General features: G+C 38.9%; 8 protein-coding genes and 2 long non-coding RNA genes across 24 annotated transcripts in view; 7 read left to right on the top strand and 3 right to left on the bottom strand.

Annotated features, from left to right (window-relative positions):
• Positions 1-3,882, top strand: part of hs3st3l (heparan sulfate (glucosamine) 3-O-sulfotransferase 3-like) — a 9,206-nt gene extending 5,324 nt beyond the window's left edge. The window contains exon 2 of the mRNA XM_023831196.2: positions 2,789-3,882. Within this exon, the coding sequence (XP_023686964.1) occupies positions 2,789-3,407 (619 nt within the window). The 3' untranslated portion in view covers positions 3,408-3,882. The remainder of the gene's footprint in view (positions 1-2,788) is intronic.
• Positions 3,883-10,677: 6,795 nt separating this feature from the next.
• Positions 10,678-21,906, bottom strand: gsg1l2b (gsg1-like 2b). Its single transcript, XM_023831213.2, has 5 exons — positions 21,457-21,906; positions 20,773-20,820; positions 16,256-16,408; positions 12,808-12,919; positions 10,678-11,664 (listed from the first exon to the last, which is right to left on the bottom strand). The coding sequence occupies exons 1-5, from the start codon at positions 21,755-21,757 to the stop codon at positions 11,364-11,366; spliced, it is 915 nt and encodes a 304-aa protein (XP_023686981.1). The 5' UTR covers positions 21,758-21,906; the 3' UTR covers positions 10,678-11,363.
• Positions 21,907-65,617: 43,711 nt separating this feature from the next.
• LOC140590876 (uncharacterized) lies at positions 65,618-66,934 on the top strand. Its single transcript, XR_011991758.1, has 3 exons — positions 65,618-66,347; positions 66,477-66,592; positions 66,700-66,934. It is a non-coding gene; the product is annotated as an uncharacterized lncRNA (long non-coding RNA).
• A 4,125-nt stretch (positions 66,935-71,059) lies between these two features.
• LOC140590875 (uncharacterized) lies at positions 71,060-72,582 on the top strand. Its single transcript, XR_011991757.1, has 3 exons — positions 71,060-72,010; positions 72,140-72,255; positions 72,363-72,582. It is a non-coding gene; the product is annotated as an uncharacterized lncRNA (long non-coding RNA).
• A 46,465-nt stretch (positions 72,583-119,047) lies between these two features.
• glp2r (glucagon-like peptide 2 receptor) lies at positions 119,048-130,047 on the top strand. 2 transcript variants are annotated; one of them, XM_023837237.2, is made up of 13 exons: positions 119,048-119,444; positions 123,295-123,391; positions 123,674-123,778; positions 125,237-125,358; positions 125,457-125,563; positions 125,790-125,946; positions 126,107-126,266; positions 126,555-126,615; positions 126,918-126,984; positions 127,157-127,245; positions 127,328-127,466; positions 127,674-127,715; positions 127,864-130,047. In XM_023837237.2, the coding sequence occupies exons 1-13, from the start codon at positions 119,358-119,360 to the stop codon at positions 128,185-128,187; spliced, it is 1,557 nt and encodes a 518-aa protein (XP_023693005.1). In that variant the 5' UTR covers positions 119,048-119,357; the 3' UTR covers positions 128,188-130,047. The 2 variants fall into 2 exon arrangements, with proteins under 2 accessions (XP_023693005.1, XP_023693004.1); XM_023837236.2 differs by having other exon boundaries at positions 127,828-130,047.
• Positions 130,025-131,709, bottom strand: rcvrnb (recoverin b). Its single transcript, XM_023837238.2, has 3 exons — positions 131,187-131,709; positions 130,871-130,982; positions 130,025-130,542 (listed from the first exon to the last, which is right to left on the bottom strand). Exons 1-3 carry the CDS (start codon positions 131,565-131,567, stop codon positions 130,424-130,426), a joined length of 612 nt encoding a protein of 203 aa, XP_023693006.2. The 5' UTR covers positions 131,568-131,709; the 3' UTR covers positions 130,025-130,423.
• A 12,389-nt stretch (positions 131,710-144,098) lies between these two features.
• pts (6-pyruvoyltetrahydropterin synthase) lies at positions 144,099-148,576 on the top strand. The gene is made up of 6 exons (XM_023837235.2): positions 144,099-144,293; positions 145,952-146,031; positions 146,223-146,245; positions 146,504-146,560; positions 147,119-147,189; positions 147,286-148,576. Exons 1-6 carry the CDS (start codon positions 144,202-144,204, stop codon positions 147,407-147,409), a joined length of 447 nt encoding a protein of 148 aa, XP_023693003.1. The 5' UTR covers positions 144,099-144,201; the 3' UTR covers positions 147,410-148,576.
• Positions 148,577-150,201: 1,625 nt separating this feature from the next.
• LOC111856915 (putative uncharacterized protein MYH16) lies at positions 150,202-208,794 on the top strand. 13 transcript variants are annotated; one of them, XM_072712294.1, is made up of 26 exons: positions 153,621-153,703; positions 155,193-155,296; positions 161,319-161,465; positions 165,683-165,734; positions 168,482-168,709; positions 170,208-170,312; positions 173,624-173,710; positions 174,866-175,011; positions 176,662-176,752; positions 183,467-183,523; positions 193,805-193,891; positions 194,594-194,839; positions 195,144-195,261; positions 196,168-196,295; positions 196,571-196,767; positions 197,154-197,286; positions 197,968-198,184; positions 198,421-198,557; positions 201,391-201,494; positions 202,277-202,469; positions 205,021-205,224; positions 205,772-205,897; positions 206,238-206,408; positions 207,141-207,341; positions 207,730-207,876; positions 208,559-208,794. In XM_072712294.1, exons 3-26 carry the CDS (start codon positions 161,416-161,418, stop codon positions 208,709-208,711), a joined length of 3,378 nt encoding a protein of 1,125 aa, XP_072568395.1. In that variant the 5' UTR covers positions 153,621-153,703; positions 155,193-155,296; positions 161,319-161,415; the 3' UTR covers positions 208,712-208,794. The 13 variants fall into 13 exon arrangements, with proteins under 13 accessions (XP_072568387.1, XP_072568395.1, XP_072568394.1 ...); XM_072712293.1 differs by having other exon boundaries at positions 155,193-155,368; positions 161,301-161,465; XM_072712286.1 differs by lacking the exons at positions 153,621-153,703; positions 165,683-165,734 and adding an exon at positions 150,202-150,332 and having other exon boundaries at positions 155,193-155,368; positions 161,301-161,465.
• On the top strand, positions 187,685-189,788 carry LOC140590986 (uncharacterized). The gene is made up of 2 exons (XM_072712822.1): positions 187,685-188,831; positions 188,931-189,788. The coding sequence occupies exons 1-2, from the start codon at positions 188,059-188,061 to the stop codon at positions 189,394-189,396; spliced, it is 1,239 nt and encodes a 412-aa protein (XP_072568923.1). The 5' UTR covers positions 187,685-188,058; the 3' UTR covers positions 189,397-189,788.
• A 4,276-nt stretch (positions 208,795-213,070) lies between the features above and the next one.
• On the bottom strand, positions 213,071-281,818 carry gas7b (growth arrest-specific 7b). 2 transcript variants are annotated; one of them, XM_072712281.1, is made up of 14 exons: positions 281,406-281,818; positions 260,571-260,679; positions 245,652-245,729; positions 243,491-243,576; positions 242,185-242,238; positions 230,701-230,790; positions 229,501-229,616; positions 226,860-226,934; positions 224,033-224,111; positions 221,372-221,500; positions 220,204-220,327; positions 217,594-217,673; positions 217,074-217,172; positions 213,071-216,788 (listed from the first exon to the last, which is right to left on the bottom strand). In XM_072712281.1, the coding sequence occupies exons 1-14, from the start codon at positions 281,604-281,606 to the stop codon at positions 216,675-216,677; spliced, it is 1,434 nt and encodes a 477-aa protein (XP_072568382.1). In that variant the 5' UTR covers positions 281,607-281,818; the 3' UTR covers positions 213,071-216,674. The 2 variants fall into 2 exon arrangements, with proteins under 2 accessions (XP_072568382.1, XP_072568383.1); XM_072712282.1 differs by lacking the exon at positions 281,406-281,818 and adding an exon at positions 273,857-273,984.
• Positions 281,819-288,358: the final 6,540 nt, after the last annotated feature.

The raw sequence follows: 288,358 nt of genomic DNA, 5'->3' as shown, positions 1-288,358 counted from the left end.
CAGCACTATTACCCATGATCCCCTCAAATCCGGATAGGCCGGGGTCACCACTTAATAAAACCATGTAGCACCTGATCACAGTGCCTCTCTGCATTGCTTAACACTTAGAGCTGCTTTATTGCCGGCAAGTTTTAATCAAGCGGCAGCGTAAATACGAGGGGGTGCTTCTAATGTGGTATTTGAAGACGCCTTTTTGAAAATATGAAGCCCTGGGGACATTTTCCAGATATTACTGGTAGGGGTCAGTAGCCTGCATGCCGGCTAACCCCTTGACCTGTTGATTAAAAACATTATTCTGTTTAACTGACTTCATTAATAAAAATGAACCTCAAAATAGAATGCGCCGTGGTTAAACTAGTACCTTCAGAAATGTAATCAAATGTTCCTAGACTAATACATCTTATATAACGTTGTTATAAGGTATAATGTCTAATTAAATAAAATAGCTGGCTAGTATCCATCAATATAATTACATCTAGATCAGCAGGTAAAGCTACATTATATTAGATATACATAAAAAATATGCATATACTGAAAGAGCGATAAGAGTGTGTGCATGTTAATGTGACTCATAGTCACTGAATGCTAGTAGGACTGCATTTGCCACTTCTTCAGAGATTCATGTAATTACAGACCTCTAAACGGTCTTGTGTTTTTACCTCTGCGGAAAGGCAGAGAATGATAAAATATAGCGTGGAGGAAAGGCTGAATAATAAAAAGTTCGCGTACAAGATATTTTTGCAGGTAAACCTGCCTGAAAGAGAAGAGGGACGTGGAAAGACAGAGTTGTCATAATGTGCTTTCAGTTTAGAAGCTCTGAAATTTGAAGTGTAAGAGTCAGTGGCTGAAATAGTAGCTTTGGCTTAAACACGGTAATATTCCTTCGTTGAAATGGATGGATGATTTACTGTTTACTTGAGTCTGATGTAAAATTACTTATGAGCAACACAGCATAGTGGGAAATGGGCATACTTGCTTTTGTCCTCTGAAGAACATGGTTCTTTATTAGACTTCTGCGGTGTTGCTTTTCTTCTTTCTTAATGGTTCGATAAGCACAAATGACACAAAAGCAGAAAATCTGCTGTGGGGACTTTCTTCAAGGTTGATTGAAGCAAGCCTACTAATGGACTCTTTTATTTTCTACCAGTGTGTTCATGTCTGTACCTTAGATGGCAAACGTGTGTGTGTGTGTGTGTATGTGCTTTACTCCTGGTCTTCTCTCCTGAGGTGCCATCAGAGCGTGAACCCAGAAATCCTCCATCAGCCAGTTGGTCCTGGACAGGGGCCACCTAGGGCTGAGGAAGTGACATTTCTATAGATTGGCCAGCAGAGTAGATATCTGTGAATTATTACCAGTCACCTCGGATACCCTTGTTAGGTTGTTAATGGGCATGGGCAGAGCAAGAAGCGTTTGGAGTGAGTGACTGTCTGCATGAGCAAGCCGATAAATGCCAGTGCCCAGGAACTGTCAGAGACCTCTGTGTGAGAGATCCTGAGGCGTTCATCTTGATTTGGGAGTCGTGTTGCAGGCGTTGGCCGTGCTGAAAGGCGATCTCCTCCTTTGCCAGATGACGTCATAAGCAATAGCTGCTGCACTTCTTCTCCCAGCCGGTTCATCAAATTGACAGTCGGCCTACTGTCTCCCCAGTACGACCAAGATCAAAATCTGTGCCTCTGTTTGTTTTTCATTTTTTTCAGCATCTGAACGCTCATCCCTCCCATCTCTTATTTATGTCTAAATAAATAAATTAGAATAATTTATAAATCATTTATAAATATTGCCCAAGCTTCTTGCTTGTTCTGGGGGTGTTTTGTCTTACCCCAAAGGAAATAAAATGTCTTCTCTAGTCACCCTTTTTGTTTTGGAAAGTAAGTATTTGAGAAACAATGTCCAGTATCTACTGGAAATAACACAAATGTTTATGTTAGGCATTGAAAAGGCAGTTGAATTCCCTGTGTTATAAGCATTTATGGCTTTTAAAAGTGATGCGAAATTTGTAGGAATTTACTGGTGTGATTCAATATGTTCCAATAATGAAATATCATGTGAACTGTAATGTGTTTTCAGCAGATAATGCTACGGTTGTTAGAGTTTTAGAATTTGTAGCTCAGATGATAGTAAAGGTTACTAAAAGTTACTGAGCTAGTCTGTAAAAAAACAAAGAAAATGTAACTTTGACACATTAGTGCTGAGAGGTCGGCTGTATTAGTCCTTGGGAGAGCAGGTGGACTAATTGAGCTGTGCATCTGAGTCAGGGTGTCCACAAGCCACTTAATGTAAATGAGTCCCATCTGCTAGCTGGGATAAATGTGGAGACGCGCAGGACATACTCTAGGTCCATTTGTTCTGCCTCACATGTGAGGACCTTCCAGTGATTGATGTAGCTCATGTCTTGAAGCAGCGATCTTTACAACTCATGTCTTTTCTGAGTGAGGAAAGGGCTTGTGGCTAATGTGACAGAGCACGTTGGGGTTCTCAGTATGCTGTTTAAAAACAAGGGCTCTCCCTAATGGCTGTTTCTCATTTTCTGCACCTGGATTCTAGATGGATACTAGACAGCATTTACCGTTTCTGTTGGACAAACACGCCATGCTGTATGCGAAGCATTTAATAATCACATGGTGTTTATAAATGCGGCCTTATTTGCCATAAATAAGGAAAAACATGAAATGTAAAATGAAATGTAAAATTGTATTATACTGTAGATTCGCTGCAAAGTGCTGCTCTTTATCGGTCTCCACTTAGCGTTTTCTTCGCCTGACAGAACTTCCCCCTGATTTTCCCTAGGAGCATGATGCCTAAAGCCTTGGATGGACAGATTGTGATGGAAAAGACACCAAGATACTTTGTGGCAGCCGAGACTCCGGCACGCATCCACGCCATGTCCAAGGAGATCAAGCTCATCGTGGTGGTGAGAGACCCCGTCACCAGGGCCATATCGGACTACACACAGATCATTTCGAAGACGCCCCACATCCCCAGCTTCGAGACGCTTACTTTCAAGAACAGGACTACGGGACAGATTAACGCTTTGTGGAGCCCCATCTGGATAGGCCTGTATGCCTTGCATCTCGAGCGGTGGATGTCCTACTTCCCCTTGTCTCAGATACACTTTGTCCATGGGGAGAAGCTGATCAGTGATCCTGCCGGAGAGCTCGGCCGCGTCCAGGACTTTCTGGGACTGCAGAGGATCGTAACAGACAAACATTTCTACTTCAACAAGACCAAGGGATTTCCATGCCTGAAGAAACCAGAGGGCAGCAGCAAGCCACACTGCCTAGGCAAGACCAAAGGCAGGGTGCACCCAAGAATCGAGCCTGAGGTTATTCAGAGATTGAGAGACTTTTACCAGCCCCACAACATGAAGTTTTACCAATTAGCAGGTCAGGATTTTGGCTGGCAGTGATCTCATTGAAAGGGTGGTAAGAAAAGATAATATCTCTCCCTGAATCACGCCTCTAAGAAGGTTCTTCTTGTCTTTGATCTTATTGCACTGGCTGTTTCCAGTTATCCTTTGGGGTAGAAAATGCTACAGAAGTAGCCAACAGAACCAACAGACACTTAAGTGACAGAATCTGAAAAAATGTATGCCCATATACCATGACGAAGTGCTGGAAACGAGAATTACATGTTCAAAATGTCTGTCTGGTGTGGAGCTTTTTTGGGGTAATTTATTGTGGGTAATTCATGGGGCATTTTATAACGTGTGTAGATAATTCATGTGACACCCCCTCTACTGTGTATGAAATCCATTAAGACTGTGTGAGGTGTCTGTCTTGATGACTTTGTGGTAATTCTACAAGTCATTTTCTCTGATATGCATTGTCAAGGTTACTAAAAAATTGATTAAAAGCTTTCAGAATGAAACCAGTCACTAAAAATCTTATCGTTTGCCTCCGAACGTGTGAGTTGTCATTTGCAGTCCAGGATATACACATCAGTAAAAGAAAAAAAGAAAAAAACAACAGAATAGCTGTAGAATAGAATAGCCGTGTAATACTTCTGTCGTGGAAAAGCAAAACACCGTAACTGCATATTTTATAGCGATTCAGTTATGACCAAAGTTGTATCTGTTTTATCTCCAGGCTCTGCTTTTTATCTAATGACTAAGTATCTTAGTTCAGCTATGCTCAATCTGGAACAAAACACTGTTGTTAACCTGCCTTCTGCACATACAGGTGGACAGTCAAAAATCATTGAAGACCTTTTTCTCAGTTTCAGTGTCAGAGTTTTGCCTTTGCAGATTAGTGCTTTTCTTTATAGCCTGTATCAATAAATGCGAAAGGTTTGTATGTATCCAAGTGCTCTACCATTGTAATTAAGGCTGTATAAAAATATTAAATGATTCCTGTAACCCAAAATACCAACAAGGGCAACAGATATGCAGCTACATGTATGGCAGTTTGCAGTAAGGTGCTGTATTTGTAAGCAGAAGACTGTAGGTTTAACACCAATAAAGTATTCTTCTGCATCCATAAACACCTAAGCAATTTCAGCAAAAAAAGTCCAGTTGCATAAACAGAGAAAGCTGCAAAATTATCTAGAACACGTGAGGCCGACAAGCCAGTGAAGAGTGAAGGCAGTTGCACAGCATGGATTCCTTGCCCTTACTTGACACTGTAGTCTGCGTATCTCAGTCCAGTACGTGCTGAGAGCAGCGCGATCCAGGACATTGTTGCACCTTCTCTTGTACTTTGATTTGTATCTGCTGATAGAAAACACTAATGCATTTAAAAAAAACTTTAAATGGTTGTCATGTACATATGTATCATTAATGTATTATGGGGGGGTGATGCACAATATTGTCTGTTCCAGTGTCTGGGATATTTTTTAAAAACTGTTGGAAGAAAACTTATGCTTCTGGGACTCATGATAAGGGTGATTCACATTACCACGTAATTCGCAGCCTCAAATGGCTTATTAGGTTTGAAGATTAGTTCCCAAAGAAATATGATGCTGCTCATTAGAGTGGCAAAGAAAAAAAATAAAGGGCTAAAAAAGAGTGGAAATTAAAATGTTTCTCTTTCTGTGTATGTGATTGTACACTAATACTAAAAATAAGCACTGACTAGAATTCTGAGTAACATCACAATCACAGCAGTGTTTCCAAACTGACACACACACACGCACACACACATACGAAAACACAGCTACAAAGATGCCTGAAGAAAATATAGGAAATAAAGGCTCGTAGATGGCAACACCTTTTGTGTATTAGCTGGGAGATTAGAGGGAAGTGGGGATTCAAGGTAAAGTGGTCATCAAGTCAAGGGTGCATAAACATTAATGGGTCCATTGTGCTAAATCAACTTCTGTTACAATGTAGCAGAGGGCCTTGGGGTAAGAATGAACAGTGCAGATGCAAGGTTTTCTTATTGGGCACTTTTCCCTTTGGGTCCACTTTCAAGTAGTCCCATTAACGACTGAACTTTAAGGGCATTCATAATTCAGGGCGCACACAGGTGTATACGCTTCTGTAATGGCATGGCTCTTTTCCCAGTTAGCTTGCTAGGAAAAGTGATGAGTGCAAAGAAATGAACAACTACAAAGAGATGCCATTAGTAGGAGGTTTGAATTCTGCCTCCGTGTGTGTGTGGAGTTTGCATGCTCTCACTGTACTGTCTGGGCTTTTTCTGTGCGCCTTGGTTTCTTCCAGCAATCCCAAAACATGCAGCTACAGAAACTGGCATCTCAAAGTTCTCCATTGCGCGTGTGTGTGTTACTTTGATCAACTGGATTCCCATCCAGGTTATGCCCCTGTGTTGTGCCCCATACTTTGTGCTGGATAAGTAACTGGAAGAAGGACAGGAGCTAATGATAAGTATGTGAAAACTCACTTCTATTATAAAATCTGTCCCAACAGCTGTCATTTTTAAGCCCGGTCTCCACACTACGCACCTAATACATGCTGAGGTTTTATTTAACTTTCTTGTAATCTGTCATAAATCCGTTGCAAGCATTTTTTCCTCAAGTGCTATATATCACCAGAAGTGGCTGGTATTCGATGCTATGGGACAATTAAATGCCTGATTTGCTTCAAAATCTGCCACATTTAATGGACCATTAACCAGCATATTCAGCACAGACGAGTCCTAGTCATTCGGCTGTTGTTGAGGAACCTGATTAAGATCTGGTCCAAAATTTAACATTAAGAAATAACCTTTGTAATATATCACCTGTTTAGAAGGAAAGCACATTTGGGTGCTATATGTGAATTATAATTATATGATTGCATAATATAATATAATATAATAATATAATATAATATAATATAATATATTTGCAGCTTGTCTTTTCATGTATATATTAGTTGTATACTCAAATATGATATGCATGCATTTTCTGCATAGAATCTCATAGACAAAAACAGCAGGAATACTCTTTCTCGATAAGTGTAACGCTGTACTGTAACTCAGCAAGCTGGGGGGGGGGGGGGGCGGGGGGCACAGCTGAAACGCTGAGAGGACACCAGCTGTCCCCAGATCAAGAACAACGGATTTAATGGTCTCCGATAAAACAGCATGCTGGGCAGGAAGGCACAGATGCCATGTTTAAACCCTGCTTTCTTTCATCTGGAGGCTTACGGTAAGAAAGTCTGACCCTGGGTGGCCACAGTGCTTAGGCAGCTCCACGGCAGGTCTGATCTGCAAAACACGCGGCTTTGAGGAAGCACGGAGAAAATCAGGAGAATGGAAAAAAATGTAAGGAAACACAAAAACACTGAGGAAAAAAATGTGGGTTATTTATGTTTTTGCATTTTTTTGTGTTTTGCATTTCCTTAGTTTTTGTGTTTTATGTTAAATTTATGTACCTTTTTTGAATATTTTAGATTTTCCTAATTTTTTTACTTACTGTGTTCTGTTCTGTGGATTTCAGGGCCACCGTACTGCTAGAGTGTGACTACAGGACATGTTCTCATGCACACACACACACACACACACATACACACACACACACACACACACACAGGTTTGTAATTGTATCTTTGTTGGGACTCTCCATTCATTTCTATGGGGAAAACTCTAATCCCACCTTAGACAACCCTAACCCCTACCCAGCCCTGACCTTAACTTAAGTAACCAAACAAAATATGAGACTTCTGGCATTTTTACTTTTTTGAATACATTTCAGATCTTTGCGGGGACCTGAAAAATGATCCCCACAACATCAAAATAACAGGTCTTAATTTCTTTGTGGTCCCCCACAACGCAATATAAACACAATCCACACACACGTTTCTATGGGAAAAACCCTAATCACAACAATGACAACCCCTAACCTTAACCATAAGTATAACTAAACAAAATGCACAACTTTTGATATTCTTTTAAAATTTAGTTTGCTCTTCTGGGGACCAGATAAATGGTCCCCACAATGTCAAAATACTAGGTTTATATCACATCGTGGTTAAATCTAGTCCCCACAATGTAAATGTAATAATTACACACACACACTTTAATTTTAGGTCTTTTTTCCCTGCCCAATCCATCCCTGACAAAAACCTAATTCAAATGAAAGTGGCCCTCGGAAGCACAGAGCAGGCCGAGTCTCACTGCATCATCTTGTCACAATCTCATTTAGCACTAACGCAATCTTGCTTTCCCCAGGAACCCAAAGCCTCTGCAGCATCAATTAAAATGGCAAAATCCATATCTCATCAGCACGAAAGCCATAAGCTTCATTAGGGGTGCGCTAACAACTTAATTTCATCTGCAAATTCAAATACTTATTTTTTTGTTGTTGTAATTTTGTTGCCATGCATTGCTGTGTTATCAAGAAGGCTCTGATTGAACTGTACACAAGAAATTACGGTAACACTTTCTTTAAAGCTGTCATCTATAATTCATTATAGATATATTCATAATATATTATAAGGGCCTATAAACGAATTAATAAAACATCACAGCATGTTCTATATTGACAGTTATAAGGCATTATAGTGTTGATTATAATACTTCATAAGCTCCAATGAATATTCCTTCATAGTGCATTACAATGGTTGGTATAAGAATTAAGGATGCTTTGTACTGCATTATTATGGTATCTATGTAATGCATTATGGATGAGAGTTTCATTAATCATTCATATAATGAATAATAACCATGGCTATAATGTGTTATTTCTTTTTATAAATATTTAGCCATGCTCATAATGCTTTATGAATGCATTTTGAATGAATGTGTGAAGATTCTAATATGCCTGACATACATAGAAAGTGTTACAAAAATTGCTATAACTATCAGAACGCCTAGCTACTATATATTAAAAAGATATTTGACGTCTCTATTATGTAAACAAGAACCTGGAATTTTTTAATGTGATGATTTGTAAGTTGAGGGATTTAACTAGTTAATTTTATTATTTGTTTTATAAAGCTGCACAATCTGCGTTCCACTGGCTAAATCATACTCAAAGGCTTTGAAGTATATAGTAGAACCTTGCAACTCGAGCACCTCTTAACTGGACCAACGGGTCTGTCGCATATATTTTCGATTTGCACCTCGACCGAAATCTGGGAACCTGACCGTTCCTGCTAAAACTTGCATTTAAATTTCATTTAAATTATTTCCTATGAATAAATTCGACTTGGACCTTGACCAAATCACAACTCGACCAGCCTTCTGGAGCGAATTAAGTTCATGTTCCAATGTACCGCTGTCGTATTATCACTGATATAGTCACACAGAATTTATGAATATCCTGATTTGCAAACAGAGGTTCTGGTGACCTCTTATGGACAAAACAGTTATGTTCTTGATTCAGGGCAACTTCACTTGCAGTTAGTTACCTGTATACATAATTCTTTATATAGAGACACACAAAAAAAATTCTTTCCACCAGAGTATTGGAGGATTTCCTTCTTTGTGAAGGACCCCCCTCCCAGTCCTCCCACACGTGCCTTCAAGGCTCCTGAATGAACGGCTGTGCGATGAGCACCTTTTGTCTCCGAGGAATCAATGACTCATGAAGAAGTATGAGAAAATGACTTGCAAAACTTTGGCGCCCCCTCCGGGTGGAAAAGTTGTATTACGGTATTAAATGGAGCACGTGATTTCACACCTGCGTTCCAAAACATGATCCATTTATATTTTTCTGGATTGGATTTGCAGAACCCCACTTACTCCCAGGTGATCAGTGCTCGCATAAATTGGATAAATCCTAAGGCAGTACAAGGCCATTTTGGGTTGGTTATTTCCTTGTGTCAGTGCTTAACTCTATCCTTACTACTTCATATAACTATTCTGTTCCTCAGATAAAGGTCTTTTCCACATATAATTCTTGTTTCCACTGAAGTGCTGACTTTAAAATCATTATCAATCTCAGTTTTAGGCAGAACAGGAAGAATTTTAATCGGGGGACTGTAATGCTCAGAAGACCATAATGCTCAGGAGACCCGAATTACTTAATTTGTAAAATGAAAACTTATGAAGTTTAGATGATTCATATGCAAAGAGTTAAAAGACCTCTATGCCATCCCTGTCATTAAAATTCCTTAAAATTGTCATCTTGATGAACAATGACAAAAAACAAGGAAACAAAAGAAGTGTAGTGATCCACTTCATGTAATTATACAAATATAAAAGCTGTGATAATTAATAGCTTAGATTTAGTCAGCTTTGTAATTTAAAATGAGGCAGAAATACTCACAACAGAATATATTTAATGTCTGTTGACACAAATAACAAAATCCATTAGACAATTTAACTGTATAAATAAAGAACACAGCTTTTATCACCCATAATTACTTAACTTCGATTATTACAAAGTACAAACAAGGTTCAAAATAGGAGCTGTTCTAGAAACAATATTTAGAACATTATTCCTAAATGACACTATAATTAAGCAAAAGAAATTAAAAAAAATAATAATTTTGATACAGTAGGTGGATTTAGTTACTGGTAACTGGAAGCTTAATAAAACAAGCTGGAAGATAACTGTGCACTAAGTGTTGGCCAATTACTGTAACCCTGCCGTATTACACTGATTATAATTCCACATTGTACATGTCTACAAAATGATCCACCTGAGGGTGAAAAGTAGCAAACTTAATGGAGAGTCCATTGAATCATTTGAATCGGACAGAAGGTGGAAGTTAAGCTAACATGGATTGCAAGAAACACTGTAACAACTGGCATGATTTATAAATACGCTCCTCAAGAATACATTTTTCCTGAAACATGTCAATCATTTTGTGCCTGAAATTGTCTTCATGAAGCTGTTCCTCAGCAAGCTTTGCAGCTGTTCCATCCCTATTGCTTGATAAGTAAGTACTTGGGTAATTAAGTTTTTATTTTTGTGGTTTTGGGTTCTTCTTTTAATAAATATGTGTTGCTTTACTAATGTGACCTATGACACTAAACACCTTTTCATTCTGATATTTCAGGCAATATTAAAGTCTAACGTTCTGTGAGGGATGGGAAGAAAATACATTGCATCTTATTAGTAAAATTTTGTTCTTTGCATAAAAAAAGCTAACAGTATAGTTAGCGTTCTGTAGTCACTGTCTTTGTAGAGTGTCTATTAAAATTAAAAATTAATTTGTCCATGTAACTTTATTGCTTATCACACTAATATTTGTATTCTTCGTGAATCATCCTGATAATGTTCATGAGACTATGAATGTTAAAAAAATGCGATACACAGCCCTTTGTTGTTTCGGGGGGGGGGGGGGGGGGGGGTCAAGGACAGCTTTGCAACCACATTAGATGGAAATGTCATTAAAAATCCATAAATTTGCCTTTTATACCAGGCCTTAAAATATTTAATAACTTCATTTTTCAATTTCACTATAATGAACATGCAACGATGTTTAAATTTCAAAGCAAAGGCACTTAACACACTATACTTTTTTTCACAGCAGAAAATAAAAGATGTTAATGCATAATTTGAATAAAGTATTTTCAAGAAGAAAAATACATGATGTCACAAAAACCATTATAGCTCTCATATAAAACACAAAATAATATTTTTTAGAACAAAAAAACACTTCATTTTCAATCTATTGTCGACTCCTTTGCAATTTTTCTAACATCAATAATCTATCAGCTTTATTCTCAGAGCAACATTTTTTATTGCCTTTTATCATTTACAAAAGGCATTTTCTCATATAAGCAATACTCACATACAGCTACATCCATAAAGTTCAACATCAACTTGTCTCCAGTTGCAAAATGCAAGACAATAAATAAATAATCATACATTGGTAAGAAAAACATAAAAAATAATAAGTAATTGCCTGTTGTTTCAGTTGAAGTCAAATTCAACATTTGCACACAGCATGAAACAAGGGTTCAAGATTAGACATCATCATTTGAATATTCTTTTAGACACATCTAAAAGTCTAACCCCCTCAAAAAGCAGTTCAGCAGTACTCTTCCACCTGATGATCAGGTAGATCATTTATATCTAGAAAGATGGAGGCATTAGATAGCTTGCGAGTGTTGCTGGAGAGGTCGAGGAACTCCTCTGCAGTGCTGGGCACCGAGCTGATATACATGTCCCACACCTGGTCTGGTGAATCCAAGTCAAGCAGCTTCTGCTTGATCTTCAGGTTCTTCTCAATGTTCTTTCGTTTGTGCTTGAACTCCAAGATAGTCTTTGTGTACCGATTGATTGTTGTCACGGATGAGGCCATGCAGGCAGTGAAGGAACTCCATGCTAAACTGAGACAGGGAGAGTTCATGAAGAAGAGTGTGAAGAGGAGCGCGTACATTTTAAGGTATACGTGTCTTGTTCAGCCATGCCTGCGGTGGAGTAGCTTTTTGTCATGTACACTGATACTAACTCAACTCACAATTACTCTGTCAGGGAAATTGTTCACAGGTTATAGACATGGCTGTAAATATCCATTATCACACTAATTTTAATAATAAATACCCTGATTCCCATTTCACCTTTCTTTTTGTCAGCTGGAAATTTTTAAATATTTCACAGAGAGGAAATGAATGTTTTTCAACATACTGGTTCCAAATGATTTATAAATCCTATTGCAGCACACCAAAGCTGTTTAAAATCCTGTTTTATATTTCAAATATTTTTTTCCTGTTGTTGCACAATTACAGTTGCATTTTATTTAGGCAGATGCTATTTGCACTGAGGTGTCAGCAGCCAACAATGCTATTTGCACCCGGGTGAATACAGCAGGCATATGCTATTTGCACTCAGGTGTCAGCATTTGTCATGAGAAAGAGGAAAGGGGTTTACAAATTTTCATTGCTAATGCTATTGAATCTGCACAGTTTCTTTTTTATCGCACCCCCCCGAAAAGCTAAAATTTCCCCCCATGTGTTACACATAATGCTAAGGCTAGTTAGCAAGATTACCAGGTGCCTTCAGCCAGCTAACTGTTGCTAGAACAAGGGTACATTTCGTGTTGAATGTACTCTACCTTTTACATTTGCATCCCACTTTGGCACTTTCTGCCATTGAAGATACATGCAACCATGCCTGAAATACAGTGTCCCTATTGTTGTGGAGCCAGTGGGGCAGGGAGTCAGGAGGCCGGGTGTAAATAGCCGAATAGATGCCGTGTGACTAATTTTACCCTGGTGCAAATAGTCACTGCACTTTATTTATACTGAAAACTAACACAATCAGTCTGGTACAATACTTGGTGTCCACAGTGTCCTAAATACTGCATGGTGTTTTGCCTTTAATGAGTTGTAATTATGGCATCTTAATCTCAATGTCAAGATATTTGGAAACATCATGGGAAAGATTCTAAGCTTTTCTGAGAAGAATCATGGCTTTTTTTTGTCGAGGTCCGATAATGAGGTGTAGAAGGTGTAGAAGAAATGGCAACTTACATGTAAGACCAGCTGTAGTCCCAAGTCTGTGGCTTCCAGTCTTCAGGCCCGAGACTGACTGTTAGCTGGAAGGCTGTTGTAAACATCATGTGCGCTACCATTCCTAGGAGACCTGAGACGCAAGGATAAACTAATAACCTGCTTTGCTCTATGACGCATGCTTCACTCAGTGAATAACTTACATCCTATAATATCAATGTCTTTATCGTTCTAATCACGTTAATTTTCTTCCTGTCCTGGAGCCACTGAAAAATCAGTTGGAAAGATATAATCACAGAAGTAAATTCTGAAGACTTAAATGTCTAAATTATGCAAAAATAATAATAAAAACAATTCATTTCAAGGATCTTTTGTCACTCAATATTCCCTCATTAGATTTAACCTTTAGTGTACATCTCGCATTTTCGCCACAAGGTGTCAGTATTGGATCACATCTGTTTAAGGTACCGTTCTTAAACTTGAAACGGTCACTAACAACTACAAAACCATCCCTTCCTCATATGCACTTTTCATTTTTAAGCAACACGAAGTTACAAAGAAACAGAATTTCAATATCTTTGTTTCATGTGTTAATGTGATGTACAGTATAAAACATTTAATTACTGTACTTCATTTATTTAAAAAAAAAAGTAGTGGATGATTCATTTATGCTGCAAAAAAGCTACTCTCAGAACACTTGATAGTGTACTACGTCAAAGTTTGTTTACAAAGAAGCAAAAACATAAGAAAGATACAGAATGTAAAACCATGCTTGAATATTTGTCCAGACAGATACCGATTCTTCTTTAATGTTATGATAAAATAAATGTTCAGTGCAGTTTGAAATATCAAAATGAAAACAGGAGGTCTTATAACCCTCAGCAGGATTCAGAGATATACAGGTGTTTATTGTTTGGGAGTTATGCATCGTTTATGTTCATAATGCATGCTAAAGACATTTATCATTAACTCATGAAAGCTAATCTTCAAGTTGGTAGAAATAAACATGTTTTTAAAAAAAATTACACTAAAACAAATAAAAATGTGCGCGTCTTTTTCAGATCTTCCATCCAAATTAACAAAAATGAGAAGACAGTGATGTTTTAGTGACAATGGGTGGTGAAGCTCTTTGAAGCAAAAGCTCAGAGATGGACTGTAGTACCAGGAGACGTTGAATAACATGGGTATGGATATACTACCCCGCAGTACCTGGGTGAGGGCTGTCTCCTCACCAGCTTTTGTCATGTACTAAAAACAACAATTCCTGAATAAATCCGATTAGTTCATAAGCCCTGCAACCCACAGAATGAGGCCAGAGCATACCAATCAGCTCCTCTCAGTTCTTGATTTCTCTCCCTTGTGCACCACTTCCAGTGTTCTCTGTTTTGTCTCCCTGCTATAGCATATCTCTATTTGTTAATACTCTGACTTAGTGCGATGGTACCTGCTAGTAAATTACGTCTGTAATCGCGAGCATAATCTACCACGATGTGTGGAATGGAATTTATGCAAAAAGAATGTTCAAAAGACACCAAGGACTGGAAATGCTAATCAATATGCTGAAATGTACTGATTATCAGTTAAGAATGCGTTCAGCTGAATGGAAATGCAGCGGCTATAAAATTCATCAGAAAAAATTTAAGGTATTTTTTTAATCACATTCTGTTTTCTTTTGGTGCTGTGCCTCCTTTGGATTGTCCTAGACCCATATTTGTGACTCTCCCCTGCCACCGTTGGACAAAGGCCTGGACAACTGTGGAAGAATTAATTACAGTATATCACAGCTCTCTATTACTCCCTGTGTGGTTAAGAGAGAGCCTTTGGGGACCTGCCAAAGCATCATCTGTCTCTTTAATCATAAATGAGAACGATAAAATGCAGTGTATGGATATTAACATCATTACTTTTACATTACTTTTAACTAGTAGAGCATGGATAGTCTTATTCCTTGGGGAGATTGTTTCCTGTCTCATTTATAGCTTATCAAAGTCATTTCCCATTGGCTAATAAAACATGCACATAATATAACACATACAGTATATTGGTCTGGCAGAGAGTAATAAGTGTAGAAGGAACAAAAGAGCTACATGATTTCCCTTCTTTGCAGAGCTATACTACTAATGTCAGATGTGCCGTGTATCGCCATGCAAAATAGTTAAATCTATTGTAAGAAAACACTATATGACACTATATTTTCAGATCATTCAGCTTATATTTTAGAATAAAGTGTAATCTACATTTATTATGAGAAATTTGTGTTAAATGCCAACCCTGGAGAATATTTCACTATTAATTGAAATTCAAAAACACTAACGAATAGAATAAAATGAGCAACACGTTCCCTTAAAAATGTGGTGTACTACAACCTTGTTTTACGAACAATGGGGTCATTTCATCCTAACCAAATGCACAAAATGACAATGTGTGGTCATTGTCACTGGGGCAGGCTAGGGGGTTGGGGTTAGGTTTAGGGTTGGGGTTAGGTTTAGGGTTAGGTTTAGGGTTAGAGAACTACAGAACTACAAAATGAGCAAGAAACTTAATTTACTTTCTTTTAATTATAATTTAGTCTTTTCATTGTAAACAAAAGTACATCAAATGTCGCACACAGTAAGTTGCTTAACGCTCAGCCAGGATAGTCAGGCTGAATAGGTTTGTAATATTTTATGCTTACATTGTTATGAAGGTTCTGTCAAGGGTAAAGCATCGCACGCATGAACACTGCACTTAGCGTGAATTGCCTCAGCATAAATGAACAGAATTTCAGTAAGAAGTAGTGGAGTTTTGAATGAAAGAATTAAATGAGTCAATAGTGTTTAAGTATACTGTATGAAACTGTCTTATTGAGGGCTAGGAAGTGTATTGCATTAAGTGTTCATTTTAAAGTCATAATGCATAATTTTTTTTGATGAAATTAAGGTGTACAGTACTTAGATATCCAGATTTGAGAATAGTATGAGCAAACAGCTCTAGAGTTTAGGTCATGACATTGCGCAGAATCCCAGGATTCAAAGCATTCAGTTAGTGTCTCACAGATAGACTGACATCACCTGGTTCTGCTTTTAAAAGCTACCGGAAAGAGGCATACATAAGAGAAAAATACCGTAATTTGCAATATTTGCTTTATTTTATTGAAGACTTTTAATGAAAAACGTAAGATCTTTCATGTTATTAAGTGCACTTTCAGTCGTTGTCAGGCTTCTGTTTTTAAAATCAGAAAATTTATGTTATAGTAATGAGCTTGTGAGAATGACCCAAATACTCCCATTGTGTTAATTGTACATTAAGTTAGACTTTCAGTGTGTAAATATTTGACTTTATGTTGAATGTTAGCTATGTTTAATCACAGGAAACTGCAATTAATTAATTATTATTATTTTAAAAATCGATTCTCAGCCCTAATCGAAATATAACAGGTTTCTCAGCGGCAATTTATTTCTGATAAAATCAAGAAGAGGTGGGCTGTTACCTGACAGGACAGTAAATATTGCAGCGAAGGCATTGAGCTTGAGGCCATCGATGACGTTGCTGTAGTAGCAGACTTCTATTGACATGAGGATCCCTCCCGTCGACAGCAGAACAATGTAGAGGCATTCCGCAACAATGCACAACCACAAGACCCCTGCGAAACATCAAGAACACTTTTAGTAAGCATGACTTCTTCCAGCACGGTGACTTGTAAGATCAGTTGTGGTCGTCTATTAACGATACTGAGATCTGTGGCCAGCTGGACTGTGTAATTTTTTTTTTTCAAATCGATGAAGCCAACTGAAATATGAAATTGATCCCTGTAGATATAGCAATATAAAATGCAGTGGAATTTATTTTTTATTAATGTGGTAACTTATTGTCTTGTATGCGGCTTTGTTGGCAGATTATGAGTTTACACTGTGGACACTCTTCAACGTTAGATTGCTTTTGACAAATTTAGTCTAATATTTACAATTATACTATACAGATGATGGCAGTTCTTTATATTTTCACATTGAAAATGCATTCCTTCGCTAATCCTGGTTGGAATATTAGCACATGAACTGGGTGGAATGGCGGCTATGTGGGCAATGCCTTTGCCTTGCAGTTACAGAGCTGGGTGTTTGAGCCCCTGATTTCCATGTGGAGGATGCATGTGTACGCAGTATCGGGTAGGTCGTCCCCTCATGTGTCGTCAGGTCCAGCAAAAATCTGCTTAAAATCTGCCCAATGGAAGCTGAAACTAGCCCAATATTTGAAATCCCAGTACACTGTATCGCAAAGAAATAAACCAGGATTTTGCATGCTGGTCACATTCAAATGTTCAACATTTTAAAACCACAGTTAAACACAATGACGTCACGTCGAGAGACACACGCTCCTTTCCCAGGGTTGCCAACTTTAGTCAGCTGGCTGGAGTGACATTTTCAATTTTCAGTGTTTTTCAATATTTTATTACCTTGTAAATATTCTGTAGGGTTTGCGAACTACCCCAACTGATGTTGCTAATTTTAGGTTCATAATGGAATAATATAGATTTGCCGTAAGACTGCTTGCGGGACAGTCTGAAACAGTGAGTGTCACGGCAGATGCGGGAGGTTGGTAACCCTGCTTTCTGTGCGCGTCTGTTTGACTTTCGGAGACTCTCCACATAGTCTGGTTTTCACCAACAGTCGAAAGACATTGGCATTTAGGCTCATTTTTGTTGCGATTCTGCTGGCAATGTGTGTGCTTGTTTGTGTGTGTGTGTGTGTGTGTGTGTGTGTGTGCACGCGCACCCATCAATTGCTTGAAGTCCCACACAAGGCGTACGCCTATCTTGTACCTTATACAGTTTGGGACGGGCTCTAGGCCGTATGTGAACAAGACAAGCATTTGGATTATGGGTAGATGTTGGCATTGACTGGGGTGCTGTAAAGGGGACGAAAGTTAAGATGATTTCAAGGGCCCCTGAGTGAAAAATTTTAGAACATAATTGGATTGGTCTGGGTTGGGAGCCCACAAAATGCTTTCATGGGGCCCGAGATTTCTAGCGGCACTTCTGAGTATAGATCTTGTTTATGAAGCAGATACAGCCACATGTAGCCCTGGCATCACAGGTCCCTTCTGTGGCAGTCTGTATTCAGTAAATGTTGATGACATCTTTGGGTCTTATCACAGAGATTCCTACACCCATTTATTTCCCTCAGCTTGGGAAATAACCTAGAAGAAAAGCTAAAACCTTCAATTTCGTTTAAAGTGAACAATGATGGAATGATCAACTGGAGCTCCATGACGACCCTCTGTAATCATTGGTATAACAACCCTTATAGCCTGCATAGGCAGAATTTTTGGCAAATATTACTAACATTTATTTTAATCTGCCTATGCTGGTCGCTTTATACAGAAGTTCTTTGTCGAAGAAACCATGCAAGGCCATTTTGTCAGTGAACAATGCAACACACCAACTCTCTTTTCTTCTATTTCCTGTCTCCTACTCATGAAAGCATAACCATGTAACATATTTACTAAAACATACAACTGCTGTGTAATCATCATAATATTATTATACTTCATAGGGAAGCAGAACACAGCAGAAAGTGTTCTAAGATAAATTTTATTTTGCTGAAAAACATCACACATGAGGTCAACAACAGCAGAAGATCATAGGTATACCTATGGAACTGCAGCAACAGATATTCATGCATATATATATACAGTATATATATATATATATGACACCTGTAAATTTTGTGGTACGTAAAAGTACTTTTAATGGTTACTCTAATGGTTGATAATGCGTTGTTATTGAATTTTACATTGGGACATTGCTGTGAACTAATTTTCCACTCGATTTAGGCTGAATAAATCTGTAACATAACATAAAATTCCATGCTGTTCATTTGGATATGTCTCGTGCTTACACAGTCCACCTTTTTAAAACTCCATCTGTTTTATATGACTTTATGCCTTTTTAATGCTCAGAATAAAATAGCTGACGTTCAGATCTTTCAGGCTATGAATCCCAATCAGGAGATTGTATACTTGGATGCATATTCCACCCGAATTAATTCTTTCGTAGCTTTTTATCAGCAGTTCCCCATGTTATGGGAGACAGCTTACAGCCCTTACCTTGGCCCTCTGCTAAATTACCAGTGACAAGAAAGATGGCTTTTAACAGAGTTTTCCTTTTATTTTAAGTCTATAGATACCCAACACTGTAAAAAACAGTATGCTTTTCATTCGGACCATTTACTCACTGAAATTAGGTATTGATATGGAAGCACATCGAAGGGCACTTAAAGCTCTCTAAAAATCTTTGTTATAATACCAAAGTCTCCCAAATTATTAACCAAAGTGCAAATTTTAACTTCATGAACTTGGATATTTTTGTATACTATCTGTCCATTCTAAAATGTTGTACTTTTGCATATTCTGTCTCCCTCAGCTTCTTCTCACCAGCAAATTTAATTTCTTAAATCTCCTGGAATGTTATTTATATTGGTGCATAATAGTAGCAATACAGGAGACTGTTGGTCTCTGGTGACTATACTGGCTTGAAACGTGTTGGTGCGTTTTTGACAACAATTTTTGCTACAAACCCTGCAATCCCAAATCCTGTTGGCTTTTAGATCAATATTTCATGCATAAACTTAATGAATGCAGTTTGTAAGTAAAAAGCCAAAGAACACATTCAGTATTGCACGCACAAATGAGCGCCTAAAAGCAGCAAGAGCAGTGGGGCGTCGTGATACTTTTGAGATTTTTGCTAATGAACTGCCAGGTTGTACTGATGGTCTCATCACTCTCTCTTTGGTGCGAACGGGGCGCGTGCAGCGATCTGCATGTAGACATCCATAAAACAGCTTCAACACAGGACCATATGGCATTTTGTCGGTTATACCAATCATGAATGGATGTCTTGTAAAAATGGTCGTCAGGTTTACTTGCTTTTCCACCACATGCTATCCCTGTTATTTTTGCCTCCAGTGTAAAGCAGTGCTGATGGGCTCGATCCCTGCATTCTTCTCGGCCCAGAAATGAATTGGCCTCACACATTCACTTATTATTCCTTAATGCAGGCACATCTGTAAATCAAAGCATGATGTAGCGTAGTGCACTTGTAGGTTTTTTTAATCAAGCACATTAGCTTATATAATAACTGTTCATTGTGTGCTTATTATATTCCTAACAATTGTCTACTAAATTTTGCTGATTATATTAATTTTTCTAATTTTTATTCTACTGATGTAGCTATATTCTCTACCAGAAGGCAATAAAATGAAGCCAATTTGCTCAAGTACAGATGCATTTCACATACAGATTACAGTACCAACAGTCCCATAACTGATTATATTAATATACCTTCAGAGATATCAGTATACTGATCAGTTGTTATTTTGTGGAAATTTGCGCTAGAAATTTGTTTCATTTTCATCTTGTTTATATTTTGAACATGTAATTGCAGATGTTCTTGTACTTTCAAAAGAGAATTTTGCACAACTGTGTTATGTGCAAGAAAATAACCTGTAATATGATAATATCAGTAATCAGTAACTATTAGTACTCAATGGGAATTAAAAAAGGAATACGTGCCTCTAATTATCCTAGTAAAATTTTAGCAGTTGTAAAATTTTACCACATGATCCATCCAGACAGAGGATGTAATTAAGTTAAAAACGGAAATATCTTATAACTGTTTACACAGAGTTGTGCCCCTCGATTGGCCACTAAATCAACTCAACCATTGCATTCAGTAATATAATTGCATTTTCAAATGGTTCACAGATTAAACCACATGTTGTTCAATTGTATTATATATTTCATATGGATAACAAATGTATTGAAGCATTTGCAGTATATCATACGTAAGTCTATATAACTAGTAAAAGTAAAACATAAAAAAAATAAAATAGGGTAAAAGGGTCAGAAATCAATTAGGTTGCAAAATAGGCACACCAAATAGAAAATGTTCAGCAACTGATTAACAAATGAATCTTAAAATAAGAATTATGTAACTTGGATAGAAATACATACCTCTTTCGTGTGAAGGTGCAATATTTAAAAAACTTCTGCAGTTCTCTCCTGAAAGAAGGTCACATATAAATTGCACATTTCGGGTAGTTTCATTCATAATGATGTCTTACCATTGCTTTAGATTTCCCTCTTCCTGTTCAACAGACGTTCAGTTTATTAATGAATTAAAGTACAGTATGAAGTATCAGCTAGAAGTAAAAAAACCTTTCTTCATTTGTTTATGATCCTCCATTACATTTGACATATATATATGTTCAAAATCAGACAATTGCTGTGCCAGATTTAAGGGCTTATGTTCATGGTTTGTAGAATTTGTGCTGCACAGTCCTTGTGATGCATACAAGATCTATAATCGTTCCATTGGTCTGTTTTTGTAATTTTGTAATAGAAAGTACATAATTCATAAATCCGGATCCCAGAAAAATATTCACTGTTTCAAGACTACAATTTTAAAGTAATTTAAAATGCAGTGAAGTTGTTTTTTCTCCCTACCAAAGTTGCGTGGCATTCACTGAGCAAAACCATGTGTAAATGCAAGACAATACGAGACACCCTACATACAGCCTAATTTGTTGAACGTTTTTTAAATTTCTACTAAATAAGCATAAATAAATAGAAGAGTGTAACATTCATAAATTAAGTTTGCTTCATGAAATGTATTAGGCGCAGCTGTAGGTCTCTTACCAATCATGTTGACATTTTGCTCACATGAGAACCAGATGCCAGTGTGGAACTTCCTCATAAGAAACTTGTCCTCCCCAGTCTCCCAGATGTACTGCACCAGCCTGCTGTCATTGAGGTTGGAGCTATTGAACCTAATGCAGAAGCTTTGCTTGAGGGCGACGGGCCCCTTGCAGAAGGGCTTCACCACCTTCCGGGTGCCCTCACACCAGTAGCTGGTGGTGAGGGCCGACACGGCAAACAGCAGCGCGAGGAAGTTCAAGGTGAGTGCCAGAGATGCTCTCTGGCGCCGGTCTATCCCCATTGTAAAGCAGAGACACAAGTCAAGAGCTTCTAATCCTGCTTTTCAGTGCTTCTTCTCAGATCTATAATCCGGTTTGTCATTGAAAATATCCCGTGGTAATTACAGCCGTTTGTGACTCGTCTGTGCTGCTTGCTCCCTGGATATGTTCATTTGATGAACAGATACTCTCTCTTTGTATCCCCCCCCCACCCCCTGCTGAATCTCTCTCTCTCTTTCACTCTCTCTCTCTCTCCCTCCCTCCTTCTCTCTCACTGGGTTCACAGAGTCAGTGAATGGAGAAAACTGTGCCTTTTCTGTGCCTGCCTGCTTCTATGTCACTTGGGCTCCTGTTCTCTTTGCTGCAGGTTACCAATATAACAAATCAGGCTAAAAGGTTTGCGTAGTCAACATTTTACAAGGGCATTTTACAAAGACAGAAGGGAAGAGGACTGGCTGGAAGTCGGGGAGTATTTATTGATTATGAAGGGTTTTAAGGTAAAATCATAACTGGAGGGATTATTGTACAGAGATGTGCTATCCATAGTAAAGAAGCGTCTTGCATTGTTTGGATATAATGAGCAAATGCTTTAGAAATGGCTGCCAGGGACAGGGAAAGCGACAGTTTGTCACAGATCATATCCCCAAGATTACTATATCTTTATTTCCAATAATTTCATACAACGCTATACTACCAACCTATCGAGATTTTCACATCAGACGTTATAAGAACCAGTTATCAAGTGTCATCAAAAGCCCAGTCCTTTAACCTCTATTTGCTGCACAGCATGCAATACTCAGAGATTAAAAAATATTGGGACAAACCATGGAAAGTGAGCAGTTATTCTAGTACCTTCAGCTCTTCCATCACTAAGAAGCTCAGGGCTTAGAATGAAGGACTTGGGTTTGTTTGAGCTCAGAGATCCTCAAAGCCCACAGGTGAGCCAAGAAACCTGACAAGGGGTTGGGGATTTTCCTGAAGGTGATAACCTTTACTTTTTCCACCCAAATAAGAGTCAAGGAGAAAATGTAAAGTGCAGGGGTTCTTAAAGTCTGGACCGTGGTCAGGCTGCGGACCTAACTGCAAGTTAATCTGAACATGCCGATAATGCACCTTATGAAACAAAATGGTTAATGTAAGATGGCTTAACATGGTTTGAAGTACAAAAATACCAAACTTCTCACACGCATAACTCATCATAATCCCTTCAGAGAGTCTAATCAATCAGCAAGTGTTGAAAAGTTCCCATGGTTGCAGTGTCTATATCAATAATTACTGTCAATTCATTAAAGGTCACGAAATGCTGTTTTGTTATTGAAAATCGTTCCGGACGTCTGACTTTGAACAAAAATCTGATGTGGACCTTTGATCAAAAAGTTTGAGAACCCCTGGTATAGTGCCTAAAGTCAATATAATATAATATAATATAATATAATATGGTTAGCATTCTTGCCTCACACCTCTCAAATCAGGGTTCGAGACTCCGCCCCAGCTCTGTGTTCTCCCTGCATAATGTGGGGGTTCTGCTGGGTTCTCCAGTTTTCCCCCACAGTCCAAAAACATACTAAGATGAACTCGAGTTAGGTATGTCTGTGTGAGTGTGTGCAATGGGTTGGTGCCCCATCCTGCATTATTCTTTGCCTTGTGCCTGTAGCTTCTGAGACCAATGGACACCCTGTTACCCTAAATATGACAAGTGGGTACAAAAATGCTTGGATAATATCAACAACAACTGTAATGTATTTAAGTTTAGCTTAAATCCAGTTTGATAGGCTTGCCGTCATTAATGACCATTTTCATTGTGTGGTAAATGAACACAGGGTCCCTAGAGAGCAGAATGAACATTACTCCTGTCTTGCACCCGTTTAACACAGCTCCAAGGGCCAGGGACTGTGTCACAACACAAACAAATGAGGGATACACATCACTGCAAACTGCAACAGCCAAAGCGTAATGAGCTGCAACAGTCACTGCGTGCATAATGAAATATATTAAGTATGGCTGTAAATAATCATTGCCTTTGTGGAAAAGCCAGTTCTGCTTGAGGACAGAAGTGACACAGGGAATTTGGGGAAAAAGGAATCTGGGCTTCATAAACCTGGGAATGTGTTGTGCATCAGAGAAAAAAGAACTTCTTCAAAGCTGAGAGCCACCCCACCCCCTCACACACAAATGCGCGTCATATCAGGGTTTTTGTGCTTGAGATACTTGAGGGAACTCAATATAATATAATATAATATAATATAATATAATATAATATAATATAATATAATATAATAATATAATATAATATAATATAATATAATATAATAACCGATCAGAGTAGTGCAGTTTAATGGAAGTTAAGAGAAGACAAATGAAGACCAAACATGTGAAAAACACTGCATACATTGAAATATACTGCATATAAACATTAAAACGACATGTATACCAGTTGCATTTGTTCACTATAATGAGTTTCATTGCTGGATTACGTTATTTAGTGGTTAATGAAATGGATTGCTAAGCCTTTATTTGAAACAAATTATAAAAACAAATGATAAAATATCATGAAACGTCATTCAATCACGTATTGTTTTGTTAGCTGTCATGGCAACATTTTGGTATAATTTTCTATATTTTATAGTGCGAAATAAACATTTTGCATATTTAATACATCGATAATTTAATTATATGTTCTTTCCCTTCTCACTGCTTGGATGCAAGTGTATGAGACTGAGAAAAGAAAGCTTTAAGAAATAATCTGGGAGGGTGGTGAATGTCAGGCTCAGACAGATCTTACAGTTTCTTCAAACAGATTTATTTAAATGATGATATGTTTGAATGATGAATGATGTGATATAGGGATAGCTAAAACTTTGTCCCAAAAAACAATAGAATTTGCAGGAGTTTTGGCACTATTGATGGCTTTGGAACAATATTTATTTATTTAAAAAAATGATTTAGTTAGACAGCATTCAGAAAATAGTATTCAGCTCAATGAAACAATGCTTCATTTCTCCTGAAAGGTGATTCATTAAAAGCAATTGTCTAATGTATACCTGCATACCTTTAGTATGTGATAGAGTAACCCAGTAGAATTGTGAAAAGAAATGATTTGTTGTTTATTTTACAAAGATATGCTATAATAGTATGGACAGATTAGTTGGTACTCCTAAAGACTATTTATCTTTGCATTATAGTGATGTTTCAAGCTAAGTGTTTAACCTTAATTACTATCATAGGTGTCTTCAAGCTTTTCATCAGCCATTCAGCCTATTTAAAGGGAAAGAACATGCTACTGTGTTGTTTAGTATCATTGTGTGCACCACACTGAACATGCACCAGAGAAAGCAAAGGAGAGAGCCATCTGAGGAGCTCAGAAAGAAGATTATAGATAAACATGTTAAATGGGATGGCTATAAGACCATCTCCAAGCAGGTTCGTGTTCCTGTGACCACAAGGCCAATATTATTAAAAAGTATTCATGGGTCTGTAGCCAACCTCCCAGGACATGAATGCAAGAACAAATACAACCGCACGTTGATCAGAACTATAGTGTGGAGGGTAGAAAAAGAGCCAAGGAAACCATCCAAAACTATTCAAGCTGAGCTCCAAGGTCAAGCTACGTCACATCCGTCGTATTTCGAACAATTTTAGGCTCCATGGAAGAAGACCCAAGAGGGCTCCACCATTAACAGAAGAACATAAAAAAGCCAGAGTGGAATTTGCCAAAATGCATGTTGACAAGCCCCAACGTTTTTGAGAGAATGTCCTTTGGACTGATGAGGCAAAACTGGACCTTTTTGGCCAGTTACATCAGCTCTATGTTTACAGAAGGAAAATTTAAGCTTTAAATGAAAAGAACACCATACATACTGTGAAACATGGAGGGGGTTTTGTTTTAGGCCTGGGGGACCTTGAATCTGTCCAGGGCACTATGAAGTCTCAAGACTACCAAGGCATCCTGGAGCGAAACATACTGCCCAGTGTCAGAAAGCTCAGCCTCATCACAGGTCATGGGTCCTCCAACAGAATAATGACCAAAAACATACAGCTAAAAGCACTGAATATATTTAATCTGAATCAATAGTCAAAAGCAAATTCTGATTTGTGTTAAATTTGGAATAAATAATATGGGATGCCATTTAACTTGTGTCAGTTAATTTCAAGTTATCTCAGAGATGGTCGTATTTCTCAACATTTTTTGTGGTAGGGTACCAACATATTTGTCTACATTTATATATGTATATTTTATATTTTGCTGCTGATTTTTTCAAGAAAATGAAAAGAATTCAATATATGTCATATATCTATAAATCAATGTGCACACCAACCCCCCCCCACCCCCCCCCACCCCCAAACTAGCTGGGCTGTATATTTGAAAATATACAGAAAACAAAAAACTGAAGGTTAAACTGACCCCCACACCCCGGCAACATAAATTTAGCAGTGAGACCAGCCCCACCCCCCATAGCTGGCAAAAATGACAGAGGGCGCTACGCACACTTTGTAATGGTGGGATTATGGTTGGAAAGGTTGAGAATTAGACGACATTCCCACATTATGAAAGCTAACGCCATTACATTTGCGCCATTAAATGCATTATGTTATGTATGTCAAATAAGATTAAATGCATTTTCATTTTTCTTTGCATTATTATATATTCATATGTTAAAATATTCTCTTCTTACATCTTCATACATAAATATGAATCATTTAAACATAAAAATCATATTTTTAAATAAACCGGTAACACTGATAAGGGCATTTATCATTGGAAATGTCACTACAAATTTTCTGTCTAGTTGTCTTGAAAATGACAGGAAGTCCGTATGTCAAGTGTTTTATATGTCAAAGTTTGAATGAATGACCACCACTATTGTGAGCATAGCATAGCATAGCATAGTATACCATGACATGACAAACTGCTTCTTGTGTTTGTTCCAAAGCACTGAAAATTGAACAGCTGATAAACCCTTGAAGGTTATCCTCAGGGTACTGCTGTAACAGCCCACTAAAAGCTCTGTCCATCATTTGCATCTGATTCTTGGTGATGACCAGCTACATTATTTCAGATCCTGCATAACAATGCATAGCATACAACACCAAGTAATAGTATCCCGACAGCAGTAATATCCAGAATAGGTTTCTGATTTCCCACAGATGAGACTCTGCTTGATCCAGCATCCTAAATCAGCAGCTTTGGCAGTACAGGTGTGGCTTGAAACCTGCACTGACATCAGAGACTAACACGCTTCAGAGGATAAGGGATCCTATTCATTCCCTGACTGCAAAGGAGTCATAGAATGCTAAGTGATTGTTTTGATCATGTTTCCTTATATAGACTCCCTCTGAAAATTGTGGTTCACACAAGCAAGTAAGGGTAGAATGACTGTCCTTGACCGGCTCCTTAGTTAGCAGATGTTGTGCTCTCTCTCAGCTTGAAGGAATTGTTATAATTTGCCTAAAGGTCTATCCTGATGACAGAGAACATAAAATGTGCAATTTGTAGAAGAGTTAATATGCCTCTTCTTGAGGTGTCATCAGTATTTATGGATTCTCTATGTCATTTAATGAGTGACATTAAAATGTGACTTTGGTTTATTATGTTTTCCACCCTTTTATATGAAAAATGGATGCATCATTCGCAGTAACATCAGACATCTGACAGCTTTTAAAAGTAAAAAAAACAAGAGACATATTAAGATCTAGTAGACTTTGGTTCGGATTAAGGTTTTAGGTGGTTTGATACACCATGAAATTAGTTCATATATAAAATTCTGATGGGAATGACAGGATAGTTCTGAGATTACTAAACAATAAAGAAGGGGCCTTAAACTCCTAAAGAAGAATCTGCCATGATCCTAAAAATGTAAAGTGCAAATAGACAATCAACCTTCCAGAAAAGATAATCAAACAAAATAAGCAACTCATAGGGCATTAGGAGCTATGATGGCTATATAATCATAGTCAACCACATTTCCAATATAAGACCATGAGAACACATATGCACTATGGGAAATTTAAAAATGCAAGCTAATCTAACTTCATGTCTTTGGACTGCAAGGAAAAATCCCACTGGAACCTGGGGGTGTGAAGTAACATGCCACCCCTAAAACAAATGCAAATATTTCATTTCATACACATTTGGTGCACACAAAAGAAAATTAGATATATCCAACTATCATCCATTTTAATGGAAACTGGTTGATTATTTTTTTTTGTAAAGAACTAGCTGACTTTTTTCCTCAAAAAGTTATTAAACTTATAAGTGGGATCTCAGCACCTTACACAAAATCCAGAAGATGAAAGGTAATCTAGAGCTGGGTCGAAGCTCACATTACAATTTTATAGTTTCAAGAAAATTTTAGGTCACTTAAATGGTACCTAACATGTTGCACATATGAATTGCTGGTGATGGTTAAGCAGGAAGGGCAGCAGGCCCCCTCTAAGCTGTGTAAGTGGAAGGGCCAGCGGTCTGGGGGACCTGCCATGCAGACATCCATCAGCAGCTAAGCTTTGCCAGTGCTTGCGAGCTGTCAGCACCCCCCCACTCACCCTTGGTCATGGACATGACAGCATCTGCCACTAGACCCTTGGGACTTATTCTAGGGTTTAGGTGGGGACTGGGGCTAGTGCAGCCCTGGCGGCATTTACAGTTCCTGGCATACTCGCGAGCTGTGTACATAGCCCCTGTTTGTATTGGTTATTGTAATGCTTGTGTATTTCCTATTGTTGTGTGTGTGTTTGCCTGTGTCTTATGTCATCCCTGTCCGATCCTTGTGTGTCCTTAGCGTTGTATAAATTACCCTGTGTGTGAGTCTTACTGTCCTGAGTCTAACCTCTCTGTGTTTTTCTTCATATGTCGATTCTGGTTTGAAAGGGCGTTCTCCCTTTATATACATATCCCTATATATGTGTGTGTGTGCGTGTGTGTGTGTGTTTATGTGTACATAAAACATTTTTAGTGTATTTTAGTGTTTCCAACTAAAATTTTAAACATTGAAATGACTTTACAAAAGGTTCCCAGAAAGTAACACATTGCAGTTTGGTTGAACACCTTTGTGACCATTTTTAGCAAGTTTTTTGTCCTCTAACAGATTTTAAGGTTTCATGAAAATGGATGAACATAACTGTCTTCAAGTTTTGTTCAAAGATTCTCAATGTCACTGGTCCCTTGATAACTTCTCTGACTAAAATTCTGTTCTCATGTGGCTCGGTCTGAATGACTGGCCTGTGCTGAGAAGATTCGGGGTGGTGCTGTTTACCTTACTTTTTAATGATTGCTTTCACCGTGTTCAAAAAGCGATTAATGACTTAATGACTTTTTCAGTTTTCCCCTGCTTTGTATTGTTCCATAGCTTTCTTCCATCACTGAACTTTTGTGGAAAAAACTATGCAATTATTCTTTAAAATATTTATCATGAAAACACTGCTCTTTAAATGGTTTGAGACTTACAGTCTGATACAGTGTCAGCCATTTTTATCGCAAAGACTATTAAATGTATTCTGTGAATTATGGAGGAGGTAGGTTGAACTTGTTACTATTTAGGGTTGTCAGAGTTAAGGGGTAAATATTTATTGAATTAATGTATTTTCATTTTTATTAACACTTTTGAAAAAAAATTGTAGTATAGAATTGTATGAAGTATAGCAAATATGTAATGTTTTGTGAGTAACGTTTGCCAGGAATTGAAATTGTGAAGCACTTAGTATAATGAGAATGATTGTGCTATACATCCAGTGATAATTGCTAAGTTAATATTTCTATGAAACTTGCCATTTTACCAAGCAGTTTAAGTTATTTCAGGAACGTTCCCCAAACAAAAAGAATTTTCTATGCAGTTGAAACTGAAACCTGTCATGCACAATATTAGGTTATTAACATCAGGTGCTTTATAAAAGCATATATCGAGATAAGATTATACTGTAGGTTTACAAAATGTCTTTGACATTCCTATTTGAATTTACTGCCTTGTTTGGACTTTTCCAGTTCCTCATTTTGTTTTTTCTTATTTGTATATTTATCTACAAGTCCTATAGGGGATTATTCATGTTCACAGTAAATACAAGTCACATGAATGAAATAAAAAATAAGGAAGAGAAAATAAAGAGAGAGAAAAAAACTATACACCCTAATTTATGCATAGTGAGAACAAGTCACCTTTCAGCTGTGGTAGGATTCCAGATTGATCTGGATCCATTATGCAGAATTTGCTGAGCACGATTCATGTACAGAGTCAGACTATGGTCCTGAAAATAAAGCACAATATTAATTTTCACAGTGGCTTTTAAAACTGTTTTATGTTTTAAAAAGACAGAACACATTGATTAACAAGAAAAACAGCAGCTTTATTTGCCGATAATAAATTTATGTGTCAAATCTATGAAGTAAACTAAAGAGTTTTACATTAACTGACATGGATCTGCTACATATTATTGTTACTCCTACATATGCTAAACATGTTGGGTCTACCATTTGAATAAAATGGATTTAAATACATACTTACTCTGAATTTCAGGGCAAACTGTATCCATTTTTAGATTATTATTTTGCCAGACTTTTTTGAAATGCTGAAAACATATAATGTATTTAATTAAAAAATACAGTAGAATAAATTTATGTTTTATAGTAACACTGATGCCGAAAAAAGCATCATAGTCACAGTCTTAAGAACATGCATAAAATTGAAATACCTAACGGGACAAGTCTTTTTAAATCTGAGTTTACTGGTGAACATAAAAAATACTTCAGGCCAAAATTTGACTCCAATCTTTTACCAGTTCCAGCGTATTATCAGTATAATTTCATACATACAAAGAAAGAGCATCTCTAACTAGGAGATCAAAAGGCATGTATTATCACTGAACAACATGTCTCACATAAAAAGTGTGCTTATCTTAACTATTCACGTAATATATTTCACATTTAGAATGAGGTTAGGTCAAATAATTGCATTAACTATGCAGTGATAAGTTCTGTAGAAAAGAGTTGAAATCTTAATAAAATAAATATACAATTACAGTAGACTGTGATGGACTGGTATCCCATCCAATGGGTACTTAGCCTTCAGTCCTACACTGCTTGGATTGGCTGCAGGCTTCTCTCTGACTCTGACATGGATAAGTATTGAGAAAAAAAATGATGAAAATTTCCCAATCTTAAATGCAGTTTATGGTCTTACAGAGCATATACCAGCCCAAGATACTTAATATCGCTATACATTTTTATATTACTATAAATGTTATACAGTGGCACCTAAGAACTGGAACTTAATCCGTTCAGAGCTCCGGATTGAATCCAAAAAGTTCTGATCGAATTTTCCCCATAAGAAATAATGGAAAACCAATTAATTGGTTCCCGGCCCCAGAAAAATACACCTAAATATGTTTATTTTTTTAGCATTTAAACACAAAATGAATCGGATAAAACAAGAAGAGCATATACTGTACTAAACACATCTAAGCACATTTATCAAAACAGTAATTTGTAAAGTAAGAAAATAAATGTATCCAAACAATGTACGTGTCCTGCCCTGATCGTCCGCTCCTTCCGTGTGCCACGCCCCCTCGTTAACCTGGTGTGGAATCCCCATGTGATCAACTGCTTCTGGTTGTTGTCATTAGTCCATTGTATTTAGTCCACGTTTCAGTTTGTTTCCCCAGTGCCTTACCTGTAATTAAACCCCGTATTCCCCGATACCCTGACGTCTGCGCCTTTGTCTTCGTTCCGTCCCTGCTGGGCACAACAATATTATTATAATTAAATGTATTAATGGTTTACTATTAATATTAAAATAATGAATAAGAAATCTTTATTTTAAAATGTATTTTATGATATAATAATAATTACTGTTACTGTCTATCATTGTCTAAATGTATTTTTACTGTCTAAATATATGTATTCAGCTAGTGTAAACATGCACAATGCTATCACAGCAAATGCGAGGCTGAGACTGAAGCTTTACCCTTTGTCTTCCCTGAGAGACGTGCCGCATGACTCATTTCCCCGCGCATACAAGTTATCTTAGGTCGGTGTTCACGGTTTGACTTCTGAGATTCAGATCGAGCTCTAGGTAATTTTTTTTCGAACTGGTTGGTTCGACTTTTAAGAAATTTGAGTTCTAATGAGTTTGAGACCTGAGGTACCACTGTATTTATATAATTGTATAAACTTGCAAAAAATACATGGTAGGAAGACTTTATGTTCATACGAAATTATAGAAACCAGTGAATCTTTGTGGCGTATCATGTAATTGTAATGTGCTAGCGGCACAGAGGCTATAGCGGGATCTTCATTGAATTAGTGACTGGGCTGATACCTGTCAGATGAAATTTAATGTAGACAAATGTTATCCAAGTAGGGAACAGAAATATAAAGTATAGATATTTCATAGGTTCTGCTGAAATAAAGGAAGTTGATTATGAGAAAGACCTCGGTGTTTATGTTGATGCTTCCATGTCCCATTCTTGCCAGTGTGGGGAAGCCAGTAGGATTTTGGGTTACATCTCTAGGTGTGCGTTGTTTATGTCAAGGGAGATGATGCTAAGATTGTACAATTCCTTGGTAAGACGCCACCTATAATATTGTGCACAGGTTTGGTCACCTTGCCTTAAAATGGACATTGCTGTCTTGGAAAGGGTGCAACGTAGGGCTACAAGAATGATTCCGGGTCTTATGAAGGCTTATGAAGAGGAATGTCTTATGATGAGAGGTTAGCTGAGCTGAATCTGTTCAGCCTCAAGCAAATGAGACTAAGGCGGGAGATGATCCAGGTATATAAGATTCTAACAGGTCTGGATGCTGTTCAGCCAAGTAGTTAGTTCAATATTAGTCTAATACCGGTACTAGAACTCGTGGCCAAAGGTGGAAATTAGCGGGAGAACATTTTAAACTGGATTTGAGAAAGCACTTCTTTACACAGTGCGTTGTTAGAGTATGGAATAGTCTTCTTGCTAGTGTAGTGCAAGTTAAAACCTTGGGTTCCTTTAAATCAGAGCTAGATAACATTTTAACAACTCTGAGCCATTAGTTGAGTTCCCCACAAATGAGCTTGATGGGCCGAATGGCCTCCTCTCGTCTGTACATTTCTTATGTTGTTATGTAGGTTCTTTCGTTCTAATTAGCACATTTTACTGTGTTGCAGGACATGTGCAGTTCCAGTTTCTCTATACATTATTGATGTAACTATTTTTTCTGTAATCTTTCTGCATGATGATGCTTGACATTAATGCTTTGGTTATTCCAGTGTCACTGGAATTTTGCCCTCAGTTCCACTGTGCAGCTTCTGACAGCTTCTCTGTTTCTACGCTACCTGAGGATTCCTGCAGACTGTCAGTGATGCACATGGCCTCAGGAAGGCTGCTGTGTCCCAATCTGTGCATGCATTGTTCACATTTCTATTGCACCATGCGCACATTCAATTCCCAGCAGGCGGGGGATGCCTTGTGTGACACTATGATTGATTTTCACGCCATTGCAGACATACATAGCATTTCAGGTGCAGCGGATGGAACCCTCAACCCTATTCATACCTGCGGCCTCTTGCTTCTTGGCAGTAGACCTGAATGTCCAGGTGATATGCGACCATCAAGGGCTTTTTAACAGACATTGACGCCAAGTGGCCCGGGAGTACAAATGATGGTTATATCTGGTCCAGCTTTGGAGTGTCAGATGGCAAAGGGTGGTGTGTTTACTGGTGGCTGGTTATGGGGAATGATCAGGTATCAGGTATCCTTCTAGCAAATTCCTGCTGACTCCAGTGTTGAATCCCCAAACTGTGACTACACTGTTGTAGAGCATGCTCGCAAGAAAGCAGCATCCCATTTTTATATTTTCAACAAAGAGGTTAATTTATTTTGATCTTAATTTTGGTTGCTTTCATGTGTTTTTATTGATTTTCTACTTTATTTATATATGTTTCAACATTTGCATATGTCTGGTGTGACAGTCACATAACAAATTTCCCCATTGAAATACGTAGGGATGGTGTTCCTGTTATTGACAGTCTGTGCTTTTCTTATGTGGAGACTGGGGAGGAGTCAACAAAATACTACTTTAAATTTGTTAATGTTCATTCATTCTGGAATAATGTTTCTTACCTACGTCATTTGTTGTCTTGCTCATTATTCGCTAGGATCGATCGTTTTCGGGAAACTTATCCCAGAATAGTAATTGGAATGTGTCACAGATGTGAGGAGTGGGGGGATGCCATGGAATTGGACTGGCTTTGGCACAGATATGAGCAGACTGAGATTAACATCTCATATGATTGTGGATTGAGACAATAAAAGCAAACATAAAATGTATTTTCCCTTCTATTGTCACATCAGCGTTTTGCTCAATAAATCAAAGATGCAATTAAATTGATTCTTGGCTATAAAATGGAATAAATATCTCCCCCGAAACTCATTCCTGATTTGATGTTCTTATACATGGATTTTTTCAAGGTATGAACGGATCCTAAACAATTGTTTCAAAAATTTACTAGCTCCCCCCCCCTTGTCCCTGGCCAGGAAAAGTGCCTGGTAAAACGAATGATGCAAAATTACTGGTGAAGAGCAAAAAAGTGCCTGGCAGAAGGAATGATGCAAAATTACAGGAGAAGAGCAAAAATTGCCTGGTAGAAGGAATGATGCAAAATTACAGGAGAAGAGCAAAAATTGCCTGGTAGAAGGAATGATGCAAAATTACAGGAGAAGAGCAAGAAAGATTCACAGCCACATTCAGTTACTGTTTTTTTAACTGTTTTATAAAAGGGGTATTTTTGGTAAGTAATTATTATTATTATTTTTCTTCTCTTGAGGCAACCAGATGTTATCTTCTGGATTTGAATTCAATAAAGCTCAATTAACTATAGCTGGTCATGATGTCTGATTAATATAATCACGACACTGCATATATTTTATGTATTAATAGTTTTTTTTAAAATCTGAACGAAATGTCATAGATTGCATACAGAAATACAGTCCTTTGGGTGATACTTGTGTCTCAGGCAATTAATTCAAATAAAGGTTATATGCAGTTTGGGATTTATTTATTTAAAGTAGATTAGACTGTAGATAGGGTTAGGTGGTGTTTTAATATACTGGGAGATAGTTATTATGAAGAAAGATGGGTTGATTATTATATGACTTTTTTTTATTTGGAAAGTGAAGACATACAGGAGATGGACAAAATAACATTTAAAATGACCTTTAAGCCACTAAGCTGCAATTACAAATTTACAAAGGTAAATTTTACTAGGTTGAATCCTCTTGTATCATCATATTGAACATAATTTAGCTACTTGTTATAATTAATACTGAATTACAATCCAATATTAAGTGAGATTTAACATATACTTTTAAAAATAGCATATTGAAATGTGTTGATTTATAAAGTTATTATGCTGTTATATCTTGAGATTGGACTGAATTACATAAATTATATAATCAATTAATTATCAATTCAATTGCACTCTTCCCAAAAGGCACATCTTCTGCTGTTAGAGTCACTTTTGTACTTCCACTATAAAGATCTAGTGTTGTGATTTTGGCTCTATGTAAGCAAGCTATAGATAATCATAATGACATCCTTCTGACTGCAAAATTTGCATTCATATTTCTTTTAAAGCCTTCAGATTTCCTAAACTCATAATAGTTCAGGCACTTATTAGATAGATTTGGTCAAACCTCTAAAACTTTATCGACATACATCAATGGCCTTCAAGTGAATCTCCCCCAAACACAATAAAATTTAACAACTTTTAACAAAGAGATGCCCCTGAAAGTTTAAGTTACCACCCAGGATCCAGTTGCTGTAGTTCTCATAATCAGTCTTGTACCTCCTCTCTGACAGCTTATATATTTGGATCAAGTCCCTTTCAATATCCTTTGTTTGACATTACCAATATGTCTATAAGTTCTATTAATATCAGTGAAGTAAATATCTGCCATTTCTCCAAAATGTCACCACTTTGATGGTCTGTAGTTCTATTGTTGTATTGAAGGAGTGATTTTTATATCAGTTTTAGAATTCAGCAGGGGGACTGTCACAGTTGAATTGATGTATTTGAAATGACTGGATAATGGCCAAAAAGAAGCAGATGATTATCTTTTATATTAGCTATCTGGACAAAGCTATAGCATCCATCCATCCATCCATCCATCCATCCATCCATCCATCCATCCATCCATCCATCCATCCATCCATCCATCCATCCATCCATCCATCCATCCATCCATCCATCCATCCATCCATCCATCCATCCATGGATAAATATGCTTTCATGCACTGTGCAAAAAATGGAAATGAGGAATCCAGAGAAACTGTAGCTTCATTGTATTTTGTTTGCTACTTGCACACACCTCACTATGGCCTGATTTTCCAGCACCCACATCCCTCACTACGCAGCTACAATACATGCACAGTGGTCAAACAGATGTGTCCATTGTTCAATCTAGCCAGCAATCAGGCAGGTAATTACTGAGGAGCTGCAGTGGGGGGGGGGAACAAAATTGGAAAACGGGGAGACCGATCGAAATAATGTGGTGAGGCCGACAATATGTCTCTCCACAGTGCTTGCAACCCGACACCACAAAGCATACATACATACAGAACTGAGATTCAATTTTGCATATCCAGATTTGTTCAGTGCTAAACAATAAAGCAATATGTAAATACCCCCCATCAAACATGTCATTTAGACTCCATCAAAAAATTAAACCAAGAGAAAAACAGCTTTTAACAAAACTTTCAGACGTAAGTGACAGACAATCATTCAGTTTCATTAAAAATTAATTTGCTTCAAGAATGAGCAGTACAGCATAGTGCAGTTTTATGCTTTATCAGAAGAGCATTCAGCAACAGACATGATTTGGCCTACAATTTTATGTTGTGTTAATTAATTTGTAACAAATTATTTTAAAATTTACAGGTAGCTCAATGAGGTTGAAGTTTGCTGAATTTGCAGAAATGCATGGAACGCAATGTTCGTGTGATCATGAGTCGGGAGCTATGTCACATGCAGTACTGAAATTTCTGCTTGTCAAGCAGTAATACATATATTTTAAATAATCCCCTTTATCTCGGTTGTATGCAGTCAGTAAGGGGCCGTCCATAATTGTCTTCATTTTAGCAAGTGTACAAAGAGTACTCTTTTCACCTACCCCCTCAAAAAAAGTGTACTATCCTATTGAAAAAATGATGATATGCGTACAACACCAGTGCCCATTTAACATGTTTAAGCTCTGTAGGGCACAGGTAGTGTCTGTGGAGTTTACTAGTATCTAGAATACTGTAGTATTTCAAATAAAGACATGGATTTCAAGAAAAAAAGGTTGTTAAATTGTTTTTCCAAAAACATGTAGGATACATGAGGATATACATGTATGAACTAGCTACCAAAGACAGGAGACAAACAGATGTACATGTAGTGTGCCAGAAAGATCAGCAGAAGCCAACAAAGTCACTCCGATACACAGTCCTACTACAGGTTGGTTGTCCCTGGAACAATAGATACATGACATCTTTTTCCCAGAACAAACAGTAGCTTTTCTGGTTGTGACATAAAAACCAAAAAGAAAACCAAAGAAATTGGAGGAAATTGCCAATATAGGAAAGAGATCCTTAAGGAACTGTTTGAGCCCGTTTGAGCTACCTCTAAATGTTTAACAATTTACCTGAAATTTTGCAGGAAGCATTTTCTCAATTAACCTAACAAATGAGGAGGGTGAGAAACGACGATTTCAAAAGGTCAAAAATAAGTGCCACCCTAATATATATATACTTATTTTTGACCTTTTGAAATGTATATATATATATATGTATTTATATATATATATATATATATGTATATATATATATATACACACACACATATAGTTTCTACTGATCAGACACTGCTAAGACACTACCCCCAGTCTGGGCCTGTAGGGTACCCTGCAATTACCACTATTGATCCATTACTCCATTCGGAATTACACAACACGCTCATACATAGAAAGTGCAGTTATGATTGTCACTAGTATTTATTGCCATTGCTGCTCCTTGCTTTGTCATGCCTTCATTAGCACAGTGCCTGTTCTAATAGTGCAAGTCTCTTAGGAAGCGTTGTGAACCCTTTCATCTAATTATATATACTATACAACAATCAGCCATAACATTAGAACCACCTGCTTAATATTAGCAGATCCCCCTCGCACTGCAAAAATAGCTCTGACCCGTCGAGACATGGACTCTACAACACCTCTTCCCTGTGGTATCTGGCAGCAAGACATTAGTAGCAGATCATTTAAATCCTCTAAGTTGCGAGATGGGGCCTCGATCCATGAACCAGATTGAGATATGGGGTATTTGGAAGCCTGGTCCTCACATTTGACTCTTTGTCATATTCCTCAAAAATATCTGCAGTATCGCAGGGAGCGTTATCCTGCTGAAAGAGGCCACTGCCATCGGGGAATACCATTGCCGTGAAAGGGTGTACTTGGTCTGCAACAATGTTCAGGTAGGTTTGTACGTGCCAAAATAACATCCACTTGCATGCCAGGACCCAAGGTTCCCCAGAAGAACATTGCCCAGAGCATCACACTGCCTCTGCTTCCTTACCTTCTTCCCATAGTGCATCGTGGTGCCATTTATTCCCCAGGTAAATGACGCACACACACCCGGCCGTCCACATGATGTTACAGAAAATGTGACTCATCAGACCAGGCCGTCGTCTTCCATTGCTCCATGGCCCAGTTCTGACACTCACGTGCCCATTGTAGGTGCTTTCGGCGGTGGACAGGGGTCAGCATGGGCACTGACTGGTCTGTAGCTAAGCAACAAGCAGTGATACACTGTGTGTTATGAAACCTATATCATCGCCAGCATTAACTTTTTCAGTAATTTGTGGTATAGTAGCTCTCCTGTGGGATCGGATCAGCAGGGCATGCAGTTCAATGAGCCTTGGGCGCTCATGACCTCGTTGCCGGTTCACCGGTTGGCCTTCCTTTAACCATTTTTGCTAAGTACTGACCGTTGCATATCAGGAACACCATACAAGACCTGCAGTTTTGGAGATGCTCAGACCCAGTCATCTAGCCATCACAATCTGGCCCTTGTCAAAGTCACTTAGATCCTTACACTTGCCCATTTTTCCTGCTTCCAAGCATCAGAACTAACTGTCCTCTTGCCTTTGACAGATGCAATTGTAATGAGATAATCAATGTTATTCACTTTACCTGTTAGTGGTTTTCAGGTTATGGCCAATCAGTGTGTGCGCGTGTGTGTGTATTCATACTGTATATATGAGAACAGAGCACAACTAGCATTTTTAATGACCACATCTCCTCTTCAGCTTCTCTCTTGGTAACAGTCTCAAACTATTTTAATTGTAGGCTTGAGAGCTGAATCTGATTACTACTTTTAACAGCACATAAACACTGCCCAGTCATAAAATGCAATGTACCATTTGTTAACAAACAATCAGTATTACAAGGTAGTGTTTATCATTGTCCTGTACCTTAGTACTGGGTGGTTTGATTAACTCATTTGTTTATTGAAGTGAACTCCTCATTGGGTTAAACAGAAGCTCTTACCACAGATGAAACGAAAAACTACTTGGAGTAGCATGGGAGTTTAGGTGGAATATGGCAGTGTGCTGTTCTATCACGATGAGGTTTGATGCCAAAAAATGCATGCTATCAGACAGCTTGTTATTGAGGAAGCTACCAATGGGCAGGAGATAGAAATGACCTGACAGGGTCAGTTTTGCACGCTCTGTTTACCGTCCTCTGTTGTCATGGTAACCTCATTTGGCCTGAATCTCAGCCCTTGATGTTGATGCCAGACTGTTTTGCAGGTTCTTATATTGCACTGTATATGCTTAAGACAGGCCTTGCATTGCTATGACAAAAAGCGACATAATCTATTTTTTTCTTAATTTTTTTGTGGTTATGCCTGTTCAGGGGTAATTTTAAGATCTCACAATTTAGTCCATCTCTCCAGTCTTGTCCAGACCTTTCAATCATTTTATTAGTATCACTGTTAGCCAATCAGTCTTTAAGCACTGCAGAACAGTGGGTGGGTGGGGGGGTGGGGGGTGGTTTGCCCTCACTGTCCAATGCTAAAGCAGCTAGCCAGCCTCATCTTCAGGAACACTACCTAAACTATTTACTGAGTTTGAGTGATTAATTATTTACATAATTAGGCTGCCAAAGAAAATAATGTTTAAATTATCTTTTTTTTTCGTGTGGCTATCCAACAAAACACCAACTTTTTGGAGGACAGTAGAAAATCATAACTTTTTATTGGTACTGTTCATCTGCGTATTTTAATGTTATTTTTTTTTCCCTGAGCACACATAACCTTACTACACAGGAAAATAGCTTTAAACATTTTCTTTGTTTGTCTTTTTCTTCTGCACAGTACTATCAATGCCTGGACACACAGCACTCTGCCCCCCACCATTCATCACCATTATTCTATACCTAAGATACCCCCCTACCCCCCTGCTGATCACTGTACTATCTATTCTTTCAGTCTACTAACACTGTGTTTGTTCTGTTTATGCTGCTGCACTATTTATATTACCACTTGCATACAGTACATCCAGGCACTATGTATATACAGTTTTGTTGTGAATCCCTCCCTTGTCTCTCTGTCCAAATGATGCACCATGGACTTACGGGATGTTATTTTGTGCCATTGTATGTTTTATTGCATATCTCCATTCAGTTTTTATGTAGATCATTTTTGTTGTGCTTTATGATTACTACATATTGCATCCATTTGGTGATTTTCTTATATAATACCATGCTTTTGCTGAATTTATCTTTTTTGTTTTCCATTGGCCTTTTCCAAACATATAAGCTAGAGTGATTCAGAAATGACAGGTCATTTTTTATCTGTTTTTACAAGAATGATGAATTTCTGTGATAAGCAGCATAGGCAAATAAACAAATCATGTTTGTTTATGGTAGCAAACAAATGGAAATAGGTATGACTTTCTTAGCAAAGGGTTGAATTAGCATATATACATCTACCTGTACACTTCCTGATGCCAGACAGTAACTAATTGACGGTTAGCACCATATAGAGCAACTAAGAGCTGACAGATGTTGCCCCTCTGATCTTCTTAAATTGAACACAGTGATTAAAAAACCATGAAGTGCTGCTTGCAACCTGAGCTTCGCCTCTGCCCATTATTTGTTGTCGTGCAGGAACAGCTAGTAGTAACTTTCACACCAGCTTTCACGTGGATCTATATCGTTTCTGCTTTCTGCTTCTGCACTTAATCACCTCCTACATCTTCTAAATGCAGCCAGTCAAAACCAATACGATTACTGATGGAAAGCGGCCTTTGATCACCATAGTTAATTGCTTTTACTCTGCAGATGAATAAATTGTAGGGAATGAAATTGCTATGTAGGTGAGTAAAGTGATTAGGGTGATAGAGCTGTGTGGAGGCAGACTGCAGATGGGTTAAGTGGCTATAGCCTTGATAGCGGTCCCTGGCTACGCACAGACACACACAGACAAAGCAACCACATGTAACCATGTACAATGATTTTTTTTATGAGAACTGGATGTTAACTCTTATTTGCTAGAATCTGAGCAACATGTCAATGTGTCTTGAAGTGATTAAGAGGCAAGGGCAGCATTAATCTGAAGGGGCGAGCTGCCTTGATAGAAGCTGTGATTTGACAGATAAAGTGACTGAATGAGAGGGGAGTGTTAATGAAAAGAGGGGAACAACACGACTGTGCGACAGGTATGAATGACCGGCGGTGCTATAATTATTTGTGGGTCCTGTGACACAAGATGAATTGAAATACTAAAGATGTACAGGGGATTATGAGTCTCAGCAGTAGGACGGGTCTCCTGACCAACCTAGCTTTGTGACAGACCGATGTTCCTGTATTACCTTGCAGGGAAGCCACCTGTGCCTCGCCTATTATTAATGAACATTAACTTGTACTCGCATCACCTATGTGCTTAACAGCAGCCTATGAAAGAAGGATTACTTGGGAAAAGCACAAAGCAGCTTAAGTTTAAACACCCACCAAAGTTAGACTTTGTCACATAACTGTGATATCTGAATAGACCACACTCTTAGTTTGCGCTGGTAGACAAAGTGGTAATTGGACATATATTCTTATTTTGATAAACCTGACAGATCAATTTCAGGCTTTCACACAGAGGTGATTTGGAAAATGCAGCATTATGCAACACTAATGCAATTTACCATTAAATTATTAGATTGTTTCAGAGCAGACCATGTAAACATATATTATTACGTCAAGAAAATCTTGTGGAAAATTCCCAGAAGCCAGCCATTCCTTGGCTGGTAGCTATATACATGGTTCTTGATCTGTCAAACAAGAACTCTGCAGATTTCTGTTTTGTAGTGCTACTCAAAACATATCATCTTTAACATGATGTGAAGCCTGTGCTTTAGCTGATGGAAAAATCCCTTCACTTAGCAATTGCTTCTTTAATTTAACTCCAGTTAATAATAAGCTTACATAAAGTACCTTACAGTTCCATTGTAATGTCGATGTTCCCTTCAGCATTACTCATTTCCAGCACAATCATGTCTTTTGTAATACAAAGAATTCAATGCTAAGAACTGTGCCAACCAGCAGGTGGTGATGACTATACAACACTTGCTGCTGAAGAGCGACAGGAATTGACAGCTGCTTTGGGCAGAGTACCAAGCACCAAGTGGATCTCCCAATGTCACTTTCAGATACTGACTGCATGTCATCAATTTGAACGACTGCAAATCTCATAGGTGCTGGTACAAATTTTATTATATTGGAAGGTTTTACTTCACCTAAATTTAAAATTTCAGTATCTCACCTCTTAAAGATGTTTATGTTCTAATATTTTTTTTGCTTAAGGGACATCTGTTTCCTCTGAATAATCAACAGTGATGCATCAAAGGTAACATAAATGTTTGCTTTGGGTCTTTGCAACATCTACATGCATTAAAGGCTGCAGATGAAAATGTTTACATAGATATTACAAAATACATCATAGAGTTCATGACTTCTTGTGAGGAAAGTCATTAAAAGTTATGCAGAAATGAAAACATATTGAACTGGGACATCAGAAGACATTACTGTTATTTGTACAAATTCTTCCTTTTTAGAGTCTCATAAGCTGCATAATGAATTCAGTCCGTCCTGTTTTTGACATCTGTCTGGGAGCGGTTTGCATTTGGTGGGGGGGCACTTGATCACTGAAATGAAAAGGAATCCCATGGGTATGCTAGGTATGCCAAGACAGTCTTCAGTTTACCTCTGAGAATCCATCAGATATTGAAATTCAGAAACATGCATGAGCTTAGAGAAATTTCACTGTAGAAGGGGGACAAACACAGTGAAGAGTATTTTAAGCCTTTTATTTTGTGGTAATTGTGAACACAATGCCCATGATGTGTAGAAAATAGGGAATAATGGTAAGTGAGTATTCTCATTAATGATCACAGTGGTGGCTAATGAGTTAGCCTTGACTATACATGGAATCTCGAGGGGTCTGTAGGCGTGACCCAGATGTCAAACTTAGAATAAGTTTCTTCTTTGAAGAAAAAGAAATATCCTTTTATCTCTTTTACTGTAGGTCTTGGGAAACGACTGAAATGAAAGCATTTTTGTAGTGGGATACACAATTCATAAATATGAAAATGAATCAGTTGCTAATTGTTTCTCATTTTAAAAATGTGTTGATTTTTTTTTTTAAAAATACTGCAGTTTTACTCCTCTTTAGTTTCAAGGTATCCAAGGGATCAGCTTACTCACTTTCTAATTTGGTTTGTAATAACTATGGACAAAGGCCTCTGTAAAGAATCGCATCCATTTTTGCAGCTTTACAACTATGGTGGCAGTTTGGCATGGAAAAAAACAGATGTCTGCTTTCATGCTGCCTAGAACAGCAATATGAATAGTGCTACCTGTGCCTTGCTAAGGTGAGAATGTGCTTTTAGAAGGTTGGTTAAAAAAGGGTCTGGCCCCTGCTCTTTGCTGGAGAGGCTGAAGATGACCCAGGCTTTACCTCTGTGCCATCTTGGCTGACTATAAAGTCCAGAACCTCCAAGCTTCCTACAGCTCCGTGAGTCTATAATGCTGTATCAGGACTACAGTGCAGTACTTTAGAAATGCACACAAGCCGTAAATAAACTATTTCTCTAGCTTATTTTCTCAGCTGGTGCCGACGAGTGTAATAGGAAAGAAGTAGACAAAAGATCCTGGCTAAAAGTGAATACGTACAGTACAGAGAGAAGATCAAGAAGTACATGACTGGCATAATGATCGGGGAGAACCATACAGTGGTCTTCATGCATCATTTATTGGTTATCAGTCATAAGAGAGCTTACAGATGCTCCTGGACTTACAATGGGGTTAAGCTCTGATGAACCATCGTAAGTTGAAAGTATCTTAAGTCAAATACGAATATGATATGATATGACACACTTGGGCAGAAATGGAACGTGCAATGTGTTAACACTGTATGAGATGTTCATGTTTAAAGGGTAGCCGAATTGATGCTGCCATTATGTGGCATCAGTAGAAAGTATTGTATAGTGAGTATCGCTAATTTCGCAGGCCCAGGAACAGATTGAAATTCATAGTTTTATGACTACTGAATTCAAAGTTGATTACTACTATTGCACCATCATAAAGTCAAAATATTGTAAGTCCAACCATTGTAACGCGAGGAGAATCTTTGTACATACACACAATTCCAGGGCACTTACATCACTACCGTGGTGGCATGGTTGGGCCTGAGTGATACAGACCCACCCAGATGTAACTCAGGCCTATCCATTCAGTGCTCATAGTGAGCGATACATAACGATAAAAACAATCGTGTCTGACAGGTATGTGTGTGTGGTTGTTAAGAGGCAAATAGATTTTTCTTTATCCTTGTGCATTTGGTGTTTAGTAAAGCCACAGGTCATTTCAAAACTAATTTAAAAAATATGTAGTTGTGTTGTGTGATTTTGTCGCCAAGTGATTCGTCATGAGGGTGACCCACCTAATTTTCTGCTGGCCCTCCCACGCCATGTTTTCTGGCTCTGCTATTGTTATAGCCAAACATAATCATACACTGTTTCAAAGATATACATATATAGCAGTGTGCCTGCAGGTTTGTATGAATATAAAATATAATTTCAGGCATAACTATTTAGAAATAGGAGCAGTACGATAGCTGAGCAAAAGGTCACATTCATACCGTATACATATATCTCATGTATATTTTGGAAGTATGCACACATTTCTCTAGAATTGTTTCTGTTGTAAAAAACATACTAGATTTTTTTTAGTGTGCTGGTGCCAGAAATACATGTTTATGAATTCATTATCTCATTATTATTATTTCTGGATATGATTCTAAGAATCACAAATGTTATACTTGCAAGCCAAACAACAGTTATCAGTACGCAGTGATACTTGTAATACCTTTAGTGTTTTCCAGTTGGATCCTCATTAAAATGGAAACTGAGTTTTCAGACGAACATGACAAAAGCATAGTAAAAGAAATTTATACTGAAATGTACTGCATAAATTTCAGTCCCTTTGTTTCTGCAATGCACTGTCAGTTAGGACCACAACTAGTAAGACATTTTTATTTTTGCATTGACGGTTCTCTGGGTTTATTTAATGTTTAGCAATTAAAAATAGTTTAGTCTGGGGTCCTTAAGATCTGCATTTAGAAAAGATATTTAAGGTAAGCAAAAGCAGAGCACACTTGTTTCACATTAGAATGTGAAAACTGTGTAATGTCATCATGTATCTGTTATTATCTGGTGAAGTTACTATGGATTATCTATTCACACTATATGAGCTGATTTGAGATATGTGTTATATAAGCATATAAATTGTATGTCCCAGGATCCAGGGTCAATGTGACCTTCGGAGAAGGAAGGTGGATGATCTCCCATATTTTATGATAATATTATGTTAGATTATAAATTGAAGTTGAAAAACAACAGTTGGTGAGGTTACTACTGTCATGTTCCCTCCGATTTTAAGCAAATAGACAATGGTTGAAGTTGGTTAGGTAGTCATCGACCACACATGCTTTTCACTTTTAATTCTGGTTCAGCAAGCTGTGTGTGAAGGTTGGCCTTGTCTAAGAATGACATGGGAGTAGGTGTGGGTGCCTATTGGGGTTTTAAAATAAATATTTTTACTTGTTTGTTTGTGAACATAGTGAGATGTAAGAATGCCAGAATTCGCCAGAGTGAAAATGAAATGGCTTCATTACTGAAACTGCAGAATGTAATAAAGAACGGCACATCCATACCAGATCACCAGAACAACTTTGTGGTGAACATGGTGAAGATTGCAGGAAAAATACACCCTGAAGCTGGGTACAATCTGGACAAGATTGGAGTCCATCACAGGACACAGAGTCACACACCTATGGCCAATACAATGACACCAGTTTACCTGACCACATGGATTAAGGGAGGAAAGCAGAGCAACAGGGGGCAACCAGCACAAACTTGAGGAGAACATGCAAGCTCCACAGACCTGGAGCCAGGAGTGTGAATCAAACCCATAACCCAGTGCTGCACGCTGAGCCACCGCGCTGCTCAAAAGCACATTATAAGCAACATGCATCACAAATCCATTGTGAGGAAACACAACTGTTGGTGACATTCCCCTGATGGCCCTTCTGATCTTTTCATTGTGACTTAGAATCGGTGGACGACAGGGAAGAGCTATAAGCACTTGGATTGTAAAAACGTCAATTTAACCTATGCAATGTGGGGCGCTGCTATAGTAAAACAATAAGTTCCTCATGTGGAACAGGTAAGAAGGTGGGTCCAGGTCCCAGCCCCCATTCAGGCTTTTGGCAGGAGCTCTGGATTGATTCATTAGCTCATTGGCATTGTGCAGATGCAGTGCTAATGCATCTCTGGGAAACATTTGGTCGTCAGTTTGAATGTAAATACCCCCGGAGGATCCATAGCTGTCACTTATTAATGGTAACCAATAACTAATGAGGAAGACCTGCATCAGCCTGCTCCTCAGCAAACGTCATGTATTTTCTCTTTTATTTGTCTTTTAGGTTTTCAATTACAAATTAAATGACATAAATCGATAGTGCCGTCCTGCTGCAGTGAATGACAATTCCTCAAGGTGAACTCAGCCCAAATTCTGAAACTTGGAAAAACACAGGTGATACTATAGTAGAAAGGGTAATTTGGAGAATAAAAGAGAGCCATGTCTTCTCCTCAGCTGGCACTGTAAGGCTGAGCCTGTGTAGAAAAGGCAAGGCGTGACAGCAGTCTTTTTTGCGGTTGATAAAAAATTTGAAAGTACTCTCATCTGGGACTTATGGCCTGGAATGCGTCAGCTTCTCCTGTTCAAAATGTTTAGTAAAACATGTCCTGCAATCAGAATTCAAAATAAGACAATTGTTCATATGCTAAATCACAGAGCCCCCCACATTCACATTACAACTTACATTTTACTAAATTGACCATGCATATGGGAAATCCTTATCTATCTATCTATCTATCTATCTATCTATCTATCTATCTCCATTTTCAGTGACTTTTTACTATTGTAGCACTGAAAAAAAACTGTAGTGCCTCTAGCTGTATGCTTTTTTAAAATCATATGTATTGTTCTGAAAGTACAGTCGTGGTCAAAAGTTTTGACAATTACAAAAGTATTGGTTTTCATAAAGCTTGCAGCTTCAGCGTTTGTAGATCTTTTTGTCATATATTTCTATGGTATACTGAAGTATAATTACAAGCATTTCATAAGTGTCAAAGGCTTTTATTGACAATTACATTAAGTTTATGCAAAGAGTCAATATTTGCAGTGTTGCGCCTTCTTTTTCAAGACCTCTGCAATTTGCCCTGGAATGCTATCAATCAATTTTGGGCCAAATCCTGGCTGATGGCAGCCCATTCTTGCATAATCAAAACTTGGAGTTTGTCAGAATTTGTGGGTTTTTGTTTGTCCACCCGCCTCTTGAGGATTTATCACAAGTTCTCAATGGGATTAAGATCTGGGGAGTTTCCTGGCCATGGATCCAAAATGTTGATGTTTTGTTCCCTGAGCGACTAAGATATTACTTTTGCCTTATGGCATGGTGCTCCATCATGCTGGAAAAGGCACCAAACTGTCACCAAACTGTTCTTGGATTTTTGGGAGAAGTTGCTCTCGGAGGATGTTTTGGTACCATTCTTTATTCATGACTGTGTTCTTAGGCAAAATTGTAAGTGAGCCCACTCCCTTGGCTGAGAAGCAACCCCACACATGAATGGTCTCAGGATGCTTTACTGTTGGCATCACACAGGACTGATGGTAGCGCTCACCTTTTCTTCTCTGGACAATCATTTTTCCGGATGCCCCAAACAATCGGAAAGGGGATTCATCAGATAAAATGACTTTACCCCCGTCCTCAGCAGTCCAATCCCTGTACCTTTTGCAGAATATCAGTCTGTCCCTGATGTTTCTCCTGGAGAGAAGTGGCTTCTTTGCTGCCCTTCTTGACATCAAGCCATCCTCCAAAATCTTTGCCTCACTGTGCGTGCAGATAAACTCACACCTGCCTGCTGCCATTCCTGAGCAAGCTCTGCACTGGTGGTGCCCTGATTCCGCAGCAGAATCAACTTTAGGAGACAGTCCTGGTGCTTACTGTACTTTCTTGGGTGCCATGAAGCCTTCTTCACAACAATTGAACCTCTCACCTTGAAGATCTTCATGATCCGATAAACGGTTGATTTAGGTGCAATCTTACTAGCAGCAATATCCTTGCCTGTGAAGCCCTTTTTGTGCAAAGCAATGATGACTGCATGTGTTTCCTTGCAGGTAACCCTGGTTACCAGAGGAAGAACAATGATTTCAAGCACCACCCTCCTTTTAAAGCATCCAGTCTGCTATTCTAACTCAGTCAGCATGACAGAGTGACCTCCAGCCTTCTCCTTTTTGGGATTAAGTTCATTTACATGGTAAAGAGGGACTTTGCAATTAATTGCAATTCATTTGATCACTCTTCATAACATTCTGGAGTATATTGAAATTGCCATCATAAAAACTGAGGCAGCAGAATTTGTGAAAATCAATATTTGTGTCATTCTCAAAACTTTTGGCGATGGCTGTCTTTGGATAATTTGCATTATTTGTAGAGTCTGTTCCTTTCTCGTTAATTTGTGGGGAGTCGTGCCCATTTCTGGGGTACAGCCACCTGACTTCCACATTCCAAATATATAAGCTTTTTCTGAGTCTCCTAGTTATATTCTCATTTTATCACCATTTTCATATGTAAAATCTCTCTACAGTATATATTTACTACATGACAAAATACTATGCATTCTTAGAAAAGAAGAGTGAAAAAAACAGATTTTTAAAATTTTAAATATATTTCTTCATTTGAAAACTGCATCAACAATACAGAAAAGGTAAGTGTACTGGTTATGCTTATTTGTAGTGTGGAATGCTTTTCACAGCTTTGATACTCTTCAAGGTCACATGTGCTTTTATGCTGACCTTCACCGGTGGAATGGACAGGCTGTGTAATTACCACTGGGAGAATTAAATGACCACGTGCAAGGAGTCAGAGAACTCCAGAGTGTGATCTCTGCCAACGGCTTTCAGCATTATCTTTTGAAATAACAGTTGAAACCTTTTAAAGTATTTAGAACAGGAAAGAGTAGAAGTAAATATATCCCAGTAAATATAACAACAATAACCACAATACACGAACAGGTCACTCAAACATTTTCTTCACCCTCGTTTGATGGTGATATGCAGAAGGGAGACACAGGCTGTCATACCAAATATCAGCATTTCAAGTCACATCATTATCACCTAACAGACTATGACAACCTAAATGGATAAAATAAATTAATCAAATAGACAGCAACATATACGTAACTTCACACTTGAGGGATGGGTAGGGTAATACGGGATAAATATTACTTGATTAACCAGTTTTCAACAATATTTTTAATACGTGAGTAACAAGTATTGCACAGTAATTTCAAACCATTAAAATGGCTCAGGATATATTGAAAGTAATAATAGTATTTTGAATATAGTGACAAAATATACGCAAACATTATATCAGGAACAGAAACAAGAAATAGCCAGTGCATAGGAATATATAGGATTTTGCCACACAGGATTTGCCACAAAACACCTAAAACAGTAAGGCAATCACGCAAAAAGGAGGTTTTTTGATAAAGGTAAACTGTTGAAACACAGCATCAATGATTAATAAGGGTTATATTAATATACAAATACAAGGGCAGAAGGGACTGGGAACAGATTTCACATTCCAAGTGTTTCTGGGTCAGAAATAGTACTGGCACTACTTGCTTATTCCTTTGCTTTTTTAAGGAATGAATCAAATGCCTCCAATAACAGATGTGAGCAAGATTAATCCCTGTATCAGGGCGAACAGAGAGGCTGTGAAGGCTGAAGCTCTCGCACGGGCAGTGAAGGGAAAAGCTCTCGCAGAGATGGTGAAGGGAAAAGCCCTTGCAGAGGCTGTGAAGGGTAAAACCCTCGCAGAGGCTGTAAGCGGTAAAGCCCTCGCAGAGGCTATGAGGGGTACATCATTCGCAGAGGCAGCAAGGGTTAAAGCTCTCGCAGAGGCAGTGAAGGGTAAAGCCCTCGCAGAGGCAGTGAAGGGTAAAGCCCTCGCAGAGGCAGTGAAGGGTAAAGCCCTCGCAGAGGCTATGAGGGGTAAAGCTCTCACAGAGGCTATGAGGGGTAAAGCGCTCACAGAGGCTATGAGGGGTAAAGCTCTCGCAGAGGCAGTGGAGGGTAAAGCCCTCGCAGAGGCTATGAGAGGTAAAGCTCTCACAGAGGCTATGAGGGGTAAAGCGCTCACAGAGGCTATGAGGGGTAAAGCTCTCGCAGAGGCAGTGAAGGGTAAAGCCCTCGCAGAGGCTATGAGGGGTAAAGCTCTCGCAGAGGCAGTGAAGGGTAAAGCCCTCGCAGAGGCTATGAGGGGTAAAGCTCTCACAGAGGCAGTGAAGGGTAAAGCGGTCACAGAGGCTATGAGGGGTAAAGCTCTCGCAGAGGCAGTGAAGGGTAAAGCGCTCACAGAGGCTATGAGGGGTAAAGCCCTCGCAGAGGCAGTGAAGGGTAAAGCCCTCGCAGAGGCTATGAGGGGTAAAGCTCTCGCAGAGGCAGTAAAGGGTAAAGCGGTCACAGAGGCTATGAGGGGTAAAGCTCTCACAGAGGCAGTGAAGGGTAAAGCGCTCACAGAGGCTATGAGGAGTAAAGCATTTGCAGAGGTAGTGAGGGTTAAAGCTCTCGCAGAGGCAGTGAAGGGTAAAGTGCTCGCAGAGACTATGAGGGGTAAAGCATTCTCAGAGGCAGTTAGGGTAAAGCTCTCACAGAAGCTATGAGGGGTAAAGTGCTCGCAGAGGCTATGAGGGGTAAAGCTCTCACAGAGGCAGTTAAGGGTAAAGTGCTTGCAGAAGCTATGAGGGGTAAAGCTCTCGCAGAGGCAGTGAAGGGTAAAGCCCTCGCAGAGGCTATGAGGGGTAAAGCTCTCGCAGAGGCAGTAAAGGGTAAAGCGGTCACAGAGGCTATGAGGGGTAAAGCTCTCACAGAGGCTATGAGGGGTAAAGCTCTCGCAGAGGCAGTGAAGGGTAAAGCCCTCGCAGAGGCTATGAGGGGTAAAGCTCTCACAGAGGCTATGAGGGGTAAAGCGCTCACAGAGGCTATGAGGGGTAAAGCTCTCGCAGAGGCAGTGAAGGGTAAAGCCCTCGCAGAGGCTATGAGGGGTAAAGCTCTCGCAGAGGCAGTGAAGGGTAAAGCCCTCGCAGAGGCTATGAGGGGTAAAGCTCTCACAGAGGCAGTGAAGGGTAAAGCGGTCACAGAGGCTATGAGGGGTAAAGCTCTCACAGAGGCAGTGAAGGGTAAAGTGCTCCCAGAGGCTATAAGGTGTAAAGGTCTTGCAGAGGCAGTGAAGGGTAAAGTGCTTGCAGAACCTATGAGGGGTAAAGCCCTCGCAGAGGCTATGAGGGGTAAAGCTCTCGCAGAGGCAGTAAAGGGTAAAGCGCTCACAGAGGCTATGAGGAGTAAAGCATTTGCAGAGGTAGTGAGGGTTAAAGCTCTCGCAGAGGCAGTGAGGGTAAAGCTCTCACAGAAGCTATGAGGGGTAAAGTGCTCGCAGAGGCTATGAGGGGTAAAGCTCTCACAGAGGCAGTGAAGGGTAAAGTGCTCCCAGAGGCTATAAGGTGTAAAGGTCTTGCAGAGGCAGTGAAGGGTAAAGTGCTTGCAGAACCTATGAGGGGTAAAGCTCTCGCAGAGGCAGTGAAGGGTAAAGCACTCACAGAGGCTATGAGGGGTAAAGCATTCGCAGAGGCAGTGAAGGGTAAAGCCCTTGCAGAGGCAGGGAGGGTTAAAGCTCTCGCAGAGGCAGCGAAGGGTAAAGCGCTCACAGAGGCAGTGAAGGGTCAAGCATTCGCAGAGGCAGTATAGGGTAAAGCACTCGCAGAGGCAGTGAAGGGTCAAGCATTTGCAGAGGCTGTGAAGGGTAAAGCGCTCTGAGAGGCTATGAGGGGTAAAGCATCCGCAGAGGCAGTGAAGGGTAAAGTGCTTGCAGAGGCAATGAAGGGTAAAGCCCTCGCTGAGGCAGAGAGCGGTAAAGCATTCGCAGAGGCAGTGAAGGGTAAAGTGCTTGCAGAGGCAATGAAGGGTAAAGCCCTCGCAGAGGCAGAGAGGGGTAAAGCATTCGCAGAGGTAGTGAAGGGTAAAGTGCTTGCAGAGGCAATGAAGGGTAAAGCCCTCGCAGAGGCAGAGAGGGGTAAAGCATTCGCAGAGGCTGTGAAGGTTGGTTTGTTCCCTGTAATGCATAAAAACAAGTGGGTGGGAATAAGCAGAAACCTCACCCCTGGTAAGATGGGCCACCTCAGTATATCTGTCATGAAGGTTGCTGACCTCCATTGTAAAGTCTGGGAAAAAAATCCTCAACCTGCTAAAAAGTTTAGAATTCAATTTCCCCATGAATAACCAGTTCGGCTCCTTAACTAGTGCATCTGTATAATGACCGGTTAGAGACCGGTCACCTTACGAGGTGAGCCTCAGTGAGCTCACTGAACATGCTGCCCCCCAGAGTGTGTATAAAAGGCAGGATCAAGCAAGTGAAGCTTCCAGCTGCTAGTTGGCCTTGCTGTACCCCATTAACCTCAGGCAGTTATCGTGCTTTAGTCATCAGTGCCTGTCAGTGTGTCCTACATCTTTTCATCATTTTAACCAAGCCAACAAGCGATGGATCCTGGACACAGATATTGATTTATTTGAAGAAGGAGGGCAGGAGCTGCATAATTTTGTGTTATAAATAGATGCTTTTTATATTGCCAGTAGTAGCACAGTGCTCACAGAAGTCTTGGGACGCTTGCTTAATTAAGTAAGAAAATTGTACATTTATTGGTTTTATAAAAGAAATTGTTACTTTATTCATTTGTTTACAAAAAAAATTGATTAGAAAAAACTCATAGATTTAAGTAAAACATTCATTTCAAGTAGTAACAAATTGAAACCCAAACTATAGTTAAAAAAGTTAATTGGCAAGCAGTCTCATTGGGTGCTTTTTAATTAGTAATACATTTGCAATAACATAAAACACCAAACATTTGTGTTTAGCATCCCTTTTGGTAGCCAGTGATCACAATTGCAATTACAATAGCAAAATGACAAGAACAGGACTGAGTGAGTCAATCAAAAAAATTAGGACACTTAATAAAAAGAAAATGTCTGGGCAGAAGATACATGCAGATATGTTAAACATTGCTTGTCAATGGACTTTTGTTATGAAACCGATAAATTTATGACATTTTTACAGAAATAAGGAGGCATCTCAAGACAAGACTCTCTGAGTACTGAATATGATGTTTTAAATTGCAAGCTAGAAAATTAGCTAAACTTTGCATAGTACTTATTACATAACATAGCTAGCTTGATGCTCACTATCAGCACTATCTGCATAATTTTTGTATGTTCTATAACTTAAATTGTTCTATTTATTTATATGTTCTTTGTTTATATCATCTATGCAGGGGCGTTGCTAGAGATTTTGGGCCCCATGAAAGTATATCATATTAGGCCCCCCAGTCCAAACCAATCCAGTTATTTTCCTAATTTTTTAGGGCCCCTGTCACTCAGGGGCCCTTGGAATCGTCCTAGCTTTCCTCCCCCTTACGGCGCCCCTGCATCTATGACTTAAGTTTTGCAGATCACGAGCAGACCTGCACATTCAAAAGACTAGTTTGTATGAACTAGAACTCAATGAATCATGTCATTGGTGATGCATTAGGAAGATAAAACATGAGATAAATATCACTCATCAATGTCAATGCATAAAATGATCCTTGACTTGCTTATCTGCCTCACCTGAAGATCTTGGCTTATCTAAATAATGCTGCCCCCCCCACCCCCCCTCAACTGCAGATCTCAGGGGCTTAGAGAAGATTATCTCTTCCCTCAACTTAGGAGTATGTTTTCCTAATATTACCCATGCATATCCAGACTTAAGGAGGATAAAGGCAATGAGTCATTCACAGTGTAGGTCCCACTGAACCAGTGATGGAATCCAATTGGGCAGCCGGAGGCTCTGTATGCATTTAGGTTCTTCCGAGTGCTCCTGAAAAGTTACTTCGCTTTTTACACAAAACCTAACTAAATTAGGTATTTTTGGAGAATTGTTTAGAAACGTTTAGTTATGATTGCTAGAAAGTGTAGGTTGTTCATATTACTTTTAGGGTTTCCTTACTTGTGGATAACTTTGTGGTTCCAGGTTGTGTTGCTAAATAGGATTCGCTTTGGCTGATAAAGCGAATCTACAAACACCATGGGCTCTATTGTGACGATCTAATGCAAAGTGTAAAGCTCAAAGCGCAACTAACATTTATGGGCGTGTCCAACTCCATTTTGCTATTTTGATGGCAGAAAAAGCAAACTTTGTGCCAGTGCAAGTGCAAAAAGGTTGTCCTAACTAATTCTTCATACAGTAGGTGAGTTTTGGGTGTAGCATGCAATGAACCAATCAGAATGGCACATCACCTCAGCTTTAACGGGCAGGGGCGCATGAGCTAAGGTGGACTGCTATTTTAAAGGCGTGTTTACCTGCAAACCAGACTGGTTTTCGCCTGAGGAAACAGGTGTGCTTATTGTATGAAAATGCGCAAGCACGTAATTTATGGGAGCACCTAAGCCTTACGGGGTGAAGCAGGAGTAGCATGAGGTAGCAGCGAGTGTGTCCTCGTTTTCTAGCGTCATTACTTCACCCGCGCAGTGCAGAAAGCGGTATAATGATGTCAGAAGACGGGGAAGCTCACTGCTGACAGAGAGCAGCGGCTGGGAACGGGGACTTAATTATGCTTGTGTTTTTTTCATTGTAATTTTGGGTCTGTAGTTCGCAAAAAATAAATAAAAGTGCAATCTTTATTCAAACAAAACACAACCTACAGTTTTACAGTGTTTTGAAATTAGGTGGCTTATTTTTCTGCATGTCACAATTTAGATTTCTTACCAGGCTACAGACGATACAGCTCTTCTGCCAGCTGACCCCTCCTTGCCCGCGCTGATGCCGGCATACACTCATTTGTTGGCTTCGGCGCATGCAGTTCAGCAGCACACCTTCTAATGTCCTCCAATGTGACCTCATTTACGTCCAACAGACATCCATCATGCATGCCAATGTTACACAACATACAACATGACACAAAGAATGCTGCGACCTTCTGAGGGCTGTATTGTAATGTTCCACCTGACTTATCTAAATATTTGAAACGCGTTTTCAGCATCCAAATGTCCTTTCAATTATAATATATGCTTAATTCTGATAATGAACTTGAAAGATGTTTTTGAGGATATGGTTTGTTCTTTGCTTAATATATATTTTACTTTTGCTGTTTCGATAAACAGTATGATTACATGAAAGGACCAGATGTACTCTATAAAAAACGTATATAAATGAAATTAAGTAAAATAACAAAAAACCATTAGTGTACTTCCAGCGCGTATCTGTGTCAGTAATGAACATCGTGCAGGCGCACATTTATAAAATGGCCCGCTTAAATAACGTTTAACAATGCGCCACTGACTTTACACATGGTTTTTATTGGTTAAAGTGTGACATCATTTCACTGCCTTATAATAGCAATGCGCTGACAATGCACCCAACCATGCCTCATTTAAAGAACATCACTCCTACGAGTGGAAAGTGGGCACAAAATGATTTGCTATTTTGATGACGTGCACATGCCGTGAAAATGAGCAATGCACTGGTACGAAACTAGCAAAACGTCTGTGTGTTGCGCTTTGCGCCGATGGAAGAGAGGGCCCAATATCTATCTGATTTGGTCTCGGTTCAGGGATTGAAGGGTGGCTACAAACTTGCACAGTGTCAACTTAGTTGGTCACTTCAGCTCAGTAACTTGGTTAAATGAGTCAACTTACAGGCTCAGCTTGTCTACCAGTTGCCCAATAAGCTCAACTTGCAGTTCAGGTACCATAGTTCACCTAACTGACTTGAAAGAGCAGCTGAAAAGAGAATTACTAACCTCTAAAAGACAATATGGGTGTTTTGGGATTCAGCCCAAAATGTCCCTTTCCCAGTGGCGGGCCAGGTATTTCACACCTAGGTTTTCAGTGGTGTCCTACCTGAATTAATCCACCTCTTAATACAGTGGAAACTGCTGTTAGTGATCACTTCTGTCTGGGTGAAGTTGATCACTATAAGCAAATGATCATTATAACTGATTTTTTTCTTTTCTTTCTGTCTCAGGCAGATTGCCATCTAAATGACATTTGTATATTTATTACATGAATATAAGGCAATAAAATGGACAGCGTTGCTAATTATTGAATTTCATTGACTCAAAATACAGTACAGCTATTTCAAATGCTTTTCAAATTACAGTACTTTACAAATTTAATTAAAGAACTGTGTATAATTCAATTTCACTATAATACAGTACAGTACTTTACATAAAATATAGCTTATTGTAGTTTCGCTGCTGCATCTCGGTGGCTCGTTTGTTTGTGATTTATCATAAGGTCTGATGAGTCTATATTTGTCATTGAGAGAAAATGACTTTCTTTTTCCCGTCATGCTTTATGTGTGCACAGCATTAGCCTCAGGTAGCTAGCCAGAAGCAGATGGGTATCTGCAAGGCAAAGTAGGCAATTAAAACCAAAAAGAATTACCATAATTTTAATTTTTTCCATATGTTGCTATGTATAACAAGACTAAAAATGAACACTGTAAGCAGATTACTTGATTACCATAAGCAAATTATTTAAACAGTAGTTGTATAGGAATGATTCTGTCCAAAGATTTTTCATTCATGTAAGTGGTTGATCACTATAACCATGATCACTATAAGCGGGTTCCACTGTACCATCATTACGATGCCACAGTTATAGAAAGCATAAATATTATTCAGTATAGACTTGCTAGCTTCGGGGTTGGCCGACCTTTTCTCATGATGTCCAACTTTTCATGAAAAGTCCATCTTGTAAGTATATCTGCGACCAAAGCTATTTCCTTTCCTCTTTCAGCCATTGTGGGTTGAAAAAATAGCTATTAAATCTACACACATATGTTTTAGCTTGAGCAGGTTGCTACAAATTCTGTTTGCTAGCACTGACTGGTTCGTTTCTCTGACCATCCAATCACAGGACATGAAAATACTGTCGTTATTGTATGCATGCTAGATGGCCACGGTGTCCCCAACTAGAATTCTGATTGGTTATAGCAACAGTTTCATTGCCATCTATTTTAAGCTACAGGCGTCTGCACTATTGATTCTGAAGGCTCAAGGCAGATTTCTTTTACCCAGGCAACACAAGAAAGCTGAAATGTGATTGGATAAAAGCTCTAACATAAACATTGACTACTGGAAGAGCAAGAGAGAAGCTATGAAATGAAGAGAACAGACTATTTGAAATGATTTAATACATATTCCTGGAAAAATATAATAATGAAATAAAACAAGTCCGTGATTTTGACTTGGGTGCATGCACAACGTTGGAAAAACTTTGAAGCTAATATAAGAATAATAAGAGTTTAGGTTAGGAGCATATCTATTGGACAATCATGAGTTCTAGCTAAGTTAAACCCAGCTAACCAAGAAATCCTGCTTCATGGAACACTGCCCTGGACTCAAGTCTAGTCTCATATCCTGAATGGACTCAGTCTTATCATGCACTCAGGGGAAGTTTTACTTGGTCTTGACTCTGACACTTGTGACTCAAGAAATATCCATAGCATATATTTGCAGCCTGTATGTAACTGTAACTCCCCCTCAATTTCTTATATTAGCTTCAAAGTTTTTCCAACGTTGTGCATGCACCCACGTGTTTCAAATACAGAAACCATAAAGAGGATCTGTGCGAGACATCCACTTAAAAGAAGCACACTATGGGATGCAAATACTGCAAATGATCTATTACTTAGGTGATTGGCATGATTTCAAAATTCTACTGACATCTGGAACATAAAGGTACGCAGGGCTGGAAATTAAGCTTAACTACTGTAACCCCCCTGGCAACCTCTATTGCCCAGTAGTTGATCCTGGCAAAGGCAAGGTGGGGGCAGTCGCTATGGGTGGCATTATCTGAGGGGACGTCTGTGGTGAAGCTTGCCTAGGGCGCCATATGGGCCTCAACCACCACTGCTACCACTGATACCAAAATAAATGCGCAAATAATCAGACAAAAGAAACCATGATTAGTTATTGTTTTTATATTATACAATAGCACAATAAACAATATAATAATAAGGAGCATTGTTATGTAATGGGAAAACATACAAATAAACAAGTAATTACAAATAATAATATATCTTGAATAACAGGTGCTTTGAAGTTGCAACATGTTATTATTTCTTTGATTGTGTTAACTTTAACTGCATTTATTTTATATACTCCAAAGGGAGAATAGTAACTTAAGCAAAGATTTTTAAAATCAAACACTTTATTTGAATGGACATAAGTAACTTAATAAGTACAAATCATAAACAAATATAGTTACTGTGTGAAATAAATGAACTGTTATGACTGATTAATGATGAACAAACATGGGGTCAGTACATAGTGAACACAGACTATAAAATCTTTTTTTTGATGGTATTACAACATGATTGTGTTTGTGATTAATTACCAAAGTGTGCGCCAAAATCTACATGTCTTTGGCAAAAAACAACATAGTACTTACAAATTGTGTATATCAGTCTATAAAATAATTCCTCCTTGGTAAAATAATAATCTTAATATTCATATAATTTTTATTATGCTATTGACTGTAGTTAAGCAACTGATTGTGCACTTTTGCATTTATTTATAATATTCTTAAACTACAAATGATTATAATTTTTATACATTTAATAAGAACTTACAGTGCTTTAAAATGTAGGCCAAAGGGAAAACTAAGATTTCACTGTTTAGTTTTTAGATTTAATGGTTTAAACCAAATCAGACTATGGTCTGTTCACAATGTGAATGCTTAACGTCAAAATATCTGACCTTATTGCTGAGCTGTCCTCCAGCTAATTCAAAATGTAATGGAGATTCTGTGACCCCTGACCTATTTTAACATTAATTGCTGCCATTTAACATCTTCAGGGCACTTTATAATATTAAGGCACTTCAACGGACCTGTTATACATTTCCTCAATTAACATATTAGGGTGACCTCTCTCATCCCATGAACTTTGGTTTCTTTCACACGAGAATGCTGTGGCAGGGAGACAGAGGTTCTGAAAGTATTAAAAATGACACCTCATTAATCATACAGACGGCATTTGTTCCAGTGAATTGCTCAGATTTTCCCAACCATAATAGAGTCTGATTAGAAAGAGAGAGCAGCAAACAAATTACATAATGCTCACCTCTTATTAAACGGTGGACATTGACTGATAAATTGCACTTTTTCTGTTTAGCACTGGCCACCTAATTGGAAAAAGAATTGGAAATCAAATTTTAGAGCCCTCCTTGATCAATGGTGTTCATCTGAATTATTCCTTTTTGTGTTGTCATCATGTGGTTAGGTATTTGCACCTAATATATTCTCCAGTTTACCCTCCACTGAGAGATTTCCAAAATAAAATAGTCATTGTCAAGCAAGCTGATAAGCTAAAATGTGCAGAGTGGCCGAGGGAATGAATCACTGTCTGCTGTCAGTACACTTAGTAAAACATGTTTTTCTCATATCACAGCAGCTGTCAAAAATCACTGAGTGACAGTTTTAACAGATAAACCTTAGGGACATCAAGCATCTTCAACAGATGGCATTCCCTGCTCCCAACAGCAGAACAGCACAAATACAGGTGTTTTCACTAAAAATGAGGCTTGTTAGAATGCCATTTTTAAAGTCACCTCCAAACAACTTCCTCCCAAGAACAAATAAAGAAGTAAAAGCCAAACATACAAAAATGACAGCTTCCTGCATGTCTTTCAGAAGGAAATGTGCATACTAATGAGGTGTAATAATAATATAATTATAATGGTTACTTAGGATTCAAAGCAAGATTTGGTAACACTTTCTATGAATACCATGTCTTAAGAATCGATTAGCACATTCCTAACCCATTATAATGCATTCATAAAGCATTATAAATATGACTATATAAATATTTAAAAATGCATTACACATTATGTTTTTCATGCATTATGAATTATTAAAGAAGCTCTCATCTATAATACACTATAGATACCTTTATAATGCAGCACAAAGCATGCTTAATTCTTATACCGACCATTACAATGCATTATGAAGGTATCTATAGTGCATTTTACATGAGAGCTTCAATGGAGCTTATGAAGTATTATAATCAACACTATAATGCTTTATTACTGTCAATAGAAGATACTGTAATGGTTTATTAATTTTTTATACTGATCATTATAATGCATTATGAAGGTATTTATAATGCATTATAGATGGCAGCTTTAAGTAAAGTGCTACTCAGCATTTTTGTACACTTACATGTGGCAGGAAGTCCTTTGCTGAAAGGCACATGAACAGCATCTCCTCTGGGCCGGTAACTGGTACCAGTTGGGATACAGATCCTCATCCCTGACCATTTCACTAGCTGATGGCCTTCAAGAAAAAATACACTGATGTATTCTGAGAGGAAGCATTGTGATGCATTAATCATCAGAAAAGCACAAAGCTCAGGGTTCAGTCAACAGTGCAAGTGGGTTGTGAGGTCTTCACCTGGTCTGTCAGGACTGTATGCTTGAATTATATTAATGGTCTTTGAGCCGGCTCTGCCTGCTTAGTTCAAACATTATTATTTTTAACCCAAGTCTTTCCAAAGACAGACTGCTATAAGCTGCTATTGATGTAAGATGACTCTCACAAAGTGAATATCTAGCCAGGACATCGCAGTGACTTCGAGTGTCCTTGAATGTGCTGTGAGTGACACTGCAAATGAGTTCAGCCCTGCAACTTAGAAAAAGTTTAAAAAGCAATAAATAAATCCAGGCGCTCTGCTGTGCATTCTAACTTGGTCATGAAACTATTTATTCCAGGTCAGATATAAATAACTCTGAAGGATGTCAGTTATGACCTAAACCACTGACAAGTCTGTATATTTTTTGAGAGTTTGTGTATCACTAAAGGAGTCTTAGAGGTCTGACATATTTAATCTATCAAATCTCAAGTGAGTGGCGGTAGTCTTATATTATGAATTGACATAAACTCAGCTACTTAAAATTTTTATAAAGGAATAAAGGAGGGAGTCTCGCAATAATTTAGCAGAAAATATGTTATTGTTATTATATGGAAAATTATACTTATTGGGATTATAATTTATGTGCTTTAGCCACAAAGATAAAACAAGGAAGCAAAGGTTCATTTGTACTGTTGTTAGATATTGACTTCTACTTCAGTGATTCATTTTTATTTATTCCCAGATTAATTCTGAAATTCCAAATGATTCTAAAATAATTAAGCACAGTCAAACAAACATTACACACACACACGCACACACTCCACACTTCTCTGTGGAGAGAAACAGACAATCTAAAAGAAACCAGTTGAAACAGAGGAGAACAAGTAGAATTTATTTTTGCATAATTAATTTAACAAATATGTTTACATCAGTAGGCAGAATTATATCATTGAATTCTGGTGACATATGCATTACTATTAGTGTAAAGTCAAAACGGGGCTGATGCAGAAATACAGTTTTTAAACCTGCAACAAGAGCGAAGACGAAGCGGTGGTGGTGATGGCAGCATTCAGACGGAAAGTGTCCGAGCAGAAAATGCTTTCTCCATTCCGGAGTATGATGCGAGGAGGGACCTCCGGAGAATGAGCTCCAGGAAAGCAGCAGGACCTGAAGGCATCTCAGGTGGAGTCCCTGGAGCCTGTGCCGACCAGCTAACACCAGTGTTCACAGAGATACTCAACGTCTCACTGGCACAATCGCTAATCGCCGCGTCTTTTAAAAAATCTATTATTGCTCCTGTACTGAAGAAACCAGCCTGCCTGTTTCAATGACGATCGTGCAGCAGCCGTGACCTCAGTTGTGATATGCTGGTCAGACTTCATCACCTCTTCACTCCCTGATACCCTGGACCTATTACAATTTGCGTACCATCCCAATTGCTCCACCATCGATGCCACAAGTCATTTGGAAACCAGGAAGGGTAATTATGTTAATATGCTGCTTGTTGACTAGAGGTCAGCATTTACAGTAACACCATAATTCCCTCAAGACTCACCAAGAAGTTGGAGGACCTGGAACTCAATCCATCACGATGCCAGTGGATCTCCAACTTCCTGACCAAGAGACCGCAAGCGGTATGGGTGGGCAAACATGTCTTATCGTCTCTCACCCTCAGCAATGCAACCCCTCAGAGCTGTGTACTGAGCCCCCTGCGGTTCTCATTGTACACCTACGACTGTCTGGCCACTTCTAATTCTACCACCATGGTCAAGTTTGCTGACAACACTGTTGTGGTGGGCCGAATCTCTGATAATGATGAGAAGGCCTACCTGGAGGAGATTAAAATCCTGGAAAACTGGTGCTAGGACAATAACCTCCCCCTGAACATCAACAAGACAAAGGAGTTAATTGTGGACTTTAGGCATAAAGCAGGAGAGGGGCTATCATCCGCAATGAGCAATCAATGAAGCCCCAGTTTCTGGTACCTTGGTGTTAACACTACACAGGATCTGTCCTACTAACTCCCTGGTCAGGGCAACCAGGGCAACACTTAGGACTGACTTGGTTGTTAATCACCCCCTATTCCTATTACAATCTATTTATTACTTATAGGACTACCTCTGCCTGCTGTTGCACTGCTTTATTATTGCTTTATTTGCACATGTTACTATTTGCACATAATACTGCATCTGAACACCCCCCAACTGTGAGATTCCTACAAGTAATTTCTTATCTAACGCTCCCACTGTTGTATTGACGTGACAGACTGTCGTTAAACAACATTTCACTGCGAGTCATACTGTCTATGATTGTGTATGATTGATATGCGACAAATTAAATTCGAATTTGAAATATTTCGAAACATCAACAGGAGTAAAAGACCGTTGACAGCTTATAATTACATATAATAAAGCCACTCAGTCAAGAAGTCAATTGAAATTTGACAAAAAAATTATTTCTTGACCAGAGAGCAAAATAAATTGTCTATTTCTTTCCCGATTAGTTTATACATGTGAAGTCCAACAATGTAGCTATTTTTGCTATTTAATATTGTGAGTGCTATCTTAGATTTTCATATTATATTGTGGAGAAAATTTCTTAGTAACACTGTTTGCCTTGAATGGCATTATAAATTTAACTCCAATATCTGGTACATTCTGTGGATTACCAACCAGGATATATAAGAGGGCTGCCTATATATGGTGTGTCCTTTGCTTTGTGATATAGATTTTGTTTGGATAGGAAGGCCATAAATAATATCCCCATGTATAGCGACTGAGCAGAAGACAGCCAACCGGCATGCTTCAGAGAAGCAGGGTATAAATTAGTTAGACGTTTCTTAGATTGAGTGACCTGGTCATAGTCATTCACTTTATGACATTAACCAGAATATATTGAAGGCATGTTTACTTCGGAAGATAGAACAGAATAGGGCAGGATCGCACGTGTGCACACTGATTCAAGAAGGCATTAGGACAAAATGCGCTTTGTGCGAGAAGTGTATATAATCTGCGTTTGACTAAAATAAACTACTAATAAGCAAAGTGTGGCCCATCACTATTCTGTTCAGTTATTCATATAATTGGTCCAGCACTCGTAAAAGCTGACAGAGTACTAGAGTGAAGCCTACTCCAAATCTAGTACGTGTACTTCATTAGACCAGCATAACAATTACAACACGTAGCCTAGATATACTGAAAGCAGGCATACCTGTTGGAGCCGTTCTATTACAAATTTCTTAATTTTTTCATAATCCATCTCGAGATGGCGAGAAACACTCCGTGCTAAGACTCCTTCGATCTCAATGCAAGTCGCACCGATGAGAAGCAACTCCTTCGCCACGTCGATGAATTCTTGTCCTTCTATAAAAACAAAAGGTCTCAAATCTTGCCTCCACATGCGAGCCATCGTGTTCCTGAGCCTGATCTTCACAATTTCTGGAACTTCTCGCTGCACTTCATTACCAAGCGATCTGCTGCTTCAAGTGTGTCTCGACATGCTAATCGTCCCGGAGTCAGGTGCATATTTGACTATGACTTTGCACTTATTACATGCAGCGTAGGGAGTTAATACTCCATCGCACTCTACTCCATCTTACAAACTTTTTTTAAAGTTGCGGACTTGCCCAACAGATCCTTAAAAGTCACGCAGGGATCATATACTCCGACTTTACGTTGCAACGCTGTTTTCTCTGACTCCATGTTTTAAACTGACTGGCGCCGGCCGTTACACACACGTCACGCGCTAATCAGGTGACCGCTTCCATTCGATCATGAATATTTAATTATCATAGCCGTGTATGTCTTATAGATCATGCATTCAACCAACATAGCAGACAGGAGAAGATTTTAAAAAACGACTACTCGGCCAATTAAAAATATAAATTAAACGACATTAATCATATTTATTCGAATCACATCTGTAAATAAATTACAGTGGAAACCGCTTATATATTGATCACGTACAAGCGGACAATCATTAATTATAACCGATTTTTTTCTTCTTCTTTATGTCTCAGGCAGAGACCCATGTAATTGAGATTTGTATATTTATTTCATGGACATAAGGCAATAAAACGGACAGCTTCGCTATTTACTTAATTTTATGAATAATTTCAAAGTACAGTATAGGCTAGCTATTTCGAACAATTTTCAAATTACAGTGCTGTATAAATTAAATTACTGAACTGTGTATTATTCAAATAGGCTATATTAATACAATACAGTATCACTGTACATAAATATTCAATATTCAATTTTATTAACAGCGCATTTTCACGACGCTACGTTGCCTCAAAGGGCTTAGCCTATTGTAGTTTCTCTGCTGCATCTCGGTGGCTTGTTTTTGGCAGCTTATCATAAGCTTTAATGAGCCTATATTTGTCACTGAGAGAAAATGACTGTCTTGTCATGTTTTCTGTGCTTCGGGTATCTATAGTCAGAAGCAGATGGGCTACCGCAAGGTAAAGTACTAGTAGGGCGATCAAAGTAAAGTAAAAAAAAAATTTAAATACCGCTGTTTTAATTTACGTTATCACGTTTAAAAAGACCCAAAACAAACACTGTAAGCGGACTACTTGATTATTATACGCGAATTATTTAAACAGAATTTGTACAGTAATGATTTTGTCCCAATTGCTTTTTGAGCTATATATGCGACTGATCACTATTACCGAGATCACTATATGCAGTTTCCACCGTATTTATAAATATATTATGATTCCCGGTTCCGCTGCTCCCCTTTGGATATTATTTGCGTTCCATCCCCAGTCTAGGGGAAAGTAATGATTAATCTGCCGGCAACCCCCCTCACCCAAATCGTCAAATTTCCCCTCATCGTCAGTCCGTGGCCGATTTTTGTCGCAGGGTTGTCTGGCCGGCACAGATTATCAGCATCGGTACAGGAAACCTTGTTATTGGATCGATTCGGACCGCAAAGAAAGTCATTGTGAGGATGGAAATGTTATTATGTTAAACTTCCCCTAGGCAAGCCATCACTGTCACAACTAGGTCTCTCATTGGCTGCATTTGCCACACGTGACGCTGTCCCGCTGAATTCCATTTCCATGGAGACGATTGTGACGAAGGCGTTCTAAGACTACGTAGGCAATAGCCACGTATAAATTCTGAGGAGCAGTTCCCGAGTCTCAGAACGACCTTTTGCAGCACCAAATCAAGTTCCATTCAGTTCTTTAATTATCCTTAATCAATTAAGCAGTAAAATGTGCAACCGAATGAAGGCAGTCTGGCACGTGGAGGTATTTTTTGAACAGGGGGGCAAAACAAATAGTGTCAGCTTCACCATACACAGAAGCAAATCAAGGTGCTTCATTGTTGAGCCGGTGGCTGACAAGAAGCTCGATGAGTCTGGACAGTCTTTGCGGAGAAACATCATTCTGAATTTTCTCCACCTGGACCGCAACCTACCTCATGGTCAGGAAACATGCACCCCTGCTGTCCCAGACGATTTCTGCAGTCCAGCTACAGCAGCTGAGACAGGTACTGTATCACCCGCGGATCGCACACCGTTCGACAGAGTGATTAGCATATGCCCATGGCCAAAGCTCAAGAAGAAGTTAAAGGAAAGTGGTACAAAGGCCTGTACTCACCCTGCATTATTGTTTTCAGGTGATGCAGACTGTGAGGGAGACCCCCAGGCCACAAAAATCAGACTGGGCACCAGACATGGGAGGGTCCGCACTTTTATCAAATCCCTCCTCAGGATACCCAAGATGCTCATCAAGGTACTTGGCTTAGTTTTAAGGAGTTAAAATGGTGCTGGATGCATTAGGAGTTATTATGCTTCAGGTAACACTAGTCTGATGGTTGGTGCTGCCTCTGTTCACCACAGAATTTGAAGGAAACATGGTTTCCATGTTCAACGTAAGAATGTCTCCAACCACCAGACCTAGGGCAGCCCCAAATGAAGTCGTCCTGTCGCAGCCTTTTTGCAGCCTATTTTGTGCTGCTCTTATGGGATATTAATATCCCCGTAACCCTGCGCAGGAAGAGGAACTGTGGCTGCCATGTGCTCAGACAAAATGTACTCTACTTAAAATGTGCATTCAATAAATTTTTGCACCCTACTGTATTGTTGTCCGGTTATATTTGTATACATCACGTAACTAACTTTTGTCGCTGTTCTGTTGGCATCAGGACAGATAAAATGTTAACCCCAAACAGGATTTATCCTTTGCTTATATTAATGGTTTTATCCATGGATACTTCATTTATTCCCAATGAACGCAGTTCAAAGATCTGTGTTCTTTAAGGGTATCACAGCAATTTCTTAAACTTTATCCAGTCCACGCTCTTCTTTTCTCTCAAGTGCATGTGGAGAGTCTTCCCTAGCTAACTGCAATTAAAACGCTTCATACCAGAGTGACTTAGTAGATAGGTTTGAAGTTATACACATTTGTAAAATTCGTCGCAGTGCTGTTTTGCCACTGTTTCAGACTTTACACCCGAATCTCTATATCTGAAATATAAACATTAAATACACACAAGATATGACAAAGGACATTTGACTGATTGTTGTTTGATTGCTTCTCAGTGCATATTAAATATACAGGGAAGCCAACTGTAGAGGCTATGAAAGCAAACATACATCCATTCATCTTTAAATTCAAGATTTTCCTCATGTATTTTTAATTCTTCTTGGTAGCCAGTGATAAATGATGTGTGTTGATCCACAGTATTAATGTGTTACATCACACTTTAAACTACTGGTGGTTTTTTAATAGACAGTTAAGTCCACGTAAACTAAACCAGATATGACTGCTTTAACAGTTACATTTTACTTTCCTCTAATAAAAATGATTAAAATTACTTTGAGTTACGCCTATTTCTTCATTCTTTTTCAAAGCAACAAGGGGGCACTCAAAGAGCCGAATACTGCTCAGGAGCCTCGGGTTGGTCTAGGCCAGAGGGTGACTCGGGAGTGGATTTTCACTCTGGTACCATTCCCCTGCCGCGAAAAATTCCTGTACCATCCCGATCCCATGCAAAATAATGTTTCAAATCCTGTACCGCGCAATCCCAAAACGAATGATTCCTGTCCCATCTTGGTCCGATTTTTTTTTGCCTGCTAAAAAAAATACTGTCCATGGGTTCCTATGCTATTTCTAGTAATGGCCAACTACTAGGCTATATAGTTGGATGATCAGATGTATTGACGAGACACATACACCAGTGCTGCATAGTTGGAACCTTTACTTGAAGAAACTGCCATTACACACGTTACTACTACCAGGCTTATAACCAAATGTCACACTGCCCACTAGTGGTGGAACTACACATAGCACATTACATATCAATACATCTCCCCTTTTGTTGTTTTAAATCAGGGGTGGCCAATCTTATCTGCAAAGGGCCGGTGTGTATGCAGGTTTTTTGTGATAACCTGTAGGTCTGCTGTTCAAACCCAGGTGTGAGGACTCTTCAGCCAATCAGTCCTCTAATTAGTAATCTAATTAGGGAGTTTCAGCAAAAACCCACATACACATTGGCCCTTTGCGGATAACATTGGCCACCCCTGTTTTAAATAAAGATCATCTTATACAAACCTTAAAAGGCACAAAAATAGTCATACTCACCTCCATGACATCACAAATGGTCAGATTAGTTCATGAAGGACATTTGGGTGTAGAAAAGTGCAAAAGACGTGCACGGGGTGTTATACTGGCCGGGCATGCACAAGGACATTGAGGCTTATGTACAACACTGTGAGACTTGCCAGCGCTACAGATATCGACAGCCAAAGGAGCCCATGAGGCCACAGGAAAAACCTCGAGATCCATGGAGAGAAGTAGGAATGGATCTCTTCCAATTGCCTGAATAAGGGCTACTGGTATATTCATTATAATTTTGTTATATAACTCCTTAGAACAAACAGTATCTAACAGTAGCATAAAAATCCTCCAGTCCAAGTATGTTAACATTTCGATCCATATGTACCACTGACTGAATACGTCTTGCCATCCACTCATCAACAAGACAGATCGAGCAGCGCCTCTCAGCCGGCTGCACAAACTGGAACCGCCTCCATGACGACAGAACTTTGCCCTTATTGGCTGAAGAGTTTAGTTACACGAATGACGTTGTATCCCAGGAAGTCCCGATGCGTTATCTGCTATTTCTCCCAAGTATCACGTAAAGCAGTGAGAACTGGTTTTCAGTTAATTTACCTGGTAAAATAAAGTTTAAATAAACGACATAAATGCTCTAATAGTACACGTAAGTTACTGGTTTATTTATTGTTAGTTACTGCAGTGTTGCGCTGCTTTATTTTTCATCGTTATCTTCTGGCAGTGCTGCCATTGTAGTCAGCTCTCGCAGATTACAAGTAGAAGTTGTCCGACTTGGCTGCAGTCAGTTTATACTCCACCCCTGCAGCCGCCGGCAGATCTCGCTCCACGTCACGTCAGCTGCAGACAGACCTAAGGCCAAGTCGAACGCACCCTTAGTTTCCACAGCCCGACTCCCAGCAAGGAGCTTCCCGCGTGGCTCTAGGGCTCCTTGCGGCAAACTGGTCACACAACACATTAACCGGAATATATTGAAGGCATGTTTACTTCGGAAGATAGAACAGAATAGGGCAGGATCGCACGTGTGCACACTGATTCAAGAAGGCATTAGGACAAAATGCGCTTTGTGCGAGAAGTGTATATAATCTGCGTTTGACTAAAATAAACTACTAATAAGCAAAGTGTGGCCCATCACTATTCTGTTCAGTTATTCATATAATTGGTCCAGCACTCGTAAAAGCTGACAGAGTACTAGAGTGAAGCCTACTCCAAATCTAGTACGTGTACTTCATTAGACCAGCATAACAATTACAACACGTAGCCTAGATATACTGAAAGCAGGCATACCTGTTGGAGCCGTTCTATTACAAATTTCTTTATTTTTTCATAATCCATCTCGAGATGGCGAGAAACACTCCGTGCTAAGACTCCTTCGATCTCACTGCAAGTCGCACCGATGAGAAGCAACTCCTTCGCCACGTCGATGAATTCTTGTCCTTCTATAAAAACAAAAGGTCTCAAATCTTGCCTCCACATGCGAGCCATCGTGTTCCTAAGCCTGATCTTCACAATTTCTGGAACTTCTCGCTGCACTTCATTACCAAGCGATCTGCTGCTACAAGTGTGTCTCGACATGCTAATCGTCCCGGAGTCAGGTGCATATTTGACTATGACTTTGCACTTATTACATGCAGCGTAGGGAGTTAATACTCCATCGCACTCTACTCCATTTTACAAACTTTTTTTTAAAGTTGCGGACTTGCCCAACAGATCCTTAAAAGTCACGCAGGGATCATATACTCCGACTTTACGTTGCAACGCTGTTTTCTCTGACTCCATGTTTTAAACTGACTGGCGCCGGCCGTTACACACACGTCACGCGCTAATCAGGCGACCACTTCCATTCGATCATGAATATTTAATTATCATAGCCGTGTATGTCTTATAGATTATGCATTCAACCAACATAGCAGACAGGAGAAGATTTTAAAAAACGACTACTCGGCCAATTAAAAATATAAATTAAACGACATTAATCATATTTATTCGAATCACATCTGTAAATAAATTACAGTGGAAACCGCTTATATATTGATCACGTACAAGCGGACAATCATTAATTATAACCGATTTTTTTCTTCTTCTTTATGTCTCAGGCAGAGACCCATGTAATTGAGATTTGTATATTTATTTCATGGACATAAGGCAATAAAACGGACAGCTTCGCTATTTACTTAATTTTATGAATAATTTCAAAGTACAGTATAGGCTAGCTATTTCGAACAATTTTCAAATTACAGTGCTGTATAAATTAAATTACTGAACTGTGTATTATTCAAATAGGCTATATTAATACAATACAGTATCACTGTACATAAATATTCAATATTCAATTTTATTAACAGCGCATTTTCACGACGCTACGTTGCCTCAAAGGGCTTAGCCTATTGTAGTTTCTCTGCTGCATCTCGGTGGCTTGTTTTTGGCAGCTTATCATAAGCTTTAATGAGCCTATATTTGTCACTGAGAGAAAATGACTGTCTTGTCATGTTTTCTGTGCTTCGGGTATCTATAGTCAGAAGCAGATGGGCTACCGCAAGGTAAAGTACTAGTAGGGCGATCAAAGTAAAGTAAAACAAAAATTTAAATACCGCTGTTTTAATTTACGTTATCACGTTTAAAAAGACCCAAAACAAACACTGTAAGCGGACTACTTGATTATTATACGCGAATTATTTAAACAGAATTTGTACAGTAATGATTTTGTCCCAATTGCTTTTTGAGCTATATATGCGACTGATCACTATTACCGAGATCACTATATGCAGTTTCCACCGTATTTATAAATATATTATGATTCCCGGTTCCGCTGCTCCCCTTTGGATATTATTTGCGTCCCATCCCCAGTCTAGGGGAAAGTAATGATTAATCTGCCGGCAACCCCCCTCACCCAAATCGTCAAATTTCCCCTCATCGTCAGTCCGTGGCCGATTTTTGTCGCAGGGTTGTCTGGCCGGCACAGATTATCAGCATCGGTACAGGAAACCTTGTTATTGGATCGATTCGGACCGCAAAGAAAGTCATTGTGAGGATGGAAATGTTATTATGTTAAACTTCCCCTAGGCAAGCCATCACTGTCACAACTAGGTCTCTCATTGGCTGCATTTGCCACACGTGACGCTGTCCCGCTGAATTCCATTTCCATGGAGACGATTGTGACGAAGGCGTTCTAAGACTACGTAGGCAATAGCCACGTATAAATTCTGAGGAGCAGTTCCCGAGTCTCAGAACGACCTTTTGCAGCACCAAATCAAGTTCCATTCAGTTCTTTAATTATCCTTAATCAATTAAGCAGTAAAATGTGCAACCGAATGAAGGCAGTCTGGCACGTGGAGGTATTTTTTGAACAGGGGGGCAAAACAAATAGTGTCAGCTTCACCATACACAGAAGCAAATCAAGGTGCTTCATTGTTGAGCCGGTGGCTGACAAGAAGCTCGATGAGTCTGGACAGTCTTTGCGGAGAAGCATCATTCTGAATTTTCTCCACCTGGACCGCAACCTACCTCATGGTCAGGAAACATGCACCCCTGCTGTCCCAGACGATTTCTGCAGTCCAGCTACAGCAGCTGAGACAGGTACTGTATCACCCGCGGATCGCACACCGTTCGACAGAGTGATTAGCATATGCCCATGGCCAAAGCTCAAGAAGAAGTTAAAGGAAAGTGGTACAAAGGCCTGTACTCACCCTGCATTATTGTTTTCAGGTGATGCAGACTGTGAGGGAGACCCCCAGGCCACAAAAATCAGACTGGGCACCAGACATGGGAGGGTCCGCACTTTTATCAAATCCCTCCTCAGGATACCCAAGATGCTCATCAAGGTACTGGGCTTAGTTTTAAGGAGTTAAAATGGTGCTGGATGCATTAGGAGTTATTATGCTTCAGGTAACACTAGTCTGATGGTTGGTGCTGCCTCTGTTCACCACAGAATTTGAAGGAAACATGGTTTCCATGTTCAACGTAAGAATGTCTCCAACCACCAGACCTAGGGCAGCCCCAAATGAAGTCGTCCTGTCGCAGCCTTTTTGCAGCCTATTTTGTGCTGCTCTTATGGGATATTAATATCCCCGTAACCCTGTGCAGGAAGAGGAACTGTGGCTGCCATGTGCTCAGACAAAATGTACTCTACTTAAAATGTGCATTCAATAAATTTTTGCACCCTACTGTATTGTTGTCCGGTTATATTTGTATACATCACGTAACTAACTTTTGTCGCTGTTCTGTTGGCATCAGGACAGATAAAATGTTAACCCCAAGCAGGATTTATCCTTTGCTTATATTAATGGTTTTATCCATGGATACTTCATTTATTCCCAATGAACGCAGTTCAAAGATCTGTGTTCTTTAAGGGTATCACAGCAATTTCTTAAACTTTATCCAGTCCACGCTCTTCTTTTCTCTCAAGTGCATGTGGAGAGTCTTCCCTAGCTAACTGCAATTAAAACGCTTCATACCAGAGTGACTTAGTAGATAGGTTTGAAGTTATACACATTTGTAAAATTCGTCGCAGTGCTGTTTTGCCACTGTTTCAGACTTTACACCCGAATCTCTATATCTGAAATATAAACATTAAATACACACAAGATATGACAAAGGACATTTGACTGATTGTTGTTTGATTGCTTCTCAGTGCATATTAAATATACAGGGAAGCCAACTGTAGAGGCTATGAAAGCAAACATACATCCATTCATCTTTAAATTCAAGATTTTCCTCATGTATTTTTTATTCTTCTTGGTAGCCAGTGATAAATGATGTGTGTTGATCCACAGTATTAATGTGTTACATCACACTTTAAACTACTGGTGGTTTTTTAATAGACAGTTAAGTCCACGTAAACTAAACCAGATATGACTGCTTTAACAGTTACATTTTACTTTCCTCTAATAAAAATGATTAAAATTACTTTGAGTTACACCTATTTCTTCATTCTTTTTCAAAGCAACAAGGGGGCACTCAAAGAGCCGAATACTGCTCAGGAGCCTCGGGTTGGTCTAGGCCAGAGGGTGACTCGGGAGTGGATTTTCACTCTGGTACCATTCCCCTGCCGCGAAAAATTCCTGTACCATCCCGATCCCATGCAAAATAATGTTTCAAATCCTGTACCGCGCAATCCCAAAACGAATGATTCCTGTCCCATCTTGGTCCGATTTTTTTTTGCCTGCTAAAAAAAATACTGTCCATGGGTTCCTATGCTATTTCTAGTAATGGCCAACTACTAGGCTATATAGTTGGATGATCAGATGTATTGACGAGACACATACACCAGTGCTGCATAGTTGGAACCTTTACTTGAAGAAACTGCCATTACACACGTTACTACTACCAGGCTTATAACCAAATGTCACACTGCCCACTAGTGGTGGAACTACACATAGCACATTACATATCAATACATCTCCCCTTTTGTTGTTTTAAATCAGGGGTGGCCAATCTTATCTGCAAAGGGCCGGTGTGTATGCAGGTTTTTTGTGATAACCTGTAGGTCTGCTGTTCAAACCCAGGTGTGAGGACTCTTCAGCCAATCAGTCCTCTAATTAGTAATCTAATTAGGGAGTTTCAGCAAAAACCCACATACACATTGGCCCTTTGCGGATAACATTGGCCACCCCTGTTTTAAATAAAGATCATCTTATACAAACCTTAAAAGGCACAAAAATAGTCATACTCACCTCCATGACATCACAAATGGTCAGATTAGTTCATGAAGGACATTTGGGTGTAGAAAAGTGCAAAAGACGTGCACGGGGTGTTATACTGGCCGGGCATGCACAAGGACATTGAGGCTTATGTACAACACTGTGAGACTTGCCAGCGCTACAGATATCGACAGCCAAAGGAGCCCATGAGGCCACAGGAAAAACCTCGAGATCCATGGAGAGAAGTAGGAATGGATCTCTTCCAATTGCCTGAATAAGGGCTACTGGTATATTCATTATAATTTTGTTATATAACTCCTTAGAACAAACAGTATCATATTTAGCATAAAAATCCTCCAGTCCAAGCATGTTAACATTTCGATCCATATGTACCACTGACTGAATACGTCTTGCCATCCACTCATCAACAAGACAGATCGAGCAGCGCCTCTCAGCCGGCTGCACAAACTGGAACCGCCTCCATGACGACAGAACTTTGCCCTTATTGGCTGAAGAGTTTAGTTACACGAATGACGTTGTATCCCAGGAAGTCCCGATGCGTTATCTGCTATTTCTCCCGAGTATCACGTAAAGCAGTGAGAACTGGTTTTCAGTTAATTTACCTGGTAAAATAAAGTTTAAATAAACGACATAAATGCTCTAATAGTACACGTAAGTTACTGGTTTATTTATTGTTAGTTACTGCAGTGTTGCGCTGCTTTATTTTTCATCGTTATCTTCTGGCAGTGCTGCCATTGTAGTCAGCTCTCGCAGATTACAAGTAGAAGTTGTCCGACTTGGCTGCAGTCAGTTTATACTCCACCCCTGCAGCCGCCGGCAGATCTCGCTCCACGTCACGTCAGCTGCAGACAGACCTAAGCCCAAGTCGAACGCACCCTTAGTTTCCACAGCCCGACTCCCAGCAAGGAGCTTCCCACGTGGCTCGAGGACTCCTTGCGGCAAACTGGTCACACAACACATTAAAAGTATCTCCAATACAATAAAAAATAAAAAACATAAAATAGGCTTAAGTTTGGTGGAACAGTTTTTTTTAAGAGAAGGGACATACACCGATCAGTCATAACATTAAAACCACCTGCCTAATATTGTGTAGGTTCCCCTCATGCTGTCAAAACAGCTCTGACCCGTTGAGGCATGGACTCCACAAGACCTCTGAAAGTGTCTTGCTGTATCTGGCACCAAGATATTAGCAGCAAATCATTTATTATTCTGTAAGTTGCGAGATGGGGCACCATCGATTGGACTTGTTTATCTAGTACATTCCACAGATGCTCAATCGGATTGAAATTTGGGGAAATTGTTCCTCCAACCATTCCTGAACAATTTCTGCAGTGTGGCAGGGAGCATTATCCTGTAGAGAGAGACCACTGCCAATGAGGAATACTGTTGCCATGGAGGGGTGCACTTGGTCCACAACAATGTTGAGGTAGGTGGTACTCTGTCAAAGTAGCATCCACATGAACACCAGAACCCAAGGTTTCCCAGCAGAACCTTGCCCACAGCATCACCCTGCCCCTACCAAGTTCCTGTCTTCCCATAGTGCAGCCTGTTGCCATCTTTTCCTCAAGTAAACTGTACACACACCCAGCCAGTCACACGATGCAACAGAAATCATGATTCACAGACCAGGCCACCTTCTATTGCTCCATGGTTCTGTTGTCACGCATTATATGCACTTTTGGTGGTGGATAGGGGTCAGCATGGACGGTCTGACTGGCTTGTGGCTACACAGTCCTATATGCAGGTGTCATGTACTGTGTTCTGACAATTTTCTATCATAGACAGCATTAACTTTATCAACGATTTGTGCTACAGTAGCAATGTAGTAGTAGATGGGCTAACTTTTGCACCACATGTGCATCCATGAGCCATGGTCGCTCATTACATCATTGCCGGTTAACCGGTAATGATGCTCTGACCTAGTCATTCAGCCATCACAGTCTGGCCCTTGTCAAAGTCACTCAGATCCTTACACTTGCCCATTTTTCCTGTTTCTAGCACATCAACTTCAAAACCTGTTCACTTACCTAATATATAATGGCACCCTTTACAGGTGCCATTGTAATGAGATAATCAATGTTATTAACTTCACCTGTCAGTGGTTTTAATGTTGTAGCTGGTCCAAGGAGTGATATTTACATTATTATTTCAAATTAATTGCTGTGGGACACCTTTATCCACCATAGTGGATTTAATACAATGATTCTGCAAATCACCAGTGGTTGAAGGTATAATTTGAACATTCATTCAAATATCATTTGATTGGACATTTTTGATGACTTTGCGTTTTATATTTCCCCTGTCTGCAGCCAGGAATACAATTAATAATCATGCTTATCTTGACTTTGTGAAACCAAAAGGATTCTGGGATTTTGCAGTAGTAATATTTCATTTTCTATCTGATGTGACTCTTAAAAGGTTTTTATAATTGAAGACAGTAATGCATTGTTTTTCAACCTTGCTTAAACCAGCGGTGCTCAAATGAAAATAGATGATTATTTGAGAACCCCTCTCCCCATTAACGATGCATGATAAGATAAGTGACTATAAACTTAGGTATGGGGAATAAAAAGGGGTGGGCTGGGGGTTCCCTCCTGTTGAGGGTTCCCTCGTGTTGAGGGTTCCCTCCCGTTGAATATACCTTGCTGTCTCCAAAGTATTCTTTTCATTATGTAAAGCGGATGATGATATTGGCAAGCAGATGAGTCAACTTGTTTATGCAGACATCCTACAACTGTTCTGTGGAGGCCTGGGGGTGTTTCCAAACTCAGTCCTCGGGGAAACACAGCCGGTCCACTTCTGGCTCCCTCCCAGCTCCATGCCAGAGAGTCCACATTTTTGCTCCCTCCCAGCTCCATGCCAGAGAGTCCACATTTTTGCTCCCTCCCAGCTCCATGCCAGAGAGTTCACATTTTTGCTCCCTCCCAGCTCCATGCCAGAGAGTCCACATTTTTGCTCCCTTCCAGCTCCAGGTAAAACGTGAGCTGTCTGTGGGTCCCCAAGGATCGAGTTGGGAAACACTGCACTAAAGCATGGCCTTAGAGCTATGTGCTCAAGTGACATCCAATATTACTGACAAGTGACAGCACAATTACTGCGTTTACAGTGCAGGAGGCCTAAGTGCTTGACCTTTACTGTTTTTCTAAGCTTTTGTTTTGTTTTCTTTCTTTCCAGCTCTTGGTTCCCATTCAGTAAATGGGTTATTCTAGATAAAGAGTATGACTAATAATAAAATTCAAATATCCTCCTCTGATCAATAACTAATACTTTATTTTGGTTATCTTGGTCAAACAACATGGGGACAAAATAAAATTGATTTTGAATTTGATAAAATTGACAAAGGTGGAATAAAACATCAGTAATACATGCTTACTCATGCAGTTTTAATGCATATGTGATGTACTTAGTACCAGGTATTGTGCCAAATACAAATATTTATATACAGTATGTGCAGGACGCATTGCCTTTTGCGACTGATAGATGACATGCTATGTGAAAGGTAAGTAGTCTCAGATGGAATAGAGGCCTTAATATGCCAACAGGTTACAGGAACCTGGTTTTAATCATACATGTTGGTTTCATTAAAGTGGTCATGATTTGTCATCGATCATTGACTGTCGTCAATGATGCATGACTCTTGCTAAAATGGAAGCTGAGCTTTTAGCCTCGATAATATAGTGAGACAGTAATGAGCTGATCACTCATGCGGAGAGGTCAAAACTCCATTCCATGCCCTCTGCCACACTATAAATTGAGCTCTCTATCCTCAACTGCCCCAAAGAGTTGTTCATGCTTGGGGGTCAGTCTTACACTGATGATTGAAGCAGTGGCAAGAAGCCAAGTGAATAAGATAGGACTTGAGATTTTTTCTGGTAGTGCTGAAATAGTTTTCGATGTATCAAAACAATTCAATCAGACCTAACATTATCCATTTAGTAATGATGCTAGGCTTCTCAATTAGGAAAGGCAATTTGAACATTCTTACTACTCAAAAAAACAATGCAACGCTTTACATTAACTGTACCTTCATAATACCTTTATAATGCATTTGTAGAACATTTAGTGCACCTTCAAAATGCATTAATAAAGAATTCATAGAACATTCATAAGTATACCTTGCATGTAAACATACCATGATATCCTAACATACTTTAACAACTGCAGTAAATATTAACAAGAAACATTATATGATAATAACAAACATTATAATTGTAGAATTATGTAATTTTTAATACGTTTGTTATTAATGTCTTTAAAACCCGGCAAAGCATGTTAAGATGTCAACGTATATTTACTTGCTGCTTATTAATGTTCCTTGAATGCATTATGAATGCATTATGAAGGTGCATTGAATGTTCTATGAATGCATAATAAATGCATTGTGAAGGCCAGTTAATGTTAAGCACTGCCCAATCATTTTTACACAATACAAAACAATTACAACAGTATTCAACTGTCAGTTATTTCACCAGTGATTTATATGCTAAACTACAGTGTATGACCTGAATGTACATTTATATGTGCTAATGCTTTGCATTTTATCCTGACCTTGCAATGATATTATTCACAGCTTTATTGTTAGCCAAATATGCTGGGTAAGGCCGCACAAAATGTCACACTCTTATATTCTGTGACAATTTAAATGTTACATGATTGCAGAGCATTAGACAACATGGCCTTTCAGAACACACAAATCAACAGGCTGCTAGTTTTCACAGGCAGGGAAATGAGAGGCAGAATACCAGGAAAGAGCTATGGCGAAACAGCCCGCAAAGTAGCCTTTCTCCATGAAGACGTAAGAAAAATGACACCTGAAAAGCATACATTATATTCCATTGGGAACCAATTTGTTACAAAGATAATCTAATCTAATGCTTCCTTTGATGTTTTAAAACTAAATATCCTCCTGATAATATTATGGCTCTGTTGTTATCACTTGGAAAATTAATCTGTTTCATTTCAGCTATTTTATTTTATTATACGTGATTTGATACATTAAGGAAGTCTCTTTGCAGCTCATTTATCTCTGTGCTTTCATGTTCATAAATTCGTTTTCATACTGAATTGTCCCTGTCAAAGTTGCCTCCTAATTTCAGTTTATTTTTATATTTGTCATCAATTTAAATGCACAGGTTAATGTTGTTGGCTTTGTGATTTGCCACTCACACATTTGAAAATGATAAATTTTATTTGGTATTACTTGTGCTAAGAATAGGTCAAATAAATGCACAAATAAATGCTTTTAAAGAATCTAATAATTATAAAATTTAGAATATCTAGAATGCTTACTTGTAATTAGGTTTATTGATTATCTGTCTTGATTGCAACGCAAACATTTTTGGGTTTTCCCTAAAATGTCTCTGTAATGGCCTTGGAACATAGAAATTCAGAGATATGGGAGCTTCTTAATGATTTTTATACATGGGTCACCTACACTAAGAAGGTGGAAAACATGGAGTAACTTAATGAAAAGTTATTTCACAAATGCAATGGGACTGGGACATGCATTATACATACAGTATCCATCCATTGCATAAAAAGACACAGAGATTCATGTATAATGCAAGCATAACCTGTCAGGGCAGCAGCTATTTTACACAGCATTCCATTCAAGTCCAATTGGATCGCTGAAATAATGAAGTCTTATATAGGATTAATGAGTGGGAGATTCTTTTGACATCCGGGCTGATAACTGTTATTCAGCTGTAGCAAAAAAAGGCATATTTAATTTTTAACTTTATTTCAACTGTCCACAAGATGGAACAGAAAACAACGGCTCATGCTGCTGCCTTTCTTCAATGCATTGTTGAAATTCCTTTTCAACGGAACTTCAACAGGGAAAGTGAAGAAATAAGAAGAGACTAGATTTATGCCTGATTTCAAATATCCAGGAGAGAAGCATGGAGTTAGTGTTATGCAACATTCCCAGCTTCAAATACTTATGATGAGAAAATTCCCCTTGCTTTCGCATCCAAAGCCATCCTTTTGTGTAAATAATATAATATCTCCTATTTACATGATTTATTTAGGAACATGACTCCAGGAATTTAAGAGATTCTCTGCCTAAAGAAGTGCTTCCTGCTACAGAATTCCTGCTGATGGTCATACAATGTTGCAATGACCAAATCTTTAAAGCCCGATGGAGATCAGAGCCACCTTTTAAAAATGAAAAATAATAATTTGGCTTCCAATCCGCAGACCTCCTGACTTGGAGGCATCAATAATTCACTGTTCGCCTCCCCTCAGCTGGGGCTTTGAGCCTGTCTACGACTCTGTCTACAGATGCAGTGTCCATCAAAGAGGCACATGGCAGCATGCAGACAGAGCCAATTCACTGAAACCCTTAAGACGCCTCAAAGACCCTGCAATATGTTTCTATATTTCCCTCAAACTGACTCAAATGTGGTCTGCAGAGTCCTGGAATTTCATCTATACATTATTGGTATTCCACAATTTTCTTAGGAGGTGTGATGCTGCTTTTGCTCCCCCCCCAAGCAAATGAGTTTTCCTTGTTTTGCACGCACACACACACACTCACACACACACACATGTAGAGTATACATATCCTTATGGGGACCGCTCATTCATTTCAATGGGAAAAATGCTAATGCTAACTACAGTATGACAACCTTAACCCCTACCCTGCCCTAACCATAACCATAACAAAATACAAGAGTTTTTGCATTTTTAGTTTTTTCATAGCAGTCACTGATTTTTATAAAATAGAGTTTTCCCTTATGGGGACCAGGAAACCGGTCCCCATAAGGGAAAAAAAAACGGATATTTATCATGTTATGGGGACATTATGTCCCCATAAGGATAGGTAAACCCGCTTGCACACACACACACACACACACACACACATATTTTAACAATGTTTATATTATATATTATATTATATATATTATATATATAACAATAATGCTTTTATGTGCAATTTTTAAGGTATAAACGACTAAAAAGTAGAAATTCTAAACTTCCTAGTAGCACTTTCAAGTCAAGTCAAGTGGCTTTTTATTGTCATTTCAACCATATACAGTAATACAGTACATAGTGAAAGGAGACAGTGTTCCTCCAGGACCATGGTGCTACATATAACACTACATCAGAGTGCAAGTGTGCAAAAAGTGCATGCATTGCAAAAACAGTGCGACACAAGTGCAATAGAAGAAAAAGAAGAGATGACAGTAAGACATGTCTTAAGAGTAAGACAGGCTAGGTGTAAAGTGCAATAGTGCAATAGGTTGTGCAATAAGTTATTGAGGTAGTGGACTGTGTAACGTTGTGTGTGTGTATCAGTCCGGTCTCTGTTCAGAAGTCTGACGGCTTGGGGGAAGAAGCTGTTGGACAGTCTGGCAGTGAGGGCCAGTGTTCCGGTACAGTACCTCTTTCCAGAAGGCAGGAGGGTGAAGAGAGTGTGTGAGGGGTGTGTGGGATCCCCCACAATGCTGGTGGCTTTGTGGATGCAGCGGGTGTGATAGGTGTCTGTTATAGAGGGAAGAGAGGCTCCAATGATCTTCTCAGCTGTTCTCACTATCCGCTGTAGGGTCTTGCGAGCTGATACGGTGCAGTTTCCATACCAGACAGTGATGCAGCTGTTCAGGATGTTCTCGATAGTCCCTCTGTAGAAGGTGGTGAGAATGGGTGGTGAGAGACGGGCTCTCCTCAGCTATCGCAGAAAGTAGAGACACTGCTGGGCTTTCCTGGTTATGGAGCTGGTGTTGAGAGACTAGGAGAGGTTCTCCGCCAGGTGAACAACAAAGGAATTTGGTGCTCTTGATGACCTCCACAGAGGATCCATTGATATTCAATGAACAGTGATCGCTCCATGCTCTCCTGAAGTTGACAATCATCTCTTTTGTTCCGTCCACATTCAGAGACAGATTGTTGACTTTACACCAGGCCATTAGCTGTTGCACCTCCTCTCTGTATGCTGGCTCATCGTTCTTGCTGATGAGACCCACCACAGTAGAGAGGTTGAAGATGTCAGTGAGGACATCTGCCAGCTGGTCTGCACATTCTCTGAGCACTCTTCCAGGGATGTCTGGACCAGCAGCTTTCTGTGGGTTAACTCTGCGAAGAGTTTTCCTCACAACAGCCGTGGTTAGACACAGAACCTGGTCGTTGTGAGGAGGGGTGGACTTCCTCACCATCACGTCATTCTGAGCATCGAACCGTGAGTAGAAGTTGTCCAGCGCATCTGGTAGGGAGGCATCACTAGCACAGGCAGGTGTTGTGGTCCTGTACTTGGTGATGGCCTGGATGCCCTGCCACATGGGCTGCGTGTCACCGCTATCCCGGAAATGACTGTGGATTCTCGGGCTGTACACACACTATCCTGCTCTGATGGCTTGAGATAGTTCAGCTCTCGCTGTTCTCAGGGCTGCCTTGTCGCCTGCTCTTAAGGCGGAGTCTCGGGTTTTTAGCAGCTCACGCACCTCTGCAGTCATACACAGCTTCTGGTTGGAGTGTGTTGTGATGGTCTTGGAGACGGTGACATCGTCAATGCACTTGCTGATATAGCTGGTCACAGATGATGTGTACTCCTCCAAGTCGGTGGTGTCGCCATTTGTTGCAGCCTCCCTGAACATGACCCGGTCAGTCTGCTCAAAACAGTCCTGGAGAGCAGAGATAGCTCCTGCAGGCCAGGTTCTCACCTGTCTCAGGGCCGGTTTGGAGCATCTGACGAGCGGTCTGTATGCTGGTATTAGCATAACAGTCACGTGGTCTGAGTATCCGAGGTGGGGGCGGGGCTTCGCTCGGTACGCGTTAGAAATGTTTGTGTAAACAAGATCCAGCATGTTTTCCCCTCTCGTCGCAAAATCCACATGCTGATGGAATTTCGGGAGCACTGGCTTTGATTTACGTCGTTGAAATCTCCGGCGACAATAAACAGGCCATCGGGGTGTGAGTTCTGCAGTTCGCTGATAGCCCTGTACAGCTCGCTGAGCTCCCCTTTAGCGTTAGTGCTGGGTGGAACGTACACTGCTATAATAAGCACAGTGGTGAATTCCCGTGTATAATAAAGCTGAATGGCCGCGTCCGGAACTCTGTCGCTAAGCTATGTTTCTATGAAAACGAAGACGCAGCAGTCTCTAATTTCACGTTGGGTAGTCCAATTTGTTTTCCAGGGAGCAGACACTGGAGAGCAGGATTGATGGAAGGGCCGGTCGACTTGGATTAGCCCTTAGCCTGACATGGACCCCGGCGTGTTTGCCGCGCTTCCGCTTCCTCGCACAACGCTTACGGCAACTCCGTCCACCGGCATCAGGAGACGTCGAGGACTGGAGGCCTGGTCTCCGTGGCAACCCGAGAACGCGCAGCGTCTCCAGCAGATCATGGTGGATGTCGGTTTTTGGGTGATCCTTGTAGTTTAGGAGTGTTTGTCGTTGGTAGACATGAACGGCGCTTGTTCTAGTACCCATGTAGGCGTAAAAGTCGCGTTGGGAAGCAGTATGTGTCTCAGCAGTTATGGTGAAAAAATGTTGAAATGTTACTGTTTTCTGTGCTAATATAATATTATTTTAAGAGGAGAGTACGAACACTTAGGGGCAAAGTGCTTAGAAACTGAGAATTTGAGCTGGGCTTGATCCTCAGCTACTGTATGTGAGGACGAATAGCCAGAGCCTAACCTCAGCGCATACTGTAGGAAGACAAAGGCATTCTTTCTGTGCTCCATGCGCACTGCTCACTCCCGCTGACAAATTAGCTTGACAAATCAGTTTTTAAATAACTGTTCATACCTTTCTCCATCTTGCAGAAATCATGATGGGATGGTGATAACACAGCAATTTTCTTTATTGATTCACAATTACCTCCTTGTTTATTACTTTCTTGGCTGAATTTCTTAGATGAAAAAAGGTTCTGTCACTATACAAAGTGAGTTTTGTTTACAAGGAAATTAATAGTCCCCTATTCTAAGTGTACAGCTTTATTCTTAAAAATAAGATATAATTTCTGACTTTTGGCGTTTTGTTTCTGGGATCTTTCAATAAAGCAATAACTACATTTATTCAAATAATTACCTATAGGGTATGCTTGGGCAAGAGCATAAATTTGGGTTGAACATGGGGGGAGGGATTAAACCTATCCCTTTGAAAACAAAGATATTGGAATGCCTTATTTTGGACAGTACACAGTTAATTACATGAGAATAAATGTTAATGGAAATAGGTTACAGGATATTGGGAGAGGAAGCACTGCTTTGTTTAGTGCTAGTCTAACCAAGAACACCTTTCAGCCCTTTGTTATAGCCCTTTGTTTCTGTGCATTGACATAAATGTGACACCACAGGGGCGAGTATCATAATCTAAGAAACTTGCAACAAAGAAACATTCATGGCTGTTCCATGTCTTCTTTATTCGATAATACAGGTCTATTTGGACTAGTGTGGTGCTGAGGTATCACCCACTGCACTCAGGTTCTCATCCCTGAGGTGGTTTGTTGCGTGGCATGCATGGTAATCAGTGTATGCTCCTTACCTTAGATGTCAAGGATGTGGTAAACCCAATTTTGTAAAGGGATTGCTTAAAGTACCGAGTAATACTGTTCAGAAAAGTCCTAGCTAGCAGCAAGCAAATTGCTGGTATGATAAATGGCATTTCAGCAGTTTACTGTGTACAATGTAATAATCGTGCAGTATTGCCAACTCTCATGCATCTAGTGCGATATGCATAGGTACCTGTTTAATTCAATAATTGTCTGTTGTAAAATTTCCATTTTGTTGAAGGATCCATAAATGTTTATTTCAGAATTGGCATTTACCATAAAGGTCCCAAAACAATTGACAACTTAGGTATATGTAGATGACATATACAGTACATCCATCATTGAAAACATTATCTATACAGTAAGGCAAATACAGCTACTCAACAAAGCTAAACAAAATCAGAAATTCAGTTTATAGTAGTCAAAACATGTGACAGGTGACAAAATGCTCCATTGGCTCATATAGAATAAGCAATCTAATGTATTCCCAGGTTCAGGCTAGCAATCTCATTGCAGATCGGAAGAAGGTTGGCAGTCATAAGGAATTTAATTTGTAACTGAAACGTAACAGTATGAAGTGTGAAATGGAGGTAGCTGCTGTGCTCATGAATTTCATCAGTAAAGTTGTTAAACCACGGTGACTCGGGGGCTACGGCCGTAGCACTGCGGCCTCACACCACAAGGGGGGAGGGGTTGGGATCCTGCCCCCGCTCTGTGGGGGTGTGAAGCTGGAAGGACCCTCTCCCTGTCATGTGGCCAAAGACATGCAGTTAGGCTAAATGGTGCCTCTATTTGCCCATCAGATATGTAATCCATATCATTCTACTACTGCTGATATACTGCTCTCTAGCCTTGTCTAATTTGTAGTCATTTTGTATTATTTTACTCTCATTTATTTTTTATCTTTTTACACTATTTTGTTTTCCATTGTATTGAATATTCTCATCAGTATGATCCAGAAAGCAGGTGAAAAATCATTTACCGACACAGATGTAAAGTGTATGACTGTGCATGTGGCAAACTTCAAAAACCTGAAATTTGATGCTGCCTAGGATATTACTGTTATTACAAATAATAGACTCCACAGAAGCGACAAATCAAATATATAGAGCATAAAGTTCACAAAATCCTTCACTTGTAATCTGACGTTTAATTACTTAGCTTCCTCATTTTATAGCTTGCCTTATTTATTACTTTAGTTAATTGTTTTAATGTAAAAGACTTTCATGGTCCATTTCTCAGAATTGCTTCGGATTTAAAAAAAATTTTTTGACTGTACATTTTTTCCATTTGAAATGATTCTGTTTTAATTCTGTAATACCCTGTATGTAAATTTGATATTTTTCTGTACAGTCTATTTGAAGTTGCCTCCAGACAGCTCTCCTTCAGCAGGTCATCTGCCTGGTTCTTCAGGATCTTGCACGTGCATAACTATCCAAATTAGCTATAGATTTCTCTGGTTTTGTTATAAAAACTACAAACCCAGTTTTTAGACACAGTGTTTATTGCTGAGCTTTGCCATTTGAGATGATGACTTGTATGTTTAATGAATTTAAATAACCCACCAAGTAGCAATGGTGATTTTTCCAAGAAGCTTATTGAGAAACAGTCATGAAATGTTTCACAAAAGCAAAGAATACTAAGTTTAGCACAGCATCAATCCACCTAAACAATGCAGCTGGCTCATCTGAGCCAGGCATATGAGATTAAAAAGCAATAATCTCACTAAATATTTTACACCGCCTGGTTAAAACATGGACCGGTACCAGATCACATTCCACAAGGTAACATGTATTATTTCACAGTTTTTAATATGCTCTCCATAAGTAAATTGGATAGGATTTTTTACTTTAAATTGTTATTCCAGCAGCCATTCCTCAATCAAATGGTGCATTCAATTTGAATATGCAATTCCCTAATGTGGACAGAGGCGGAGATTTCAGGTCCAGAAAGTAAAAATCCAGACCAAGATTTTGTTTCAACCAACCAGTTGAGTACTCTGTGACTGTGACTCTTTATTTTCAACTGGCTGGTTGAAACAAAATCTTGGTCTGGATTTAACTTTCTGGACCTGAAATCTCCACCGCTGAATGTGGAGGAGTGAGAAGTCCTTCTCGTGAAAGTCTCCACTAATGGCGGAACTCATTTATATTAAATAATTTCTTTGACTGTTTGAGAAGGATGGGTCTTCACAGCTTTAACAACTATCCTGATGTGTCCTTTTTTGTATGACGTCTGGTGTGGAAACTACACTTAAAAGTGGAGCCCTCAACATAAAGAAAGAATTGTTCAAAACTGGGGGGAAAACCCGTCTACAGGAGCATCGGCAATCCTAGCAAAAAGAGAATCTCATTTTGGGTTTTTTTTTGTTTTAATGAGCCCCTTCTCTCTGCAGCATTTGGGGCTCTTGGAGGTTTTCTTTGGAAGAGATTCCTTTTCATGTGGAGCTGTTTTGACGGGAGCATTAGGTTGAACCTTGCTGGCGAGAACTTTGCATAACTAGGGAACCACTGCAGACAGCTCAAAATATAATCCTGCTGGAACCCAACAGCATTCCAGAATCTTACGTCAATCAGGATGTATGTTCTTAGCGTAAATTTATTATCAAGTACATGTAAATACCAGTCAGTGTTTTACAGTAATAGCTTCTGGCCTCTGGCAGGATTACTGTATCACTAACAATATCTGGTAGTTACCATTCCCAATGTGAAAAATCATACAGAAACCATCCAGTGGAAACAGCTGAATGTGTAACCCCAGTAAATTAATAAATAACTTTCTTTGCCCAACCCCTAAATCTCTAAAACTTTACTACAGTTTCAATCCATGCAATGTGAATTTGTGCCAATGCATGCACAAATTATGCATATAATGTGTGACTGTATATTAGGTCAGTTGGTGCATGTCGATAGCCTTTCATTTAGTGCTGCTGTAGGTCTCGTAAATAGTAATACATTTGCATGAAACAAAAACCTATCATGTGAACTGGTAGACTACAGTACATAGAAATATTTGGAATAGTGAATAGTTTTCTCATTTGATAAGTATAAGTACATAGACTGGAACCGCTTCTATGCAACAGGGCACAAGTAACATTTATCTGTTTTTTACTGTGCATGCTTTGTAACCAGAAACTGTTCAATTAAAAAATGATGCAACAGAATGTAAGTTTTCATGTAAATTTCATGAATAGTTGGTTGCAGACAAGACAAGGGTTACCATAAAGGCTAGGCCAGCTAATGAATTCTTCCTTTTGACATGTTTTCTGGAGGCAGTTAAAAGCAGTGAACAAGCCGTGAGGATGATGGAATTGGAATTTTCACTAAAAATTTCAGCAAAATTGTAAATTCCATATACTATAAGTCACAGAGAAAAAATGATTAACCTACAGAGACCTTCAAAAATACTGAAATATTCTACCACTGTCATTCCTTGGAGTGTAAGATCCTTTACAGTAATGTACACTCAAAAATATTAATGTCCTTGAATGGCAGTACATTAGTACATTGCTTAATAATTATGCAATCCGCCACTTGAGGCCGGCATGATTTGTGGTAAAGGAACTCTTGGTGTGCCAGGGCAGCCACTGGACATGAACATTCTTTTTAATTAGAAGACTATACATCACTTTGGAGGTAAAAAAAAAATAAATCGCACCACAAAGCAGGGAATGCTCTCCATACTTTTTGTCCGCATATAATACTAACATTCTTTTCTGAATAATGCAAAACACAGGCAGAAATGCAAACTGTAATGGAGAGAGTTACTGAAACATTGAAGCAAATGTCTTGATGGCTTTTTAAGAGGGAAAACGCACAACACAATCGTCATATATGCAGGGCCCCTGTAATGGGGAAGTGTTGTTTTGTTAAATATATTGCAGTTTACTTAATCACTACACTTCCTTGCAATCCGGCAAAAGGGATTCAGTGTACCTTAGGAGAGAGCATAATAAAATGTAATGATTTCAGTGGGGGCAGTCCTGGTCTTCCATGCTGAAAACAGGAAATCTAACTGCATCACCAACAGCTTGCAGCTCTTTGTGAGATTACATTATTGTTAATTATCAGACTTAGCAATTAACATCTCACACAGCTTTGCCGCTTCAGAATGAGCTTCATGTTTTACTTATGCATGAGAAATTGAGACATACATAAACTTTTATGCCTTGATATTTAAAATTTAATGGCTGATGTATCATGTCCTTCATAAAATGTTAGAACTATAATATGTAAGAAATATAAAATTTATGTTATGAAAAATATTTTCCGAAAAATCAACAGAGATGAGTCATTCTGGTCTCAACAGCTCAGTAAACAGTTTTTTAATCAGCAGATACTTTATCAAAGACGCAAAACAGCCTTTATTAACATCTGAAGGTCTTGATTAAGGCTTTATGATTGTAGATTAATTATGAAAGCCTAATAATTCACCACCTGTACTTTCCCTATACAAGTACAAATACCCTCTATGGCCAGGCTTGTTTGAGCAGCAGTGATTGTCCTTCTGGAGAAGGGGGTTTAGTTAACAGACTGTTCAGAATCATTGACATACATGAAATAATGAAATGAAGTAACATTGTTTAACAAGCTTAACAGTCACAGAATCAGCCCCAGAAAATGTCATCTAGAAGGGAATCTTCCCTTAAATATCAACACACAAAGTGCTCCACAGAAGATCATACCAATATGATGAATTCCTCATGGTTAATTAGTCAAAAATGTGGGCATAATATAAACAATGTGTAGTCTAAATAATAAAATTAGAAAAGATGGGTTTTAATTGGTCGTTTTAAAGTGGGATCAGTTCACAGAAATCTGTTTACCCTGAACCTGATTCCATGACTGCATACTATTGCATAGCAAACTACATAGCCGTACCAAATAGAATAACAATTGAAAATCACTAGATAATATACTATTTTGCAAACTGTAGGCATACAGTATAAAAAACAGCAGTTACACTCAAAACACTCTCCCTTTAGGTGTTTTATATAGTGCAGATTTATCAATAGTAGCAAAATAATACCTTCGCAGGTCCCTCTCAACAGCTACACAACCGTTACTCAACTGAGTTTATGATAAATGCTTTCTAAGCATGCCAGATTTACATTGCAGTAGAGCAGTAGTTAGACAAGTTTGTAGCTATGATGCAAGTTCAAGATATCATTTTATATTCACACTTTCATCAGAGGCCTTGATGCTGCAATAATTGCAGGCAGCAGCCAGGTCATAAAAGAGAGCTATTTATTTTTTGGCTGTTTGTCTTGTTCTCTTCGCCACCAGCCTGACATTAAGTACAGCACTATATATTACAACGTGAAAATATGATGTAATTAAACAGCTCCTTAAAAATGGATTAACAAAGATTTAATTCAGTGTTTCTCAAAATGGTCCTCAGGGATCCCCAGACATTCCACGTTTGGCAGGGAGCTGGAACAGAGCTAAAACGTGGACCTTCTGGACCAGGACCAGGACCTTCTGGAAATCCCCGAGGACCAGGTTGAATAGCACTGATTTAATTATTACCCATTAATTTTTCGTAATCACATATCCACTGCAGGGTTAAATATTAATTAAAGCAGTGCTTCCCATCTCGGTCCTCGGGGATCCTCATACAGTCCACATTTTTGCTTCCTCCCATCTCCCTGCCAGGCAGTCCACATTTTTGCTCCCTCCTAGGTCACTGCCAGACAGTCCACATTTTTGCTCCCTCCTAGGTCCCTGCCAGGCAGTCCACATTTTTGCTCCCTCCTACTGTAGGTCCCTGCCAGGCAGTCCACATTTTTGCTCCCTCCTAGGTCCCTGCCAGACAGTCCACATTTTTCCTCCCTCCTAGGTCCCTGCCAGATAGTCTACATTTTTGCTCCCTCCTAGGTCCCTGCCAGACAGTCCACATTTTTGCTCCCTTCTAGGTTCCTGCCAGATAGTCCACATTTTTACTCCCTCCTAGATCCCTGCCAGACAGTCCACATTTTTGCTCCCTCCTAGGTCCCTGCCAGGCAGTCCACATTTTTGCTCCCTCCTAGGTTCCTGCCAGACAGTCCACATTTTTGCACTTTATTACATGCCAGTTCCTTCCCATTTTCAACAAATGTTTTGATAAATTCCATCCATCCATCCATCCATCCATCCACCTATCCATCCATCCATCATTTCATAACTTCTTTTCTAGTACAGGGCTGCAGGGAGTGTCTATTATATATATATATATATATATATATATATATATATATATATATATATATATATATATATACACGATATACAGTGATTCCCCGCTGTATCGCGGATTTTTCCCTGACGCATCATAGTTCTTTGCGATGTGTATAGGCTATATACACATATACATTACATATTATTATTATTATGTTACTCATATCCTTAGCCTGACACTCCTGAACTCCAAACTGAATGTCAGAATGGGAAAGAAAGGTGATTTAAGCAATTTTGAGCGTGGCATGGTTGTTGGTGCCAGACGGGCCGGTCTGAGTATTTCATAATCTGCTCAGTTACTGGGATTTTCACGCACAACCATTTCTAGGGTTTACAAAGAATGGTGTGCAAAGGGAAAAACATCCAGTATGCGGCAGTCCTGTGGCCGAAAATGCCTTGTTGATGCTAGAGGTCAGAGGAGAATGGGCCGACTGATTCAAGCTGATAGAAGAGCAACTTTGACTGAAATAACCACTCGTTACAACCGAGGTATGCAGCAAAGCATTTGTGAAGCCACAACACGCACAACCTTGAGGCGGATGGGCTACAACAGCAGAAGACCCCACCGGGTACCACTCATCTCCACTACAAATAGGAAAAAGAGGCTACAATTTGCACGAGCTCACCAAAATTGGACAGTTGAAGACTGGAAAAATGTTGCCTGGTCTGATGAGTCTCGATTTCTGTTGAGACATTCAAATGGTAGAGTCAGAATTTGGCGTAAACAGAATGAGAACATGGATCCATCATGCCTTGTTACCACTGTGCAGGCTGGTGGTGGTGGTGTAATGGTGTGGGGGATGTTTTCTTGGCACACTTTAGGCCCCTTAGTGCCAATTGGGCATCGTTTAAATGCCACGGCCTACCTGAGCATTGTTTCTGACCATGTCCATCCCTTTATGACCACCATGTACCCATCCTCTGATGGCTACTTCCAGCAGGATAATGCACCATGTCACAAAGCTCGAATCATTTCAAATTGGTTTCTTGAACATGACAATGAGTGCACTGTACTAAAATGGCCCCTACAGTCACCAGATCTCAACCCAATAGAGCATCGTTGGGATGTGGTGGAACGGGAGCTTTGTGCCCTGGATGTGCATCCCACAAATTTCCATCAACTGCAAGATGCTATCCTATCAATATGGGCCAACATTTCTAAAGAATGCTTTCAGCACCTTGTTGAATCAGTGCCACATAGAATTAAGGCAGTTCTGAAGGGGAAAGGGGGTCAAACACCGTATTAGTATGGTGTTCCTAATAATCCTTTAGGTGAGTGTACATTTAAAAAATTATATGGTCTTTCTATATCGCAGATTTTCACCTCTCGCTGATGTATTCCGCGATAGGTGAGGGAACACTGTATTTATATCCACCATCAACAACTTATCCTGGTCACAGCTGTAGGAAATATAGAGTATTATATCTTTACATATAACTAATAACTAAATATAACTAAATATAAATTATAAAAAGGAATTACACCACACACCCCCAAGGTTGAGGGTTTGAATCCTATCTCCGCTTTGTGTTGAGTTTGTATGTTCTTCCATGTCACACAGTATTCCTTCTACAGTCCCAAGACATGCATTTATGCCTAATTGTTGACTGTAACTTGCTTATGGGGTATTGTGTGAACACCCTATGACGGACTGGTATACCCTTGCCTTATGCCTTGGGTTGCCTGGTTACAGGCTCGAGGCATCCCATAACCCTGACTAAAACCTGGAACACACCCAGCTGGTTTTTGGCGGTCGGAAGCCTCCAGGCTGTTGGTGAGGATCGACAAGAGTCGGTCCCCCTTGACACTGTTTTAGCCAATTGATAATGTTGAATTGGTGTCGGTGCTATAGGTGGTGACACTCACCTCCCTGATTGTGCCGTAAGTGAACCGCCACCTCTAATCATGCGAGTGTGTTACAGCGTACATTTTCAAAATCAATGGATGGGGGTGGGAGCTAACAGAAGCTTGGTTGACACTAGGTTTTTCGTGCCGGCTTGGTGTGTTACCCAGCTTAAGATAAGCAGCTGGAAGATGGGTGGGTGGTTATGGTAGCTATATATGTTATGTTGGTTATATACTCAACATACAAATTAAACTGAACCTGTTACTGGATTATTACAGTATGTATCCTAACCATCACTTATAATGAATAGTCTTTATATAGGTAATAAAGCACACTCACTTTATGCTTCTGTTTGAGGCCACATACCATACTGAGAACTTTATTTTCATGGCAGTCATAGAAGATCAAAATGCTGTACTTAGTAACATACCCTAGCAAAATCATGCTTTGAGTGAGGAAAGGATTGCCTTTTACTGCTTCAAACCATACAGAAAGCAATTGCTGTTTCATCCACTGCCAACTGAAGTATGGAAAATCGATATCCCTTTGAATTCTGGGATAGTGTAGACAGAGCTGTAACTGGTTTTCGTCTTAATAGGGCCCTTATGTTTGTAATGCACTGAATTTTCTTAGAGGCTATTTACAGACAATTGCATAATTAAGAAAATTACCTTTTGATCAACAGAAAATAGTCCCAGTGGCAGTTTAGTGCTCAATAAACCTGAAGAATGGGAAAGTTCATTCCAAGAATTCAAAAGGTTGCCCACACAGTGGAAAAAATTTCACACTTTCCTCATTGTTTTTCTTTGAGAAAGCTTTGCTATGATCTGGTGCCACACTATTTTTATTGATATAATCCCCAACTATTCTTAGACTCATTTAATTACAATTTTCAGTACACTGCTACTTATATCTGATGGAATAAATTACATACCAGCAATACTTTTCATTTTACTATTTACGATGTTTAGTAAGTCATCATTGGAGGTTTGAAGAGATTCTAAACAAATTTGTTTATGCAATATTTTTTGGCAACACATTTTAATGGTGTTGGTAGGGTGGCGACCGTGGCATATTTGTAACCAATCAGATTTTAGAATATATGTAAGTATGGTTTCCATATTTAATTGAAAAAGTGTCTACATCTGTATGAAAAAATTCCAATCAGCAGTAATCAATCAAGCAACTTGTTTTTTTTACTACAGCGACTGTTGCTTTATGGAGCTTGTGAAAGGTACCAAATAAATTGCAACAGCAAATTATGTGAGATGGATGGATTTTGTTTTCAGCACTGAAAAAATGGATAATTGTAGATGATTCCAGTTAGTAGAAAGCCTAACAGAAAAGTTTCTACAGTGATGCTACCAATGATAATTCTTCAGACTAAGACGTTTTAAGGGGAGTGTCACTCTATTTGTGCATTGTCCTATCTTAATGCTGTTCTGCATAATGTGAAGGAGAATTACTCAAAGTCTATCGGAAAGAAGAACAGAAAGCAATTTCAGGTTTTGAGAGCATTGATGAATAAGGTTCCCTATTCGCTTGTCTCGTGCTCCGTGGCTGAAGCATCTGATGAACCCGTCAGAAATGTTCCCCGCTGATTGCCAGATGCTGGTGTGTCTTATTCTGAGTGAGTGTATTTGTGATTGGTTCCAAGGGTGCAGCTGTGACCCACTATCTGTTTATCAGGATGGGAAGCCATCTTTGTTCTTGTGTCAGTTATTGGTGTTTGGATAGACCCATCACGTGTTTGCTTCAGATTAATAAATTGGAATGTATTAAGACTTGTTGCTGTACAAAATGGGATACAGCAATGATCAAAAATATTGGCACCCTTGACTCCCTTCAGAAAATAGATCACTTCTCCCAGAAAATTGTTGCAATTACAAATGCTTTGGTACTGACATGTTGATTTCTTTTGTTTGCATTGATACAACACAAAAAAGCGGAGAAAAAAAAAAGTTAAACCGAACATCACACCACACAGAATTCCTGAAACAGACTGGACAATATTATTGCCGCCTCTTCAAGGAAATGAGACATTCAAAGAGAAGAATGTGGTCCTTACAGACAAACACGGTGGAGGTTCACAGATATTTTGAGGTTTCTTTGTTGCTTCTGGCACTAGATGCCTTGATTATGTGCATGGCGTAATGAAATCTGCAGACAACCAAAGGATTTTGAAACACGGTGTAGGGTCCAGCGTCAGAAAGCTGGGTCTCTGTCAGAGGTTATGGGTCTTCCAGCAGGAGATATCTTAAAACAGCAGTTGGGAGAAGGTGCCCTTCAAATCTGAGAGACCTGGAACAGTTGGAAAGAAGAGTGGTCCAAAATTCCAGTAGAGAGGTGTAAGAAACTCATTCATGGTTACAGGAAGTGATTGATTTCAGTTATTGCTTCCAAAGGGTGTCCTACCAAATGTTAAGCTGAGGAAGCCAATAATATTGCCCAGTCCATTTCAGGAGTTCTGTGTGAAATTATGTCAGACTTGATTTTTTTGCTATTTTGTGTTCTTCCAATAAAAACAAAGGAAGTAAGCATGTGAATACCAAAGCTTTTGTAACTGCAAGAATTTTCTGGCAGAAGTGATGCATTTTCTGAAAGTGAGGCACGAGTGCCAATATTTTTGATTGTATATTGTGAGTTTAGGGGCAAAACCTTGACAGAAGTTCTTTCAGGACTTTTTAGAAATACTTTTGAAATATACGTTTTTAAATATGGTTATTTCTGTGGGAAATGTAATCATTTTCACTGATAAAAATCTGTACTTCAATAAGAATGCTATGATGTAACAACAACAGAAAACACAACTTCCTGTAAAGACTGTTGATATTAAGCATTCACACACTTATTACTAATTACACACACTGTCACATAACTAGCCAGGAGTTTCCATACTGGTTTATATATGTTTTTCTGTGTTTCAAAAATAAATTTATTTTATGTAGTAGTTGTACATACATACGTCTTTGCAAAGGTTTCGGGGAACTCTATATACCTTCCGAGTGCTAATACGTATATTTCAAAAAAGCTTGTTCAGAAAGCTTTAAAATGCTTATTTATTTTGGCATTGCTCATTCCTTGGCCACTGGATGTTTGCAGATTGTTTGTTCTGTCTGCTATGTGGAGTTTACCTTAAATTGATGCCAAAAGGCTCAGAAGTCAGTTCTGATATAAATGCAGTAATGAACAGCCATAGTCCATAATCTTGTGCTCCAGTGTATCTTGAGAGCGGGACAGGAAGCAGATGACAGCGGTGAAAATGCACTCGGGGCAGAGTGTTCTTTAAGAGCTGCTCTGGAAATTAAACAGGAAATGTCAGTAAGGGAAAGGCTGGATGAACATGGGCGTTCCGTACGGGGAGGGGGGGTTGAACGGCTAAAGCTGACAGACCTAGTGAAGTATTAAGTATTATTCTGATAGATGCCAAAGGAAACATTTGAATTTTTTTTACATTACTACTTACTAAAGTACTATTTTTAGAGCAGTCATTCATTTTACTCCAATTTTGTTCTTCACTGAGACCGTTTCTTTTAGAATTGCACTGTTCTTCTCGTTTCACTTTGCATGTTGATGTCTCAGCTGTTGTTGTGAAGTTCATCAGCACAATTAATTCACTTTGTAGCATATGCTGTTAACCTCAATTATTTAAAAAGTAAAATTAAAAGCGGTGAAATAACATAGGCAGAGGGGTGTTACAGGGCATGGTGCAAAATGTTATCGAAATTAACCTTGTGAGATGTGATTAATTTATGATGGTTCCTTTGTAATCACCCAATGCCAAGTGCTGTTCATACAAACCTCTCCATGAAAAGCGTTGCCATGGTGACTGAGGCAGGAATATGGTAGGCATATTGTACAAGGTGTAGGATACCCACAATTCTGACAAACTATTGGTCAAGTGCTTGTTTTTAACAATTAATAAATGCATGGAATGTTACAGGCAGTTTTAGTGAAACATGGAGGCAGTTTTATAATACAGTAATATCCAGTGCTTCGAAGGGCTGTCACTATTTGTATGCTTGACTTGAGGATACTATGCATTCATTTACATTACTGTGTGACAATCCATACTTTGGCATGTATTAAGTATTTTGCACTCACTAGATTTACAGTTGTTACCATTAAACTCGTGTGGGAACAGATAGCAGCTAAGAAGTTGTTGGGGTGCTGGATTATTTATAAACTTAGAGTTACGGTTTCTTCAATAGATGCCCACATCTAAAGCTGGCTTTAGAAATGTCATTTATCATTCATCAAAGCTCCAAAAGATAGAATGAAATTACGGGCTGCTGAGATGATCCTAGTGAAATTTGGTAGTTTAGGGTTAGCAATAGGAAGTACTTACTGTATGTGAAAAGTAATCAGCAGTGGAAGTAATTCTAAAAGTATCCGGTGAGATTACCCCAGGTCCTGCCCCACTGTCGGTGAGGGGGAATCAGAAGAAAACCTGATGGCCAACACTATGGATTATGAAAATAATATAATACTCTGTCAAATCACCAGCTAAGTCTTTTTTCTGCAAGTATATACAGTATATACTTAAATCACTGAAATTAACTTTAAAACATGGTTTAATTTTAAGATTGTTCATTTGTTAGCTTCATTAAAAAAATGCATTGTTCTACTTAAACAGGGCTGTGGAGAGGAGGTCCTTACCTCCTATGTGGTGTCTAAGTATCTCCTTGGGTTTGGCTGCACTGCTACAGGTCAAGGTGTCTGGTGCCTGCTTAGGTCCTCCATTAGAAGGGCTGACAGTTGTGCTCACAATGTATCATTTATTGCTTTTCTTCTCTCCTGGACGTGACGGAATTCGGGAAGGTTGCGATATGACAATGCATCCACTCCATCACTACCTTTGCCACTCTGCAGGCCTCTGAGGTTATACCCTTTTACAAGCTGTTTATCAAGCTGCATGCTGGCTATTTAATACTAGGTGCCACTGAATTTTTAACTGTTGGTTATGGATTCTGTAGTGGGATATGGTGAGCTGCCACTGGCAGACATGTAGACACAATGCCATACACAATGCTGGCAAAATATTCAAGAAAGTGTTTTCTTATCATCTGAGGAAATGATCCATTTATTCAGCAGCACTGTCCAGCTTGACAGGAGCATAAAGCACACAGTTTTAAAATGACACCATTCAAAGACACCTTTTGTAATCCAAATGACCATAAGGTCAGAAAACACAGTAACTCAGTTACTACTCAAGGACAAATAATGAACTAATACAGTTCCTGCATGAAATATATGAACCATATTCAGTATGTAACTAATACTTAGATACTGGTTACTGGTGTGCTACTACATTATTAGTGCCCCCTCAAGTAAATTGTTTCCAAAAGCACTAACCTGGCCTCTGAATCATACATGGGAATCCAACACAGATCCTCAACACAGAAAAAAAAAATCTAGCAAAGCATGTGACCTGTCTGATTATTCCGTGTGATGTTGTGGCTGCTAACATCTCAAACTGAACTGAACGTCTGCATAACAGCATCTGGTAAATTTTTGATCAAGGATCCTTGCAAGAGGCTGTGCTGTTACAAAGGTTTCGAGGGTTACACCTGAGTTTACCTGCCTCCTTGAGAGTGAAACATGAAGGAAGAGCACTTCAACCACAGCAGTGTGACACAATACCTAAAGACACATGCTTTTCGCCGAGCAGCCGGAGGGACTTACCTGCACTGCTTAGACAGATGTGCTGTCAGATTTTAATGCCGGCACACTGGCGTATTATGAGATTCCAGTGGCTCTTACAGTATATCCTGCCACATCATTTTGTGGTTCTGATACCTGAGCAGCATTCTGTGCATCATTCCCTGACACTAATAAATCCATCGCTGCCTTCAGCTACCAGCAGCTGATTGATTCTGGGCCTACAGCTGCTATTAGTTAGTCAGATACTCAAAAAACAGCAAGTAGAATTTACGTGGGAGCCAGAGCAATCTCTGGCAGCGAACATTATTATTTTGCTAAGCCGGAAATATATTCATAATGAGATTTCCTAAACACACACCCAGTGAGCCCCACCCTCAAACCTGCTGTCCTCCATGTATAATTCATTTCTTCTGCTCTATTGCAAGTTGGAGGTCTATTCAGGGAGACAATTCAAGCTGCTAAATCTCATTGTTATATTTTGAATTGTACTTTGTTACAGTGTTTTCCGGCCCATATTACTGAGACCCAAATGAGATCTGAACTCATAACAAGGCATAGGGAAATATATCTGGATTCTTCTGTAAAGGTCTTTTATTCTAACTGGGACACGCTAAACAGAATGTTTCAGATACCAGATAAAGGCTTATTCTGACTTCTAGGAAAGAACAACGTTTCTGTGATGTTCAGTAGAACATATTACATAATACCTTTCGTGTGTTTCCTTCAGACTTCACTCCTGCATAAACAGCTAAGTAGAGACAAAAGTAGAGAGTGCTGTGAGAACAATCATTATTCTGTTTTGATGTTTTGGCCTGATATTTTCAGCATAATAAAATAAACAAAGGGATTCATAAAAATAATACAGCCCAGAAGATTTCCATTTCAATTGCATTATTTTTTGTACCCAAGGTTACCACTTAGCAGAGGCCTAACAGCGAAGCCTTTGAAGAAAGGTTAGCGCATAAAATAAATGGCGTACTTAAGAGTACTAATGATGCACAGTTTGTACGGCGGGTCCGGCCACGTAACCAGAACAAAAAGAACAAAATGGAACAATTAGATGCCGTGCTTGTTGCTAAACCCACAGAAATGTAATGATACGGTTTGATCTTCAATCTTACATCACATTATCTTTGTAAGTATGAAATAACCAGTGCCACGATGTGTTGGGTGGGGTGGAAAGTGGGGTTATTTAAAAAACGTTGAGAGCAGCAGCTCTTTGTCCTGCAAAATCCTTGAATATGCATGCTGAGAAAATTTGCGATAAACAAATACAGCAATACAAGTGTGTGAAGAAACAGTAAATGAAAGCACCTTGCTATAAAAAAGTAATACATATTGAAAGTGTCTTCATTTCCATACCTTCATTCAATCAAGTAACTACTGGGTGAAGTCAGAATACAATCAAAATCAAAATTCTGCTGATGAACTCCAAGTTAGCAGGTTTTTTTTTTTTTAATTTTTTTGGAAAAGTGGTGAGCACAATTATTCGGGTCAGCAGGACCTTATAACAAGTCCATCCATCTTCTAACAGCCTTTCCAGCACAAGGTCACAGAGCTTCCTGGATCCTCGTCCACGGCAGCATAGGACACATCCGCACACATACTCGGTGGGGAATTTGCAGTTCATCTAACAGCATGTCTTTGGGCTGTGAGGTGCCCCCACTGAGCTGCCAGGCCACCCCCCTTATTGCAAGTCATTATATAAAGCTGAGTAGTGTTTCCTTCCACCCCAGAAAAGATACTTAGACCTTGATGTCCAGCCTTTTACCCTGTAGCCCTTTCTGTGACCTGGCAGCCATGTGGTTTTCTTGTGCATCTCCCCTTGGGCTTTTCATTCCAACTGCCAGCTTTTTTTTTAAAACCCATCTCCTCATCTTTCCCCCAAAAAAGCTCCTAATATCATCCTGCCATCCATCCGTATTACATGACCCTGTTTGCTGTCCTGGGACTGCATAGTGGCACTGGCGTGATAAATATGGCTCCGGCTACCCAGGGATATGTACGCTCGTGCCTCTGAAATCTGAATAGTCTTCATGTGTCTTTGTCACTTGTCCCAAGCTGGAGCCTCAGTCATGGTATAAAGCTGCAGCTGATATCTGTCTCCCTGCTGCTGCACTTCATGTCCCGGCCAGGCTTTGAGCGAGCAGGTATAGATGAGATTTTTACCATCACGTGCTCGATTTATGAATGGCCTTCAGAGGAAAGCCAGTGAAAGATGGGAAGATGTGCCCAGAATTCAAACATTGATCGTGTATTTTTATGTTGCAGCAAGTGACCCGATGAGCACATATCAGCTGTTTGAAAACTACTGCTACACAATGGCATGTAAAATAATGAAATATAAAATTAACCCCTTATACACTGGGCTGGATATTAAGGTCGCCCACCCACATGAACTAGCCCAGGTGGCTACTAGCAAAATGTCTTAAGTTCCATCCATTCATACATCCTTTTGTAACTGCATAACCTGGCTATTGTTGTAGAGGAGTCTTAAACCAATGCCAGGCAACATATGGCACAAGGCTGGGGCTCAGCATGGACAGCATCACAGTCCATAACCGGGCATGTATACACACATTAAATACTTAAAATACTTAATACTAAATTTATATGTTCTAGGTATGAATGGGGAGTAGCATGTTGACTCAGTGGGTAACACTGACCTCACACCTTCAGGGCTGTGGATAGATTCCCAGCCTATGAGCTCGATGTACGTTTAGCTTGCATGTGCTTGCAGAAGGTGATTTTAGGTATTATGGTTTCCTCCCACAGTCCAAAAGATGAGGTTAGATGGAGTGGAAAATAAGCACTATGTGCTTGTGTGTGTATTACAATATATGAGCTGTGTACTGTACATTTAGGGTGACAGATGTGAATGCACAATGTCACAATTCAACTTCCTCAATAGGGTTCCTCTTTCCATTATACATAGTATTGACAAATTTTTTTTTTCAAAATAAGGAAGTTGTTGTTAATAATATAATAATCCACCTGCCTATTGAATTTAATTAGCTATTTTTGCTGGAGAATGCAGAAGCCTAATTTTTCACTCAGAAAATACAATTAATAGTGACTTTGTACTGGCACACACATAGCTGTGTGTACATTACTAAGGATAAGTGAGAAAGGGCAACATTAAATCACACGTGTGAGATAACAGCAGATAATCAGCAGCAGAATGCAGATCATACCAACACGGGAAGGATTGTGCTACACATGTACTGCTTTTGAAGCAGCGTAGGAACTGAGCATTGCACTTTGTTCAGGAAACATGATAAACCTTAAGCACATCAAATAATTCCATCTAATGTTTTGGATTTAAAATTAACCAGGAATGAGGACATTTTAAATCCTTTTATCTCCCAGTTGTGCAAAGCAGCATGAGCCACTGTAAGCCCCCGTGACAGGAGTGCTCAGCTGTTATGGGGACTCAACACACTCCTTTGTCCCTTCAAGCAATGGTGAAAAGGAGGCCTTTCTCTGAGTGCAGTATTTTCATGGAACTCAAAGTAGTCTCCACTTAAGATTTCCCACAATTGTTTTCTTCCGATTATAATTCGTTTATCATGGTCTATAAATATTAGCTGAAAGCTTGATGTTTTATTTGAAATTTCTTCTACAGGTTATTATACAACATGCAAAACTATATGTAAACATATATATTTTAATATATGTGTGGAATTATATAAATTATATGCATATTTAATGTATGCTAATCTTTAAAAAAATACACTTGTCCTTTACTTATATGTACATGGTAAATGAAACATACGCAGTAGAAACTCCCATTTTCACTCTCAGCTCACGGATGGCTCTTTACTGCCCCCTATCGTGTGCATGTTTTAATTTCAACATACATTTTATTCATCCACACTGAAGGGGGTACACTTGTGGTGTAAGATCACTTGCTGTCTTTTATGATTCTTTCTGTGAGTCATGTGTTTAGGTCATGTGTGCTGAAATATGCAGTGGGCAGCCTTGCATCCCTACCTTTAGCAAAGCCCCTCCTTACGCCTATGGCACACTGTAATGTTTTAAGGTTTATTTGGCAGCTCCAATATTTAACCAAAACTGTAGTACTGCAGTGGGTGCAGGTACGATTTTTTTTTCTCCTCTGAATTTGGGCTAATAAATGTGAAATATGTTTAATAAATAAATAAACATAAATGAAAATCAAACAAGTTGCTTTACCTTTGGCCGTTCAAATATGGCAATGTTATGAGCTCATGTGACATATAAATGCCGCAGCAAATCTTCATAAGGTAAAGTGTAAATTCCGAGTGCCCCAAATTCAACCATAAAGCACACAGGCTTTAATTTGGGTTCCTAAAACGACTTCCTGTTTGCCCAGGCAAATGCGTATGTAGCCAAATCTGGTCAGGGCTGTCGAACAGAAGTAAACACAGTCTATCCACATAGCTGGATGCAGGCCGAAAGGCTGACATTCAATTTATAGTGTTTACAGTAAAGAATTCATTACCAAGGTATTTGAGGCAATGCAGGGTGCCTTTAGATTTTTATCAAAAAAATGCTTTGCATTTTGTTGCTTGCACCATATACAACATTTATTACTCTGAAAGATGGTGTAATCATACAATTCGCATGTGTTATTCCAAAAGAATAGCAGCTTCGCACTGCTGGTCTCTGTGTTGCAGTTGCAGTGAAATGTTGCAAAAGACATCAGTCTGCACTGAAATTTTATTTGAAACTTCAGGACATGGGCCTTTATCGGGTCAAAGCTGTAACACTTTTTATAATTTTTAATGATGAAAATAGCTACCAAAATAAGCAGCCAGGGGATCTTGCCAGCAGATCAGACATTTGTGCAGGTCAGATCACAGTCTGAATCTGGACTAGGCAGCTTTCCATTGTGACTGATCCCCTAGCAGTAGAGAAGGCTTTATGACTGTTCTGCAGAAGGAGGACATACATTTAGCACCATCTATATACAGCAGCTTTTATGGATTTGTTACAGTAGGTACATGTAAAATGCCAGTGGCAAGAACTGCATGGACCATACAATCTGTGCAACTCTTAGCTGCAGGAAGGAGAGAGAATAAAATGAAAAGATTAAAATGCCTTTGAAAGTGGACATGATTAATAATGGAATCAATAAAAAATAAAATATCAAATCAGTTATCACAGCATTCACAATTTTGGGGCTTGCCATTAATATAATTCATCAGTTAGATCACAAAGGTCTAAAACTTTCTGTCAATCGTAGGAAAAAAAATCCTCATGTGTCAGGTATAAAAATCCGTAAGATTTTGTTACATCAATATGCAATGAACAGGGACTTATACCATCACAATTTAAAGTGATTACTACAGAGATTTTCAAAATATATCTCCTCTGAACAAGTTCATTCATCTGTTAATAATGAATACATGACAGGTATTTTGTGAGTTCAATTTGCATTGTAGAGAAAAAAATGCAATTATTAAACATAATTAAACATAATGACCCAGATACACTGAAGAGTCAATAAAGCATTACAAATTCCTCAGCCACTTCAGGTTTTTGCTTTGGAGAAGATGGGAAATTTCTGCAAAGATTTGTAAATAGTCATGACACATCAGCTGTGAGACTCAGAAGAAGTTTTGTCATTATGTTGCTATCATCATGAAAAAGCTTAGGATTGTGTTTCGGATCTAAAGGTAAGGCTGTGACTGAAAAGCTGTAAAGCTGTCTTTAAAGAATGCAGTATCCAATTCTGTACTTTTATATAAACAGACATCTTGTAATTGTTTGTTTGCAATTTGAGTCAGAAATGTTCTTTCTGTCACTGAGTAAAGAATGCATAATGAATGTGGGCATGTGCAGTCGCTCTGTCTGCTTTGGTTAATATTTAGACTTCTATCCCTTGTGTGTGTGTGTGTGTGTGTGAGAGAGAGAGAGAGAGAGAGAGAGAGAGAGAGAGAGAGAGAGAGAGAAACTGTAAATACAAAATCATTCATTTGGAGCTTCCTGTGAAGTGGCAGATTTCAGCATTCCTGACTGAGTTGCTTAAAACATCTCAAATGGTTACTGATTTCTTGAAAATACATATAACTTGTTTGTGGTTGGTGAGGCAGAATTTTCACTTTTCCTTTTTACTTGACTAGCAAATCATAAAGAAAAGGCATATACGTGCGTGTTTGTGGAATATATTTATGCATATTTTACAGATATATAATATCTATGTGTACACATATGTATCTGCACATAATTATTAAATAATATGTATATATAATGCATGTTTTTTTAAACCACGCATCTTATTTAAGATCTGAAAATGGTAAATTTGTAATACGTATGTCAAACGGATTACCATAGCTGACATGAAATTTGATTTCAAACTATTGAGGTTCTTCTTCAGTCTCTGGTTTTATAAAACATGAAACCATGGCAACTGAGCTGATTCGGGGTGACGCTGGGCATGTAGCTGTTAATGATTAATGTGGGTGACGCTGACCCATGGACATCTGTATCTATAGAACACTAGTTAATAGAAATACTGTATGAGTCTTTTATATGACTATAACTGAATGGAGAATGAATATGGCACTTTTCCCCATAAAACACAACACCCTTATGGAGTCCAATCATTCATATTTCTTCACTACAGAGTGCAGTTTACACTTAGAGTCACACTGATTTACTTTGGCCTGGAATAAAAAAATTAAGAATAAATCTTTTCCTGGCACAGTCTTTCCCTGTATCCTGCCATACTTAGCCAGATAACTGTAAGATTTCTTGATTAACTTCTGTGATGTAGCTGGTCAGGACTTGCCATGGATAAAAAGGCAACAAGAAGATGCATTAGCAATGCATTTGTTTGAGTTACCATGTAGTGAATGTTTAGATATCACTGTCAAGACACTCTGCTCTAGGAACCTAGTAATAATCACTCAGTAGGTAAACTTGAGCAGAGACACTATGAAACTATGCTCAGCTCCGAACATTTGTAGGAAATAATAATCCCTGTTAAACTAAACAGGTTTTAATACAGAATCCCTGTTGCTACAATGGTAAGGTGTCCCTTAGGCAAGAATGAGGCATCACTATTTGATGCTGCTTCACTTGGAGAGACTCCAGACTTGAAGGTTCATTGTTTATCCTCACTTTATTTATCGCTGACATTGAAATAATTATTTCTCTCTTAGGTTATATTTGTAGTTTCTTCTTTGAGATCTTCTCCAGTGTGCCAAGAAAAGACTATGCTGTACTGGAATTCTGTTTCGGAATTTTGCATTTAGCTATTAATTACAGTAGAAGTTCACTGAAAGAACAGTGAAGCTTGAACAATGAATGTTACCATGTGGCATAACGTCTCCTGAATGGTGTGGTCACTCTCAAGAGCGCAAAATAATGCCTAGTGATGTTATCTGCCCATTGTCACCAGTGATTTAATAGTAGGGGAGTATCATTCTTGTTTATGGGGGTGAAAAAGTGGGATGGTGATTTTTGGTTAGTCATTCAATTGGGCTTTTGAATAAATACAACCACCGAATGGGGCAGGTACTTGCAGTTTGGCAGCAGTGTCAGATGCATTTCACTGCAATTGCTGTTGTGTATATGTGAGACACATGTTAAAAAAAATGTATATATATAATTTGTAGTGTGGAACACACACACACACACATATACACGCACCTAAAGGATTATTAGGAACACCATACTAATACGGTGTTTGACCCCCTTTCGCCTTCAGAACTGCCTTAATTCTACGTGGCATTGATTCAACAAGGTGCTGAAAGCATTCTTTAGAAATGTTGGCCCATATTGATAGGATAGCATCTTGCAGTTGATGGAGATTTGTGGGATGCACATCCAGGGCACGAAGCTCCCGTTCCACCACATCCCAAAGATGCTCTATTAGGTTGAGATCTGGTGACTGTGGGGGCCATTGTAGTACAGTGAACTCATTGTCATGTTCAAGAAACCAATTTGAAATGATTCGAGCTTTGTGACATGGTGCATTATCCTGCTGGAAGTAGCCATCAGAGGATGGGTACATGGTGGTCATAAAGGGATGGACATGGTCAGAAACAATGCTCAGGTAGGCCGTGGCATTTAAACGATGCCCAATTAGCACTAAGGGGCCTAAAGTGTGCCAAGAAAACATCCCCCACACCATTACACCACCACCACCAGCCTGCACAGTGGTAACAAGGCATGATGGATCCATGTTCTCATTCTGTTTACGCCAAATTCTGACTCTACCATTTGAATGTCTCAACAGAAATCGAGACTCATCAGACCAGGCAACATTTTTCCAGTCTTCAACTGTCCAATTTTGGTGAGCTCGTGCAAATTGTAGCCGCTTTTTCCTATTTGTAGTGGAGATGAGTGGTACCCGGTGGGGTCTTCTGCTGTTGTAGCCCATCCGCCTCAAGGTTGTGCGTGTTGTGGCTTCACAAATGCTTTGCTGCATACCTCGGTTGTAACGAGTGGTTATTTCAGTCAAAGTTGCTCTTCTATCAGCTTGAATGTCGGCCCATTCTCCTCTGACCTCTAGCATCAACAAGGCATTTTCGCCCACAGGACTGCCGCATACTGGATGTTTTTCCCTTTGCACACCATTCTTTGTAAACCCTAGAAATGGTTGTGCGTGAAAATCCCAGTAACTGACCAGATTGTGAAATACTCAGACCGGCCCGTCTGGCACCAACAACCATGCCACGCTCAAAATTGCTTAAATCACCTTTCTTTCCCATTCTGACATTCAGTTTGGCGTTCAGGAGATTGTCTTGACCAGGACCACACCCCTAAATGCATTGAAGCAACTGCCATGTGATTGGTTGATTAGATAATTGCATTAATGAGAAATTGAACAGGTGTTCCTAATAATCCTTTAGGTGAGTGTATTTCAGTCTAATTTTAATCAAAGAAGAAAAAAGTTAAAAATACATCTTGCTATTAGATTTTCATCAACCATTTAAAATCACATATACTGTACTGATACAGAAGGAGATACAGAACTCATTCCTGAGTAGAGTTTGTTTGGGGGGCAGGATGGTGCAGTGGTTAATACTGTTACCTCACACTTTTGGGACCAGGGTTTAAGTCTCTACAATGGTCCTGTGTGTGCTGATTGCATGTCCTCCTTGTGTCAGTGTGGGGGGGGGTTTGTTCTGGATACTCTGATTCCTCCCCCCCACAGTCCAAAAACATGCTGTGGTTAATTGGAGTTATCAAATTGTGTGTGTGTGTGTGTGTGTGTGTGTGTCTTGTCATTTGACTAATAAACTGTTACACTTGACTAAATGATACCTAATTAGCTCAGCAATCATACGATTGCTGTTATTAGTTACATTTCCTTAAAGAAGAAAGCATGGAGTACAAAACAATGTTTTCCCTTTAAGGTTGGCAGTTTAAATCCCAGGTAGGATTCTGCTATTCTCCTCATCCACAAGTAACTGAACCAGAACTGCAATGGAAAAATATCCAGTGATGTTCAAGTAAAACTATCAACTCCCTTTGTACAAGAGCATCACTTAGCTGGCATAATAATTGGCTCTTTGATTCCGCAGAGACAGGAAACATTTCACGTTTCTAGAGCCATTCCCCGAGGCTATCCATTATGGCAAACATGGAGAGTAATGTCACACCAGAATAAGGACAGCAGACATTTGCAGCTGAACATGACCAGGAAATACAATTGGAATTTTCTTTCTAAAGGGATTACAAAGGTTACACCTGTGCCAGTTGTCTGTTCTATTGGATTACCTCCTTGAAATCATTCTGAGAAGGAGAAGTTAAATGTGGTAAAGTGCTTTAAAGTTCTTTACACCTAGTTTTATTATGACTTTTATTTAGTAGAATTGTGTAATGCCTTATGCATGATATATGCCACCCACTAACAATCGTGACCATTAAATGCTTTTTGTTGAATTACAAAGGATATATTGTAGGAAGCTTTATATATATATATATATATATATATATATATATATATATATATATATATATATTATGGCAAGCCAAACAGGAAATATTTAATCATCTTTGATATATATGGAATGAAACCTGATATATATACAATGAAACTCGGAATATATGGAATGAAACCCGATATATATGGAATGAAACCTGATATATATATATAATGAAACCCGGAATATATGGAATGAAACCCGATATATATGGAATGAAACCTGATATATATATAATGAAACCCGATATATATGGAATGAAACCTGATATATATACAATGAAACTCGGAATATATGGAATGAAACCCGATATATATGGAATGAAACCTGATATATATATAATGAAACCCGATATATATGGAATGAAACCTGATATATATACAATGAAACTCGGAATATATGGAATGAAACCCGATATATATGGAATGAAACCTGATATATATATAATGAAACCCGATATATATGGAATGAAACCTAATATATATACAATGAAACTCGGAATATATGGAATGAAACCTGATATATATGGAATGAAACCTGATATATATACAATGAAACTCGGAATATATGGAATGAATGTCGATATATATACACAATGAAACCTGATATATATGGAATGAAAGCTGATATATATACAATGAAACCCGGAATATATGGAATGAAAGCTAATGGTATCGCCCTTGGTGAACAGATCGAGTGAACGCTGAAAACTGCCTAAAAAGTTTTTTTTTTTTTTTTTAATTATCTTTCTCGTTTATATGATGAACAATTTCTATCTTTACACCGAATGTCTGTAAAATTTACATTTTGAAGAACTGCTGTTCGTACGCTAAAAGCTAAGATGATATTGAATGAAAAGTATGATATATATACAATGAACGTGAAATTACAGATAGGCACTGCTTTGGTCAACTTCGTTGGGTCTTCCACTTCAAGGCGCGCGATGAGGGAGGCGTATCACTGTGATGCCTGAAGTCTAAACATAGCAGAAAGAGCGCGAGCTGTAGTGCAGTGTCTTTTAAACAATGAAGGTTGTATAGAAACTGTTGCAAATGCATGCAGCAACAGCACTGTCATGCCCCGATCGTCCGCTCCTTCCGTGTGCCACGCCCCCTCGTTAAGCCCGTGTGGAATCCCCATGTGATCAGTTGTTTCTTGTTGTAGTCATTAGTCTTTTGTATTTGTCTGCATTAGGTATGTTTTCCCCAGTCCGGTCATTGACGTCAGTTCTTGGTTTTGTCTTTGTTTGTGGATGTATTTCATTCAAAATCATCTTAGCTTTTAGCGTACGAACAGCAGTTCTTCAAAATATAAATTTTACAGACATTCGGTGTAAAGACAGAAATTGTTCATCATATAAACGATAAAGATAATTAAAAAAAAAAAAAAAAAAACTTTTTAGGCAGTTTTCAGCGTTCACTCGATCTGTTCGCCAAGGGCGATACCATTAGCTTTCATTCCATATATTCCGGGTTTCATTGTATATATATCAGCTTTCATTCCATATATATCAGGTTTCATTGTGTATATATATCGACATTCATTCCATATATTCCGAGTTTCATTGTATATATATCAGGTTTCATTCCATATATATCAGGTTTCATTCCATATATTCCGAGTTTCATTGTATATATATCAGGTTTCATTCCATATATATCGGGTTTCATTATATATATATATCAGGTTTCATTCCATATATATCGGGTTTCATTCCATATATTCCGAGTTTCATTGTATATATATCAGGTTTCATTCCATATATATCGGGTTTCATTATATATATATCAGGGTTCATTCCATATATATCGGGTTTCATTCCATATATTCCGAGTTTCATTGTATATATATCAGGTTTCATTCCATATATATCGGGTTTCATTATATATATATCAGGTTTCATTCCATATATATCGGGTTTCATTCCATATATTCCGAGTTTCATTGTATATATATCAGGTTTCATTCCATATATATCGGGTTTCATTATATATATATCAGGTTTCATTCCATATATATCGGGTTTCATTCCATATATTCCGAGTTTCATTGTATATATATCAGGTTTCATTCCATATATATCGGGTTTCATTCCATATATTCCGAGTTTCATTGTATATATATCAGGTTTCATTCCATATATATCGGCTTTCATTCCATATATTCCGAGTTTCATTGTATATATATCAGGTTTCATTCCATATATATCGGGTTTCATTCCATATATTCCGAGTTTCATTGTATATATATCAGGTTTCATTCCATATATATCAGGTTTCATTCCATATATATCGGGTTTCATTCCATATATTCCGAGTTTCATTGTATATATATCAACATTCATTCAATATATTCCGAGTTTCATTGTATATATATCGGCTTTCATTCAATTTATTCCGAGTTTCATTATATATATATCGACATTCATTCCTTATATATATATCGGGTTTCATTCCATATATATCGGCTTTCATTATATATATATCGACTTTCATTCCATATATTCCGAGTTTCATTCCATATATATCGGGTTTCATTCCATATATTCCGAGTTTCATTGTATATATATCAGGTTTCATTCCATATATATCGGGTTTCATTCCATATATATCAAAGATGATTAAATATTTCCTGTTTGGCTTGCCATAATATATATATATATATATATATATATATATATAGAGAGAGAGAGAGAGAGAGAGAGAGAGAGAGAGAGAGAGAAGGGATCCTTGCAAAGGGATCCACAGCAAAACCAAATGAGAAACATGCATGTTATTATTTTAAGGAATGAAAATAAAATGTTACATTTATATTTTGAATTAATTATTCAAATACATATTCATGTGACATGTTAATTGTATATGTTATGAATTTAACATTATCATGTTCTTGAAGAATCATACAGTAGAGTGAACAACTTATTGAATAACTCTCAAGGGACGTTGCATGGACCAGTCCTGCATCCGTTGTGACATTGGAAATGACAGAGATCATGCCAACATGGAATCCACACTTCTCTGCTTTTACATAGAGGTTATTTTCTTGCAGATCCTGGAAGACTTGTTTGACGTGTTTTGTTCAGCTAGGCTGGTTGAATAATTTAAGATGTTCATGTATATAATAAGAAACATATCGGTCATCGTAAAAAATATTCGGTTAATGGAGAATTGGAGGATGGGAATGGGCATTGGCTGGTGCTGACTTTACCAAGACACTCCATACTAAGCACTCATAGTGTCCACTAGTGCTGACAAAAGCCGTTTCACTGGGATGCCATTAAGAGCTGGGCAGTCAGTGCAAGGATGGAGAATCAAGAAGAAGCAGGAGTGGCGGAGGGTTAGATGATTCCAGTACTGAGGGCCTCACCTTTATAGAGAGCCAGGGCCTGGGATTCAGCTCAGGTCAAAGGGCGCCCAGTACTGAGGGCCTCACCTTTATAGAGAGCCAGGGCCTGGGATTCAGCTCAGGTCAAAGGGCGCCCAGTACTGAGGGCCTCACCTTTATAGAGAGCCAGGGCCTGGGATTCAGCTCAGGTCAAAGGGCGCCCAGTACTGAGGGCCTCACCTTTATAGAGAGCCAGGGCCTGGGATTCAGCTCAGGTCAAAGGGCATCCAGCACTGAGGGCCTCACCTTTATAGAGAGCCAGGGCCTGGGATTCAGCTCAGGTCAAAGGGCGCCCAGTACTGAGGGCATCACCTTTATAGAGAGCCAGGGCCTGGGATTCAGCTCAGGTCAAAAGGCACCCAGTACTGAGGGCCTCACCTTTATAGAGAGCCAGGGCCTGGGATTCAGCTCAGGTCAAAGAGCATCCAGCACTGAGGGCCTCACCTTTATAGAGAGCCAGGGCCTGGGATTCAGCTCAGGTCAAAGGGCACCCAGTACTGAGGGCCTCACCTTTATAGAGATCCAGGGCCTGGGATTCAGCTCAGGTCAAAGGGCGCCCAGTACTGAGGGCCTCACCTTTATAGAGAGCCAGGGCCTGGGATTCAGCTCAGGTCAAAGGGCGCCCAGTACTGAGGGCCTCACCTTTATAGAGAGCCAGGGCCTGGGATTCAGCTCAGGTCAAAGGGCGCCCAGTACTGAGGGCCTCACCTTTATAGAGAGCCAGGGCCTGGGATTCAGTTCAGGTCAAAAGGCACATTCTACTGCAAGGAGGCTGGTTTCTAAGAAGGAGGTCAATTGCAACAAAACAAAATCTAGGTCTGATACTTTCTGGACCTGAACTATGTATCTCTGGATAGGACCCAGAGAATATTGCCTTCAGACTATTATGCCCCCAACATGAACACATATTAGATAATGTTAGTCATACAAGTAATGCTGAACAAAATAAAGCCAAACCACACCTATACATTGTGGCCAAATTAATTTGGCATTCTTAGTAATTCATTTAAGAATCTTGTTGTTGCCCCCGGTTGGGCAGGATGTTGTAAAATTGCTGCCAGAGCGGCATCCTGTTTGTTTTTCCTGACCACCAATTTGCTTGAGGGGGTCTTACCGTTCTGCTCTTCCTTAAAAAATATGTAAACAGTGAAGTACAGCCATGAAGCTGGCCTGGCGCTCAGGGAAGCTGTCATGTGCAGCCCTGGATATACACATGGATATACACATGTTTATGTAACATGCAGTATAATATTGTCTAGTCTATTGCTTCTGACTATGACTTCTGACATTATTCAAAATGTGTGCAATTATAATGAGATGCAAATAACGCAAAGCATGTTTGTATCCACTTTACATTCTTTAGCAGTCCAGGACTTAAACTAATTTTTACTTACACTTATATTTATCATAAGCAAAAATATAATATTTACAGTATACTGCCCTGTTAAGCTTAGAGACATGAACTGCTTAATCATTATCAAGATGTAGACCGATGCAATACGGCGGTCCATTTTGAAATGTTTATATACGTTTACCTGAATAATGACTACAAGCAAAACACACAATAAGGACCCTAATGGTGGAAGAAACTAAATAATTTATATATTCACTAAGGCAACTTGTTTAATTTCTAAGACACCACCTGTCTACATCACCAAACATATTCCAACCCATTTACAGCTGCCTGTAAACAGACCACAGCAAACGCAAGCTACTTTCCAAAACAGGTTAGCTATTTACATGGTGTATAAAACAACATTGACACTTTCACTTAAGGATGATGTAGCGTAGGATTTTTTAAAATTGAAAAATAGTACAAACGTTACTGCATCCTGCGTCCTAAACAGTAAGGCTGTACAAATCTTTAATATAGTATGAAAATGCGTTTTGACCCACGTGAATTATAAACTTATGTACTACTAATCTTGTAAATTAATGATCTTTTTGGTTTCATGCAACACTATTAATAATAAATCATGCTAACAACACTTCCTCTTAGCTGTAACAAGTCTGGCCATACTCCTCTGACCTTTCTCATTAATAAGGTGTTTTCAGTCACACTTACAAATTCAGAAAACACATGCAAAGTGGATTTGCAGTGTTTTTTGTTTTGCAATTTGTGTTTTCCGAATTTGCAGTGTGTTGACACTTACAGGCCACCGTACTTCCCTAGTTACTTACTGTACTTAAACTTTTGTGGCTGATAATGCTGTACAAACATTATAGCTACTGTCACCTCTCAACCTGACCACCTGAGGGGGCCGGGGAACAACTGCAGATTTTCTTGCTCCAGCTCACCTGCTTAATAGCTAATTAGTAGAGAGTGGCTACATCTATGCTTAGTTAGGTTCACTTTTTATGTTGCACCTGGCTCCAGGAGTATGGAGCTCCAGAGTATTGTATGGAATTTCATAATGGTATTCGGTTTGATCTCTTTTGGGAATCTTATTTCTTGAATATGTTTTGCTGTGTGGAAGTCTTGGCAGAATTATAATAAATGAAAGTTTGACTTTTGCCTTGATCACTTCAAATTCTTCTTCGAGTGGGCTACTAATCTGGAATTGGGTTCTATTCTACAATGGGAGATGAGATTTGCCCAGTAGTGTTTTGCTTAGAATAAATGTCTTCAGTGCATATTGAATAGCATGAATAAGATCAGTAAACTTAATTTTCAAAATAACATTTATATACAAACATTCATAACAATTCCTGCACTTTTAGGAAGTAAAAATATCTGAGTGAATGAATGTAGCAATTATAATATTCTGTTTTATCAGGAATTAATAATAAAAGATTTTATTTGTTAGCACATATAAAGTACAAGAAGTTTTATGACTTGTTTTATTTGTTAAGCATCCAATTTTTTCTTAAAGTGAAGATAGTCTGTGACCTTTAGCTGAGGCAGCCATTGTTACTTTTCCTCTAATTATCAGAATAAGAGGTTTAGATGTATGCCCAAAGTCACGAGCATTGATGTGAAATCTTGAAGGATGCTTTATCATATACAGTCAATATGTTAATTTAATGTCACTGACAGAGGAATGGTTAATATTATGCAGAAGTAGACAGGCAAATACATGCCCCTCAACCAGTTTTTCATATAATCATCGTTATCCTCTGCTGTACCAATATTTTTTAAATAAATGCTTTTTTCCTGTTACTGGTATCTTTCTGTCTAGTATGGAACCATGAATATATATTCTTATATTTTGGTTATTGTCACAGCCTGCCTATCAAACCTTCCTGTTTCTTCCCTAGTGTGGCTTAACAAGCTATTTGTCTTACCTCCAATTCCTAACACTCGTGTTAATCACTCCTAGCTGCCTCATGTTTGCTCCTTTGTTAGTCATGTGTTTAAGTGCTTTCCAGTCCTGTGTTCCCCAGTCAAGGCACTGATGGTGAATATGCACGTAATCTATGCCCTCCTTTGTTCCTGTGCTCCAGTTTTAGATCCCTCATGATCCCATTTGTTTCATCTCAGTTTCTTATGTTCAGTAAAGCCCCTGTTTATTTAACTTCCACACCTGCTTCTGAGTCCTTTGTCTCTTGACAGTTATTACTGGCTTTGATTTATTGTTGGATTTTTGTTGCATTAAAGTCCTTACTCACATATACATGTATGTAAGCATCCATCTATTCATCCATTTCCTGAAACTGCTTATCCTGTTCTGGGTCACAGGAGATCCAGAACTTATAGGCACAAGGCAGAGAATAACCCAGGATGAGGTGCCAACACTTCAGAGGGCACACTTACAAACCATTCACTCACCCATGCACACACACGCAATTTGGCAAACCCAATCAGCCTCAGCATGTTTTTGTAGTGTGGGGGGGGACCAGAGTAGCCGAGGAAACCCCACAACAACATGGGGAGAACATGCAAACTACTGTGGTAGAAACTCAAACCCAGGTTCCAGAGATGTGAGTGTTAACCACTGTGCCATCCCGTATGAAAACATATGAACCAAAAATACTGAATTTGGTTAAATCAGCCTAAGGTAACTTTCTCACACAGTAAATCATCTATCTTGCAACTGGTTAAAGTAGCAGTTCACCCCAAAACTGATAAAAGTTATGTTTTAGATAAGAATTAGTGCTGTCTATCCATCTACGTTGTTCTGCTGAGAATTAGTTTTGGAGATATTAGTCATAGAAATGTTGGGCTTCCCTTCAAATTTAATGAGAGTGAAAGGCTACTTCTTTCTGTGGTGATTAAAGTGCCAGAAAAATACAAATGAAAAATTCAACAGCAATGTCTCTTACCAGAAATCATGACCTGGTTACTCCACAGACTTGGTAGTGAGCTGTTCAATGTAAGAACTATTTCCTTCTACCGAACTCCACACATCAGTCGTATCACTGTGCAGAAGATATGAGCACGAGCACCCCAGCGATATCTTCTGTGCACTGATACAGTGTTACATTTTGTTTTTTTAACAACTGCTGCTATTACATATATGCAGTCTTATTTGTACAAACTAAAATTACTATAGACAACATAAAAACATTGTGCTGCCCATGGTTCTGACACGTCCATGGTCAAGCAGCTGCATCCAAGCCTCACGTCACCAAATGCAATGCCAAGCATTGGAGGGAATAATATAAAGCACGCCACCACTGGACTCTAGAGCAGGGCAAACGTGTTCTGTGGGTTGACAAATCATACTTCTCTGTCTGGCAGTCTGGTAGACGAGTCTGGGTTTGGTAGATGCCAGAAGAACGTCTCCTGCCTGACTGCATTGTGCCAACTGTAAAGTTTCGTGGAGGAGGGATATTGCTATGGGGTTATTTTCCAGGGTTGGGCTAGGCCCCTTAGTTCCAGTGAAGGGAACTCTTAATGCTTCAGCATACCAAGACATTTTTTGACAATTCCATGCATCCACTTTGTGAGAACAGTGTGGGGAAGACCCTTCTCTGTTCCAGCATGACTGTGCCCCAGTGCACAAAGTAAGGTCCATAAAGACATGGTTGGATGAGTTTGGTGTGGAAGAACTTGATTGGCCCACACAGATCCTTAACCTCAACCCCACTGAACACCTTTGGGATGAACTAAAATGGAGATTGTGAACCAGGCCTTCACGTCCCAAATGCTCTTCTCACCTCACAAATGCTCTTCTGGCTGAATGGGCAAAACTTGGACTAACTCCATATTGGACCAACTCTGTATTGATGCCTGTGTATTTAGAATGGGATGTTATGAAAGTTCTTGTAGGTGTAATGGCCAGGTGTCCCAATACTTTTGTGCATATGCTGTATGTCAACAATGCTTCACCATGCTTTATTTATTCATGCATGTAAATCTGCTGAACAACAAAAATCCCCCTTGGGATGAGATCAGTGAAGATTTATTTGTCTTATCTTATCTTAGAACTGGGATTGTTCTGCTGGCTCTCAGCTCAGTTATCATCCTGGCTCTGCTACGTGTCTATGGTATAATTTACGTCTTGACCCTCAGTGAAAGATCTTGGGAACTCTCAGTAAATTTGTTCTCAATCTTGATACAGACACGCAAGACACAGTGACTAATAATGTTTATGTTTTTTTTGACCAGTCCCGGACCTTGCATATCTGGTTTATAAGATGATAAAGTGAAGACACTGCTAAAATGCTGTCTGTCTTTTGCATGTGAGGTCACTTTCAACTTTAATATTTAATAGCATAGTGAATAAGTGGATTAGAACACAGGTTGTTGGTTCAGATCCTTGGCAGGACCCAGCTATTCAGACATTAACCCATAGAAATGCAACAGGCACAGAGATGGACACCCCACAATCACTCTATTCTCACTCTTTTCTATGAAACACAGAAAGCGTCCCTGCAAGAACTATTCTTGAAGAATTCAGCCTTTTTCAAGTTTATACATTATAATGGGGGTTGCTACTGTAAATTTTTAAAGTAAAAATATGCATAAGTAAAAATGGTATAAGATATTTAAAGGCATATGATTCTTTGTGTAAAACTGTCATCATCAAAAGAATAATATAAAATATTTATATTTAATCAGCCATGCTAGCACTTAGAAAACCTATTTAAATGAAATTTCTTTAGTGTCATTAACTTACTAAATAGAATAGTTAAATAACAGACACATTTCCAAAGAATAGTTAAATAACCTGCATATGTCCAGTAGTCTCTAGCTGAACTAGTTTATTGGAAACATGATCTTTTCCAGTTCATTAATTTTTTAAATATGAAGAGGTTCTTTAAGCAAATAAAACTTAAAGACAAATTATTTTATTTAAACTCTTGTGAGGTTACAGCTACTGTATCATCGCAACAGCTTTGCGTGGCATAATAAACAGTTTTTCCAAACATTGTTTGACTTTAATTTATATATGAGAGCCTATCCAGCTAAGCCTGGTACAATGTGATCATTTTTTATAAGCAAACAGTTCTCTCCAGTGAGGCAGAGGGGAAACATATGGTGTTTTTTATTTGTTTTATTGGGAGAATGGTTTGCCGTGATACTTTAATCTAGCAAGGGAGACCTGTGGGCTGAAAGTCAGTTTACTGAAGGCCCAGACCTGTCATCTCATGGAGTCAGTGACAATGCTAGCAAATACAAGAGCCTGGCATCTGGCATTAACACAACCTCGGTAGTCAGCTCGGCCCGAACCGTGAAACAGCAGCATCACCGGCCAGATTTCTTTCCTGCGTCTGTCACATACCTTGCTTACGTTTCTGATCACTACATTGTGAAAACTTCTTATTTATTCTTAATTGCTTTATTTTTTCTTTGTGATTTATATGAGATGAAATCGTCAAATTGGATGCCAGAATAAGTAGTGGGCATTTTTGTTCTTATTACTAATCTATTTTGTTTTATTTGTCAGGTTTCATTGCCGCATGCGTTTGGTGAAACAGCCCTCTGAAATTCTTATGCTACAGGTGCGGGGAAGGGCACAGGTGCGGGGGGGGTCGAGGAGGGGGACAGAAATACAAAACAAGACAGTGCAAGACAAGACAGCTTGAAATATATAGGAGTAAGAAAACATAATAAATACATGCAATATGGGGATAAGCAACAGACAACAGAACAGGATATAACACATATGTTCAATTCACATTCATTCTTTTTTAGCCATTACAGTATATGTAAATAAGGCCTTCCGAAAGACAAGAGTCAAGAGGCCAATATTTGGAGCTACGGGAGGCGAATCTGAATAAATGCGGTATTAGAAAATAAAAGACACCAGTCCATAGCACAGACTTCAGCTTTTCTGACAGGTCAGTAGTTTGGTTTTTTAGCTCGCTTTAGATTAAAACATATGCCTTATATGTTTTGTTTTTTCGAGCAACGCTGACTTTGTATTATAACATTTCTATCGTTATTATTTCAAGCTCCTTTTACCCCCTTTTGACTGCATGGTTACCATATTCTAACGTAGGACTCCCATCTTGTCTTGATTGGCTACACAGCACTAGGAGGGGAACTGCTTGTGACTTAGGCAGCACAGGCTGTCAGATGTTGTCGTGGCACTTGAGAGCACGTTCCAGAGGTGTCCGGATGTTTTATCTTAACCGCGGGGCGCACCTTTATGATACAATAGCAGTTGCAGTGACTTTTTTTTTTCTGCCTCTCACATTTTACGTCAGAGCTATTCTGCCTAATTTTAATCTGCCGCGTTGCATTCAGTATAAGTCCTGGGAATCGAGAATGGCCAAAGGCGGCGGGTGGCCCCAGCATGGATGTAGCACGAGAGCATTAAGTGTTCTGAGAGTGGTTTGTGTGTAAACAGAGTACCATGGCTACTCTGCCACCGCAGCATGGGAGGCAGGCACCAGAAAATACGCTACTGCTCGCTGTCCTCCTGCTGCTGCCTTACCTGCAGGTAAGAGCCGGCATTTCCCTGATATTGCTGACTATTGATTAACCATCATACTTAAAATGCTTCTTCGCTCATGAACCATGAGGTTCACTATCATCTGAGAATGAAACTGTAACACTGCATAACAACTGTATAATACCATGATCAAAGTTTAACATTTTGCTGTATTCTTTGTGGTGTTTACCTATTATTTGATCTTTTGTAATTAGGCAGTGCTGGAGAAGATCATGTAAGAATTACAAATAAGTAATGGATATATAAGGAAAATTTGAAAAGTGTTATAGTGGTAAATAAAAGCTGCAATTATTATAAAAACATAATATGTGTACAATACATGGTAAACAGATTCAGATTGGACCAATATGTGTTTGGATTTCAGATAGATGAAATGATATGCAATGTTATATATGCTGAGATAGTCCTGAGTTTCTTTCTGCATCTATGGATTTTTGGGCTGTTCTAAATAGGACAAAAGTGCTTATTTAAATTATGCATGGCCAATAGAGCAGAGCACCATACATATAATTTTTGCACTTAGTGTTTACCTTGCAGTATTAGTTTATTATATAAAGGTGTGTATATACAAAGACTGCATGTATATAAACATTTTTATTACCCTATAAAATGAAGAAATTCCAGAAAGATTTGATTAGGGTCGCTCTGTTTCATTGTTGTTTACCTTTTGTTTATATATTTGTTTATTTTTAATAGGAAAAAATATGGAAATAACAAAAAATATAATTGGCACCACATGGATTCCAATTTTGTATATGGTGGTTATGTCATTCAAAAGCATTTAGAATCTATTTCCTTTGATATACTGCTACTGTACAATGTATTTGCAGTACTAAATGATCCTCTTAACAGTAATGGCATATTGAAAAGATGTGGCATAGTTATATATATTTATTTCTCGTTATTGTCTGATTTATAAGATGTATGTTATTTCATTGATTTAGTGGAACTAGGAGCATGTCCCATTGACACCTACCCCACTTCAGCAGGACAAAAATCATTTAGAGTGTACTTTATTTAGGGAATTTTGAAGGGTTAAAGGACCTGCATTTTGGATTTAAATTATCTTTGCATGTAAAGTGTATTATTGCCTTGAAAGTGTTAGAAGTGTGGAGTCACACTGCTATTTTTGAGGAAAACGTGACTTTACATATGCTGTAGTACCTGTAGCAAACGCACACTAAATGATAACAGATTCTGTGGGATCCCTGCACTTTCTGCTTGTTTAACTCCCTTTTCATATCCAGATCGCGTTTCTTTTCTTGTAAATTAAATCAGTTAGGTACTGTATAATCATTTTCCATTCTCATCAGGCTGTTGTTATAACCTCTAATCATTAATAGAAGACAGTAATGTAATTCTATGGAGTATTTTTACATCAGTTCTACAGAAGTAGTGTTAAGGACATTGAATTTAAAAATGGGTTTTCTGTTCATTTTTCATGGGCATTATTTAAGCCTTAATTTAGATTTTTTTTTATCTGTAACTTTGCATCCTCCTTGCACTAACCTCTTTCCACTAGTCTTTTCTCAGAGCTCTTAATACTGAATCGTCAGGCACGTTTTCTCCCCAGGGCTCTGGAATCTGGTTTTTGTAATGTTTATTCCCACTCTCAAGTATAGTTAATGTTTGCTGTCAAAGAGGGGACTAAGGGATCTTAAAAAATGGACCCATGTGGTAGCGTGGCAGGAAAACAAACATAAGTATCCTCTGTGCTTCCTCAAGCGTTGCACTGCATCGTAGAGGAGTGCAGTAATATTCACATTCAGAAGCAGCTGCACAGAGGTTAAAAAATGAGTTTTTCAAGTCCTTGAATGAATCCAAGCATAGCAGGGAAAATTGGGAGTGTGATTTTGCAAGACTTGAGATTTTGTACATAATCCTGGATGGCTCCTTGCTCTCAGTCCAACCTTATCCAATGTTCTGACTCTAACTGAATCACCATTGGCAATGGAATAGCAAAACCTGGTCGTCTGATGCTACCTTATGGATGGAATAATTCAGAATGTTTTTTGGGAGAATATTTAGATGAGCATGTGTTGCTAGAACAGGCCAGTATGCTGGAAATGGCAGTGTTTAAGCCTTGCTCTCATGCGGTGACACAAAATCCTTTAAGGGGGGCATGATTTTATGCAACATAATCATTCCAGTAAAGTAATCATGGTTATTGAATTCTAGCATGAAGAAAAAACAATGTTCTTCACTTTTTGATTTGGCGGATAAGACAGTCCTGGATATTAGGAAATGCGAATCCTTAGAGAGGCTGCACCTTAAAATATATTAAATCAAGTGTAACACTTTGTAGAAAGGCACTGTCCACAATGCACAGAATCCAGACATGTGATGTATGAAGTGTGTCTCTGCCTTTTTCATACACAAACCCATGTGGTAGTAGTTGCTAAGCAAATCCGCCAAGCTAGAACCCATCTAATAAGTGACTATTGCATTTTTAGTTTTATGTAGTTGTCTCATTCATCGGGTACTGCACATACAAGAGCAGCAACCTTGACAGCTAGCAGTTTTCATCTTACAGTATACAGGGCAATATATTATATAGTGTTAAAAAATATATAATTATTAATAAGAAATGACACGTTTTAAGCTACTGTGTTTTTAGTGTGCTTGACTTGCTATGGTGCCATAAATAAACACAATCACTATACCAGCCAAAGACATAAATTTCATTCTTCCACACCTTTCCCTCGCTTTCTCTCATATGTTCCCTTGATCTTTGTTTTGGTGCCCCCCCCCCCCAGTCCATCCACCACCTATTGTTCAGCTGTTTCAGGTCTCCTGGGACCATTTGTTTGGATTACACTTTTTTGTTCTACATATGGTAGAAAGTTATTCATTATATTATATTACATTATATGACGATGTGCAAAGCTGGGCAAATGGAGACTCATGTGGAATATGTATTATTAGACTGGCATTGGTTTGGTCACACTAAGCACAATATGCAGATTCTAAGTAGTTACTTTTGGATTAGCTACATTTAGAACAACATAAAACAAACAAACAAACAAACAAAACACATATTTTAGCCAAAAAGGGCATTCACTTTTTCAGTGTGCTGCACTAGGTCTTGAGGGGGGGTACTCAACTATTTTTACAAACTCCTTCAGCGACACAAATCCAAAGTCTACTGTCCCAGATCCATAACCAGAAATACATTTAATGAATTGTTTGGGTGTCCAGCAGAATGCCTACCAGCTAGATGTGGGGGGGGGGGGGGGGGGGGGGCGACGACGACTATCAGTCTGGATTAAATTGTACAAGCTGCAATTGAGTATCTAGGGTTTAGATTACACTTTCTATCACCATATCTGTTTTTCACAGTAATATATGTACACATATGCTGTATGTTACAAACCTTAAATCAGGTACATTTTTATTTTGAGTCCACAAAGCTAGGATTAAACTGCAGAGTATATGCCAAGTCCAAAACCACATTAAAATGTCAGCATTAAGGACTGATAATTTTTAAACAAGCTCTTGTGTTGAATCTTAGTATTAGAGGCAGAATAATGCAGAAAGCTACAGAATCGAAACGTCAGGAATTCATCATACATCCGTGAATTCTTTAATGATACAAAATGTAACAATTACTGAGTAGCATCCTCACCTTAGAAAAGGGTTTATACTGATCTACATTGGTGGCATGCAATGCTTTTCCCATCTGGCTTGTTATTTAAACACTGCCATCTTGTGGATAAATGATTATAAACACTGCCGTTAAAATTTTGATATGGGTGAGTAGTTTTCATAAAAGATGGCTTAGAAAGTTCTTGATTGTTAATAAAAAAACACCTGCTGTTTTCTTCTATGCACTTAAAAGGTAATGGGTTCGATACTAGAAGACACCATTTATAAACGAACGGAGTATTGGGAAAATTGCACCAGGACCTTAGCATCCAGCCAAATCTCAAGAACTGGTGAGTGCCCAAAACATCACTTTGTTTGTGGCGAAATTGAGGAGTAGTAAAGTGCTCTACACAAAGGTTCCATAAGGGGGGGGGGGGTGTAAGGACAATTCCAAGGGCCCCTGAGTGACAGGCACCTAAAGGAATTTGAAACATAATTAAATTGGTCTGGGTTGGAGGCCCCATATAATATACTTACAAGGGGCCCAACATCACTAGCAGCACCCTTGTTGTACATAAGGATTGCTTAGTCTTGTGTCTGTTGTGTCTATCAAAAAATATTTTCCTTTACAGGAGTTTATTGCAATGGATCCTTTGATCATTTTGTCTGTTGGCCACACTCTCTGGTTGGGAATGTATCTGTACCATGTCCTTCATATCTGCCGTGGATTAAAGAAGGTAAAACTGAAGCATAAATCCTAAACAGCATAATTGCATTCATTCGAAAATCAAAATACTCATGCATGCTATTCTTGATGTTAATGATACTGTTATCAATTTATAGTATCAGTATAAAAATGGAAAAGTCTAGAAGTCTAAATAAAAACATTGCCTTTTCATAAATATGAATCTTTTTGGATTTGCTTCTGCTACTGAACATCACTGCTATTAGAGGAGTAACAAATTTAATCTTTGAAGGTTATTGCAAAGGTGGAGAAGAAAAGGACTTTGATGTTATATCTCATTTATTTTACCATCCTATTTTTCTTCAGAATAGAAAGCGGCATTGCTGGTTGTCAAACCTTGATTGAGAGAATGATTCTAGATGCATAAAACTTACATAGAACCTCTCTTTGTCCCAAGCTGTAAATTCATCTTGCATTTAACCAATGAAAATCATAGTGACATAAGACTCCATTTAGTACTCATTTAATTTGAATTCTAATTTCCTGCGGCCAAGATAAACAAGTTTCCTTTGTTAATTATATACCAGGAATAGTCAACATCATTTTATCCACAGCGTAAAAGAATAAGTAAATTATTACACACATGCAAACCTCCAGGAAAACATGTTCTATCAACAGTGCGAGACACTACCATCACATCCCCATAACACAGAAGAGCAGATGATTGATTTGATTTGCAGAAGGTTAGGAAAGTGTACAATGCGATTGCCACTGTAGTGCCTGACTAATCACAGTACATAAATTACAGCAATCTATTTTAATTCATAATTCTTTTGTATTATTTAATACCGTCTCAATATATATTTAGTATGGATATTTCAGTCACTGAATATAGTTTTAATGTTAACCATAAGCCCTATTCTGTGTCTGGTGACACAGCGGGGAAACTTGAGGGTGTTCACCTACCACACAGTCATAGATTGTGTTTACCTGGCCTCACTGAAGAACACTTCTCGGCCTTTCTGGCTAAGAGCAGATCATTTGCTGCTGGTCCCAGCAAAACTATAAAGCCCAGCCCACACAATCCCGCCCTATTCTTACGGCTGTGATTTCCCCTGCAGACTTTATTGGGGTTGTCTTCTGGTGTGATTTCATAGATGGAACAATCCAGCTTTATTATAAGGATTTTTATTTGTCATTGTGCAAGTGGCTTACACAAACACACAAATACAAATTTGCTAGCATCCTCCATAAAGGCATAAATAACATACATAATTGACACAACAATCAACATTGTACTAAATAAATACTATGGAGAACTATAAACTTAATGTGTATGTAGAGGTGTTGGAGGGGCAAAGACAGCCTGGTAGTGTCAGGACCCACCATGATTATGTACGATTTACTTGTAAAACTGCATGGGTGGAGCTAATGTCATTTTGGAAGACTTGATCAGCAGTGTCGGAGCAGATGTAGTCTGACGCAAGCTGACGGGTATCTCTATGCTCAGGTAACCTGGCGAGGGTGTACAGGCAGTGCACCTCCAGCGGGACCTGGCGCACATTGGAAAACTCCACAGACGTGTGGAGGGACCAATCAGAATGTATCGACCCACATTACTTCAAACCACAGGTAACTCGTGTACTCACAGGCAGGACCTTTTCCTATCCTGCCAGCTTTGTAAGCAGAATCCTTGTGTGATTAGTACTGACCTTTGTTATCTCTCTCAGGAAGATTATATGCACCTTCAAACAGTATTGCGTGTCATCTACATGGTTGGATACTCACTTTCTCTGTCCTCACTGACCCTGGCTGTTTTTATTATGGGATTGCTGAGGTAACCTAGATTTTGGGCTATGGGATTTCATAGTTTTCTAAATGCATAATAACATTAAAACACTCTTTGGGGTAGTAACACGACATTATGATATTTTATGACTAATACAAGGAGTATTAGTCATAAATTGTGATAATATGAACACTTATGTGAGCAAATAATTGATATCAAGCAGCCACAGACAGACTATAACCAGATGTCATTTGAAATATGATTTTTTTAACAGGAAACTTCACTGCACAAGAAACTACATCCATATGAATCTCTTTATGTCCTTCATATTTCGAGCTGCAGCAGTTATGATCAAGGAAATAATTTTTCAAGTTAAGTTTACTAACCTACCCACTGATGACACAGGATGGAAGGAATATACCAGCTCAGTGGTATTGTGGGATATATCATTTTCTCATTTATATTGCTATTGTGGAAATCATGTATTTAATTAAGTAATTTTAGTTTAATTAATTGCTAAAGCAACATACAATTTTGTGTTGTGGTCATTTATGATGAAGTAATATGGGTATTATGTATTGTTCTTTCCAGATCTCTGTTGTCTGTAAGGCTAGTCAAGTGTCAATGCATTACTTTGTGGGTGGAAACTACTTCTGGCTCTTAGTGGAAGCGATATTTCTCCATAGGTTATTGTTCACTGCGGTACTCACCAAGAGACGGTTGTTAAAACGATACCTTCTCATTGGCTGGGGTAGGTTTCACAAGTGCATGGTTTAAAGCTGTCCGTTTTGTGATCATGTTAAAGCTCTGAAGTCGCTACTGTATATATGTGAAATCGGTGTAGTTCTGGTGAAAATTTGTTGCAAATGAACATCATATTTCCCTGATTACCTGCAGAATTTTTCCTGGATTTTGACTTGGATCCTATGTTGGATCAAGTGTGTTACACCATGTAATAATCATGTAAATGAATGAATGAATGAATGAATGAATGAATGAATGAATCAATCCATCCATCCATCTATCTATCTATTTTTAGGAACTCCTTTTGCATTTGTGGTGCCCTGGACCGTAACAAAAGTTTTGTATGAAAATCAAGCGTAAGTCTCTTCGAAAATAAACTTTCGTAAGTGAGTGCATTGAGTCTCATTCATATCTTAAAAAAAGTCTAAAGAAGATAATGAGTAGACTAAAATTACCAGTCCATCTGATCTTCATTTACTTTGGGGTCTGGTTCTTAGTGTTTTCTTAAGAATTCTGTTCAAGTGCTGATAAGTTCGACAACTGCGGATCCGTCTGCTAACCACTTATTCTGGTTAGAATCATGATGGGGTTGACAATTATTTGTCAACAGATTTTTGTAAATACATCAAATGAAACAGATTACTGCTTTTGTTTTAAGATGCTGGCCCAATAACAACATGTGGATCTGGTGGATAATAAGAGGACCCATAACTTTATCAGTGGTGGTGAGTTCAGTGAATGTATACACTGATTTACTGAAAGATTTAATTGACCCTTTCTACACACACACACACACACACATATTTATATATATATATATATATATATATATATATATATATATATATATATATTATATGTATGTACATTCACACAACAAAAATGTTTTCACTGCAGGTCATTTTTTACATATTTATAAAAATTATGAAACTACTGCTGTCAAAGCTAAAGGCAGACCAGGTGAAATTCGCTGACTACAGATACAGGTAAGCTACTCCAGTGATACTGCAGAATCAATATGTCGGCATGCGGTTCATGCACATAGCTAATGATTTGCTTTCTGGACAGTTTAGCCAGAGCGACACTGGTGCTTATTCCACTGCTGGGAATCCACGAGGTGGTGTTCACGTTTTTTATAGATGAATACATGGAGGACGGAGCACTCTATGTGCGAAACTTTATCAATTTGACTTTGAGCTCCTTCCAGGTGAGATAATCGGTATCTTCTAAACACCTTTAATTTAGTGTGCCTTACTCTGCTTATTGTACCGTATTTTGTCTCAGGTGGGAACAAAATTGCAAGATTGCTGAATTTAATAGATAATTTATTCTTAAGAAGCTGAAGATTTTTACTATTGCTGTAATAAATGTAGTAATATCACCTATATGTCCCTGAATAATGATTCCTTTTTAGGGCCTTCTTGTTGCTATATTATACTGTTTTGCTAATGGAGAGGTAAGACTCTTGATTTTGTATTCCTTAAAATTCCTCAGTCTTTTTATATCATGTTAAATTAGAGGAGAGACTACGTTGGAATAATATTAAACCATTTGTTGCCGTGTTGCAGTGTCTGGATCAACCTTTTTTGGTTATTGGTGTCCAGGTCCAGGCAGAGATCAAGAAACGCTGGCAGCTTTTTCTGTTTGCCAACCACTATGATGCGCAAAGCTGTTTCCAGGGTATACACATGTGGAAGTGCTCAAGAAGAAGGCCAGCCGACTGCCCCGACCAGTGCAATTGTGTACAGGACATCAGCGCTCCTTCTAATGTTCAACAACTATGGCTGATAGGCCAGGCTGGGTTGCCTTCCCAGCTATGTCAGCCTAACAGGCCAAAATTCAATACCCGCCGAAGCCTATCCAGCAGCGAGGGTGAGATGACACTAGGAGATACGATGGAGGAGGTACTGGAGGAAAGTATGTTCTAACAGCCAGGCCTGTAGCAGCAGGCCTTCCAATGTACAACATCCATTTTGGTCATTTTTTTGTAAGATTACCTAGTGGCAAGATTTTCTCAGCTCTTCCGTCTCATGATTCAGATGTAAATTATTGAAAATTTTTGCAATTCATAATATTATTACTTATGTCTCACAAAGTCAAGTGTAAATAAAAGTCAATTCTTAACAGCCTGAAATCTGCAAACCTCCAAAGATGTCTTCTGGCAAAAATTCTTGATACATTGATTTGGATCAGTCTCTTCAGCTACCACATATGGCGCAGTAAACATAAACAGCGTATGTTCAACCATTTTACATTTCATCATCAGACGAGGTTCAAAAGCTTTATGTAATGGTGTTTATACGGTACTGTATGCTTTCCTGCTAACTGATGGACTAGTCATATACATAAAGATAACCCATTGACATTCTTCAAAGTGACTATTTTCAATGGTATATTATGACTCTAAATCTTTATCAGAATGAACTGCATAAAGAACGATAAAGAAAACAAAGATCTCCCCAGGGAAAACCAATGTATTGGGTTTATAAAATGCTTTTTATTGGACATACTTTATAGTTAATTTACTGCACATTCCTGTCTCAGTTATGTTTAAACATTCTTATATTTTGGATTACCATTAGAATACAAAATCCATAAAGCATTCTATAGAAGAATATGTATTGCAGTTATTATTTACTGTGTTTAGTGGACTCCTGCAAAATAAATGTGATGTGTCATACACATTATATTTTATGTATCATAATGTATACATGTTCAGTGTGATGTTTAGCCACATTTCTAAGAAATTGCTTTGTGTTGGATTTATTCTTGTTAGACAATTAAATCCTATTTCATGTCTGTGAAGGTAAGAAAAAATCCTTTCTGGGAAACATTTAGATTGGACGAGAAAAACGTGGGTTAGTCCAAATAGACATTAAAGATGCCAAGGCACATTTAATCTTAAAAAGCAGTAGATTCAATATTTTTTTTTACCAATACTACAGCTGGAATGAGGTCATAAATGGCACTGAACACAATGGAAATGGAGATTTTATCAGAAAGCAATGATTTCTCTTGAGTAAATGTTTAGTCATTCCAGTAGGGGTCCAGCTGTGCAGGGAAATAAACTCATTCTAATTACAAAGTTCATTACATCATTAGAATTGTACTTTTATATACAAAGTCTGGAATAAGTACAGAACTTTGCATGTGTGAAGGCTTTTACATATTGACGCTGAGGCTTAAATGTATCCTCATAAAAAAGTAAACCAACTTCTATTTTAAAATATTATTTGAAATTAAAAAGAAAGGTACATTTTAACTTCTTGGAGATAAGACAACTTATTGAAATGAAATTTGATTTCTGATGTCATGTCAGGTCAGATTACTTTATTTGTACATGTAGGCAGATTTGGTTTGCAGTGCAGAGTCCTCATCCATAGACACACGTTACAGGTACCTATCACACATCATTCATCTTACAACACAGGCAAGAAAAAAATATAACATAATAATACAGTTAAAATTAAATTAAATTAAATACTCTTTTACTATAACGTTTTTTTATCGTTTTGTTCTGCGACTTGCGTCTGCTTTTTAGAAGAAGAGTTTTGTCATGTCTGCTAATGCTGATTAGCAATGCCAATACTACTGCTCACCAGACTGCATCAGCTGCATGGTTTTAAATTTCCACTCAGTCTAAACCTGCAAAACAGTGCTATATAAGGTTGCAGTGACATGTAAATCACAGCTGACCTTTCTTGTGGGGTACTTATTGTTTAGGGGGAAATTCTAGAAATTGGAACATATTGAGAGAGTCTTTTATGCAGCCTTTTGCCGAACCTTATAGTGTTGCGGACTGGTGTTGATCACTAATCACTGATTATTTTTTTCATACCATGTCATGTTTTTGAATAGTGTATTCATTGTTTTAGTTGCTTGGATAGTAGAAAGTATATAACTGAAGGGGAACAGCAGGTCTAGTACTTAAAAGCAATGACAGCCGAAATTCAAAAAAGCATCGAACAGCACTACAAAACATGAGTGTAAGCTTGTAAGAGTGGCAGAATGTTTATTAATAAGATCAGAGACTCCATAGAGTTGGGGATTATTAAGTAATTAATCTAAGAAGTATGATGATGAACAGATCAGTAAAGTATGCAAACAGTCCAAATATAAACCATAGTAAAAACATCGATGCACTTAAAAGAATGTCTCCAGAAACTATTGCTTCTTCTCCTTTAGCCTCTCTTGGACTTTCTGTGGTTTGTCAAACTGGATCAGCCTTAGAATTTCTTTATTGTCCAAGACTCCCTGAATAAACTCACCTTCGGATATTTTATCTGGGAAGACAAAGTGGACACAAAATTCATATCACGTGACTTCCTATTATTTAATAATTGTTAACTTCAATTTGACCATTGCTTAATTCTATGAATGTACAACATTTCCCGTCCAACTTCCCTTCCGCTTCTCCAATAAAGGATTTCTGTGAACCGGGAAGAATATTAGACAAAGTGGATGGAATAACAAGATAGCACAGTACAGTCAGACTCGCACACACAATCACACATGCTAGGAAATTTAGAGATGTCAGTGCTTAATGTTCTTAGACTGTGGGAGGAAGTTGGTAAGTCCAGAGGTGTTTTAATATGATGAAAAGCAACTTACCATTTTCTTTTTTTCCAAATAAATCCCATATCTTATCTGCTCTTTTTTCTGGTGTATTTTCTTCATCTGGAAGGTTCTTTTTATCTTCTTCAGATATCATATTGAATATTGACTTTCGAAAACAACATATATTTTAAAACTTTTTAAAAATTTAAATTATAACGAAAACAATATCCATATCTGTCATCTACCAAAAATGCACATCCCGTTTATCTGATATTTAAGTTTGTAAAACACAGTACTGGATGAAGAATTCATTCTCCAGTAAAACATTTAAATGCAAAACACAATGATATTTTGACATTTTTATACTTACCGTCACAATTTCCTGGATTTCGTTTTTGCTTACGATGCCATTCCTATCAACGTCATACAGGGAAAACGCCCACTCCAGCTTCTGCATAGTCTGCCCTGATGACGTCAGATGCAGTGCCACCATGTATTCTTTGAAATCCAGGGTACCGTCACTGTTGGAGTCAAAGCTCCTAAAGACATGCTGTGCATAAGCTTTTGGGTCGGCGTCGGGAAAAAAGCTGGCGTAGATGCTCTCAAACTGCTCCCTGCTGATCCTGCCACTTGGGCACTCCTTCAAGAAGGTCTGGTACCAAGCACACAGCTCCACCTCGCTGTACTTGGTGTTCAGCTTGAGTTCCTCCAGGAGTTCCTTGGACAGAGCACTGCTTTTACTGTTGCCCATACTTGATAGCAGTAGGAGGTGAGAGGGGCACCTACCCAGGAAACACTGGACCTAGATGGACCCGCCAGCCACTGGATGGCTGCCTTTTAAATCTAAGCACGATTTATCTGGATTAAAGAGAGTGGCCAGTGGGGTGGATTTGGCAGATTACTTCTGTGTTAATCTGAAATGTCTGTTGAGCAACAAGGAGATAAATCTGTATCTGTAATTAACTGGACTTAGTTAATAGTGGGGAAAGACTTCATCTTACTTAATACGACATAGGAATTGATTAATCTTATTAACCTTAATTATGTCAAACATTTTATGTTAATATAACAATGTATATCATACTTTGCAAAGGACTTGCAACGTTGTACAATGTTAATACATTATTATGCACTGACCAGAGAATCAGCTATCATTTTCCAGGGTGCCTTTTAGTGTGTGCTTTACGCACTGTGAAGGACAAGCGGCCAGCTCTTTACAGCCATCTGCCAGAAGAATCTGGGGATATAATTACTAAATGGAATTAAAACTTACTCACAAGTGAAAATCAATGGAAAACATTACAGTTTGCAAGCCTGGAAAATTACTTTCACATGGAGGGGCATAGATAAAAATGAACAGTAAACTGCTCTGCTACTGGTTGTTTCTCTAGATATACACTCACTGGCCAGTTTATTAAGCTCACCTGCTTGCTAATGCAAACAGTCCCTTCCTCCACACAGCAAATCATGTGGCTGTAACTAAATACATACAGCACACAGACAGGGTCAAGAAGTGCACTTACTGTTCAACATTTACTTACACTTACTGCATTAGCCAAGACAACTGATCTAAGCAATGTGGTGATATTGTTAGTGCCAAACATTAATGAAACACCCACATTCCTGGAATTTTCACATACTAGTGTCTACAATTTACCGACAATAATGTGATGAACAAAATCATCTAGTAAATGTCATTTATCTGGCTGAAAACACTTTATTATTAATAAAGGTTACAGAAGAATGTCCAAACTTGTTTAAGGAACAGGAAGTGAAAAAAGTTACAGCTCAGTACAACAACAGTGTACAAACAGTCTTCTCTAAATGCACAACTTGTTCACCCTTGAAGTAGTTCTGGAGGCAAAAATGCACCGTAAAACATTTCAGGTTTGTTAAACTTAGAAACAAAAATTCACCTGCTGCCTTAAAAACAAGAATAAACTGTACTTGAAAATTACCATTGTTGCAACTCAGAAAGTTAAGTTATATATGTGATGTTCATCTAAATAAAATAAGTGAATTGTATTGTATCAGGATTGGTCCCTGTCTTGACCTGTTCAATCTGTAATCTCCCTGTTTGGCCAGCAGATGTCACTGGCCATTCCGTTTCCTGATATTTCCCTGGTTTATTCTGTTCCAAGTGTGTTCCCCTGCCCCCTGGGCTGCGACATGGGTAAATGGGCTAAGCAGGCATCTCTGACCCATGTAACTGTTCTGTCATAGGATGAAAGCTGGCTAGAGACCAACCTCACCCTGTTGGAAATTTTGTGTTCTTTGTATGCTTATCTTGTTAATTATGTTTCCCTTGTTTTTTATCATAGTTATCCCTGATTGTTATATCTATTGTAGTCTTATTGTATGTTCTGTAAATTAAGACGACTGATGTTTTTATATTGATTCTACTTAGATTTATTACCTTGATAAATAATGGTAAGTTTGCCAGTTTCCTTAAACTTCACCATGAATCAACTTACAATTCATCTGTTCAAAAATATAATTTATTTGAACAGGAACAATATTGTACATTACATATAACTATGAAGGAATCCGTTACAAAAGGAAAGCCCGGATAACGGAAGACGGTTTAACCCATTAAGCCGCACGGCGGCCAGGGGAAGAGGGACACACTAGGAGTAAATGACTTGGTATGGCCAGCGACACCTGCTGGCCAAACAGGGAACAGACATACCAAAGGGACAGGACAGGGTCCAATCCTGACAACAAGGTGGATCATCCCTTTGTCCTTTCACCATTCTAGTCCTTAACAGTGTAACAGTATGTTTTTCATTATTCCTTCTTCCTTTGGGTATAAAAAGCACATTTCCTTTGCTCTGCCATCTGTTAATATGTGATGTTTTTCATTACTCTGTTGTCTCTTGAGAACTAGGCTAAAACATCGGAATTCCTTTAATTTGAGAGAATTAAACCTTTACCATATTGAGAGAAGAATTTGAGAGAATACAGTAGTCCTTTACCATATTGATATGTATGTACGTGAAAATCACGTTATATGGTTTGCTGCTGTTTCAGTCATCCAGGGTAGGTCTTGGGTGCATCACCCACGGATAGGGGGGGAATACTGTAATGATTCTAGTAGTAGTGAGTTGGTTATTGTCTTGTGTTAATAGTTTTTATCCATTTAGCTAGCTGCGTGAATTGCAGGCTTTTTCGTGAGTGATGGTCGCATTAGGTTTGGTAATTTTCCAAGTTATGTTTGATATTAAAAACCCTGCATGGGCTCAAAAGAGCTATCAGTGTCCAGTTTCATTCTTGGTTATGTCCTTTTGTGAATTGTAATTTCACATGTATTTGGTCAGTGTAATTATGTACTTTTTGTTTGTTTCTATCTTTCATTGTTGTCTGGCAGCACAATTTTAATTTGTAAATATTCCGTTTGATCCAATTTTAAACTTTGGGCATTATAGTAACTAATAATTGTGTTTATGTAACATACAGTATGTGGCATATTTTCTGTTTTCATGTAGTTTTACACTTAACCCCCTCTCCCAGATGTGAGAGGGTAATGTGTGTTGTGTTTCAGTTCCAGAGGGTACTAATTATTAAAGACTTCAAACCAGAGAGAATCTTTCAGACATGTAAATGAACATCTTTGAAGACATGCGACAGTAGCGTGTATGTTTGAAGGGTGTATGTTTAGAACTAACATTTATAATACATTTCAAACAGAATAGAAAACACAATCCTCATTCTTTAACAATAAGTATACCTTAATACCCTAACAAACCTTAGTAGCTTTAATATACATTACTAACAAACATTATAATAATGCCAAATATTCTTCCTTATGAAGCTGTAGTATTGCTTGTATTTAATTGAAGCTGGGGAATATTTTTCATGTTCCAGCTACAGCCATTGATGAATAACTTCAGGAACTACATTATTTATTAAGTTCAGCATTGGTACCAGTGACTTCTAATAGTCTTTGTGACATTTTTAGAATTTGCAATCTCCAAATTGGTGAGTCACCAGATGAAAGACTCACAAATATTGTGGTGTCCACTGGATTTTGAATAACTTGCCACCAGGGTCACTTTCAACACTTTCATATATGTATTTGACAGCCTAATGTAAGACAAATTACCTGAAGGTGTATGGCTATTAAAAAAATGTAGAGCCACTTTTACAGGATTTGGTTACTTTAGAGGCACTTGGTGTTTTTGTTTCGGGAAATGGATTTATAGATAATGGACTGTCTTGTCTGTCATTGCAGATAATTTAGCAGCCCATAGCATAGCAGGCTTTGTTGAAAGCTTGAGAGTCTTTCTGCAGGTTTTATACTGGTAACAGTACAGAAATTCAGGTTACAGCTGTTCAGTCTGGTGATTTTTCCCACAAACAAAAGAGACACATGACACCCATGTTAAATCTGCAAAAGATAGTTCAACTCTCTGCTGTGGCGTAAAGACATGGCACGTTTTAACAGAGAATTTTTTGTTTCTTGGGGCTACCTTCGAGATATTATACATCACTTACTTGCAGGCATCGTTCCACTTGAGCTTGCACTTTGTTTTAGTGTGCTTATTTCCAAAAAGTATCCATAGTTTTCATATAAGTGGAGGGATAGAGTAAACAGACCTCATAGTATTCCATGCAACTATGCCTCTTTATGGACAATTGAAGGTAATGAGAACAGGAATTTATTGAGATTGTACCCAAGTATAATTGGAGATTTGATACCAGAGGGTGAACCAGATTGGCTTGTGTTCATAATATAGATACAATTGCGTATCTGCATTGCAAAATAGCAGAGGACAGGTATAGGTTTCTTGAACTATTTCCTGCATGACTCTTACCAAAATACCATTATTTTGAACATTATCCTCAAATGGTTCAATTCTTTGGGCCTTTAGTGGGCAAATGGACAATCAGGTCTGACGCAAAACATAGCTTCTTCAAATAAGTTGCTTGTCATACAAATTCTTTCAAAAATATAGGACTCATACTGGCACACAGGACTCAGCTGATCAAATGATTCTTTATCATATCTATTCTTCCAGGCTCAACAAATCCCCATTGATTGTCACAAATATCTCCACATTTCCTGTCCAAGGACAAAGGGGAAAAACCCTGACATTAATCTTGCTAAAAAAAAACAGGGGGATGAATTACAGGATTTGCATGCTAATTGTGTAAAGGTGCATTGTGAAGAACAATTTAAGCATAGTATCTACAACAGGGGTGGACAATCTTATCCGCAAAGGGCTAAGGTGTATGCAGGTTTTTGGGATAACCTTTTGGTCAGCTATTGAAACCCAGGTGTGAGGACTCTTCAGCCAATCAGTCCTCTAATTAGTAATCTAATGAGGGAGTTGTAGGGAAAACCTGCATACCCAACGGCCCTTTCTGGATCAGATCCTCCTGCGAACTTTGGAAATTAATATATGAATCTTACATCAAGTGGAATTCAAGACTGTGGGTTAAGGTTACTTTTCTTACAGTGTGAAGAACTCCACCTTGCAACTCCAGCATCCTTGAAACCTCACTCAATAATACTCTACATTACTTCTAACACCAGTTAGCCACTCCGACATAGTATCATCAACCAGCAGCCCTGCAGATATATTAGGTGACTCATTTGGCAGCTGCACTGATACGGTTGTTTCTTCTCAGTCATAAATCAGATCTTGACCTCAGGTATTTGTTGTGCCTCACTTTTTATATTGTGATGAGAATCAGCTCCAGAGAGCAAATAGGGAATTCAACAAAGAAGGTGCTCTTGTTGTGCTTCCACCAAGGCTAAGAACTGATAACCTTGAAGGCATGGCAGAAGAAATCTGCAGTTATACAGTTTATGACAGTGACAATCATCTTGAAGAGGCTGCTGTGGCCCTGATAAAGGGCCACCGATGCTGGAAGGAAAGAGGGAGTCGCACCTGCTACGTGGGTTGGAAGCAGTTTCTGTAGATAAAGACGGCAAACTTTCGCTGATTGGACACCCTGAAGTCACTGTGAATTTCCACAAAAATAAGCATGAGGGTCAAAAAGCTACAAAAGCAGAAGAAAATTTCCTTCCATTCCTTTTACCTCAAGGAGAAACATCAGAGAACTTGGAGAAGGAAAGAATTACTCTCTTGAGTAAAGTGTAAAAGACGAACAATGACCTGGTCATCAAAGAACAGTGAACCAGACCTTTTCCTAGTCCGCGACTTATCTTTCATTTCTGAGATCCGCAACAGGTGATCTATGCTGTTCACTGTGGATGAAGTAAGTAATGGTGAGTATGGATTACTGGTTCTCAAATATAGAAGTCAGTTTCTGCAGGGTGTTACCTGCAAAAACAACATATATTCTTTAACCTAAAGTTTTCCACTTGCTTTTTCCCCGTTTTCTCCTTCAGGTTAATGTAGAATACATTAGGATTACAGCTGTGTCTCTACAAGCCAATTTTGTTGCAGAACTGGACCCATACACAGCAAGCCTACTTAACGTCTAAAGCTAGAAAACAGGAACTGCTGGAAAGACCATTGAAAAAATAGTGCAACTGACAGATGGGGTTTGTTTAATAATACTTACAGTTTTGTAGTAAAATTAAAACAAATACCATAAAATACTGATTTTATTACTGATTTTATGAGATTAAATTGCATTTAATATAATACTTTATGTATGCTGTTTGAAATCAGAGTGTGATGGCGTACACATAAAGTGTGACTGTGTCCTGAGAAGCCTGAGCATTTACCACAATGATGGATTAATCAAAGATTACTTGACTAGTTATGTTCTTGCAGGCTGTAACCTCCTGAGACCTCATCCATTCATTTATGGGCATTGAAGTGGACATTTTATTTTTGCATCTATCTTTTCACTGATGTAAGGAAACGTATTTATTCCTGTTGTACACTAAAGAGGACATGCTGTGAAATTAAAAATAAAAATAAATTTGGAAAAATCTAAATTGTAACATGTCTTATTTCCTCCAAAGACAAATAACCTAAATTGAAGGACACTTTTTTCCTTGGGTCTCAGGAGGATATGTGCAAATCTTTTCTTAATAACAGGCAGGATTCCATCCAAGAGATTTTATGTGCAAGACCACTTTAACGCTAAAAAGTGGGCAATGGAAACATTGTTTAATGCTAATTTAGTTATAGCAGATAATGTCTTTATTGACACTTGACATTTAGCGAAAAACTACGGTGGAAACATTTGTTACAAGAAAGAACGGCACTCACGCAAAAGCTCTGACAGGTGACAGGACTTTTATCACGTGTTTTTCCTACATCAAACACAGACATGCAAACTGCACAAATACAGCGGTGGACTGTTGTCCTGTTGTCTTGCTGACACCGAATGTTTCTCCCACTACTCTATAATCGGCGCAGGCGTCCAGTTGCGATATGCTTTGGGGTCAGAACTGGTGATTGGCGGCTGCCTATTACTGGCCCAATAAAAGGTGCTACTGAATGTGCCGGTATTTCAAATGTAGAACTGGACAACCTGAAATGTTTAAACCAGAGGTTTGGTGTGAAGTCGTTCGCTCCTCCATCCTCCTCCATCCATCCATCCATCCATCCATTTACTTCCGCTTATCCGAGGTCGGGTCGCGGGGGCAGCAGTCTCAGCAGGGAAACCCAGACTTCCCTCTCCCCGGCCACTTCCTCCAGCTCCTCTGGGGGAATCCCGAGGCGTTCCCAGGCCAGCCGAGAGACATAGTCCCTCCAGCGTGTCTTTGGTCTTCCCCGGGGCCTCCTCCCAGTGGGACATGTCCGGAACACCTCACCAGGGAGGCGACCAGGAGGCATCCTAAGCAGATGCCCGAGTCACCTCATCTGACTCCTCTCAATGCGGAGGAGCAGCGGCTCTACTCTGAGTCCCTCCCGAATGACCGAGCTCCTCACCCTATCTCTAAGGAGTGCTCTCCAACACCCCTTCCAAGGACTCCAAAAAGGGTGAGTATTCTGAACTGCCATTTGGCGCATAAGCACAAACAACAGTCAGAACCTGTCCCCCCACTCGAAAGCGAAGGGAGGCCACCCTCTCGTCCACCGCGGTAAACCCCAACACACAGGCACCCAGCCAGGGGGCAATAAGTATGCCCACCCCAGCTCGGCGCCTCTCCCCATGAGCAACTCCAGAGTGGAAGAGGGTCCAACCCCCTTCGAGGAGACTGGTTCCAGAGCCCAAGCCGTGCGTCGAGGCGAGCCCGACTACATCTAGTCGGAACCTCACAGCCTCGCGCACCAGCTCAGTCTCCTTCCCCATCAGAGAGGTAACATTCCATGTCCCTAGAGCTAGCTTCTGCAGCCGAGGATCGGACCGCCAAGATCCCCGCCTTCGGCCATTGCCCAACTCACACAGCACCCGACCCCTATGGCCCCTCCTACAGGTGGTGAGCCTGGAGGGGGGACCCACGTGCCTTCTTCGGGCTGTGCCCGACCAGGCCCCATGGGTGCAGGCCTGACCACCAGGCGCTCGCCATCGAGCCCCACCCCCAGGCCTGGCTCCAGGGGGGGGCCCCGGTGACCCGCGTCCGGGCAAGGGAAATCGTGAATCCATGTTTGTATTCATCATAAGGGCCTGACGAGCCGCACTTTGTCTGGTTCCTCACCCAGGACCTGTTTGCCTTGGGTGACCCTACCAGGGGCATAAAGCCCCAGGCAACTTACAGTAGCTCCTGGGATCATTGGAACACGCAAACCCCTCCACCACGATACGGTGTCGGCTCCAGGAGAGGCCTACATCCTCCTAAAATGTTTTTTTTTTTTTGTCTTCTTTGGACAATAAACACTTACAGTTTTGAGTAATTCAGCTTATAAAATAATAAAAAAAATGCTCAATGCACATTAATTCCCAGTCTCCAGCCAGCTAGGTTATGAAGGACATCTGTTCCCCAAGTCTGTCTGTAAGTCAAATTTGTAGGTAAGACAGAATAATAATAATAACAATGCAGTGCATAATAATAATTGTACAGTAATAACAATAGTAACTACATATAGTACTGTACTGTACCTCGAGCCAACAAACCTCTGAAGCTGCCCAATGTTATCACAAGTATCACAAAGCAGTGTGTGCGTTCGTTATTAAAACCATTGTATTTAACCTGAATTTTTAATGTATTTATGGCAGTTCGTTCATATGTACAAGTTGTCCATAAGTCGGATGTTCTTAACCTGGGGACTGCGTGTATAACCTTTCCATTTTATTCTGTCACCATTGTTATTTGAATATGGATTGCGTTGTCTATCGCCGCTTTCACAGAGATGTCCTGTGGTTAAAACAGAATGTATAGTATCTTCTTCAGCATTGCTTTCACTCATTTCCTGTCACTGTTCACCAGGATCACATTGCCGTCACCTCTCTTCATAGCTACACCACTCTTTTGTACCATTGGCTGTTTTTCAGGCTAAAACTTGTAATCTAATCTCTTGAATTTTCAGATGTCTTTGATGATGTGCGATGTCTTGACCTGTATCGACCATCAGCCCTTTTTGTTTCACACCCTTTAACTGACAGTTACGTTGAAGACATATGTGTGTTCTCTGCTATCTTCCTCAGTTGCTTGTTTCACATCTCTCATTCCGCGCCTGCAAGATGTTGGACTTCCGCACATCAGTGCGTGTTTTCTCTCACACTCATTCAGACATGTGCTTATTCTTGTGCCAATTCCCACCACAGCTGTAACATGTGGTGTCCGGCCTGTGTTCCCCTCATTCCCCCCTTGGCTTGGCATCAAGGTATTCGCTTTCATCACGTTGCCCTCTAAGCCACCACACTACTTCTCGGTATCTTCGAAACTTCCTAACTTGGTTTTGAACTCAGTAAACTTTAACGTTTCATCTCCTTGGGTGATGTGGCTAACAAGTGGCTTAAACGACTCCGACAAACCTCTCAGAAGCACCACAATTAGGAGCCCATCGCTTAATGTCTCTTCAGCATTCCCCAGACCTGTAATTGCCATCTCTGCCTGAATTATACAGTCCGTGACACTCTCATTTGCAGCCTTCTGCAAGGACATTAACCCTGTGTACAGCCTAATCACTCAGGCTTTTCCTTTACCTGCATAATATTCCCTTAGGGTTTGGAGAGACTTTCTTCCATTATCCATTGCTTCTTTCATGACTAGGGTCAGGCTCTTGTCATCTAAAAACTGAATTAGCTCTGTGTATCATTCATTTCTCCTAGTATCTTCCAACAGCGGTCTCCATCATCATCTGTGTTGGACTCAATCGGTACAGTATAGTACCTTTCAGCCCCAGCAGGTGCAGACGGTGTAGAAACTTTGACTCCCGAAGCTCATAGTTTTTATCATCTCTTTAGAAGAACAACCTATGCCACTGGTTTCCTATATCCTTCCTAGGCCCATAACTTGTTGGCACAGCCATATTTTGCTGCGGGTGGCAGCACATTAAGGTTTGATGCAGACAGAGGAAGTAGCAAACAACTGGCTGGTCGCCAGAAAACCAGAAAAGGGTGAAAACTTTAATTACATATGTACATTGTATCACAATCACAATGGTTTACATGTTATGTGTGAGATCACATTAACAAAGAGCTAATAAAACATTATAACATGAGTAAAATTTCTAGTTTGAATCACACGTCTTTAATGAAATTGGATTATGATGCATGAGACTAGAAAGCTTTAGTATATGGTGACATAATAAGACTTTGTTTTACAAAAAGTGACTGCAAGTTAAAGCAAACTAATGAAGGATTTCCAAGCCAACCAACCTCATGATGACACATTTTATGTTAGGACACTAGGGATTACTTAATATTTCAAAAACCACTTATAAACATAGCTGTCAAGTCTCCCGTTTTGGCTGGAAAACTACCGTATTTTACCCCTCTTTCCCACCGTCCTCCCGTATTAGTATTTTCCCGTAAATCTCCCGTATTATAATATCATTTAAAAAAAAATTCCTCTGCCTCTCCAAACTGAACTGCCAGTAGCCTCGCGAGAACTGCCACCTGCTGTAGTCTGAAGGTCATTTACAACATTAACCAGGTCATAAATGCGGAGGTTAAAATGGCAATGCTGTGTGCCAAAAACAACGTTACTTTCACCTTCTGTGACGACTTCAACAAGGATACAAAGTCTGCAACAAATCTGTATAATAAGTCATTAGTGAATGCCAGAGAGCCACATGAGTGAACATGAGAAATTAAAAGATAATGTGTAATGAAAATAAAATGTAAATGACAAGTGGTTATTTTAGATTTCTTGTACACCTGTCTTAAAATGTAAGGGATACTGGAGCTTGGTTGGGGGGGTGGGATGGCTCGCGGTGGGTGCCGGAAAATTTCCCTTATTTTCAAATCCAAAACTTGACAGGTATGGTTATAAACTGGAGCTCAACATGCAAAACGTGTCATTACAATTAAAGTTAAATAGGAGAAATAAGTTGCATGTACTTTATAAACTGGCCACTAGGTGTATTACTACACAACTACACAATTTGCTAAATGTGATGGTAGCATTGTACACAATGGGATGCAAGTTGCAATTAAACAATAATTATGAAAAAAAAATAAGTTCACGTTAATACACTGGGTTTTCTATTTTATGGAAGGTCAGCTTTCATTTACTGAAAGCAGGCTTATCCAGGTAAGGATTATGATAAGCACATTGCAATGAAAAGACGAACAGTGTCTTAGGTATCCACCCTAGGGCGACCACCTAATCCATGTCCAGGGGACTCTATAAGCTAGGACTTGTACGCTACCATTTCAATTAAAAAGACCTGGATGTCACTTTTGCACCGAGTTTTTGCTGTGTGTCGATTGGTCAGTCTCCTGTAATCGCGCATGCATCACTAACTTTAATGTGAAACAGTTGGATGAGTCTTTCAATAAAGGAAACAAACTTAAAAATGCACAAGAAGAATTGAACTAATTAGCCTAGCACAGGAGCCCTTCATTTGAAACTTAGTTTGTAAAACCTGAAGTAGCTCATAGTGACTCCCCCTGACATGGATTAGGTGGTCACCCTAATCCAACTGATGCTTGGATTCTTTTACTTAAATACATTTTATTGTTCTTTTCTCACAGCCACAAGAATGTAACAGGTGATGCATTTAAAGCACTTATTTTTAAACTGCAGGAAACTGACGAATGTCGTGCGTTGAATGGAAGTACCCTGCTGTAAGAGCAGTGCAGGGCACTGTCCGGGCAGTGCTGGCGGGCATGCGTGGGCGAGAGGGAGAGACCTGGTGCTGCGAATACTATGGTGATCTGGAGGGATGGCAAATGCGCATTTTCAAAACGGTTTCAAAACACTTTGAAGCATTTCAATAGGCCGGGTCTGCACAGTCTGCAGGCAAAAACCTTAACTGCAGCTATAGCAAATATAGTAGAACAAAACATTATTGCATTATTCATCAAAAATGTAATAAAATAGAATTACTCTGATCTGTTTTTATCTGTTGCCATAGAAATCAGGGTTGCCAACTTTGGTCAGCTTGCCGACATGATTTTTTTTCCAGACAAGTATGCACACATGTATGTAACAGATTTTTTTTTTGTACATTGTGAATAGCATTGGGGTTTGCAAACTGCCCCAATGCATCTGATACGCTTAATTTTAGGTTTAAAATGGAATACTATTGATTTACCGTAAGATTTAGCATGAGCATCACACTAGATGCGTGAGAGTTGGCCACCCTGAGGTATATATGTAATTAGTCTGGGATAACAACTTCTTACTAACCTCAACTTAAAGAATGTTAATTTCAAAACCATTTTATTGTTAATTAACTTCTCTTGTATAAGGCTTTAAAACCATCCTTGCAGTAAAAATATTCTTATGTCATTTATAGATAATATTAATATTAACCTTTTTTGTGATCTTGTTCCTATGGTTGTATATTCTGTTCGAGTATAATTTCTATATTTACATGTCATATAAGTGGTGAGTGTCCATAGAAAATAATAATTTTGTCCGGGATTTTGTTTATGTCGAGCATTGTATTGCAATTATCCAGAACTTAGTTAACTGGCAACTAACAGACCAGTGCAAAACGCATTTCCAAAGGACTGGAGCTGCAGATTAAGCTTCCATACAGTACGTACCTGGACCGCACTCTGGACGCCGAAGCACGAAAGGTTAACGCCTGTAACGGTTTACACTACATCGATTCAGCAGATATAAATTCTGAGAACCTGCTACATGTATGAAACTACTACTTACTTTAATCAGGTTTTAGTGAAAAAACCTGCTCAGCTTCTTGTCAACGCTTCAACCAGACTGTTTTTATAAGTGACGCGAGTAACACACAACAACCGTCTGACAAGTTTTTCGTTCTATTGGGAAATCACGTGGCAAGGTATCTGCGACCATGTGATGCCCACGTGACTCCGTTAAATGCCGAGCTCTCTGCATCGCCGTAGTTTTTAGACGTTTTTATCCTAGTTGTTTTTGTAAAATGGAAAGCAGGCATCAGCAAATCGGTGTGAAAGAGCGCGTTGGATACATAACCCGAGTAGAGAGCTTTAGTGCTTGCCATCGGCTTCACAAGTAAGGAAACGACGTGTTAATATCATAACCCTTACCCTATCGACAGCCTTCTCATACGGAAGAAATACACTTACATACATATTTCAAGCATATAGAAATCATTAGATAGAGATGTAAAGGTGATAATTATACATTTAATGCATGTTATAGGTATCGTTGCGAGATTCATTCTGCTTACATTTGTACCTGGGCATTCATTCGAGGCTGAAGTTGGCTACTTATTCGCCGCTTTTTCGTTCACGGTGGCGAAAGCTACGCAGTTTATCAGTGAGATTAATTTCTAAGTGAATTTAACCGTTGGAACTTAAGCATATAATGAAAAATATTGGTAATTTTTCTTTTGCCATATATAGCTTTTTTGTAGCTGGACATGCATCCAAAACTACGCGGTCCACGCGTTAACTTTTTAATTTATAATTGTATTTATTTATTGCTTGATTTATTTTGATATTCAGTATAAATGCACCATGTGGGGCCGGCGTGAAACGGCATTTCATAACTCTTATACCGGTGCATATTGTTGTGTTGACGATAAACCTCTCTTGAAATATGACACCTGAATAAAACGTCATATTCTTCTCAATTCACAGCAGGTATCTCACTATATAGAAAAGTGAAATTGTGTTGACCCAGATTGATTTAACACCATAAAAATCAGATATTGTACATATTAGTTTAAATCAGCTGCCAGGTTTCCAATTATTTTGGAGGCCTAAACCTCTCTGGTCCAGGCAAATATGAACTTCACAGTACACATCAGATACCCCACTATATAGAAAATGTGACATTGTCCTGGCTCAGACTGATTTAATGCTTTAAAAATCAGATGGAAACAAGGCATGTCATACTATAGTGCACAGTGAATGAGAGGCCAGGTTTCCATGCCCATTTTAATACCTTAAACCTCTCTGGGCCAGGCAATTATAAACTTCGCAGTACACATCAGATACCCCACTATATAGAAAAGGTGACATTGTCCTGGGCCAGACTGATTTAATGCTTTAAAAATCAGATGGAAACTAGGCATGTCGTACTATATAGTGCACAGTAAATGAGAAGCCAGGTTTCCATGCCCATTTTAATATAATACACCTTTCTGCGCCGGGCAAATATGAACTTCTCAGTACACGTCAGGTACCCCACTATATAGAAAAAGTGACGCTGGTGGAAACGGGCTTTGATACCTTGAACGCTGCTAAATTTGTGAATGTAAAAGTGCGTACTAATAGTCTGTTTTAGATGGGACAGTGGCTCCATTTCATAGCTATATATGCGAAGCATCATATTTAAACTGTGTAAGTAGTTATATTATGATGTGCCATACTATTATAAACGCATGTTTTATACAGAAAGTACATGTGATTGAATGTGGTTAATAGGGAGGTGCCAGTGAGCTACTTCCGGTCTACAACCATACAAATCAAGCATATCTTATAGTATTATGAAAACAGCTATGGAGAATGCATCAAGCTCACTCATATAGAAATATTTAAAAAGAAGTATTGTTTAAATGTTCCATACTGTTTCTTCATTTTCAGCATATACTATGTAGAATTTTCAAAAATATCTTAAGGAGTATTGTATCGCATAAGCTGCCTGTTCAGAAGTTAACATCCACACAATATATTATTGCTTTTTCTTATTTTGTTTCATCTCAGTAAGTCACTGAGTGATGAAGAGAACAAAAAGATTTTTGGGAAGTGCAACAACCCCCACGGTCATGGACATAACTATAAAGGTCAGGTAGGGTACTTCTGCACTGTGTGCTGTGGTGTGTCAACAATGACCACTGATCACTAAATTCTAATTCTAATTCTTGTTTTGCATTTGTTTATAGTGAACAGTTACCATTTCATTTATTAAATGACTGGAGTCATAGACATGCTTTTAATTAAAATAAATGGCTTAAATAATGTTTTTCTTTTACAGTTGAAGTGACAGTACGTGGAAAAGTAAGTCGTTCATTCTTACTCTAAATGATTATATTTTGCAGTAATGTTATTACTCTACCATGGCATATTATTGAGAAATGTTCTAGCAAGATTAAATGGTTTATTATATTTTCATGAATTTGATACACTGGTGTTGGGGTTTGTGACCTCCTCCTGTCTGTACTCCTTTATAGTGTTTTTAAATATGTTCAGTAGTGTGCAGATTTTTTCTACATTGTTTCCATTTAAATAGTCAGCTGTATTTTTCTGCCTGTTTAGATTGATCACGTGACTGGTATGGTTATGAATCTGACAGACCTCAAGCGCTACATAGAGGTATGGCACTTTTTTTGTTTTTTTTTTTACCACACAGATAGTCCCAACCTTATTTTTTTCTCTAGAAAGAGGAGTAAGTGGTTCACAAATTAGGTGTTGTCTCCATTGCATGAGACTGGGAACTAGTGCTTTATAAGTTTTACTTTCATGAAATTGATTTAAATTTGGCTGTTTTCATTTTCTTCTTTTATGATATGCTTCCAAGTTATGGAACTCATTACCTCTGCCCATTAAAGTTTTAAAACCAGACTGAAAACCCATTTCTTTTCAGTGACCTATAAATAATTTGTTTTCAATATGTCCTTTTTTTCTAATGTATTTTATTGTGTTGTATAATTTTATTGCTCTACTGAATTATCTCCTCTTGTATGGCACTTTGGTCATCCTTGGTTGTTTCAAAATGTGCTTTATAAATTAAACTTACTTATTACTTACTTCGATATTTGAGCTATTTTTTTTTGTTTGTTATATGCTGTTGATGCTAGTTATGCAATATTTGTTCTGAAAAAGCTCTTCTGACTGTTGGAAAACCTCTTTGGGCCCACCTTCTCACCTCAGGAAGCTGTCATGATACCACTTGATCACAAAAACCTGGATAAGGAGGTGCCATACTTTGAAAATGTGGTCAGGTTTGTGAACGAATTTCAGTTAAAAGGAGTAAAATAGTTTTCCTCTCTACTTCTGTTGTTCCGTAAATTAATATTAATATGTATTTTGCTGTTTAGCACAACAGAAAATTTGGCTGTGTACATCTGGGACCGCTTGTTGAAGCTCCTTCCACCTGGTTTGCTGTATGAGATCAAGATCCATGAAACTGACAAGAACATTGTTGTTTACAGAGGAGAATAAGCAGACATATTGCTTAATTAAGGTATATTAACTCTAGGATGCACAAGTGGGTCAAAAATGACCTGAAAACAGCAGAAAGAAAAAAACAAGTGATCAACTGTGTGTGGATGTGTGTGTGGATGGGTGAATGTGAGGCATAAATTGTAAAGCACTTTGAGTACTTGTAGGAGTAGAAAAGCACTACAGTATATAAATGCAGTCCATTTACCATCACATTCTACAACAAGACCAAAGGAGGTGTTGACACCATGGACCAGATGGTTGGCACCTACACCTGCAAGCGACAAATAGAGAGGTGGCCCATGGTGCTGTGGTACAACATCCTTGACATCGCCACCCAATAATTCCTATACCTTTTTCAGGACTCAGCACCCTGAATTCACCAATGTATGACGACTCTTGCACAAACAGCAGTGGTGGTTTAATCGTTAGGGAAGTACTCTTGTAATTGAAAGATTGCAGGTTCGAATCCCCAACCAGCAAGGCACTACTGAAGTACCCTGAGCAAGGTACCGCCCCCAAGCACTGCTCCCCATGCGCTGAATTAGCTGCCGCCTGCTACAGTATGTTACATTGTTACATATGAGTTGAATGCAGAGAACGCATTTTGTTGTTGTGTGCTGAGGTGTGTCAGCAATGACAATTAATCACTAAATTCTAGTTGAATTAAATTCAAAGGAACCTGTCACACCACACATGAGGAGTTGACTGGAAGGTTGCCCACAACTGCAAGCCCCGATCATTGAAGCAATAGGAAGGTGTGGGGTGACAAAAGCCACAACCCAGCCATAGGAAAGAAGCAGACAGGGCCAACCAAAGAGAAAGAGGCGTCAGATCTGCCCAAGTAACAAAGATTACAAAGTCAGCAATAGGTGTGGGAAGTGCAATGTGCCTGTGTGCAATGATCGCAGCCAGAAACAGGTAGTCTGTCACAACTGTATACAGTGAGGAGACAAGAAGGCAAAACAGGGACTATCACATCAAAAGCTTCAGCAAACACGGGGACTTACCTGCAAGAGAAAAGAGAGGAACTGTCCCTGACTGGACATTTACACACAAACACATAATGAATGTTGACATTCTTCTATTGCTGTTCTGTATAATATTAATTTTTTAATTATCAAAATGTGTTATAAAGTGAAAAATAATAAAATTTCAAACATGAAATCATTCTTTTGTGGTCCAAAATGTAATACAGACTATGTTACAATTCATTATTCATAACCAAAATGACAAAAATGGCATAAAACAGACTGATTTTTCTAAGTGGGTCAAAAATTAACCACTTATGGAAAAGTGTAGGGTCATACCACTCGTGCATCCTTGGGTTAAATAATATAATTGAGGTTATTATAATTTCACTGCAAAAAATTTGAGAGATTTTTAATAGTGATGTGTTTTTTTTTATTTTATTTTTTTATAAATCAGCACTTAAAATGCTGATGATATATTGAGTATAGTATAGGTACTGTCAGAGGTTAATAATGCCAGTGGGACCATGCTGAATTTGTGACAGTGATATTAATTTTTTTGGAGTCATAAGTTTTAATTTCTGGATTGGAGCAGTAGTTCAAAAAGTTTTGCAGAGACGTCCAGCTGCGTCTCCTAATTTACAGTTTGATCTGTAATGTACAGCAAGTTACACATCACACCCTGCAAATGTTTTCAAATCTTGTTGAATTGCAGATAAAATATGCACATCTATGTCTTATCACTGTTTATTAAGTGAGATCACAAACAGAAAATATTTAAAACTATTTTTCTGCAAACATGCTTTTGTATGTATGTCTTTTTTTTGTCCTTTATTTTTTCCAATGTGCCAAACCTCCAGTGGGTGTCATCATAGCCATTTTTCTTAACATATACGGCACATATAGCTAGGATTACGGATTCATTTTTCATGTAATTCCGTATCAGAATCCTCAAAGCCACTGAAAATTAACACTATTTTATTGGGCCTCCATGCCAATTGCGTTGTTCTGATTTAGACTTATTGATTGGAGGCATTTTTTAAAAGAGGTAGTGCAGAATTTCCCATTACCGTTAGAAAGAGATTCAAATTTTATCTTATTTGCTTTAGTATTGTCTAATGATCTGTCTTTACAAAACCTGTGCAACACAGAGAACATCCAGACTGCAGTGCTGCTGTGCCGTGACTAGTACTGTGCTGTCTGGGAATATTATGTATTTTAAGAACAGCTCATCTCTTTGGTAAAGCTCATCTTTATGTTGACAGTTCCAAATTAGAATTTTTTTACTATAGAGGTAGTCAGTGTTTCAGGAACAAATTTCAGAAACTGGAATCCCTGATTACAAATAGCTACACAAATGGCTAACAAACAGTCCAAGTATCATTTAAGTCACCTGATTTTTGCTTCATGGCATTTTTTTAAAATGCATGAACGGTAGGTCCTATGAAATCCTGAATCTTGGAAACTAGCTACATATTTCATAAATGCATGACCTAGTTATTTAGTTAACTCAGAACTTACTTTATTGTCAGTATGTATGAACATACCAGAATTGTTTATGGTCCAAAGCCAAAGAAAACATCCAAAGCAGAAATTACATTACGTATGGAGAAACACTTCACAGGATACATATGTGTTAAACTGAAAATATAGTAGAAATTGCAGATTAACAGAAGACAGCAAGAGCACACAAGATTAACAGAGCACACTGTGCAAGATGTCTTAATAAGTAACATCAGGGTACCATGTGCAGGAAATAGGCTGCAGTGCATGGAAAACCAGCACGTGGGGAGCAACGTGCAAGTTCCACTGATGCAATACAAATGATAACTGGATTAGTGCACAGAGGGAAAAGAAACAGTCGTTCACTGTTATAGTGTAAATTAAACCAATAATGCAATTTGACCGTGGGAGTAAAATGTCAGGTAACGGAGGAGTGGAATTGTCCCCAGGTGAGTGGATATTACCCTGGTGTGGGATTTCTGAGGTACTAGATGAGCTTATTTAGGAGCTGGATGGCTGCGGTGAAGAAGCTGAGGAGATGGTGTGAGGTCTTGGTCGTGATGCACATGCACCTCTGTAATGGCAGTTTGGTGAAGGGCTTCCTGGTAAACAAAACTGTCTCACTTTTTCCACTTCAATTGTAATAAAATGGAACGCAATAGCATAATTCCGTAAGTTATTACTGTGTCTCAAATATATGTTACATGACTTGCATCTTGACAATGAATGCTGTTGTAAAGTACATTAAGAAATGTATAAGCATACTTCTTATAGGAAGCTCTTGGGAGGCTGAAGTGAATATAAATGGCTGAGTACAGTTGTTGGTATGGAATCATATGCCAGACCGACTTTTGACGTTTTTCAAAACTGCATGCATGTGTGATCCTGCTCGTGAGCTGAAAGTTAAATTAGTGTCTTGTACACATGACACTCATTAATTTGACATCCCACACAACAATTCACAGGCATTTTACAGATGCCAAATAGAACCTGTTTTTTATTAAGACCCAGAAATGTGAATTTATGATTATATTTATTTAGCTAACAATCTGGTTATTGTTTCAAAAGTATATGTTTACAGAACTGCATTCGTAGATTACAGTTTTTCACATGCACAATATCAACAAGTAAAATGTTCATGTTCTTTCAACACTATTACTACGTTCATTTAGTCATATTGTTCATCTACCACGGTATGTATAGGGGAAAGGCACAGCAGTGTTTTCTTAAAATATTATACAGCACAAGTACATTGGAAAATCAAGGGACTTTGTCGGTCTGAAATGCGATTCATTGGGGTATTATACGAGGAAACAGGATGATCTTGCATTTTTTTTCTTGACTGGTTCATTAGTTCTTTCATTTTTGAAGAGCAGAAGTAATAGCACAGTTACCTTTCTGCAACACTTTTATCGTTGTTTTCCATACTCAAATACTCATTACATTTTTTTTAAGAAGCCTCTCTGGAAGTAAGCAATGTTTCTGGCTGCTGAATTATGAATACTTATGCATTGTGTCTGAAACTTATTGACACTTATTGTCCCTAAGTAAGAAATATAGGAAACTGCAAAGGCAGTGTACTGCGGGACAATGAAAGATGAGTGTGTGGTTAAATTTGTATAGTATTCAGACAAAAGCACTATTCATAGGAAAAGTGGCCCAGAGCCAAAGGCTCATCTTGCATTGATAAGCTGCTTAAAGGCAGCACAATACCATGTTTAACTAATTTACAGATATGTGTTCAGTCAACTGGGTTTAATTAGTCAATGACTTAAATGTTAAGGATAGGAATGTTTTTCGAGGTTATTTGTGAAATAGCATTGTTTTTATTTGCTGTTCTGTAACTGTTAATACATGCAACTCAGAAATAACTACAGATTAACCTTTAATTGATAATTACTTTTGACGTATCCTTATAATACACGGTTGCCTTTCGCTTTGTCATAAATGCATTCATTTGAATCATCAAAACCTACTGCCTGAAATGCTATTCTATTATTAACATCAATATTCTTTTGTTGCTTAGCAAAAACTCTAAAAAAAATAAATGTTCTGCTGGATATTTTATTTAGTATTGTTGACTGAGAAGGTTAAAGTTGCCTCCCTGGTTGAAACTGGAAAGTCCAAGGTCCCGCTGGGAACCAGAAAACTCTTGGTCAAGTCTAGGTCCTACGCTACCTTCTGAGTTTATATTATTGCTGACAGGCATATTCTGAAGTAAATGTATTGTACAGTTTTATAAGCACAGTTCTCTCAATAGACATGGATATGTGTGGCTACAGGGCCTGTACAAAATAATGGAAACACATAACAATATTATCAAGGACATTATAAAAAGGCCACCATTTGCATTCAGAACAGCTTCGGTCTTTCTTGGAATTCTGTGTATAGTTGGATATTAAAAAAAAACAGTTTCATGGTTCTTTAAGGGATGATGGAGGTTGAAGTCTAATTTGCACTCTAATTTATATCTAGTGATTGTTGAGACCATGGTAGGAGTTTAACTTCACTGTGATGTTCAGGAAACCAACCAATTTGTTTAGAAGTGTGAATGGGGAATTATCATCTTGGACTATGGGACCATAATGAGGGAGCAGTGTCTGCACCATTGCATCAGTGGGATGACCTGAGCCTGTAAATTACCCACGTATTCCTCAGCTGTTATATGGCTGCACACAACAATCACTGGACCTAGTGACTCCCACTAGATGGCTACCCATACATTACGGATTCCCCACCCAGTGTAACAGCTGGCGACAGGCACTTGGGTCAAAGGTATCCTGTGGCATTCTCCAAATGTAACCCCACCTGCGGATTGGAAAAAGGGTGGAAGGTAACTCAGCCGACCATATTACTTTTTCCCATTTCTCAGAGGTCCTGCTTCTGTGCTACTTACACAGATTCTGTGTCTCTCTTTGGGTTTGGATATACATTATTTACAAAAGGACGTCCAGGTGTACATTCCAGTTTTATGAAGCTCAGAACCTGTATTTTTTATTATTATTATTATTTTGAGATATGGTCATAGAGGTGCTGCTGAATCAGTTCTCTGTTATTTTCAGGATGTACTTTTGTCAGGTTTAGCAGCTATCCTCTCAGCCATCCACATATCCCGGACAGGATTGCGGGGGGCTGGAGTTTCCTCCCATGCAGTGCAAGGCACGGATCTGGGACACACCAATGATGGGATTGCAGAAAAAGTTACATTCGATTAATGTTTAAAGTTTAGCCCCTTTTGCTTACTGTTATTTTGTTTTTCCAACAATGCCTGACAGTCTCATTACTCTGTATCATCAATGATAAAATCATCTCCAGGTAATTTTACTGTTAAACCACATACAGTTTGAATTCATGCAAGGGCTCTTGATACATAATAAATCCATGTTCAGGTAAAACCAACACGAGGGAATTCAATTTCAGGTTGAGTGGTTGAGAGAGAGAATTCCCCAGTGTTTGTTTTATCTTACTTGACTACTTTTGAAAACAGTGATAGCTTAATCTTTACAATGATAATATGTACTTCTGTCAAATATGGAAAAGTCAATGGATATTTTTAACATGACATCTGTTTTCCACTGTCATCCAACTGAAAAGCAAACAAACTAGTTTTTTTTTTGGCTTAAGATATGATGTTAAAAGTACTAGACCCTCAATCACTTTTCTGACAACTTGTTAAAACAAGTCCCCCCCCCCCCATTTACAAGACATATTCCTCCCTCCGGCCATTTTTGAAATTTGATTGACAGAAATCCTGTCAAAACATAGATCACAGGGATTATAGAGCGGAAGAAATCGATCTGTGTCAAAAGCGAAATTATTTGTAAGTAAACAGTTTTACTAGGAAAATGTAATGGGTCAGATTAAGAAAAAAACCTAATGCTAAATTGATACTAAATTCTTATGCTTACGCAAATGCATTTGGCAGGCAGTATTCCAGCGTCACATCAAACGTGTTCTATTTTAGACAACAGGCCTATTCTGTTATTTCCGCTGCCTGACACAGAGGGCATCTCACATACGTACGTTTCCTAAAGCACATATTTTTATTTCAAATTCCTCAATTTTACACAAAGCAGAATAATCTAAATTATTTTATTCTTCATCGTGTTCGTTTAGCCACGATCGATGTTATTTTTGTTTTTATTTCATAAAGTGACAATCAGAGGAATTCGGTTATTGGAAAAACTCGTCTTTTCTTCCGTCAAATACGGCGTCGCATTTTTTCTCCATTTTAACGAGAAGTGTTGCGGTACTCCATACGTCCAGTTTACGACAAACGACAAAACCACGTCGCGTTTCTGTCAGTTTTATTAGCAGGGGTTAGTATCGGAGCGGAAAGCGCTGGCACTACTACACGGGGGCGAGAGTGCGGGAGGATGCAGGCAGCATATCGCGCCCCGCAACTTCAGAACTGCCCTCCAAAAGGTGACAACTACAACAAAGACAGCGACATACGTTATTTACTAATGAATACGGTAATTTAGCCATTATTTCTGATTATTGATTTAGCCATTATTTCTGTGCTTTGTCCAATTAGGATTTGAGTAAAGAATTCTATTTTTATTATTACTTATAAATTGAATTTATAATTGACTGGAAAACAAAAGAAAACGTTTTCATAATAAGCAATATAGGTCTATTGTATGAGACGTAGGCATTAACATAAATCATGACTGCATCTAGCTGAGCTTCATGCAAATCTGGTTTAGGAGCATGCTATTCAGAACTATTGGAAGTAATGCAATTGTTGCATATAATGTTAGATGGCTTTCCTCAAAAACAACATTATCACAGTGAAACTTTTCATGTGTGCATTCTCGTTGATATATTTTTAAAATTTGTTTGACCAAACTGCTGTTTATTGGATTTTAACAGATGTTCTTCCTGCCAACATTAATGATAATGTCCTGTATATATTATCCAGTGATTGGTACACCAGTTCCACTATAATTATTTCAAATTTATTCAAATACATTTATGCAAATGAGTTGTTCAGTTGTAAGGTAGGACTTTTTTCCCTACGTGAGCCAGAGACTGTTGGAATTGTGTTTCTACTTTCAGAGTATATTCAATTCGCTTGATCAAAGGTATTATGAATGTGAAGAATTTCCCAGGCACTTCTCACTTAAAGAATGAGGCAGTGAGCTCTTTTAGCACCGAGGGGGTTAATGTTCACAGTCGAGGGTGGCTTTTTGCTCTGTTGTTCAGCTGACAGTGGGTGGTTGTGCTTTAACAGAGGAGTAGAGGGGGAATGTTGAAGTTGGTTTGTGTTTTTTCTCGCCCTGTCCCCTCCCCTCCTGCCCTGACAGCGTTGCTGGTGGGTCAGGTAACCATGCTTCAGACCCGTTTGCACCAAAACCTCGTATGAGGACAGGATGAGGGGCTGCTCCTTGACCTGAGGATGGAGAAGAAGGTGTGTGTGATCCAAACTGAGTTTCGCCAATACCGGCCCACTGTCACTGTCCACACTAAGCCACTGACTCATGTAAGTTTATTTTTTTTTTCCGCTCTCCTCTGTTTCATTTTCGGAATGTTTATTGTCTCTCCACACCCCCTATACTCCACTCCACCTACCTCTGAATGCTGGTCCTGTCTTGTCTTCTTTCCATATGTCTAAAGGAAATAACGTAAACTCATTATCTAGTGAGAAATAGAAAAATTCACCAAACACTTTTAAAAATTCAGCTAGAGAAGTTCTCTCTGGCCTGTCAGGCCAGCATTGCTGTGACTGGAGACAGATCTGAACACACTTTTCAGGAATGCAAACATGGGTTATCTGCTGCTAATACCAGGTATTTCAATGGAGGGTGAAAACTGACAACTGCCTGAAATATTTAAAATATAGAACAACTACAAAATAAGAAACCATAATTGCATGAGAATACTTAGCTTTACCTGTATTTCATTGAATGGTTGTGTTGTGTAACTTGTGCCTCACTACAATGACCCTTAAGTAAGTTTGGCCAAAGGATATGAAAGGTAAAAAAATAAATTGAAAATTGTTGTGGTTCCATGACCCTGCATAGGACAAGAGGGAACACAAATTGGATGGAGGGATTGTTGTTGTGTGGTCTCTGAAAATAAATACAGTTGTGCAATACATGGCTAAAAGCTTATTCAATGCAAGCTTATTGAAAATAATTTGACAAAAAGTTTGGCACTGGTTACGCTTAAGAGACAATGTAGTGTTTATCTGATCACAAGGGTGTCAATCTCATTGACTTGAAGCTCAACACTCTGCAAGTTAGTTTCCCTCATTCAAGATGTCGGTATAATGGACCAGACATGGTTATTTTTCTGTAGTGGAACATGGTACTTCAGGAGCCTTGTCAATGAAGATGCTATTGAAAGGGTTGTTGAATGTGTTTGAGGTGATGCTACCAGAATTGGACACCAATGACTGATAATAGATCAGTTTACTCTCTCTGACCCTGCTATGGTTAAGAGAATTGGTTGATGGTGTTTTAGCTCCGTATGCCTGCTTACCAAATATGTTATAAATCCCATAACCTTAACAGGCGTCCAGACATCTGTACTGTAAGTCACTAATGAGAAACAGCAACCCTTCAGTCTTTTAAAACAGCCACATTTCCAGAGGTTGGATCAATCTAAAATAGTCATTTATGTCTTGACCATGCCACAGTGTGGACTATTGGCGTCAAATATATGTTAGTGTAAACAATTATAAAAATAATGAAAGCAAGAGTATGTATGCTCAGATTCAGTTTGGCTCAGTTTTCCCCAGTGTTATATGGGCATGCCGTTATGCCAGGCCTCTCCATTAAATGAATGAATGAATGAATGAAAGCCTCATCTTAGTTTAAGTTTAAATATTGGGCATGGAACCAGTGGCAGAACATAACTAATTTTGCCTACTGTGATGTTAAAATGCCAGTAGTTATAATACCTATATTTCCTGCCAACTTCTACATGTTCCCACTGTTCACCTGACATCCACATGCCAAATGTTAGCCCATCCTGGAAGATCATTTGCAGAGGATTGTGGGCTAGGATCCAGCAGAAATTGCATCCCTGAGGTGCTGAAACCAATCGGCAAAGGCAGGGATGCAAGCCGCAGTATTAATATGCGTATTAGCAGGCTTATCAGGCAGTCAGCATGAAGCAAACCTGGGATAAGCAGCTACTCTAATGGCATACATTAAATTCAGATGAACTGCCAATAAAATTCAGCACTTATCTATGACATATCCTAAAACATATCCTTGTATCCTATTTGCAAATAAAAATTTCCTAAAAGTACACAAAAAACAACAAAAAATCCATATATAGTATGCTTTGAATTGGTATTTTTGACCTTAATTTATATGTCATTTTGATAATACAGTATAATTTTTCATTTATGTATAATTATATAATAAAAAGCACAAATGGAGAACTGGCAAAAATGATGGAGTTCTTTGGCAAATATCATTTTGATTCGTTTTCCAGTGCTGTGTCAGGTTCCCTATGTTCAGCCGCTGTGAATCGTCTCCTGGAATTTCCCAAAGACCTTAGTTTTTAACTTTGTCTTGGTTTGTTGCCATTGCAGTTCAGCTTATTTAGAAGCCCTGGCTGTCACAAGCCATCTCCTTTACCAGCTTAGCTGAAAGAGGATTTGTTCTTCCTTTGATGAAAGCCCTTGTACTGAAACTGCAATTAGGCAGCAGAAAGCAGGAATGTGTGGCCAGCAGTGTAACCTCACACCTCCGGGGTTGGAGGTTTGAATCCCACTTCTGCTCCGTGTAATCAGAGTTTGCGTGTCCGCATTGTGTCGAGTGGGTCTCCTCCAGGGTAATTCCTCCTGCAGTCCTAAAGTGAAAACACTGTGATTGACTGTCTGCTATCTGTTCCTTTCCCTTTGTGTCACTCTGTACTGGGCAAGCAATTGCCACTTGAGAAAATCACCGAATGATAATTAACTTTCTGCATTTCCTTTACATCAATATTATGTCACGTTGTAATGTACATCGTGGTGTTACATCATAACGTACTACATTCATTGGCACGTTCTACTATTACATATTAATCCAACAAAATAGTGTGTGTGTGTGTGTGTGTGTGTGTGTGTGTGTGTGTGTGTGGGTGGGTCGGGGGGTACATTTGTGTTTCAGAGTAAGTGGGGGTCTTACAATACCCCCGTTGCCCCCTTGCAACTCCCATGGTTGTGCTTTCAAATCCTGCCCCTTTATCTGAGTGTATGGAGTGGGTGTGCTTCCTAATATATTGCGTTATACTATTGATGGATGTGTTGAATACCAAATATACTGTAAATAAGAGAGACAGTCTTTAGGTTACAGGCCTGTGAGCGTATCTACTGTGTGACCTGTTGGTGGTGGAATAGTGGTAAATCAGTGTGTTTAGTTTTGCAGATAAATCCATAGATTGATGCTTTGGGCTGATGTTTTGATGGGAGGATGACAGGGTATTCTGCTACTGGTCAAAGTGGATATGTCTGTTTTTAAAAGTGATTGTGCTGCTATGAACTGACAGGACACGCATTATATGGTATAGTAATTAAATAATGCAGTTCTTCTCTGTCACAACACAATCATTTGGAAATCCAAGCATAAGTTTAAATCTCCTTTTGCTGAAAAATACAGCCTTGTATGATCGTTTCCCCAATCTTGCATTTAAATATAATTTGTACCCACTTTTCCTTCCTTTCTTGCATCTTTAAACAAAGTTTAACAAATGGCATTTTAATGGCGTTTCCATTGCGAAAGATGAAGTACAGATTTTAATGATGCTGTAAATTACTGCTCTGTGAATTAAGCAGCCCCCCTCCCCCCCCCCCACAGAAGAAATGAATTTGGAAACCTGCTGTGACTGGGGATGGAGAAATGCATTAAAATATAAATAAAGAAAACAGCACTGTGTCAGGCAGACAAGGGGGTGGATCAAGCTATTTAATGGCGTGCCTCTAAATGGAAAATAGCTTTAGAGTTGCATGCTTTAGGAGATCGTCTGAGTGGTGGGAGAATATGTTGAGAACTTCCAAAATGGAAAAAAGAGCCCTCAGTGACAGCTGCATTTGCAATAAATAAATAAAAAAAAAACAAACAAATGTGTTGTCTGTATTTGACAGTTCTGTGCCAGTACAATTATGCAAGCATCCATATCCTTCAATTCAAACTTTACAGCTACTTTGATTCTGCTCAATATCTGGGGAGGTAATATTCCGGAACAAAGAGAGAGTTTTATGTGCCCGATTGCGCCAGTAGAGCAACTCAGTACAGGTCTGCAGTGCAGTGAAAGACAATGATTACATGAAAGGATAAGGCATTGCTGTGCTGTCATCCAGAAACCTAAAAGCCTATTTGCAAAATGTTATTATGATCTACAGACAGGAATAAGATTAGGACAAAGTGCACAATGTTTTTTTTTCTGCACAGTTCCTTTTTCAATTTGCATTACAGAGCTGGGAGGGGAGTGACGGGAATGTGAGGTTTTCCTACTGAAATGATTATGTTGTGAACAATTCTGTCTACAACAAATGACTGAGAACAACCTTTTAGAAATGCTTTGTACTGTAGATTCCCATGACGCTCTGTGCATGTCCAGTGCTACTCAGACATAATGAGTTTGAACCCCCCTTCTTTTATTAATTGATCAGGTATATAGCCAGGTAGTGCAATTATTTTGAATCCCCTACGAAATTTGCTTTTAGTAAAACATAACAAGGTGTCCCCATGCTGCAAAATCAACAGACAAGGACCCCCAACCCCCACGGCTGGCAAATTATTCCAAGAGGGACGAAATTTATTTCTACGGGTCTGTTGGCACTCAAAAAACAAATGGAAAAAACAGTGGAAAATTTTTTTTTTTCTGAAGGTAATAAATAAAAATGCCATTCACTTTCAGCCATTAATAGCCTGGGCCAATCACTGCATGACAAACACAACTACTAAATGGCAGGATTTAAGCTGTATAGTTTCTTTTACGAAACTTTGGAAATATCTTGGGGATTAAACACTTTTGTAGTAATTTCAAGAATGAATATTATATCGACAGGGTGTACATTCTAACACAGATTGCCTTAGGAAATGCAGGTGCCTCGCAAAGCATTTCCTCACAAGTGTTAAAATCACTGATATTAAATCTTTTCTTGGTAAGTGGCAGTTACGGGACAACGTTGAAACAAAGTTCACGTTCCTGTTCCTAATTTTAGTAATGCATGCACCAGATATAAATTCAGTGTCAAAGTCAGGATGCTGACCTGCTAATGTCAGTGATTTTCTAGTATAATGTGTTTAACAGGCTGCAACAGGTTCTTTATACAACTTTCATAATTTTTTTTTTTTTTGCAAATAAACAAACTTTCAGTGAGTTGTGGAAAAATAACTCACATCTGTTTTTTTCCATGAAAGCAAGGTACCGACTTACACAGTTTGATCGTAGCAATGGATACCTGTTGATTCAAGCAGAGATCAATAAAATTAACTGATGGATTGCCATTGGTGTACTGATAAAGGCGTAGTATTTACTGAGTGACATTTTCTTGGGCATTTAGTGTGCTCTAGGGATATAAAGGCTAAAATCATGCTTCGGCACAAAAATGTGGAGCAGCATGCCTGTCATCATTTCTTGTCTTATGTTTTTAAGTCTGATATTTCTTCATACAGAATGGATTTTAGAGACGAATCACATTGTATGCAATAAGCCAGCTAATAATTTTGGTTAGTGGAACTTTTGTTCTCAAGTCCAGGGCTACTGTCATTAAGTAGACTTCATAAATTTAAACGATAGCTGGCTACAGTCCAGTAATGGAAAACAGACTCCATTGCATGACATTGCTTCAGTATTTAAAAAACCTTGTCAAACCCAGCCAGATAATACATCTAAGTCAGTGATTGGCTGGTATGAATGAATTCTTCTGACATCACAACTCTGCTAATTGGCTTTAAAACCATGAATGACTCTTGATACTGCATCATAATGCTTGATGACAGATAAACCTGATGACCCAGAATTTGCAGTATCCAATAAATATATGCAATATAAAGCTCATGCAGTCTTTCCCTATGCATTCAATTAATCTCTTTTCAGTATTTTTTAACCTCTTTTGGAGAAGCCTTTAAGGTTTTTTGCATACGGAAAGTTTTTTTGACATATGTAAATAGCTGCCAGTCTCTGCATTAATTCTTTTTGTCTTTTCAACTTAGATGAGATGAGGGAACAAATTAAGTTAAATTTAGTTAGTTTACTAAGTAGCTTAGCTTAACTTAATCTTTTATTGAGAAAAAAAAGGAGTAGTTTTCCATGATTATGTTAACTGCTGGCACTGTGTTGACTTGGAGACAGATTCAGACGATGAAATTTTATATTGTTTTACAGAGCTCTAAGAGGCCCACTTTGGAGTGGGGGGGGGTCTAGTCAGGAGTGAAAGTCTAAAGGAAATGAATCTTTCTGCTACCCAGGTTAATCCTTTGCCACAGTCCTTGCAGTCAGGGATGAGGGAGAGAGAAGAACTGAAGAAAGCCGTTGAGCAAACGGACCATCTACTGTCCAGGGTTTGTGAACTGGAGCAAGAAAATGCAGGACTTTACAAAGAAAAGAAGGAGATTTTTGTTAGATATCAAGCAGTAAGTCCTGGTTTCCCATATGTCATCATTTTACTTTATTTCATTGAATTATGTTCTTTTTCTCTATGTATTTGCTTTAGTTTTATTTGTATAATTTGTATGGCTTTAATTCAAAATACTTATATGTTATATCACACCAGCTATTTTCATAGCTTCTGTTTTCTGCAGCTAGTAAGGAATTTTGAACGTAGCAATTATTCGATCTGCTTGTGCTGCACATAATGATACGTCTCAGCTCAGAGCCAGCCAGTAAAATGCTGCACATCTCTGCTTTTCTTAAAGGATGCTCTTACTTTGGCTTTTATAAGCCTGGTGAGTGATTTTCAATATGACTTTTTTTTGTTGATGAAGTAGATTCAGTACGTTAGTCAGCTCTGCAGGCTCCTTCAGAATCATTACTTAAGTACTGTAGGCACATCTGCAATATTAGTCAGCATGGTTTATGTGTCACTGCTCATAATTATTATGAGTTGCTTTCTAAGAAGGAATTACGAGTGTTTATAATAATACCAGTGTATGGGAATTGATCAGATGGACTTTCAGTACTCGCCAGCCCTTTCTAATTCAGCATTTCCCCCAAAATACAGCATAACAGAAGTTTTTCATGATCTTCTACTTAGTCACTTTCATTCTCATCCTTCTTCCTGCTCCCTGATTCTGCTAATTCGTGAGCATTTAGCTGGTTATGATCTATTGTAATCTGAGCTATGCCTGTGCATCTTATGGCTGTGAGTAAACACATTGTACATTGGATCTTTGCAGCAATGCTGATTTCCTATGGTTTGCAAACTTTGAAATTCAGCCTTAACATAGAACTAAGTGAAGAAAGAGTCTATGGGTTCCCTGCCATTGATTTTTGTCCTGTCAAGGTAAATTTACTCAAACTATGCCAAGAATACTATCTCAATCTGATACTGCTTTTGTATAACCCATGTATTTCACACTGGCTTTACCATGAATGTCTTCATCTACTGTTTTCCATTATTCCTTTCACATCATTGTGTGTCTTTGTTCATACACATCACAATCCATTTTAAAAACACGTGGAACTTGCCATGCAGTGACCAGAGCTGCAATTTCAAACCAAGAGTTTAAAACCATCCATTCAATGTAACCGTGTATATGTTGGGCAGGTTACTCACTGTGTGAGTTCCCTGCTGGACCATTTTTTTCTCGCTTGCTCGAATAGAAGGTAAACTGTAGAAACGATCCCCCCCCCCTTTTATAGACTGTTTTCCATTGCCTTATCCGTTCTTTTCATACTTTGGCTGCAACAGAGTAATTTTACATTCCAGCTTCCAGACAGAGACCTGCAGTAGTTCAGACCACCATCTCGCCTTCTCTGGCAGTTTCTCGCCGTCATTTCAGCATGACCATGGAAGCCGCCATCACTGCAGAGCTATGAATAGACTGTGTTGCTACTGGTCATTCTTTGCTTACACATGGACCTTGTTTGTCTTGGCTAGACGGTTATTTACTGCATTGTAAGGCTGAGGTCAGTAGTTCAACATCAAGTCAGACTCCCTATATAAATTCTCCATTGGACACGGTAAACAAAATGTTGTGTTGCGACTCTGGAGTTTAGGCAGACAATCGGCAATGTGCTTTTCTTCAAAATCTGTATTCTGTCCCCAGCATAGGTGTAGTTTTACAGCTAAACAACTGTTTAATCGCTCCTCTTTTATCAGTGCAAAGCCTCTAAAAATGAGTTTTCTCTCAAAAGAGCATTAGTACTCTTTTGAGCAGTCTTCACGTGAAAATGGCCAGGTTCATCTATCCATCTTCTGAAGACTTTTCTAGTACAGGGTCGAGGGGGACTGGAGTTTTTATCAGATAGCATAGCGCACGCAGACACACACACACACACACAAACACACGCGTGCACACACACATATACACACATATATAGTATTTATAGACCAAGTACCTGAACTGTATGTAATTAGAGTTCAGGTGGAAACCTGCTGTCTTCTGTCACACAGTCATGTTCACTGCATTGGGATGGTACTGTATGTAACTCAGTGGGTTTGGCTGCTGTTGCTGTAATCAGAAGGTCACTGGTTCAAATCTCAGGTCAGCAGAATAATCCCAACATTGGGCTTCTGAGCAATGCCCTTAACCCCCAATTCCTCTGGGGACTGTTTAACCCTCTGTTCACAAATTATATATGTCACTTTAGGGGGCAAAAAAGCATCTACTTAACAATAATCAAAAAAGTTGGAGGAAATTGGTATAGATGCTTCCACAAAAGTCTTATGTACTTGTACCAGTGGGTGTCACATTCTGAACATCCCTGTGCTAAGTGGTTATGGGAAAATGTGTGAATTATATATATATATATATATATATATATATGCAGTATTGTTTGTTATAAGACTGTAAACGTGCAATATTTCAAATAATTCAATAGATTTAAAAGATTAGGCTAATTATTGTCTCTAAATTCTCATGTATGACTCTGTGTGTGTGTCCTGTGAATGACTGGCATCCCGTCCAGGGTGCACTCCCACCCTGTGCCCCGTGAATGACTGGCATCCCGACCAGGGTGCACCCCCACCCTGTGCCCTGTGAATGACTGGCATCCCGTCCAGGGTGCACCCCCACCCTGTGCCCTGTGAATGACTGGCATCCCGACCAGGGTGCACCCCCACCCTGTGCCCTGCGAATGACTGGCATCCCGTCCAGGGTGCACCCCCACCCTGTGCCCTGTGAATGACTGGCATCCCGACCCTGTGCCCTGCGAATGACTGGCATCCCGTCCAGGGTGCACCCCCACCCTGTGCCCTGTGAATGACTGGCACCCCGTCCAGGCATAGGGGTGCCTATAGCCAGTTTACTGTAATAGGGAATTACATCATGATGCAGTGAGTTTCTTTTTTATACTTATTGATGCCTGCCAACTCAATTCAATTTAATAATATAATATAATAATTGCTACAATAGGTTGGCACCCAGTTCTCAGTTGTTCCCTGCCTTGTGCCTATTGTTTATGGGATGGGCTCTGGATCTCCCCCCCCCACCCTGGATGAGACAAGAGGTATAACAAATGAAGAAATTAATAAAATAATTGTGACAGCAGTAAATATCTTAAGATTGTGTTGTGTCTATAGCATAATAAGTTGGAGATCCCACTTGTATATCAGATTTTAATCTGCACATTTTGTTTTCTTCCTGAGTTTATGTTCTCACATTCAGCCTTTTTAAAAGGAAAACATATTTAATTTTACTATCTGTACATACATAAAATCATAAAAACATAAAATCATAATAAATCCCTATTTCCTGATGTGTAATCCTGTTGCCTATGTAGCAAAGGGAAACATATTTACATTTCAGTCAAAACCTCTGCTCCTTTCAGAAAGAATTTGTGAACAAGGAAAGATATTCAAGTATTTGACTAGGATCCAATATAATCTTTTTGTTTCTCAAATATGAGTGAATCTAATTTAACTTACATTCCTGTTTCCTAAGCATACCCTAGTTTTATTCGATATATTCAACCCTAAGTATACTTAAGTATACTGACAGAAAATATTTAAAATAGGAATGAGTATAATAGTAACTACACAGTTTTTTTGAGACCACACCAAATATTTCTGCACAAAGGTTTGTAGAAAAGCCTCTTTTTGCTTTAATCATTATATGTGAAAGGCTAAAGCTCTTGACACAACTTGATGCTTATCTCTGTCTGAGCATGTTCTGTTTATGTGTCTTTATGACATGAAGGCGTTGTTTTTTTTCTGTTATACAAACGGTCCTCTGTGCTCTTCAGACGGGAATTTTGACTGGAATGTGATAATACAAGGATCCATGACATCGCTCTGCATTTTTTTCTCTAAGTGAAATTTTGAGTAGAAACGTCTCATTGGTAGTAGATATCTTTTTGATATTTAATCAGTTATTTTGATGAGTCATGACTTTGGACACTGATGTGTAATTGAGCAAAAACAGTAACTCCTTTTGTCAATTTTTAAAAAATAATTCTGTATACAATATACAGTATCTAAAATTGATGTTACAGCTATTCAGGTTTGATGCTAATAATCATTGGCCCGTAGAGTACAGTTTATTAATTACCAAACATAATTAAAAATACACATTATGCAGACAATTTAGTGCAAGTTTACTGTACATCTAAGTACTTGGAATTGTACTACTGATTACAGCAGAAATAAATATACTGTAGTAAAGCAGAATATTCTTTTCTCGTGACAAAGGTATTCATCAACAGAACAAAACAGTCAGCATTCAAGTAATACTGGAGGCAGGGTAAGAGAAAACACATATGCAATATATATATATATATGTGTGTGTGTGTGTGTGTGTGTGTATTATTAGCAATAACAGGTTAGTATCTTTGGTAGTTAGAAATAAACATGAACACTTATAAATGTGGTCCTTAATTTCTAGATAACAGAGTTGTAAAAAAAACTCCCAAAAGACTTGTTGATTTATCCTAATGATACGCAAAGCTTACTATTCTCTCTTGGAATTTATCACACAAATTACCATTGATACTTTATACACTTCTAAATTACTCAGTAGTGGGTCATAAAGCATGTGAAGAGTTGGAAGTGAAATGCATCATACTGTATGTAGTACTTAGTAGATTTGTAATTCATTCATATCCTTGGGCTGGCCTCAATACTCCCTGTGTTCTCCTGTTGGTAGAATAATTTCAGGGCATTGTCCAAGTTGTGTGGGCATAGACAAAGGTCTTTCTGTTAATTACAAATGAGTACAGTAGCCAGAGTCAAACTATTTAAGAGTCTGCTGCATTTTTCCAAGTGAGACAGACATTCAATGGCTGCGTGAATATTGTGCTCTTGTTACATGTGCTCGACCGTGTCAACTAAAGCTTTTCAAATTGTCCGTCATCCTATACCTCCGCCTTTCAGGAGCTTATATTGAATTTACAGTGGGAGGAAAAGACACCTGTACTGGGAGGGGGACAGCTAATTATTGGGTGAGTGTAACTTGGATCTGTGGAGCCTTGGGCTGAAGAAAGGTCAGTGTAAATCAGGGGCTCCCGCGGGTGCTCTCATCTGGCTCTGCTTGGTACCTGGGCTAGGTATGAACAGGGAGTCAGACGATTGTAGATCGAGTCTGGAGATAAGAGGAAGGGCAAGACAACCCGGATTAAGTGCGTGCAGTTAAAACGGAGCAGGAGTGAGGAGCAGTGGGTGACGATACAGGCTGTATCTGCTGACGCCTGGGGAGGACAGAATAGTAACCCTCTGCCCTGCACAGCTGCTGTAGCTCCTGAATATGGTTTGTGTGCTAGACTGGGTGAATAAAGCCCTCTCGTCTCCTGTCACCTGCAGTTAACTCTTACCTGTCCGACAAAAGCGGAAGCTGAGTCTTTGGTGGGGGGCGGGGGGGGGGGGGGGGGGACTCCAGTGAAGCAGATAGCTTCAGTGGGGAATCTCACATTTGAGTAGACATCTTGCGTGGGCGATGTCTAACACACCCAGACGGAGAAGGTGCCGGTCCTTCTCAGATGACTCTGAAGAGGCCAATGGGCTGCCGATGGAGCCAGAACAGGAAGACCTGGACTGGGATAACTTTAGTATGACTCTGGAGGAGCAATTAGCTGCTGTATGTATCTGCATGCTCTCTGTGTCGCTTGGTATCTGTGCGTCTGTGCAGGCATGTGTCCCGTTTCACGCCATAGTTTATCTCGATTGTCAATGACCGCCTTGCCTTTACAGGTTCCACAAAGATGGGGGGGGGGGGGAGGGGGAGCAGAAAAGAATGTTAGAGTCTGTGACCACTTGCGATAAGCACGCCGAGGAGGTCTGAACTGTAATTGAAAGCATAAGCTCAGCAGTCCTAATGAACCAAGTCATCTGGTTCCTCCTTCTGTAAACCTGGGAGGTTAACCTTTGTGGGCAGTGCCTTAAGCTAGGACTCTTTTTTCATCTCTCAAGATATTATTATCCTTCCTGATTTCATAAAGATATAGTTACTTCACTCTTTGTGTGGTTTTGTGCGGTTACGTGTATTTAAAGATTATCCATAAACATCAGCCATAGAGTTAAAGAATTGTACTTGTTAATTTTACCACATGCTTGTTTGTCTGATCTAAAAAAGATGTTTATTAGGGATATGTTTCTAGGGATATGTTTCTGTCTGTCTCTATGTGTTATGTACTGTATATGTAGCATACTGAACACCTGCTATTAAATGTTTATCAACTTTTAGTTTCCTTTGCTAATATATGTTTTTAATTAGCTGCTATTGTAGCAGTGGTTTTCTTTATTTTTATTTTTAGCTTTATTTTTGCTGTAGTTGAGGTCTTTCTATTCACATTCTTCCCCTGTTCTGTTTAACATGGGGACAGGATCAGGGTTGGGGGGTGGGTGGGTATTGAGATTAAAAATATATATACTGTAGGAGAGAAAGGGATGAAAGAAAATGGAATATTAAGAGGTGGAGAGAAATATCTCAACACAGACATATTACTGAAAGTATACAAACTAAGAACTTTCATTAAATATCAGTCTTTAAACAGCTTGCCCAGGCTAGTTTCATATTGATTATTAGCACATACTTCTGGGGGTACCAAACAGCTGAGATTCTTTCCAGATGAGGTATTTTGCAAAGCAAGCACAAATAGTCTCTTGAAGCATTTTCACATTCATTCATTAGTCAGTGTGTAATAACTGATGCTGATAACTGTATTATCAAGTTGTTATTTTTTTCTTTGCAGTGTATAATTAACTTTAAAGGAATATAGATAAGTACAGTCTGCAGCAGTATGTGCCTCTATTTTTTTTTTTGCTGCCCTGGAAAATCCCAGTGTGGATGAGAGAGATTTAGTCTTAGCTCTGCCTCAGCTGCATTTGACCAACTCTGCTGAAATGAGCAAATTCTCATTTTTTAGATGTGCGTGGTGTGTGTGTCTGTATGAATCCTGCCTGACAGCCATATATTCGGAGGGGGAGGGGAACTAGCCACAGTCCTCCAGCTATTAAAATAAGCACCCCCCCCCCCACACCACCACCTACCCCCAGGAGCAAGAGAGCCTGCAGGACATGGAAGAGCGCTGCAACCAGCTGGCCAAGGCCAAACGGGACCTGGAGGAGCAGGTGGCAGGCCTGAGCGAGCGGCTGGAGGAGGAGGAGGGCTGCGTGGCTCAGCTGGCCGCACAGAGGCTGCGGCTGGAGGCGGAGTGCTGCAGCCTGAAGCAGGACCTGGAGGAGCTGGAGAACACACTGAGCTCTGTGGAGAGGGACAAGCAGGTAGGGGGCCCTGCCGCTCAAATTCACCGCTTTCTGTTCTGCTGGCAGCGCCTGCATGCATCTCTACTCTTATATTCGCTGTGATTTTAACATGTTTGCTAAGCTTATCAAATTTCATCTTCCTTGAAGACTATGATAGAATGTCTTTAATAATAATAATAATAATAATAATTGTTATTATTATTATGTATTCTTTTTTTCCCATTTCCTAATTGTCTAATAAAGCTCAGAGTGCCCATTTTTTGCCTTTCCTCCTATTGTACTAACCACCCACATGATAAATTCCATGGTCCCTTGTAAGACATTATCATGTATTATTCTGTTGTCTCCTTTGTCCTCACTGTTTATGAAGTCTTCTTTTGAATTCATTGTTCATTGTGCCAAACATCTGCCTTTCATGCTGCAAATGTCTCCCTTCTGAACCTGAAACTTCCCTGCTGCTAAACTTTCCCCCCACTTAGATTCTAACATGCTGTGCTCGATGTCACCCTTCATGGGAAAAGTGAATCACTCTCCGAGTTATATTCAGCACTTTGGTAAATGAACACTGCAGTTATTTTTGTCATAATGCCAATATATGTATATTTTGGGTTTATCATTTTGATTGAAATACAGTGTAATATATCATAGAAGTGGAGATTCTTTATATACTATATCACCATGGAAATGTTTTGCTGGATGTTCATTTCTATTTTCAACTAAAGACCAATTGCTCTTTTCTAACTGTGATTCATTTGTATCTGTAGTAGTACAAAAGATTTATTCTGGTATTCACTGATTATCGCAATCATGTGGACTGAATTCCAAATAACTAAGGTGACTTTGTAATACATTTTGTATGATGCACAGAATTGATAATTACAATAAACGGTAAATAGATTTTTAAAATGATAATTAGCTTAATTAAAATTCAAACATTTGAATGCTGGAAAGATATTTATAGGTGTCTCCAAGAATATGTTTCTTAATAGCATTTAATATTGGATGCTTTTGTCTGGGAAGAAGTTGGCCTTGAACCCTCCTCCTACACTAGGGCAACATCTGCAGTCCAGTCCATGGAGCTTTTGGATCTAGATATGTATGGTCCTGTTATAACTTTAAGTGCATTTGAAGGTTTCTGTGTCCACCCACATTTCCGCAAGGTTGATGAATTACTTTTGATTCTACTGGAAGAACACAAAGCAGGTAGGATGACTATAGGATTTGTAGTGAGCTCGATTCTGCAGCTTTTGGGAAAGGTAATACTAAACGAAACTGTTTCTGTAGGAACACGTGCTACATAAGCATTTTATTTATTTTATGGTTTGCTTGTCAGGAAAGGAAATCAAATGCATTGGCTGTGCACTCATTTTTGTGAATGAAGGTCCTAAGTTTTGCATATGATTTGTTAATAAAGCTAATATTTACTTACTGGAATATGTGGTTTGGTTAGAAGATACTACTCTGTGATTGTCTAATTTAATTGGAATTTTAATTCCTTTCTGAATCTCACATCAAGTCTTCAGACTCAAATGTGCAGAAGCTGACAGTGGAGCTTTCGCAGAGGGATGACATCATACAGAAACTGCAGAAGGAGAAGGAACGTCTTGTAGAACTCGCTCAGGTGAGCAAAGTCTAACAGCCACAATGACATTTGACATCAGCAGAGGTGATGCTGCTTGAAAGGTCACCGTGTGATGGGTCAAGCATGTGTCTGAATGCATTATCAACATGAATCACATTGCTACAAAGCCACAAAGATCAAATTATGTATCAGTTTGATTTTACCTTGGATCCTCTTTAAATTGTAGCTGCTATATTTCGTATTTTGCATTCAAATGATCTGAAAGAACCATAAAAATTATGGAGTTATTTAAACACATTTTTAAATTGAAACAGGTCAGTGGAAATAAGAAGATTTTCCCTTTATGGAAAACTATTACCTGTTAATGCATTCACTTCCTAATCTGCTTCTTCAGTGCAGAGCCACACCTGTGTCATCATTCACTGACATGGCTTTTTACCTCGCCGATTCCCCAATGAAGCTTTGTATTTATAAATACATATACAAATGCATATACATATACATATGTATGTATACACACACACACAGACACACATATATATATATATATATATATATATATATATATATATATATATATATATATATATATATATATGTGCATGTAGAGCCACACAAAATGCTTTTCACAGCAGGGCATCTTGAGTTTGTTCCAAAGGTGAGGATTTTGCTTTTCTTCCTTTCTGTCAGAAGCTTTGGCGACTGCGACCCCTGTGATAAACACTGAATACTATCCCAGACGACAGCTCAGGTTCCCGATGCCTTGTCATTATCGTAGGCATATTTATTCACAAATACGAGGCATGGTGGTAGCAGACTTACTGCCTGTTATTTCTGTGGTTTGGTTTGAAGTAAATTTGGTTTTTGTGTAAGAACACTGGATGGTTTAGAGACGCATCAGGCTGTTTCCGCACCAGAACTGTGGCCATTACCTAAAATTTACATATCCTCCTGAGACCCGACCTATTCATTTATGTGTATTGTAGTGGACATTGTATTTTTGCATTTAGTTTTTCACTGATGTTAGGAAACATATTTATTCCTGTTGTGCACTAAAGAGGACATGCTGCGAAATTAAAAATAAAAATAAATTTGAAAAAATTTAATTGTAAGATGTCTTATTTCCTCCAAAGACAAATAACCTACAATTGAAGGACAATTTTTTTCTTGGGTCTCAGGAGGATATAGTCTGATGTAGAACGTTGCTGTAATTCAGTGATGTAGTAGAGTCCAAGAAATTAAACTCAGTAGAATATACAAATGCTATATATTGTGCTTATTGGCCTTATGAATTATTTACTTTTGTGCGATTTGCGTTATAGTTTTGTTCCCAATGCAGATGGGATAAATGTATATTTAGAGTAGCTTAAGCTTAGGGCCATTTCCAGGATAAGCTCAATGAAGATGAATATTCGCCCCATGACTATGAGAAAACAAGTCTAGGGGGAGTATCAGCAGGTTGCAAAAATATTATTAGGAAACAAAGTTTATTCTGTATCTGAATCCAGGAAAGAGTACATAGCATATTATGGCACAACCAGTGTTTCCATGATAGGCTTAAAAAGGTTTAACAAGACAGTTAAAAAAAAAAAAAAAGTTTCAGTTAATTTAAATTTATATTTTAAATTGAAAAAAATGTGATTATGAATAATTAATTATGCTTATGAATAAGCTTATTGTTGTTAGATGTAAGTATGTAGTTGATGTCTAAGTAGACTGGACAGAATGCTAAAATGTGAGTGAAGTCAAACCATATGGGCTTCCAGACCCCAGACGTGTAACGGATCTGCTCCCTCTCAGCGCTGTCATAGTTCCGTACGGTCATTTCCAACCACAATCAGTGTTACACAGTACAGGTTACATTCTTCAGTTCCTAATGCCTTAGTAGTAATATCTGTGATCTGTTGCATTTCAAATAATCCATCTATCAATTTGTACTTATTCTTTATAAATGCACTTGACACAAAGTCATTTATGGTCGTTTTTCCACAGTGTGATTGTAATGCTTTATAGCGCAACCCTGTTAACACGCACAAATTCCATCCTGAGCACAGTGGTTTCTGATGTTCTGATAGCAACCAAAAAATGAACTATGGTCAGATATGGTGAAATAAAGAGTACAGTTTTCCTATAAATAAATCCTTATAATTGTCCGTTCGTACCTAAGCAAATGCACAAACACATCCAGAGGTCCAGATGTTGAGTCCGCAATTGAAAGAAAAGTGCTGGTTTGGTTAAAAGGTCATAGTGTCACCGTGGATGAACCTCGAAATGGAGGCCGTCTTGCACTCCTGGTTTTCATGCTAGGATGAAGATGTATTAGATTTCCTTGGCCTTGATGCCCCAAATTCAGAGCAGATGCATGTGAATGGACCTATTATAGCCTGAAATAAGTTTAAACTGGATGCAGGGTCAAATTTGGATTTATCATTATATTTTTATTTTTTTCAGCGTCAATATATATAAAATATGCAAAAAATGTCTTATTGCGACAAAGTATTATATCTTCTTTGTTGTACTTTGCTATTTTCATTTGACATTCCTCTGTGTTTAATTACTTGAATTTTTAAACATTGAAAAATAATCGCTTTGTTTACTCTGAATCTCCCTTTCATATTTACATTGGATAAACCACTCAGGTACTGATTGGTTCTGTTAGCTGGCTCAAAATGATTAACTGCATGCATATATATCAATGCATGTATGCTGCAATTATTAGTCATTAATAGTCAACAAGACTCAGGAAATATGAGCATTTCCAGTGTCGTTTTCAACCATTTCCAGGAGAATCTGGAGTAAACATTAGGTCTATCTGACAAAAATTTCCCAGAAAATGACAGGCAACTTCCCAGAAATGCTAATCTATTTATGGTATCATGTCTAAGACATTTTTGAATGTATGTGATCACATTGTAATATTCATCATGTTGAGTTATGTTGCATTTTTGCAGTAATCATCCATCCTGGTCCTCTTATTCCACTGAAATTTTTATGTAGGATTTTTAATCAATGTAAGGGAAGTAGTGTGGAGACATTGCAGAAAGTGAAATATTCAAAATATTAGGAAGAAAGATAAGGTACCACAGGTCACCTTTCATCTAAATGCAGGACCCAGGGGTTCAGAGGTCAGTCCATCCAAAGACACATGCTGGTTGATCCTTCTTGCCATCTTTGTGATCATGCTTTCTGTCTGAACACCCTAGTTGGAATTCTGTACAATTTGGCTTCACCGATCAGTGATGGCTATGTGTGTGGAGAAATGCCTGTTATTTGCTGTGGCTAAACAGTCTAAGTGTGCCATTAAAATGTTATAGTTAATGTCACGTCATGATCTTTTTTCTATTGCGCAGCAAGCCATAGAGGACCTGCACTCGGAAGAAGATAAAGTAAACCACTTAACTAAGGAGAAGGCCAAGCTGCAGATGCAGGCAGAAGAGGTGGAGATATTTACATTTTATGCATCTAGACTCCCATCTACAATGACGCACTTAGCTAATGGGTAAAACGCGTAAATCGGTATTAATATAAGCGTTCAACAACTGAATTATAGTCACAGTATATAAATGTCAAGTATTCAGACAAATCTTGCAACTCTCCTGTTATAATCAGTAATGGGCTAATGATGTATTATCAACTAATTTCTAAGTATGTAATAAGGAAAGTATGGTTTGGCAATGTACAACGTACAGCTGTTTACTAGAATTTTGTTGCATGGGTTTACCTGGGCTGAAGCTCAGGGGCTTCAACTAACCTAAAATTTGAAACCTAGGAACACTCCGTATTGAAAAATAAAATGCTGTGTTCCATTTTGAACCAATACAGGGCTCCATTTGTTCTGTATTTTCACCGCAGCAGATTACAATTTAATATGTACTACCTCCTTTACCTCAACAGTTTTTGAAATCTTTTTCGTCTGCATATTTACTCATCAGGGATGCCCCCTGCTTGGCATATTTTATATTTTATTGTGGCCCCCATCTCCCGCTAGGCAAATTTTATGTAACCCCCCCCCCACCCAAGTCAATGAAATATTACCACCCCCCATAATAGTAGGGGGTTCTCTGGCCATGTTGATGCATCTTTGTAGGAATTAAATATTATGACAAGAATTTATACTATACTGTAAAAGGCTAGATTTACACATTCAGGAAGATATTGTAGAAATGATTTGACCTTGTTATTTTTATTTATGATATATACTGTGTGTGTGTGTCTGTATGTTTGTGTGTGTACAGAGAAAATATATTGCAATGCCTACTACTTCCCAGAGGTGTGTAAAATCCAAATTTTACTATATCGTAAACACTAAAATAGCCATTTGAGCGCTGAGCAATGAAATGTAGGAATATTGCACTTTATTATTGTTGTTTTTCTACTGAAGCATTTTCCGAAATATATTTTAACAACCATTCCAAAAATCATTATTTTACGGAGCGCAAAGAAAATGTAGACTGTTGTAGTTCTCAGATGTAACAGCAAGTAACCAAGGATCACAAATACCATCTACACAGTGTTGAATGACCAGTATTAAGTACCTTATCCTCCCAGGTAGTTGTGGGACATTCAGATGAGATGTTCAACTCCCCTTCCAGTTGGAGTACCTTCTTGAGCAGGAGAGGAAGCAGAGGAGTGATGTGGAAAAGAGCCACCGGAAGCTGGAGGGGGACAGCAAGACTACAGTGGAGAGCCTCAGTGAGCTGGAGAAGATGAAGGCAGGTCTGGAGGACATCATTAAGAAGTGAGTCTTTGGGAAGGAGAACATTGAACATTTCTGTTAGAGCAACTAAGTAACACTTCAGACCCAAAAAAATTTAGTCATGCACAATACAAGTCAACATGAAGGCACTGTAAAAGAAGCTGTGAGATTAATTGATCACAGCTTACCACTTCCTCTTCACCCTCATCGGTACTTCTGAGCTTCTTATATAGTGTCTAATTACAGTATGTAATTCTAATTACTGGTCTTATCACATAACTACAATTCAATCTGATTTTATAGCAAAGATTAGGACTGCAAATGTGGGACTAAGTACCAGTTGGACAATTCAAATATATGAACGTATATTTTAAGAGTCATAAAATTAGCACTAAATATGCATTTAATAATTGATCTATGGCAGCTGAATGTGGCACGAAACATCATAATACTATAAGCATTCAGTGATGATGAACTGGGAATGTTTGAGGGTGTTGTGTTGTGCCCAGACAAGTCCTTTGTCAACTCTGCATACCAATGTGTTCTGGCAAGCTTAGGAACTCCTACTTTTACAAACATTTATTTGAGCGAGTTGAAAGAGGGTTAATTCTCCCTCAGCCTCAACTAATTTGACCCCGCCTCTCCTTAAAATAAACTCACATTTAAAGAAAAAGAAAAATCTCTTAAAATTGACTGCATAGAAATGTGAAGCATGTACATTCTAAGTGGAAACAACGCTTATTTGAATAATGAATGTGTAAGGTTTGACTTGTTCATGTTATCAGTGATGTATAGTCATGCTCTATGGGCATCTATAAGAACATCAATTAAAGATCTATATGGGTTTCTGTAAGTACATTAAATCACGTGCAATGTTTGCTATATCAAGACACTTCTTCAGCAAAATTGCATAGCCCTGAGACAGGGTGTCAGATCGTTGTAGGGCATTCACACAGGCATACACATTCATTTGCACACTACGGGTAATTTAGAGTCACCCATTCACCTCAATAGCATGGAATGTGGGAGGAACACCCAAAGAAAACCCACACATACACAGGGGAAAACTGAAAATGCGTTTGGGCCACATCTCAGCCCCCAATCATGGGCCACGAGGCAGCAATACTGCTCTGAGCCATTTCTACACCCTCTGTAAAACAATTTACTTAAGACACGTACAGCATTTTGGTTCCTTTGAGACAATTCTGTCAAAGGTACCTTTGATTGCGCACTGCCTTTGATGTATAATGCCCCTGTAAGTAAGTGAGCAGAAAAACAGATGGATAGATAGCATTTTGAATGAAATAACATGTCAACAGCAATGTGCTGTTATCTGAGGTTATATGAGAACAAGGCATTAGTGACTATCCAGAAGAGTACTACTGCTTCAACCGGCTGATAAGCATTCAAGGGAAGGAGGCCCCTTAGAGTCGTTCCTTGTGTAAAAACTATTAACAGGCTTCTGAAAAACTAATAACATTTTAGTCCAAGTGATTTCACTGGGTTTAGATTTCATAGTTATTTAATGAGAGAAAAATGTCCGAAATCCAGTTTGTGGCCATTTAGCCTGTACCTTGTTAATTCTACTTTTAAATAACTCTCTGGTCTACTAGCCAAAGCATCTTCTGTGGAACAACTTTTGTTGTTAAAGCAGTTTGGTTTGAAAATCCAATGTGTTTTTACTTTCTGTAGGAAAGAACTGGAGATGAATTCTATGATAGAAAAACTTGAAGAGGAGGAAACTCTTAATGTCAGCCTGCAGAGGAAGAACAGGGAGCTCCAGGTGAGCTTTGTGGCCGTGTGCAGGGATACATTCCTGTCCTTCAACAGGAGTGATTGTGCAGGCTGATTTGCAAGCATGTGTGCTCCACTGTGCCAGCCAATAGATGGCAAAAACAGAGCCATTACACAGTCTTCAGCCTTGTACTGATCTGTCTGCCTTAGCACATTTTTTTGTGTATCAGTTGACTTAACATGAAGCAAAAATTTGGTTAAATTACACAGTTAACAAATGCATTTTGCTTTTAACATTGCCATTGCATTTTTGCCTTGCATTAAAGATCCAATAATCTCATTATGATGCAATAATAATAAAACAATTAAAAACTCCTGACCATAACGTTGTGTTCCTGTGGGAAATTGTAGCATGCTTTTATTTTGTTACATAAAATGTTTAGCTAACTGCATACATTCAGCCAGCCAGTATGGAAAAAGTAACACAATTTTGAAAAAAAAAAATTGAATATTTTTGATTAATAGCTATTTCAGGGTTCCCCAGTTCCGGTCTTAAAGGGCCAGAATCCAACACAGTTTGCAGATTGTAATGAAATACAATCCATGATTGTAAGTTTTCTTGTGACTGTTTTATAAGATGTTGATTCGCTGAGTTTTTGAGGCAGTCTAAAGTGATGTAAGCAGGTAGTTTTTATGGACAGTGAAGGAGAGACAAGGAGAGAAAGACAAATAAGGAGCTAGACAATGCAAGGAAACAAGGAAAGTAAATAATGAAGGTCAGGTACTCCTCAGCTCAGTGCCTCCTGGATCAAGATACCTTGTTCAGAAGACCTTTAGTGAAAAGAAAGAGACACTGTCTTATTTTGTTGCTTTTGATTGCAGAACTGAAAGCTGATCTGTGTGTTGGTTAAAGTGTACATGTTTTCACATTTAGCCAGAGCATTCTTTTTGGCTGACAATGGAGCCTTTATGTGGGAATACTGGAACTCCACTGCCTCCCTCCCACTGGTAAAAATGCAGGTGGACACCATCTAACAAAGCAGTGTTGATTTACTTTGCTTTCTTTTTCCTCAGCTGTCTTTTTCATTCAGTTAAAGGTTCAGTTCTCTAGAGCTCTCCTTCAATATTATTTTTTTTTCAGCGGGTGGTGCCAACTCTGCTTTACTTTTTAGTTTCCTCTGTCCTGACGTACTCTGCAGTACAGTTCCATTACAGTTGTCACTTAGACAGAGGAAGAGGGACCTGAAGAACACAGAATATGAATATGTACAGGTTGTGCATACATTTTTGATATCCTTTGGTTGTTTAGATTATGTTCATATACTGTACGTACTACCACATAGTGTTTTGTTGCATATCAGTAGCTGGCTAATCAAGATCATTAGCCAGCAAATGAAGGATTAATGCCTTAAACTTTTGTCCTTTGTTAGCTTTCTGTTCCCATCTCTTATGTTAAATGGGTCGGTGCCGACCCATGTCTTAAATCAGCCATAAAATACCCTCAAAACAATTATTCATCATCCAATTTGTTTCTTACCTCTTGGTTACCTTCTTAGGCTTCCTTATCCATGAAAAGATTGGTTTTAATATTTTTGGTGTGGCTTTCTGGACCTTTCTTTTGACAGCATACCTCTCGTTTTCAATAAAAAATAACGGTAAAATTAACCTCAAGAGAATTATATAAATAAACGGAATTGGTCTTATCTTGCCTTACTTGTATGGGCATGTCTTGCCTTGATTTGGTTTAATTTATTTTGTTCAAATAGAGGTTCCTGACAAAGTCAAAAAGCCTTGATGCAGCACACAAATTTATGTGGTGTTTTTATACATTTAAAACTTTAACCCTAACAGGATAAGAAGGTTAAGGTTGTTAGTAGTATGAGACAAATGGCAAAAATGATCTTAACTGGAGTTTTGCTTATGTTGTTACAGAACGCTCTGACTTGCTAGTTGACTAACATTACTTACAACTGCTATGGTACATTAGACAAAATGCACTGCATAGATCTCAGGGCCCTCACTAATGGCCATTGGCCTAACGGTGATGCATTTAGGTTTGTTGTCCTTGATGTGAGAGCCTGGGGCTTCTTACAGCCTTTCACTGGATGAATGTACAATGGTGTTAATGGTGCCTTTGCTCAAAGCAGCATGCAAGTCAGGCAGATACTGTAGCACATTACAGACGTGCAGCTGTCAAAGTGTCGATTAGGCATAATTGCAGCTACGCTGAGCTTCCAATCAATGCTCGGGTACAAATGTAAGCAGAATTGGAGCAGAAGCTACACAAGATCTTCCAAACAAAGAAACAGAAAGTGCAACAAGTGCAGCTTTCAGGGAATATGGAGTGGTGTTGGCTAATTCCTGGAACAGATGGGTCTTGGATGTGCAGAAGGAATGTGACGAGCGGATGTGGTTCAGCAGCTCATTTCTCCATCATTCAAAAGCATTTTCAAGACAGGTGGGTGGGTTGATGACACCCAACATCCTCTGATAGTTTTTTTTTTTTTTACTCTTGTATGATAACTTTACCAAGTTAGTTTTCTCCTCAAAAGCATTATGAGATAGATATACCAATTACTACTACTTTAAATGTTATAACTCAATTAAAATGTTTTGATCACATGCCCCTAGTATACATTAATAAGTTCAATCCATTGTGTATTGTTATAATTTAAAAAATATATAATTTAATTGTGATTTTTTTTTTGGACACGAAAGGATAACACTCCTTGTGTTGGTTGTCAGGGACATATATTGGGAAAAATGTACAGAATGTGTAAACTTTAATGCTGACAAGATAATGCTACTGTGAGAGGGTGACAGGAGTTGGCACATCAGTTTTGGAAAGCAGCTCTCTTCTCACTCAACAAATACTTTTTATCGTGTCAGTGCTGGAATAACACACAACTGCTGAAAATGGGGTATGCATACTGTATAATACTGTAGTATTGGTTTTAAAATACTTCCCTGCTAAAAACTGGGATCAAGTAACAGCCCTTGCCAATATTTTGTCCTGCAGATGTTAATATTCTATACTTTCATTCCTTTAAAATGATTGTAAAGATCTGATTTATGGAATACATATCCCTTGAAATGCTTTGCTCGTCGCAAAAACAGGAAGGTTAAATCTCTAAGATCTGTATCGTGGATTGAGATCAAACAGATGTTCCGGAAATATTCATGATCAGTTTAAGGAAATCATGGCATGATACTGACATCCAGATGACTAGCCTTTGAGTAACAGAATACCATTTTAAACGAACATAGTTACTTAATAATTAACATGCGCACAGTGCACTGATTAATGGATTATGCTTAATAATTGTAACTATGATTTTATTTCCTCATGAATATTTAGGCACCCTAATGTTCTTAATTTTCATCGGTATGGTTTCATACTGCACATACTGTACAGTAACTTCAGTTTAACAGATTAACACAGTCACTGCATCAATGAATTAAATAGTTATGGCAGAAATGTGCAAGAAAGCATTTGAAAACAGAAATTAAAAAAATAAGACTGTATTCACCTAACTCACCACAGTAATTTACCCCTGCAGTCCCATATCCAAGATATCCATGGGAAGGCAATATTAAGCCCATCAGAACATGAATGTGCTTAGTGGTGGCAGGAAGCATCAAACATCAAACCTCCCGTCAAAGAGGGTTAGGAATTTGCCAGGAATAAGGTGGCCGATGGCATAAAACAGAACAGATCTGTGTTATTTTCTTTTACGGCTGGCGATATGAATGATTGCTGGCCTGTTCCTGTTACAGTTCCTGTTAAAGTTCTTTCTTTATACTTTGCTTGTGCCAAAGCTATTTGTCATTTAATCCATTTTTTCACTCAGTTTTCAGTTGCAGCCACCTGATTTACTGTTTGGCGGAGCAGACTTTTTACTTTGCAGGTATAAACTGGCCGCTGAGTTTAAGTTTGTTCATAAATGGTCTCGTTATAGGACTCATTATAAGGCAAATTTCCAGACTCAGAAGTTTATATCGTTTAAGCTTTTTTTCATTATGTCTAATATAGTGATACTCTGACTAACACTGAATAACTCAGCTACACTGTATAATATTGTCAATGAGGCAGATCACTGCTGACTGCAGTGCATTGTTCCCTAGAAGAGGTTGTAGTCTGTTAATAATCTACTATTAGTCTGGCTGCCTTTGTAGATGCACTATTGTTGCTTTATGTACTTACCCCAACTTGGGAAGGCTCCAGTTAGACTAAATGGAATCTCTTCTGTCATGTATGTTACAATCAACAGCAAATATAAGACAAAAGAATTGTTACAATCACTTCCTTAACTCTGATGTTCACAGATGAATTTGATCATGATGCATCACATCAAACACAGAAATCTGTGATGCTGCAGTGACATCTATTCTGGTCCAAAACAAAATATTCTGACTTTAACCAACTATTGACTTCCAACAAATCCTCTTCTCGTTACCTCGGACAAATTTTCATGCAAGAGTGTGCATACTCATGCCACCCTGCAAGGTCTCCGTCAGCTCAATGAGTAGAGCATTGTGCCAACCACACCAAGGTTGTGAATTCAACTCCCAGGGTATAGTTGCAAATTGTAACTGTTCCTTCTACTGTCGCTTTGGACGTGGGTGTTGGATAAATGAATTAAATGTTTAACAAGCTCCATGGATCAGGCATCAACGTTTTAAAAAGACATTCCATAGTTTCTTAACCATGAAAATAATGATCTGAATTTGTTCTTGAATTAGTCACCGCCCATTATGGTGTTAATAATGATGTACAACATTGTAACAACTATCATTATTCTTTATTATACTATAACTATTCATTATCCCCTATTATAATCAGATGCTAATCATATTATTATCATTATTGAAAATATTTAAAGTAAAGATGGCCTCTTTGTCTCTGAAGCTGTGCATTAAGAGGCAGAAGCACTCTCTGAATGAGTACACATGGTTGGGGGGGGGGGGCGGGGGGGGACTCACTCCCACCGGTGCTTAAAGAGAGTGCAGCAGGGCGGTGGAGGCAGTCAGTCTGCTGCTGCTGCTGCACCATGGCTGCACTCTCTGCCGAAGTCCTCTGCTGGCATGTGAGTACCAACTCCCCAGGACGGGCCTGGCTCCTCTGTCCCTCGCTGCTGAGGGAGGTCCGGTTTTGCTTTTCAGGAAATTTGCATGCAAAAAAAAAAAAAAAAAAGTTTTCATGTACCTCCCCCATAAAGAACTGGGGAACATTTCTGGTGTTGGTTGAAAGGGCTGAATGCCAAACTTTTCCTCAGGCTCAGGCAGGGAGATGAATGATGAATGGAGAGAGTGCATATTATTCTCGAGTAAAAGTTTCAAAGAAGTGAATAAACTTTGCTGGTGCTGAAAATTGTTTGCCTGTGATAATGCGTTCATATTTAAACTTTTACAAAATGAATACTTTATGTTTAACTAGGATTTTGCAAACATGTATTGTGACATATTTCTGATGATAAAGCATGTACTCCAGTAACTATGCTGTTTACTGTATTCTATCTGAGAAACTTTCTCGCATTAAAAAATACCATTGCTGCTGGCATGTAATATCGCCTGGTGGAGATTGAGGGATATATTAATTGGTAGAACACTACCAAATGGTGTTTTAGTGGGTAATGGTGTAAAATGTTGAAGATCTAGAATGTTACAGATTTATGGGAGGATTCCAAGTCAAGGGACAATGGCAGTGATAAAATGACAGGAGAATAGAAGACTGGAATGTGTCTGTGTTGTCTTATGGAGTGAAGTCTCTGGGTGTATTCTGAGCACTTTCACAGGAATCCCTGTGTTCTCTTATCTAGCAGTTTTGCCCATGTGTCTGAAGCTCCTTTATGCAAGGTATAATTATCTGCAAAATATTCACAGGAATATGGAGTGCTTGTCTTCAGTAGTTCGGGATTGCAGTCTGACATTATGCATTCAGTTAAAATGCTTTTGGACTTTAGATATATAGTTTTTAACCGAGTCAGGATGGAGGTCTGGACTTTGTTTAAATAAAACATTAAGCTCTTTCACAGAAACTCAACCTCTAAGCCTCTTCTGCTTTATCCCACCACTAACTTTAAAGACTTTCTTTTAAGAGGAGTTTTGTTACTGCAGCAGGTTCTCTGCAGTGCTATCTCATTGTTTTTGGTATTAAAATTGTAATTCTTGACATGTTGTGAATTATATGTTATCACTTACAGTATATTTAATTTAGGCTTTTTTTTTAAATGGACTTCAAAAAAGTGGAGTATTTTGTCTTTTAAAATTGAGTATAGTATACTCAGTACAAGTTTGCCTTTAATATTTCAGTTAATCTTGAGGTGTCTTAACAATGTGTAAATAACAGTAGCACAGGTTAAGGGTCAGTGATGGGATACATGTGGAGCACAGAGAACCTTATGGATGCTTTTTTACAAAGAAAGCAAACAGACTTCTATCAGGCAGTTGTTCTTTCATACAGGAACATGCCGAAGCTCTATTTTGTTTTTAAAAGACAGAGAGAAATAAAATGATTCCTGTGCTACCATTTGCTAACCTTCATGTTATCTGTGTATCATTTATTAATTAAATGTTAACTGTTAAGAGCTTTTTACCATTGTTAAAAAACCTGTATATAAAGTTCATGTAATCTGTTTTTAGGTAATACTGAAACCCTGTTTGAAAGAGTAAATGTAGAGAACATATTTGTAAGCATATGTCCAGCCTATTGTACTTGGGGAACATAGTGAGTCACCTTGTGCTACTTCCCATCCAATCATAGGTGCGGATTGAGGAACTAGAAGAGGAGCTGGAGACAGAAAAAGCCATGAGGGCAAAGGTATACGAACCTATGCACCAGATTGCATGATAATTACCCCATGCTCTTGTTTTACCTAATTGCATTTTGTCTCAGAACTCTTCCTCCAGGGCAGGTTAAATTCTTGATTAATTTATTGTACAGAAGACATGGTAAGTCGAGACAACAGTTGCCAAATAAAGTGCAGTGGAGTTACAATATGAAATAGCAGTTGAGGAAATGACACTATTGGGGTAATTATAGTGTATTAATCAAAGGGAAGGATGAACAATACAAATCATCCTAGTGCTGTCAAATAAACTAATGTAACTAAACTGCATAAATAGAGGTCAATATAACATTAGATAGCCAAGTCTTACCAGGTAATTTTCCTACCACTTCTCCTGGTGAACATGCTGGGCAGGTCAGACCCTGTCCCTGGCTGTAGACTCACGGTCATTCTAGAGCAGTGTTTCTCAACCCAGTCCTCAGCGAACCCCAGCCAGTCCACGTTTTTGCTTCCTCTCAGCTTCCAGCACACCTGTACCAGGTATTTGGTGTTCCTGATTGGCTGGGAGCTGGGAGGGAGCAAAAATGTGGACTGGCTGGGGTTCGCTGAGGACTGGGTTGAGAAACACTGTTCTAGAGGATTCCTCAGTGTTCTCCCGCCTGTCCCTTCACAACCGGGGTCTCCGCCCAGTGATTCATACCCAAAACAGCTCCCTGGTAGCCATGCAGGTGGTCTTATAAGATGCAACCTTAGCTGACTCCTCTTGATCTGAAGCAGTGGAGTGAGACCAGCAATCCTGGGGGAAAAGTCATTTCAGCTGCTTATACTCATAACTTTCATTACCTACAGCCCATGGCAATAGATGAGGATAGGGACATAGATTGACCAGAACACCACAGGCCTTGTCTTCAAACTTACCTTCTGCTTCATCAACACAGACCTTCCCAGTGCCTGCATAACTGCAGTCAGTAAAAAGATCTTCCTGGCAATCTCATATTTCCTCTTGCCATCACTAACAAACAAGAGCTTTCACTGGATGGATTTCTACTATGGAGGCCTCTGATCATCACTGTGACTTCATCTGCAGCAGTAACAGGTCTGGATGCTGTTCAGCCAAATGGCTACTTCAATATTAGTTTAAATACTAGAACTCATGGCCATACTGTAGGTGAAAATTAGCGGGAGACCATTTCAAAATGGATTTGAGAAAGCACTTCTGTATACGGCGTGTAGTTGGAGTATGGAATAGTCTTCCTGCTAGTGTAGTGCAAGCTAAAACTCTGGGGTCTTTTAAATCAGAGCTAGATAAGATTTTAACAACTCTGAGGTATTAGCTGAATTCTCCCCAAAGGAGATTAATGGGCTGAATGGCCTCGTTTGTAAATTTCTTATGTTCCTATGTTCTAATAGACTCACATCCACCAGATATTTCTATCAATGCCTCCTAGTGAGAGGGCATTTACACCTGGTTAAGGAGTTCCTCAAAGTGTGATTTCCACTGTTCGATAATATCCTTAGAGTTGGTTAGCACAATGTCACCTGTGTTGAATACAGCCTAAGTAAGGTCCCGCATGTTTTTCAAAACATTTTGGAGACCTCTTCAAACCCTTCTAGCCTCTTCAAACTCCTCCCATGCACAAACTACACCACTGTCATCACTGTAGTCTTCCGAGCCTTTCAGCTAACTTAAGACCCCCTTGCAAGAATTGCCCTGAAGACCTCATTCTTCACCTTGACAGCTTTCCACACTGCAGGTGTCAACCAGTGAGTCCTGGGTCTATATCCATGACAGACACTGACTGATTCCTGGCCGTAGCTCTTTCCAACCACTGTAATAATTGAAGCCCTGAACAGCCCATTTTGACTCCAAGTCCTCGACCTTACTGGGCATGCAGGAGGTGTGAGCTGAGAATCCTGACTGCTCATCGGGGCTGTACTGGTTTATCTGACCTCCTCCCCATGTGCTAAATCAAACTGACTCCCAAATGGTGATTAGTTGATAGCTCTGCTCCTTTTTTCATCCGAGGCTTCAAAACACATAGTCCAATCTGATTACACGTCTCTAAAGTCAATCACTGACCTTTAGTCTAGGGTGCTCTGGTACTACATATACTACTCAGGTCTAGATCTATGAGACCATTCTTCCTAATCATGCCCCTTATGCTTTCATTATTGTTTCCGACCTGAGCATCAAACTTTCCCAGTTGGACCATTCACCCACCACTCCCAGTTGAGCACTTCACCCACAAAAAGGCTGGGTACTTCAAACTTCTGTTTAGTACAACTTGCATTTCTTAAGGCAATTTGCTGTCAGCCTGGGACATGAGAGTATTCCCATACAGATCCAGCCGCTTAAAATTTCCCCACTTTCCATGACAGGTCCTTGACAGGACCTTGACTGGCTCTTGGCTGGTCCTTGACTGTAATGAGATCCCCCACGATGATGTAATGAAAAAGGGGGCCGGCATGATCCACCCCTCAACTCTCTGTGTGTAAAGTACTTGCAATGATCTATCCATCCACCAGGGAGAGCAGTAATCTGAAGTGACTTACCTGAAATCAGGTAAGATACCTGAATCAGGTATTGTAACTACACTGCAAAAAATGAAAATCTAAGCAAGTACAATTTTCCTATATTTAAACAAAATTCCAATTTCATTAATAAACTTACTACACTGCAATAAATGGCCTGTGAAATTTAGAAATAGTTTCTGTTGTGAGGCAAAGATGGCCTAAAACTGTCAAAATGTGTTTTTAGTCAGTTTATTGATGAAATTAGAATTTTATTTTACTTCCCTCTTTGGAGATGAGGCGGTCCCAAGATATGTCCAATACAATAATTACAGGTCTAAACAAAGTATTAAGACTGATATTGTCAAGCAATGAGAGGTATATGAAAATTAATCAGATTTGAAGCCCATTAAGCTTGTTTGGCACAAGATGAAAGATTTCATCCGCAAGGAGGCCAAGCCAGGTACAAAGCAGCAGCATGTCCAAGAGTTATTTTGGGAGAAGAGAGTGACCCAAGATGTTTGTGACAGACTAATTACAGGTCTAAACAAAGTAATAAGGTTTACTGTGGAGAATAAAGGTGTGTTCTTTCTTTCTGTCTGGCTAACAGCCGGATAGGCTGCTGGTGGCTGCGCATCCACGGGGGGGGGGGGGGGGGTGATGTGTGAATGTGTCATTAACTTCTCTGCTTGGCCACAATGAAACAATGAGACAGATGAGACAGATGTTTGAAGCGGTCAAGGTGAGGTTATTTTTTTAACATAAGAAACACTGCTTTCAGATCATAAGAACATAAGAACTATACAAACGAGAGGAGGCCATTCGGCCCATCAAGCTCGCTTAGGGAGAACTTAACTAATAGCTCAGAGTTGTTAAAATCTTATCTAGCTCTGATTTAAAGGAACTCAAGGATTCAGCTTGCACTATGTTATCAGGAAGACTATTCCATATTCTGACTATCAAGCCAGTCGGTTAAATAAACACTACTAAACAGTCATTACACACTACCAGTCAAAACTGTTGTTGGCATGTAAATTAGAAACCAGAAGACTATAGTGGAAAAAAAGTATGATCGTCTACCAAAAATATTTATACACTGTATAGTCATGACTGACATGCTGAGGCTGGGTTTGAACCAGTGATCCGGGGAACACAAGCACACAGGCTTAGCCCACTGAGCCACACAGGGACCCTGGAAGTGCATGAAAGTTCACCATAGCAAATACCCTGAGCAAGGAACTGCCCACAAGCACAAGAAAAGTGCTGGGGCTGGGGGCTGGGGGCTGGGGGCTGGGGGGTCAACTGAATGTGTGAAAGTCATTAACATCTCTTTTGACTGGTAGTATGTGTGTGTTTGTGTGTGGGTTTGCATAGATCACATTTGAGGACCAAATTGCCCCCAAAGTGTAGTAAAACCTGAAATTTTCCTACTTTTGGGGACATTTTTTGAGGTCCCTATTTGGATAAACACTTTTAAAGCCTCTGGTCACAAATTTTTCTGAACACATACAAATCGAATTTCAATGAAAAAGTTGGCCAAAATTTCACATCTGTTCACGACTATACGCTCGGGTGGTGAACAAAAGCACTGGCAAAGTCTTGCATTTCTGAAAAGTTTCAATACGCAGAAAAAGGCTAGTCACATTAGAGTGCTATTTCGTGAAGTCTGGTCCACCATCTAAACGGCTAAACACACCAGAAGCCCCTGAAATAGAAGAAATCACAAGACAGAAAACACTTTAACATCCCTCCATCACAGAGCCGGACTCGCCATCAAAACTGTAAGCTCCTCTAAACCCAGCTTATTGTACCTTGATACCTTGTACGTTGCTTTGGATAAGTCTGCTAAATGCTTTAAATGTAAATATAAATATTGTACAGTGTAAAGCCATGTAGCAGAAATGACTTGGGGTCAGTAATCCAGGAGACATGGAGGTGTACAGTAAATATCCATTGTCTTCCCAACATCAGTCACTGAATGGTATTAAAAAAGCACTGGAGAGTTCAAAGCATACAATTCTCACAGTCTATCAGCACCACCAACATTCAGATGTAAATGAGCTTCAGATGTAAATGCACGCTGGCCGACCAGATCACCCCCCCTGGAAAGAAAATATCCCTATTCCCTTTTATTGTCCTTGGTGATTTTAACAGAGTGAATCTACACCAGGAACTTCCTAAACACAGACAGCATATCGACTGCCCCACCAGGGACAACATCACACTGGACCACTGTTACACCATTTTAAAAGATGCCTATCGCTCTGTCCCCCGGGCAGCTTTAGGACATTCTGATCACTGTATGGTCCATCTTATTCCAATTTACAGGCAACAGCTTAAACGTGCCAAGCCTGTAGTCAAAACTGTGAAGAAGTGGACCAATGCAGCAAAGCAGGAACTGCAAGACTGTTTTGACTGCACTAATTGGACTGTCTTTGACGCTGCATCTGATAATCTGGATGAGCTGACAGACACTGTGACATCATACATCAGTTTTTGTGAAGATGTGTGTGTCCCGACCAAGACCTTCTGCACATACAACAACAATAAACCATGGTTCACTCCCAAACTGCAACATCTTCACCAGGCCAAGGAGGATGCCTACAGAAGTGGTGACAGGGCCCTGTACAGGCAGGCCAGGAACACGCTGACCAGGGAGATCAAAGTGGCAAAAAGAAGCTACTCTGAGAAGCTGAAAGAACGGTTCTCAGCCAATGACCCTGCATCAGTGTGGAGAGGCCTGCGAGATATCACCAGCAACAGACGACCCCTACCCCCCGCTGAAGCAAACAAAGACCTGGCAGACGAGCTGAACAACTTCTACTGCAGGTTTGAGATAAACAGATTCACACCCCCCATCCACCCCACTCCAGAGACAATAACCCTCATCACACCTCTCACCCCCCTATCCTCCCCCCTGGAACTCAGAATACACGAAGCGGAAGTGAGCCGGCTGTTCCAGAAACAGAAAACCAAGAAGGCCCCGGGACCAAACGGTGTATCCCCCTCCTGCCTCAAAACCTGTGCTGATCAGCTGGCTCCCATCTTCACCCGCATCTTCAATAGATTTCTGGAGTTGTGTGTAGTTCCCTCCTGCTTCAAACGCTCCACCATTATCACGGTCCCCAAAAAACCCACCATTACAGGACTGAATGACTACAGACCTGTCGCCTTGACGTCTGTGGTCATGAAATCCTTTGAACGCCTGGTTTTAGCCCATCTAAAGGACATTACAGGACACCAGCTGTACCCCCTGCAGTTTGCCTATCGGGCAAACAGGTCGGTGGATGATGCAGTGAATATGGGGCTGCATTATATCCTGCAACATCTGGACCGTCCAGGAACTTATGCCAGGATCCTGTTTGTGGACTTTAGTTCGGCTAAACGAGCATAGATTTTAACGAGCAGTTAAAATCATTTCAGATCCGTCACATCCTGGACACAATCTTCTCCAGCTACCCCCCTCTGGCAGACGCTACAGATCTGTTTACAAAAACTGTTTACACTATACCTCGCACCTTAAAATTGCACAGTGTTACTCACCTGTGTATATTTATAATATTTATAATTTTTCACATTTGTATTGTATGTGTGTTGTATTGTACTGTATTTGTACAGTATTTCTTGTATAGGGTATTTTGTTTTTATAGTGTCACTTATTGTAGAGCTGGGTGATATGGCCTAAAAATAAAATCTCAGATTTTTTCACAAAAAATCTGATTTCCGATTTCAATCGATTCTCCCCTCCCCTACACAAAATCAAACTACTTTATTTAGCTTTTTTTACTTTAGACCACACCCTTAGGGGCAGTGTGTGGCTCAGTGGGCTAAGCTGTGTGCTTGTAATCAGAAGGTCACTGGTTCAAGCCTAGCCTCAGCATGTCTGCAGCTCCTTGAGCAAGGCCCCAACAGGTGGCCTTCACAGACAACTTATTCTTCAAAGATCAAGTTGAGGGAGGCATAAACACAATTTCCCCACGGGGATCAATAAAGTGTCAGTTATTATTGTGAACACTTTTAGAAAGGTTTCTCTATAGCTTATTTTAAAACTGGCAACAACACAATACACCCTCAAACTTATAAATAAAAGTAATAAGTAATATTGTAATAATAATAGAAAAAAAACACATAATTTTATCATGTCAGCTTAGTATTAAGTAAATACTTTATGCCATTGGGTTTGACATATTATATTACAATTCCATATTACAGAAGTAGCAACACCTTTCTTTGGGCACGTGCCATCTTTTCCCCTGTCATTGCCATGTTGTTAGTGAATCTGCTACAGTGTTAATTTACCCATGAGGAATGGTGCATCGCATTAGTTCCGCATTTGGCGCTTGTGTGTAAAAAAAGTAATAAAATCGATTTCATGAAAACACATCGTCCTGAACTGTAAATTCGAATTAATCAATTAAATTGATTTATCGCCCAGCTCTAACTTATTGTTTGTGTATGAGAGAGTATCAAACTGTGGGAAACTAATTCCTTGTGTGCCCCAGCACACTTGGCGAATAAAAGCTGATTCTGATTCTGATTCTGATTGCTGCAGCAGGTGAGGATCATGAACTCCCAATCACCTACAAATTCTTTAATCAATCAACAGTTACAGTATCAACAATCAATGGCTGGACAGTTGATACAGGGACAATGATCACAACACACATCAGAACAGCCTTCCCAAAGCCAACAAACTGAACCCTATTGAAAATTTGTGGACTATGCTTAAAATAAAGCACTTTAAAACAAATCAATATACTGTAGGACCATAGTGCTGTACAAAGGATAAATAAGAATAGACAATAAACAAACCAATAAAGCATATTAAAATAAAATAAAATAAAATAAGTAAATAAAATAAATTAAAAAGAAAAATGAGCTTTTTTAAGTCATAGCAAAGACCATTCAATCATTTAACCCTGTAAAAAGAAAAGTAAAGTTTTTGTAAAGACAGCGCCATCTAATGGTATCACCCTGCAAGTGAATGAATGGGCGGGTTTATAGTCAAATATAGGCCCACCCCTAGAAGAAGGGGGGCTCTAGCTTCCGGCTGGTATTTGGAAGGAACTTGGCTGGGATTTGGCTGCCAGCCAGACTGGAGGGGAAATTTTAAGTGGCTGGATCTGTACCTGCTTGAGGTCTTTCACCATGAGGAACTCTAGAGTTGGAACAGGAGTCCTTCATCCCAGATCATGAGGTCTCTTTCCAGTGTCCACACCATGCGTAGAGGTGAGGCCAACTCTATCCAGCCAATAGCTCTAGCACTAGCTCAGACTGCTTCCTGGACAGAGAGATAATGTTTCATGTTCCCCAAGTCAGAGTTCATTGCTAAGGTCTAATCTGTCTGGATCATTGCCGCTCATGCTTGCCACCCAAATGGCACTCCATCTGACCCCTACCATTTATCTTGTGGGTGGTGACCCTTTTGGGCTGAGCACCCCCTCTGGCCTACCTCCTGGGGCTGGTCCTGGTAACACAACTCCAGACAGGCAGTCTTTGCTGTATCACTTGATTGTTGGTTTGTTTGGCTTCTCCCCACAAATGTGTTCCCCTGGGGGGGTTCTGCCAGGAGCTCAACTCTGCTTGCCATAGCTCTGTAAATTGGCATAAGGAACCCCCTCCATCACATTAAGGTTACGATCCTTTGAGGGGCAGCATGACATAGACTAAAACAAAAAAAAAATCCCTTCATTACAGAATTAGAAATGTTAATTCAGATCTTTCTTTGTAAGACTGATATATCGTTTGTGCTCTGCTGCTCTCTTTAGGAGAACGATTAAAACTTTTTTTTTGCAATAAGACACCACTACTGCTGTGTAAAAATCATTACCATATGGATTTATTTGACAAATATTGCAGCACTTGCATCATCCTTAATGGTTTAATCCTAAAAGCACTTCGGCACGCCTGCCCCCCATGATATTCACAAAAGGGTGTTGTTATCAGGAACAGACATGCACATTCTTATCTTATTACCTGCTGCTTCACCTAGGTGGCTTCAGAAAGTAAAACCAAACAAACCTCTCTGAAAGACCAACACAGACATGCCGTCGCTTTGCTTGGGTCAGTAAGATAGAATCAGAAATGATAACATCATCACTGTGAGATCATTTTAAAAGGAATGTGCCCCCCAACCCCTCCCGCTGTTGCGAACACAGAAACGTAAACGTGACCTTCAGTTGAGCGATGGAAAGAGGACACTGCTGTGACATGAAGTTCAGCTCTTCCTGTGCTTTTAAGCTTTAACTGTTGAAGCAGTGTGATGTATGGAACAAAGTGACTGTTAACATAGTCATTGAAATGTTAGTATGTGAGGATATGCAATGTTTTAGACAGACAGCACTTCTGGACCTATAGGGAAAATTAGACATCAGGGTCAATCACTCTGAAGCTATTCGAGGCTCTAGCTGGAGGCTATACATGGTGGTATGATGATTTTTTTTATTTTTTAGAGAAAGTATGTTTGTCTCCATTGTTCTATTTACACATATAGAACTGTGGCATCACTTCTATGGTGGAGGCTATGATTCCCAATGCTAGCTTGGTGTTCTCCTTGTGTTGGGTTGAATTGGTGTTATAAATTCCCCGTAATGTGTGATTGTGTATGTTCCCAGAAATGGATGGCCATCCCATCCAGGGTGTTCCCCTGTCTCAAGCCCTTTCCTTCCATTGATCCAGGCGAACTATGACCATATTCTAGATAAATGGTTGTGTAAGATTTATGTAATCTTATAATCTTATTGTTTATAACAATATGTTTCTTGAAGACAAAATTGGTAAATACAGTATATTTTCCCTTTTTATTATGGAATTTCATCTAAATTAATACCAGAATATATGAATATTTCAAATCCTTCTATATTGTCCTTTGAAAATTTTTATATTCACAATAACATTCCACTGAACTTCCACTAAAATGTTGAGCAGGTCACAATTAATCATTTGCTAATTTTGTTAAGAAAATTTCTAAATGTGATGAATATATAATAAAGTCAATCATATTATTATAACTTAACATCATGCATAGTCTAGAGCCCATCAGAGGTGGCATAGGGCACAAGGCAGAGGACACCCTGTCTGGGATGCCAGTCCATCTCAGGACAATTTACAATCAGCAGTTGATCTAACTGTATGGTTTCATCTTTGCTGTTCTGCTAGATTCCAGTGACTTAAGGCATTTTCTTATTATCTTAATTTTTTCAACCAAAAATTTCAATTTGTTTCAAATTATGTATCCATATGGTAAAGTTGAAACCTGGATTTTGCACATCAGATCAACTCTTCATAGACATTGCTGATCTCCACTGATCACTTCCAATGCCATGGTGCCCAGTTCTGTCACTTCAGAAGTGTCAGTTGTACTGTGCTGTATTCCGGCCCCGCATATCCCTTTCATCTTTTGTCAGTACTTCAATAACAATGAAATGAAATATGTTTTTCTGGATTTAATTTGTATCTCTTATCCCTTTGCTGGGTTTTGAACGATGCCACACAACATATCTGTCTGTGAAACAGATGACAGCTTCAGAAATGAGCTCAAGTGGAAAAAATTGCACATTGATAACTGCCATACCTGTATATTTAATTTGTTTATTTTTGAAGTGCGTTATGTTTTAGATGTATTAAGCTTTTAGCGTTTATGGCGAGTTTTGTGTGCTTAAAATAAGTTACAGAGACAATGGGTGCTGAGTGATGAAAAGGTTGTTGGTGAGCTAGATAGCTAACAGTCTGACGTGTGATTAAGTTTAAGTACTAAGTGTGTAGCAGTTTGCATGATGCTGGTATATTTCTCTGTGGCGCAGGTGGAGAAACAGCGGTCTGACCTCACGCGTGAGCTGGATGACCTGACTGATCGTCTGGAGGAGGCAGGAGGAGCCACAGCATCCCAGGTACTCAGAGGAGAATCATGAGTAACGTGTTGTAGTAACAGTACTAAAAGTCAACCAGCGTCTCCGTAAAACACAGATAGAAGCGGATTAATTATACATCCGAGTTCAGAAATGAGAGACAGAAAGTGTTATGGCATGAATATGATTAATAGGTAACGCTTTACATTAACTGCACCTTCATAATGCTTTTATATTGCATTCATAAAACGTTCAGTACACCGTCATAATGTATTCATTAAGTATTCAGAAATCATTCATAAACATCATGCATGTATACCTTTACATTCTAACATCCCTTAACAACTGTAGTATCCATTAATAACAAACATTATAATTGTATAATCATGTAATGTTTGTTATTAATGTATATTAAAGCTGTTAAGTGATGTTAGGGTGTTAAGGTGTACTTGCATGCTGCTTATGAATGTTCTATGAATGCATTATGAAGGTGCACTTAATATAAAGCGTTATCAGTTAATGACTTGTGAGTATTAATGATGTAGGTGCCTTAATGACGATATTTCATTGATTTATATTTTATTAATCTAGTTTATTCTAAATATTACTCTCAGAGGTCAAACATACATATCATGTACAAAATCATGGCATCTAGTTCAGCTTCTGTTTGGGACAATTCCTGGTGCACATGGCATATACAGGAGGGAGGACATTAAAAGAGACCCCTTGCTCACCCGTATGCAGATTGAGGTGAATAAGAAGCGTGAAGCTGAGCTGAAGCGCCTACGCCGTGAGCTGGAGGAGTCTTCGCTGCAGTCGGAGGCGCTGGCGGCGACCCTGAGGAAGCGGCACGGCGACGCGCTGGCCGAGCTCAACGAGCAGTGCGAAAGCCTGCAGAGGACCCGTGCCAAGCTGGAGAAGGAGAAGCACAACCTGCGCCTTGAGCTGGATGACCTCACCACTAACCTGGAGAATCTGCAGAAGGCCAAGGTATACAGACTGGACCTTCAGTGCCGATCTGTGATCGGCTTATCTTTCTGGAATGGATAGCTTATTTTTATAGTTGTGAATAAGCCAGATATAAATCCATTTTTTGATGATCCATTCATCAATCTTCCAGTCACTTATCCAGTCAAGGGGGCTGGAACCTATATCATGCATCCACACATATAATATTGCTCTAGAAGGGATTGCTGAATAGCCTCAGATTGATTAATTTTCAGGTGAGAGACCAGAAGAGACCTCAGCCCTCCCCTCGGAGGGCCCTAACATTACATATGTTGCCTTGTAAAAGGTCGCTAGTGACAACCAGCTGCGGAAGCTTGAAGAAATTCTGTCTGAGGCCAACTTCAAGAATGAGGACTTGCAGAAGGGGCTGGCTGAGTCAAACATTGCCAAGAACCGGCTTACAGGTGACAGATCCTAGCAGAAGATTTTATAAATCCCCATGTAGTTCTATTTTACATTCGTTGACTTGTTGAAGACAAATCCATGCTTAGGTTCTGAGATGTTGCGAAGGCACATAATTAAGGCTTTTTGTACCCTGAAGGGCTTTGGTACCAATATGAGTATGTGGCATTAAAATGAAACAAACACTTTGTTACAGATCAGGAGGAGTGTGAAGTACAACAGAAAAATGTACTTGTCAGGTTAAGGTTTCAGATTTATCCATGTACTGAGTGCAAGGAAGTCTTTCACTTAACTTCCTTTACACAGTCTTGTGCTGAACTACATTAAATTTGTGTTAAGCAGAAAAAGTGTGATGATTTAGTAGGACAATGAAAAATAGGTTTTATAGCATCTGCTGGAAACAAGTCAGGGTCAGGTACCAGACACCATTAAACTACATAGCCCTGGGCTGTTAAGTGGTAAAAATTATTATGTTCTACCTATAAAGTTTCCACACCCTTCTATGTTAAGAATTATAGCTAAGAGCACTTTAACCACAGAGTGCCTAAGTCATTCTTGAATACAGTTAATCAGAGGAGCAGTACTGAAAGCACTTTTTTCACAGCAGTAGTAGCCATCATGTGTGCAGTAATGGACATATGTCATGTGAAAATTTATGGTCAGACTGGTCAGATCAGCATAAAGTATAGAAAATCCTGAGTTTCATAGTGCTGCAATGGTAAATTCTGAACATATTCAAATAAAGAGAAGCCACAGCTAATGTTTCCTGATAAAATTGATTGTGAAATAACAATGCTTTGCTCCTCTTTGGAACATTGAAAAGTTTCATGGAGCAATTTTGTTTGACGCCACCAAGTCCGTGCTGCATTACACTATGCTAACTGGGATGCAACACTCCCAATTTCTAGCTGAAAATAATGACCTGAGTCGGCAACTGGAAGAGGCAGAGAACCGGTCCAGCCAGATGAACCGGGCCAAAGCCCTGTTGACATCCCAGTCTGAAGAGCTCAAGAAGCAGCTGGAAGAAGAGTTAAAAGTAGGATCCTGGATCTGCTTTTTCACTCTAACTCAATGTCCCAATCTGGTTCTCGGGGACCTGCAGACAGTCCATGTTTTTGCTCCCTCCCTGCCATATGTATTTATTAATTTACCTATAAGACACAAAAAGTCGCTACTTGTATTAAGGAAGCTCAATACCTACAGTAACAGGAGCTGCCTTGCTGAGTGCTAAAACTGCCGTTCAATATATATCTCTACCCCGCTTCTATAAATTTCTGATTAATCTTTCCCTCTTCAACTGGGTTCCACTAGTTGAAAACAGCACTCGGACACAGTTTGGGCACACTGAAACAGGAGTATGAGCTGCTGAAGGAGCAACTAGAGGAGGAGCAGGAGAGCAAGCTGGAGCTACAGCGACAGGTGTCTAGGCTGAACAGTGAGGTCACTCACTGGAGGACCCGCTACGAGGCCGAAGCCATTCAGCACACGGACGAGCTTGAGGATGCCAAGTTAGTGTCTGTTCGTAATAGTCATAGTGGTGTTGCTCTTGCACAGGAAGCCACATGTATCTGTCTTCAAGGCCAGTTTTTGCAATGATCAAGTACTCAGTTATTACCCATAATTTTTTGGTGCCATCACTGCTGCAAAAGGAACCTTTAGAGATGTGATAGAAAACTTTGAATAGTCAGTATCCAGCACCTCTCTGACCTGTGGAGTTTGGAATTATTATTCAATTTCTATACCTTGAGCATGCTTATACTTATACTTTGTATACAGACAGGGGGAATCTGGAAAAGGGTTATTCTCTCATTTTTGTTGACTTAAGGTGACCAACTGATCTTTAGTGTCTTGTAGGTGCGGTGCATTGGTATCTCTGATGTTATTTGTGTTACAGGAAGAAGTTGTCATCACGGCTACAGGAGGCCGAGGAAGCTGTTGAGGCTACCCAAGCTAAATGCTCTAGCCTGGAGAAAACCAAGCAAAGGTTACAAGGGGAGGTGGAGGACCTTTGCTTAGACCTGGAGAAGGTAAGCACTATTTACTGAATGTAGGCATGAATCTCTTACCTTTTAACACCATGATACACTAAATCAGGGGAAGGCAGCCCTGATCCTGCAGTGCCGGTATCCAGGAGGTTTTCTATCCTACCTGATGAGTTACTATCTGCCTGATATCAGGTGTGACTCATCAGAGACCAGGTAGGATAGAAAACCTGGCAGATACCTGCACTGCAGGATCAGGATTGCCTACCCCTGTACTAAATACATTCCTATTTAAAGTATACTTCTGGTTAAATAATCAGAAATTTCAATATTGTGACCAATTCTTCTGAAATAGGTATTACTACGGTAAAGACTAGGATTATAATTAAGATATTAATGTAATCTGTAATTATGAGTCTCACGTAAAGCTAAATTATTTAGTTTCCACAGCCAGGCTTTAACCATAAATAATTTTAATATGTTTAATAGACAGATTTATCTGTACACCCTTGTGATTTAGAGGGGTCTGGATTTAAAAAAATGTCTCAGAAGTCAGACTTCTTTATATGTTAATACAGATTCTGATTATAATTTTGTGTAGGATATGGTCTGAATTTTCTAGTACTTAAGGTATAAATTCTCAAATAAATTTCAGGTCAACTTTCTGCATAATACTTGGCCTATTTGAATATAGCAGAAGTTCTCCCTTCACACCCCTGTGTCCAGGCAAGCAGCTCTGCGACATTACTGGATAAGAAGCAGCGTGTGATGGAGAAGCAGCTCTCTGATTGGAGACAGAAGTGCGAAGAGCTGGTGGCGGAAGTAGAGGGCTGCCAGAAGGAGAGCCGGCAGCATGCCGCTGAGCTCTTCAAGCTGAAGACAGCCTACGAGGAGAACCTGGAGCAAGGGGAGGCCCTCCGGAGGGAGAATAAAGCCTTCCTGGGTGAGGGGTGATAGGCGGCACACACGGAACCGAAGTCTGATGAAAGAACACTTAAAGGGGGAGTCGAGAGAGAAATGTAGAACTGCTTGGAACGTTTTGCAACAAGAGGGGATAGCTAAATACTCATGTTGAAAACAAATACTTCCCAGGGTACCTAACCATGAAAGCCTATATGACTGAAAATTATACAGGACTGAGTTGCTGTTCCTCCCATTTTCCTTCTGATGTTATTTTAGAGGAGGTAGCTGATCTCAATGAACAGCTGGCTGATGTCGGGAAGAGTGTCCATGAGCTGCAAAAAGCCAAGAAGAAGATGGAGATGGAGAAAGAGGAGCTACAAGCCTCACTTGAGGAGTCTGAGGTGGCATTGGAGGTACTGAGAGAGCAAGTCTGCTGTGGTTATACCCATAGTTGCACAGTCCTGGGCTCTTCGTATAATAAATGGTAACATTACTTGGCAGAGAGCAGTAAATGAACAGCACATGTTCCAAATTAATGCATTCTGATACGTTTTTCTCAGAGAAGGGCATAATGATGAGCTTCAGTCAGCAGTTCATCCTAAAATGAGTAATGCAAAGTATGCATTACCCCCACGGTGGTAAATTATACTCCCTGAGGCTATACTGTAACAGCTGCAAGGTTGAGAGTTTACCTACACATGATGGCAGATTTAAACATGGAACACCAGGTGAGGTTACTATTCGAATAATGCATTCTTGTTTTTGCTTCTGTCTTAACACTCACCACGATAGAAGTTACCCATCAGTGAAAGTAGAGAAGTAGCATAGACTTTGTGGAACAGAGCAGATTAGCACGAGTCTGCTACTCTTGGATGGGCCCTGCGGCCACAAGATTATGGCTAGGAAGCTAATTAACACAGGCTTGCTTTGAGGAAGTGAAAATTAGTTCCTTCTTGGAGTACTTTCCTTGTTGCCGAGGGCTTACTTTGGTAACTGCATACTAAGCTGTTTGTTTATTGCCTTGACTGAGAGAACAAAAGAGAAAGGTAAATTATAAGGAAAATACAATTCTTCAGTGCCATGGTAGTATGATACTTGCTATGTCTTTGGAATAAATTATGTATCTTGTTGTCGAATATTATGCATTGCAGCCGCCTTTGAGGTTTGTTACATTTCCTTGAATAATTGAAACAATGTCTGAAGTATTGCATTATATCAACAACACCTCCTCAGCCTTCAGGGTGGGTGACATAATGAGCAGTATTGGCATTTAAATCAGACATGGCTGAGCAGTGAGGTGATGTAATGTAATTGTGATTAGCCACCAGGCCAGTGTCTGAGGAGGGGCGGGGCCCCGGGAAAGCCAACGTATTCGGGGCCCCACCTGAGGCCAATATAAACCTAATGTAAATCATTAGATTAAGTGCATTTCCAGTGTATAAATAGTAGGCGTGTACCGGTACACAAAATTCACGGTTCGGTACAACTAGGAAAACAGAATTTGTTTTGAAATAATTTTTTATTAAAGCTACAAATAAACATAATTACGACGAGTTGCAATCTAAAGCAATGCGTCTGCAGAGGTGTCTGAATAAGAAAACCTAAGAGAAGCTTATTTGCAGAATTAAATAGTGTGTTCGCTAATACCGAGTATGTTTGCATATCTGTAGCGATAAACACCCCTATAGCTGAAATGATTGTTTTTAGCCTGGTCTGAATTTCCTGAAAAAATGTGCCTTAAGATGCCATGGGGAGGGATCTTGTAGAGGCTGTTTCTCCCTAGCTCTGTTGTACACACATTGAGACAATGTTGTATAACAGAACCGACAGACAGCCTTGGTCTTATCAGCTACTCTCTCTCCAATGCTGGTGTAATATATTGGAAAACCAATAAACTTTCCATGTCTTTGGAATATATTGCATATCCTCTTGTCAAAAGCTATGCATTGCATCCGCCTTTGAGGTTTCTTGCATTTCCTTGAATCATTGAAACAATGTCAGAGTAGCCAAGAAGGAGATGGAAAAAGAGGAGATACAAGCATGACCTGAGGAATCTGAGGCTGCATTGGAAAACCAAAATGTTCTCAAACTGCCGATTTTAACTGACTGTAACCAGCATTAGCTGTAACCATCCTACAGTCACAATTAGCATAATGTTTTCCGTGTTGAACATTTACTTGTAAATTTAGGTTATGCCCATATCAATAAATGCATTAATTTGTTTCATTGTGTGTAAAGAACAGAACCTGCCCCTCTGGGGGCAGCATATGGCTCAGTGGGCTAAGCCTCTCTGCCTGTGATCAGAAGGTTGCTGTTTGAGCCTGGCCTCGCTATGTCTGTGGGTCCTTGAGCAAGGCTCTTAGCCCCCAGCTCCCTGGGGGCCACCACAGGTGGCTGCCCTTTGCGGACAGCTTGCTCTCACCTACAGAGAGCAGGTCGGGGGAGGTTTAAAGAAAATGTCCCCAGCAGGGATCAATAAAGTGTCAGTTATTATCAAAACGATGTACCAAGCAGGATACAACAAATTTGTGTGCCATGACAGCCCTAGCCAGAATGATGTATTCAGATGAAATGTGGGTGCATTCAATCAATGGGAAAAAATATTCAAGAACAATATTATTTAGCCTATCTATTATCTAGGCAAATTTCTGTTTTGAACGGGGCCCCTAGGGGCCGGGCCCTCTACAGCCGCTCCGGTTTCACTGCCCTAACGATGGCTCTCTTAGCCATATAATGCCTTCTAAATACCTATTTAGAGCACAATGCAGCACATAACTTGACTGTTGAGTACCTCTAATAACGTTTTGATTAATAACAAGGACTTTATACATAACAGGTGAGGTTTGCATTCCCTTTAAGAGAAAATAATACGACATCATTATAGTAAGAGAATCGTCTTCTCTTCTTTTCCCTTACAAATTACCTAATATTTATATTACATATGGTTTACCTGTTAATGGGCAATACATTACTGTTCTGTATAAGCTATAATACTGAGATGCACTAAACGTCATTTGATCATTACATCTTTTTCTGGTTTGGAGAAAAAAAAGGTAAGAAACCTATCACTAAAAGAGCTCAGACTTCTGCATTATGTGAACACTTTCGATAATAATTAATAATGTAATACAGCTGCTTTGACAGTGCAACTCTGGGAGAGTAATGGTTATTCTTCCAGATGACCGGGTAATGGGGGATGCTTGGCAAGACTGAGGAGTCAGACATCTGCTCTTTAATCTCTTCTAGGCAGAGGAGACTAAGGTACTTCGTCTGCAACTGGAGTTATCCCAGGCCAAGGGGGACCTGGAGCGCCGGCTGCAGGAGAAAGAGGAGGAGTTTGAAGCAACCAGGTGCCTCCAGCCCTTACAGACGACTCACTCTCTGTCCGAAATATGCATCTATTACCATATGCATCATGACTGTCTGCTGGACAGTTTACTGACCTGAAATACCTGCCGATTTCAAATCAATACCTAACCAAAAACGCTTAACCATTTCAACCATTTAATCCTTAACGTGATGGCTTAATACCGGATCCTGTCATTTCTTCCCTAATTTCCTGCTTTCACGAATAGAGGACGGGGGCTTCCTTCCTGGGTACGTGTCTTTCCCCTGTCTGTTCATTTTCCGCTCGTAAAATATTGTTTGGGTTTTGGAACGTTTTTACATGCAACAGTCTTATCTCATATCTGCATGTCAGGGGAAGTGTAGCAGTCAGGTGTCTGGCTTTGTAACCTGAAAGGGAGCCAGTTTAAGTTTAAGTCTTTATGACTCCAATAACTCCAGCAAAATGTTCAGCCCGGGGGGGAAAAGCACAAGTTCCTTTGAATAAACTCTTTAGCAAAGCAGCTAAATGTCGATAGTGGAAGTATTTTTATTTTTTTTTAAAGAAAGTTTTCATTAATTTTTTTTACTTGGGGCATCTAAGGGAATGTAATTACCGTTTTGGCCGGAATAGTAGACAGCCCTGATTAGACGACCCCCTCTGCTTTTTTGAATGCCAAATCTTATCCTTATGAAGGAAAACAATTCCTATATAAGAATTTCTATTTTTCTATTTTATTCACAAAAGTTGAAATGGCCTTCAAGAAACGGAAAGTCACACGGACTTTACTTCTCCTGTCTTTTCCAGAAAAGGTCACCAAAGGGCATTGGAGTCCCTGCAGGCCAGTCTGGACACTGAGGTTAAAGGTCGTACGGAAGCTGCCCGGCTGAAAAAGAAATTGGAGAGCGACCTGAATGAGCTGGAGCTCCAGTTGGACCTACTGACTAAGAACAACGGGGAACTGATGAAAACTATTAAGAAGATGCAGCTGCAGATTAAAGTAAGCTTTATTCCCTCAAGATGCCACAGGGAGCGGGGAGCAGTTTTATTGCAGATGGATGGTGCTTAAGGGTCTAAGCCCTTACATTGATTCTTGTAATAGATACATGCATGAGCCGTATTTAAAGCAAACTTCAGGATTTACATTTAAAGTTAATATTTTGAATTAGATTTGTAAACCTTAGAGATGCTCAATCATCTGGCCCAGTTTAAATGTCTGAGCTATGACAGCAATAAAAACCCTGTGCGATGCATAAACTATTACGCAAACAATGAAGGCAGCTAAACATAATAATTTCTTTCAGGAATATCCTTTACCCGAAAGTTTAATTCCTGAATCGTAGTTTGATGTTGCAGGATATTAGTCGAAAGCTGTGAAACAACACATTACCAGTAACAGAATTCATCTTACAGTACTGAGTGTGAATTTCTCTGATTCAATATTTCAATATGGTGTCCCTGAATTATCCATTGTTATTGGAAAGGTGTGCGCAGTAGCTTCTAGCACATTACCTGTCACAGAATGTGTATGTTTGTTCAGAAATGAAGTAAAGATCCTGCAGATACTGAAACAGTATCCAATATCATATATACCATAAGGTACCAGTGATTATATTTGGGGAAAAAACTAATCAGTAAAATAGTTATATTCCGATTATAATGGGTAGTCATTAAACTGGGCAAAAGCCAAGAAGCAGTGGCAGTATAATGAGAGTTCATGGACCAAAACTCGAGATTAGAATTTAGGTCGTGCTGAGTGTCACAGTCTAAAAATGTATTGTGGAAAATGCCAGAAATGCTCCACAAAATTCCAATCAGAAGCATGGAACTGCAGAAAACTAAATTACACTGTTATTTTACATGGACAAGAAAAAAATGCGATCTCCAACCGACTATTTAAAATTAAGGAAAAACATTAAAATGTAAAAAAGGGGAATAATGTTTTTTGGGGCTTTTCAAAAACCCTCAAAACTATCATTGGTATGTCATGAAAGGTATAGAAAAAAGTATTGAGAATTTGGGAAAAAGGCAAAGCCAATACAAGAGTAACAGAACATGGATTAAAAAATACATAAAAATAGGAAGAAGTATCTCCTACCCTCGGAATAAGCTGCAGGGTACAAGGGGGCATGAGGAAATTATATGAAATTACAATGAAATCTGAACAATGACAGGGAGAAAAAGCAGCATATGGTCCAGCAGAAAAATCTGGGAAGTTAATAACAGAGAAGACTGGCAGGAGGGAAGGATGAAGAGAGCCCTTTGAAGAAATACATCCTCAGAAGCAGTTGTTGATCTGGAGCATGACCAAAAATGTTGAGGGCTTCAGTAACACTTAAATAACAACAAGGTAGATCAAGGAGGCAATGAAGGAAACAAAGAATGGCTGGAGGTAGAATGTCTGCATGGAAATTAGATTATTCCATAAGCAGAGATTATTAAACAGTAAAACAAACAAGCAAACAGAAAAAAATAATTTGCAGCATGCATGAAATTTGACAGAAACAAAAACATTGCTCATTGTCCTAGACAATTAAGCCTGTCACCATTGTTCTTCATATTGACTGACAGAATCAGAAACAAAGTGGCTAATCACTAGAGAAGTGGTTTAAGCACTGCAAGAACCAACTAGTTTAGGGTTTAAAAGAGGCATCGCGAAATCTGTTTTGTATAACCTGAGAGATAAAGTTCAGGGCAGACAAATGAACATATTGTATGTTTTTACAAAGGCGTTTCAGTTCATGCTAAGGAGCCAAATTTGATATAGCCAAATCAGCATGGTTAAGCTTAAACCCAGATGTTGCGCCTGACAATTTGAATAATATTAAATTAACAAAATAAACAGATGGATATCAATTGGGAATTCAGTGAAGATAGCACCCTGTTTTGCTCAAGTTATGAAAGGATACATAAATAGTTAAAATTCAAATGGAAAAGTTATGTCCATCCATCCAATTCTCTTCCAGCTGATCTGGTACAGGGTTGCGGTAAAATAAAAGGTGCATACAAAAAAAACTGTACTTGTGATGTAATTTAAGTAAGTTTAAAATGTATTGGCCTCAACTGAGCTTGCAGCTTCACAAATGAAAACTGAGGTTGAAATGCTTATATCCAAAATAACCAGATGAAATGAGCAGATAATTTGGTAAACCCTATTTTAATTTATTTAATTACATTCTTGATATCCAATTATAAACTAATTATTATGAAGCAGGAGCACAGACCATTGAGTTTGCAATTGAAGTAAATTTACTGAACACATAAAATACTTAACAAAATCAGTCTTTGTCATTAGGATGTAAATTGAAATCCCATATTATTCCTGATCTCACTGTGTACAACATACATGTTTTCTGTTGCCGAGTTTCACGCAGGGTCACAGTGCCATCTTCAGGATTCCCCGTGTAACTCGGACATCTCTTCATAACAAACATACAACAGATTACCAAAATTACCAGTAGTTAATACCAGCGAATTAAAGAACAGGAATATATATATTGGTAAACGTGTTCCATAATCATGCTGTTTTCACAAACTATTGTCTCTTGCAGGATCTCCAGACCCAAGTAGAGGAAGACGCGCGGCAGCAGGAGGACCTGCGAGAGGAGCACTCCCTGCTGGAGCGCCGCTGTGCCACGTTGGTGACAGAGGGAGAGGAGACTCGTGCTGGTGCGGAGGCTGCAGAAAGGGCCCGCAAGTGCCTGGAGACCGAATTGCTGGAAATGACTGAAAAGTACAATGACATAAGTAACCAGGTCTGCTTCTCTGACACTGCTTTCCATCCAATCATGTACATAGACACCCTATAGAAATTATGGGCATATGTTCAACAAGATGATCATGGAAGAAGTTGGATATGTAATTTAGCAAATTAATGTACAGTATGAAGTCATTAAGGGAATTCCTTCTACTGAAAACTGAAAATTTTGCATTACTAGATAGGGTATAGATTGCTTACTTAATGTGGTACCTTCATGCTGGTCACTTTCCTGCTGCATGGAGACTCAGCTCTTGTTAATCTGACTTCCTCTGCCGGCCCCTAGTGGATGGGCTGCCCCTTTGAGTCTGGTTCCTCCAAAGGTTTTCTTCCTCCTAGGGAGTTTTTCCTTTGCCACTGTTGCCTCTTGCTTGCTCACTGGGGGCTTTGGGTAGGGATAATGTAAAGCACTTTGAGACAATGAAATGTTGTAAAAATGTGCTGTGCATATAAAACTGAACTGAGCTGAAGTTACAGTTACTTATAGACTTATAGACGCGCCTTATATGGCAAAGCAGCGAATGGCATGTCCACCTGCTTTGCAGCTCCAGTCCACTAACAATGGGAAAAGAAAGCTGGAGGCAGACCTTCAACAGATGACTCAAGACCATGAAGAGCTAGTGGGCAGCGTGCGGGCTGCGAATGACAAGGCCAAGAAGGCCATGTGTGAGGTACGGCTTTACTTAATGGGCATAGCCTTGTTTGGTTCTTCCTTTGGATAGCAAGGGATAACAGGAATCCGGGGAATATGCAAGCAAAGTCTCCACTAGACTTTCTTGATAATGAAGAGGCTTTTGATGAAGGAAAGATTTTCACAGGCAGTTGGTAGCTTGATATTTATCTGTTTGGAATTATGACTAAAATGTTCCAGTTAGTGACCCATGGGATGCATAACTGCATGCTTGATATATCTGCTTGACCTTGATTACTGCAGCTGAAAGTAAAAAGGGGGTATTTTCTTGCTATATCATGCTGGACCGTATCTGATGTTGTTGCTGTGAAACACTGCAGGCCAGCCGACTGGCAGAAGAGTTGCGGCACGAGCAGGAGCACACGCTGCATTTGGAGAGGGTGAAGAAGGGCCTGGAAGCCCAGGTCAAGGACATGACAGTTCGGCTGGACGAGGCCGAGCAGCTGGCACTCAAGGGGGGAAAGAAGATCATCCAGAAGCTGGAAGGGAAGGTAAACTAGAAGTAGGCTCTGGATCAGGCCAGCTTTCAATATTTCAGCCATTTACTGAATTGAAATCATCATGCTATAGCTTTAAAGGACTTTTAAAACTAGCAATATGTCGCAGTGTTTTAAGCATTTTATATTAATGGAACATTGCATCATAATAATTTCGTTAAGAAATTATTCACTGTATATATGACTGACATTGAAGACGTATAAGGAATATTGGTAACACGACGCGGCACAAATAATATAGTGTTATACTATTAGTTATGCATTCATTAACGACAAACTAAATCTTTGTTGCATACTGATCTCATGTTAATTCATCATTAATGAATCATAATGCATCTTTCCAGTTAGTATGTTATTAAATCTAATTCTGCAAACCTTTGTGAACTACTTAAGGAACTACTAAGGAACAACTGAAGGAACAAGTAATGAATAGCATGTGAAATACTGCTCATGTTTGTTCATCATTAATGGATCGAGACTCATCTTTTAAGTACTGTATTTGTTCATGATTTGATCATGATTTGTACTTCAGTAGTAACTGAGTTACTACTAAATATTTGTGCCCCATCAAGTAATGTGTTACCAGAATATAATTTTTTAAATCCTACAATGTAAGTGAAACCTTTGGTCTTGAAAGACACACTTGTGTCTGGTCTCTGTGTTGACAGCTTGTTGCCATTAATTTTTCTGCAATCTCTGTATTGTGCCATGAATGGTTGTGTCTAGGCGAAAGAGCTGGAGTTGGAGCTGGACACGGAGCAGAAGAGGCACGCTGAGACAGTGAAAACTTTACGCAAGAACGAGCGGCGTCTGAAGGAACTGCTCTTCCAGTCCGAGGAGGACCAGAAAAATCAGCAGAGGATGCAAGAACTGGTGGAGAGGCTGCAGAACAAGATGAAGGCCTATAAGAGACAAGTGGAAGAAGCGGTATGGACTTTTGCAAGACTAACATGCATTGATTTTATGCTTTTATTGAAGTCTTCCCTCTTGCTTTTCAAACCTATTTGAGATTTTCTGAAAGACTTTGTAACAATGCATTACGTAATAATGCAACATTATGTGATAACAGATTTTAACAGACACGTAACAGAAAACACGCTGATGCTCTTTTTGGGCAATGTTATAATAATACTAATAATAGGTTAATGTTGCAATATAAAATGATAATGTTGACTATAAATTTGTTACATTTTATCAGGTTATTACATAGCGTGACGTTGTAATTTGTTGTTACAGGCTTCATTTAAATATATGAATTCTGGTGCAAAAATGGAATGCTGTTCTTTATTGTGTTATCATCCCAAAATGCAATCAGGAAGAGCAAGCCAACATGAATCTGGCGAAGTACAGGAAGACGGTTCATGAGCTGGATGATGCAGAGGAACGAGCTGACATTGCCGAGTCAGCGCTAACGAAGATTAGGACGAAGAGCAGAGGAAGCTTCAGCAAGGGGTACTCCTCTGTAAGTGTGCAAGCCGCTATGGTGTGCGTGTATAGTTATCATGTTTGCCTTGCACTTAAAGGAAAACGACTTAGGAGTACAGTATAACGAAGTTGTATGTATTTATTTAGGACCCCGCTAGGAGGGGTGCTCTATGCTAGCATACCACCAGGTGGAGTGTTGCACCTTTCTATTTCTGATGACTGAGCCAGTAGTGTTCCGGGGCATATCTAAGCACTATGATGTTCTTCTATGCCGCTAATCCATTTTCTGTTCTCTCGGTGCAATTTTGTCATTTCCCGAATGCAATTTAGTCCTTTGTATTTGTACTTCAGAGCCACTTCCTGACTAATGATTCTCCATAATGGATTTTTATCCGGAAAAAATAACCTCACTGGTGCCTGGGGGAGGGGCGGGGAATGACAATGTTTTATCATCTTAATTTTTCATCCTGTGCAGTTATTAGTATGTATTGTTTACTTTTATTTGTTTGTTTTGAAATGAATATAATACTTAAGACTTAAGACCATACATATACACTAACAAAGCATTCATTGTGCAGAAATCGTTCATTGTGCAGCAACTGTAACTATTGGTGTGTTTGTGTCTGTTCTTGTTACAAGATGCAAAGGGGTTGGGGGGGCATAGATACTACTTCCTTATTGGGTTCTGCATGAAATGTTACTTTTTGCTGTGCCTGCAGGGCTACAGCACCCCCTTCCCTGGGATGGTCAGATCACCCAGCTCTGTCGGATCAGAGGGCAGAGGAGAGAAGATCATCCATGATGACGAGTCTGTCAGCTCCCTCATCCCAGCTTATCTGAACTCCCTGAAGAAGCTGATGATTGATGATTGAGTAACAGTTATGAATGTTATAGGAAAATAACTGGTGAACACATTTTATTGTTTCTTTTTATAATTCAGAATGATTTCAGTGTTTCACATGGGTTTTTTATGTAAGAAAATATATGGTGTATTAAGAATTAGTCCATGGCTGGACAGTACAGTTATGCTTATTGTGTGTTATACAGTAAATAATTAGCAATCCACAAATTGTGAGTTAGGTAACACTAAAGGCCTCCAATATGACTGTCAAAACAGGCGCTCGTGGCAGCCGGCCAGAGGCCTTCTTGTAATGCCCCTGAGAAAGGTGCTTAATCTGAGTGGCTCACTAAGCATTACGTCTGCTGGGACAGCAAATGGAGATGGAATGGATGTCTATTAGCCCCCTTCGGGTACAGAAGGGTGGGAAGTTGGATGAAGCCTCCAATACTGCTGTCAAGGATGAATTGACAGGAAAACGGGAACATTCCATGACTCTTTCCTGAAAAAGTGCTACTTTATATCTCATCAGTCACTGACTGATTACAACAACAACAACAACAAATTTATTTTTGTATAGCGCATTATCACAACATTACATTGTCCCAAAGCGCTTTACAGCATCCCCACCCAAAGCCCCCAGTGAGTAAGCCATAGGCGACAGTGGCAAGGAAAAACTCCCTAGAAGGAAGAAACCTTGGGAGGGACCAGACTCAAAGGGGGAGCCCATCCTCCAGGGGCCGGCAGGGAGAGTCAAATACAGTTTAGTCTGAAACACAAACGGGGAGCAGGGGGGAGATGACAAGCCGGTGCCAACACTTCCTACAAGTGTTCCATCCCTTGGAATATCCCTCCCCTCTTACATTGTCATAGGCTCCCATACATCCCTCCATTCACCCATCTTCTGTAACCACTTGTCCTATTCAGGGATTCTGGGGGCCCAAACCTATGTACATAGGGCAGCGAACAACCTAGGATGGGGTGCCAACCCATCACAGGGCAGACTCACACATGCACACCTAAGAACTATTTGATTAAAATAAACCTCAGCATGTTTTTGTATTGTAGGGAGTACCTGGATGAAACCCCATGATGACACGGGGAGAACATGCAAACTCTTAGTATGTAGACATGGGGGAGACTTGAGGTCTGGTCCAAGAGGCATGTGGCAGCAGTGCTAACCACTGCACTGCCATGCCGCCCCCTCATGGGCTCCCATAAAATTATAATCAAGGGCGGCAAGTAGGTAAAAACTGTACATTGACTAGTACAGTAAAACTGTCAAGTGTCACTCAATGTCAATTGATAAATACATTTCGCCAGGACTGTGAAAATTTGTTTTTAATAATAAAAGTCTTTTTGTTTATCTTACCATCGTTGAATCGTAAATGAAGAAGTTTTGGATTTTCAAAGGCAGGAAGAATCAACTAAGGTTGCAGACAGTAAAAAGACTGTTAAAAAGCTGTGTTTTACAGCAGTGGCATGTCATGGAGTGCTCTCCGAGTTTCTGGGGACAAAATCAAAAGTTAAATAATTAATTTTTTTTTTGTATACATTTTTTTTTGCTTAATTTTTGTGTTCCGAAACTTACAGTAGAAAAATCCTTCAGCTTTTTCCTGGTCTTACCGAAACAGCTGCTAAATACTGATTTTGATGTCACCTGTACAAAGACTGAATTTTTAAATCCAGCTGGTTTCCTTTGTCTCAGTATTCAGACTAACCAAGCCTCAGTGTCCATCAAGGTTTTGGTTTATTTTCCTGTTTTGCTTTACCTTTTATCCCTGGTTGCAAGTTTGCAAAATAAAATAATAATAATAAAAAATAAAAAAAAGCAAAAAAATCTAAATAAAACAGAAAAAAAACTTTCAAATAAGCTGAAACCTCCAGTTCTGAGGATGAAGGAGGTGAAAATCTTCTTCTGCACTCTGTGCTCCTGGACAGATCTTTCATATACAGTAGATATTTATATCTGGCAATTGGGCCTTAGAATTTGTGAAGATCATGAGGGAACAATGTTTGCACCAACAAGTCCTGTAAAATGGCCTCATATTGCTTGGCCATTATATGATCCAGCAGAGCAATAACCAGACCAAATGATTTCCTTAATGGCTGCCCCTACCATCAGAGATCTCCCATGTTTTTTGCTAGCTGAAATCGTACGTTAAAGGCTCCCCTCCATCTTCTCCTGATGGAGGACAAAGGCTGAAAGAGGACTCATTAGACCCTATTACTTTTTCCATTGCTTGGGGCTCCAGGCTATGTGTCTGTGCAGTACAGCCATAAAAACCAGATTTTTGTTCACAACCTACAGGTTATGTTGAGGCTGAGCTGTGGTCATTTTTGAAACTGCAGTTTTGTGGGGTTTCGCCACTATCCACTCAGTGAGCTTCTTTTCTGATGTTGCCCTGATATTTAGTCCTCACCTGCTTCTTGATTTAAGGGGCCAGGGCTATCTAATTTGGAAGTGGCTCTATTCAGGCAAACCCTTTACGAACACTTCAGAAATTAGTTGCAACAGTTTGCTTTGAAAACACATAATAAACTGCTGGTTGTCAGATTCTTTTTTTCAGCTGACATATATACTGATAATGAGCATTCAGCACAATATAACTCTATTTTGTCGCTCTAACAGTATTTTAATTTCACCATAAGTAGTCCTTTTATATATGGCTTTTCTGTCATTTTCTCCACCCCTGTGTGTTAAGCTGTGTTTCTATGATCAAAACTCAACAAAAACAGCAAGATGGAGAAGGATCTAATCTCGTGATGTTGCATGTATGTACACATCAGGGAATCCAAAATTTCAACTTAGTTTCAACTTTCTTGGGGAAATGCAGAACTTGCAGAGGAACTGAAACTAAGTCAAAAAGTGGGCATGTAGTAGGGGCTGAACACCTGCCCCTTTTGCCCAAATCATTGAAAGTGACCCTTTTTTGATAATCGAAGTTCACGCAAAATTTACCACCACCCCCCCGGCCGGAAAAACTTTCATTACCCACATCCTCCTGTTCTAACATCTGCCCTTGAAAAAGTCTGTACATGGCACTGGTGTGTGTCAACTGTTAAATACAAACATTTAATAAGGAAAGTTTAATCATGTTTGAAATAGTAATATGTTGTTGTGGTGCTATTTTAATTTGAATTTATTTCAGTTATTATCAGTATATTCTTCTTGCATGAGGTTGAGTGGGATCTACAATGTCCAGGTCATCCATGGTGGCTCCAGTTTGCTGCAGCTGCTGAGGAGCACTTGGCGTTGAAATCACTGGTTTGCGTGTTCAGCTGAACATTTTTCACACTCTATGCCAAAAAAGTGGAATCCAGACTTGCATAATAAAAGATAGAGTAAAGCAGGAATTCCAGCACTGCTCTCCATGCCGATAATACAGCAGTCTTCAAAGGCCCCTCTATTTTGGGTCAAAATAGCCCATATTTCCTGATAGCTGGTCTTTCCGAATGGGACCTGCTAATGTGTGAGGATTGCTCCAGTGTCAGCCACAGATGTGGGGATTCTGTCTACTTTCCACTAAATTTTTGCTGAACTGCATCATTCAGGTGACATGGAAATAACTCTGGTCCCTCTCCACTACCTTTTCAGGACTAAATTCCAGTGGACCCTCCTTGAGCTGGCTGGGCACAGACTTGCCACTCATTATGTCCCTTTTGCATGGTTATTCAGTAGGAACTGGCAGCTCTGGCTGCTGTTGTGACTGTTCAAGGATTGTTTTTGTTTTTTTCAGCAAGTTTAACTACCTGCATCTGCACCTGCAGCTTGGGGACCTGGAGTGCCGTTTCTGGAAATGACTGGATTTGCTGCAGTGGAAATTTGCTTGCTAGGGTTCCAGCATCTCAGAAACAGCCACCCATCCTTGTCTAGAGTTTAAGTAAAATAATGTGATGAACAAGGCACACTAGTCAATAGCATCTACTGTATATGTCTGAAAACACCTTGTGAATGAAGGAGCTTAGAGGAGAAGAGCCGGATTTGTTACTGCTATGAGGAAAAGCTGAGTTTAAAGTGGTGTGCAGAGAGAGGCCTATCTGAAGACATGACTCACCTACAGTTGCGGTGCTTCTGGAGATAAAGGGGGTTGTATCTAGCTACAGTCACTGGCCACTGATTGTATATACAGCTACAATTGCTTTAACTAAGACATAACATTTGAGTTTTTTTTTTGACTAAATAAGTTAATTAGTCAAGCAAACTTTATACAAGGTTGGGTTTTGTATTCTTCAAGAGTTGAACAGAATACCACTACAGTTAGTTGATGTTTGAGTTATATGGAATTATTACCTCACTTAACAACAACAAAAATTGATTAACTTTCATCTACATAGTGTTTAAAAGCACATGAAAAAATGAAATGTACACTGTACATTGTTTTACAAGATATAACACAAAAAAATTAACATCCAGTTTAATTGGTTTTTATATTAACGCAAAACTTTCACTGACGAGCAGGTATATTTCCATTTACAATAAAAAAGCAAAAATGTTCTAGTAATATAACTTCAACTGAACCATTTTGCCATATTACACTTTGCACAACATATAGGTATCAATATGAAACAGTAACACCATGTACATCAGTAAATGAGTAATTCAATGAAAAAAATTCAAGCTGTGAAACATACACTTCTGTTGAAATTGTTATCCAGTTAAATCAGAATAATGAAAAACAGTGTTACATGTAATTATATTTGTATAAAAATAAGCATTGCATTAAAAAAAAGTTTAATATATTATCTGTACCTCTGTTATTTTGGGTAAAGTTTGGCTGTTCATTTGCAGGAAACTGCTAAATGTTTTATAGATGTCCTACAGCTCATTAAAATGCCAGATTCCGTTCTGGATTTCCACACTATGGCAGGTGAAACTTTGCTTTCCGGCAACAAAATAAAACCCATTTTCATTATAAAAACATACAAACTGACAATTAACACATTTTAATAAATCACACTTTGACTCAAATTCCCCATGACCTAACCATAAAAAAACCACTCTATCCAGTTATAAGAAGAAATAAAAACACAAGTATAATATATTTTTAATTGTATTCTTAACATGCCATGCAAAGAACCTTGACATGCATGAACTTCACGAAGTATGGAACTTCATGAAGTATGGAACTTCACGAGACGTCTCTAGCCTATAACTGATAGCTTCTAGGTACTTTACAGAAACAGGCCATTCTGTTCTATACTTGGACATGAAAAAACACTTGCCTATGTACTTTTCTCAGAAGATGTCAAAGGTCCTTAATATATAAGAAAGTTTGGTTACTGAAAATCTTATGCGAAACATACCAAATTAAGCAGGTCTTTTACCAAATGCTTGCATATCATTTATTTCTCTTTAAGAACCCATTAAACAGTTTAAATATTATGGCAGGAATGTGTTGCTATTTTGAGTGCACAAGTTTTTCAAGATTATGCTTCTGAAAAATGTGTTTACAAAAACAACACACACAAACAAACACAGACACACACAGACACACAGACACACACACAAACAAATCATAAATGGTAGAAGGGCAGCAATACAAGGACAATTTCTCATGTTTTCACCGATATAGGCACTATGAGGTGTACATAGTGAAAAGGTCATCATCTGACTGAGCTGAGATCCTACAGGCAGTAACTCTTCTGTGAGCAACAGTTTAAATGCAATCTTCATGATTTATAGCAATATAAATGTCCTGCACTAAAACCATGGTTAGATTGCGTAAATCTGACCCTGGCATTCTGACCATAGTGGACTACAAAACTAAAAAGATGTGTAATGGGATAAATGAATTGCAATCATTTTTCCATGTACAGTGTCTAATGGTGAAATGAAAATAATATGAAAAATGACAATGAACAGTTTTCCAAAGACAATAAGGACTTTCCATTCTGCTGTATATCTGCTATCTGCACCAAATGTATTATTATTATGATCATCATCATCATCATCATCATTTAAACAAATTTCTTCTAAGCGTCTTGTATCACCAAGGTGCAGATATGAACAGTCAATCTGGATCATGTCAAACTTAAAAAATATATTACAGAAAGTTCTAGGCCTGTCTTTAAGAACAATATAAAAGCACTTCCTTTTGATAATGTTACTGTTTTATCTATATTAATGGTGTAACTGTGATGTGGAATTAAAATGTGTGATGACAGATATTTCCCTGAATCTGAGTAATTAATGCAACTGTGTTTGTATAATGAGGCTTCCTAAAATAGAGGTCTTATTTTTTTGTACAAATAGCACAAGTTATTTGCACCCATGTAAAAAAACTAGCACATTTACCTCTCTTACAAGTACATTTATATCATAACATCAGCTTCAGATTTAGTGGGCATGAACATTTGCGATAAAATTCAAATATAATTCTAATGTTATTCTTCAGGATCTGCAATTTAATTAGATATTTATTTCTACATTTCTTCAATAAAATGCACTTTCCCATATATATTATTTCTCAGAATCTACAAAGTCTACATGAAAAAGGTGTAATATAGCATATTTTGTGTGTGTGTGTGTGTCCAACATAGAAACCAACATGTATGCCTCTGTCTCTATGCTCACTATATTCCCATCACTAAGAATATTATATGTAACTTGATGAACTGAGTGTGTATGAAAGCTGTTTCCATCTCTTCCATTTCCAAGGCACTGGATGATAATTATCTTTAACATAAAATAACTTTTCTACTTCAATTTCTAATATCAGATTAGAAAATTTATAAATAAAAATACTATGGAAAGCTAACACTTTATTTTAGATTTAACACATAATGATAAAAATATCATTATCATTTGTGAATAATTAGCAAGTACACCCATTTCAGGGGAAATGGATAGACAGGTCAACGGATGATGCAAATGTGAGATAAATTAAATTTATGTTTACATATAAATTCAATTCAGATGGCTGAATACATAACATGGAGTCAGCGACAGTCTATTAATAGCCTACAAAGATGCTGCATCGCTCTGCTATACGGAAGCCATTCAATTCATACCACTCTGATAAGAACAAAAGGTGTTACTGTTTATAAATGATCAGACTGTGCTAAAATATTATGGGACCTACTTCTGACTTTTGGGAGGGCAAAGAGGATGGGAATCAAGCTCCTTGTATGAACTTTTGGTGAGCTCTGCACCACTAGGGGCAGCACCAACCTTGCCTTCAGATGAACAAACCATGATAAGAGACATAAGAGTGTACACTTATGTTACCTTCAGGACTTTTAATTTCGGAGACAAGGCACTTGGGGCTGCATAGCCCATAGGCTACCGAACGTGCATCACTATGTTGTCAGCCATGGCTTTCATGAGAATTATCATCTTCCCTTCAACCATTCAGAATAATCATTGAGAGATTATATATTAGAGCGACTGACATGAGATTCCTCTGCTCGTCTTTAGTAAAGCCCTTTCTATGTATGTGGTCCAGTAATGTAAAGACTGCTAATCGAGTTACTACAAAAATACTGACTGGACATGATCAGCTGAACTCTTTACGAGAACTAAGTTTTCACTAGTCTTGGGTAATTATATGCTCCTAAAAACATATCAGCAGACACAACTATTCACAATGAAGCTGTCAGTGTTAAAACTAGAAAATGCCTTTGGATTATGGTGTAATTACCTTGCTAATTAGTCACTAATAAATAAGATCATGAATGTTAAGCATAAAATAAAGCGTTATTAATGAAAATGTATTTTAACTTACACCTTAAAGCTTCTGCATGTTATTCTTCTTTCATGATGGATTTTATTTTCCTGATGCTTTTAAGAGATATGCTGAAACCTTTCGTGAAATTATGTTACATTATCCACTGAAGTGTACAGAAGATGGTACAGTAGCCAAATATTTAGCAGTGTTGGCCATAACAGTCTCATGCTCTGAGTTTGGAATGTTCTTATATGACAGGAGGGTCGGAGGATTTAGAGTGGAGCTGCAGCCCACACGTCTGTGAGAGTGGTTTTGGGCCATCGATCCCTATAGCTCCATGTCCACAGGTCGCACTTCCCCAGTCTTGTTGTCCTTCACCCACAGCTCTCTGTCTTTGGCTGGGTCCACATTCTGAAGCAGCTGATCCACGGGCTCCACGGTCTGTTGGACACATGAAGGAAGAGAAAGAATGCTAAGCATCCTGATTCTTTGTGCTGGTATTCCATTTTAATGGAAATTAAATAAGACTGAATACAACAGAAAAAAAAGTGTGCATGGATAACTGAACATGCAAAACTGTGTTAGGAAAAATGCAAAGAGTGTTTCCAGCAATGGTGCAGATTCAAGGTTGGATGAACACAAATTGTATTTTTTATTGACCTATATTGGACTACACTTGTCATTAATCAAAGAAATGTCCCTATTAATGCACCGTCTGTTACTTACACTTTGGTTAAACATGTCTGTCTCATGCCGCAGAGTTGTGTACTGACAAAGAAGCTGCCGTATCATCTCCACACGTTCAACCTCCAGTCTTTCCAGTTCCTATGAGAAATAAGAGAGAATTCAGAAGAAAGCGTACCTTTATGCAATCTGTTTTACTTATCATTCAATGTCCAGGTTCATATTCATCATGTACAGTGCTGTCAAAAGCACCGAAGTATTTGCAGTTATGATCCAATATAACCATGTATTTGTCAAACTTGACTACACCGTGTCAAAGTGAAATTTAAGAAATATATGGGACGGCTGGGGGTCCCTCAACTTGTATAGTTAGGGTTATGTAATTTATTACATATTACAATGTAATAATTTTGTACTAACAAATATGCCATGGCTGCCCAGATAAACAGCTTTAAACCTAATTTTCTTTGACAACCAAATAATTTAGCATAGTATTGCAGTTATGTATAAATTCACAGAAATTGGCAGGCAAATGATGTGTTTAGTTATTATGAATAATTACCAGGCTGCTGGTCACCATCTCCTCAAACCATTTTGACTGGGACTGATTATAAAGATCAACACAGCGCATAAGGTCATCCCCTACAGAAGGAAATACACAAATAAAAATGGTCATTACGCTAGATTTGCATTGTATTATTACAATGTACATAATCCTTGAGTGATAGCCAGTATTGTATTATAAAACAATACACAAAAAATAATTATGGAAGCACTGAAATCCTTAAGTACTTTGTGTCACTGAGGTTGTAGGTGAAGTATGATGAATCAGAAAAGAATAATCTAGCAAAAACTAAATTACATGTTGTAAGGACAGTATGTACTGTAGGGTTTCCACCAGGTGGCAGCAACAACCACAAATTAATACTGAGACTATAACTTTCAAGAATAAGTTAACAAATATTACATAACACTTAACAGATTACTAGTTCATGTACATAAAAATACTTACAACTGTTATCAATGGATGATTCATGTATTATTGCTGTCTATAGAGGCAACCTACCATCAACCGTGAACGCTTGGGAATCATTCATTTACGGTCAAATTTTTACAACTATATTTTTCTTTTAATTATTTGATTTTTCAGATAACCCAGGTTCAATTTGTGATTTTGTATTACTGTGAGTATATCATCTGAAGCATTTACTGCATAAAATTTGACTTGTTAACTGTTGTTTTATTTTTGGAGAAAGATATTTTTGTTTAAGGAAGTAGTGGTCTGAAAATGTTACTGACAAGCATGGAGTTTTGGTGTGGTGGTGTTCTTGTTGTCATTATTCTGTGTTATAAGAATGAAGCTAAACTGTTTAATCAACCACCCCTCAGGATGCATTGCTCCCTTAATTGGGAACAAACTTTGTCAGCTCAAAACTCAATGCCTGCCAGTAAACTGATAAGAGTGCATGAACAATTCCAACTTCAGATTAGATACTGCAAAATGGTCTGCATCACGTGATTTGTAAACATCAAAAAGCCTAATTTCTTGCTCTTACAAAGTAGAGGGAAATATGAAATTGGTGGTTTAAATCTGTACAACCCATCAACAAGTACTGTGTAGTAAATGAAACAGGTATAATTAATGTGTGAGGAAGTCTGTTTAGTCATTGATTGAACCGAATATTCAACATTAATAATGTGTTACTGAAGAGTGACAAAATGCTTTAGCTAGTATTTCTTAAATCATTTATAAATGTTTAAAAACACAAGAGCTACATGAATTATCATTTGGTAACATTTCTAATTATTTGAATGTACATGAACTAATAACCTGTTACGTGTTATTTAATTTGTTAATTCATTAAAGTTATTATAAAGTTATTATATTATATTACATATCTCTCAAAATTGGGGGGTTTCAGGTTGTATTATACACTTTAAACAATTTACTAAATTTAAACAATTTACTTACTCCAACAACTCATTTTTTTGCTCTGTCCAGTGAGGGATTTTTAAAGGAATGTGTTTATTACATTCCACTGATACTGGAGCACCTTGCAGAAATATTTATGAAATTGCATTTCTTTCTAAAAATCAATATATTCATCAGGAAGATAATGCGTTTCTTGTAAAGGATTGCTAAGGTTGTTGCAAAATAACTAAATAAAATATGGGCAAAATCGGTTTTCTCAGAGTTCATAAGCTTTTCAAAAATGTCTGTAAAGCATACATTGGCAATGACACCTTACATTCATATTTAGGTTCTTCACTAGTTTTATTTCCTTCCTCTTTTTCTCTGCAACATAGAATTAAAAGCCAAAGGCTTATTTTAAAATAATACTCACTACAATAATTCCTAATGTTAGAGAACGTTTCTTAGATTCCATGTATTCCCACTGCCCTGCCACAGCGTCATGGCGCTCTGGGCTCCGTCAGGCCCGATACAGACATCAGACTCACTCACTGGCTCACTTTCTTACTTCCTAAATGAATTACAGCTGGCAATCCTTCCCTGTAATCATCATCTGGAGGACTGGCATTTAACCCCACATTACTAAGGGGATTTGGCAAACACTGTGCAACGAATGTTTCAAAGTGTGTGAACCAGTGACTTTTGTTCATACACACGACAGCAGAAACCTGGCTTTGTCTGTTTGTATGTATCAGGCTGCCTAAGATAATCAGTCTTTTTCATTTTTTACAGGGTATTTGTTTGTGTTTCCAGTCATCCCGAGTATAGAATGGCTGATGTCGGCAGGAGAAACACTCCATTTAAAACTGCTCTCTGTTTCTGCCAAAAGATTCGCCACCAGGGACTGCAACATTAGCCTACACCCATTTGCTCTTTTGGGTCACCATGAAAATAGAGCATAACATATGTTTCCAAGGTCTGTTGTGATTCTAAATACTGCTTGGACAAAATGATAACACCAGCCCTCAGCCCAGAGACTATTGTTGTTAAACATCATGTGCCACTATTTTTAACAATATTGTATCATACCGTACTTACACACTACATTACAAATGGGCCAAAAATGAGCTCATACAGTACATAGCCAAGAAACTCTACATGAAACTCCACATATTGAGTACTATTTAAGTTTCATTCTCACAAGAGTACTCGTGCAGCAAAAAAAGTGAAACTGGTGACTAGCTGCTGATGGCTACCCACCTGCTTGTGTTGATTTCCGTCTTGCCTTCTTGATGTCCTCCTCTGTCTTATTGCTGAGCTTGATCTCCAGCTGCTGGGTTTTTGTCTCCAGGTCCTTTTGTCTGTCTGCTAGTGCTTTGCGAGACTTGGACAGCATAGAACAAGAGATGAGTCATGGCCCATCAACCTCAGTCCTGTCCTATCCTCCATGATTTGCTACACTTGCAACAGTATTCTCCGGATAATATTGACGCAACATGCAAACATATCCATAACTTGGCTTGCCCTGTCTAAAATGGATTTCACCTTATTACTCAAAAGGAAGGTGCATATTAAGATTAGTTCAATCAAATTTTTTGACAGGATGTTGTTAATTGCAATATGTATGCCTTGTATACAATGTAACATGCAAAAACTGCCATGACGTATGTGTCTGGTGTCTTGAAATATATGTTGAGGAGTTATTAAGAATTCCAGAATTTACCCTTGGGATCAGTAAAGTTAATCTTAATCTTAAGGCCTCATAGGTTTAATGGTTTCATAAGCTTATTCATCCATCTTTCAAGAACTTATCCTGGTCACTGATATGTGACATAAGCTTATTAATTATCATTCTTTGGAATTAGTGTTCAAGTATAACTCATTACACTAGAAATATTTGATTTATTACATATTACAAGTATGTTTGAAATTGTGAAAAAGAGGTTCTGCTGGTGAAGGCTGCACAAAGAAAATAAATCAAAGCACATATGTAGTGCATGGAATACAGAAAAATACAGACCGGCAAAACCAATTCCATATTACTTAATTAAAAAGAATTTTGCATTTCATGCTATCAAAATGTCACTTGTGTACAGACCTTAATCACGCAACAGTCAAATTTTCTAAATTTAGATTTAGCTTTGAATCATAATTACAGGGCTCTTCATATGATTCATCATAACAAAATCAGTCAGAACCTCCATCGGTCTTTCAATCTATCACCCTGTCAGCTGCTAATTCATTACAGTGTCATGGTGAAGATACAGCATAAGGCTATAACTGGAACAGCACACTGTCCTTTACATACTTGTGTGTAAAGATGGGTGTAAATCATTATGAAATTCTCTTTTTCCTTCATGAAACGGAGTTAATATATTATAACCACAGCTAGCAAACTGGGCCCAGAGGGTTATCAACATTCTTGTACCTTCTCCACCGAAACGTATCGGCTGGCCAGCTGCTTTCGCAGGTCGGCAATGTGATGGTCATACTTCTTCATGTCCTTCTTGAAGTTATCTCGGAACGTGAGGAGGGGTTTCTCCACCTCACTATGGAGCTGCGCAACAATGTGGAAAATCAACATGAGTATACAGGAAACAAAACAAACTACATAATCATGTGTTACAGTACATCTTAAACATCTTATATAGCTAAACTAGGAATAAGTATGTAGCAAATTGCACTAAAGTCAGGGGGAATGTGTCGTAACATCGTTGCACAACCCTTAAGGAGGAATTCTGACTCAGAAATGAGTTTGCTGCATGTTTCAAAAATATTTGATATATCATTGGTTCTGGGTCATATGACAACAGACAATTGTGTTGGTTTCCTCTTGCTTTGACAAACCTAAGCAAATCAGTTTCCTCCCTTGTACTTGACATCATCTTGGAATTTGACACTTCATGACATGTCGACATTCAGGAAATCTTAAAATAAGCATGTTTCTTTTCCATTTATTAACTTAACCTTTACAGCAGGGCTGCCCAAATCCAGTCCTGGGGGGCCGGAGCCCTGCACATTTTTGGGTTTCCCCTCATTTAACACACCCAATTCAACTGCTTGTGCTAATTACCACACAGCTCTTGAACTGAATCATTTATGGTGGAATAGGGAAAGAACTAAGCTACACAGGGCTCCGGCCCCCCAGGACTGGATTTGGGCACCCCTGCTTTACTGAGAACTTCTGAAGGAAATCCAAGAAAATCAAGTAATTGTCATTGTCGTCCTGTAAGGAGGATACAGTCAAAATAAACAAATTCAAACAAAGTATAAAAAAACATATCAATTCAGCAACATTTCTACATGCCCACTGCCTACTGGTACTCATTTGGTTGCCGCTTATCAATTCATTTCACTACAAAAAAAAAAACAATAAATAGTAGGGTTTTCCATTCCAGCTGTGCACCAGGATTTTCTCATTAGCTAAGTCTCACCATTTTTAATTCAATGAAGCAGATGTACAGCAGGTATGCAACTGTGCACCAAAATGAAGGAACCAGAATCAATCAGTTCCATAGACTATACAGGCATTGTGTGGCTCTGACGGTTAGGCCGCTATGCTGGTGACTGGCAGATCGGCGGTTTGAATCCTGCGCTTGGCAGATTAGTTGCATCTCCATTAAGTGCTTTAGTAAAGCCTTTAACACCACAAAATACTCCAGGAATGCTGGCTAAATGGAAAAGCTCATGCTCTCACCCCAAGCTTTGTTCTCACCTGAATACAAGTTTCAATGTAGAAGGAAGGAGGAGATGTGAAAACTAAATAATTCCTATGTACTTGTACTAAGGTCAAATAAAATATCATTTTATGTTGTGTGCAATAGTCAGATGGTGATAGTCTAGCTTGCCCTAGAAATAATTTAGGTTCAACTAGTAACATTTTATGTGATGTTTCATAGTTTCACCAAATTTATGTTCAAACAATTGTTTTTTTTTATATATAATGCAGTTAATTGTCGTAATAATGTCATAGTAAATTGTTTATAGCTGAAACCAGTGCTTAATTTGTGCTGGAGCCTGCTGAATCTCAGCCCTGGCGCCTGTAGCTCAAAGCAGTCTGAACGCGTCAAACTTTGAAATGTATAGAGATTTAACTAAAGAAATGTATATTTATAAAATTGGTTTTGTGTTGTATGATTTTTTTGACATAAATCTGCCTAAATTAATATGTTCCACTTTTATGATTTTCATTTGAAAAACCGCACCTCATGCACAGAGAAAAATGTACTTTTTGGCCAGTAAAATAGATGTGGGAACAGTCTGGAGTATTAAGCTCAACTAACAGGGTAAGTCTGTTTTACAGTTTGATGTAACTAACAGGTATCAATAGACAATATAGCATTATTACGTGTCAATGTAATTAATAGCGCAGTATTGTTAAAGACCGATTTGTGTGTGTGTGTGACGTCATTCAAAGTCTGTGTACACGGCCTCCTCATATAATGGTGGATGCAGTAGATCTCTGTGCACTTTACGAGCTCCAGCACCTCAGAGTTTACAAATTAAGCACTGGCTGAAACTACAGTAACTCTTCTTAGGCTTTTGCATATTTCCATAAGGTATATTCAGTTTTAAATGTCATAAGATTGCTGAATAATACACTATCATGGCTGTGGATAGAGCCCTTTTACTGGGGTACGTGCCCCAATATTTATGTGCTGTGCCCCAGTAAAATCACATTTAAATCATATGGATAATGGGGCCACAGTAGAGCTTTATGTCTATCAATGCTCCTGGTAACAAATGACGTTTGCTTTGCTTTAAAATACATCTCAGTTTTCAAGTTTAGCTTCCCATCCTAAATAGATTCACTATACACTAAACTGCTTTGTTTAATTTTTGCAGATTTTTAACTAGGCTACTAAAAAAATGACTTAACACTAATTTCTTAAGTTAAAGGCTTAGTAAGTACAACAGCTAAACTAATCACACAATATGAATGTTAGCCTTTCTGGTGCACTTTTCACTATTATGATTTGACACCAGCCTGTGATAATACATAGGCAGCGATGCTTACGTATGACATGAAGCCTGGTAGGTATGCAACTAGTAAATGGAATTAAGTACTTTTCATGGAATGTTCTATTACCTTAGATGAGAACTTCAGGTGAACTTCCGCTTCATCCGACAGGCTTTTCTTCAGCTGAGCCCAAGCTTCTCCAAGAGTTCTGTACAGTGGTACCAGACAAGCTCTCAGTCCAAAATAATGTCCATGGTGTTTAAGGGAGCAAGTTACGATCTAAATATTCTACTGAAGCTACAGTGCAAAAGATCATGGCATCAACCGATTTGCTTCAACAAAACTTTTCCTTGAATACGTTTAATTGCTATGGCCAAGAGCTCTAATCATCTAAGGCCCACTGGTGATTTTAACTTTGATTTTTATTGCTCTAAATAATCATGATTCCTGTCTCCTTATTTTCAGCACTTGTACATTTTATAGCAAAATGATGGCATCTAATAAAACAGAAACGTCTACTATAAAGATAAAGTATTTTTAACCGAGTAGGTTAAGACAAGAGTTCTTGTTGAATTGGGGTGAGTTTGACACACAAGATATTTCTTTGACATGTCACAGTCATCTCTAAAAGGGCTTTTGGCATAAAATTTATTTTACAAACAGATGTATGAAAACATATATTACAAGTATATCTCAATCTTGAAATTGCATTCCTCCAAATGCACGACTCTAGAGATGTTCATGAGATGTTATTTAGCAATATCAGTTCCTTGTATTGCAGTCCTCTCCAGAACCTCTAATGTCTGATTTTAAAAAAAAAATTGGGTTCTTGGGTAATGAATAATTGAATAGCCACCATTCTGAGGCCTGAGGTGATTATGCTGTTAACAATGAACACGTCTTAGAGGGTTAGCTTTTAGAGTTACAATAATATTTTACCTAACTTAAAACTAAATGGGCCAGATTAAATAGGGCAAATTAGTGTGGGGCCCAATCAAAAAACAGCACCAATGGGAATGGGCAGTTCTGTGGGTGATCTACAAAAAATGCACAAATTTATGAACACAGACACAGTCAGTTCATTTAAATAATAACCAACTCAATCTACCAAGGCCAGCGCAAAATAAGATATGCTTAATTTTCGGCGTTAAAAAGGTGCAATTTGCAGTAAATTGCCTACCACAAACCTTATTAAATCACACTGCGTGATTCATTTAAATACTCCCCACCCTCAAACGTAGTGCTTTGAAAGGGAACTCCTACAAGTGCATATGCAATATGGCCAGTCGCAAAAATTAACTGTCAGTGCCTTTCCACTGCTAACTTTTGACTTTGTGTCTTTAGTCAATCCTGACAATTTGTAGTGGTGCAAACCATTAGTAAATCTGGTACAATGTCTTTAAAAGCCTAATTTTTTCATTTACTTATTCAAGCGCTAATGTGTTTTCTGTATACTTCACTTCCGATTGGCTAAACTTTTTGATGTTTTATTGCTAAGCCCATGTCTCCAGCTAATTCAGCTCATTTGTTTCAGTACTGCTGGCTTACAAATCCAAGAGCAATAGAAGAAAAAAACAAAACAATACTGCAGAGTAATAGTGTCACAAGTACTTTGGGAACAATCACATTTACGTTATAGCCACACGACAAGTAAATTTGTGAAAAAACAAGTGGATCTGATGGTGGATACAGAGGCCAGTCAGAAGATCAATGATTCATATTTCACAACAAGGGATGGAAATGGATGGAATAACAGAAGTTTTGTCCTGGATTAAAACGTTTCTTTTTGCAAACGAGTGACCACTGTGCACAATGTGGATGCTATTGAAACAATAGCTCCTTGTTATAATGACACGATAGTGTTGCTGTAGTTCTTCTACTGTGGATTGGTACCTTGGTACAGGACAATAAAAACAGTGCTTATGCCAAAGCAACATTTCAACGTTTCAAGATCTACAAAAACATTTTGAACCGTATATTTATATATAAAAATATAATGATGACAAATACTCTTGTGACACAAACAATAGCAGAACACATGCATAGCAAAATCATCATATAACAAACCACCTATCACACACTTCATAGGGTTAAAAAATGGCAAGAAGGGGTGCTCTGTCCGCCAGTGATTTATTCATCACTTCAAAGCACATGAACAGTGAATCTCGAGTGCTTTGAAGTAATGTAAAATATGCCTCAGTGTGTGCTGACTTATCATCTCAACCTTCTGCAGGACCTTGCGGGCCCAGCTGTGATTTACAGGGGAACCGCGGCTCCTTCGTTTCCACGGCATCCAGCTCAGATTTTCAGATGCCTGCTTCCATCACGGAAACACTGAAAGGCAGCCCTGAACTTTGTCAGTGTTACTGTTAAACACATGTGCTCACAAAGTGAAGCCATAGCTGTAGGGCGGGGGGGGGGGGGGTTTAAAGAAAGTACAGGTAAGCAAACCATGTGGCCCTTGCAAACGTTCCTGAAGGTAATATACTGTATATCAGTGCTTCCCAACCCGGTCCTTGGGGGCCCGCAGCCAGTCCACGTTTTTGCTCCCTCCCGGCTTCCGGTAGGATTTGAATAAGAGCGATGAGGAACAGGAGAAAGAGGCTGGGAAACTATACAGCAACTTAAAGGAGTGTGTTCCTCTACATTAAGGGATATTTTATTTAGTTTGTTCATTTGTTCTTTTTAGTCTACTGTTTTACCACTAAATATAAATCTGCAGTTCCCTCTCATGTGGCTTCAGATAAAGGAACAGTACAAAACGAACACAGACCCTCTTACCAGTCACCCTAAGGTGCGTACCATTCAAAAAATATGCAGACATTGTAATTTTATTTCCTGCAATCAGCATCTAAAAGTATTGAAACTGTAAAACACTAAATCATCCCACAATGCAAAGTACAAATGATACAGTATTATAATACAGAAAAAAAACAAAAAGAACAGCAGTACTAACCCTTCTTCTTGTGCAGCTAATGGAATCTGTGAAAGTTTTGAAAGGTTCTTCGCATATTCTTCCTCAATCTTTATTCTGAAATGGTAGAAAACACAAGTCAGACTTGTATAGCCTGGGTGGTTTATAATAAAGAAACAGAAAAGAAACCAAAAGCAGGTATCAACATAAATGCTACCTAAATTTAATCATGATTCCATTTATTTTCCTTTCAGATTCTATTTTTAACCACGGACTCAACAAATATGTGAGCATGTTCACTGAATTGCAAGAAAAATATTTAATCATTCACCAGACATTCAATAAAGGGGAAACAATTAGTGTTACACTCAAAAAGAGGAAGTGTACAGTTATGTAATACCTGAGTCAAACCAGAAATTGCAACATAAATTCAAAACTGCAAAGCACTCTGAGTGGAAAATACTGGACGAAAAAATACTCTTAAGCAGTACTCTTTCCATAGTGGTTACTGAGGGGAGAGTACAACATAATTTTTTTCCTGCACACACACGGGAACATTTATATTTATTTATTTGACAGAAGCTTTCATCCAAAGCAACATACAATTGATAAAGAGCAGTTAAGGGCCTTGCTCAGTGAAAGTACTGTGTCAGGATTTTAACTGGTGACCTTTCGATCATGGACACAAAAGCCAGACCTGCAGAACCACACACTGCCACAATTGTGGCACATTGTGGATCATGCCATGAGAGTGTCCACTAATACTGATAGGAGGCCAGTACAGGACCAGTGATGACCAGTAAAGACAATCACCCACCATTAGGCCCCTCCTACTATCACGGTCTGATTACAGCTCATTCTTCCTTTGCTTCAAAACATTCACTTATAACTGGTGGGGGTCCACTTACAGCTATACAGCCAAATCGGATGTTTACTGGAAAAAGGCATTCACACTCTGAAGAACTAGCATAAATTCAGCGTGTGTGAGCGTGAGATCTCATTAACATCCATTGCTGCAGGAGATGCTGCAGCATGTTTGCAGAGGTAAACAATATTAGAATGACGGAGTTATTCTACCTTGATGAATGCAGTTAGTTTTTTTAATTATTAATGAAGAATGTAGTTTCTTTATAAACTGCAATAATGGAGGTGCAGCATGGACAAATAACTGGAAATGCAGAGTGGCAGCAAACTCGTCACCAAGCAGATGAACCACAAAGCATGAAGCGGAATGCAGATTAGCAAGTGCATACCCTTGCTAGGACAAAAATGTTTTCTAATTGAAACAAGAAGATCAGTTCTTTGCACACCCACTGGTTAGCAAATGTGCTGCCTCGGCATAAAAACAGTTTATACCAGGGGTGGCCAATCTTATCCGCAAAGGGCCGCTGTGTATGCGGGTTTTCGCTGCAACTTCCTAATTAGATTACTAATTAGAGGACTGATTGGCTGAAGAGTCTTCACACCTGGGTTTGAACAGCTGACCTACAGGTTATCCCAAAAACCTGCATACACACCGGCCCTTTGTGGATGAGATTGGCCACCCCTGGCTTATAAGACTTTCATAACAGGATGAGGTTTAACATCCATAGGTTTCCTATTCATTTTTCAAGCAGATGCAAATATAGAATCTTTCTGATTTCTCCAAAATAATTTGCTTTCATTGCATTGACTATTACTTTGCTTTACTCTATGAAGAGCCTTGCTACTCTCTACTTTAAATAATGTACAATGCAAGCCCATGATCTTTTCCAGGAGACAAAACAGAACACCCTTGACATTAGTCCATCATAGACCTGGCAAGGACACAATACTACTGGATGACATAATAATTCTCTATGGCAGAAATTCCCAGCAGAATGTCCCTCAGAATATGTGACTACAGGAAGTGCATTTAAAGAAATCATGGATTCTGCTGCAGTTTGGCTTAGACAGGTTAGGTATCATTGAAACACAAGACAGAGAGGAGCGGGACTCCCAAAACATGCATTTTGGGAAATGCCAACCACACAGGATGTTTCTTACAGTGTGAGCTGCAGACATGCCAAAATGAACACAAACCACCAGTTAAAAACAATGCCTCAGAATATCTTGGAAACAAAGGCTTCTAAAGCCAGAGCTCTGTGGCTAAAAAAGAGCATTCATATTTTTGCAAGGTATCACAATCATTTGTACAGTATTTACTTTCACATGTATGTTTACAATAAAATGAATTTATACTTTGGCAAAGCAGGGTCAAACACAAAATTCTTCTTTTTCTTAACAATACATAATGTTAATTTGGCTATCGTCTATCCATCCTTCAACTGCTTATGCAGTACAGCGTCATGCTGTTCCTGGAGCCTATCCCAGGAAGCAGAGGGCACAAGGCATGGGCACCCTGGATGGCATTCTAGGGCCAGTAGGAGAAAGCCCACACAGCACTGGGAGAATATTAAAACTCCGCACACAGCTGGAGATGGGATTCAAACCCCCGGCCGTAGGGAGTGCAAGCCAAAGGTTTTGCACACTAAGCCACCATGTTGCCCGGTTTTGTCAATAATTAAAATGAAAAACTTAAGTTAATCATAAATATTTGTGCAGGGTCTTGAAAAATTGTTTACCAGAAATATAAATCACTTTTGATAAATAGAACCTAGAGAAAATGAGTTTGCAGTAATTTGTAGCAATAAAGCCATTTTACCTTTCCCGCAAAAACTCTGCCATCTCTTTCTGCATTTGTTTTCCCTTAAGCTGTTTCTGCAGTAGAACCTCGAACCCTGAGACAGAGGCTGCTCCCTGGGGGTCCTTCTTGTCAGTCTGGGAAGGAAAAGGAAATCGGGAACACATGCTAAAAATAAATAACACATCCCTCAGGAGTCTTTCTGTGGGAAATCTCTAGATGAGCACTATCTCAATAAAAACACAAATCTTTTCTTCTTAACACAGTGCTGGAATGTAAGAGACAAAATGTGGCCCAATCTTAGTCTAAACACTGCAAATCCCACAGAGTACTACTAAAACTTTAAAAGTAAACAAATAACAACCAACTGAATATTTTTTTTGTATTTGCTCTTGATTAAGAAGATGACATTAAGTTAAACTGGTGTACATCTGTGCATTGTTCAAGGCTTCTGAAGCAGTGCTGTCCATCGTTGGTGGAACGTCTTAATTTTCCACATTCTTATCCTGGTCAGGGTCAGAGGACATTACTAATACAATAATACACTTAGTTTGGCGCCAGAAACAGGGTCAAGTTTCACACCAAGGAAAAAGGTGACATTGAATAAACAGCATCCATATTGTGAAAATAATGTAAAGTGGGATCAAGCAGAATGTTGATTTGCCATGTTTTTAATAATAAAACTGCAGAGGTGCCATAAACATGCCCTTTTTATTATTTTCATGAATCGATTATATATACAGTGCTTATATGGCAATGACCAAGTAAGGGCAAAGCATCAAAACTGTTAGAAAGCATGAATCAGATTCATGTCTGTAAAAGATCTGAATGGTTAAGTCCAGGAACTGAAAACAGAAAAGGAAACAATGCGGGCTGTACAATGGACATTATACTTTAAACTCTATAGATCTACAGTTCTGAGTGTCTATACAGAAACATATTGTAGGCCAGATGTGTTATATCACATGATATTTCAAGGGAGAGGGAAAAAAAAACAGGGTAGGAGAGGAAACCAGAACATCTGGAGGACATGCAAACTGTTCACAGAGAAACTATGACTTATTCCAGCACAAAGGCACTGCTAGTATTCCTGGTGCTGTAGGTCCCTGTACCACCCATGGGGCATTACACATGATATATACTGCACTCGTATTTAAATGGTTACGAATCAATGGTATTTTGGGCTGTAGGGTGGTCAGGGTGAGGTAGCTCCTCTCTTACCCAGAAATAATCACAGTAGCTCCACTCATTGGGTTTCAGCAGCTGTTGCTCTGGCATATTCATCGGCATGGGAAAGGTAACACAGTTGATCTGCAGGAAAGAAGAAGAAGAATGGAGTACTTGTTAATGGGTATAACAATAAAAATAAATTCAGGCTGAAAACAAGTGCAAAGGAAAAGATTTATAAGCACCACATCTGCATGTGTGGGTGCTTGTTTTTATTGCTCTCTTTAGCTGACCTCTTATTCCAAGTCGTTGCAGAAAAGGCATGGTTATCTACACTGCCCCTCCTTCGCTGTGAAAGCCGTGGCACAGAGCAGCCCCGACGGCCTGGAGGCACCCAGCCCACAGACATGCCCCACACAATTCAGCCCTAATCAATCCTAACATGCCATTTGTCCTTATTTTCAGTGTCACCGCTGGGGATAAAACTCATTTCATTTGATGATCCTCCTTTCTCCTTAACTGCACTGCTAACTGATATATTGCAGAAAAACATCCTATGATATAGAACTAAATTCAAAATTTGCTGTAATTTGACAAAACACATTCCTGCTCATTGTATCAAACTGGCCCCAGAGCAAAGCCCAAAGCCGGCCATTTAACTTGTGCATCTTCAGCTTAGACAAGGCTCACAAAAACAAGCCGAACAAACTGATGGCTGCACTGCGGAATCACTTACAATAAAAGGTATTTAACTGCAGTGCAGAAAAAGTCCAACAACGTTGGCAGGGCCTGGTTGTCACGTCCCAATCTTGCCACTCCTCCTGTGTGCCACGCCCCCTTGTTAACCTCGTGTGGAATCCCCATGTCATCAGCTGTTTCGAGCTGTTTTCATTAGTCCTCTGTATTTAAGATCTTCCCTGTTAGTCCTTCCCCAGTCCTGTCATTGACGTCTTTACCGGTTTTTCCCCATGTGCCTTGTTGGTTTCCCTAATAAATCCCTTGTTCGCCGATCCTGCGACTCCTGCTCTTGTTTCCCTGTTCCGTGTCTCCTCGAAGTGTGACACTGGTTATATTTTTCGGACAGGCGGGCTCAAAGCAAAATGCAAAGAGAAGCTGAAAATGAACGTTTCATGCAGGATAATGTGTCCCTCAATTTTTATTTTGAATTTGGAGAAAAAAACAAGTCAGACTCAACAAGGAGGCCACAAAAATAATGTCTGTTTGTAGGCAAGGGCTTATTGTAAAATAACACAAAGGCAGGTACGGTGAAAAGGCATAAGCAATGAAACTGTAGACTATATTGTACTATATACATATTAAAAATTATTTCAGTGAGTGAAAATAAATGCAAGCAATGCTTCCTAAATTAGAATCTAAATTCATTTTTTCAATTTAATTAGTAAATTTATTTAGTAAATATTTCTTTCTGTGTTCAGAAGGTCATGAGCTCCTGATTGAAAGTCAGGTGACCAGATTAATTTATACTGATTCCACATCCCCTGCTTTCTCTTCAGAATAGGTACAGTTTTATGTTCTGTCTAATTTCACTTGTAACCCAGAACAGTAGGATGAAGCCAGTGCCTAGAGCAGTAATCTCCCCGTGTCCATCGCTTCCCTTTCTGACCCAGAAACATCAGTTCTGCATTTTCTTTCTTCTTTTTTGTTTGTTTGTTTGTTTGTTTCCTTTTATCAGCTCCGTTGCTAGTTTATGTGTTTACTCATGGGCCATATTCACCCCAGGCTTCCTGTTTCCATCTGTCTTTACGAAGGGAAATATTTATAATAAACCTGTTTCTCGTTGCCAAGTCCATGTGTCAGGTGTTTCTATCTGCCCTCTTAAAGCCATAATTTTAAATTTAGTACTAGGCAGGATGATAAAAATACTGTGCAAAAATTAGATGGTGGAAAAAGTGATCATGGTAAACCCTCCAGAAGTACAGAACAGCACTTTGTAAATTTTATAGTATTAAAGAGCTACAAACAAGAGAACATCACATGAAAACCACAGCTATTTTAACAACCGTACATACACACACAAGTCTTCCAGAGGAAGTCAAAATTAATATTGCGTGTAAAAATTTGCAACACAGCAGAATAAAATAAAATTTGGCTCCCCCTGACAATGGGCTGCAAAAGACTGGATCTGTTTTCAATCGAAAGGCTATTAGACTCTGTGGTCCACTGGATCTTTATAATGGGAATGATGTAACAGTCAGTTTTGGAAGGGTTTACCAGGGCAAAATAAGCTTGGAGTGCTTTTCAGCATTGATGCAACACAAAGCAAGCGTGTGAAAGCAGTCTGTGGGAAAAAAAGCCCAAAACGAAGCCAGACTTTGACACCATTCCATTCTCAAGGGGGTCAGATTTAATTTAGAAAGTCAAAGGCTTTTGAAGGGAAACAGTAATGTCCTGCAATGCTAAAAGGGGCCACTGGAAACAGTTTGCTTACATAGACGCTCACAGATCCGCGGTCTAAAAACAGCCAGTGAAACGTGGTCAGTAACAGTACATGTGGGGCAGACTCTAGCCAAAGGCAGAACAGAGAGCTACCCGAGGCCCCTGAAATAACAGTGAAATGATCAGCATTTTTACATTTTTTTTGGTAAGAAAGCCTCCCAAGTAAAGCTTGGTCTAGGGCCCCTGATGTTGTACAGCCACCCCTAAGTATACGTCATAATTTCATTGGTACTGTAGTACTTGCTCATACGCCTTACTGTTATATACCCGTCAAAAATGCGCAAACCATTTGCGTATGGAGAATAAAAAAAGTAGCAGAAAGCTGTTAATAAAGAAGGCAAAGCTCAGAATATTGATTTTTATATAATAGCAATATGTTGTTTTGTGATGCAGAAATTTATTTCCCGGCGTTAGATTTTTTTTTTATATATATAACGAAATCTATATGCTGCTATTTCACTGTTTATTTCAGATACATCAGTATGGTCTCTTTAAAATATAACTTTAAAGCTGCGCTTCCTTACCTTCTTAAGGCATATAAGTTACAAAATTGGTCAAGGGGACCTAAAAGCAAATAAAAACAGCAGCAGCAGGAGGTGAGAACCTTTGGAGCTTTTCACCCTACGGCCCTGAAGGCCTGTGGGACACATGAGTTACGCTGCTGGAAGCTTCTCTGTGCTACAGAAAGGAGCGGGCAGCCTGACAAAAAAAAATTTGCTGGACTAACACAAAATATATCAAATTTTAACAATAAACCTGCTATATATCTGATATGCTTATAATAATAATAATTCAAATGATTAAAAAAAAACAATGGAGGGATATGGTATTACTCTATAGCTATAGGCTAGTTATAGAATATTGTTAAAGCGCAAAAAAATGTCTAAAAAGCAAATTTGCCAGTTACAGATAGGGTTGCATGATATTGGACAGCAAACTGTGATAAACATTCCAATATTTATAAAGCAAAACCTGAGTTGAAAAACGTACCCAAAATAAGTTGTAGCCAAATAGAACTTATTACCTAATAACAGAATCTGTCAAATAAATTGGTCGTGTTGCTGTGAGGTGTGCTGACAAAAAGCAGTGCTGAAAATTAATTTGCTTTTTTTCTGAATATTATCTCTATGGAATCCAAAATATTTCCATGCAGCACAAGGTGCATGTCTTTTGGTGACGGTTTCTTGTTCGCTTTTCTCCTCCTCACTCATTTCTTGTAGAAACGCACCGCACTGCCTATGAGTGAGAGCGATAGCAAGGACAAAAATGCTTATGATTGGCTTGGAGAGCGTGAGCAGAGCTCATGGAAAAGCTGCAACAAACCTTACACTGACTATTGATGATTTCTATTCAGCAAATCTTATCGGGTAACCCCTCCGGCCCAGGTGGCCAATTTTACCACCAAGATTTCAAAACACCGGGATAGCATTTTTTATTTTTTTTGACAATACCATATACCACAATATACTGTACCACGGTCATGAAAAATTACATACTGACAAGTCTAATCTCAAATCATCTGACTATCACAGTCCTTGTCATGTGACAACTGTATGTGCATAACATGCACTGTTAAATTAATATTAAAATCCCACAGGCCTAGTTACAATTTGTCATTTACTGTAGATATGGAAAATACTTGAAACATTACTTTCTACATACAAAAGCAAGCAATCATCTAAACACTTATCCCAAACAGGGTCACAGGGGGGCCTATCATGGAAAAAAGAGGTACAGCAAGTTTCACACGTGAGATTACATTTGGTAGAGGCGGAGTGTGTGTCGCACAGGAAGTGCGCAAGATTTGAGAGACCAGCCCACCGCATTCATGTGATCATGCTTTTTCACTTCCACCTTGTCTGCACTCCATCTGTGTGCACATCCATGTAATAACGTGCTTGCAGTGGAATGGCATGTAACTTATTTTAGGATTTACCCGGAAACAACAAATGCTATCTTCTGATTGGCTGGTAAGTGGCTATTCACTGTGCATAACTCAGGACAGCTATGAACTCGGCGAAAAACTCCTCTCCGTATGCCTGCGCCTCGTCCATTAATTCTATAGAACAGGATGCCTTGAGAGGCCTGGGGACAGCCTGAACGGGATGCTGATCCATCACAGGGAGAACATGCAGAATCTCTACACAGAGTGGGGGTGAAATTCAAACACCGAACCTTACAGATCTGACCCACTGTGCCACCCACCACAACATCCTCCCTTCCTTAAAAGACAACAGTGTTGAACCATGTTGTATTGCTAGCTGCACCAAAATTTAAATCCTGACATAAATATTTGTGAAAAGTGTCCATTATGTAAATGGTACTTCGGAAATGCAGGTATACTGAAAAGGCAGGGGCTCTTACTTGGATTTAGCCTGTGGATTAGGCTGACTAGCTAAGCATATTGTTGCAAGGCAAGTAGACTTGGGACACATAGATGTAGAATGATGCCCCATTAATTAAGGAAATGAAGGAACGCTACCCAAAAAGGGGTTCAGGGTTTTGGTGGCAGTCTGTTGAGGGTGGCCATCTTTTGGTCGTCCCCCTGCAAAAAGCATGCATGTGCTAAATCACTTCCTTCCTGCTCACCCCGTGATTGGGGCACGGTTGCCAGCCGGGTTCCATTGACACTTGCCAGCAATGAGAAAACCATGGTTACCGCTGGCCTGTGTGGCACTGATCGCCCCCTTCTGGTGAGTGACATGATGGCCCTTCCCAGCTAGGCCATCATGCCGCTATATTATTATATATTAAAGATCCCCAGGTAAAAAAATGCATGTTACAATGTATACTGCTAGCATTGTGAACATATAATGGCCAGGATGCCTCTTTCAGCAAATCTCAGAAATAGCCCCAAATGGAATATAAAGCCAATAGTGTAATATTTACTTCACTATGATAGGAAGCATCCAGACAACTAGGAATCGCAAACAGTTATTGGCTTAGTTTCATCTCAGTGTGACTTTTTTGAGCAACTCGCAGCATCTATTTATAACCAGGAGCAGTTTTGCACCCTCGTAAGGTGTCAAGTCGCACTGCCTCAGAGCTTTCACTGCCTCTCAACTTCAGCGTGACTGCTGTTGTTTTCTTTACACTTCATAAGTGGCCAAAGATTTCCGGAACATATTGTAAAATTTGAAATGCCATACCATTCCTGCTAATCGTTTTCTTTAATACAAAATAGCAGTGGGTATTTCCAGCGGAAGCTGTTTGATGGAGACTTTAACCTAATCATCTTCAAATGAGAAAAAGACTGCTGAATGAGAAAAAGAGTGGCTTTGTGTTAAATTATAAAAAGCATTGTGTTGCATTGTAACCATGTACTTCACAAACCCAGACAGAACTGTTTCTCACTACAATAACCAACTGTGTGAAAAGTGACTGCAGATGGCAGGCATTGCAGGAGTCAAGAAATTGTTATTTATAATTCCAGGGTATATTTTGTAAAATACCAAAATATACTATTCATGTATATTTATCTATATATACAATTGTGTGACGTGATAAGAACTGAAAACTAAATTTTGAATGATATGATCACCAGCACTGCCTCATAAATATTAAAAGTCACGTGAAACATGCATGCAGGCCCACAAACATAATCCCTTATTCACTCAGACTTATACAGAGACATCTTCATCTACAAAGACATAGTAAATCCATGGCTTGTGCTTGTTCGTAATTGATTCCAATAAACCATGCTTAGAAATTTGCCTTGATGTACAAGGCAATGTTTTAATGCATAATTCCTGTTATCTCCCTAGCACATCTAACAAATACACAATACCATACAGTAACCTCCTGAGACCCCACCCATTCATTTATGTCCATTGTAGTGGACATTTTGTTTTTGCATCTATCTTTTCACTGATGTAAGGAAACATATTTATTCCTGTTGTACACTAAAGAGGACATGCTGTGAAATTAAAAATAAAAATTAATTTGAAAAAAATCTAAATTGTAAGATGTCTTATTTCCTCCAAAGACAAATAACCTAAAATTGAAGGACACTTTTTTCCTTGGGTCCCAGAAGGATATACAAGGATATTGCCAAAAGTATTGGGACACCTGCCTTTACACACACATGAACTTTAATGACATCCCATTCTTAATACATAGGCTTTAATATGGAGTTTGCCCACCCTTTGCAGCTATAATAGCTTCAACTCTTCTGGTAAAGCTGTCCACAACGTTCAGGAGTGTGTTTATGGGAATTGTTGAACATTCTTCCAGGAGAGCATTTGTGAAGTCAGGCAAGGATGATGATGGTGTTCTATTGGGTTGAGGTCAGGGCTCTGTGCAGGCCAGTCAAGTTCCTCCACATCAGACTCACTCATCCATGTTCTTATGGACCTTGCTTTGTGCACTGGTGCGCAGTCATGTTGGAACATGAACATCCCCAAACTGTTCCCACAAAGTTGGGAGCATGAAATTGTCCAAAATGGCTTTGAATGCTGCAGCATTAAGAGTTTCTTTCACTGGAACTAAGGGGCCAAGCCCAACCCCTGAAAAACAACCCCACACCATAATCCCCCCTCCACCAAACTTTACACTTGGCACAATGCAGTCAGGCAAGTACTGTTCTCCTGGCAACCGCCAAACCCAGACTCGTCCATCGCATTGCCAGACAGAGTAGCATGATTCATCACTGCAGAGAAAACATCTCCACTGCACTAGTGTGCAGTGGTGGCATGCTTTACATCACTGTATCTGATGTTTGGCATTGCACTTGGTGATGTATGGCTTGGGTGCAGCTGCTCGGCCATGGAAACCCATTCCACTCATTCTCTATGCACTGTATTAATGGATGCATTCTCTATGCACTGTTCTTGAGCTAATCTGAAGGCCACATGAAGTCTAGAGGTCTGTAGCTATTGACTCTGTAGACAGTTGGCAACTTCTGCACACTGTGCGCCTCAGCATGCATTTTCTGTGATTTTACGTAGCCTACCACTTTGTGGCTGAGTTGCTGTTGTTCCCAGTTGCTTTCACTTTGTCATAAAACCACTAACAGCTGACCGTGGAATATTTGGTAGCGAGGAAATTTCACAAATGGACTTATTGCACCCATGAATTCATGCTTAAATTCACACTTGAATCCACTGAGCTCCTGAGAGCGACCCATTCTTTCACAAATGTTTGTAGAACCAGTCTGCATGCCTAGGTGCTTGATTTTATACATCTGTGGCTATGGAAGTGATTACGACACCTGAATTCAATGATTTGGATGGGCGTCGCAATACTTCTGGCAATATAGTGTATTTTTGCATGTCTCATCCTGTTACCCTAGCAACAGCCTGAAACATAAACGACACACGCAAAACTGTTTTTTCATTACTACAAAACAGATAAGCATAAAATGACATTTCCATATTAACTCAAGCTTCCCAAAGTAATGAATCACAACATATCGCAAGTCTATGTTCCCAAGTTCAATGTACTGATTTCAATGTGCAAAAACAACAGTAAATCTAAGGAAATGAACAACTTATTCTTAAACTCAGTTACTTAACAAAGCTTTGAGATGCTGCTTTTTATTAGTTCATAGCATCCATCTACCTTTTCTTATGTTTTGCTTGCCAGGTCCATGCAGACATATCTGAAGGCAGATGCTAGACCTGTGAGGGGTCTCCCTCAGTAAATTATGCTGACTAGGGAGGGTGGGGGAGGGAGAGGGCTTGGGATTCCCCTTGGTTGAATTTGGCAGCTGGGGGGGGTGGGGGTTTTCCCTACGCAAATCAAAATACCATTTAGATGATCAGGCACTCAGAACCTAAAATGGGAGGCACTTTCAATCATTCAGACAAAGGGTGCAGGTGCTCAAGCACCCCCTTAGCTGAAAGGACAAGGCACAAGACCCTAACGTCAGAACATCAAAGAAACCGGAAGTAATTCCACACAGAGCCAGGGCGGGAATCACTGCCCCACAACCCAGTCATCTAAGTTATCATGAAAAGTTTAAATATGGAACTTTACAAGACCTGAAACAATTCATCAGCATGTAATTGGTGATATAAGTAACCGAGTGTTCCATTTAGACATTGCATATGCGGGAAGCAGATATTTGTATTCAGGAAGTAAGAAAGGGTTGCTTTGGTGCAGATATCAGAGGAACAGCGTCAAGCTGTTAGAAAAGTGGTTAGAAAGCAGATAATGTTATCAGTGTGTGCTCTGTGATATATTGTCATGATGTATTTACAGTCCTACCTACAAACCTCCACATGAACCAGCACTATGGGGAAAATAAACAAAAAAGTGTGAATTGATGGAATAAAATTAATAGATAAAAGTTGAAAAAGATCCCTCTCCCTCTATCCAGTGTTTACCAAACCGCTGATAATCTCTAACAGCAGCCCCTCTGCCCCCAGCTCCCCTATCTCTCAAACAAGACCAGCACTAGAACTCTGCATCGCTGCTGAGACTGCAGTGTGCTCGGATACTGTTGCTAGGCAACTAATTACATCTGTTGTAAAAACATATTCTTGTTTCATTTCTATTATTGCAAATCTACACAATCATTTTTGAAAACAGTGAAACATAACAACACTGAAGATGCATAGGAAAAAAATTATATATATATATGTGTATTACCTGTTATACATTACTTCCTTTCCAAAACAAAAATGAAAACAATTTAACCATTTCAAGAATATTGTTTTGTTTTTTTTTTTTTGGTGTCACGTGAACAAAATCCAGCAACAGATGACAATTACATTAACATTTTTTTAATTAAATAATTTACAATAATTAATTTAAATAATTATATATATATATGTATATATATTTATATATATAAAATCCTAATTGTATTTCAAATCTCACTACCTCTCTGGTGGATGGATTCTATTTATTGTTTCATGTTAAGACATAACAATGATTTGCATGTACTGTAAATACAGCTTTGTTTTAATACTCAACAATCTCAGTCACTAATGGCATTTAATTGTGTGGACAACAATTAGACAGAGGTCACGTACTGTACTGTTAAGGTTGTCAGATGTACTTTACAAGCTGTCAAGTATAAGCCTTTGAAATATGTAAGATTTTCTCCAATTTCATTGTTAATTAATTTTGAGTATCCATATAAGAAAATTCAATGCATATTTCCCATACACCACTATGTTTATCTCACATGCAAATGATCTCAATAGACACCAGAGGCAAAATGCTATTTTTGGTTACTAGTGTTTTTTTTCCTCTTTTTTTATTAGATTTGTACTGTCTGCTGAATGCTGAATGGAGGATAGCTTGGATGATATCTGATGATGCACAATTAAGCACTATGCCTGTTGGCTGGTAGAGGGTGCACAACAGTACCAGATACCTCAGATGTCTTCAGCAGCCTATGGTTGAATATGTAGACAAGGAATAGTGCAAGACAGCTGTAATGATTCATAAATGAATACAGTAGAAGTAAGACTACAATCAGACTGATGAGGATGATGAAATTGTTTAAGCTGAGTGGCAATCAGGTACTAGACATCTTTTACAGTCGGTTTACCAAATCTGGTTTTGTGACTTTAAATAATTAAGGAGTAAGAGAACTATGACACAAAATAACATTTTATAGACAATATTTCATTTGGTGTTATCCACAGAATCACACTTATTACTCGGATTTGAAATGCCATTCAATAATAAATTGTAAGGCAAAATGTAGCATATGTATTTTAACGTCATATTAACCATATTAGATTGGCTGTTACCGAAAATTGGTGTCTTTAAAAAAATGATGTACACTTTTCAAGTAGAATAAAGGAAATAGTGATTTGTCTTCCGGCATATTGCAATTGAACATTGGTGACACCAAATGGATGTCACAGGCACAAAGGTTTTGGCCACTTGTCGGTATATAAGGTCAGACCTAAAAGATCTATAACCACGTGAAAGGAGACAGCTGGAAGATAAAACACTGCCACTAACCCCACCTTCATTCGCACCTACTTGGGTTCAGCAGAAAGGAAAAAATTCTCTATGCTGAATGTAATACTGAACAAAATCACACATAGAAAATTGAGAACACATTTTCTTTTGATACCCTATTCTATCAGGCCAATACATTATAGAATATATAATTCTATCTCATTTTTCATACAAATCACTATGTACTGTAGTAAGGATTTATGCAGTTTATCAATCAGTATAATATTGAATGGAAATATGAAAATAGAAAAGGACATTGTCATTTCAAATAAAAATTCATAAATTTACATTACACGTATAATGAAAATGCATGGATATCAGTGGACAAATATAATAGCTACCTTCTTTAAAAACCTCACAACAATCCCATAGAGCAATTCTTCAATTAAGGCACAATCAGTGTTTTAGTCTTTTTTTCTTGAATATATGTGTCACCCATTTCAACATCCATTAATCAATAGTATTGCCCCTGTCACCATGGAAACTGAGCATGCTGAGTCTTCCCTTGCCTTTCCCCTACATTTACGCTCTCAGTATAGTCAAAGCCTTACTGACAGCCACAGTACAGCCAGCAAGTGAATGAGCGAGAATTACAACACAAAATCACCTCTTAAACAAATGGTCACCAGACCTGGCTTTCATACCCATTCAAATGATTTCACACTGTACTGAGGCAAACACCTAAATACCAATAAAAAAACACAAATCTCAAATGACATTACAGACCAATGAGCTACATACAAAATCATTACACCAGCGTTAGCCCACAATTTCAGTTGCAGATTTTTATCTAAAATAATTTATTTTATAAATATATCCCGAATAGTCCTTGTCCTGAGGCACACACATAAGCACAGACAATACACCTGAAGATCTGACAAGTGTACGATAAGGAAGCGGAAACCACATCACAAACAGCAAAAACTAAATCATGTACACCCATATCTTTACTAATTCAAGCAAGTACAACGTGAGACAAATACTTAAACGGTATGCACGTTTCCAGTCAAAATTAAGTTAAAATGACTCAAATTAATGCTGTTTTTTTCACATCGAAAAAGCTTTTTCAGTGTTATTGTTGTGAAAACAGCATTAATAACATAGCTCATCTTTCCATAAGTACTTTATGAAAGGTATCCTTTTCAGGCTGGTACTCACAGTAATCGTGGTCTCCTTATTCTGTCTCCTGGTCGGTGAGTTGGACCCTGGGCTCTGTGGGGACAGACACAACGCATCATCAAAGCTGCCCTCTGTGTCAGACATTGCTGCTTTTCAGGCAGGTTTATTTTGCAGTGAGAAGATTCTGTATGTAGCCTCTTTTTGTCCCTCTATTGCTGTTGCTGTGTGAATGAGGGGGGGGGGGGTTTGGGGGGGGGGGGTCTGCTCTCGGCGGCAGTGGGGCTCGCAGTTAGGAGCGTCCACTAAAATCAGCTCCAGTTAAGCTATTGCCCGATTCCTGGAGTGATCACTGGAGAGAGAGAGAGAGAGAGAGAGAGAGAGGGAGAGAGAGAGAGAGAGGGGGGGGGAGAGAGAGAGAGAGAGGCGGAGGAGTCTTCCCGATCTCCTGCCATCCATGCTATGCCCAGTGAAGCAGTATGTGCACTATGCAGAGGGAGTGGGGCTTATTTAGATGGCATTCACCACACCTCCTCTACACTGAAAGAGGAAAAAAAAAAAAAAACAACACTGGCAGACAAGGCAGCTGGAGCTGGGCAGGGCATTGTGTATACAGCTGAGGGAAGATTACTCCAAAGGTAATTATGATTGGAGGCACAGATAGCCACTGGAACAGACTATTGAGAAATCGGCTTTTAGGCCTCGTTAAACGAGCGCCTTCATTGGCGTGCGCTGAGAGCCGAGTCTTTTTCGCTCTGCACACGGTTCCAAGCATGTCATCATTATCTACCTTCATTCACAAGGCTACAATGGATGCTGTTACCTGCGAGGAGCTCCACTGAAATCTTCTAAGATTTGTGCATTGCATATCAGTGACATATAAACATATAAGCCGGAATACAGGTAGATAGGTATAAATGTGCAGTATATTTATAACATTTAAATACAAGTGCAAGCAATGCGAAGGTTATACATATAGAGTAATTTAGTTTAGTTTCAGTTATACTGTATCTCAACTAATGTCACATCAACACAGTAATATTATATTCATTTTCCTATAGTAAAATTGTGACTATCCAGGAAAAACTGGATGCCGAATGCTTTCAGCTTTGAAATAGGATTACTGAATGGAAAATAAGCCTTTGGATAGTGAAAAGGGATTTCACATCATCATGTGCAGTGCGACCTTTGGGGGATCCCACCGATGTACAGACACCTTCAAGCTGAGAGATATGTAAGAAGGTTTTTCTGCCAAAATGGACGGCAGAGATTCCAGCTGGAGGGAGATAAAAGAACGTTGCCCCAGTGTTTTTCTTGCTTGAGAGACGGTCACCACCTTCTGCCTTACCTGTAGGTCCGAGCTGGTTTTCCGTACTCCTCCATGCGGGGATTCAAGGTGGGTTGTAGGACTTCCAGAATTGTGAAAGCCGTTCACTACAATTACACATAAAATATGCCTTTGCTTACTATCAGATGAAGCCTGTTGCAAACCAAGCTCACTAAACGGTTTCAAAAACATCTGAAACTGTAATGCTGTATATAATAAAGAGATCGTTAAGCTCTTACAGTACTTTAGGTACGAAGTTATTCTCAGCACCATTTTATTGTTATTATATCAGCTATTCAATGGCACATTAAATAGCACATTACGGAATCTGAGAAGGATCACCAATGTGGTACAATGGGTGTGTTAGATTTTGCTCTGACAGAGCTCTTAATTACCTAAGCTTGATTCAGTTCTTAGTCAAATGAATTTAATGAAATTAGAATAACAGAATATGATTAAAAGAATATGGGCTCTTACAGGTATTTAATAATGAACACAACTGAAGCCTAAGACGTGTAGCATAATTTTAATCATAAGATGAATTGAATCACTATGGTACACAACGGGTAACTAGAGTCAAGACTAGAAAAAAAAAGATTGCAAAATGTTTCCCTCAATGAATATAAGGACTGTCACTCTGCATTACAATACTGTCAAGTGTAAATAATTACAAAAAAAAAACCAATAACCTCATGCCAAAATGTTCTGCAGACCCCTGTTCTGTCTGTGAGCTGTTTGCATGCGATCTCTATGCTTGACTGGGTTTTCTTCCAGATATGTCGCGTTCGTCCTACCGTCATTCACGTCAGACACGTAATTCAGGCAAACTGGCAATAGCGTATGGCTGTGTGAGAGAATGTGTGCGTTTGTGTGAGAGTATTGTGATGATACGTAGAGCTTAGCTGCCTACACCTCATAGGAGAGCATCCAGACCAGCAGCTCCATTACTAGATGAAGCACGAATTGTTAAACACATATTTGAGGTATCACTTCCTATATTAATACTAAGCTCTACCACAATAAGAAGATCCCTATTATGTATCTTCTGCTAATCAAAGCAAAAATAAAAATTAGTATGGACTCTGTTCATTGCAGAGATACATTTCTGTACTACAGAACAAAGACACACTCTTATTTCATTCTCATGTATGAGTAATAGAACCCATTTCAATTTTTGCAAAAGCTTTCCATAATCCTTGGAGATGATCTGTTTTTGCATTCATTTGTTATAATAATCTAATTATTTCTCTTGTGATGCATGTTAATGAAATTTGTGCCTAAGAGAAGAATTGAATTTACAACAACATTTAGCTACCAATAAATTCTACTATCTTTTCCAGTATATGCATTGTCAACAAAATACTAAGTCCTTTGGTCATTTACTCTGTTAAAGGGCTCTATTTGGAAAACAGCATAAAACGATGGAAAGTCTGTTTTAAAAGCATTACGGGCATATTGCTGTATAATCTATAAAAGTATTTGTCTCTGATAGAGCTCAGGATGACACATGCATGCTTCATACCACTGAATACTGTCAGATACAAAAGGCACTAAAAATCTTTCACAATAAGGTTTAAAGTCCCCTGAAGTATAATTGTGGGGTGCTGAAAATAGCTTAATCATTTAACGTGAGTCATTTTAAATTAATGACAGCACACACAGTATTGAACATGAGGGTGTGGGATTTGAAAAGCACAGCACCCACTTCACAAATGTTGTGACTTATTGGGACCCGGGACGTTATTTCTGTTGACTTTCTAAAAGAAAAATTTAAAGGACTAAAGGATTCAGATGGTTCCAGTGTTCCAGGCCAGGGAGAAAATGAACTAAGAGGAAGTCTATAATCACCACTTTCTGTGGAATGTAATGTCCCCACTATCACAGAGAACATAGCCCAGAGGCTGGGTATTTGGGGTGAGGCTTTGCATTGTCACAACAGACCACATTAAGGGTTCAGCCCATCACAAATCAGGATGTGGAAGGAAGTTTCTTCCCATTAGATATTATTGTCTCCTGATCACCTACAGCATCCTGTCCCAAACTTGTTTAACTGTTTCTTGACTTGCAGGTGGAGCCATGACGCACAAAGAGCTATCTGTCCATGCATTATTCAGTTTACTGGAAAAAAACATCTTTGCACAGTAACAAAATGGTTCCTTCAAGAAGTCAAGCAGAGCGATACCTGCAGGTATGGAGTTCTTGTGTCTGATTGAATTAGTTGGGGTTCCAGGGGCATCCAAAGGTCGTTCCCATGTTGTTTCTGTAATAATAATAATAAGATAATAAATATTAAGTTCAAAATTCAAAACAACTTGAATTTTGGCTTCTCTGTGAATTAAAATAAATAATAATAATTAAAAAATCTAAATTAAAATGATTAAACAATAAAAAAACATTATTACAAATTATGATTAAATTATGATTAAAACATATATGTAAAAAAAATCTAATAGGAGTTTAACAAATTAGGAAAAGTGAGTGTTAGAGTTGTAACTGGGTCCTTGAAGTGATGTTCTGGATCATTATGTTTCAAATAAGTATAAAAGAAGAAGAAAAAAACGTGTTTTTGATGTGAGCAGAGCAGCTACCTGCTCATTTGGCCTCTCAGCACCACTGCCTTGCATTGCCAGTGCTGAGTATCATAAGAAGCAGAAGTCCTGTCAAAATAAATCATTCTGTGCTTGGCTATATGTGCATGGGTGCCTCAAAGCCAACAATGTTTTGGAGTCTTTCTGGCCTTGGACTTAAAAAAAAAACAATGTATGTAGCTTGCATTTCCTTCCCTGGTAACATTAGCACTGTAAATCCAAAAAGCCTTATATGCAGTGTCGCTGTGATTTTTTTATTCAAGAAAGAGAAGGAATTACTCTGACTGACAAAATACTGAACGGAACAATAAGCGCCTGTATGATTTCTCAGCACAGTTCATCTTTTGATAGCAATGTAAAAGAATGAAGTACAGAAAAGCACAAAAATTAGGACAGTTCCACTCAACTGGCAGCAGTGCGGTGCAGTTGGACAGCATATATGCGTATGAATGATTGGAAGTCTCTCAGGCCCCCTGACAAAACCAGTTACATTTTTTTACTCAAGCCAAAAACACAACAGTAGGGCAGCATTTAGAATAATTTTGAAGGATATGCAGTTTCAGTGTTTCAGTACCCTTGAGCAAGGAATTTCCTAATATTGCCCAAAATACAATTTAAAATGTTACATTTCCTAATACATGCTGTGCTTATACGTGACATATTGCGGCGTGGGTACCAGGCATGTCGATTGCACAATGGCTGAATGAGTAACACGGAGTTACAGTGCGGGAAAACACAGAATGACTTTACTGCATGTATGCCATTAATTCAGACAACACACACACACACAGGTTCACACAGACACACACACAGGTTTGTAATTATATCTTTGTGGGGACTCTCCATTCATTTCTATGGGGAAAACTGACGACCTTAACCCCTACCCAGCCCTAACCTTAGCCATATGTAGCCAAACAAAGTACAAGACTTTTGGCATTTTTAGTTTTTTGATTGTATTCACAGATCTTTGTGGGGACCTGAAAAATGGTCCCCACAACATCAAAAAACATTTATTTCCCACAAGGTAAGATCAACCTAATTACATACACACACACATACCACTATTTACAACTATTAACATTTAACACAATACACGACATAAATGTACGGCAAATATATGACAACATACTTGTTAACTTTACATAGCTATTTAGATTTGCCATCGGTCCAGCATGCCACCACACTGCCTGACGGGGATCCCCCAGCGCCATCAGTGGGAAATTCAGGGTAACATATCTTTCAGCTGGGTGCTTCCCCGGAGTTAATCACTATGAAAGGACATCAGGAGTATGCGGGCGTGACCAAACTCTATACAGAATCAATGGAGGTCGAAATTGGGGGCAAAAAGAGGGCATTCCTGGGAGGTTTTTCACACAACACATATTGCCTGAAACATTTTTGCTCCTCTGGATTTTCATCATGCATTAAGATGCAGACACATGTATTTTCTAGCTAGACTGAGAAGACTTACACCTAGCCACCGTGAAAGCAAATCTCCTATGGCATTCATCTGAGTTGGCAGACCGGGCCTTCCATTTCCTACCATTGCATTCTCTTTTAGCTAGGAACAACGCTTTCTGTCACTTCTTGATGATATTACCGACTTCCAACTGTAAAACATCTTCTGAGCACAGCAGGGTAGCATCCATGGAGTGCCAAAGGGTCCATGGCAACAACAAACCGAGAGGTTCTACTTTAGAACAAGGTAAAAGGCTAAAAGGAGGCCTGGAAAATGCTGACTGACATTCTCAGACTCCGGAACAAGAAAACAGGATTACTCTCATGGCAACCCTCAGAAATTCAGCCTTACCTTCTACACTAAATAAAATACAACCCATCAAATAAGCTGCCTGTCATCTTATACTGCACGGTCTGCTAACAAGGAATATCAATATCTGCTTTTTATTTGTGTTTGTTTTGTTCATTATATAAGTAAGAAAATAACACTAAAACATGCTTCATAGCAATTTGTGCATGTGTCCAAGTTGAATTTTGGACCTAATGCCATTCCCTTAAATATTAAAATCACTGTATCAGGTGGTATGTGATCCCTCTTGGTATATGATACCAACTGGAAAAGTGTAAACACATATGAATAAACTAAATTGTATCTGTGCAGTGCTATAAATTCAAAGTGCTAGCCTCCTTTCTGCTAATTACTTCAAACGAAACTTAAAATATAAACTAACATTTATCTTTTAGATGTAACGCTGCACCTGCAATGGGTCGGCACCCCATACTGGGTTGTTCCCTGCCTTGCGCCCATAGCCTCCCCGCGACCCTGAATAGGACAAGCAGTTTCAGAAAATGGATGGATGGATGGATGGATGTATCACTTCTAAGGGTCCTACAGTATATGCTTGAAAAAGAAACTTAATATGCATAAATAATTCTATATGTAAAATTGCGTATGTACTAGCACTCTGAATGAAAATCATTTAAATATCTATTAGATAATACTAGAAATGTTCTCTACACATATTTGTTAGTTTCTTGCATGTTGCTATTAAGAACAATTACATTAACCAAAAGGAAACTTTCCCAACAATGATTTCTGAAAGGTACAATCCAAATATGATTCATGTCAACTTGCAACCATTACATTGTGTAAGGGGCAAGAAATTCAAGGATTAAAGGATCAAAATAAAAACAGAATCTTAAAAAAAATGTGGCCATGGTGAAGTGAAGCCAGCTGTGAACATTCCTGGTGAGGTTTATGCAATGGAGACGGCTATTTATTTCCTGTAGTGTTGTGCAACTGTTTCCATCTTAGTTTCTGGATATTTTCTCCAATGTTTTCTTTGACTGTATAACTGAACCACATAGCCAGCATGTGGATTTTCCAAAAAAAATTGAACAGCTGACAGGGATACTCAGTTTATATTTCTCTGGTTCTCTAGATCAATAATAATAATAATAATAATAATATAAAGAGAATACTGAATAGTTTAGACATTGTTGACCAAATATTTCACGAAGAAAAGGAGAAGGTGCTATCATTGGACTTGAGTGTAGTATTGAATGCAGAAATCCATCATAGGTAAACAATGAAAGATGTAACCAAGTTTTGATCACATAAAGGCAGAACCTTGTAATACGGTCATGCACATATGTTTAGTTACACATTTGTATGTTTTAAGTAACTAAATCAAAAATTACAAATAAACAAATGATGAGTCATGTTAAGCCAATTAGCACTATGTGTCAGCTATAAAAGATTTATGACAAAACGCAAAATGAGACAACTAGCAGAGTTCCGATGAGTGGACGCTTCAACTGCAGATGCATTGGCTGGAAAACCTTTTTTTTTTTTATTAAATGTGTCATAGGGAACAGTCACAGATTCATGACAGCATATGTCAAAAAAAAAAAATGGAACAGTAGAACGGAACATTGGTTTCAATTTGAGGATCACAGAGGGGGTAGGCGGACACTTACCAGAATACAGCCTCAAAAACTGAACTGAATCAGAAGCAAAGTGACCCAGGCTAACCAATAGACACATCACCTGTGGCCTGTACTACGGACCAGGGTTACTGGCTTATCGGGGTACCTCGTCAGATTTAAGGTACCACAGTTTAAATGGACTTCATATTCGTCATATACTTACATTTTTCCCAGACTACCTTAAATCCGACAAGTTACCCCGATAAGCCAGTAACCCCGCTTCGTAGTACAGGCCACTGGTATAAGGAACTAAAACTGAGTCCCCAGGGTAGAAAGAAAAGAGTAATATACTGCGATGAGTCATCTTTCAACTTTTTTTATCCTGCTTCTAAATGGATTAATGTTTGTAGAAAGCCAAAGGGCACAGAGAGGCATCTAATGGCAGGCAGTCATTGATTCTGATGATTGCCCAACATATAATGGCCAAGGAATACAAAGCCAATTTACAGGACTATACGCGCCATGCATTTCCCTGATAATGTTCCCATATTCCATAAAGTTGTTTTATAAATATCAATGCTTTTACTGGCCACCCTTATAAACAGATCTAAATATCTTTGAAATATCTTTTATGGAAAGTTCTAAAGTGCGTTAATCTTCACCTTCTTCATCAGGTCCAGGGTTTTCTTCTGGCCTAAGAATGGCCTAATATTTCATTCCATACCTGATGAAGTGTGGCCCTACTCCTTATTATTCTTATAATTCTATTCTATTCTATTAAGTCCTTGGTATTAATACCACCCACTCTGTAGCCTCCATACACGGGATCTATTTATCTTTTGAAGTACAAAGAAGTCCACAAAGTTCCCACACTGCAAAATAAACATTCTAATTTTCACATTTCACTTCTGTAGCAACCCTGCTACTGTCACAAGCAAACAAATGCCTTATTTATATTTATAAAACTTAAAAATAAGCAATAAGCATGAACAAACTACTGTATTGGATAATCGTTTATTTCTTATGCCCCTCAAAATTATATAGAAAATGTGTGTATTAAAGGAAGCAATGCTCGATTAATATGCTTTTCATTTTGTAGTCCAGTAAATGCTAATTTTATGGCAAAGTGTATAACTGAGCTCTGTAATTGTGATCACTGAACTAATCACAAGTGGTTGTGGAAGATGGATGAATAACAAGAACATGCCATTGCGAGATGAGACTGGACACCAGAATGCAGCTGCTTCAGTAACGTTAAAATGCTGTTACCAGTGTGATGTCAAATCACAACAAACAGAATCTCCCCATTATGATGATTCACACATTCATTATATTACAATAAAGGCAGTCCCTCATTTCTTAAGTCTTTAAGTTGAAAACATAGGTTAAGTAAGAACAGACACATACAGTTGTTAGTGACAGACAAATGTTTGTCTTACTATATATTTTTTACCTTTCTATGCATTTAAAACATTTTAAAAACTCATCAAATACTCTAAAACATCTTTACCATAACAATAAGAGCAATAACTACATATGGTTTTATATGGTACCTCAGTACTTCAGCTGTAGTGAATCTGATTCACCAGGACTTTCCAGCATTGCCTCCTGGTGACAAGGCTTTTACATAGGATCAAGAAGCTCCTCAAAGCATGACCTTTGGACTAATTATCTCTGGGACCAAGTACACTGATGTATTCAAACATGGTGTTTGCATTGCATGATCTCTGGTATGAACAGAAGTCCAGTAAGAGTTCCACTGCTGGGTTTACATCTAGAAGGCCATTTTCCCTAACCACAATCTTCTCAGTATCTCATTTTTAAATCGCAATTAAAAATCCATTTTTATAGATTGGCTTTTAGTGTTGAGCGTTGACGATCTTATTTTATTATTTTAGTTCTTGGTTGTATTGTATTGTAACTCTTTATGGGGTTGTTTTATTTATGTTTTGGTTGTGCTAATTTTCTACAGCGCTTTGGAAAACTTCAGTTGTTTAAATGTGCTTTAGAAATAAAATTTACATTACATTACATTCCCTATGTGTGCATCGAAGTCACCCAGCAGAACTACAGAGTCTGTAGGATGTACCCTTTCAATCACCTCAACGAGTCTGTCTAAGGCTGAGTACTCATAAAGACTGTTTGCTGCAAATAACGATCATAATTTCAAGTCTTTCAAGCTTGTAGTTGTCCATCAAGAAAAACTCCAACTGTGAATATCCCCATATTCTTTTACCACAGGGAACTCCACACTCACAAGCACAACTAGCACTTTAGAGACATCAATCAACCTAACTGCAAGTTTTAGGTCTGTGGAAACAAACTGAATTTCCTGAAGGGAACCAAACACACAAGGGAAAAAGCATGAACATACATTCGAACCCTCCAGCCCTAAATATTCAAGGCACGGTGCCACACATTCAAAGTAGGTGTCAATTATAAGCTTGTCATAAATACATTTAAACACATTTCCATTTTATAATGTCCCAACTCTACAGCACTCATTAAAAACTGATCTTCAGGCAGGTGTCCAGAAAGATCCAAACGGAGGTTGTTTAATAAAAAGTTTTTAATACCTGTTTGAAACCACAATGGTATGAAAACTACAGACAAGAATGTGGAAGTGTGCTGTGGAAACGTTATCTCACGGATACCACGCAGCCACACATTCCAGACATTGCTGAGGCTACACTGCATTTTTGTTTGAACTTACTGGAAACAAATTATTAATTTTGCCTCACTGATCCAAAATTTCATTATATCAAGCATGTGTGCCTGTTCAGTAGGTACACACTGTAGAACACCAGAATTTTTTGTTAATATATTTTACGGTAAATAAACAATTAAAATACAATAATTAAAAAAGCGATTTAAAGAGAATGTAAAAATGGCAATTTAATGAGATTAAGCTGCTGTTAGCTTCATTGTATGGAATGAGGAGAATTTTAATAAAGTAGAGGGGATTAAAGGTGGTCTCATTAAAATTACTGAGATTCATCAATCCCACCCCTAAATTGAATAACATAGGCACAAACTGCTGGGAAAAAAAACAGCTTGACCAAACTGATGGCCAGTTTAAGATAGTTGACTAGCTTAACGTATGTTTCTGAATGATGTTTGATGGTTTAGCTGGTCATACCAGATTATAGTGGTTATTCTAAGTAGTTTAGCTGGTCATACCAGCATATCTGGCTTGATAGGCTAGACACACCAGCCTAACTGGTTACTAACTCAGATAAACGATCAACGAACTGCAAGAGCTGGGACATGACCATCTAATAAAGATCATTGTCAACCATGTTAAACCAGCTAAGTCATAAGCTGCTTTTATCTGTTGTTTCAGCATGGTAAATTAAACATGCATGCAAAGCAGTGTATAGCCTAAATGTGTCTTGTGATGGAATGGTGACCACCAACCAAACCACCAAGCACACAAAAATTATAACAACCAGGTTAAAAAGATTTAGTAAAAAGAGCATTTTATCTACTTTTGTGTTGTAACGCTTTAGACATTGAATTTAATTCTCCATCTATAAAGACTGTGTAAAACATTGTTTTTTATAAGGAATGACAAGCATGCATGATGAATAATAGTCTCATTACATTAAAGAATGAATATAGTATTTTATTTATAAACACATGCCTGTTATGTCTGCCCATGCACAAACTTACTCCTGTATCTGTTTAATATCCCAATTTAAAGCTTTGTTTGTTGATCACATCTATAACACGTGAAATAGTTCCTTCCGTTTTCATATTACTTGATGGATAAACAAAAGGCTTTACTTAATGGTTTAGCTAGTTTTACATTTAATGAAAATGCAATTTGATTTATGGATGCATAAAACATCACCCTTTGACAACGTGAAAGAAAATTTATGCCATTTACAGTTCTGCATGAGACTGAATTGTCAACAGCACAGAGGATTTGCAGTGTACGTGCATAATGTGCGTGATTCCGTTCAAGTTATCTGTCTGCAATTGTAAAAACACTTTCACTCTGTGAGGAAAATTACTTGCATGTTATATTATGTAGTGTGGGAATTTTTATAGTTCATAGATACGCTTCATATTTTGTATCTCGCAGAGGCAGAGCTCAATAATCAGATGCACTCCTCATTTGTATAATTATTATGTGTAAATGCGTGGAGCAAAATTTGTTGGTCAGATCCAGAGCTGTTGCCCCCTTAATTACCTCTCCTCAAATACTGTACATCTCTGTAAAGTATCTAGAGCAGATTAGCTGTTGCTAGCGATTCATTTGTCATCTATAATTCCATATTGCATACACACAGCTTGTTTCTCCTGAAATGCATTTTTAACACTATTTGTTAGCTTAATCTTTGGGCTTATTTTGCATGATGATCTGCAGAGACTTTCATGCCAGCATGCTCAATCCGTGAGGAGAATGTGCTAGACGTGTGCTTCCCTATTGTAATTCTTCGCATAATTTACTGCACCAAGCCCTGGAATTATCTCGCTGGAATGTTTTTCCTGGATTTCTGTGATGATAGTGAGATGTTTAAAACTGCTAATGCAGATTGGTAAAATCCCATTTATGACTTGCCATAACAGGATATTTGCACTTAAACAAAAACGATGAATTGCCACTGTAATCTTGATAACATGTTCATTAAGTTAATTTGAAATGGAAACTTTCTAAATTCAGGTTTGGTTTACAAAACAAAGCAAAAATACATTTCCTAGCAACTGGCATGATTGGTATAAAGCCATATTACACAAAATTCTACCAAGTGTTAAGTAATTTCTTAAGTCTGACTTATAATTGATCAGATTACTGCTGTATGGGGAACTGCATAGTTCCGCTACGTAGGCCTCTGTGCCAGTGATTGGAAGTTGGCTGGTTCAAAAGCCATAGTCAGCAGAGTAGCTGCATTACCATTGGGCCCTTGAGTACGGCCCTTAACCTTAAAAATATATATGTATGTTCAAGAAGAACAAGTTGGGATAAGCGAAAACTATAGAATTCCTTTATACCGGTACTCGTATTTGTATAAATGACATAAAGTTTAATTTCAACGTTTTTGGGGTTTTTCTGTCAAATGTTCTTTATGTGCTATACATTTTGAACCATTTCCCCTTTTGTGGAATAATTACTCAAAAACTAAATAGAAGAAATAAACACTTCACTAACCACCAGCACCAGCTTCTTCCTTCCATCTCCATGTCACCTTCATCTGCTCACTGTCCCAGTTGACATACAGTTTGAATGTACAGGGGTTGGACAATGAAACACCTGGTTTCAGACCAACATAGTTTATTAGTATAGAGTAGAGCCGCCTTTAGCAGCTAATGCAGCATTAACTTGTCTTGGGAATGACAGACATAAGTCCTTCACAGTGGCCAAATAGATTTCGTGCCATTCTTCTTCCAGAAGAGTAGCCAGGGCCTATTTGCCCGAAATATTCTTAATGGTACGTCGTTCGTAAGTTCTACCTTGAGTTGTCTCTTGAAGCTCCACCATGTTTCCTGAAACATTCTTATGCCTTGTCCACGCGTACACGGGTATATTTTAAAATGTACCTTTTTCTATACGCCTTGGGCTTTTGTCCACACGTAAACGGCATCTCAGGTCATGAAAACGGAGCTTTTGCAAAACTCCATCCAGGGTGAAGATTTTAAGAAACTCCATTTTCAGCGTCGACATGTAGACAGGGAAAACTTTCCGATGGTTTTCCGAGTTTTCGGCTCAAAACGTCAGATTTTGCGCCGTTGTCCACTTTATTTAACGTCAGAGTGTGCGCTGTTTGCTGTATACTGTACATTAGGCGACTTTGAGCAATGGCGGACTTAGCTGAAATAGTGCTTATGCTAACCTTGCTGACAGGACTTCTTACATGTGTACAGATAAATGTTGAGTCACTCTCGCATTATATTGATCAACACAGGCGTCGGAATGTGCGCCATGGTTTTCAACTTAACAAGACTGGCAATTAGGCTTCTGATTGGCTAACATGGCAGTACGGTTAGAGTTATAATGACAGTGCATTTTAGCGGTTTCATGTGGACGGAAATTTTTTAGAAGACAATGTTCGTAAGGACCGGGATTTTATTTTAAACGGAGGAGGAAAAACACCGTTTTAAAAAACATCTGTGTACGTGTGGACAAGGCATTAGTTAAGTAAATCTTCCATAAGATATTCTTTTGTAAGGTTAGTCTGAGCCTCTCATTCTTATCAGTATGTCTCTTATAGTTTTCACTCATTCCAAATTGCTCTCCTTGAGGCATACATATATTTTTAGGCTTAAGGGTCTTACTCAAGGGCCCAGTGGTCACACACACACACACACACACACACATATATATATATATATATATATATATATATATATACATTTTCCAATGCCGGTACTCTTCTCCAATTCTTGTCTCATATCTTCACAAATCATACTGTAGACACATTCCATTAGAATCACTGATATTAATGGAGCACATTAAAGCAGTACACAACACATTTGTCTTTTTTTTTTTTGATAAAACATCAATAATTCACCAATGGATTCTTTTTGACTTTATATAGAAAGCTGGCCATTAACCCATCCACAGACACTCACAGTAAAAAGAGAAACGTCAGGAAAATGTATTTGCTAACAGAAATTAACCCTGTCAGCACTAGGGCCACTATTAATGATTCCTACATCCCAGTCCACAATCCTCAGTAATATGCTGATAGAGAATTCTCTACCCTCCTCCATTCTTAATGTCCTATTCCCTGGAGCACTTGGCACAGGTTCAAGAATTCAGCAATAGTCCATTGGCAAAGTATTGAGACAGCAGGCTTTTAAGAACCTATTTTATTCACAAAAGGGCATGCCCATGTCGTAATTCAGTCAGAGTACAATAGCTACTTGTATCCATTTTCCCCATTGGACCACTATTTCTCGCTTCGTGCCTACACGTTTTTTTTATTTATGATATATTTATGTGCACTTCTATAAAATTTATGTATACATTTATTGCAAAAATATTCATAACAAAACAAATATGATTTTTCAGCACACAGCGTTCGGTGTATTTATTTATTCAAACTTGATTAAGAATAAAGAAACCAAACACAAAACTGCCCTGAGAATGGTTTCTCTGTATAAACAATTTTTCTGTTATGTGCCACTGTGGAATTTTTGCATAATCAGATGTTGATACTAACAATAAGCATTTCTTATAAAAATGAGCATAAATTACTTAGGGTAAAATGCATAACTGACATGCCAGCAGTAGACTATTCTAGAAGCGTTCCATAGGTGGCCCCAGTCTTGTCCAATGCAGTGCACTGTGTCTTGGAAGTTTATATTGTAACCAGCATTCACTGAGCCTTCAGGAGCTTCCGCACTGAGCTGGCCACAAGGGGCTGCTACATCGTTGTGAAGCATAAAAGGTACAAGAGTTTCAGGCACAGCCCAAAGTTGCAGCCGACAAATGATGCCGCCAGATATATGATATGTCAGGTGCTTTACATATTGGGTTTATGTCCATTTATACAGTACTTTAGATAGCATCATAAAACGGATCTGGGAGAGAGTGCTGCCGGCACCTGCATCTGCAAATGAGTCCGTTTCTCTTAGCGTTACCAGGAAGTTGAGGGACTCAGCTGCCTGCAGAGCAACGGCGATTGAGAGGAACTTAGCCCAGCAGTGACACACGCCCACGTGCGGTTGGTAACTATGGCAATCAAAAAACTAAACAAACAAAACGCTGCCAACTTTCTGCAAGCTTTCTGTAAAATATCCTGGAAATAAGAATTGGGCATAACAAACATTGTCAGTGACCCTCACTCAAAAGGTTTTATTGTTTTGGACACATTAAAGTAAAGACTTATAGTGTCGTTTGGGGAAATGATGCGTCTGTGGAGGATGGCCAGTACATTTAAGGATAAAATGGTTATTTTGATATGATAAAAATAATACAAAAGGATCAAACAGGTATCCTTTCCAGGGTATCTCCTCTCTCATGCCCTACTGTATGTTGCCTGAGATAAGCACCAGACACACAGTCACCCTAAATTTAATCTGGAGAACATACTGCGTGTTTCAAAAAGGATCACAGTACAGATACATAAAATGCAAAATGAAACCTAACATGTAGATAGCAAAAACCAAAGGGAAAAACTATGGATATCAGTGAGAAGAAGTCAATGTGAAATGTGGCCTCTCAAGTTAACAATCCAAACTAACGGCATTGTCTGTAATCTATTAAAGGAGAAACGAAAACTGGCTAGGCAGAGCTGCTGTGAAGGTCATGTTTGTCTTCAGAAATGACTTAGTGACCACATCAGCTTTGCTGGAGACACACACCTCTTCTACCAAGTATCATGAAAAACCGAGAATGGCGTTCATTCTGCACGTTGACCTTCCATTAAAGCTTATAATAGTTTAAATTATACATTTATTTTAAGATGTTTCCAGGATATGAAAACATTTGCCTAAATTAAAAGGCACAGAAAATCAGAGGGAAAAAATAGCAAAGCTTTTCGCTAGTGTATATGTGTTGGTGGTACGTTAATATTTATATTTAAACATGTTCAGTTTTAGAAGTATCCCTAGATGTGATTGGACATTTTAATTTATGTTATGTTATTTGTGACAATACACCCATCTTACAGGCATGTATCCTGGTCAGGGACATTGAGGGGACCAGGAGAATATGCCAGGCAGCACAAGCTTGCACAGCCTGGATGGGATACCTGTCCATCACATGGGATACCTGTCCAAACCCACATGACACAGAGAGAACATGCTATCTCCATTAACACAGCGTGGAGGTGAGATTCAAACGGCCAACCCTTGGGGTGTGAAGCAACAGTGCGACCCACTGAGCCAGCAGGCAGGCTAAAAATACCCCTCACAAGCTTTATTTAATACCGTGGTGCTTGCAGTCTGTATTTCTCAATTTAGTTTCTTAGCAGCTAGCTAAGAAAATAGAATTTGCTTAACTTCATGTACACTGAAACTTCTAAAGTCACCAGTTTTATTTAGCTGGATTACATTTTTTCTTGTTCTTAAACTATTTATGTGAATGTTACAATTCAATTTGTCAAACAAATACCATCATCGTGCAACTTATTAATCAATATTATATTTGTTGAATCAGAAAGATACATCAGGCTATCTTTATAGAAGCTGCTTTGAAAAAAAAAGTTTGCACATTTAAATCCCATAAAGCAGATTCGCTACAGAACCTTTGAGAGATGTACCTAAATTAAATTTCTACCATACACAAATTTCTGTTTACATGTAAAAATAATATAAACATATTAAAAATGTCAGTGTAATTACAAATGATTTTTAATATGATAAATAAAACCCCATAATTGGATAACAATTAATACAGCATGACAGACCACCTCAGGGATGAGAACCTGAGTGCTGCCATATGGTGAGTGATACCTCAGCACCACACTTGTCCAAGTGGACCAGTGGGAGTTTTTCTCTCGGGGGCTGGAGTGCCAATCCTGCCACTAACCCCCAAGTTTCTTCCTGCAAGTTTGAGGACCGCCTTATAGGGCTGGATGTAGATTAACATCATACCCAGGATGAAGCAATTGCAGGTTAAGGGCCTTGTTCAAGGTCCAAAGGAGTACAATTATTCTGGGCATTCGCAGGATTCGAACCAGCAACCTTCCAGTTGCTAGCACAGATCCCTAGCCTTAGAGCCACCACCACCATACATACAGTACCAGCAAAACTATCATAAATAATATTACCTATGTAATTTTCATTAAATTAATTGCCAATTGCATTTCCTTCAAAATCTACATCATTGCACACTAATCTGTCAATCTGTTTTTCATCATTCAGCCATTTCAACATCTGCTAAACCATCTGCTTAAAAGGCTAAATGTCCTCCTGCCCTGTTCACATGCCATATCATTCAGCATCAACTTCCAAAACTAACCAAGCATCATGGTCTACAGTGAAATTTCTAGCCATTTGCTCTTTAACACAGAGTGTAAGCATACTTGCAAGTATAAAGGAAGAACTCAAGAACTGTAGTAGCTACAATCGAAGGCCTCCAGCTTTTGGGAAAAACAAATAACAAACAAACACATCACACTCTTATTTATCCCCTCTGATGTATTTGTGCTGATGGATATCAGCCCTCAGTCTCTTCTCTATTGCACGAATGAACTTAGGGAGCAGTCAGCCAGCTAGGGATTCGGGGGAAAAAAAACAAACAGAACGCTAATTGTCTTCTGGTGGCTTCTGCAGGCAATGTCTGAACAAGTGGAGATAGTGGTGCTGGTTCTCAGATCAGTTCAGACCCGCTGGTACCACGCAGACCCATCTGCACTTCATTACTCACAGGAGACAATAATTCATTGGAGGAGGCCTCGCATGACACTAGATGCACATGTCCTTAAAATATACCCAGCCCATTGCAAAAGATTAATGCCTGCTTATAGAACAGCAGAAATCATTGTGTTTATTCAGAATTCAATTTCAACTTTTAATCGGAAGTTTTCATTTTTGCTTATGATCATCCACCTGCCCGATATTTCAATTACAATTAAATGACCGGCAATGAGTTTAGGGTCCGAGTTGAATGAAAAGTGAAACAGCAGTAAAGCAAATATAAGAGAAGCAAATATTTAATCTGTCAAGCGGTAGGACTTTCCAAAAATACGGATTGTAGACTTTAACAAAGGGCTCACAGTTATAATTTGTGATTTTTAAAAAATGCGTCCTACATCCAAGAGGAGAAAATTGAATACAGTGGTACCTTTGGTACCTCAATAAGGAGACCAAAGCCATATCCTCAGTGCATACAGTATGGATGATTTTAGGCATTAAGTTCTGAAGAAGAATTTAAGGTATACAATATATGGGATTAAAAGAAAGAACAGTACTTTTATTTAATCTTATTGACAGCTGCACCATCACTGGTATCCCTGCAGTGCCTGGATATATGATATTGTTGATGTCACACGCATTGTACATTTGCTGTCATATGTACTGGCGGAGGTTCTGACAGTTCGGATAGAAGGCAAATAAAGACTACCTGGTTGAAAACACACAGCTTGCTGTTTGAGTCAGTATAATCCCAGATAACAAGATAATCCCATTATTACAAAATGAAGAATACTTTTTTAAATACATACTGTGCTTACCATTGCTAGCGGTGTTGACATAATATCTGCGTCCCTGGGGAGACAAGTAGCTTTTCCAGTCTTGGGGGAGGGGACTGTCTCCTGGCAGGGGGCTCATTGATGTCGATTTCTGTCACAAGGAAAACCACAGAGCTATCAGAGACCTTGGTCACTGCAGGAAACATGCTCTCAAAGATCAAAATATAGCATTTTAAAAATTGCCTGGTAGATTGGAGGTGGAAATTATCTGACTGAATAATTATTGTGTTCATCGATATCTTGATTGACTTATTTTTTCAATGAAACCTTTAGTTTTTTTCTCAGACCAATTTCCTAAAAATAGATAGATAGATAGATAGATAGATAGATAGATAGATTCACGTATAAATACATACATAAAAATTTTGAATTTGTCTCAAAGATATGGCAGCATTTGAATGTCTGACGGTTTCCATAACACAACATCTGAAAAAACAGCCTTCTTTAAATCCCTCATATTGATTTCATCATTCTGTAAGATGCAGCAATCTATTGCAATCTGAGTATTAGGCAGCATTAAGTGTTGAAACAGCACAAATAAACATCATTTTGCACCACTATATTCTGTTGTGATTGACGCAACAGCCTAAATCAATCAGGATACATCACAATAAAATGAAAATGCAGCATGGTTTACGGCACTGCATTATATTCGTGTCTCTTTTTGAAAAGTATAATTCCATTTCATTTTCAAGCCTTCGCAGATGCTTATCACAACCTATTCAGAGAGCTGATGAGAAAAAGAATTTAATCTGGGCAATATACAAAGTGAGGCAATCACAATGATTCAAAAATGAAAATCAAGTTATGTTCTCTGATGCATAATTTACTGGTGGCCATCTGCTGTTTCAGCATTCACAATTGTCTGCTGAGATGTTTTTCATCCCTAAATGAAGTAACATTGCAAGCTTTAACTATGAAATATAATAACATAACAGCAAAAATAAAAAGACGACAGAGGAAGTATTAAGTAGGAAAGGTTTTTTTTAGCCCTCTTGGGGCTTTCATGCACTGCAGCACCTAGAGTTTACAGAGAACGGTGAGATGAACATGCTAATGAGAGAAGTCAGAGGAGAATTTCCATACTCGTTCAAGCTAACATGAAGGCCACATGTGCAACCACAACAAAGTATGACAGTGGGATGCAGGATAGTTTCCCGGAACACACAACATGTCAAGCCTTGAAGTGATTCTGGAAGTAAGAGTGGTTCCCACCCATTTTGCTAGGTGCACCTAATGAAGTGTCCACTGAGTGTACAGAGAGGTGCTTCATGGGATAGGCAGACTCCAGGCCAGGGGTGGACTGGCAACAAAAAACAGCCCGGGAATTTGGCGCTGCCCGGCGATGGGGGGTGCTGCCTGGTAAAATTTGCCTCTGATAAAGGGGCGACTCCCCCATGACAGATTATGCCAGTTGTTCACCAGTGAAGCAAAGCATTAACCATTAATCATTTCCTGCAATTCACAGGAAAGAAGGAAACATGCTGAGATCAATATGGGTCGTATACAGGCTTTATGATGCTGGGGTTTGGGAAGAAAGACCGGCCCTAACCAGACGGGCTGACTGGGAAAATTCACAAACTTCCCGATGGCCAGTCCACACCTGCCCCAGACTCATCGAGTCTGCAGCAGATATGCAGCATGGAAAATGGATGGATGAATAACAAACCAGAATCAGGAACGGCTGATGAAATCCTATTGCTTTTCTATTTTGAGCTAACCACTGTGGGAAACACATTTTTTTTCTTGTTTCCCACCCCCCCCTCCCCCCTAGCTTGACCTGTACAACTTGCGCATATTGTTCCTGGAAGGGATTCGTGACGAGAGGCCGAGTGCGTGACCCGGCATCCAGCTGCATCACCCCTCAAACGTTTCAGCAACATTACAGTCTGCTGAGGCAGCATTATAATTAATATTTTAGTGTTCAGCTAGAAGCATAATTATCCGAAGCATACAGTGCTGGGCAGCTTTCCCTGCTGTAATTGTGCTGGCAATTTCATTACATAAGCAAACTGAGCTAAAGTTGGCCTTCGCTTTGTACCATGACAATAAAAGGGCAAAAACTGGGTGTAGGCCACTGCAATGCACGAGGCATTGGTACCGATTCATTAAGTCTACAGAATTTAATAATTGTGGTGAGCATACTGGCACAGAATGGTGCATGCGGCTGGGGGCTACACGGTGGTGGTGGCTGAAGTGGCTCCCCATTGGTTCGGTAAAAGCACTTTGCGTGTCTTGAAAAGTGCTATATAAATGTAATGTTCATTCATTAATTAATTCATTCAGTTCCTTTGCAACTGTCTAGTCTATGTCTACCGAAATATGCACGGGCCTACCCCTGAGTAGAGCCACAAGCCAAATAAGAAAAGGATAAAATATTTTAAAATATGCACATGGGATGGGAATGCAAATACATACACAATAGCAATTCAGAGCCACAAATTGAAATATGTTACTGGACTGTACGAAGAAATCCACGCGACAAGGGAGAACATGTTATATCCAGCCAGGGTGTGATGGTGGGATTCAGATCACCAGCCTTGGGGATGCATTATGAATTAGAAGGCTTGAATGGAGAAAAGACTTTATGGATCACAGTCCAGTCAATTCATCTTAAAGAAAGCTAACCCTATTTTGTCTTCCACGGGATATAATTTGAAAACACTGAATTTTAATTAATAATTCATTTCATAGATCATCTTATTACATGCATGGTTGAGTACGTTTAACATAGACAGTGAGGATAGATTTGTCATTGAGATGCCATGCAAGTGAAAAGTGCTTTTCTGCACAGCTAAGTAGGAATTACTGCCGCTTTTTTACTGAACAGAGCTGGTATTTGTCCCATATGGGAGGTTTTATGGAGTAGACTGTTTATACCGTCTTCCTAACATAAAACGAGACATCCACATTAAAAGATAATGAAAACATTGCAAGTTCAAAGGTTCAGCATGTCATATACTGTTTACCCAACAGCATGGGCAGATTAAATTTGAGGGGGACGTGTCCCCCCTCACATTTCATAATTATTCATTTGGACCCCTCCCACATTTAGCATAAAATATCAGTTTCTATTGCATCACAAAAGAATCCATTCCAAAATTAGGTGTTTAACAACCTGTTAAAAATACACCAGAATGCAGGAAATGGCATCTAATTCATTAAAAAAATTCCTGGGGGAGGGTCCCCCCACATTCAAAATGCTTCTGACGACCCTGCCCAACAGTACACCTTCCAGATGAAACATATTATGCAGCATTGTATATAGTTAGCCGTACATATATACTGTATATATATATATATATACACATGCATACATACATACATACATACATACACACACACGCACTTAATCTTAATCAAGTACATATGTACTACTTGGCATAAAAGATTTAAACACAACCTTGAACAGACAGGAAAATGTTTAAATTGTAAAATATACCCTTAGTCATGACTTCTTAGCCTCAGAAGACAGGGCTGATGATTGTAATTAAACTGTGATCATGTATTTAGTTTAATACTGTTATAACGGCAATGTACTATTCTGCATTCCACATAGTTCATAAAGTTGCTCCTATTCATGTTGTTCCCAAGTGTTACAGATGCCAGATCAGTTTCACAGGTTAAAAGCTATCACCCTGAATGTCATAACTAATAACAATTTACTATTTTGGTAAAACACAACATAGCATTCGAGTAAGACTGGCTTTCTTCCTGGAAAATTAGGAATACTGACAATTTCCTCTGAAAAAAAAGGGAAAAAAATATTCAAACCCTGATTTTGTGAAAGGGACATTTAAATTTATATTGCCTTGGTATGATTGACTGTCGAACCCCATCTCTTTTTCAGACCTCCTCCTTGTTAATTCACTGCACTATAAATTTCTGTGAGAGCAACAACTGATTCAGCTTTTTATTTGATGATTTCCTGATGACTCCAGTAGGGTGCTTGTCACACAATTTGACATTGATTCAGGCAAAGGATACTGAAATAATATTGATTTAGCAAACTGCTGTATATACATTCTATATCCACTTTACTTGGTGTATGTCTTGTCTTCTTTTTCACGAGTACATGCAAATTATTTATTAAGTACTTTAAAATATATTGCAAACTTTTAAAAGGAACATGAGTATTTCAATAATTTCTAAATAAAGCACAACAAACATTTACGTTATTGCACTTTAAACATTTATATAGTGTACAGGAACTTGACTAGTAAGAGGGAACTGGAATATGTAAGCCATCTTGAACAGGCTAGCTTTTAAAGTTTTAAAGTGGCCATATAGTTAGACTATAAAATGCAATTATTTTCAAGCTTTGAAAACTAGCCTGTTGAAGATATCTATTATGAAGCCATATCATTTAACACATTTAACACTCTGTTTGCTTAGCATAGAAAACAACAAAACTCTGGGAGAACACACAGACAGAAAAGAAAATTAATATAAAAACAAAAGTATTCCATCCAAATCCCATTAAGAAATTTCTTTAGAAACCACAAATATTGTGAAAAAGTGACAGCACACAACAGAGCCACATAATGGAGCTGACTTTTGGGGTCATTTGATACTCACTGAATCTTGAAAAGTTCCACAAAAGGCTGAATCATTTCAAAGACGTATTATGAAATTACGTAAGGTGGGAGTGGCACAATTTTAGTGCTTGAGACCACTATTGTCTACTGGGAACACAGTTTAGCTTTGTTACCAATGTTTGTTCTATTTCTCAGTTATTGACGTACTTATTTGGACAGTATGCTCCATTACTGACAAGTGTAAATCAATCACAAATTATAATATTTACTCTATTTCAACTGCAGACCTATCGCTAATGATGGCAAGAACTGATCAACCATGATCTCAGATCTGTATTTAAATCCGATCTGTTGTGAGGAAACATAACACTGGATATACATTTAGCAGAGGTGAATTTCTCTAAATGTGAGGGATTTAAAGAAGGCTGTTTTTCCAGATGTTGTGTTATGAATTCTCTAAAAGGCATTTGCAGCAATAAGTTAAATCATTAAACTTGAATGAAACACAAACGCAAAACATCAGTTCAACCAGTGTGAGCTAACAAAGTATATTAAACATTTTTTTCAGAAGCAAATAACCCTATTCTGTTTCATTGTTGAACTCTGCCAATAAAGACATGACTACTTATTATCTTTTTTAAGTACCTTAACAATGGAGACATCAAGCAAAATTAGTGTCAGGGCTGTTTCCCCTGAAGCAGCAGGCTAGCAGACAGGATGTCAATAAAATAGGTTGTTTGCAGAACACAGTAGTGAGAGCAACTCAGGCTTTCAACAAATGGAGAACTGCAAGTCTGTAATCTCAATGACCAATGTATTCTTACTTGATTATGCAAAAGGGTACTTGTTTATCTTAAATTTGGATAAACCAAATAAATAAGGGAAACAAAACCAGCTATACTCAGCAAACGCATTGTGCTCATTTTCACTGTTCATAATTTTAATTTTGGGGTATGCTACAATAGATTTACATGTTTCAATGTACCATAAACACATAACTTTTCTCATACTGTACATCTCTATTCGCTATGTCTATAACTGTGTCTGAAACCCTCCGTTAGAGTTTTAAGTCCCCCAATGGGCTCAGCGTGCTCTGATTGGTCAGCTTACCCTACATGTTCCACCTCTGTCTTGCAGTATGTTGTCTACATACTGCAAGACAGATCCTACCAGGTATAAGGATTGTGTTATGAAGTCACCTCACCATGCCACGGAAGTAAGGTCTGAAAAGTAAGGCTGGGCTGCCAACAAGGTGTTTCAGAATTCATAATAGTGAAGTGTGGTTTCCCCGGTGAGAGTTTCTCTCTTTGGCGTGAACTTTGGGCCCTAAGACTTTGCAGACCGTTTACATGCACATAAATCTAAATAACACAATAAAGGAAAAACTGGAAATGCATAATCGGGCCCCTTTAAAGTAATCAAGAGTGGGGAATAGAATGTGGATGACAGCAATGACATTCTGCTTTTGGGTTGCATACTGTAGCAAATGAAAATAAAGACATATCTGGAGTCACAATGAAAAAAAGCCTTTGCTCATCACTGACCCAATGAAGTGCTGCTCCAGATCTGCTCTGCAGAAACCCCAGTGGCATGTTGGCCTTCTGAGCATCAAGGACAACTGCTATCAGCTTTAATGCTATTCAAGTGTGCAGAGATTTCGCTATTGAAAAATGCAAGCATGACTATGAACACTATAATTATAATACAGAAAAATACGATTAGAGTGTAATAAAAATGTGTAACTAATGCATCAACGCCCATAAGCCATAACATGCATGGAAAACCACCCGCCTGGTGCAGGTCCCCTTTGTGCTACCAAACCAGATCTGACGGTGTCCTGTGGTGTCTGGCGCCAAGATCTTAGCAGCAGGTCCTTTAAGTCGCAAGTTGCAAGGTGGGGCCTCCATGGACTGGACTTGTTTGTCAATCAGATTGAGATCTGGGGAATTTGGAGGGCAAGTTGACACCTTGACCTCTTTTCCAAGTTCCTCAAACTATTCCTGAACAATTATTACACTGTGGCAGGGTGTTACTGAAAGAGGCCGCTGCCATGAAGGAATGTATTTTGTCTATATCAATGTTTAGGTATTATCTATTATTTTGTTACATGGATCTTTGTAATTTGAAACTGGCCCAAGGTATGACCATTAATGTTGTTAAACTGTTACTTTCTTTTGAGTTTATTTTGCAATATCAGCAGACAATGTTCTCTCACCTTAGCAATGTGCTTTATACTGTATGTAAAAATATGACAGCTGAAGCAATGACAATTGAAACAGCATAGTTGCAATAACAAAAATGTATTCAATATTTATACAAAAGCATTTGATATTTGTCTGGGTCTGAAATCTGATGATGTTATATTACTTCCACCATGGGTTCCACACAGACATTTTGATGTATTCCTTTATCAATGTGTCTGTAGGAGCTCTGGTCCAAGTGAAGTTATAACAAAACAACGGAAATGGACCCGATTTTTTGCAGTATCTATGATCCAGTGGTACAGTATAGGTCATTTAAGTTTGCAGAGCATGGAGTTTGAAATACAAAGTTTGACTCGTTAACTAAGGTCATTTACCAACTCAATAAGCAAATCTGGTTTGATCCTGATTGAATCTTGTTGTTTTACTCTTCTTTAGATATCTAAATGGGGAAATTGTTAAACTGTAAGGAACCAAATCTCTTCAATGAATGAAAATGATAAACAGAAAAACAAACAAAACTAATATAATTTGCAAATCAGCAAGGTTCACTCTAAAACAAAAACATATTTGCATGATATAAACAAAGAAAATGTCACAAATGGGAAAACCAGGCAAAACAAGAATAGGTCATTGAATCAATCATTATAGGTAGAATTCTACAGAAAAGTGTCAGGTAGGAAAATAAGTATCAAGTAGGAAAAGAACATTCTAAATACAAAGTAAAATAATTCAAATTATATTTTACACAGCCAGATACATGGAAAAACTTTAGTAATTAGGTCAATGTACAAATCTTCTCGTCATTTGCCTATAGCAATGAAACAATGTAATGGGCTGAATGAATGATTTTTGCATTTACATATGTTCATAACATGTTTAATAACTGTGCATTACTAAAATGAAGATCTGAGTTCCATGGAATATGTCTCATCATGTTTCAAACAGAATTAATACTTCTTCATTGATACCTCCCTCTGAAAAAAGCGTAAAGCGCACGGCGCAGCTAACTAATGGATTTGAGCATGTCCAAATCCATTTTGATATTTTGACGATGTGCGCACATGGCGTGAAAACGAAGAATGCGCTGATATGAAACGAACAAAACAACTTTGCGTCTTGTTTTCTGCCTGTGCAAAATAGGGCCAAATGTGATAAATGGGGAAACCAGGGAAAACAGGGAAAGCAAAAATAACAAAAAAAGTTACCATGGAAACAACATGGTACAATTCTGTATAAGGGTTAGTAAATGTAGTCACAGGTAAATTTAAACCTTTGAAAACAACAATAAAAATAAACTTTGTGCTCAGTGTCTGCAAATAACTTTTGACAAAGACCCCTAATACGTAATACGAGCAGATGTGGACACAGTCGACAATGTTGGACATCATAATCAAGCACCACAAGGCATTTTCGTAAATGTTAATATTACAGATCCCTGCAGTTTATTCCTTTGTACAAACAGTTCCCGATCCTAAGCATGTTTGGCACTTTAGTGTTACATTGGATAATATAAGAGCAACACTGACTTTTCAAAACTAGGAAATTCAGAACCATTTCACAGAAGTTACAGGATTTTCCCTCACTGAACCCTAAGCCTCAAGCCACATCTCACTTCAAACTTCAAACTTGAAATCACTTCAAACATGGCCCAGGGAGGTGTGGAATTGGCCTGTCCTCCCATGACCCTTCAGCCAAATATCTGGAATTAAGAAAAGGCGCCCAGGGACGTGCTGTACTAAACAAGTGCTTAATGAAGGCATTTTCATGGCATCACTCTGAGGTTAATGCAGTGTATGGAGCAGTTTAGGTATTTGTCTCTGTGAGTCTATATCAATTATATTAGTAAGACACACACCAGATTGAGTTGTGACATTTGACTTATTTATCAGATGCTCCGGGAATAACAGTACAGTAATAATTTTTATTTACTGCCTTCCAATAGTTTATGGATGGAAAGTACAAAAAACCCACCACAGAATAACACAGATATTGTTGTTAGAAATGAGGTATTAAGTAGCTGTGAGTGAAAGGAATCCACCTGTGAAAATCTAAAAAGATAGGCGTTGCCTTTTCAGCCTGTTGCCTTTTTGGTGGGAGCCGACAATGGCTGAGCGAAGGGGGCATGAGGCATCTGTGTTTGCTTTAGCGATCACGCTCTGTCAGCAGGTTCCCGGCAGAGGTGTAACAGAGGAAGTATCTGTTTCCTATTATTCTCATATACATTTCATTACTTAAATCCCATCCAGCACATTATTTATCGTTTGTTATGCAGCCATTATGAATGTTTATAGTACAATTGATATATAACCATCAAGTTTTTGACACTTTTTTTTTCTTAGCAAACTGAATTTTTATATACCTGTAATGCATATCTGAAAGTGGAATTGTTCATTTTACTATTTAAAATTTTTTCTTGCATTTGTTTCTGTCTCAAAGATACTTCCTTATTTGTGTCGCATTATGCCAAATCCAGAGGTGTCAAATACTGATTTTACATGCACACTGAGAATCTGTGGTTTCTATAAAAATAAACTGAACTTTCTGTTCAGAAAGGAACAAGTATACATTCAATTCTTGTTGTAAATGAAACTATAAGTGTTAAATCAGTTCCATGCCCATGTCTGCTGGCAACTGAGATTTGCAAAAGGGAAATTCCTGCAACTGCTCAGTCCTATTAGCATTTGCTATATTAGCTAGTGGACTTTTGGGGAAGTTCGAACAAAGCTTTACTCATAACAGTGGTTAGTAACATGAGTTTTAAACATAGTTGACTATCCACAACCAGCTGTAAAAGCGACCAAACCAGTAGTATTCTAATCTGTGTTCCCAAGTGTCAAATGTGGATTCCCATCCATCCATCCATCCATCCATCCTCTTCTCATATATACGAGCTCTCTAAGGCTTAGCCCAGATACTCTGCAAAGGAAACTAATTTCAGCTGCTCGTATTCGCGATCTCATTATTTTGGTCACTACTCCAAGCTCATGACCATAGGTGAGAATAGAAACGTAGATCAATTAGCAAATCGATAGCTTCACCTTTACCTCGACGGAATGGTATAACATCCGCCGAACTGCTGACACAGCACTGATCTGACTGTCAGTCTCCCGTTCCATTCTTCCCTTACTCATGAACAAGCCACTGAGATGATTAAACTCCTCCACTAAAGGCAGTAACTCATCCCCAATCTGTATGGGGCAATCCACCTTTTTCCGGGTGAGAACCATGACCTCAGACTTGGAGGTGCTGATCCTCATCCTGGCCACTTCACACTCAGCTGCAAACTGGCCCAGTACACGGTGCAGCTCACAACCTGACTAAACTAACACAACCACATCATCTGCAAAACCAGTGATGCAATCCTGATGTCACTGATCTGGACCCTCTCCACCTAGAAATTCTGCTCATAAAGGTTTTGAACAGAATCGGTTACAAAGGGTACCTACCAGGAACGAGTCTGATTTACTGCCAGCAATGTGAACCAACTCGATCTGGTTATACCTAATGGTCCATAACAATGGACCCTGCACCTCATACTCCCGAAGCACCCCCACAGGACCCCCCAAGGGAGAAGGGTCATATACCTTTTTGAAATGTACAAAACACATGTGGTTGGGCAAACTCCTATGAACCCTCCAGTATCCTTGTCAGGGTGAAGAGCTGGTCCAATGCTCCATGACCTGGATGGATTCCGTATTGTTCCTCCTGGATCTGAGGTTCAACCAGCAGACAGACCTTCCTCTCTAGTTCTTTGGCATAGACCTTTCCAGGGAGGCTGAGGACTGTGATCCCCATTAATTTGTAATCCATCCTCCAGTCCAGTTTCTTAAACATCGGGACCACCACTCCAGTCTGCCAATCCTAAGGCACTGTGCTCGACCTCCATATCACCCAAGACAGCCCAAGCCCAACACATCAAGAGCTTTCAGGAACTCAGGGTGAATATCATCCACCCCTGGAGCCTCACCACCAAAGAGTATTTGACTACTTCGGTGACCTTAGCCCTAGTCATGGGTAAGTCCTCCTCTGAGTTTTCCGACCCTCTTTCCTCAAAATAAGGCATGTTATGTGATTCAGGTGGCCCTCGAAGTACTCCTTCCATCGCCTGACTATATCCCCATTTGAGGACAACAGCACTGCATCTCTGCTGTAACCAGCAAAGTCTTTCGTCCCCCTTCTGGGTCACCTCATGGTTTGAGGTTGACCAAAAGTCACTTTCCATGGCCTCACCAAACTCTCCCCACTTCAAAGTTTTTGCTTCCGTAACTGCCAAAGCCACACTCTGCTTGGCTTGCCATTACCTGTCAGCTGCTTCAGAAGTCCCATACAGTATCTTTAACCTGACAGCTCCCTTTAGTACTGGTGTCCACCACTCGGTTCAGGGTTTGCCACTGTGACAGGCACCAATAACCTTATGACCACAGCTCTGCACAGTCATCTCAGCAATGAAGGTTTGGAAGATCTCCCATTCAGGCTCAATGTCTCCAGCCTCCTTTGAGATGCAAGAGAACTTCTGCCTGAGTTGCAAGATGAAGATCTACTGGATTGGGGTCTCTCAGCAGATCCTCCCAGCACACCCTCGCTCAGCGTTTGTGTCTATTAGGTCTAAACACTATCTGACCCAACTCACCACCAGGTGGTGATCAGTTCATAGCTCAGCTCCCTTAACTCGAGTGTCCAAGACATGCGGTCATAGAGCTGATGATACAATTACAAATTAGATAATGTCACTGCAGCCTAGGTTGCTCTGGTGCCAAATCCATTTATGAACACTTTTATGTTTAATCATGGTGTTCGTTTTTCACAAACTGTGGTTAGTACAGAAGCCAATAACAGAGCACTACTTGGGTTCCAGATTTCACTATCATTACTCATGTGAATGTTAAAGTCTCCCAGTAGAACAATGGAGTCCCCCGAGGCAGGGCCTTCCAGCACCCCCTCAAGGTCTCAAAGAAGGCCAGATACTCTGGTGCTCGGTGCATAATCACAGACAACAGTCAGAGCCAGTCCTTTGACTCGAAGGCAAAGGGAGGTGTCCCTCTTTTTCACTGGGGTGAACTCTAGTGTACTGGCACTTTACTGGGGACTATGAGTGGAATACAGTCCAGCCCCTCTCTGTGCACCAAAGTGAATCTGGCTACTGTATATATAGGCAGTGTCTCCCTACCATCAGCACCAGTTTGGGCTGCTTTTCCACCAGACAGGTTAAATTCCATGCTCCTAAAGCCAGATTTGGTAGCCAATGATCAGTCTGCTGAGGCCCCTACCTTCAACTGCCACCCAATCAACAATACACCCGAATCCCAAAGCCGCCCCCCCCAGGAGGGCCCACAGGAGGAAATATGGATTCTTATATTGAATTGGTGAAAGCACTCCTAATCCAAAAACAAGCCAGTTCTAATGCCATACTGTATTTCACTTTTGAAGTTTGGCAAAAAGCATCACTTACATTAAACAGAACCCATGAACCAAAAAAAATCTTTAAAAAAACAACAACAGGATAAAAGATGTTTCTGTTGCGTTTAATACATTTCATATCCGGTGTAATGATTTGTGTTATTCTAAGGACAAGATATTCATTAGATATTGGCAGTAGCAGTTGACTCTTCGCCTGAACTAAAATGGTAAGAAGAAAGAGAATATTCATTTCAGGGGGAAAACAAGTCTACAGTATGACGTAATTATTTTCAATCACCACAGGCTAGTGGTCATGTTTTAGTCATTTTTTAAAGTGGAGAACAATGTCTTACTTCATGTAAAATCGATATCTATATATGGTTACAGAAAGCTTGGTTACAGACCCAGCATGGTCTTAAAGCATAGTATTACAAGTGAAAGTACCTGAAACATCATTCTAAATGCACCATATTGGGAAATACAATGATGTGATGATTTGATGGGTAGAATTGACTAAGAAGTTATATTTTCATCCATGTAGCATTCGTTCACGCAGAATATGACATTCCTCTATAAATGTTGAATTCTACATACATAATGCTAAAAAGCATTTCAGAATCTGTGCATTTTCATCTGTTATGAAATTATGTTGTTTCTTATGCAATAATACATAACACATTGCATTTTTAATTATTTTTGATAAGTTGTAAGCATTCCTTTACTGTCGTGACACTCCTGTTTTACATATACTTGATCAGGTAAAATTACAAAAATGTAAACAGGTAGAGTCATTCAGATAACCAAAATGTAAAAAAAAAAATGTAACCGGACAGCTAAAATTGTAGTTTCCCTTTGGCCGTTTATTAATTAGTACACTACTTCTCATTCTGTTAGAAGAGCCACTGGACCCAGATGTACCAAGATTGCCGGTGTCACAAGAGACACATTTTGCATATTTGAATCTACACCTTCATTATGTCATTCTACTACCATGTTTCGCTGTCTCAAGTTGTCCCTATCATTCAGGCATTCTCAATGCAAGCTAATAAAAGAACAAGCGTTTCTGCTTCGCTTTGCAGTGACGATAGAAAAGAGCACCCAGCCAGCTGATTAATGATGAGTTACTTACCATAGTGTCACGCTATGCTGGTCCAAGCTGATGGTATGGCAGCCAACTGCTTTCACAGGAGAGTGGTAATAGTATGATGAGAACTACCAAGCCAGTGCAATCACTGAGTAAGAGACAATGCTTCCCAGAGTGAGAGGAAGGCAGGGAGCAGGAAATATTTGTCACATATATGGGATCTAATTGCTACCCAAAAGGAATGAAAACCCAAGGTCAAAGCTAAGGCCATGAAAAGAATGGGAGTATTGATCTCTCAACCCAAGACAGATTGTTTCCTTCTTTTTTTCTCAAAAGAAAAAAAAAAAATCTCAGAAAAACAGCCTGATGGCATTCTCTATTTATTTGAAAGTTTTAAAAATGCCTGTTTTTGTTTCTGCAGATGCTGGGGTCTGAAACCACATTCCCAGATGTAAAAAAGCATGTCAGATTAAGAAGCGCACAATGGCAGACACTGAAAGCTTGCAAGGACACACTCAGAAGCAACAAGGCCTGTTTTGTGTGGCCGCCAGCCCCTGCACTTTGTGTTAACTTCAGTGACTATATCTGCCTTCCTTCCACTGTAAGTGTCATTAGCTGCTTTCACAATTTAACCAGGATAGATCAAATGGTCTCTGAGGCTGTTGATCGCATTCTTTGAATCTGTGTGACATTAAAATACAAACTGTCAGTTTCCAAGTTACAGAAAGACTGACACATCTATAAGAATCTTACATATCATGGTTAATCAATTAAACTTCTGCCCCTTTCTGGGAAATTTCCACCTGCATTGAGAACCATGGATGACATCATCCCAATGATGGACCACAAGTAGAAAAGTTGGCGAGATGTACTTTTGATTTTTTTTTTTTATTGTTTAGTCTTATTTAAATTAAGTTTCCGGTTCACATATAGACACCAGCCAATGTATGCGTACAAACCCAGCAATACAGCAAATTAATGCTGTTTACCTGGAAATGTACTGAACTGCACATTGTACCGGAAATGTATTCCTGGCTGTTTTTTTCCATTCATCTACATTATAGAACTACTTACCCACAAGGGGAAAAAATATCGATTTTATGATTAATTAATTTCCTGGTTTGATGATTCTATATCAATCCACAAAATCCCAAGACCCATCTAGTTAATTTCTGCCTTTTCCTTGAGACTTTCAAAAAAATATTAAATAAAAAATATTTTCACTGAATTTTACTTGTTTTGGTCCTCTAAAGGAGGGTTGCAACAGTATTGTGCGATCACCTCGCGCCGCCATCTTGGTGCATTGTCAGTCATGGGGGTGCAGCACACCGAGCATGTGAAGGCAAACAAGTCAAGTCTGGTAGGGCTTTATTCTCACACCAGTCATATTTAGTACACTGACTATGGTGAAACAAAATAACGTTATATATTCATGGGTAAGTACAAGAATAAATTTCATGCTTTTTGTTATATTTTGTCTTTTGTAATGGTAACTTAATTATGTTGCTTTGTTCTGTAATGCTAATGCTATAATGCAGTATCCTTATAAGAGGCTACTCCAGAAAATTGTTTAGATAGCCAGTTAACTTTAAAAGTTTCTACAAAATATATCGTCAGGAAACCCGATTGCTGGCCATATATAAATGTCAATGGTCTTGTGGTCCTTTGAGAAGTTAGACGGATCCCTCAAGTCTAATTGCCTTTAATTTAAGCAAATAACTGCTTCCAACTAAAATCAGCTGTTGCAGCATGTTTTGTCACTCAGTCCATCTGAGAAGGTATGTTCTGGTGGAACGGCCTGCCCAAAGCCAGTTGATAGACAGATGACCCTTTGAGCAAAAGCAATAGGGGAAAACAATATAGCAAAAACAATAAAGAAAAAAAAAAACATTTTCTTGTTCTTTTATTTTTATTTAACTTTCTTACACAACATTTATTTCCTTATTCTTGTACAGATTTATTCTTTTTTATGGCACTCCTTTGATGCCATAATGCTGTCATTGTTGTGAAAAAAAGTCTGGTTTGATCTCACATTAATGAATGTCTCTTAAACGTGAATTGAGTAGAATCAAAACTGAATCCAGTCAGGCACTTGTGAATCGAAATCTAATCGAACTGTGACGTCAGAACCCTAAACAATATGTCTCTTAAAGAAAAAGATTATAATTCATGTTTTGGCATATATCTTTAAGGTAAAGTCCTTCTGAAACATAACATGCAAGTTTTTTGCATAATTTTATTTTCAGGTATTCTTTTCAGTCAGTTATTGCTTGTGCTTTGAAACAGACAGGTTTGTTTTGTTTTTAAGGAGCTATACCCATAAGTTCCTCAAAGAAAAAGATTTTATACAAGTCATTGGTTTTCCAATGACTCTGCATTTGTGGACCATTCAGAGGTTTTTAAACATCCCTCCAAATATGCAAAGTTATTATATAGTACTTCTTATCTCATTCCTATCAGACTGATATTGAATTACAATTGAAGCTAATTAGATTGAATTGAATCATTAGCTTGTGAATCAAATCGGATCGGGGCATCTGTGCCAATACCCAGCCCTATTATCCACATATACAGTAAGTAATGGGATGAGACCTCATGCTAGCGTGAGGCATTCACACACATTCACACACATTCACATACATTCTCACACACTCTCACTAGGCACCACTTCACTCAAACTATATGACTATAGGTGGATACTGAAAGAGTTGGATTTGAATAATCATTTCAAAGGAAACTCATGTCAAATATACTTAAGTTTAGTATATACATGTAGATGTAAATGCCTTCGTTTTCATGAGCTAGGTGATAACAAAATTAAAATGCGACAATAAAATGAGTGCGCTTTAAATGCCTACTATTTGTCCAGCTGTATTTTTCCCACTTTGTTATTTACCATTAAAAAGTGAAACCACTTGTTGCCTCAATCTACTGCAGCATTGTTCAATCTAATGACTTCCTCTCATAAATGCATGGAATGCAGATCCTTCTGTACCTGTGTTTGTGGTTGGTGAACAGGGAGCTGCACGCTATTGCATATTAAGGGGGAAAATACCAAAAAGCACAAATAAAGTTCTAGCTTTTACAAAACCACTATTCTAATAAAAGAAGGAAATCTGTCATTTTTCTTAGCTGGAAAGGTCAAAAACATTTAAGAAAATTAAATAAGATGCTCAACACAGATTGCGTAAATACACATAAGCAAGTACGCATTAGAATTATTGTGCTACGAACTTTGGTTTGCTGCCCTAGCATAGAAATGAAGCTCAGTTCCAGAGTGCCCAAAAAAAGGCCGCTCACAGGAGTCACCTAAGCACATAATGAAGCTTAAATTCACCCACTTTCCATTACCCCGGTAGAACAGGACACACCCTTGCTGCTGTCCCATGTTTCCGGGTTTGGGCCACACCAGCAGTGTGCTCTTTCCACACTTCATGTCGACATTTTTGCCAATGTCCAGACCTCTAGTGCTGTGGCTCTGTGAAGAAGTGTAATCAAGGTGGGGTTTTGTTCAAATAGTCAAAAGACACTTTATACATAGAAAGTTTATATTGACAAAGGCAGCCAGACCAAACATTCTGCGCATATTAGGATACAGTGTTGCTAGTGATGCTTGAAAAGTATGAGGGTATTTTACAAAATTGCAGAGTACATGGACTTCTATTCGTGAGTTCTGGGCTGAAGAACGGTGAGCTGATGTATTTGAGCCCAGACAGTTGGCTAACCGCTATAAACACCATGTCTCATCCCAGCATTACAAAGCAAAAAACATTAGCAGTGACAGCACAGATAGCTGTCTAACTAATTAGAGATGGCAACCTTGGGTATTTAACAGCTATATTAAGGATATTAAGCCACTCATGTGTACAGGATCCACGTTTTGCAAGAAAAATACAGTATTCGATCACAACGACTTTTCAATTAGTACAGCTTTCCTAAAAGATCATTTTAAGAATTTTATATGTTTTGCAATACACTTTCAGTAAACAAATTCATGGTTGTTTTCTGTTGTACTAGATATCAATAAAAGAAATATGTTAAGATAGCATAAATGTTTTTAAACTGTGTCTGTTTGTTGTTGTAAGTGAAACGGATACATTGGACCAACTCTGCATATTGCCTATGTCAACAATTAGGCCTGTATTATTTGTGAAGATGGAAGGGATCACAGTTAAGCCCACCTGACCTACTAGTAGAAAGCCATCTATTGTTTAATTCTCCCCAAATGCTGCATCACACAGCTGAGAAGCATTCTTGGCATTGAAAACAATGTCAATGACTGCAAAAAAAAAAAAACAGCAAGCATTCCCATTGTCTTCATTCAAACCCAAAAATGACCAAATGACTTACAACTTTCTTACTGCTGAATACAAATGAAATATAATGACTATGCGTAATATATGGATGAGAGTAAATGCTGTTAACATTCCAGGCTAGATTAGTTCAAGAATGGTAGATTTGCATCCCAACCATAGGCTTCAGGGTCACCACAAGCAGTCATGGAAGACAGATAATAAATGATTGGATGGATGGATGGATGGATGGATGGATCACTAGCTAAATCACTAATGGGCATGACCTCAAGACCTTGAGTCTGTGAAGGACTTCTGTGTTTACATCACCTATCTTCTAGCTTATTGACTATAAATTCAAGAAAATCAATATGGTTAGCAAATATAATACCTTAATTAACATTACTGGGGAAGACAGAAATCTCGGGGGAGCAAATGGGTAAGTTTTCCAAGGCATGGGGTGGGGGGTTGCGTGTGTTGGGGGCCCAGGAATTATGCACAGCAGGTCTGCTTAGAATCCACTAAACAATTTTGTTTTCCATTGTTCTTTGCATACAGGTAACCCTCAGGTAATCAATAAAAAGGTTTATACACACATCCTGTTTATAAAGATATAATTTGTGCTTTTTACATTTTTATCATTTATTTAACGTGTCTCCTCACCAACACCCCACACTATCAAACCCAAACATACTGCTGATTCCATAAAGGAGATATTATTCAACTTCTAAAACACTAAAAATTACATCTACACATTTCTGTGGACTATTCCTTTGGTTTTCACACTATTACACAGTAATGAAATATGACGTCCACCAAGATAAATTGTTAGTTACCCCAAACAAGGTCAATGGCAATAGTAGACAGTTAATAAATAAATAAATAAATAAATAATAAACTAATGTTTCCAATAGCTGTATTACAGATGCAAGGAATGATTTGCTTTGCTCAACTTTTTTTTACTCGGTCATTTTCAACAGGATGTAAAGTCATGGGCAAAAATTACGGGGGGGATGGGGGGGGGATGTAGCCCCCCCAAAAAATCAAAACCAGCTAATACAACCCCCCCAATAATCATGGGTGGAGACCTCAACCCCCCCTACCCCCCTCCCCCAATGTTCCGGCCAAACTCACACCCTTGCGTAAAGTGAACAAGTGCAAAAAAAGGTGTGATGTGTATCTGTAATAACAAGTTATTATTACACATATTTCTTTCCTTTCTATTTAATTTAGGGAAATTCCACAACAGATAAGAAATACACAACACAGAAAGCCATTGAAATGCAATAAAAACTCATTCTCTTGTGGCAGGTAGTTTCAATGTTTCTTTAAGCCTATTTAACTTTGACAGTGTTTCACTGTTTTAAACTTATGACAAATTGGAAGCAACGCAACCTTTAGTCATACAATCATTACTGCAGCCATTTTGTAAATTATAGCATTACAAGACATTTTTCTGAACCAGCATACATTTCTCTGACAGTAATGGATATCAGCTGCTTCTCACATGAAATTCTGTTATGATCCAGGGCAGAAACAGAAATAACTGTAAATACAAAACACCATATTTTCTTCCTAACTTTTAAGGTCAACATACACAGAGCTCCTATTATATACTCAGAGGCTAATAACACTTGAAACATATGTATGGTTAGTACAAACCTTTGAAATACAGTCCAATATTTCATATCGTCTGTACAAAACTCAAAAACAGTAAAAATTCTGTACATTCTGACTTGAAATCACACTGAATTCCTTTCAAACTACTCCCCTATCTATTATATTGTATAGGCCTACACACTATAAGCTCGCTCAGCACCAAAATCAAACACCATGTTTTTCAGCAAATATTTATGATCTCAACTAAATGGAAAATATGAATTCTGCTATTCTATACTAATTGTACTGCTGTCTTGTACAGATCAACATCATGTTACCTCGGGTAGGAAGGCATTCAGATAATTTGTTGCTGCATGTTGATTTAAATATTAGATATCTGATACAGAATAATGCATTTTTAAATTATTTAGTTGTCCTTGGTATTTTATTAATTGCAAACTACGTTTACCACTTTGATTACCAGCATAATACTTTTATATGTGCACACATGTATCACAAAGGTTTACCATATTATTAATCCACCAAATTATTTTATATAACTGCGTATTCAGTAGAGGGTTGCAGTAAGCCTGGTGCCTAACCCAGGAAACACATGGTAAAAGACAAAGTTAATCTTGAACAAGATACTGTACAAACAGGGTTTAGAAAGCAAGCTCAGCCAGTACCCCTGGACAGCTATAGGGTTAAGAGCCTTGCTCAAGGCCCCAGTTGTGATATGATTAGTATTCTGGCCAAAAGGCTAGATCCCATGACCTCCTGGAGACAGGCACAATTCCCTATAACTTACTGAGCTACACACTTCCCCCAAGTTGATTTTGATCAATGAAACCAAAGGAGGACACCAACACTCAATGGAAATCCATGGAAACATATAGAGAACATTAAAGTTTGAAAAGCAGGTGCAGAAAATGTAACTCTCAGCCCCACAAGTAGAAGTTTTCCGAGAAACCACAACTTCTCACGAGAGAGATCAGGAGACCACAAATTCATTAAAAACCAGTAGGCTACGTTTTTCTTTTGAAATCTGATAATAATAACGACTGCATGGTAAACGTTGACTACAATATATGCAGCCAGGACATGAAAATATATAACGTTGCAATGTCTGAACGTAAATGTATTTTTATGTTTCAGTAATCATTTTTACATCTTTTTCTTCAGAGACCCTTTTTAACGGCACGTGCACCGCAGACAGGCTTAAGTTTCTTTGAGCAACAAGTGGTCAAACTTGTTTTATATAGTAATATTAAAGAAAAACACGAGAAAAGTCAACGTTGTACTCAGAACTGAACATTTGTTATGCAGGTGTGTTAGCAGCGAAAGAAAGAGCAGGAGAAAATGTGTCATTATTTCCTGTACGTTCGGGAAATGTAATAACCCATCATTCCTTTTCCAAGTGAAGCAATGCAGCCTGTATTGCATACGTAAAAGTCCGTTTTTGCGGAATTACCGCCATTTATTCATTTCGACAGACAATAAACAGTCGGGAATATTGCGACAGTTTCTTTACTGAATCTTTCCGATTCATTTTGTCGCCACATGAGTCACAGTTATTGTGTAATATATTTTCCAAGCAATTACAGATTTCAGTGACAACTCATTATCTTCTCCGTGTAACTGAATGTTACAGTGTTACATCTGAAATGTTAAATATTGCAACACTGTACTATTTATGGGCTTACCTCTAAAACCTGGACGTAACTTGCAGGAAACCATCCGGTAACTCCATCTTTCTCACCTTCCCACCAACCTCCAGACAGTGCCTGCGTTATTTTAATAATTTCCCCGACTTCAAACCTCAGTCCTTGCTGGTGTTGCTCTCCACTGAAGGCATATAAACTTTTGCAGTACGATCCAGACATTTCAAGATGGGACACATTCATATGCTGAAACGTTACTTCTCTTCTCTCCGTGAAACACTTTAACTTAAAAGTTTTTTTCCCTTGCGTCTGAATACAGTATGACTATGCGAAAAAACAGACATCAATCTATAAACTGGCAGAGATTCTTTCAATTCCCAGACTCAGAGCACCGCGCTGCAAGCCCTGGCGAAGTCCTCCCTCCACCGCCACTGTTCTTCACTGCTGTCTACTGCACTCCTCTGCCGCGAGAGGAAAGGAAGCGCTGCATAGAAGTGTGAAAATAGCTTTTTCTCTACATCTAGCGGTCGTAAGCCGCATCGACACGAATAAAAAAAAATCGCAATTCCGTAACACTAAACAGTTATTTCAATACAAAGAAATTCCAAAATATCAGTCAATACCTGAACTTAATAAACGGTAAACTATATAAACTAGTGTACAGTAATGTTGTATGTTATGCTTTTATGACTGTTTCTATAATAAAAGTTCCTTGTCATTATAAGGGTGAAATTCTGTTAGACCTACATTTTGACTTGCATGCAAACTTATTTATTTATTTTTACAGTTCTAAATGATATTTCTTTTCAGGTCGTAGACCTGATTATCTGTGTTTGAAAATGACCTAGCGCCAGTTACCTTTACTGCTATCTTAAATGTGCTATTAATTTTGGCATTGAGCCATGGGACTGGGACAGATGTCTGGAATGGGGAAGTATTGTGCACATCATGTGCACTGAACACTAATCCATTGTCGCTTTAGACCTACCATGTTAGGTTTCTTAACACTACTGTGGATCACAGGGAATGCATGTCTTCCTCATTGAAAGACACTTAAAAAACAGAAATTATTTATCATTTATTTTTAAGATATCGTTATTTTACGATAAAAATGCTGTAATCTGGCATATATATATATATATATATATATATATATATATATGCATGTACTCCTTGTTTATATTGACAGCACGCTCCTCTAAAGAGTAAACCACATAGCTTAAACTGAATATAAGTATATATACACCACACTTAAGAGTTTCAACTAGGCTAAGCAAGAAAACAGATGAAATACATGATTTAAGCAATTTTGAATATGGTGGGATTGTTGGTGCCAGATGTTGTGGTTGCAGAATCTTAGAGACCCACATTCCTGGGATGTTTACACAATACAGTATCTAGAGTTCAGACAGAATGGTATGATGGTATGAACAAAAAACAGCCAGTCAATGGATTTCTGTGGCCGAAGACACCAATTTAAAATAAGAGGTCAGAGCTGTATGCCTAGACCAAGCTAACGGGATGGCCACAAGTGCAAAAATAACAGTTCGGTACAGCAGTGGTGGGTACCAAAAGTCTGAATGCACAGTTTGTATTTGCTTGCAGCAGATTAGCAGCTAGTGGGTCCTACTAGGGGCATACCTAGAAATTCTGGACCCTCATGCTAAGGTTGCTGATAGAATTTGCCTGGTAGGTTTCGCATAGCGGAACATATGCCCAAAGCATATAAATTATCATTTTCCATAGTCTGAGGTGGGGTGCAAGGTTGTGGAATGCGGAATGGGTGGGGTGGCATGGTAGTGCAGTGGTCAGCACTGTTGATTCATATCTCTGGGACCTGGGTTCAAGTCTGTTCCAGGTGAATGGAGTTTGTATGTTCTCCAGGTGTTGTTACAGCGTTTCCTCTGGGTACTAAAGTTTCTCTGCCCCCATAGTCCAAATGTGATAAAAAGTTACCATATTGTCCATAGGTGTGTGTGTGTGTGTAGATACCCTTCAATGGGTTCGTGCCCCATACTGGATTGTCCCATGGCCTCTGGGATTGGCTCTGGACCCCCCAAGATCCTGAATAGGACAAACAGTTTTAGAAAATGGATGGATGGATGGATATTCAGGGGCCCCTATAAAGTGCTAGGCATTTGAATGTGCCAGAGTATCCATGCCCATCCAACACCATAGCTTTAGCTCAGTATGCATAATAATTTTGATTATTTATATTACCAAAGACCAAATGTAACATGGATATTAAACATAGACTTTTCCAAACAATTTCAATAATGGTACAATCTGTAAACATGTCTTTTAAGATGCAACCGTGCTTTTAATCTGGCTATGCAGGGATACAGGGCATTTGTATGCAATGTTAGAAACCAAGCTCATATTTCCCCTTTGGCACGCATCCTGGAGTCTTGGGGTGCATTATTTTTGCACAGTACTCCTGCTCTACTGTTTGGTTCATTGCTGTTGGTTTGCTCACTTCCAGAAGGCCAGCTGTTCCTCCTGCTACAACCCTCAGGGTGGCATCATTTTAGAAACATTGATTTGTCTACCAAATGCATAGCTGATTCGACCTAGTAGCTGGGCACATATCATTTAGGGTTTTTTTTTTTGTACATTTTGTACATATTAGTAGCTTTTTTGTTTTCAGTGAATTGTAATTGATACAATAAGACAATTGGATCACCTCCTTAACATATTGGCCAATTGGAACATGTATGCAAGGCTCACACAAGGCTATGGTGTTCTTCAGGTCAGTTGACCTGCAAAACATGTGTTTACACATTGTTCTGGTCTACCCATACAATCCTTTTTTAAATAATTAATTCTACTAAATAAAAACCTAATAAACATTCCAGTGTAGTTGGTGAATGCTGCTCTTGCTATATTATAATAATGAAACACACTTTATTGATCCTCATCAGGAAACCGTCTTCACAACTCCCTCAACTTGCTCTTCATAGAGCAAGCTGTCCACCTGTTGGGGCGCCCAGGAAGCTAGAAGTTAAGGGCCTTACTCAAGGAGTCACAAATGTGATGAGGCAGGGTTTGAACCAACAACATCATGATTACAGGCACACAGGCTTAGCCCACAGAGACACACACTGCCCCTGCACTTCAGCAAATGCTCAATAGTATCTATGAATTCATAATATATATGTAGCCCTAAGCAGGGATTGACATAACTGGTATGCAAGTACAAATTTGTAGCAAAAAAGGGTAAAAATGTATGGTAATTTCTTGTCTTAACAGCATAAATACGTACTTATTTTATACTGTGGAGTATTCAGATTTTCCTTCAGTACGTCTTGTCTGTTCAGAGGAGCCCTTCAGTATGCCAGTGTTATATTAGCCTTATTGTCAGCTTAAGAGGGTCTGATTATTATCCTCTGGCATCTTTAATTTAACATGTTTTCAATCACACAAGTGCCATTAGAACATTGCTCTGGGGCTGGGGGGCTCGCCGCCCGTCCTCCCTCTGCGGGCCTCACTGTACGGGGGTTGGCGCCCCCTTAGTCCCTCGCAGGCTCCCTCTCGGGTTGGGCGGGTGGTTGTCTCGGGGATGCGCAGCTGTGGGCCCTTGTGCCGGGGGGGCGGCAGGGTGGCCTCAGTTGCCTGGCTCTCCTGCCTTCGCCTTGGGCCAGGGGGGAGGGGGGGTGGGGGGGGGTGCTATCACCTCCCCTGACAGCATCAAATGCCAGCACATCCAATGACAAATCAGTTCACATACATACAAGAATGGTTGAGTGATCAATATCATTATTATTATTACTTTTTAGGGTATGTTATAGATATAGGAATTGAAATATACATGTATAAGGGTACGATCACGTGTGTGTATGCTACATATATATAATGCCGATTTCTCACATTATTAATTATTATTATTATCACTGATGTTGTTATAATTCTTGTTGTTTGATGAGTGTTATGTTTCTTATGGTTTGTATTCTGTATTCCCCTTTTTCCATCCCACCTACATTATTAGTGTTATTATTTCTGTATACCTTTTTTCTCTCCCCCCCCCCCTCCCCATGGTGATTGATGTCTGTTATTGTTACGCTTGTTGTTTCTGTATCCCCCCCCCTGTTTTTCTCCTTTTCCACGGTACTGGTGAGTTCGGAGCGGCCACACTCTTTGCTCTTGAATGTAATGTAAAATAAAGTTGTCCTCCGAAGAGGGTGGGCAATAAATAAAAATAAATAAATAAAAAAGAACATTGCTCATCATTCTCTGTAAACTATAGACACTGTAATGTTTGAAAATCCTGGAAGGAGACTTTCTGAGATGCCAGAACCAATCTTCGAGGAACCCCATGCAGATGGTCCACATTTTTGCTCCCTCCCAACTCCTAGTGAATTGGGAGAGAGCAAAAACCTGGAACGTCTGGGGATCCCTGAGTACTGCTTTAAGAAACACTTCTTTACACCACTCCATTGTGCTTGGTGATGTAAGGCTTGCTGCTCTGCCATGGTAGCCCATTCCATGAAGCTCCCCGGCATACAGTTTTTGTGTTGGGTTAATGCCAGAGGATGTTCAGAACTGCAGTTACTGAGTCAACAGAACATTAGCGACATTTATGCACTAATGGCCTCAGCACTGGGCTACCCGCTCTGATTCCTGACATGGTCTCCCACTTGGTACGTAGCTGAGTTTCCATTGCTCCTTTTACAGTTGACTGTGGAATATCTAGCAGGGAAGAAATTTCACAAACAGACTTATTGCAAAGGTGGCATCCTATGACAGTACGGCACTTGAATTCGCTGAGCTCTTCAGAACGACCCATTCTTTCTCAAAAGTTTGTAAACCTGACTGCATGGCTAGGTGCTTGATTTTATACACCTGGGGCAATGGGTCTGAATGAAACACCTGAATTCAATAATTTTAAGGTGTGTCCCAATACATAGGCATGTCCCATATAGTGTATACATCACAGATCTCCCCATCAAGGGTTTACCACAGCCTTATGCCCTATCCTACATGGGATAGGTTCCAGGCCCCTCTGCAACCCTGACCAGGATAAGCGACTATAAGATGGGTAGATGAATGGATCAATGGGAACTTCACAGTCTACAGGTCCAAAAGTTGAGAGCAAATGTGATATTGCCATCATTGTATGAACATGAAAACAGATCACTTTAGGTATAATATTTTTAAATTGAGCGAAACAAATGCAGGGTTAAGGTACCAATTCTGAATTCATTTACATATTGACAATAATGTATTTTCCATTATCAGTTTTTAAGTGCAACTTCACAGTGATGCATGTGGTTTACCGAAAAAAGGAATCTGTTATTATACCATACATACCTATATAATAAATACATATACTGGTGCCCAGGCCTGGACTGGCAATATTCCAGTGAGCCGATGGGTTAGTGGGCTGACAAAATTGAATGCTGAATGGAAATATTTATGTTTGGTGAGCCTGTCAGGACATAAGTTTAGGTACTTGTGAAACAATGTTTTCTTCACTAAGAAACTGAAAGGGGGTTTAGGGAGTTTATGGTAAATAGGGGAAACGCATGCATGGATTTGCTGCCATCTAGGGATATAAAGATAGAAATGCACAATTTCAGCAGAAAAATTACCTTGTTCCCTTAGCAGCTGCTCCATCGGAAAGGTTAAATAAATGATATAACCAAATATAGACATAATCTTGTCTGTTGTGCAAAAAGACAAGATGATAAGCATCCAATACATTTGTTCCCAATAATATAAACCTTATAGCCATATCGGTTTCTAAAATTAAAATAGGCTGTGACAATACGTATTTTAAAGGGTATGCGTGTATTTAGGACGAAGAAGTCTGTCTATAGTTTTGCTGAGCAATGTGACCTGGTGTCTACGGGTTCATTAGGATTACATACAACTTCTAAATTATTTCATGAAATGAATGCTTTTATCCCTGCTCTTGACAACCCCCTCTGCTATTATCATCACTTTCAATACAGGTTATCTTATTATTTGCTTTTATTACTAAGCAGGTTAAAACTGCATTTTAAACATTATACAAGTAATCACCCAGGCAAATACGGAACAGCAAGATATATTTCCATTATCTGAAAGTTTAGGACTCAAACATATTTTGGACTCATACACTTTAAACAGTTTGATGCGATTTAATGATCTCGATCGAGCTACCGTTCTTTCAATAACATCTCTGAAAGCCATAAGAGTAGACTATACCGACCGGATACATGCTGTCTTTTACTTACTGTATTTATACATGAGCTCTAATTAGTCACATTTACCGGAGATTTCCAAGATTTCTTCTACCAGGTATATCAAGATTAATATAAAAACAATGCATAATTGATATCATGACATCATTATTTCAAAATTGGACTCCCACATAGCAACCGTTGCGTGGTAACTGCTGGAACTGTCGTCACTAAGGAACTGTATCTATCAATATCTACGGCTAAGGAAGTTGTTTTTTTGATCATGTCTTTAATGGTGCTTCCATAATGAAGCTTAATTCTTTATATATTACGCAACATATGAACATGAATTATATGAAATGGACTTAGGCTGGTTATGTACTTTGTGTACGTATAAACTAGGATTATCATCTAACTGCTATAACATATGGTAGTATGATTTAAGCATAATTAATTATAACAAAACTCAAGCACACAGCCTAAGATAATGACATGCTTACCTAATAAACTACGGGAGTCCGTATAGGACATGCATCAACTTCTTTTTTCTTTTCGTTATCCCGAGATCACGGTCGACGTACTTTTCTCGTGATCTCGACATAACCAAAGTCCTAACCAGACTTCCCCCTCCGCCTCCCTGCACTTGACCCCCCCCCCCCCCTCCCATGCCCACTAACAATCCCAAGCTCCCTTTAACATATTTATTCAGTTCCCATCTAAATGACTACAATTTTGCACAAAACATTCTAAACACTGTAATCACTGTTGCACTTTACGTCACCGTGTCCTTGTTCAACTGCCCTGTCACTGTGTGCTTTAATTACCCCTCGGGGA

This window comes from Paramormyrops kingsleyae, chromosome 5 (assembly GCF_048594095.1).
Source record: "Paramormyrops kingsleyae isolate MSU_618 chromosome 5, PKINGS_0.4, whole genome shotgun sequence".
Taxonomy (NCBI): domain Eukaryota; kingdom Metazoa; phylum Chordata; class Actinopteri; order Osteoglossiformes; family Mormyridae; genus Paramormyrops; species Paramormyrops kingsleyae.
The sequence above is the reverse complement of the archived record's forward strand: the minus strand, read 5'-3'. Positions and strand labels throughout refer to the sequence as shown.

Coding starts and splice junctions, on each gene's coding strand:
- gsg1l2b (XM_023831213.2), bottom strand. CDS start 21,757: ATGGGGATAGACCGGCGCCAGAGAGCATCTCTGGCACTCACCTTGAAC. Junction 12,920..16,255: donor AATATTTACTGTCCTGTCAG/GTAACAGCCCAC, acceptor CTTGCGTCTCAG/GTCTCCTAGGAATGGTAGCG. Junction 11,665..12,807: donor GACTACAGCTGGTCTTACAT/GTAAGTTGCCAT, acceptor TCCCTGTCTCAG/TTTAGCATGGAGTTCCTTCA.
- glp2r (XM_023837236.2), top strand. CDS start 119,358: ATGGCTACTCTGCCACCGCAGCATGGGAGGCAGGCACCAGAAAATACG. Junction 123,779..125,236: donor TCTGCCGTGGATTAAAGAAG/GTAAAACTGAAG, acceptor CTCTATGCTCAG/GTAACCTGGCGAGGGTGTAC. Junction 126,985..127,156: donor CCATAACTTTATCAGTGGTG/GTGAGTTCAGTG, acceptor TTTTCACTGCAG/GTCATTTTTTACATATTTAT.
- rcvrnb (XM_023837238.2), bottom strand. CDS start 131,567: ATGGGCAACAGTAAAAGCAGTGCTCTGTCCAAGGAACTCCTGGAGGAA. Junction 130,983..131,186: donor AAATCCAGGAAATTGTGACG/GTAAGTATAAAA, acceptor TGTTTTCGAAAG/TCAATATTCAATATGATATC. Junction 130,543..130,870: donor ATTTGGAAAAAAAGAAAATG/GTAAGTTGCTTT, acceptor TTGTCTTCCCAG/ATAAAATATCCGAAGGTGAG.
- pts (XM_023837235.2), top strand. CDS start 144,202: ATGGAAAGCAGGCATCAGCAAATCGGTGTGAAAGAGCGCGTTGGATAC. Junction 146,032..146,222: donor TCATGGACATAACTATAAAG/GTCAGGTAGGGT, acceptor TTTCTTTTACAG/TTGAAGTGACAGTACGTGGA. Junction 146,246..146,503: donor AAGTGACAGTACGTGGAAAA/GTAAGTCGTTCA, acceptor CTGCCTGTTTAG/ATTGATCACGTGACTGGTAT.
- LOC111856915 (XM_072712286.1), top strand. CDS start 155,285: ATGGAGAAGAAGGTGTGTGTGATCCAAACTGAGTTTCGCCAATACCGG. Junction 196,296..196,570: donor AGCTGGAAGAAGAGTTAAAA/GTAGGATCCTGG, acceptor GGGTTCCACTAG/TTGAAAACAGCACTCGGACA. Junction 207,342..207,729: donor AGAGACAAGTGGAAGAAGCG/GTATGGACTTTT, acceptor AAATGCAATCAG/GAAGAGCAAGCCAACATGAA.
- LOC140590986 (XM_072712822.1), top strand. CDS start 188,059: ATGAGCTTCAGATGTAAATGCACGCTGGCCGACCAGATCACCCCCCCT. Junction 188,832..188,930: donor CTGAACAACTTCTACTGCAG/GTTTGAGATAAA, acceptor CCTGGAACTCAG/AATACACGAAGCGGAAGTGA.
- gas7b (XM_072712281.1), bottom strand. CDS start 281,606: ATGAATGTGTCCCATCTTGAAATGTCTGGATCGTACTGCAAAAGTTTA. Junction 245,730..260,570: donor TGTCAACACCGCTAGCAATG/GTAAGCACAGTA, acceptor TTATTATTACAG/AAACAACATGGGAACGACCT. Junction 226,935..229,500: donor GCAGAGTTTTTGCGGGAAAG/GTAAAATGGCTT, acceptor CTACCATTTCAG/AATAAAGATTGAGGAAGAAT.